Source organism: Epinephelus lanceolatus, chromosome 7 (assembly GCF_041903045.1).
Source record: "Epinephelus lanceolatus isolate andai-2023 chromosome 7, ASM4190304v1, whole genome shotgun sequence".
NCBI lineage: Eukaryota > Metazoa > Chordata > Actinopteri > Perciformes > Serranidae > Epinephelus > Epinephelus lanceolatus.
In genome coordinates this window covers 6,203,234-6,491,591 of record NC_135740.1, presented here as the reverse complement: position 1 = coordinate 6,491,591, position 288,358 = coordinate 6,203,234, and the positions used below count along the sequence as shown (strand labels likewise).

The 288,358-nt window shown below is 40.8% G+C and overlaps 1 protein-coding gene and 1 pseudogene across 1 annotated transcript; both read right to left on the bottom strand.

Moving 5' to 3' along the window:
• Positions 1-32,987: 32,987 nt before the first annotated feature.
• Positions 32,988-35,458, bottom strand: LOC144463845 (E3 SUMO-protein ligase ZBED1-like; annotated as a pseudogene).
• A 65,363-nt stretch (positions 35,459-100,821) lies between these two features.
• LOC144463844 (uncharacterized) lies at positions 100,822-257,135 on the bottom strand. The gene is made up of 4 exons (XM_078169611.1): positions 256,965-257,135; positions 129,025-129,063; positions 126,704-126,839; positions 100,822-102,372 (listed from the first exon to the last, which is right to left on the bottom strand). The coding sequence occupies exons 1-4, from the start codon at positions 257,133-257,135 to the stop codon at positions 101,423-101,425; spliced, it is 1,296 nt and encodes a 431-aa protein (XP_078025737.1). The 3' UTR covers positions 100,822-101,422.
• Between the last annotated feature and the right edge of the window lie 31,223 nt (positions 257,136-288,358).

The window sequence follows — 288,358 nt, the reverse complement described above, 5'->3', positions numbered from 1 at the left end:
AACTTCAACTTTCCTGGAAGTTCGGATTTATCTATTCTATCCAATCCTTCTGCCACATCTTTCCTAAATTTCACCACCTGTTCCTCATCATTCAACTCCACATTGTACCACCTACCTAAGCTCTTTACTGACTTTTCCCTAATTGTTGGGATTTCCTCATCATCTATGACAAACTTCCTATCACTTAACTTCCCTCTACGTATCGAGACGCTTCTAGATTTACTAGGCTTGATCTTCATGCTGGCCCACTTGAGGTTCTTATTTACCTTCTCTAATAGCCTCTTTGTACATGGCATTGTTGTGGTCACCAGTGTCATGTCATCCATGTAAGCCCTAACTGGTGGAAAATGCAACCCATTCTGCCGTCTCTCTCCACCTACCACCCACTTAGAAGCCCTGATGATTACTTCCATTGCCATAGTAAATGCTAATGGAGAAATTGTACACCCTGCCATGATGCCTATTTCTAGCCTCTGCCAACCTGTTGTGAAACCTGCTGTACTTAGACACAGCCTAATATCCTGAAAATATGCTTTCACTAAGTTAACAAATCTGGTGCCAAATCATGCTAGTATGCTCTAAACACCCTGAAAAACCTGGTATTCCTGCCTTCTGCACCATGGTATCTATTAAGCTATTCCTTTCTAAGTAGCTAGCTAATCTCTGCGCAACTACACTAAAGAAAATCTTCCCCTCTACATTCAAGAGAGAAATCATCCGGAACTGGCTAAGGTCCACAGAATCCTTCTCCTTAGGAATGAGGACACCCCCTGCCCTACGCCATGCTCTTGGTATAATTTGCTTCTCCCAAACTATTCTTAGCTGTTTCCATAAAAATTTAAGGGTATCAGGCGCACTTTTATAAACCCGGTAGGGGACTCCATTAGGCCCTGGGGCCGAAGAAGCCTTTGCACGCCTGACCACCTCCTGAACTTCCTTCCACCTAGGTGGCCTGACATCCATCTCATGCTCTATCCCTTCTAATGGAGGGATATCGGGTGGGAAACCTACTATCCTATTCTTCTCCAAATCTGAATATGTATTTCTAAAATATTCTTCAACCTCTAGCCTTTCTGCTTTGAGCTGCCCTCCCTTTTCCTGGCTGAACAATCCTTTAACAAACTTAAAAGGGTCCCTGAAAAAACCTGTCCTTACATGTTCCTTCTTCCTCCTCTTTTTCCTGAGATGCTCTGCCCTTCTAAGAACTGCTAGCCTGCTTCTCAACTCCTCTTGCAACACCTTAATTCCCTCCCTTTCTTCTTCTGTAGCCTTTCTCCACACCTTTCTTAACTGTCTCCTTTCCTTGACTAGCTCCTCTATTTCTCTTTGCCGCCTAGATTTACCTGACTGTACCTTCTCACTCCTCTTTCTCTCATGCAACCCAAACCTCTCTACACCATATGAGTAAATTATATATCTTATCTATAAATAGTGGCAGAGTGTAATGAGGCACAGGTGAACAGAGTTGATCTGATGAGGTGGGTGTGGTGGACTACAGAGTATTTGTCCAAAATACTACAAACATCCCACCTTGTGCATTTGTGCGTTGCAATTTCATTAGGTTATTTTTTTCATTTTTTTTTCCTTTACGACATTGTAAACTGTTGCTTTATAACTGTCCACATTTCCGGATGGTTCTGGTAATCCAAGGTTTCTGGTTGTGGAATGATTTAACTGTAGTTGTAGATCCAATTGCTTCTGTTATTTTACAAACTGAATCCACCACAGACTCAGTGTGTTCATTAATGTCATTGACGGTGATGTCCTGGAACATACTTCAGACTCTGATTGGCTCCATCTCTTGCATCACTCGGGGCATGCCTGGTAGTTTGTTTATATATCTTCAACAAGATGGCTGGCCGCATGGTCCCTCCTCCCAAACACAGGCAGCGATGTTGCTCTGCAGCCACCTCTGAACGGAGTATAGCAGTGATCCAGAGTGTTTATTCCCCTTGTGGTGCAGGGCGAGCAGGAACAGGACTGCACCTCACATTCCCACTGCAACACCAGTCCTCATTCATCGTAAAGCACACACCTCCTCTCTGTTTCTCATCAGAGTCCTCTGCTCTGTCACATCGGCGTCTTGATAAAAAGTCACCTGGTTAAATGGCAGGATTTAGCCAAGTTTTGGTAAAAGGAAGCAGCCGTCTAGTTTAGTGGATAGTAGGAAATTTAAGATTAATGTAAGCATTTTGAACAGCAGGGTGCTCCATGTGAACACAGGTGAAAAGCAGGAAATGTGTTTGTATTTTAGCACAATTGGTTCAGGGTGTTGGTACATGAGTTACAGGCAGTGGTCATGTCTGAAGTACCCGTGTCAGTGTGTAAACAATTGAGAAAAACGGTAATACCAGAATGTTCCTTTACAGCGTGTTAGGCCGGACTTTCTCCCTTTCAGTCAGGCTCCAGTGCCTCTGGCAGAGCTGTGAGAAACTGAGGTACCTGTAAGCACAGGAGATATACAGCCTCTACTCTTCTACTGAGAGAGAGAGGAGTGTATGTGTGTGTGTGAGCAGACATGCACGCTCACATACACATGGATGCACACAAGCACTCAGGCATGCCCACACACGCGCGCGGCAGCCCTGAGTCCGACATTCTCCTCACTGGCTATAACAATGATGGATGTGGAGGGCAGCACCAGCAGATTGCTTAGCCAGACATGAAGGCAGAAAAGCTGAATAAAAACACAGATTTTTCATCCTCTCCTTTCTTTCTCTCTGTCTTCTTCTTGTTTCCCCTGATTCCCACATGACTGCCCCCCCCCCCCCCCCACAGACACAGACACACACACACCTTTTTTTTTTACTGCTTACCAGTCCATCCCACACTGTTTTTCTCACTCTTTCAGTCACTCAAACAATGACCTGTGAATTAGGGCCGAGCCTCAGAGGTTTACATGTAATATCAGCCGATCGATACTCGCGTGCTCCGAGAGGCCTCAAGGATTTGTTATTGCCATGGAAACGCTGAAGCCAAATCGGCACTGGTGACATGTGTTATGGGGACTGTAAAATAGCCTCTGACTCTGACTGCTTTTACACATAGAGGGACATAAAAATTAAGAGTTGTCTTCCTGTTAAAAAGCAGGAGTCGTTCTCCCGTCAGACACGCTGCATACTTCTGTTTCCACTTGTTTTATACCCTTACAGTTTCACAGTAATGTTGCTGGGTTTACTTTGAAATTCTTCCTTTTTTTTTCTCCACTTTTGTTTTGAGGAGTAACTCTGCTGAAATTCTTTTTGTGTTATACATTTATTTGATGATTCACATGCACACAATCATAAAAAGAAGTCAGTCTTAATAGAATAGAAATAAAGTTTATTTCTATGGCTAAAATGCAGGTCCACCAACAGGTCCTGAATGAAAAGTGTGAGTTGAGTTTAAGAACAGAAACAGTGAGCTATTCAACATAATAGGGGTAGTGGATGTATTTTGAATAAAAAACTACTTTGAACATTAAAGGTCAAATAATACGGTGATTTTAAAATCCCTGCATTACTTGGGCTTCAATGTTCATTCTTGAGCTTGAAAAAAAAAAACCTGAAGTGTCATTGTACTTGTTCTTTTTGTTGATTTTGTTGTTATAATGTAACCTAGGTATGGACCAAGATCAATATATTAACTCAAGTACTGTACTTAAAGCCTGAGTGGACAGTTTAATTTTGGCATCATTGGGAAAAAAACAGTCAATAAACTTTGATCATATTGTAATTCAAGTGGTCTGAGAGAAAAACTAGACTTTGGCACCTCCTCTTGGCTCTCTTTTCAGGCTTTTGAAAATCTAGCCCATGACGCAATGCTTTGGCCAGTCACAGGTCATGTAAGAGAGAGGGTGTTCCTATTGGCTGCTACAAATGTAGGTGCATGTGCACATCCCTTCAGTTAAAGCCTAATTCAATGGTGGACAATCCTTCAGAGAAAGATGCTATTCCAGCATTGGCAACAACTGTCTACACTGGAAAGCAACCCAAGAAAGGAAGTCAGACTTGTCAAAAAGAGTCCAAAAGAGAGTCTGAATTTTAATGAAATAAAACATGCAAAGTGTTTAAGAGAAGGAGAGAAAATGTTGCTAACAGATTAGCCTTCTGCTAACCAGAGCCAAAGGCTCACGGCTGCGTCTTCAAGTTCATGTTTACATAGCTAAGTTAGCTAGAGCCATGAATCACAATGTGTCCACCACCTTGCTCCCCGCCTCTACAGACCAGCTCACTGGGAGGGGAGTGGGCAGCAACTCTGGAGACAGACCAATAGTCAGTGACCACAGCATCCCAAAACCAGCCAGCACAAACCCCAGCTCAGGGGGACCAGACAACCCTGACTCCCCTCCAGATCGGCAAACTTTTGTTGGTGCCATTAAACAGGTTAGGCCTGTTGTTACATCCGGTACAAGGAGGTTTGTGTTGGCCAAATTGAAGCCGCTACAGCCACCGGTCAAAGGTCAGTCTCCGGACCTGCTGCCCAATCTCCACCTGGCGAAGCAGTTCACGGCAGCGGGAAGTGAGCAGAGGGACAGTGGGGTGGTTAGCTAGGAATTGTTGTCTCCTTTGTGGTCTGACAAACAGAGAGAGAGTGGGCAAGAAGAGTCTGAGAAAACTTGTGCTGTGTGCCACTCTAAAATAAAATGAGATTAAATGCATTGATATATGAGAAGCACTGGGATACAGTGTGGTGGGAGGAGCTTAGGACAGAGATGGGAGAGCTGCATGAGGAGGGTGTATTTCCAAATTCAGGGATTTTTTTGCCTTTTTTTTTTTTTTTTTTTTTAGATTTTTGCCTACCCCAACTTTAAGTACACATTTGAGGTACTTGTACTTTACTTTAATATCTTCCTGCTATGCAACTTTATACTTCTGCTCCACTACATCTCAGAGGAAAATGTTGTACTTTTGCCCCGTTACAATTATCTGGCAACTGTAGTTACCTGTGACTTCACAAATTAAGAATTTTTACACAGAAAACATATGAAAATATGCAAAAAGAGCTGAAACCATTAGTCTATTAATCGACTAACAGAAAAAGAAAGTAACTGGCAACTGTTTTGATCATCATTTGGTTGTTTTTTATTCAAAAACATTTCATGGATCCAGGCTCTCAAATGTGAAGATTTGCTACTTTGCTTTGAATTATTATATTCCTGACTTTACAAAACAGTCAGTTGAGGAAGACGGGAGTATTTCCACAGCGTGCAAATAGCACTGGTACTTAGAATATATTCAGACCCTCTGGAGGTAGCATCATCTCTCATCATTCAGGGACGAGAAGGCTCCATGGATATAGTTCACAACAGGAATATATATCATGTGGAGTCCACCCAGGCCAGGCACCAGGCTGAAATAACGGAGGGTGCTGTTAAAAATTGCAAGGGGGTCATTTTTTTTCACAAAATAAATGAATTGATTTATCATGCAATAGCTTCAAAAACATACAACTTAAGGCTCCTGTTTCAAAATCAGATTAATCTTTTCATACATGTTTACAGTGAACATCATTTTGACTATACTGTAATTTTATTAAGTTAGAATATTCTGTACACACAATGTCAATTGTGTGTGTGTCTGTAGAGGGAGACAGTTTCCTCCGTAGTTGCTCTTTCTTTTCCCGTTTTTTTTTTTTTTCCCATTTCTTCCCCATTAAAGTGTTTTTCCTTATCTGAAGCGAGGTTCTGAGGACAGTGGGTGTCGTATGTTGTACAGTTTGTAAAGCCCTTAGTGGCACTTTGGGTTTTGTGATACTGGGCTACATAAATAAAACTGCCCTGACTTGAAATACATTTATTAATCAGATCACTCAGAGAGGAACACAGAGTGCTAAATACTTTTCAAACTTATGAACACTTTCTCTAAAAATCAGCAGGGAGGTGTGTAGAAACAGCTGTTTGCAGCTTGCATCTTTTTCTCTCTGTCTCAGATAGCTGCGAGCTGCAAACAGCTGTTTCCTCGTACCTCCCTGCTGATTTTGACAGAGAAGCGTTCATAAGTTCAAAAAATATTTAGCGCTCCGCTAGTGCAGCATTATGTGAGTGATCTGATTAATAAGTGTATTCTTTGATTTTGAAACAGTGGCTTATGCTGTAGTTATTTAGCCTTTTTTGAAGCTACTTTGATTATTTTAACTTTGTCGAAAAAAAGCCTCTTTGCAATTTTAAACCTTCCCCATCACTCACTTCATTCTGGTGCATGGCCTGGGTGGACTCCCTGTTATGTGTACTCAGGTTGTAAACTGTATCTATGGAGCCCTCCATGTCCTTACAGCTGATCAGTGAGAAATTATGCAGGGTTGGACTTGGTCTTCAGTCTGTAGAGCCTGTGCATTTTAAAATCCTTCTTAATGAATGTATACATTAAGTGTGTTAAGTAACAGCAGCAGAACTGGCCTGTTCTCACTCCCAACTCATTGAATACTGCTGTTTTGTCAGTGATCTTGGTGTCAGACAATGATCCACAAAATGATAACCAACGGGCAGCGGCAGTTGTTGAAGCAGCGGGCAACAACCAAACTCACGAAATACTGTCTGCATCAGACACAGAGTCATAGAAGCACCCTTTGCAGTGGTATGAAATGCACCAGCTGGTGGCAGTTTGTAACACCGGCAGCAACTACCATAGTATAAAGAGCGAGAAAATCTGTATATATCTTCTTCCTTGAGAGAGGAACAGAAGACTGCCCTAGAAGCCCTTGCTTCCAGGAAGAACATTTTTGCTGTTTTGCCGACGGGATACAGCAAAAGCATAATATATCAGTTAGCCCCACTGGTCGGCAAACAAATGGGGCTTAGTGCAATGAATACGTCACCTTGTTTTTTGCTCTGATTGGCTATCGTGCTATCCAATTGCGTGTGGCGGCATTTAATATGCTTAAGTTAGTGCCGCCCCTTGGGTAGGAAGGGTGTATCGTATCTTTCTGCCATTTCTCCTCTAATCATCACACTGTAGCCTGTGACAGGCTGTTATGATACCATAACTACGCCCAGGCATAATGATGCCACAGTTTATTCCACACTACTGAAGCTGCTGCTCTTTTTGGAACCACTGCAGAGTCTGTAATAATTTCTCTCTCAGCCATGCTTGTTGTTGCCGTGGGTAACAGTATAACGTCACTATGTCAACAAGTCAAAACATTGCAGCTATCACGATGTAAATTTTTCATTTCATATTAGAAATGATAACGTTATTATGGCACACCCCTAGTCTGCATGCATGTAACAAGCAGAAACTGTATATAACCTGAGAAAACAGAAATGTATTATATTATATATATATTGAAAAGACACAGTGCATGTAATAAGCATCAACTGACACACTGTCCCTGAACATCCAGAACTGACAGACACAGGAGGACACATTATATTTTCACCTATAGGTCCACTGACAAAGCGACATCATTTGATGAGTTGGGATGAAAATGGGTTGGTAGAACTGAGGTAGAACTTAATCAGATCATGTAAATGAGCCATATTCCCCCATTGCTCTATTCTATGCACACTATTTCCTCAATTAAATAGAAGTTTCATGTGATAACAATATGTTATCATGTTATGACGTTAAATGTTTCAGGCTATAACAAGATAAGTATTACAAGGAAAGTCTCTTGTTATAACATGATAAGTTTCTATGTCAGAATTATGTGAAAATATGTTGTTATAGTGTGAAAAACGTTTTGTTATCACAATAAAGTTTTCATATTATGACATAATAGTACTGATTTTTTTTTTTTTTTTTTTTTTTCTGGTATGACAGGCATACAACTGCTGTAACGAGCCATTATGGTGTAGACCAGAGTTGGGTAAGGGTTACTTTAAAAGTAATCAAAGTACTTTACTGCGTTACTCCCTAAGTAAAGTAGCTCAAGCACTTTTTAAGTACTTTTGAGTATTCTTCATTTCCTATTGGGCAATGGACCACAGGGCGCTAAGCCTACATTTTTTTGTCTCCAAAATTAAAGTTATGGACTGTTACGGCCTTGAGCCGTTGGCATTGTTCTCCACTTTGCGTGTGTGTGTGTGCTATCCTGCTGTGTTGCAGCGGCGCATCTCCAGCGGGCGTGTCCTTCCCGCACCTGGGTGGATTCCCCAGCGGCTGATTGGTGCGGCGGGTTGGTGCGGGGATCCACCAATCAGAGAGTGACAGCGTGGAGGAAGGATATAAAAGGCTGGTGTGCCCTGTGGCCGGTGGCAGACACCTTAGAAGCTCGATTCGTGTGGTTCAGCCTTTCTGTATAATGTGAGCGTTAGCTCTTGAGTTGTGTGTTGTGAGCGTTAGTTTTGAGTTGTGTATTACCCAGATTTGGGCCAGGGGTAAGTTTCACCACTGATTTTGATCACCTGCACTCACTGTTAGGATTTTGTCACATTGTTTAGTAACACTAGGTTTAGGGATGCTGGTCATTTGTATTTTTGTTTTCACCACTTCACTAGAGCAGTCAGTTAGTTTTTGTTTTAGGATTGCTTGATTTGTTGTTCACGATTTATGTTAGACATTAGATAGATAGCTCCATTTTATTTTAAGGAGTCCTCTTTTTGTTATATTTATTTATTAATTTGACAGCACCTGGTGGCCCTTTTCTGTTGGCTTTGTTATTAATTTCCATTTGTCTTTATAAATAAATACACCTTTAATTTGCAATCCATCCATCGGGTTGTGTGTTACTTCCCTTTTCCCTAACGAGCTGGGTTTGTAACATGGACCACTTGCCCTTCACTGAGATCCACTTCTCCCATCACAGCCGTCACTTTGACCAGTAGAAACACAGAACAATCTGCTGCCGTAGACAACTGTATGACAACAACACCCCAGCGTTTTTAATATTTCCTCTAGGGATGTTACCACACAGAGTAAAAGGGGGAAATGATGGTGTGAAACAGAAGAGGCACTTTGCCAACCCGCTGAGTTAACGTTACTGTCATTAGCATCAAGCTAGCAAACAATGGTACATCCTCACGGTCGGACATAAAGTAATAACATTAACAAATAGCGGCGGGGCTTTTACTCACCACAACTGCAGAGGCTCCCAGCTTCATGTGAAACAGACTACATTATAGACAGTCCGTTATTTATTAATCCCTCTGTGTCTTTATATTTTTACTTTATATCCGCTCCGCTTGTCTTTATAAAGTTAACACGTTACGTCATCATTTCAAACTCAACACTTCCTGATTTTCCTTCAAATTAAAAGCCCCTTATAACTTCGGCTGAGAGAATCCCTTCATTTTCTAAATAGGCTTTTATTGTGAAATATTTGTAAGAACTTTGGTTGTGGAGGATACAGTAGCTTGAATGTTTGCCTACGATACTTCAAATGGAGCTCCTGCCATCTTCTGATGCTTTTAGGTGACTACAACAACATGTCGGCTGGCACATGAACAGACACAGTTACTGAATGATAGTAAAAGTAATAAAAATAGGACAAGAATAACCCGATGACATCATACACATTGTGAAAGACGACCAGGGATAATTGATGAGTACCATCGTGTAGTGTGTCATGTCTGTCGGCCAAGTCACGGCACGATTTTATGACTCCACAATCGTGTAATGTGACATAGTGACTTTCAGAACGGGCAGAAAAGTCGTGTAGTGTGTACCAGGCATAATGCAAGTCCTGAGTCTGAAATATGTCTGTCAGCGAGTCCTCCTCCACCTTTTTTTAGACTCCACCATAGACAACAGCAGCATTTCTTCTACCATGTAGCGAGCCACAAGCTTCTTGACTTCTTTCGGACTGATAGGTTTAACATTATCTCCGTTATTAGAACCAAATGACAGCCGTTGCTGTTTTGGAGCTGAAGGACCAGCGTTCTAAAAGTAACAGAAGTAACTGATGGCTTGTAGAAAATGTACACAAATATCTGATTACTCAAACAGCAACTAACATGTTAGGTTACTTGGTTACTGCAAAAAGTAATCAAAGTAGTAATCAAGCACCTCTGGTGTAGACATAAAAATGAGAGGGAATTATATATTAATTACATATTACATATTAAGTCAATATAAAGATGAGATTAGATGCAAATTCCTGTCAGGTGGCACGATATTCATAAAATAAGCAGTGCAAATGAGGCATAGATATATAGAACTGGTCATGCGAGAGCATACATTTTTGAAAGTAAGCTAAATATTGTAGTTGTTTTATGAGATATTTGCTGATACAAGCTTTTTAAGAGCTCTAGAAGCTATTAAGTGGCCTTCAGGGTCAAGAATGACCATCCATACTACGAAAAAGGAAGGGAGACGTACACATAATGTTAAGAACACAACTGTTTGTTTTTGTGGCAGATGTGTTGAAAGTGACACTTCCTTTTCAAGAGTGCTTTGAAAAAGTGAATTGAACTGAAGCATTTAAATGAAATGTAAGTGAAATGACACTAGAGAAAGAGAGGGAGGCGCTGAGTGCTGGATGCTAATGAAGGCCACAAAGAGAAAGGCAATGAGAGAGACAGAGCTGTGGAGGGAGATGATTATGAAGGAGCTGGCTGACGGAGCAGTAAATCCACCACCAAGACAGAGCTGCTGTGTGTGGTCACTGCAGCAGTTCTAACAGTCACACACTCTGCGAGCCAACAAGTCCCAGCAGCCAGCGAGTCAGCCTTTTACCACACCTACTGTATGCCAACCAGTGAATTAGGTAACAGCTTCATCAGTGTCCTAATCTTTCAGAGCTGGATAAAGCAGGCAAAAGGTAAAAATTAATTGTTGTGCCTGATGAACCAACATCCCTCCAGGTTGGCTGTGTCACTCCTTTTGTAAGCACAGTATTAAACACAATTTAGGAATATGAACATTGAAAGAAGAATGTGCACTGAAACTAAAACTAGAGCTTAGTCATGTAATTTGAGTAAGCGACAACCTCCAGGACTGAAAAATGAAGCCAATGCGTAAATGCCAAAAACTGCAGTTCCTTGAACAGCCACTTGAGGCTGGCTCCAAAAGCCAGTCAATCCCTGTAGACAATGATGTAAAACACAAATAACTTAACAGCAGAAATAAACATGTTTACAGCCTGGCACAAAAAACATTTTTGTACCCCTTTTATGACAACTGTATGGGGGGTGAAGTCTTACATAACTATCCTGTTTACATTTAAGTGAAGCTTAAAGTTATGCATAATGTATGGCTGGCTGTCAATGAGGTGTCACCACAGTCACAGTCACTCAGATCCACCCCTCTCTCCTCCACAGCTCCACCCTCTCGTCCAAATATGGTCACTACAAACTCAAAAAATTCATGATGCCAGTGGCCAAAATAACAAAATAACAAAAAGGAAGTCCACAAACAAAAAGGTGACATATACGTATGGGTATTGCTAAGATTTTAACAATACTACTCTTCTTACCAATAGTGCTTACTGATCTAGTACTTTAACAGTACTCTTATTGAGACAATAATAATCAAACATGTATAATAATAGTAGAAGTATGACTAATAATAATAATAGCAGTAGCCATAGGCATCAGGCAGGACCACGGCAGCAGCACAACCACGACCCACAATCCAGGCGTAGCTGCAATTCAATGGAACCTGCGAGACAGTGGCGCACAAAGGCTCTGAAGAGGATGCCAAGTTAGTGACATGTAATAATAGGACATGAATGTCAGCAAATGAAGAAGAACCAACATTTCAGAATCTGCTAGGGAGAGAGAGAAGGGGAGAAGGGGCTCGGTGTATCATAGAAAGTCCCCTGGCAGATTAGGCCTATGTCAGCTAGGGGCTGGTCTAAAACAAGCCTGAGCCAGCCCTAACTATAAGCTTTATTAAAAAGGAAAGTCCTCAGTCTAGTCTTAAATGTGGAGACAGTGTCTGCCTCCTGTACCGCAACAGGAAGATGATTCCACAGGAGAGGAGCCTGATAGCTGAAGCTACTTTTGGTAACTTTAGGGACGACGAGTAACCCTGCATTCTCAGAGCCCAGTGTTCTGGTAGGATAATATGGCACTATGAGCTCTCTAAGATATGATGGAGCCGGACCATTTAGAGCTTTGTAAATAAGAAGACAGATATTCAATTCAATTCTGGACTTATCAAAGCAACCTAGTAATTAGAATTGCAATAATTTAGCCTAAATGAAACAAATGTGTTGAAGTTTGTCTGTATCTTTTTGAGACAGGAAGTGACTATTTTTTTGCACTGTTACGCAGGTGAAAAAAGCAGTCCTTCAAGTTTGTTTCATATGGGAGTTAAAAGACCTATCTTCATCAAATATGACTGAAGTTTCCTATGGTAGTGCTAGAGGCCAGAACAATGCCATCCAGAGAGACTATATCTTCAGACAGAGTTTCTGAGGTGTTTAGGACCGAGAACAATATTGTCAGACAACAATTTTGTCTGAAATGAAACAAATTAAGATCAGAATTAACATTGCTTTGTTTCCAAGTATGCAAGTACAGTATATAAATAAACATTCTGCTACAGCATTGTTTTGAATTCAAATTATATTTCTAATTTAATTTATAAAGCCTAATGACACAAATTACACTTTGCCTCAGAGGGCTTTACAACACACAGTTACCCCCCCAGTTACCCCCCAGAAACCTGAATAAGTTACTATGAAAGACTATATAATATCTGAGGTGGATGTGATAACAGGAGATGAACTATGAGCTAGGCGATCGAAAACAGTGCCTTTCTCCACCCATATGTGATACACTTTTATTAGATGTTTCCAAAGGTTGGTCGAGTTTCTGCCCTTACATGCAGATGTTGTTGAACTTTTGCCAATAAGCAGTATAAGCATCAACTCTTGTGAAGTATAACTAAACATTGGAGCGTTTTGCTCACTCCGCCATTGTCACTGAGAGCAGGGCCTCTGTGTGTGTGTGTGTGTGTGTGTGTGTGTGACACAGAGTGGCAGAGCTGGCCCCACCCCTTACACACGCGGCGGGCTGTGAGGCTCCGACACAGAGAGCTCTCCTCTGGATTGAATAGCAAAAGTGCAACAGTGATTAATGTCTTAATCTTATTGCAAATTAGAAACGGAGTTGGAGAGATAAAAACTGTACAAGATAACATATATGAAACCTAAATGACCAAGAAATATATCTTCTGAATTTCTCCAATACTGATAGCAGAACCGTAAACGTCTGAGCTTATCAATACTATGGTCTTTAATAGTTTGACCCTGGGGCCCGTGACAAAGCAGTGACATGTGACAAGTTGCGATGAGAACATGTTGGCCAGTTAGCTAGGTAAGCTGCTAGCAAAAAACACAAGAATTGGCTTATGGATATTCAAGACACTTGTGTATGGAGTCAAGACGAGACCAAGTGTCTGTTTCAATTTGGTCCAACGAAAAGTATACAAGTGAAACTTGGCAATCCATTATGCAGCTGAGCCATTTATGAGGCAACAGTCATACATTCAACAAGGTTGAACGACGGGAAGGTTCTGAGAACTAGACAGAGTGATTGGATCTCTATGTGGACAATGAAGACGTGTTTTAGTACCAGATGGAAATGTACTCAAGTAAAATCATACTTAGATACAATATAGATATAAAGCACATCTTAATGCAAGGTGCCTCTTTATTTGAATGAGTTTGAGTCCATGCCAGTAAATTAACTAAAGGTCAGTCTATCTGCAGAAGCGGTTAAATAACATCCACTGTTTACTGACTGAACAGCCTGACTCCAGACCTCAGTGAGGGTGAAAGGGCCTGACATGTTTGGCTTTTGAAGGCCAATATGCATTTATTATGGATTGCAGCTGCCAGTAGCCTGCTTCTGTGTTTGACACAGCTTGAGCCTCCTGGGACATCGATTGTATACTAAAAAGAAGAGGAAAAGTACTGAAAATCTCTCATTAGATTCAATGTGTTGTGGGATTCCCACATCCAGAGCAATATTGACCAATCCTACAATAAATATGTAATCAAACAGGCCGCGTTTAATCCATTATGTTACAGAGGCCTGAAGAAACAGACTCGTCGATATGTGAATTTTAATTTGATTTAATTTAAAGCCCAGATCAATAAACCTAGAGGGAGCAAACACACAGAGATAAACGGAAAACAGAAGAGGTGAAGCAAAAACAAATGAGAGGGAGTTGAAAGGAGAGGAGATGAAGAGGAATAAATGTGGGCATGAAGGTGGATACAGAGCAGGTGTGAGGGCCGCAGCAGTCTTTGGTGTATATACCTCAGAGACATCACTAGCTTCATGAACGCTACAAATGTTAGATTTGCTGAGCGTGAAGGCCGGGGCCGTGGAGGGATCGATGGAGGCCGGCCCCTGTCGCAGATGAGCGACTCGTTTTCTGCCGATAGTGAGGTGCCGAGGGGCCCCTGAGCACCGCCGTGATCCAGGTCAAACAGCAGCCTCTGGCAGCTGGCCCCGGAGATGGAGAGAGGAGAGGAGAGGAGAGGAGAAGAGAAAAAAGGACAGAAGAAGAAAGAAATGGGAGAAGAGGAGATCAGAGAGGAGGAGAGAAGGAGAAGATAATGGGGAGGAAAGGGGATGACAAAATGAGATAACAGGGAAGGGGTGAGCAGGAGAGGAATAAAAGAGGGGAAAAGAGAGAAGGGGGAAAGTAGGAGAGCAGAGGAAGGGGAGGAATAGAAAGAAATTGATCAGACGAAAAATAGAAAGCATTGGCTACAGCAATAAAAAGCGTAGAAATAAAGGAGAGGAGGAAGGTAGAATAAATGTCTGAGTCAAAGGAAAATACAATTACAGAACAAGAAGATCAATGAGATTAGAAGAGAAAAAGAGAAAATGGCATTATAAAAGAGGGCAAGAATGGAGAAGAAGTAGAAGAGGATACATGAGGGAGATTTGGACAGAAAACAGAGGAAGGAAAAAACTAGGGGACGAAAGGAAAGGGGGTGAAGGGCTACGGACGGAAAAAAGAGAGAGTGGAAAAATGAAGGAAAGAGAAGATGGGAGAAGAAATGTATTAGATCTGATGAAAAGGGAAGGAGCAGGAGAATAAAAGATTAGAAGAAAATGAAATAAGAAAAAGAGAGAAGACAAGTGGGAGGAGAAATGAGGGAAGGAAAGGGGAGAGGAAGAATTAGAGAAAATGAAGGATGAGAGGAGTGTGATGAAGACCATGCAGGAGAGGGCAGAGGAGAAAAAAATGAAGAGATGAAAAGGAAAGAAGATAAGAATGGAGAAAAGGACAGGCAGAGGAGAGGATAAGGAAGGAGGAGAGGCGAACTGAAGAAGAGAGAAGACGAAATGACAGGGCTGAAGAAATGGGGTGGGACAAGAGAGAAGGAACAGAAAGAGAATTAAAGAAAAAAGATGAGTGGAAAGGAAATGACAGGGAGAGGAAAGGAGAAAAGGAAGGCACGACAGAAAAAGAAACATGGAAATTAAATGAAAAGAAAGGAGGAAGGGGAGAAATGGAGAGGGACAAAAACAAGGAGAGAGGAACAATAGAATTGAGGGACAGAACAAAGACATGGAGAAGAGAAGAAACAAACAGGGGAGGGGGAAGAGGGAAGGAAACTAGGAGGGAAGAAAACAGCAAAGCAATGAAATGGGCAGGAAAGAAAAGGAAAAAAGAGAGGTGAAAGAATGGAAGGGAAATAAAAGAAAAGAAGGAGAGGTAAAAAAGTGGAAAGGAAAGGAAAGGAAAGGAAAAGGAAGACAGAGAGGAAAAGAATGAAAATGACAGGAGACGAAAATAAAGATGGAGTGGAGAAAAAAATGAGGGAAAATAAAAGAAAAGACAGAGAGGGGTAAAGAGGAAATGGAAGGGGCAGGGAAGAGAAAAACAAAGGGAAGGAGTGAAAGAAAATAAAAGGGAAGATGGGGAAAGGAAAGGAAAGGAAAGGAAAGGAAAGAAGGACACTGGATGGGAAGGGCAGGGCAAGGCAAGGCAAGGCAAGGCAAGGAAAGGAAAGGAAAGGATGTCTGCTGAGATTTCAGAGCTGTGTTGGTCCGGTCGGTCCAGTGTGGAGACGCGCGCGTGCGCACACACACACACCCACGTGCACACACCCTCACATTTCATGTGTGAGGGAGCGTAGTGATGTGTCAGCAGTGAACAGTGACCCTGGTGAAGTGCCAGGCGATTCCAGTGCTGATCAGACGCTTTCAAACACTTCCACACATATTTATTTTCCTCCCTCTGGAGATTCTCAGCTGTCTGACAAACCAGCAAGTTGGGGAGAGACCAAAATCATTGGCTCCATTTACACAGCTGGGACACAGCCAGTTATTTCCACACATTTCCCAGAATACTACACAACAGAGTCCAGGCAAAGGATTATCAATCAAACAATGAGCTATATAAGCATATAGCAGCAGCGGCTGAAAAAAAGAGTCTGCTGTATTGTGTCTGGCTAAACGGGACGTCAGCCAATCTATAATTCCTGATCCAGCCTCCACTGTCTACCATGCTGCTCATGCACGTTCTATAGAGTGCTTTCTACATTTTGACACGTCACAGTAGAAAAAGAACAGGTGTAAACAACAAGATTAATGATAGCTGAATCGATGCATTAAATGGATATTTTATCTTCATTAATGTGAACATATACATGATGACTGGTATTGCATTTAGGGGAGTTTTGTGGGAGCCAGCACTAGCTCTCGGGTGTGCATGTACTTTGAAGGTGAAGTGTGTATGATTTAAGGGGATTTAGTGGCATCTATCACTGAGGATTGCAGATTGCAAACAGCTGAAACTTCCCCTGGTTAGAATTCCTTCCGTGTTCTTGTTCAGGAGGTTTTACCAGGTGCTGAATTAGAGGTCTCCTCCTCTCCAAAGCAAACTGACTTTGTGATTAAAACTGGTGAAAACATTGAATAAACCAGTTTCACATGACAAATCAGTGTTTCTCCGGTGCTGTTCGGCATGTTGGAGGCAGACAGCTCACCATTTATTAAAAACAGAGGACTAGCAAGTCATTTTAGTTCAAAGGGGATAAAAGACAAGATTTTTGCTGTTGTCCTGCTCTGGGACAAAATGCAAATGCAAAACAACCACAACAAGATGCAAAATTACCTTAAAGAGACAAAAAGTGACTAAGAGGTGCTTAACAGCTGCAAAGAGATACAAAGTTTAGTGTCGATACCTTGACTTGACTCTGACCAAATTTGGGAAGGTGGGGGGAAGCAATTGTTCCCAGAACTGGAATCTCAATGACAGGACACAGGAGCTGAAGTGACAGGAAGCACCTTTCAATGTGTGTATGGGAAAGCTTGTTTATGAACTGATACTGCTTGTTTGTCACACGCTATAAATTGTCATGATGTACCAATTCTTTGGCTTTCTTATGAGTAAACCCTCAAATGTCCAATCCTATGTGTTTTGAGAATCTTTATGCCAGAACAAAAGAGACGCAAAATGACAGTTAATGTACAATACAACCAGAGACACAAAAAAGATGCAAAAAGGATGCAAAGAAACACAAAATGACTGCAAGGAGATGCAACACATTTTGTGTCTTATTCAATCTGGCATCTTGCTCAGTACCAGAGTATTATAAACACATTTGAGTATAATGTCCAACAAAGCAGGACCACCAGGCACAGGTTCAAACAACTCGGTCTCATTCCGAAGCCGCTGAATTCCAGCACTTGGACAGTGACTTCCCTGTGAGACGCTGACGAAAACTGGCGTGTACCGGTGCCCAGTGGTGTCAGGGGGTAACACAGCTGGACAACAACACAAGTTAAGGTAGTTACAAGTTTAAGTAGGGGGGTGAGAGGGGTGGTGGATGCGTCCAACAGTCACTGACTATCACGCAGGAGGCGAGTGTTCACTTGCAGGATATTGAATGTAAAGCTAAATCCCGTTTTGTTTTTCTAAACCTAACCACATGCTTTTGTTGCCTAAAGCTAAGCATGTCCATGATTTGGCTAAATGTAACGACATGCGTTTGCTGAAGGGAAAAAAATGAATAAAAATTGCGGAATTGTGCCTACGTAGTATGTTTATTCTCTGAAAGAGACTGTATGCAAACTGTTCATTTCCTGTGAAAAAGAAGTGTATTTTGAAAAGACACAATGCATATAACAGGCTGAAGTTGACACCATGTTTGGCTACCTTGAACGTCCTCCGTCAGTGTGGAAAGTCCATGACCAAGCCGTGATATGTGACGAGGTCGGAGTGAGAATGTGTTGCCTCTGACATTCTGATCTATTGAGACTGTTGTCAGTGACGAAGCTGCTCTCACTCCTCTGTGATGGATCTCTCTCTGTATGATTGTTAACAACGGTGCGAAGTGACATCTCCAGAAAGAAGCAGTTTGCTCTTTAATTGTGAGGGACTGACAACAAAACCTGACATTTAGTATTGACATTTCAAATAGATGAAACATTTTCTGCTATCACACTCCTCTAGCTGTACTGCAGATATTCCACCATTACCTCACAGGGGGAAAAATACATAGCTCAAACAGACTGGAGTCATGAATTCAAGAATAAAATAGTGTTCAAATGTTTTGCATTGGCAAAAGGTCAATTTACAAAAGCTGATGATTCATCTTTTGTCGATATATGATTGAAAAGTATTTTTTTTTCCAACCATAGCACATCTGTATGTGAATGGAAATGGAAATGCTACAGCATAGTGATATTTTACACAGGCGTGTGCTTCTAACTGTGCACCCAGTTTCTGGACTAACACATGACAAAAAAAAAAGTTATTGGTTGCTGCTGTTATTTAGCATTCAATCAATTTAGCAGTAGCTGATAGAATTGTTTTAAAATGATGTTTTAATTGTGCTTGACTTAAGAGGCTGTTATGCAGGGATAGCCCTATGCTCATGTCAATTTTTACAGAGTGCGATTACATGCTCAAAGCCTTTGACAATGCAAGTGTATGGCACAGATGTGATCCGAATTGAGGTTCATTGCCCGTTGCCACATTGACATTTGATTGGCTTTTTATTAAATACTGTTGTCATTATGGCACAGTGGTGCAGTGGTTAGCATTGTTGCCTCACAGCAAGAGGGTTCCTGGTTCAAAGTCGCAGCGGGGGGTTTAGAACACCGGGATGGGGGAGCCCTTCTATGTGGAGTTTGCACAAACTTTGTTAAGCTTTCCACATACTTTTGGCTGTAAAGTGTATTAATGCAGATTCATTTTGTGAGCATATTCTAGATATGCACATGCTGTGTGTTAGAATTTGCCTCCTTGTCTATCAAAGGTCTGTCCAGCCCTGCTGTGGTTGAGACTAAATATATGAACTGCTGCACTGTGACTGTGGAAATGGCTCCGAATGCAGCGGGACGTATCATATTCCATTTTCCCTTGCCTGTGTTATCTTATTGTAAGCATGATCAATAGCAAAGCTAATAAAAGCGAGCGCCTCTCTCCCTTCTGCAGCCTGCTGCCTGTGTTTTCCCTTCAATAATCCTGATTGTGCTATCACAGCCTAAAAAAAGCCGAGGACAAACTCTTCGCCTTTGACACCTAAAGACGCCCAATAACACCACAGCCTATCTAAAGGTAATCAAGCGCTTGCGATCATCTAAAAATATGAAAACATTAAAAAATAAAAATAATACATAAGTGCCACATCAGATTTTCACACTTAAATGTACGAGAGCATCAAGGGTGGGAAGCCTGTGGCATTTTCAAAGTGTCCCATTTCACAAACGAGAGCACATTCCAGCAAAATCTAATTCACACCTCAGGAACAGACTGTAGCTGCACATGATCCACATGAGCTCAGTGATAAAGTCTTGCTGCAGTGCACAATTCAGGGCCAAGTTTCTGAGCAGTGTGACTTCTGGTTTGTTCTGTATACTGAAAAAACAAAAAGCATCTCTACAAACTGTAAAAAAAAAAATCATATTATGTTGTGTTTAGTTTTAAGATTGTACTGATTGTTCAACGAAAGAAAGTTCTGTCATCAAGGATTTTTGGAGTCTAAGTGTGACAACCTTGCAATCCACTTTTTACACTGTTTATTGTAAAGTAGGGTGAGTTTCTTCCGAGGAAATGCAAGAAGAACCAAGTTTCATCATATTTAACTCCTCCGTGCACAAGTTGAGCAAATGGTTGTACTCAAGATTATACTTTGTCTGAGCTTATTGGCTGAGGGAGAACCTGCGTATCTGCAGCATTTCCCTATGTTAACTGATAGGTCCAGATATAAATAATGTTCAGCAGGAGGTTAATAGTACATCACTGCAAATGTGACCAGACACCTACTCTGAGATGATGCTATCTCTCCACTGTTGCAATAGGTTACACAAGCTTGAGTAAAAGAAGCATTTGGCAATGCCATTTATCCTGTTTAGCCTGATGCCGCAGTGTTTATTAAATAGTTTTTGGACTTCAGGCAATATAGCTTCAAGAAGCAGAAGGTAAGGACTCCAATATGAGATGGAGGGAAATATTTACGGAGTGACTATTTGCACCCCAGTATAAATAGCCTTGGCCTCTCAGCTGGGCTATTTTCACCCTTGTATAATATGTGACAACAAACTTTGCGCGTACAAAAAAACCTAACTGACGCAGACCTCCTGTCTGTTTCTGTATAGCCTAATGACACCATTTCCCTCAGTGGATACGAAGCTTTTATTTACTCTTATTTTACAGATAAGAAACTATAAATTGTGAAGACAGTAAGGCCTCCACTAAAATAGCATTTTAAGTCTTGTGTGTAATTTATCCTTCAGGGATTTATACTTCGGGATTTATCCAGGTTTCATATGAGCAGAGGAAATCTCTGCTCATCGCTAGGCTAATGTATACAATGTAAAATGCCATAGGTTTGTGCTAATAACGTTAGCATTTTGTATTTGTTTGGAACACGCATTTAGTATGACAGTTGTTTTGTCGGTGAACCTTGTGAGTTGTAATGGAGTCAATTTGTGTGCCGTTACCTTTGTTAAATGTTGCTGTTGTCCCTGGTTGTATATGACAAGAGGAAAGATCGCTGGCCACTAGGCTCATCTAGACAATGTAAAATGCCATAGGTTTGTGCTAATAACCTTAGCATGTTATATTTGTTTGGAAAAAGTGTTTAGTACAGGACAGTTGTTTTGTCAGTGAACTTTGTGAGTTGTAATGGAGCAAAAGCTTGTACTAATAACGTTAGCATGTTGTATTTGTGGGGAAAATGTGTCCGGATTAACACAAGTGTTTGTCTGTGAATCCTGTGAGTTATAGTGAAGCTGATTTGTGTACTTGTGTTTCAAATCATCTATTAAGCCATGTTTAACATGTGTTTCGGGTGTGTTTTGAATCAACTAAACTTTACAGCGCTTCACAGAAACCTCCACTGCCAACTAGTGTTTTGGAGGTGTAACTGCAGAGTGACACACACACCACCGCAGAAGTCAAAATGCTCACAGCGGCGTGGGCGACGTGTGTAGTGTCTACACACCATAAAACTGCTTAAAGAAAAGACACTTGGCATGGTTGCATTGTTATGGTAGGATAGTTAGCTATGTAGCTCACCTAGGTGACATTGCTTTTTGCAGCCGGGTGGGTGTAAATAGCATACACTGCTATATACACAGGGTACAAATAGCATTCGCTTCTAATTGTACCCAGGTACAAATAGCAATATGTTGATATTTGCAACAGGGTGAAAATAGCCCTTACCAAATACTTACCATTAGTGATTAAGGCAAAACAAAGCAAATGGAGGCATCCCGTCTCAATACAAATGGGAGATCCAGACATTGTTTGCATTGAGACAGAGAATGACAAAATTGTCGGCCAACATTGCTCCTGTCCTGCCGGTATGCGTCAGACAAGCCTAATACATGGCATATGTAAGTATAACAGGAAAGGGGAAAGTTAACCAGGGCTCTGAATGGGCTCCCTTTATGTCCATCAGAGAGGGGTCTTAGGTCTACAGGTTTGTACTGTACTGAATTGGACATAAAACATCTGAAGCACTATTTGTGTCAATGTGACAGGTTAAAAAACATGAAGTTATGTGAACAATAGGGCTGTAGTCTCCTGGTCGACTAATCGATCATCGCTATGCTCTCGTCCGACCAAATTCTCATTAGACGAATAATCGCTGTGTTACTTTCATATGGAGAAAAGTGCTACATCAACAGCTTTCCAGGATTAATCCATTATTTCCTGTGGCGGGGGGGACAGGCTAAGTTACCTGTGAAAATGGGGGTGTTTTCAAAACACCCCATTGTTGACACAAAGTTGAACTGTCCACCCTCACGCTCAGCGTCGCGGTGACGGAGACCTCCTGTCTGTTTCTGTATACTGATACCATTTCCCTCAGTGGAAAAGAAGCTTGTATTTACTTTAATTTCACAGATAAGAAACAATAAATTGTGAAGACAGTAAAGCCTCCACTAAAATAGCATTTTAAGTCTTGTGTGTGATTTATCCTTCAGGGATTTATACTTCAGGATTTATCCTGGCTTCATATGAGCAGAGGAAATCTTCGCTTGTCGCTAGGCTAATTTATACAATGTAAAATGCCATAGGCTGGCGCTAATAACATTAGCATGTTGTATTTGCTTGGAAAACGTATTTAGTATAAGACAGTTGTTTTGTCGGTGAATGCTGTGAGTTGTAATGGAGCCAAATTATGTGCCGTTACCTTTGTTACATGTTGCTGTTGTCCCTGGTTTCATATGAGAAGAGGAAAAGATTGCTAGACGCTAGGCTAATTTATACAATGTAAAACACCATAGACTTGTGCTGATAACGTTAGCATGTTGTATTGGGGGGGGGGGGGGGGGGGGGGTCCAGATAAAGACAAGTGTTTGTCTGTCAGTTCTGCGATTTATAGTCAAGCTAAGACCAAGATTTTCTTTGGTTGACTACAGCCCTAGTGAACAAAAGTCTGAAACTTGAAATTAGACATTTCAACTCCAAATAAAGTTGACAACATAACTTTACGCAAGCTAAAAGACTTGAAATAAGATGTTGTCCTGAAAGTAGAGAGCTTAAATTAGTGTCAAAGCATAGTGGAGCTCCTGTAGCAGATATGTCTCTTGTAACCAGTTAAACATAGCTCCAAATAAGATAAAACTGCTAATTAAGCCAAGGGAGGTGACATTTAATTAAGTCAAACTGCCTTACATAGTCAGCAATAGAAAACACATATTCAAAATAAGTCAGACTAGAGTTAAAATCTAAATATAACAGTGTCCTACTCACTTAGAATTGAGTTTTTGCACTCTATTATGCCATCTGGGACACTGGGAGGCCTTTACATTAATGTGAAGCACCTGTGCATGCACCTGCATGTTTTTTTGAAGGTACCTGTGAAAAAAAGGCAAAGTGGAAGCAGCAGGAAATAACGAATGAATGAAAACAGTTGGATATGAAAAAGTGGGAGCTGCAGAGTTATAAGTATGACATGACTCTGCTGTTGTGCTGATGGAATTAATGCTGTGGAAATGTACATTATACTCAATTTATCAAGAGAACAGGTAAACATGAAGGAAGTGTTGAGTATGCGTTAACAGCAAACAGCATCAGCAAGAAATTAAAATGAGAGAGGATCAGACAACAGGGAGGCTTCTTACTCAAATATGATTCATCTACAGTATTTAACAGGAGAAGGAGAGCTGTCTCTAATAGTATGGAGGACTTGTCTGTTCAGCAGTTTAGGTCAGTAAATGAGAATATTTGAGAATATACGGCACCACAGGTAAATTAATGAATGTGAAATGAAAATGACTTTGTATGAATGTATTCATAATACCATGTAACTTCTCTGCATCTATGTTAATATACTCCAAGTTAAATTGATTAAATAAAAAATAAAATCTCAAAATAGAAGAATGCAGGACTGTGACATGAATAAAGTCTCAAAAGCTAATGACTGACAGCACACTCATATATTCTGAGCTCAGTTAGCTGCCACAGTTAGTAAAGAGTTAAGATTAGATTCCATGTTGGTCTGAGCTGAAAAGACCTGCAGGAATATCTCTGGTGTCCCACGCTGGGATTCTGCCCTCTCCCTCCCTCCTCACCCCTCCCTCTGTCTTTCCCTCCATCCCTCACAGCCTGGTTTCTCAGAGCCATGGGAGACCAGTGTGTCGGTAATTAATGGACCGCCTCTAGAGGGTTTAGTCACTGCACAAATGCTTCGGACACTTAGCGAGGGAGCTAGAACCGAAGGCTAGGAGCGACCAAGGCCGTGAGAGAGCGAGAGAGAGAGAGAGAGACAGAATCCACATTTACAAATGCAGTCTGTTTGAATATTTTAAAATGCATGCAATGTAAAATGTAAGTGCATGCAGAATGCAATGGGAATTAAACGCAAATAATTTAGCCAGACCATGTTTGGGGTGGTCAGGCTGGCACTGTGATAAGATCTCAGCAGGTGTAAATACAATCTGTACTGTGTGACCACATTCTTAATGTCCAGCTCAGACCAAATATTCGCAACAAGACAAAAACATTTAAAAATGTTGAAGAGAAAAGTTGCAGCGGAGTGAACTGGCTGGTCTGAGCTCAGCTCAAGCCGGCTGCTGGTGTCACTTGCAACTCAGCTGGTCAAACCACAATACATACAACAACTGAAGCATTTATTTGGAGCCATGATGATTTATCTATCTTTGATATATCTACATCCAATATTCACTCTCTATAAGACCTGATTTTGTCTCCATCGCCTCCTAAAAAATATCTGTCTCTCCAGCTGCTAAATGCTCCACTATGTTCACCAATTTGTCTCTAATTGTGTCTGTCTGCTGTTGGCTGTGGAGCAGATAGGGTACAGTGGGTTTTTTAAAGCTTTTTCACTTCAGTCAACAACAACTCTGACACTGAACCAAAACAGTAAAGTTGGGGGTTGTACAACTGAAGCAATGAGCTGAGAGAGCCTGAAAAGCTGGTAGGGAACTGCAGAGTTGTGTCTCTATAATTCTCTAGGTGGAATTTGGATTTCAAAGGTTGGGGGGGCGCAGTTAGTACAAGACAAAATCCTCAAAAGGGCTTTAGTTTTTCAGATACCACTACCCAAAGTAGAATAAAACACAACCATGTTTTTTTTTCTTGTTCTTTTTCAGAATTTTGATGTTCCTTCATGAAATATATAGATTTAAAAATATATATATATATATATATTATATTTGCCTCAAGTGGTAGGAGATATGATAGTGATTATGCTAGTGTCAGTAAATGGGAAAAAAATTCTCAAGTCTCACACTCATTTTTTTATTTCAATTTCATATATACATATATTTTTTTCTCTTTTTTTTCTTTTAAAAAAATGTACTGTATTGACTTATGCTGACTGACTATACATATAGAGAAGTATATGTGATATGTCAGATGCATTTCATCAAACAATACAGGACATCTTGATCATCATTAGCTTCTATCCTGCAATCGCTGTGACAGTTTTGAGGTAGTGCTGCATCTCATGGTGAAGCACTCATTCTCTGATACAATATCAGGCCCACTCATGAGCTCTTTGTTTGCAGTGTGTTAATCAATAAATTGTTGCAGCTATAACTTACTGCACCTTTCCATTTGAGCCTTTTCTGTGCCACTCATAATTTCCGCTATTCAAAATTACAAAATGTACAATTGCACTTATGAAAATGCTCCTATTATGTTGTTCTATAATCAAAATGTCATTTCACAAGCATCACTGCTCTATTGATTGAAAATAATGTTGGCATCCAAACAGTGAGACATTTTTACAAGAGTGAAAAATGTGTTTTCTTAATGCAGCGTGTTTAGAGTGATTTGAGGTGGCTGAATGGCCCATTTCCTTTCCCATTATGAAAAATCAAAGTGCCCCTGACCGCTGTGATTTTATTCAGTCTGGTTTTATGTTAAATGATTTCTGATGACCTCTATCTCCCTGTCCTATTCATGCTGAAATGCTTCCTCAGCAACAAGGTCTTGATCATTATCGCCCCCCTCCACACCCTTCTGGCCAGTACTCATCAACTGCACTTTGCAGAGTGCCAGACTGAATCTCTCACACTTTCAGGGCATGCACACTCTTAATATACACTAACTGTAAAGCAAGGAATCTCTGTCTGTCTGTATTTACATTTGCATGTCCTTCACATATCTCAAGAACTGTACATCATATCTACTTCACACACGCCAGGTGTATTTCCTGGGTTCCAAGGATGTGCACTGTAAATTTGGTGCAATTCAAAGACGTGACATGTTCAATACTAATAAATCTGGGACACCATGTCAATTTTAGCCTTTTATATGCATTTTGTGTTTTCAAAATACACTTTTTTCACAGGAAATGTACAGTTTACATATAGTCTCTTTCAAAATAAATGCACTATGTTGTTGCAAATTGCCTTTTTTTCTTCAACAACAAACACACATGGTTATGTTTGCCAACACATGCACGGGGTTGGGTTTAGTCAACAAAAGCACGTGGTTGGGTTTAGGATAAAAGAACATGGTTTGGCTTTACAACCACAGGGGAAGCACACACCGGCCACGCGGGTGAAACACCCTTCCTGCCAATCCTACTCGAACTTCCGCCGCCTCAACTTTCATTGTAGCCCCACTGCGTTTCCCCCGATGCTACCGGGCACCGTAAAACAATAACGGCAACCGGACGAGTATCAGGCCGACATGAAAGGACAGCTTTTTTTGTCTGTGTCTAATGGCAGAAGCCACTGACCAAGTGCCGTTTTCAGCGACTCTAAAGTTACACCGGATTGGAAAATGCGTAGTAATGCCATAATCCTGTTTAAAATAGATCAAAAATAAACACTATGATAGCTTTTTTTTTCCCAGCAGAAAGCTAAAGCTTTACGCTACAAGCAGTCCTAAAGACAGTGAAAAAGTGTGGTGGCACCAGAGAGGCAGGTCTACAAGCGGGCAAGCAGGCATTGGAATGTTTTGTTTTGTTTTGCTTTTTTTAATACTTTCAGAAATTATAATGGTTTATTGACTTACATAACCTTTTAGCTTTTAGATTGCACAGATTTTAGAGATATGAAATACCATGAAATACCACAAAATACCAATGTAGGAAATGGGAAAATGTTCTACTGCAGATGAAACTATCAAAACCGCTTTGCACTCTGCTCATAAAAATGAGATTATCTCAAAAACTAAAGAAATGTCCATAATTCAAACAACCGATCGAGTGTTAAGAAATATTGTGATCATGTTTCAACATTTAGAATCTTTTGGATCAATTTGTTTTGTTTTTGTTTTGTATTTTTTAATTTCTGACAATTTCAATACTTTATCAATAGTCATGGTATACTGAATAACATAACCTTTTAACTTAGGTTGTACAGATCTTAAAAATCTGATAGTTTTTTCCAGAATATCTACATATGCACTGGCAGACTGTTTATATGGCAGAGTCTAAAGGGTCAAGGGTCATGGGGTTGCTGGAGCCTATCCCTGTTCATACTGGATGACTATCACAGGGCTGACACATAGAGACAGACAACCATTTATGCTCACATTCACACTTAGAGGCAATTTAGTGTCACCAGTTAACCTAACCCTAAACTCCCCAGCTGGCAAGCGGTCTGAAACCCAGAACCATCTTGCTGTGAGACAGCAGTGCTAACCACGGCACCACCATGCTGCCCGAACATAATTTTGATACTTGGAATTTTAAACAACTGAATTACTCCTTTGATGTTACTTGATGTTACCAAATTTTATGTACAGTAAGTACAAGGGTCTCCCAATTATCGAAGGATGGCAAGATTTCATTTATTTCATTTCATTTATTAGGATCCCCATTAGCTGCAGCCGAAACAGCAGCTATTCTTCCTGGGGTCCACACCAAAAACAGTACTATATACATGACAGTACATAATCACTGAAACCATCCTGCCACCACCACAACAACAACACCAACCACAACAACAATAAACAAAACACAATACAACACAGGACAAGACCTAGCTCTAGTCTGCCACCACCACAACAACAACACCAACCACAATAACAATAAACAAAACACAATACAACACAGGACAAGACCTAGCTCTAGTCATTGAAAAATAAAAAACAAAATTCTTCTACAGAGGTATAAAGTGCAAATGACTCATATTTAGGTTACTGCACAAAGCATTATAAATGAAAACCAAAATCAAAATGGCTTTTTACAGAAAAGCCTCCAAGCACTTCAGAAATCTCAAAAAGGTTTCATAGTTCTAACATCATTCTTATCACCCATCATTTCATTACAGTGACCCACACCAATAGTGAAATAAGTGGTGTAAGAATAAGATGAGCTGCACATTTCTGCATTCCATCAACGATCTTGGTTTTGAGTAGTCTCGCCACCAGACAATCAGAGATCTCCGCCTTCTGATAGTCTGGGGACACTCCTTTCTAAAGTGTGTTTAACACACCGGCGTAAACGGCCGGCAACAAAGCAACGCCTCTTGCATTTTTGAAAAGGACACGCCTTCTCGGAAATGTGCGCTCCTCCTTTTCTCGTCCGCAAGGAAACAAACACACAGAGCTTGAAAATGGATGCTGAGAGATTTAACTCCGTTTTATCAAACGTGTGCTCAGCCATAAAGAAAATATTTTTTCCAGCAGATGTCTTAGTTACAACATTATTGAGCTAACTGGAGTAGTTTTATGTCGTATCCGACAACGGGAGGCTTTTAACAGATGATGTCCTGATGTTAGCTTTGCTGCTAGTGTTAACTTAGCTGCCCCTGTCAGCTGCAGCCACTGGGGTCCATGTCATTGGTTCGACAGCCCATTGGTTCGACATCCCATTAGTCCGACTGTCCGCGGTGCTGAACGGCTCGCAGCGGGCGTATGGTGCGCCGCGACCGGCTTGAGGCAGAGCAGGCTCACGGCTTATGTGTTTTCACTTTCTTTTTCTTTTTAACCCACACCATGATCTTTTCCTGACCCTAACCAGTGGTTTTTGTGCCTAAACCTAACCAGATCTTAACCACAAGGCATCATGATGATTTCGGAACGGACTTCGGAACAATGAGTTTAATATGGTCGGAACAATGGGATGTCGAACCAATGGGCTGTTGAACCAATGCGCAGTTCCCAGCCACTGATGCTTTCTAGACATCGTGATTTTCCAAAACTGAATAAATACCACACATAGCAACACAAAACTGCTTTGCTAGCTCAATCATGTTGTAACTAAGATATCCGCTGGAAAAGATATTTTTTTCACGGACCGTTTAAGGAGTTATTACCTATTACAGACACCGCTAACGGCTAACAGGGCTAACAGCTAACGGTTAGCCCAGCTAAACGTGCACACAGAAATAGTAATGTTTGTTCAATCATTGTGTTTATAGACTTTACAAACATGGGATTAGTCCAAACGGTCATACAGTGATGTGAAAAATGTGATATATAGGCTATATACAGTACAGGCCAAAAGTTTGGACACACCTTCTCATTCAATGCGTTTTCTTTATTTTCATGATTATTTACATTGTAGATTCTCACTGAAGGCATCAAAACTATGAATGAACACATGTGGAGTTATGTACTTAACAAAAAAAGGTGAAATAACTGAAAACATGTTTTATATTCTAGTTTCTTCAAAATAGCCACCCTTTGCTCTGATTACTGCTTTGCACACTCTTGGCATTCTCTCCATGAGCTTCAAGAGGTAGTCACCTGAAATGGTTTCCATTTCACAGGTGTGCCTTATCAGGGTTAATTAGTGGAATTTCTTGCTTTATCAATGGGGTTGGGACCATCAGTTGTGTTGTGCAGAAGTCAGGTTAATACACAGCCGACAGCCCTATTGGACAACTGTTAAAATTCATATTATGGCAAGAACCAATCAGCTAACTAAAGAAAAACGAGTGGCCATCATTACTTTAAGAAATGAAAGTCAGTCAGTCCGGAAAATTGCAAAAACTTTAAATGTGTCCCCAAGTGGAGTCGCAAAAACCATCAAGCGCTACAACGAAACTGGCACACATGAGGACCGACCCAGGAAAGGAAGACCAAGAGTCACCTCTGCTTCTGAGGATAAGTTCATCCGAGTCACCAGCCTCAGAAATCATAAGTTAACAGCAGCTCAGATCAGAGACCAGATGAATGCCACACAGAGTTCTAGCAGCAGACCCATCTCTAGAACAACTGTTAAGAGGAGACTGCGCGAATCAGGCCTTCATGGTCAAATAGCTGCTAGGAAACCACTGCTAAGGAGAGGCAACAAGCAGAAGAGATTTGTTTGGGCCAAGAAACACAAGGAATGGACATTAGACCAGTGGAAATCTGTGCTTTGGTCTGATGAGTCCAAATTTGAGATCTTTGGTCCCAACCGCCGTGTCTCTGTGAGACGCAGAAAAGGTGAACGGATGGATTCCACATGCCTGGTTCCCACTGTGAAGCATGGAGGAGGAGGTGTGATGGTGTGGGGGTGTTTTTCTGGTGACACTGTTGGGGATTTATTCAAAATTGAAGGCACACTGAACCAGCATGGCTACCACAGCATCCTGCAGCGACATGCCATCCCATCCGGTTTGCGTTTAGTTGGACGATCATTTATTTTTCAACAGGACAATGACCCCAAACACACCTCCAGGCTGTGTAAGGGCTATTTGACCAAGAAGGAGAGTGATGGAGTGCTGCAGCAGATAACCTGGCCTCCACAGTCACCAGACCTGAACCCAATCGAGATGGTTTGGGGTGAGCTGGACCGCAGAGTGAAGGCAAAGGGGCCAACAAGTGCTAAACACCTCTGGGAACTCCTTCAAGACTGTTGGAAAACCATTTCAGGTGACTACCTCTTGAAGCTCATCGAGAGAATGCCAAGAGTGTGCAAAGCAGTAATCAGAGCAAAGGGTGGCTATTTTGAAGAAACTAGAATATAAAACATGTTTTCAGTTATTTCACCTTTTTTTGTTAAGTACATAACTCCACATGTGTTCATTCATAGTTTTGATGCCTTCAGTGAGAATCTACAATGTAAATAGTCATGAAAATAAAGAAAATGCATTGAATGAGAAGGTGTGTTCAAACTTTTGGCCTGTACTGTATAAAAAAGCTCTGCTGGTTTTCTACCCGGAAGTATTTGTAAACAACAAGGCGATTCCCTCTAACGTTATAGTCCGGCCGGAGGGATGAGTCATGGCCTTGTAAAAGATTATGTTTGTTTCTTTTAGTTGGTGAGAATGTGTCGCCGCAAACGCGACAAACATCCACTAACTCTGACGGCGTTTTCTGCGAGCACGGCTGAGCCATTTTGTACCGCTACACGTGTTTCTAGTGGGACTATGTTTACAAGCACAAGAGTTCAGCGAGCCACCGAAGGACCGCCCTGCAGATTTACTATTGGTTCTGCAACATAGGTAGTTTTTTTAAACTCTGAAATTGTATCCGCCCATCTAAACACAAAATCAGGGAGAAAGTCATTAGTCTTTAGTTAAGCAAAGCGTCTAAAGACTGACTTGTGAGTCTAGGTTTTGAGAGATTTGTGTTGCACTTATAATTCCTGGCCAGTAGGGGGCAGTGTATAGCATGATGCACAAGGCTAAATTGTAGTGGCTGGTACAAAACTATAGCATCAAAACCCACGCAAATACAAGAAAATTGCTTTTAAATAGTTGTCAGCTGTAGTGACCCTATGCGTGAAGGGGTTAAAAAACTGACAGTGTTACATTACCGCTGAAAAAACAAACAAAAAAAATAAAAAACTCCATGCTCATTAAAGCCATGCACTACTTTAAATTCATGGTGCATCTGAGCCAAGCATGTCCTCACCTACATCTGTTGTGCAAGTTTGACATTACTTTCAACACCTTTTAATTTATAGAATAATTTGGTACACACAACACATAAGCTCATTAAGACAGTTCACTGCATGCAGTAGATGAAACCAAAGCAACAACAGATGCTCTTTGAGGACATGAATAGTAAAGTGTTCTCAGAGAACTGAAGAACTAAGAATATCATTTAACCATTTTTCTTTTACTTCTTTGCCATTTGAGATATCATCTCTCATAGTGTTCACAATTGTACAGACGTACATGCAGATGGTGGGTGCAAATGTTTCAAGCCCATGTTTGTGCCTGTAATGGAAAGACAAAACAATAAAAGGTTTCTGCCGCCTAGATGAATATACAGTCACAACAGCACTTCCATGCAGTGATATTAATTTCCGGTCCACCAAATCCAAGAAGAACTATTTATAAAAACATTAACAATATATAAAGACACTGCTGTTACCAGGGCAACACTTCCAACAGCTCACAGAGGATGCTCCAAATACATCTAAAACTGGATACTTAAATACTTTTGAGCCAGGATCAGACCAAATTTACCATGCATTAACTGACTTCTCATAGAAAACAAAACAAACCATTGATTCATTCTTCTCATAATCATTTTCTCTGTGCTGGCAATAAACAGTGCATTAATACAAATGTTCTGTGACAATGTCATCAAAGGTTTAAAGCAGCCTTACTGCAAGATAATTAGTTCCCCATTACACACAACCAGACACTGCCAACGCATTTTGTTTCTCCATATCCAATATGTATTGGTCAGGGTTGACAATAATGTATTTGTTCTGCCATTAAATGACATCTAGTATATCCTAATATAGTGTTACAATTAGGGAAAGTATTCTGGTCTCGAGGAGGATATAGATTTTACATGTTTTTTTAATGAATTGTCATGTTCTCTACAGGTTTCACCATTTTTCTCACATGTATATACATTTACATTTATTTTTTTCCGGGTATCTCATCTCATGTCAATCTGTATTTTTATTAACTTGCTATTTTTTCATTATTGTTTTTTTGATTTAGCCACTACAATAAAGGTTTTTTGATATTTGCTTCCTCGTTTTTTTATATTTTCTGGGGTGCCTCGATTACCTTCCTGTGGATCCTGTTGTTTCCTGTTTGCCAAGAGCACCTGACACAAGGTTTTGATCTACATTTGATTATACAGAACAACCAGTCGTCTCTTTCTTTTTCCACAATTAATGATTGTTAAAATAATTAGCTCTATGCAAGTGTCTTGTCTCTACAGTCGGTGAGGGGGTCTGATTTAGTGTGTGTATTCAGTTTTTATAAATTAAGACTTTGGTCAGCATAGGCCCAAATTCAGGATATGACAGGATATCCTTTTCTCCTGATTTATTTCCTTATAAAGCTTAAAAACGTCTCCTTATAAACCTGAAGAATGACCACAAGTTTAAATACACATACCAGAGTTTAATCTGTCTCTGATTGTAATTCCATTTCTTAATTCTGCCCTAAATGTTAACATTTCAGTTCATCCTTTTTGGGATAATTTAACATTGCAACATACTATCATAGAACGGTTCATGTGATATCCTACAAATTTGCACCCATCAATTGACATTACATCCTTAATGTAAAGTTACGTGTAGCCCTCCCACTCAACTCTAATTTGTTAGAAAATTGTCATAGTAGGGCTGGGTGGTATGGCCTAAAATCAATATCACAATATTATTTTGGGGGGATGTGGTGACGGTATGATATCGCGGTATCGTCTTCTCTCTTTTTTTTTTTTTTTTTTTTTTACACCTTAAATAAAACAATTTAAAAAGCCATACAAGTCTAGGATGAAAACTATTTATCGTCAGAAGTAAAACGGTTGCTAATCCATCTATTATTGTGTATAAAACAAAGCTAGATTGAACTGAAACAAGTTTGAAAAACATTTATTAAACATTTTGTGCAATATGCATGCATGCATACAACAGATTCAATTCAACATATAAACAACATCTACTGTATTGTTGGCCTCGTGGAGCCTCCACCACTGAAGAGGGTCTGTATCACTGCTGGCCACCTCCACTGTCTGAAAGTAGCTCTTGATTTCTATCTCAATGACCTCACAGTCAGACTGGGCAGCTGCTGGTCTTGCTGGTGGCTTCTTGAAAAAGCTGCTCAGTGTCTTCTTGGGCTTCTTCTCACCTCTGGTGCTGGAGCTGTGGTCACAACTGTTGCCTGGGTCTGCCTCTGCTCTGCCAGCATGGATTCGATTTCTGCTACTGCTCTGGCTGTGATGTGTGCCACCTTGCTCTCTTCTATGTATGTGGTCTTGAGCCCTGGATCAAGGAGAGACGCCATGTCCAACAACTTGTCTGTGGTTGGATCTCAGTATTTGTCATTTAGGTACTCAAGGATGGCAGCCTTCATTTCCTTGTCATCATCTTCTGCCTTAAGGAGGCTGTTGTTAAACAGGTGGAGTACGGGCTTGAGGTAGGACACGCTTACATAGTCCTCTCCAGACAGCGCGTCCGTGAACTCCACCAGGTGGCTCAGGGCTTTGTTGACAGATTCAAGGACCTCTATGTCACTCCAGATGGGCACCAAGTGCTGTGACTTCCGGTCAGCACGCAGGACCTAGGAACAAGTGTTAATTAGATTATGCTCTCTTAGTCACTTGTTTAGAAAGGATATGCACCTGTGAGTTCTGACGAGTAGTAGTGCACTGACTTCCTACACAAACGCAACTATTGTAAGTCACTTTGGAGAAAGGATTCTGCTAAATAACTAATGTAATGAACTGCAAAATAGTAGATAAGCTATAAAGCATAATGTGATGCAGTGGGTTGTGTTTTTAGCATGGTGCAGCGGGCTAAGGTCAGTCAGTCTCACTCATTTACTCAGTCAGCTCATTACTTTGCAGGACATGGTGACGTGATGCAAGTGGCCAGTAGAGGGGGTCAAAGCGCCATGGTCTAATGCACGGCACTTGTTTTTCTTCTCAGTGCATCAATGTAATATATTTGCCGCTATGCAAATAAATCACTAACCTGAGCGACAGCCTTCTCCTGCTCAAGAAGTCTCTCTATCATTTTCTGGCGGGACCCCCATCTGGTGGGAGTCTCTACGATGAGGCTGTGGAAGGGCAGCTTTAGCTCAGACTGGGCGGTGGTCAGGTCTCTTTTTCTTTTCCAGCTGTAGGAAAATGCAGTGACCACCTTCTTACACACACCAATGGCTCAGTCATTGCGCAGGTTAGCAACACCTTTCCCTGTGTAAACAAAAAACAAAAAATATTAGCCTACATTTGAATCATGCAGTTTTATTTAAGCAACTAGGCAACACATATGTTAAACATTTAAATGTTAATGTTTCAAATGAGTAATGTGCATATCTAGCCTACTTACCAATGGCAAGGTGTAGCCTGTGGCCAAAACACTGAAGTGGCTGCCATCCATTCTGCTCCGGAGCTTTCTTGATGTTACTCGCGTTGTCAGTGGTCATACACACTTGGCGTTTCTCATCCAATCCCCACGACTGCAGCACTTCTTTTAAGCCTTGCGCAATCATTTCAGCGATGTGGTCCTCGGGGAAGTACTATGTTTGCAAGCACTTGCTATGCAGCTTCCAGTCTGCATCGATATAATTTACCGTTAGGCTCATGTAAGGTTCGGAAGTGCGGCTCGACCACATGTCAGTCGTAGTAGAAAAGCATGTCACATTTGCTATTTCACTTTGTACCTTGTCATGGATTTCACTATACACCTGGGGTATTTCCTTGTCGCTCAAGTATTTCCGACTCGGTACAATGTAAAGAGGCTCCAGTGTTTTAATCATCATCTTGAATCCTGGTTTCTCCACTGTTTGGATGGGGACCATGTCTTTGCACAGGTGAATTGCAATGGACTTGGTCATATCTCTCCAATGCTGTGTTTTCCAGTCATAGGGAGTGCATTTCATCAGCGAGTCAGAGAGAGCTGTCTGTCTGAGTGTAGGCCTCTGTTTCACACTGGGTTGCTGAGCAGTGTGCATTCATTGACTTTCTTCTTATTCCTGTGCGTGCTCATGCTCGAGATGACTAAACAGGTTACTGGTGTTGGAGCGATTAACAACTATTTTCAAGCGACATAGTTTACAGATCACGGTCTTTTGTTGAATGTCTGCCCTCTTAAACCCAAACCACGTCCAAATAATAGAACTTCCACCTTTCTTTGGGACCAGTTCTTCTTCCCTACCCTCCTCTTCACTTAACGGCGGCTGACTAATTTCTTCGCTGACGACAGTACTAGCAGCACTAATGTTAGCAGTGCTTGTAGAAGCCTGGTTGTCATCCTCCATTCCTCTAACTTTAGCCTACTGTTGCTGAACATGCGCATGTGCTGTTAGTGCTGCGGTATGACGGCAACCACAAAAGCAGTACAGCGGCTAATGTTTACTGCAGTATGTTACCGTCACCGCGAATACCGCCCAGCCCTGTGTCATAGCATACCTCTTTACACCTGATAACACCCTATGCATGAAAGGTGAATTAGTGGGAGTCTACTAAAATCAATTTTGGCATGTATCAACTTTAAACTAGAACATATGACTCTGACTAGGCTGCAGAGAGGTCTGGTTAGCTTATTTTTTTATAGCTTTACTGTAGCGTGAGCTCATAAACTCCCATGCATACCATTAATACACATAGCCCTTACCTTAACCACATGACACACACTTATCAGCCATAGAATAACATTAAACCACAAATACATGCAACAACTTAATATTAATTATCACAAAACAAAACAAGTGGCCACCCTTTAACTTTCCAAAATAATAAATAAAACAAAATAATACCCAGGGTTTGTAAACTCAGTATGGTACCATATCGTTGGCGTGCATGTCGGTGCTCATTTAAATCCTCGAGAAATATTTTGTCAGTACTCACTGATCCTTGAGAACTCAGACACTGTTAGCAGCAGTTTTCTCAAAATCCTCTATCCAGCAGTAAGGTGTGAGATGAGGTGGAGGAACCGTTCCTGGAGGCAGGTCCTTGTTCGAACAGCAGGTTCCTTGCAGCAGTGTCAAGTCCCGAGCACCCTCCACAGCAACAGCAGCACATAGCAGTAGACCGCAGGCATGCATGTAGGCACCGGGGCACCTAGGCACACAACACAAATTCACAACACTAATAAATTTCCAATCTTTTATCATAAATGTCCATATCATTAACAACTCACAGTATTAACGTTACTCACTCAGAAACGTGGCGCAAAATATGTCTCCCATACACTCCCAGTCTTCTTTTCTTCTCAACTAGCAAGGGTAAAGCTAACTTGCAATAACTCACAGCTGACAATGGCGTCGCAGAAGTTTAGTAGAATTACTGGCTGAAACAGCTTCAAACACGGCTAAACACAGATAAAACCTCCGGTTTTTATGTTTATTAACAGCATTAATCTTTAAACAGTTTAAACTGGTCACTACTAACTCTTGCCATCTCTCCGTTTTCTTCCCGTTTCTCCAGCTAATCACTAAGCCTCGTCATTTTTTCTATTAGTCCCACCCCCCTTTCAGAATCCGGTAGGTGGTTGGCGATCATCTCTGACTGGCACTGATTGGCTAATTAACAGATTGACACCTGGTTTACCCAAATTAACAGAGGAAACGACATGAGACTTTCAAAGGCTATGCAGAACAGAGGACATTTCAGAACCCTGCCAAATAAAATACCAAATATAAATTTCTCCATATTAATGTAAACTTATTTCACATCAAAAGTTAACAGACAATATTTCAAGATATACTGCATATTTGTTAACAAAACATATATTTAAAGAATTAAATGTAAACAAATGTAGCAGGGTCCTACATACGTAATTAACATAAAGTTCTGGAGGTTAGTTTAGGCAATAAAAGTTACTGTTAGGTTTAGGGAAAGAAACATGGTAAGCCGGTATCTTAAAATGACTAAAAGTTAACTCAAATTTCATACTGATCCAAACAAGCAACTCAAGGGATAAGTCCCACGCAAAAGTCCTTTTTTTTGTGACCTATTCACCACCCCAACCTGCCTCCTTACAAGACTGCTAGGACCTCTTCCTTGACTACTCCTTTCAGCGCATTGGTCATGTGATCACAGCCTTCCAAAATAACTCGAGACTGCTTCCTTGTAGGGCTGGGGCGATGCATCGACTACGGTTCAAACAAAAAAATGGCGGCATGCAGCAGCAGTGCTGTGCTATTGTGCTATGGCTTATTCAAGTGCTGGAATTTGTTATTTACACGACAACGCCTAGCTCTGCTCCATTGACTGTGTAGTGTGTACACAGTGCCGTTGGGGGGGCGGGTCGCCCCCCTTATACAATGGTAGGGAAAACACTGATGTTTCAATAAATGTTAATGTTAATAAGAAATGTTTTGGTATTCATATTGTTTAAATTGCCTCATTAATCAAATAATAGAAAAATAATCGATAATCGAAAAAGTAATCGTTAGACCAAACGAAAAATGAACCGTTAGATTAGTCGATTAATCGAAGAAATAATTGCTAGATTAATTGCAAGAAAAATAATCGTTTGGGACAGCCCTACTTCCTTGTTTACACAAATTTGGGTGGATTATGTTTAGTAGAAAAATTTGTGAGAAAAGGCTGAACATTGTCAAGCAAACTGTTGGTAATGTACCTTTAATTATGATGTACCTATTATTATGATAAATCTGGGGCCCATTTCATCAGATTTGTAGCATGAGATCAATTCTTCTCACTCAGAAAAAGAAAAAAAGAAAAAAAAAAAAACAATAGTCAAGGGGTTCTGAGAACGCGTTTTGGGGCCTTTTCATACTGTTAACCTGTCACTCAAACATGATTGGTCAATACTACTTGGACTACAAAGGGACTACAAAGAAAAATTAGAACACTTTCAATACCAAAAGCTTAGCTCATTGCCTAAATTCTGCATACATATGCATATCTTTTGCTAGAGATTGTATAACAGCATACAACCGATCAATAGATGTAAAACAAACATGACAGGAGAGGTCAAGAAGCCTTTGGTTTATACAATCAATCATTTATTTGTCACTTGGAATTATACAAGGTACAACGCTAATCAGTTGCTTTAACTTGTGCAGTGAAATTTAGTCTTTCTTTTTTGCATCTCCTCACATTGTTGGCTGCTGCTTCATAATTGTCCATGTTTCTGGATGGTTCTGGTGATCCATGGTTTCTGGTTGTGGAATGATTTAACTGCCCACACATCCTGACCCCAACAAGACGGTCGTATTGCCGCTCCTCCCGAATACAGGCAGCTCTGATCTGCAGCCGGCTCTGAACTTTGTATAGCAGTGATCCACAGGAGGAACAGGACAGCACCTCCAAATCTCACCATCAAGCCAGTTTTTAATTCACCGTACAGCACACACCTCCTCTCCTCTACCCAGAGTCCTCTGCTCTGTCATATCGGCATCAGCCACATGCCACCACCGTACAACGCAAACCACAAAAAACACAACCCGAACTTGCAAAATCGACATGGAAGCCTAATTTTAACACAAATTTAGCACCAATTTAGCAGAGCTGACAGAGAGGTGACTGGAAACAGCTTTGCTTACGTCAGTGGACCTCTCGTCAAATTATAAAAATAATACAGATGATACAAAACACAATTTAGCAAATTTAATATAATAAAATACAGAAAATAGAAACATGAACAGAAGAAATCAGCAACAATCAGAACATATATGGATAAGGAAAAGTACAGAAAAGAAAAGAAACAACAACAACGAATTAGATAGCATCAAGAGTTCCTTAGACATCATGAGTTAAATGTGATGTCATGTGGGGGTGTGCATTCAATTATCTGAACCACAGTATGTGCAAGAATACTGGCTAATGATAAGGAGTTTTCTCACCTTGTAGCATGAGATGAATCTTACATTTCAGTAAAAAAAATTTTTTACATATATATATATATTTATTTATATATATATATATATATATATATAAATAGAAAAAGTATCTAGTTTCCACCAACAGAAACTCACATTTACAAACAAGAAAAACACATGCAGTCACAAAGCCAGTCATGCTGTTTGATTGACAGGTGATCTCTGGTACCTTCAGTGTAAGTGCATCACAGGAACACCACAGCTATGAGAATCTTCTACCAAACATACAGACAAATATGATGTTGAGTTACCATGGTTCATATTCACCTCCAGCCTTAAGAAAAGACCCCTCTCTCTCTCCCTCTCTTTCTCTTCACATCTTCCTTCTCTCCTCTCTCCTGCCTTCTCACCTTCCTCCTCTGCTTCTCTGCCAAACAGCAAACCTCTCTCCAGGCATTAGGTGCGGCTCGGGTGTCACTGTTTTGACATTTGTGTTGCTCTGCGGCACCATACAAATCACAACAGTTGCCAGACATGGTTGGGTGGTAAATTGGAGGGACATCAGATGAAAAAAAGAGACTGCACAGACAGAGCTGCTGAAAAGAAGTAGAGACATAAAGTGTTCACATAGGAAACGTCCTGGACGGGAAGCGAGGTCGTCTCTGCAGTACACAGAAGCAGATCAGAGGTGGCAGAGGAGCCAGCAAACAGTTGAAGAAACCAAACTAAAGAGGACTGGCAAAATGACTGGTCTGTCTGTCACTGCTTACAGTGTGGTGTGGCATGTAGGATGAGAAACAGAGTGTTACAATCCACAGTAAGATTCATCAGTCATTCAATGGGATTTTTTTAGGCATCTTGGACTCTCTGAATGAAGCTGTTGGGAGTAAAATAGACCAAAGTGAGAATCTTTATAAGTAAATATCAACCCAGTTGCCAGGAAATATTTTGGCATTGTACGTTTCTACAAACCACAGTTAGTTACAGTAGTTATTGTGTAGTGGGTAGGGCTGGGCGATATGGCCTAAAAAAAAAATCTCAGATTTTTTCACAAAAAATCTGATTCATGATTTAAATCGATTTTTTCCCCTCCTAGTTAAAAAAAAAATATTTGCGGCCTGGTAGCACATACCTGGAGTCCAAAACTTTCAGCATGTGAATAAACCCTGGCTTTTCCACGGTAGCCTATATATGGGCATTACATCTCTTGCAATATACATGCCGACTGCATCTGTGATCGCTTTCCACCAGACCCCTTTCTTATCATACAGCAGTGTTTCCCCTACCATCATATTGGATCACAACAGAAGTCATTTAAGGTTACCTTTACTATAGAACAGGTCTATATCTTGTCCTTTTATTAAACAAACTAAATAGCCTTATGTTACAGGCTGAGCCTGATGTGTGTGTGTGTGTGTGTGTGTGTGTGTGTGTGTGTAGTTGATGTAGGAGGTATTGGACGACGGTGCAAAATGCATTTTTTTTTTTTTTTAAATTATTCTCAAAAAATGCATCTCTTTTTTAAACTACCTATTTGATTTTAAGAATTTGATTATTATTTTTCTTTCCTTGAAATGTAATGACTTTTTTTTGTAAAATATTCACCCTATTCTCAATTATTCATAGTGGTGCTATGCTCTGTCATGCTGGTGAAATTAAAACTATTAATGATAATAAGTATGCAAGTTATTTTGTTTAATAATGCTAATCTTTAAAGGGTTTTTTTCCCAGTAAATATAGCAACACAAAGTCCAGTCTCACAATACATATCTCATGGTTTCATTTGAAACAAACATCCAGGGTCCTTCCAACTTGTACACCAAGGCCTTATGGACTTAGTTAATTCTTTTATTCTTTGCAAACACTGAAACTATTATTTTCTGTTCTTGTGTTAATTGTTTTATCTGCCTCCATATGTGTAAAGTGTTCTTGGCTCCCCTGAAAGGCGCTAAAATAAATGCACTCTTTGAAATTAATTCATTTTAAAAGTTGCTTTGCAAAATTACAGGTTTTCTAATTATGCATGGGAGCACCTGATGTGTTATGTCTTTGGTTTTATCTGTTTGAAGTTCCTGACCAAAGTAGGACCACGACTAACATGTGAGTCATTATTCGAAATTACCTTGGAGCCTTAACTACAGCTTAATGTGCAGCCCAGCACCTATGACTGACCAGTGAAAAAAACTATCCAATATCTGGTGTAGTATGATACATTTTTATAGCATTATTATCACATAGCATTTGGGGAGCACATTAAAGATACAGCGTACAAAATTGTTACAGCTACAAAATCCTAAATCTTTACAGCAGGAAGTGCCTTTACCCTGAGGGTACTCACATTTCTACTAGACAGGAAATTTCCCTGGCACATACACCACACATACAAGCAGACATGCACACACACGCACACATGCACGCATACAGACACAGAAAAAGACACACACACACACACACACACACACACACACAGTGTCGGCCCCAAAGCTGATGCTGTGAATGTGTTATTAAGCAGCTTCCTTGTTAAATAAGTCTATCACTATGTCCTCTTGAGTATTAACCATTAGCTTTTTATCCCCCTGCTGGCCTCCTGGGAGCCAGAATAACGAGGACTGGGGAGAAGCTTCTTAAATGTCAGTCTCTCTCCCCCTCCCTCTCTGTCTCTGGGCACATGTGTATGTTTATGTGTTCAGGCATGCATGGGGTTGTTTTAAGTTTATGCATGGCTGTGGATTCATGTGTCACATACATTATAAGTATGCAGGCTCATTAGAGAGAAGACGTGTGTGTGTGTGTGTGTGTGTGTGTGTGGTGGTCATTAAAGAATGTCATAATCCAGCTGAGGCGTGGAGCGGTTGACATCATGAGAAAAGGCCAGGATGGCAATATCATATCGACTCGTGTTGTAACTATGGGAATGCTGAGACATCTTCACAAATTTCAGACAACAGACGTGTGTATGTAAACACACATCTTGAGTTGCTCACATATACATTTCTCATTTTAACAACCCTACAAGGAGCGTTTTAAACATAGTCAAGATTAGACCTTTTTAGTGGTTGGTATGTTAGGCAAGCGGCAACCTCAGGAGCTGAAAAATTAAGCTAGCATGGAAATGCCAAATACTGCAGTTCCTCTAATGGCCACTTGAGGCTGGCTTGAAAAACCAGCCAGTCCCCATAGTTCCCAATGTTAAAATGTCCACCTTTACAGCAGAAATAAACATGTTTTCAGCCTGGCATATAAAACAGTTGTGGTCTCCATAGCTTATTTTCCTGTTCATAACAACTGTATAGGGGTGAATTTTTATATAACTCACATTTTTAAATCTTATTAATGCTTAAAGTCATGCGTAATTAAGGGCATGGCTGCTTTGAGTAACAGGTGGGTGCTGTCAGGTGAAACGTTGCTAGAACCGCAATATAGCTGGTTAGATAATGTTACCGTAGCATAACCCTTGATTTACAGAGTAACCATAGCTTTTGCTATTATAGTGTTTTCAGTTCATAGGAATTAATGATATTGTTTGTTTGCCTTAAACAGTCTTGTTCGGCATATAGTTATACTAAAAAACCCTTTAAGAGATTGATCATAGCTACACGAATCAGAATAGTCCGTCACAAGTACGGTTATTGACACTTTTAACTTGGATGATACTCATACTCATAAAAAGAGCATTATCTGTACTGGACACTCGTTTCATCCCAATATTTGGGTAAATCCCATCAACAATGTAAAAAATGACAATGTGGAAGTTGTAAAAATTAAGTTTCCCCATCTCTAAGGAGCATTTCAGCATCTTTCAGCGGATTGATTTGGTTTTATGGCCTGCACCTTTGCTGTTTGGTTCACTCTCCCAGCTCTTGTCAAACTTTTAGAGGCAGCAGGCAGCTGTTTTCAGTGAAAAAGCTCTACAGTCCCACTGCACACTACCTGCTCCTCACCAAAGAGGAGACAGACACAGTTAGAGACTAACTGGTGAACATAGTGGAGCATTTAGCAGCTTTAGAGTCAGGTATTTTTTTCTCAGGAGGTGCAGCTCTACAGGATTGTTTTGAGTGCACAGACTGGCACATGTTCAGAGATGCCACCACCCAGGAGTGAACTGAGTACTTTGAGGAATATACATCATCAGTGACATCATGCATCAGCAAATGTGTCGAGTATCTGGCAATCACAAAGACAATATAATCATCCCCTAAGCAGCAAGCCTGGATAAATGGAGAGGTGAGGGCCCTATCTAGAGCAAACAAAGCTTTGGGTCAGGTGACAAAGAAGAAAACAACACCCCCAGAGAGAGACTGAAAGCTGGCATCAAGCAAGCAAATCGGAGGCATCACTACAGACTGGAGAGAAACCTCAATACCAGCAACAACAACACAGAAGACATGTGGCAGGTGATCCAGACTATCACAAGCTACAAAAGTAGGAGCACCCCCATTATATGTGAGGCCACGTTGCCACATGAGCTTAACACCTTTCATGCTTGCTTTGATCTCCTCAACAAAGAGTTAGCTGTCAAGTCTGCCTTGCCTCCAGAGCACTGGCCACTGTGAGTCTCCGCAGCAGATGGAAGAAAAACCCTGGTGAGAGTGAATTCGAGTAAAGCTGCTAAACCTGATAACGTCCCTGCCCGTGTACTTAGAGCATGTGCCAACCAGCAAGTGAAGTCATTTCTTATATTTTTAACATAGGAGCCAAGGAGCTGATCATGGATTTTGGTAAAAAGGACGCAAAGACACATGCCCCTGTCAACATTAGCGTAGCTCAGGGGGAGCAAGTGAACAGTTTTATGTTCCTGGGAATCAGCATCACAAACAACTTGACATGGGCATCAGACATCTCCATCCTGGTGGAAAAAGCACAAAACGACTGCATTTTTAAAGGAAACTGAAAAGGGCAAAATTTAATTTGACTGGTTCTGCTGATGTTGATTGGTAATGTGAATTAACCTTTAGGACTGTATGCCCTAACGTCAACTGTTTTATGTTTTTATCTAAAACTAAATGGTTGTCAGTGTTTTGGGGTTTGAGGACATCTGGGGCTTAGACCTGACCTCAGTAGGGAGTCAGAGCAGATCCTCCCCCTGAAGAATTTTATACTAAACAAGCTCTTTTTTGATGTTTTTTCATGTACTCTGGCAATTTATTTACATTTAAAGTGCACATCTCAGGCCTCCATCACACAGAAAGTGCTTTAGTAGCCTGAGGCGGCTTTTTGTAATTGTTTTTAATGAGAATGAGGCTTTTTGCTCTTTGTTTTTGCATCGCAATGCGCCTCACATTTTTGTGCTCTAGGTGTCTGTTTGTTTGTTTTTTGCCGGAGCACTCTGAACTCCTTGAGTTAAAAAAACATCATCTCAGCTTTTTTTCCATTGTCCAATCAGATGATTTGAGAGACGGGCCTTCTGTGGTGGTCACAACAAGTTTACAGTTGGTAAAGAATGGAGGAGTGGCAGTAGTGGCTGCATACCCAGAGCTATATGACAAGACAATAGACAGAAGGTTGTGAAACTGCCCCCCGAGTCATCCTAAAATATGCCTGGAAATGACCATCATTTAGGTGAAGCTCCTGGACCGACTGGGCTGGTTTTGTGCCAGTTTCCCTTTTTTTTCCGCCCATCTATGTAATGTCATGTGTGTGGGTGTGTTGCACATGCCATCAACCCATTATGACTATTAAAAATGTTGAGATTTAGAATTTGATTTAAACTGAAAACACACCGCACTGCAGATGCATGAAACTGGCAGTTCTCTTGCAAAAAATAGCAAGGTGCATTGGACTGAGAGAAACAGGTTTTGCAAGGTGACTTGGTTGGCAATGTTTACCTCTGCTACCTCCACAGTGGGAGAGATGTGTCTAACATGCAGTGTACATCCATGGACCACCCTGCGCACTAGAGGAGTGAAGCTTGCTCTGCCGAACCTGTCATGCACAAGAAGCAGAGCCGACAACAGACTCCTAAAATAACAGAAAGAAGAGAAGAAGAAGAAGAAGAGGTGCAAGGAGTCAAAGCAGCCCTTAGATGACAGGCCCAAAACTGCTGCCTAGGTTCAGGTTTGGGTTGGGCTTGAACAAAAATTGTGCAGATTCATATGGGGTTGGGCACTCTGCTGTATTACCAGACTACAGAGCAGCTTCTTACGTCAGCCTGCAGAGACTCCTCAATTCCACCTCATCCTCCTGCTTCTTGTGCAGCATAAAGGAACTACAACTGTATTTTCTTGTGCAACCCTGTGTAAAATAACAATAAGTTAACCTTGACACAGAGCTAAAAGAGAGTAACTAATGGAGTTACATGTATGCTGGTCTCTCCTGACAGGTTCTTTGGCCCTGCTTAGCTGTTCATTTGTTTCTGTTAGTTGGATGTCCAATTATATCTTAAAACATGTTTAGGTGTAGACTGAACCCAACTGTAAAACTCAAAGTATTCTCTACTTTTGTTTCCCATTGTATCCCTGCACCAGGGTGCACCAAGACAATCCGTAAGACTGTGCATCAGCACTGGTGACCTTTCACTATGTAGCTTGTTTTCATTTACTCTACACAGTGCAACAATACAAAGAGACAAGTTTCTCTGCACCAAGTGGAAACCATTAGAACAAAGAGAGGGCTGTACCAAAAGACAACCATGGTCTTTTTGAGCATTTGTCATGGTGAGTTTAATTTGCAGGGTCCAGTAAAATCCACCATTCATGTGTCTTCTGAAGTGACCAACCCATCTCCCTGCATCAGCTAGCCTTTTCCTAATTAGAACGCCTCAGAAAGCCTCACAATGCTGTCACTGTTGACCTTATCAAAAGCAGCTTCTGCCTCACACACCCCACGGTAGGCTCTATCTTCTGAAATTATTGCTCCATATTAGTAATGCTGTGGCTCAAGCTGCTAATTACTCCCTAAATCTGGCCTCTTTTTCATTACACTCTGTCCAATTTCTCTTGCAGGTTTCTCCATTTAAGATAATTACATTTGGTGAGTTAAGGTCGAGTGCCATTGGACCCTATTAAAAGTGCCATGAGTCAAACTCAGACATATTCTTTTATAGTCCTGGCTTCCTTTGTTGTATGAACTGTCTTCTGTTTCATGTCATTTACAGTTTGCCTGTGCACCCACTGTTAAATCACAAGTCTGTATGTGTTGTGCCTGTTTGTGCTGTAGCGAAGTGTTATCTTGTGTTGATGTAGTCTGTAAATTAAGAACCAAGCTTTTAGAACATGCAGTGTGTGATTTGCGTAATGCACCCACTTGTGCCTCCAAATCTTCAGCTTCCTCCCACCACCCTCTCACTAAAACTAAACACAGCTCACAGTTGCGCATTTTTGTTTTGGTGACACCATTTGAGATAAAAAGTGTTAATGTTTTACCGCATACAACAATATGTGATGACAATATACATGGACTGGCTGTTCTAACCGGCAGCAGACTTTAATTCCTGCTCGTGTGGTCTTCTCTCAGTCTACATTTTGACTTGTGTCCAATAATTTTGGGTAAGGCAAGGGAAATTAATTCCCATAGCACCTTTGAAACATTTTACACAAGACAAAGAAATGCCTCAGAACATTTGAAACCACAATGACAAGCAAAGTCATAATTCAGAGGTGAATAAAATGAGATGGATAGCATAAAATGTCCTCAAGATCAAACAGATCAGCTGGGCTTGTGTTGAGTTATGGGCTCAGTTCTGCTGGTTCTTGCTGTAACTCTTGTTAGGCAGTAGTTTTCTGAATGAGCTGCAGTTGTTTAATGGTCCTGACAAGAAAGTGTTACAGCAGTTCACCCTTTTGGAGATGAAGGCATCAGACCTATGATTCTGTTTGTTTGATTTAAATTAGCCTATTAAACACCAAGATCTTAAACTTGGCCTTTATCTCAGATGTTTTTTAAATGGGGTGGGTATAAATCTGGAAAAGGAAAAAAAAAAAAGGCAGAATTTGCAAAAGCACCCTCCATCTGCAGCTCTCCCTTCTTTGTCCTGAGCCCCTCCCACTAAATGACCACTGGCATATGCACATGCTTCAGGGGGCAATGCAGTGTTTCCCATACACTGATTTATTAAAGTCTTATTGTACAGTTGCACACAGCTCATTTGCTCAGCCCCTTCTTCCTCCTCTCTCTTAGATTTATCAGAAATGAGACAAGAATAACTGCTATCCAAACCATCCTCCCTCTGCCTCGCTTCCTGCTGCTGTGGACTGCTTCCCTGGGAGAACAGTAGGCAGCAGCTCCATGGATGTATTTATCAAGAGACTTGGATACAGCATTGGCAGTGGGTTCATTCTTATGAAAGTTGTGCAGTGGTGCATGAAGCCAAAAAAGCTCCTTTTCCTGGGTATGAAATTACCTGGATGATTGGCGCAGCTTTAGCATCATTGGCCCCATAGAACAGGCGCACTAGGGACTTATGGGGGCTTCAGCGGAGCTAAGCTGCTGACTTCTAGTTTAGCACCCTGCTAACTTGAATGGGGATGAAATCATTAAATCTTGCAGCTCTTTTAGACTTTCCAAATGTTATCGGACCAAATGGATTAAATCCCGATAGAAGAACAAATCATTTTGCTGAGGTTATGATGCTCAAAAAGATGTATCCAGTGATTTATAGATGTCTCTTTCACAATGTAAGTCTATGAGAAAAAGTATTTTTGGGCCCAATGGCATCGTGTGATGGACCTTAGAAGTTGCAGTACCATTGCTTGGCCACTATGAAAACTGGCTTCAAAGTCCAGCACACTTCCTGGGGGCCTGAGCAGCTCTGGACACAGACATTTGGTCATTGGATATAGTGGCTCAAATTCAGTCAGTGCAACCCCACTAGCACCTGATATCCCAGCAGAATTTCTGGGTCTAACCTGTGTAACAGCAGTAACAGAAAGTTTACTAATCTGACAGGGGGGTCAGGGCTGTCTGGTCCCCTGGCGCTGGAGATTTGGGTTGCTGTGGCCACTGACCAGGGGTCAGTCTCCACAGCTGCTGCCTGCTCTCCTCCTGGTGAGGTGGTCTTTAGTGGTGGAGAGTGAGGTGAGGGACACACTGTGATTCGAGGATCTTGCTAATTTGGAACCACAGCTGTGAGCCTTTGGCTCTGGTTAGCAAAATGCTAAACTATTCGCAACTTTATCTCTAAAATGCCTCAACAATATCGATGCATGTTGGGTTGCATTGCAGTGTAGGCTGTTGTTACCTATGCTAAAATAGCAACTTTGTCTGCAGGGTTCTCTGCCACTGAATCAAGCTTTCACCAAAAGGACGTGCATCCTCTCTCTGACATGACCTGTGATCTCCTGTCATGGCCTAGACTTTCTGAAGCCTGAAAACAGAACCAAGACTAGACTTATTAAACTATCAGGGTAAAAGCAAGAAATGTATTCAAATAAATTGTGTAGCAGGCCTTATTCCTTTCTTCACTCCTTAGCACAGTCCTTTTTATTTTCATGTTGTTCTCCCAAAATTCTTGATGTTGGTCAGAGCTAGAATATTTTAACCTCTTTGTTTTCCATCTTGACAGTCTTAAACACTAACAATGTGTCGGCTTGGCCGGGCATGGGCACACATGCATGAGCCTGTGTGTATACTGTAGGGGCCCGCACAGTCATGCAAACACATTTTGTCCCCGGATTTGTAAGCATGCATGTGTGGCAGCTACTCCGTAAGATAATGTGTCTCTGCAGGCAATGAAAACACAAGAAGGTAAACACATTACAGAGCCATGCTTCAGCAGCAGGGGAACCTCCTGAGCCACACACACACACACACGCACACACACACACAAACAAGAGAAAACACAAATGCAGAACTTTCCCTTCCACATCCAACAATACATTGAAACATAGCTGTGCTGGGGGATGCTGTTATTGTGAATGAGATGCTCTAAATTCTTAGAACAGTTTATTAAAATAAGCAATTTAAAACTCATGTTGCTACAGTTACTGAATGACATAAAGTAGGGCTGTCCCTATTTTTCTAGCGATTAATCTAGCAATTATTTTTTCGATTAATCGACTAATCTAATGATTCATTTTTCAATTAGTTTAACGATTATTTTTCGATTATCGATTATTTTCCCATTTCTTATTAACATTAACATTTATTGAAACATCAGTGTTTCCCCTACCATTATATTAGGGAAGTGCCCCGCCCCCCCTTGAAGATCAAGTTAATTTGATTTTATTTTCTATATAGCTCAAGATCACAGCAAAAGTCATTTAAGGTTACCTTACAGGTCTATACCTTGTCCTTTTATTAAACAAACTAAATAGCCTTATGTTATTTATCTTTCTGTTATTTTCTAGATTCTGTCTCTACATGGTCACACGTTTACAGTTCTCCTCTGCTCTCTGTATCGCGCATGGTGGAGTTCGGCCCCGATGCGCACAGACACGCACAAACACGTGCGTGCACACACACACAGACACACACAGACACAGGTGAGCACACTAGAGCGCGTTTCTGGCTGCATTTTCCGACCCGAGTGAGACAATTATACCCAAGCCCAGTCCGAACCCGCAGCATGGCACTGTACACAGTCAGTGGAGCGGAGCCTGTGCTGCATTCAGGCGTCACATAAATAACAAATTCCAGCACTTAAATAGGCGATAGCACAATAACACAGCAGTGCTACTGCTGCTGCACGTCACCAATTTTTTGTTTGAACTGACGCGTCAACGCAAATAATTCACTCCAGTAGTCGACGTCGATCAAGAGACTTTGAACTCAACTTGGACTTTAACACCTTCTTTACTAGGGACTTAACTTGGGACTTGAGTACAATGACCTCAAAAATCCTGAAGGTACAAGGACTAACAACTTGATATAGCAAATGTACACAGGGTTAACTTCCCTACCTCTGATAAACAGCAGCTCACAGCCTCTTCCCTAAGTTTTCTAACTGGAATCATCCATTACAATCTCCAATGCAGTGGATAAAAAAGTCCTAAATGGGACTTACGGTGCTTACAGGAGCTAAAAAGTTGATTAGCGTGACCACTAAGCCTTTTCCAACCCAAAACTGCATCAGTGTGAAGCTTCAGCAGTACAGGGGTACAAACTTATGGTCACAATTTATATTTCATCAAAATATCTCAGTGTCACTTTCTTTAAAAGAAGTGCCCTTCTTTGATTTGATTTTGGTGCTGAAAGACTGTTTGTTAGAATGTAGGCCTATTGTGATTAAAATGCACAGCATCGGGTATTACTTTAAGAAGCCCAGTGGAATAAAAAGAAAATTCATGTACCTGCAGCATCACTGAGTAATGACAGAGGGGCTGGTTGGATTGGGTGGTCCTCAGTGTTGTTGAAGGAGAACTGAGCAATCCCCCTCACTTCATCCTGCAGTGGAATCTGATCGGTCATTATCAATGAAGAAGGCCGAAAAGAACGGCCCTACAGTGAAATGGGAGTTTTATGGAGGAGGTGGGTACAGGCTAGCTCTGCTCTCATAATAATGTACTCACATTTGAGGTGATATATTTTCATGATTGATGTCATTAAATCTTTTTAAAAGCATTTACCCGATTATGAGGCAGACTGCCAGCAGCAGAAACTTTTAGTTGTGATTTGTCTTGGTGAATTAAGAGTCCTCTGACTTTCACATTTTTGGGAATTAGTTGCATTAAAAATGCATACCACTGCTATTATTTCTAAGAGTTTGTTATTAATGGCTTAATGATGAGGAACAGTCCACACTATATGTGGACAAAGTAGAGGTTAAACAGAGAAACAAAAGTCAGTCTTAAACAGGCTCAAATTTTCCTGGGGGTCCCCTCCACATTCCCCAGAGCTCCCTTAAGGACCCCAGAACTGCCTGCATTAACCCTGTGGCTCTGGACCCTACACCTGCTGTTTCAACATTTCAGTTCTGAGCAATATTTAACTGCAAAAAAGTATTTTAGGAGGTCTGTGCTGGGCTGGATGAGCCTGCTAGGGGGCCAACAATAAGCTACAGCCCCCATCAAGCTCATATACAGCCAAATACACTACCCCAGTCTAGAACCCAATGTATTTCTTTTTAGTATTAAAATAAGGGCCCCTGAATAAGACAGTGCCTTAAGTCTGAATAAACATTCCAGGAGTGACCTTTAGTTCTTTATAGTTTCAACAATTGATTGTGATTTAATGGTGCATACAAATAAACACATTGGTAATCTATCAAATTACCACAAAGCAATGGCCCAACAGACAACCTGGGGCCTTCCTGAGCTCTGAGAGTCAGGGGCCCTGGAACACCTTTCAGCTTTGGCTTGATGGAGGTCCTAAAACTAGACCTCTGACCTTTGACGGACAGTGAAATAAAAGTGAAATATGAAACAATGTCACTACTAAAGAGTTGCCAATACATTTGTCATTTGTGCACACACTGTTTGTTGCCCACATGTTGTGTCATATCCCACCACAGGTTGGTATGATGATTAAGTATGATGATAGATGTGAAACATGATAAATATGAAAATTCCTGTTATCTTTGAAACCAATGTTGTCAATAAATTACTTTTTGCCAGGGGCAGCCCAGCTCAGTCATGAGACGACTGGTATTTCCCAGCAATGCCAGATGGTCGGCCCGGGCTTTGTTACAACACAGAACTTCTGTCAAATATATTCTGTTTATTTGTTTAAATTATTTCTGGTTTCTGTCTACTTCTATTATAATTAACAAAATGAAAATTATATACTTTGATCACATTTGTAACATCCCAGAGGCTGAGACACATAAAAAAAATTATGGTATAAATAAAGAGAATACAACTGAATGAAATTCAAGATTCAAGATTAATTTATTGTAATTTTCTACTGAGTACCTGCATACACGGAAAAAAAAAAGAAATACGGTTTCTCATCAGTGCACAGACAGTGCATTAAAAAGTCAGTAAAAGAAGTTAAAAATCTAAAACATTAATAAGACTTAAACAAGATAAATAAACTAAGAGGGGTTACCTGGTGACAAACCAGTAGAATGGCAGGCTGGTGTCCTTCATTCTATGTAGTCTAATAGAGTGCTGCAGGGATGACGTTTTTCTTTTGGCTGATGAGGAAGGCAGCATCGCCCTGGTTTCCTCGTCAAAAACAGGATGCTATTTTTCAGTTGGATTATTGCAGAAAATAAGCCCAGAGGCAAACACATTTTTATCATACTTGCACGTTTTGTTCACCAAGATCATCTTCACAGGGGCGTTGGTAGCTTAGTGGTAGAACAGGCGCCCCATGTACAAGGCTGTTGCCGCAGCGGCCCGGGTTCAACTCCAGCCTGTGGCCCTTTGCTGCATGTCACTCCCTTTCTCTCTCCCCCTTCACGCTCATCTGTCCTATCAATTAAAGGCTTAAAAATTCCCCCAAAAAAATCTAAAAAAAAAAGAAGATCATCTTCACACATTAACACCACTTTTATGATTGTTGAGGCTTTAATGCAATCGCCATAAGGCTACAAACAAAGTACACTACGGCCCCATGACTGGCTGTGTTCAGTGTGCAATCTGTAGTCTCATTTAGCCATTTGTTAGCCATTACCTTTCGTAAGACACACAAAGCTTCAAAATTCACGAGAGGGGTATTTACTGACGATAAGACGAGGGCACTGGGAGTGAAGAAATTAAGGAACTGGGTTTCAGGACTCATTCCCAGAGCACTCTATGGCAATGGGTACGTCCCAAGTCTCTTATTTTATACTGCTAACTCCTATCTCCTTACTTGAACCGGAAGTCGTTCGAGCTCCGCCATCTTTAAGGCCGTCTCATGTCTCTTATTCCTGACAGTAAGGAGTTAGCGTTAGGCGTTAGGAGGGATCTGTTAGGTGTGATGAGTAAGGTAACACGAGAGGTTCCTAACCGGAAGTCCTGACGTATAAATACCCGCCCCCTACATCTGGCTCATTTGAACGAGATGGCGGAGAAACAGCGCAAGTGTACCCGTTACATGCATTCTTTGCAATGAAATGCTGTAATTCACATGCCTACGTGACTACAAAGAGTAACGTTAATGATATTTCCTGCAAGTCTTCATGTTGTAATTAAGTTTACTTCATTCACAACCCGTTACGGTGTTCAGCGGACTGTCGGTGATGTGTGGCTTTTAAATGTGCAGCTGCTCATGTCCAGAACCACACGTGTTGATATAACACCACGCACACAGACACACAGACACAGACACACAGACACACACATTTGCCCATCATTAATTATCCTGCATGTCATGTGAGTGGAATAATGTTTAATAGGCTGTAGGTAATATTAGTATTAATTAATATTATTACTTTCATTAATGTTGTTGTAAGCTACTGTCATTACCATCTGTCCTGCATCTCTCTCTGTCTCTCTCTTTCTGTCTCATTGTGTCATAGGGATTACTGTTCATTTATCATGTATCTGTTCTGTACGACATCTATTGCACGTCTGTCCGTCCTGGAAGAGGGATCCCTCCTCAGTTGCTCTTCCTGAGGTTTCTACCGTTTTTCCCCCGTTAAAGGGTTTTTTGGGGAGTTTTTCCTGCTCAGCTGTGAGGGTCCAAAGGACAGAGGGATGTCGTATGCTGTAAAGCCCTGTGAGGCAAATTGTGATTTGTGATATTGGGCTTTATAAATAATACAATTGAATTGACTGAGGCAGACTGACAGGTCTGATATGTCTTATTCACTCAGCAGCTGACTTGTTGAATGATGGCGAGTGGATTTAATAATAGTGATAATAATGATGATGATAATAATAATGCTCATCACAGTGACAGTGGCAGGGCTACAGACCGTTCTTTAATTGCGACAAACTTCGGCAAATGACTCAGTAACAATGGTAATACATGCAAAAGTGTGTGACGCCAAACGCTGGCTCCGTTATGCAGTAGATCCAGCTGTGCCGCCGTCATCAGAAAAGGACGTCGCTTTACGTGACGCTTCAGAGTAAGGCTGTCTCATGTCTCTTATCAGCAATCCTCGCTGCTCACTCCTAAGTCCTGACTCCTTGCATGTTTTCCTAAGTGGGAGGGACTAAACAGTTAGGTAAGGTGGCTAGGTTAGGTGGTTAGCAGTAATTTTAAGGGACTTGGGACGTACCCAATCTGATTAATTTCATGACCTTGCAGGTAACCCCACTAACTGCCGACCCTGTTAGCTGATGTTGGATTGCCAGTAATTTAGCCCTAATAATGCCATGTTAGCTTCAGGCTTAAGCCCCTTTACCACTGGATGAAAACCCCACTAACACCCACTAACATCTGGCTTTTACATTTAATGAGAAAGGTTGGCATTCAAGGGTCAAACTATGCAGTAGTCATGGTATTTATTGGCTCCAGCTCCAGTTGGTAGTGATGAAAACCTGACACCCAGGTGGATACAGTAACTTTAGCCCCTTTTGCGACACGATGCAGTGACAAGCTGCCACACCATACCATTTGTCTTCGTCCAAGCAAAGCTCAAACTTTGTTTCAGATCGGTTAGAATCGAACTTGAAAGAGAGACTACGTAAGATACAGATATATAAAAGAAGTGACAAAATTTACAATAATGTAACCTAGGCCATTTCAACAAATATTGTAACAAAGGTTACAATATTGTAACCTGTGTTCTATTTACACAGGCTCCAAGCTCTACTGGACTTTATGGATAATAATCCTCCAATCACAAGCACACATTTGCACACTGACATTTGCAGTAACTGTGCCAGCCAATCAAGATGTGCCAACACAATGTGTGCTTGTAACTGGAAAAGTGTTACCCATAGAGTCTAGTAGAGGGTGGAGCCTGTGTGAGATAGAACCACCGTAACACCATTTGACTGGCCTCCATGCTGTTTTCTATTGTTTATTAACCTGTTTGTAGCACACAAACGTGATATACCAGTAAAAATAAAAGGAAGGCACACTCTATTGTGTACGTCAGGCAATTGAAAATAAGTCTATCACCAATTTTAGCAGATTTTCCCCCCAAAAAAAACACACTAATTTTGGTGGAAAACAGGTATCTGTTAGCTTTCTTTGGCCAAGTACCCTCATTAACCAACATTAGCTACTAGCCCTGTTCAGAGTGTGCTCATGCACTGTCCATGCATAACCCACCTTTAGAAGGCTGCAATTTCATGACCAATGTGAAGACAGGAGTAAAAAAGGAAGCGGTCCCAGTGATCCTTTACAGTGACACAAAACACAGGGCTTTACTTTCCTGAGGAGACTGGTGTTCGGAAGTTTGAGTCATTTTAAGGTACGTTACTTCTATAAATCTGACCTCTGTAGAATTACGTTAATTCATTGGGCGCTAATTTGTAGGATATGATACCAACCACTGTGTTTGAATTTTCACAGGATATCATACAAACTGCGAAATGAGGATACATTGCCTTGTTGGCCGATCTTTAGTTTCATGTTGACTTTTCTAATACGCTGATTTTCCTGTCCATTTCCTATGGAATTGTTTAAATGGGAATTTAAACTCCAGTATGATTACATGCCATGCCTGGACCCCTCCACTGCTTGAACCTGCCCCAAATCAGCCTGCAAATCTTCCACAAGTCTGTTTTAAGGACATTTACTATCATGGTCACAGAGACTGACTTGAACTAATATAGTGTTCACATCATTTGCAAATGCAAATGTTTTAATGTTGTCAAAAGTTGTGTGCAGTAAACAAAATGAATCAACACAATCAAGTGCTTTAGTAACTGGCTGTAGCTGCAAAATGGAAATCTTTAAAAAGTGTGTACACATTTCATTAACTTTCAGGCCTGTTAATTAATTCATTCGCTCAATTAGTTTGCACAAAATTATGAAAATGAGGGCATGGATTAACCAAAGCAAGGGCACCAGCTCTAATTTATGTGCTCCCAATATCGTCTTGTGTAACTCTGATAAAATAACATGGGGCCTTGAAATATACTGTATATTTAAAATTCCCTACGCCTACTCACAGACTCGGAACAAATTAGTTCTTTAATTATTACAACCATCTATGATTGTGACACAGAACATGTTAAACAGTATTCTGCAGACATTACACTTCATCTAATCTCTCAGTTTCAAGTGTCCATGGTTAAAATGAGAAAGCTTTCTTAAATCCACATTTTGTGAAGGACACTGTTCTTTGTGTGCAAATTGAGATCTCTGAGGTCTCAAGATGAGATGCACCATTCTAAAATCAGAGTGGAAAAAAAGGATGAAAAGCTGTTGGTGCTTAAGGACAAATGTTTTCATACAAGATGCCAGAAGAAATCACATCTGAAAGCAATGTGGGGTAATGAAGTTGAGGCCAGTTGATATTAAGATTAACTGCAATATCTTAAAACCCATAGCAAAGCCTGTGAATAATACATCTCAATTCCAATTCTGAAAGTATCTATTGCCTCAGCGCTCCTCCCTCTCCTGGGCCAGCATATATCTCCAAATGTTATTAAAGCTCTGCCAGACAGAGACAGATATTGGAAAAAGGGAATTGTGAAGAATGTTGGCTTGACTTTATAAAGAGAGTGTGTTGCAGGAATGTAGATGAGTATGAATGACACTGGCCTGTGTTGGAAGGAGCTGCAGTTTAGATATGTTGTGAAGATATTCCATTACCCATGGAGTATTTTAGGTTAAAGGTTGATTATGCATGATTTTCCTAAAAAACAATGTATAGACTCATACAGAAATAATCTCCCTCAGCCGTCACTCAATCAGCACTAGAAGTGTGTGGTGGTGCATTTATCTGCAGAGACTCTGCTCCCTGCCTGGGTTTTCTTATTTTCTTGTAAGTGTTTTGCACGTTTCTGGGCATGTACCCAGACGGCACTCAGGTGAGGTTTGGAGTTTTAAAAATGTAGCAACCAGGTTCCAGACCGTAGTAGTAGTGTGCATCCAAGTTCAGTTTAGGACTAGATGTCACAATCCCTTGGTTAGGGGAGGTTAAAAGCATCATGGGGATCATCAGATGGGTACCCTCCTGACAGGCTGCACAGACAGGCAGAAAAACAGGTTATTAATCAGAAGAAAGCAGCATGGAGGCCTGTGAAAATGTTACAATGGTCACTTCATTTTATATACCTCTTTATTTATTCAGTCTCACTTTAAACTCGCTGCAGACTTATTTGGAATGATGTCTTAGTGCTTTCGGGTGGAGACAGATGGTATTTATCATTGGCACGTTGTTGCAACTTGCCAATAAAGGGGCTAAAATTAGTGCATTCACTAGGGCTGTCAACGAATATTCTAAATTCAAATTTAAATTTGAATTTGAAAAAAAAATGGACCTTTGAATGTGAAAATTGATATTCGATTGTGGAGAGAGAAAAAAAACACCGCAGCTGTCCTCTTTGCGAGTGGGTGTTGGCCTGGGCCGCTGCACTGAACGCACTGCATAGGCCACACCGCCCGCGGAGGTGCTGCGAAGCGCAGCGCACCAAAATTCTCACACGAGCCGGAGCACTTCCGTTCACATCAGACACGCATTTCTCCACGCTGGTCGACAAGCGTTTCTGCTCCCAGCTGCTCTCCGTCACCTGGCTTGACACATTCGCTCGTGGCTCGCACAGAAAATAGACCAGAGTCAGCCATGGAGCTGCGCGGCGCGGCGCAGCTGGTGTGGATGACATAATCGGTTAACATGGGCGCAAAAAGGAAACTGGCGTCACTTCGAGGCTCTTCAGCGCTTCCGCGAGCAGTGTGGCCTGATGGGTCAGAGAGGGGGGGGGGCGAGCGAGAGGTCCGCAGTCGTTTATGACGTAATGTTGTAGATAATTGTTTTATGTGTTTTAATGTGTAGGTATGTAAATGTTTTCAAAGATGTTTATGTTGAAATAAAAATACCTACAGGTAGTTATGTTTCCTTGTATTAATACATATACAAGTATGTTTCCTTGTATTAGTTTGCCCTCTTGTGGACATAATGCAAAAAAAAAAAAATTTCAAATGGTTTGAACCTATGAGTTATTTTTAGAAGGAATATTCGAACGTCATTTTTGAGCAATTTGGACAGCCTTAGCATTCACGAGGGTTGGGAATCTCTCTGTGATAGACGATTCGATATGTATCTAGATACATGGGTTATGATACGATTCAAAAAAAAAATATTTTTAATACAGAACGATTCGATACGATTCGATACAGTGTAGGAACGATACGATTCGATACGATTCTATGGTTAACATTTGTTGATGTAGACATTAATCATACATTATAAAATAAAGAAGCCAATTCTATAAAAGTGACATTCTTACAGTAATTTCAAATTTGTAAAAGACCACAAGACACAAGACACAACATCCCCAAGCACTGCTGCTGTATGGCACTGGCAAAAATAAAATAAAAAGACAAACAACAACAAAATCACATGTCAAATGTATTTATTTTTAGACATGGACCAAAAAAAGTTTTGCTGAATGAACATCTTTTTGTTGGATGGGATCAATATAAAAATGAGAAGAAGTTTTAAACTTCAAGTGAAGTGAACTTTAAGTAAAATTTAAGTGTTTTAAACCTACTTGTTGTGTTGTTTTTTTTTGTGATCAATTTTTTATTGGTTTTTCCATTTAGTTTAAAACAAACAAACAAACAAACAAACAAACAGATGTGGCAAGCATCAATTAGACAGTAATAGCAACAGCAACAAAGAAAATAGAATGGTAGTGTAGCATAACAAACAAAAAATAGATAAATAAATAACAATGGCAATACTACCAACCAAACATATCAACAATATTGAGTGTTGAAAAATAATAATATATATATATATATATATATATATGTATATATATATATATATATATATATATATATATATAATAATGAAAAATAGATAGACAACCCCCCTCCCGCCCCCCAAATCTCAAGGGGTCCACAGGCTTTGTCTCTATGAAGTACACTGATGAACATACAAACACGCATAGCAATTCAGAGCTTTTAAACAAGCCTCAACCAATACTGCCCTCAAAACCCAACGCCTATAGGGCCCTTGAAAGGGGGCTGGACCACTTAAATGGAGTCAATGTCATAAGAAACTCAATAATCTTTATCAAAAAGTAAATAAATACAAAATAAGTAAATAAAACCAGAAGAGAGGAAAAAAAGAGAGAAAAAAAAAGGGAGAAATAAATGAGAAAATATATACTCGGAGTGCCACAACCCCCCCACCCCCCACCCCACATCCAACCCACCCACCCACAGGACCCAAAGTAGGAAAAGGAGATGGCTACAATAAAGATTTTAGAGTGGAGATGGCATCATCCCAACATGAAATGTTTCCAGGTTTGGCTAGGTGCAAGTTAGCTGCCCAACGTTCCATAATGGCTATATCTATGAAATCTAACAAACATTTATTTAAGGATAACAAATGAGGGGGTTTCCATCTACATGCTATCAGCCTTTTAGCGGCAGTGAGACCAGCCAGAAAAAGGTGTTTAAGTTTAGCAGGTAGGTTCAAACCAGAAGTGTCATTAAGTAATAAGATGGTAGGCGAATAAGGAATCTGCTTAGACAATATTGTGGACAGCATACTACAAACACTCTTCCAGAAAACCACAACACCTGGGCACTCCCAAACCATATGGAAGAAGGTGCCTAAGCTCTTTTGCGAACACAAAGCGCAATTAGGAGAAGGCAAAGCTTTAAATTTGAACAAACTGCATGGAGTGAAGTATGACCTGTGTTAAAAATTGTAATGAATAATTCGGTGGTTGGGGTTTCTGGAAGAAAAAGACAAGTTTTGCCAGATCAAGTGCCAGTCCAGATTATTGTCATCAGATGGAAGGTCCTGCTTCCAAACTCTGTCAAGAGAGAGTGGTTTGTTTGATGCCTGCATCAGAATGGCATAAACAGTGGAAACCAAACCCTTACTCCCAGTCAGAGCCTTATGAAAAGGGTGTAAACCTAGTGTGCCATCCCAAGGCACCCCATAAGTGCGCATTGCCGTACGCAACTGAAGATAAAAGAAAAAGGAGGAACCAGGTAAGTTAAAGAGTTTCTGAATGTCTGAGAATGAGCGGAGACCTTCAGCCCCAAAAATATCAGATAATGTAAATACACCATTATTTGCCCAACTGGAAAAATATATAGGACGCCCTCCCAACTGGAGACGAGAATTAAAGAATATGGGTGACTGGAGACATCCTAATGTAGGGAGATGAGAGACAAGATGGCAGACTAGAACTTCAGCTCCTCTCCCTCCAAATTGTTTGAAGCAAACTTGCTCACTGCCAGGTTTTGGAATCTCTTCTTAACTTTCATCAGGCGAAAGCTTAAAACTTGTGCTTTCTGCTATGTCGAAACAAGGTTGGAACAATAGTAGATCTAGAGACGCTTTTAAAAAACCGGTATGTGAGGATGAAGAGGAGGAATCTGAAAGCCTCCTCACAATGGCCTCTCTTGAAGCTGTTCTTAGGAAACACTTCAACAATGCTGAGAAGAATGCCAACGAAAGATTTGACCGCATAGAGACTCAGCTTGATAACATGCAAGCGACTCTGAACAAACACACCGAGGAGATTGACAAACAACGCATCATCTCCGCCAAACTTCAGGAGCGCATAAAGAAAGCGGAGACTACAGCTTCAATACATGGCAACTCTCTGGACCAGATCCAGTCCAAACTGGCAGATTTGGAGGACAGAAGCAGAAGGGACAACCTACGGCTGATGTTCTTAAAAGAAGGAGCAGAAAAGGGCAATGCGTTAGCCTACCTGTGTGCTAACATCCCGAAATGGTTCCCGAGACTCGCTGCTAATCCTCCGGAGCTAATGCGAGCTCACCGCGTTGGTCCCCCGTGCCAATCTCCTTCAGCTCCTAGAGTTTTGATCATGAAATGTCTCCGGTATACAGACAGAGACCGCATCCTCAAAGAAGCCAGGGGAAATCCAATTGAAGTCGACGGGCACACCATCCGATTCACCGCGGACTACAGCGACCACACATCGAAGGTGAGGTGCCCCTGTTTCCCTGTCATGCACCGGGCCCGACAGCTGGGATACCAGGCGTTTTTGCTCTACCCGGCGGTCATCACACTCATCCGTGGATCAGAACAGCATCTATTCCGTGATCCATCTGAGGCGGAGAAGTTTCTTTGTCCAGAGGAGGACAATCCCGCTGACTGACTGGGGTAAGGCTCATGTTTTGAGCTCTTGTCTACTCTACTGTACCGTACTGTACTGACTGTAAGTCCTTACACGCTGGTTTGTTTACTTCCTGGAGGACGCGTCAGAGCTGATGGGACGTCACTCAGGAGGCGTCCCTGTCATTCTGACTTTCTACAGTTGTTTTATCGGCAACTTTGTCATGAAAGGCCTGCCAGTTGTTTTTTTTTTTTTTTTTTTTTTTTGTGCTGACATTATCATTTATCCGCTTTGTTAAGCAGTAACCTATATCTGGCAGGATACTATTATTCTCATCGTTCACTTACAGTGCTGATGGTTTTCTAATGAATAGCAGCTTTTTGTTATGTTTTTCTTTTTTTTATTAGCTATGTTTGCTTTTGGCATAACCCTATTTGAGTCTTATTAACAATTGGGGCTTGTAGCCTAATAGTTTTCTTTTGCATTAATGTTTTGTTTTTTTAATATTATGAACCCGATCTTTCTTTTTTTCTCTTTATTATGCAATGTATACTCAAATAAAGGTTATCTTTTTTTTATGGAGAGGAAGGGGTTATCTGACTGTCCTTCACTGTCACTTCAATTCTGGGGGGTGGGTGGGGGTGGGCTCTGGATGGACTTTTTTTCCATCTGTTTCCTTTTTTTGAGGGTGGGCTGTGAGAGCCTGTTTGGTTTGGGACTCGTTTTCTTGGGTTTCAGAAGGGAAAGAAGGCAGGCTGGGTGGGTAGGTAAGGGTGTCTCAGGATTGTGGGATAATAGCTGTGTGGGACAGGACCCAAGAGATAGAACTTTACACTTATTATTTTGCATTCATAGTGGCTGTTTTAGGTTCATTTTTCTGATATTATTTTTCTGCTCAGACACCAATGACTAGTGTCTCTCTTTTGTCTTGGAATGGGCGGGGATTTAATATTCCTCATAAACGTACAAGCACTCTGGACTTTTTGCAGAGGATGAAAATAGATGTGGCTCTTCTTCAGGAAACTCATCTACTGGAAAGGGATGTCTTCAGACTTCATGATAAATTTTATCATGTTATTGCTTCCTCCTCAAATTTGAAAAAGCAATTATTGCTAAACGTAGCTTTCAGTTTACAATTTTAGGCTCTGGGAAGGATTCTGAGGATAGAGTAGTCTTTATTAAAACTCTAGTAAATGATAAAAAGTAGCCTTTGTTTCTGTTTATGCCCCTAACTCCTTTGACAGGAGCTTTTTTGATTATCTGACTAAACTTATGTTGAATTTATCTGATTTTGGTCTAATAATAGGAGGTGACTTTAATGCGGTTTGGTTACACTCATTAGATAGAACTGGTGTAGCTGAGGGGGCATACCAGCGTCTTGCTTCCTCTGCATTAAGGAAATGGGCTTCAGACTGTGCCGTAGTAGATGTCTGGCGGACAGCTAATCCCTCTCTAAGGGAGTTCTCTTGTTTCTCATCACGTCATAGAACTTTTTCCCGTATAGATTACATTTTCATTTCTAAACATTTATTTGAAAAAGCCTCTGATTTTGCTCTTCTTCCTATGTCTCTTTCTGACCATAGGGCTGTATTTGGCAAACTGGCAATCCCTTCGGGCCCCGAACGAGCGGCCCGTTGGCGGTTTAATTCCACTTTATTGCAGAATGAATCCTTTCTAAGGGAAATGAAAGAACAACTGGACCAATTTTTAGCGATAAATAGATCCTCTGTTGATGATCCCAGGGTACTCCATGTCAGCTGTAAAAGGGTTCATAAGGGACAAATCAGTTGGATTTGCCTCTAATCTAAACAAAACAAGATGGCAGCATATTGTAGATTTAGAAAATAGAATTGCAACTTTAGAGAGTTCTTTGTCTCTGAATGCTACCTCTGACCTTATTCTCGAGCGAGAACTGTTAATTAAAGACCTTAATCAACTACTCAGGAACAAATCTGATTTTCTCATTCATAGGACTAGGCAACTTGATTACTTGTATAGTGCCCAACCAAGTCATCTACTGGCTTTGAAATTCAAAACCAATGAACAATTGGCTAACATATCGTCTGTTAAATCTTCCACAGGTAAATTGTGCTTTGCTCCAACTGAGGTAAATGATATTTTTTGCTCATTTTACTCTAATTTATACTCCTCAGAGTTTATTTATAATGAGCATGCATGCAAAAGCTTTTTGAATCCCCTTCAACTTCCAAAGCTTCCTTATGAATCTGCCCTTGAACTTGATGCTCCAATAACCCTGAGTGAATTGCACAAAGCCCTAGCGAGCATGAGTAAGAATAAATGCCCAGGGCTTGATGGTGTACCCCCAGAGTTTTATCTGGCCTTCTGGCCTCAAACTGGTCCTCTTTTACTGGAGATGATTCATTCTACAATTAATAATGGTTCTTTCTTTAAGAATACTAATATTGCTATTATTTCTTTACTTTTAAAAAAGGGCAAGGATCCTTCTGAGTGCTCAAGTTACCGTCCTATTTCAATTTTAAATGCTGATACTAAGTTATTTGCCAAAGTCTTAGCTTCCCGATTGGAACCACATCTGTCTACTCTAATTCATGCGGATCAGACTGGCTTCATTAAGAATCGCCTTGCCTCAGATAATGTCCGTTGCCTTCTCCACATCATAGAAGCTTCCAACACCGCAGATTCTTCAAATGCCATTTTGTCGCTTGATGCAGAGAAGGCATTTGATCGCCTTGAGTGGCATTTTCTGTGGCAGGTTTTGCATCATATGGGCTTTGGACATAACTTTTTATCTATGATTCAAACCTTATATAATGACCCAACTGCAATGGTGTTGACAGGGAGCACCTGTTCTAGGCAATTTCTCATATCTAGAGGATCTCGAAAGGGTTGTCCCCTCTCGCCTTTGTTATTTGCTTCATCTCTTGAGCCTCTTGCCCAGGCAGTCCGGCAGTCAATCAGCCATAACCCTATTAGTATACATAATACCAAACACTTTATATCTTTGTATGCAGATGACATCCTTCTTTTCCTCCATAATGTTTCTCATAGTCTTCCTCACCTTTTAAACATCTTCAAGGACTTTGGCCAGGTTTCAGGATACAAAATCAATTGGGAAAAATCTGCACTATTACCTCTGAACTCTTCCACTGGGCAGGTTCCTACCATCGCAGCCACACTAAACATACCAGTTGTCCAGACGTTTAAATATCTAGGAGTCTCAATTTTTCCTACAGTTGTGTTGTTTTTATTGTATTGTCTGTGTTTTTGTATGTATCTTATATGGACTTGAGTCTGGAATAAAGTTTATTATAATGCTGTACAATATAAACATAAAGCAGAATAAAATAATAACATGCAATGTAGGGGCAGAATCTGACATCTCCTGTTATTAGTTGATATCATGGACTGTGATGACTAGCAGCTTATCACTGACAGCATGTCAGACTATTTCTCTGTGTTTGCTACAGTCTGTGTTTGTCATTTATAAAAAGATAAATCACTTTTCTATAGTACATCAGTGATATTTCAATGGAATAAATTACTTATTGACTTATTCATACTTCAAAAATAGCATGAATACGTGATTAACATAGGGGGGATCAAAATAAAATAAATAAATAAAATCAAAATCAACCAACCACCCTCCTCCCCTGACAAATAAAGAACAATCCCTAAAGTGCGGTGAGGTTTGTGGAAATGTGAACTGCTCATTTCTCCTCTGACACGTCACATACCTGAGTGCTGCCAGGGCTTGGCTGGTATTTCTGGGCAGTCATGACACTGACGAAGACTTCTTGGACCTGGAGCTGGGCTTGTCGGTCGCCGGTAAGCCGTTATCATGCGCCGCCGTATTTGACAGGAATACGTATTTCTGTCTGTGTCTGTGACCCCCGTTCAACCCACAACCGACAGGATTCGCCTTTAGTTTCTGCTGCAGCTTGGCTGCTCCCTGGTTTATCCAACCAGCATTAGCTTCTGTTCCTCAGCTCCACCGGTCAAGCTGGCACTGATGTTTACATCCATTATCGTTGTCAGTAATGCCTGCTACGGAGCAGCTGGCTCTTGCGTTGTTTTCGAGATGCAAACTGTTAAAGTCAGTCAACTGATTGCTAGTCTCGCGATACCCGAATCCATAATTCTACAATCGATTCATCTAAGGATTCATGGCTAATTCGTATCGATTGAGGAGGCTGTTACCGACGTAGCCCTATCTCTCGCTTGTCAAACCGGATATCCGGTCGTATCGGTTAAGCATTCCCAACCCTAGCATTCACCGGGTATTGTATTTCTCTCACTGCCAGTTGGAGCCGGAGCAGATAAATATCCGCAACTACTGCGGAGTAATGTGATCCAGGGGTGAATGCCAATTGTACCTTTCCCCATTACATACAAAAGCCAGATTTTAGCAGGTGTTAGTGGGTTTTTTGTGCAGCAGGAAAGGGTTTAAATAGTCAATTGCAAGCCTATCTTGTAGTATTTTTCAGTCTACAAAGTGGGGACATTTTTAAACTTAATCAAAATCGAACACAAGGCTCACACTGGACGAAGAAGCGCCCCCATATGTCAGTTGTTGTACTAGCAGTCTCCATTCACACCAGAAGCACATTTCTCTGTACTGGCCAGAAAGCAATTACTTTTCTTTGCTCTCTTCTAATCAAATGTAGAGCTCTGTCTCTGCATATTTTATAATTTGCAAGATTCAGATCATTAATATATTTTCTTTTATTCTTTTTTATTTTTCACAATAGATTATTGGCATGTTTCTGACTTACTGACCCTCATGCCGACAAGAAGTCCAGTGTAGTTTTTAATCCACAAAACTTGTTCGGGGTATCGGAGGATAACAGCTCTGAGTGTTGTGTTTACACGGCAACTCGCATGAGACTAGTTGATGGCTAGTGGTGGTACTAGTTCTCGAGTCTCGCGCGAGTTGCCATGTAAACACAGCAGCCTGCAGGGCAGGCTGACTGACCACAGTGAGAAATGATGCTATAAAAGTGGAGTAAATTTTTTGCATGCCACGGCTTCAGGGCACTTGGATTACGACGGACAAGCCAGCCGGGAGTGACCTCCCCAAGATGGCGGTGACGCTGACGCATCACTGAAACGGGCCAAAACCCGTGCTTGGACAGTGAAAAGTCTGAATGGGGCAGGTAGGAGGAGGCAGTATGTATCCAATAATCACTGAGTTTCACTTGAGAGGCCGGTGTTTGCGTCCCATGAGATTGTAAACCCATCTTTTTTTCCAAACTCAACCACATGCGTGTGTTGGCTAAACATAACCACATACATTTCTTGTTGAAGGAAAAAAACATAAATTCACGGTGCTGTACCAATGTCGTGCATTTATTTTGAAAGGTACTGTATGCAAACTGTACATTTCCTTTGAAAACGAAAGTGTATTTTCAAAACAGACAATGCATGTAACAGGCAGAAGTTGACACGTCATCCCAGAACATCAACAACAGACACACCCAGGCTACCTTGCACATCATATGTCAATGTGGAAAGTCCATCACCAAGTGAGGATATGTGACAAGGTTGAAGTGAAAATGTGCTGCCTAAAACATTTAGCCAAAGGACAAGTACAGCAATTTTGTAGAACATTTTCATCAAGCAACCCAGTTGCTAGAATAAATGTTGGCATTGTACATTTCTACAAACCATTGGTGTGTTTTATGTTACATTTGTACGTTTCATATGTAAAAGCTATAGCAACACTTTGTTTCTTTATGTTTCAATTTTCAATTTTATGTTGTGACAACACTGTGGTTTATATGTAGTTAGGTTAACACACAAAAACACTTATTTCGGGTTAGGATGGAACCCATTATATTTTGGCTTAAAATACATGGTTTGGTGGCTACATACACTGCTGGGAATAAAAGTCTGGATCTCACTTTTCCCTTAACGCAACTTGATAGCATCATTAGATCCCCACTGCCTCATAAACACCTTCGTCGTTAAAACTCCATGCCCAGTTTATAATGTAAGCTTCTGTTATAAGTGTGTAGCCTCCCATCACAGGTTGGGATAACCCTGATACCCTGACATCATCAGAAGCAGTTATCACTAGTCTGTCACGAGTCTGTCGCCTATTTTTAGCTGTGTTTTGTGTGTAAACCTGCGTACAGGCACTAATTTTGGTGAGAAAAAGGGGTTTAGAAAAAATGCAACAGAAAAAGAGAGAGAGAGAGAGAGAGTGATGACTCCAGGGAAACACTGCTAGTGATTGTGTGATGTGTGTCTTTGATTAATAAAAGGTAATTATTGCTGTGAAGAATGGCAGCATGTACAATTGTACTCCATCCCTCCTTCTCATCCCTTTTCCCTCTCCTCTCTCCACTTAAGACCTTGTGGGGGGAGTCTTCCTTCCATAGGGAAGGACAGTTGCGTCAGCGTCCATCACTGCCCTAATGGTGATAAATGCCCTTTCATTAACATGGCCCACATGTACCACAGTCCCCACTCCAAAGGCCATGGATTTTTCCTCTCCTTCCTCCCCTCACCACTCATCCTTCTCCCTTCTCTCTTATGTGTGTGTGTTTTCTATCATCCATGGATGCACTGCAGTGCTTTGTTTTCTCCATCTAAGAGATTCAGGTGTACAGAATATTAAGATTTGTCGATATGGGAAAAGGCCAAAAAATGAAAGAAGACTTCATCTTCTGTGACCTGCAGTGTGCACAGGATGCGTGTTTGATGGTTTGTTGATCGGATCATCTGATTCCACCCATCATTTCCCTTTAGTCTGCCACCTGACTGAACAGTTTATGTGCTGCACAATCACTGATCAATGTTTTAAACTCCTTCCACATCTCTGTCAATTAGATGGGGAGACTGTTATAAATCTCATGTCTGTTGTGGATTGTATTTATGGGCTGGAACTTTTTTTTGACGAATGACAGTTTATCCATCCCAACAGCACTTGCACTTGCAAACTGCACTGCAGTGTCTCCAGCTATGGTGCAGCTGCTCAGTGAGCACAGGTTTTGGTCTCTGCTCTATAACAATGGCACCAAACCTGCCAAACTCACTGTGAACACAAGACTACAGGAAGAAGCTTCATACAGACCAGTTCACGTCTGGTCTGGCACTTCTATCATTCCCAATCTATCTCTCCTCATTTCCTGTCATCTTTCTGTTGTTATTGTGATAATAAAGGCATAGAATGCCCCAAAAAAGTCTCTTAAAAAAAAAGAAGAAGAAGAAAAAAAAGGAAAAGCATCCTGGTGAAGTTTGGATCTGGGCCCGGGTCTCTGATGTGAAAGTCTCTTTAGATTCTTTAACACAACCCAATAAGTATTTTCTTTAAAAGATACTGAGACCCTAATTAGACTATTTAAACAGGATGTCCAGGTAGAAAAGCATTGTCAGACTTTTTTTCCCTCATAAACCAGGAATGATAATAAAATTACCCGGACACAGTTAACACCCATGTACTTACAAAGTCACAAATTTGAGTACCTTTAAACCAGGCATTTATTCCAGTGATACCTGCTGTGGTTCTCCTTGTCATGATGTTACAGCAACGCCCTCCTGCCACAGCTGCAGTGTATAATATTGTGTCTTCAATTGATTTTACTGTGTCACATACCACAACCTTTATGTGTGGACAACATGATGCTGCATGCTCTCTAAGTTAAGTCTCACACTGAATCAATAATAATGCCTCCACCGTCGACCCTGGTGCTACTCACGTTCTCTGAATGTACAAAGAACTATTGAGGTATGTACCACAACAACTACTGTGGCTTAAATCCAGCCAATTCACAGACCATCTGCATTTAGTAGTATTGATCATATATGTATACACAATAGTGCTTTAGAGGAGGCTTTTCTCTGAATAAATCTGTCAATACATGTGGCTCCAGAATTTATTTGAAAATCAAGTCTTGAAAGGCCAATGTCAGGACAACCACAAATAAAATATCTGCTCCTTCACAGTTCGACATCAGTTGCTTTTGAGAAGGATACTCAAACAGTCATATCATGTAAGTTTGGCAGGTGGTTGGCATTGTATGTTTCTGCAAACCACTGATGCATTACATTTGTGCGTTTTATATGTATTGTATCAAAGTGATGCCGTAAATGGTAAATGGACCTACATTTGTATAGCACCTTTCTAGTCATCTGACCACTCAAAGCACTTTTACACTACAAGTCACATTCACCCATACACTGATGGCCAAGGCTGCCATACAAGGGGCCTAGTGTTTTAACACCTTGGTTAGATGCTAAACTGCATTTTCTTGTTCCAGTACAGTCATTTTAGGTTACTCTAGTCCTCTAAGAAACAAGATTAAAGGAATAGTGCATCCAAAAATGAAAATTCAGCCATTATCTACTCACCCATATGCCGAGGGAGGCTCTGGTGAAGTTTTAGAGTCCTCACAGCACTTACAGATATCCGAGGGAGAAGTGGGTAGTAGGCCTGGGACGATCAGCGATCAAATCGTATATTGGCGATTGGAGGGTTGCCAGGCAATTTGCTGGATATCAAGGCGATTTTGAGAAGAAAAAAAAAACAAAAAACAGCGCTCTACCGTGCATTAAGAGATGTTTTTTGGGGAAATACATGACTGTCAGAGAAGCCCCGTTTACAAACAGACCCACAATCCATCTCCTCTCCCCTCTCTCTTCTCAGCAGAGGGTGCCCTGTCAGCCCTGCGCTGACAGTGACAGGGCGCATCTCTTTGAGCCGAAGTGACACAGCCCGTTTGCTCATGCTTCGGGGTCGTTCAATAGAGTAATTGCAAATAAATATTGTTTTAATGTGTAACTATTGAAATGTTCACAAGGGCTTTCATAAATTCCTACAATGTTGCGGCACTGCTGCCTTTGCAGGTTAAAAGTTAATGACAGCGACTTGAAGTCAGGAGGAGCAACACCGACACCGCTGCGCTGACAAGCCGGAGACGCTCACTTTTGCATGTGATGCAAAATATTAAAATAACGTGGTAGTGATCGACGTAAGACACGTGCCAAGGCCGTAACCCCCCACGTGCCAAGGCCGTAACCCCCCACGTGCCGTAATTATTAATACTTTAATTGTGTATTGGCAATCTAGAGCAATGACAATCCACAATATGAAATTTAGAGGCAATCGCACGGCCCTAGTGGGTAGCAGCACAACTGCACTCCTAATGGCTGACCGCCTCATTGTAGCCTGTAGCTCTAACTGCCTCTCTGTGCATCGCGCTCACGTGTGCGCACTTGCGCGCGAGACCAGCAAAAGCACGTGAACACACATGAAGGCGGTGCCCATGTCTCACAGTCTCGCGCAAGCACACACACGTCAGCGCAGTGTACACAGAGGCAGTTAGAACTCTACTAAAATCAGAGATGTTTCATCTCACAGCGCACAGCCAACAGTATTAAACGACATGCCCACTACAGCTCTCTGCTGCTCCTCCGTCTGTCACTCAACAGAGGAGACAGAGAGAGGAGAGAAAAACTTCACACTCCATAAACAGCAATACAGCAACACTCCTGAACTGAAAGTCGCTAGTTTTTGGTGCTTCTTTGGAAAAAATAAGTCCTTACTGGAGTCTGAGAAGTCGATAAATCTAGCTACAAAGTCAAATGGAAACACTGGGTAGCGGGACTGCTCTGTTGGAACTTGCAAATTTGATTAGCTGGTAGGGTCACATGGGGCTCTGCGGGCTAGAAGCAGAGAAGTGCTGCAGCTCAATTTTGACAGCTGAGAACAGACATGTACGCGCAAAAATTTTTAACCCGTTCGCGTTAACTCACAAGGTAGAGAGAAGCAGAGGGAGGAGAAATAATTTTCCAGGACATTTTACTTTTTTTCTCATTTTCCATATGTTTTCCATGACTGGAAAATAGGTCAATTATTTTCCAGGTTTTCCAGAATGCATGGGAACCCTGGGAAAGTACATGACCAAATGTGAATATGTGTTGAGGCTGGAGCGAGAATGTGTTGAATCTGGGCATTGTCAGCCTGAGAACTGCTCTCTATCACAAAGTGACTGAGAATGTAAACATGATAACCATCAATTCTGATGTAAGAGACTACTGAATCTCAAATAACATTTGTGGCCTGTGCTAAACAGCTTTGTACATGATAGGGGACTTACCAGATGACTTAGTCACAGGGAAGTCTCCAATTAATCACTGTCCAGGTACAGGTCCTGTATCTGCCTGTCAGCATGATAAAAAAACAAAACAAACAAAAAAAACTAAAACTATGGACTCTCTCTCACCTGATGCTCAGGGTACAGGGTGCACAGTGGTCTCTCTCTCTCATCTGATGTTAACACTAAAGATGCATCTAACAAACAGCAACCTCCTGTGCTGAAAACATTGAAGTGCCAAAAACTGCAGTTCATTGAGTGGCCACTTGAGGCTGGCTCCAAAAGTTAGTGTAACCAATTTAGTGATATAAAAGTGGATTACAGTATAATAACAAGGTAGACTAGTAATAAGACAACGGGCTAGTAACAAAAAAGACCAGATTCGTTAAGAGCCAAGAAGTTGAGCAACAATAATAAGTCAGGCACAGGGTTTAAGTTTGAATAGCCACTCTTATATTTTTACAATAAATAAAGAAAAATGGCCAATTTACAAAAATACAAATGAATGACCCAAATTATCAGAAGCAAAAAGTGTGCACACGAAAAATGAAATAAGATTGTTCATTGGGGCCCTTATGAAACTGAAAGTTGCTGCAGATGCACCTAATTTTAAAGGTTCATGGAAATGGAATGTGGATGTGTGTGTGTGAGTGTGTACGTGTGCATCTCCTTCTCTGTGTTTCTTCTTCAAAGTTCTTCAGCTCGCCATCTGACACAATCGGGATCTCGTCCTGATCCTTGGACTTCCGTCCACTCAAAAAAACCTGGAGACAAGGTCACATGTATCTATTACACTCTATTCTCAGATGCATCATTAAAGGTTTAAATGTCAAAATGCAAAATATTGAAACAAACCTCATACATAAATCTTCAATCTAATCAAATCTTAAATCTTCAGTTTTAGTTGTACAACATTCAAGTATATCAAAGTTCAAATATGAGGACTGAACATTCAAGAACTCACACGTTTTTCTGTTCATGTGAACAGTGTTTCAATAAGTAACCATTAACATTACTGAGATGATATTTTTTATAACTTATCAAAACCAAAATAACATAAAGTGGAAATACACATATGGTATGGAAGCAAATCGTGACCAATATTCAAATTAAAATGCATTTGCAGAAATGCTTTTTCATTTTAAGAATGTGGCTGCATTATTTGACTCATAAATAAAATTAATAATCTATCAACCTATTTGCATTTGCATTTTCTTCTTCAAGACTGCACATTTTATGCCATAATCAAAAAGAAAACAAAGAGGACATTGATATTTCATGTTCGTGGTCTGCCCTGCAAAATAGTGCCCATAATTTGAAAACGATTTCGCAATCTGAGCCAAAGGAGAGTGACGTCAGTAGCCGCTCCTCTTCAGCTCCGTGCTGACCGTGCTACCCATCTAATTTGGTAGGCGGCGGTGTGCACATTTGATATATGGACGCATCACAGATCATGGCACTCCCTGAGATTGTGCAAACACTGTTAGAATTAGCTGCCCAGGTGAATGCAAAATGCAAATGCAAGCAGGTTGATTGATTATTAATTTTATTTATGAGTCGAATAATGCAGCCACATTCTTAAAATGAAAAAGCATTTCTGCAAATGCTACGCCCTTGCCTGAATACAGTCACTGCTGGTTCCAAAAAACCAAGATGGCAAAGGCCAAAGTGCAGAACGAGGCTTCAAAATGAAGAGTCCACAAACCAATGGGTGGTGTCACAGTAGCTACGTTCATTATTGATACAGTCTGTGGTGTCTACCCCATCTGTAATGTATTCTTTCAGTCGACCACTGTCTTCACAACCACGCAGGCCTGCTTCATCCTTGTTGACCTCACCGTTGTTCTCAGTCCATATGACCAAGTGTGCCTGATGTAGCCACTGCTATTAAACTACTTCTTAATCTACTTGTGACCATTGCAAAACTCTCCCAAAATTGAAACTGATTTCAATATATCTGAGAAGAAGTTCGACACAGGGAGCTTGTCGAGTCTTGTGATCTGGACTTTGAGAGGGCAGTGTGGGATTTTGCTCACTGATATGCCAAAAGATGTGTGCATGTATATCTGCCTGTTAGAAAACACATCTGCTGTACTGTATCTACTGGCTGTAATTTAGTAATAAAGTTTTTTTCTATCTATCTTCACAGTACACTTATGTAAAATTCTGATATGAGTAAGCAGGTGGGCTTTTTTTTTTTTTTTTTTTTACTTTTTTTTTTCATTTTCATGAAATCCTGCATGATGAGTCAAACAGTGCTTATGACTTTTTATAGTTTGTAATATTTAAAAGGTTCAGCAGTTTAAAATTTACTCAATAAACTCCAGTACACAGGAGTGGTCTGTTAAATGTCATTGTGTGTCTGAAATAATAAGTATCTTCACTATGAAAGATGTTAAAATTCACCTGATCTGTGCTGCAGGAATGGGGCCCACTCAGAATTAGTCAGTCCATTCTCATTCCTAATTTGTCAGAAACTGCCACTGGGTGACATAAGTTTAATATGACGCCAGATGGCGTCAGTGTAAAACACCTCCAGTAAAAACGTAATATAGTCTCATTGGGCGGGCAGGAGGGAAAGTGGATGGATCCAACAAACCCAAGACTTTCACCCAGGAGCATGCTTGTATACTTGTGTAGTGCTCAGTAACTATTCACACACCAATGGAACAGCCATTGGGAGCATATTGGGGCTCAGCATCTTGGCCAAGGATACTTCGACATGTGAGCTGGAGGAGCCAGGGATCAAACTGCTGATCTTATGATTAGTGAACATCCATGCTGGGCATGTTGGGCCAAACTGTGATGATTTTTTTTAAACCAACCATGTGCTTTGTTGCACAATGACATGAACTACATACAAGCTGTTTCATGGACGTTATAAGTTTATTTAGAAAAAGACTGTAGGCTATGCATCCAACAAGCAGAAGCTGTACACGTCCTGTGTAAACGGAAGTGTATTCCAAAAAGACACAATGCACGTCACACTTGCAGAAACAGATACAGGCTGATTGCTAATAGAGGTCGGATTAAAACAAGGAGAGGTAAATATAGGATAATCTCAGCAAATCAAGCATACCTGTGAAATTTAGCATAATATAAATTTTCACAGCACTCGGCTGCTCTCACTGTCTCTTACATAAATACTGGATTCATTCACAAATTACACTTGTTGCATTTTTTTACCATTGCTCTTAATCTGTTGTCTATGAAACAATGCTGCTTGGAGATTTTAACTGAAGCCAGATATGAGCTAAATTACTGTGCCTTTTGAGTCTTTTAATGTGAAACATATGCAAATGAACTGTTAAGTTTCATGGACAGTAACTTTACTGTGCTCTAAAGCATCAGAGTAGAAACATTTAAAAGAATTTGTAAATTCTAACAATAGGACCTGCACGCCTCCAGGACCCTGAGGCAAGCAGGAAAGACTGTGCCTTCAACCCCGTACACAAACTCTTGGAAACACTCTCATCTGCCAGGAGGGTGTGGTCAATCAGGACCAAAACCATTACAGTGGCATGCTAAAGTTTGGGCACCCTTCTTTTACTGTTGAAAAGTTGAGTTGAGTAGAAGATGAACTTATCTCCAAAAGCCATAAGTTAAAGGTGAAACTTGCTTTTCAACATTTTAAACATTTGTTTTGTACAATTTTAGAGTGAACAAAATGAAAGGAGCGCCATGCAAAAGTTTGGGCACCCCAAGACAGTCTCAGACCATAATTAGCTTGTTAGGGCTATAGCTTGTTCACAATCGTTAGAAAAAGCCAGGTGATGCAAATTTCAAAGCTATATAAAATACTCCTGAAACCTTGTCCCAACAATCAGCAGCTATGGGCTCCTCTAAACAGCTGCCTAGCATTCTGAAAACCAAAATAACTGATGCTCACAAAGCAAGAGAGGACTATCTTTAGTGTGTTATATAGCATTTTTCTGCATCTATAAAGTTTGCTAAGGTTAAAAACCCAAAGTCTACACTAAAGAGAGCTCTCTCTCCCCACAGACACACAGCTCCTCAGCCCCTTGTTTGCATTCTTGCCTTTACTTCCGCAAGTTTACTACATCACAATGTAACACATTATCTAGGCACACAGTGCCCGCCTGCAGGCCAACGAGCCGCACCCCAAAACAAACCTACTCAGAGCGGAGGCTGCACAGAGTTAGAGCTGTACTGGAGCTATTGAGGAGACGCCATGTGGAGGAGATGCTGCTTTTTTCAGTGAGACCAAAAATGACCCTGGTTTGGACTGCCAAAGAAAGAGGAGACGAAGATTAAGTGGTTGTGATTTATTTCTACCACTATTCCTTGACAATACAACCTGAGCATTTTATTGTGTTCCCTCCATTTCTGGCAACTGGCAACAGATTACTGCTGGATTTTCACAGCAGTTACTGCTTAAAGACGGGGCAGTTTACTTTGTTGGACAAATCTGGAGATTCGGGATCACAGCCTGTAAGTATGCTTTATGAGCTGTGAATTTGTTATTTAAAATTAAACAATGAGGCTGCTACCAAGTGTTCAAGTGTGGAGTAGATGGCTGTAGGAGCTAACGTTAGGCTGTACACCCAGTGCTTAGCTGTAGGCCTCGGCTAACTGGCTAACCAAGGTTATTGTTATAACAGAGCTTTTGCTACTGCGTTCACAGTGCTACGTGGACATCGGAAATTTCAGCACTTAAAGTGTGGCTGTTGAAGTGCACAATAACACAGATAACAATAATAACAATTATAGCTGCTGCACAGTGATGGGTCGGGTCCGGGCATTTTTAGGCAATTCTGAGCAACAAGCAGAAGAATTGGAAAACATTTAGGAATTTAGAAACACAATCTGCCTTTTGCATCAGCTGAGGCTTGAACTCACAACCTCTGAGACTAAGAATCAATTTCTACCTCACTGAGCTAATTAGTCAGTGACAATTCATGTGTAGCTACACAAACTGACTAAGTCAGACGTGCAGGTTTAGCAGCTGTCCATGCATGGAAAAGCAAATTTCAAACCACTAAAAAATTCAGTTATCGTTGCCAAATTGCCATTTTTACACTGACTCCAATTGTTCACATTAGAGCAAAATTCAAAATGCTGTCAAAAATTCAGTTTTTGAGATAAAATTCTGAAATTTGCCACACATCATCTACCATGACTCTAACATAACATAACATTGAAGATTTATTTAGCAAGAATTTGCATGTATATGTTTACAGTACCGTTTACAGTCAAACATTTTGATGCACTGTAGGTTCAATTTTTGATAAATCAAAAATTTGAGAAACATAGATTTTGTAGGACAGTCTGAAGATACTCTGTAGCAAGTTTGGTGTCAATTGAGCAAAAATTGTGGGAGGAGATAGGTTTAAGAAGTTTTTGAAAAAAACAGAGTGATGAACTTCATAATTTTTAATAGGTTTAAATGTACAAAAGTTTCTTCAGTATCGGGGCTACAGTTTGATGAAAGTTGTGAAGTTGTAGCACGTATGGTTGATTTGTTATGAATTTTGTTTTGAACTTTAGACGCTTGCTGTAGCGCCACCATCAGGACTATTGGCTTGAGTTTACAGCTGAGGATATCTGGCATGAGACTGGACCTTTGTGCAAAGTTTGGTGAGTTTTCACCCATGGGAAGTATGATTTCCTAAGAAGAAGAAAGAAGATAGAAGAAGAATACTTAGGATTACAATAGTGTCCTGGCAGCTTAGCTGCCCGGACCCTAATAACAATAAAACAGGTTTAGCTGTGGAAGTTGGAAGTTAAGTTTGTCAATAACATCAGTTTTTTCACTGCCAGTCACATGGTGTAGCCTACATAAAGGCCTCTAATTTCCCGGTGCAGCGCAGGGTGGCGCAGGGTGGCGAACCCTGCGCAAAGCTAGTTTCGAGCAGTGCAACCCGAGGCGCGCTCAGTTTGTTAGTTTGGCAGACCGAGGTGCGCTGAGATGGGTGTGGTGGCGCAGCAGGGGGAGGTGTCGACAGATCCAGCTTGGCGCAGTGACAGTTTCGTGCCAAAAGGCTTCGCCAAAGGTGCGCTAAAAGCTCGCCATCTGAAACCAGGTCTACTGTCAGCGCAGGGGGAGCGCAGCCGGTGTAAGCCGAAGTTTGGCTGACTGGCGGACAGTGTGCACACGTCACCAAAACCTCACAGGCAGGTTTCCAGAATGTCAGACACATTAACAATGCAATAAATACCCACAAAAATGTACCTCTATATCGACTGTCCCGTCACATTTGATGTCAGATCAAAGGGGATTGGCACCGTTTGGCACATTTGGCACGCATAATGGAAACCCAACCTGATTTGATTAAAACAGCTGCAAACTAATGAGTTCACATCCCTCTCAGCCAACCACAAACAGCCACAGCATCAGATAGGGAGTATATATTCAGCATCTGTCATCTTAGAAAAGTCAAAAGAAAAGAAACAGAGTGAGACTGCGAGAGAGAAAGAGAGAGCGCGCGAGAGAGAAATGCAACATTGATTTACAATTGTGGTGACCTCCTCCCAGGCTATCTTTGCATCATCAGCCCGTGGAGGTCTGCTCGCAGTTCCGTATATTCAGACACTGCGAGCTTGGACCTCCCGGACCAAAACATCAGTTTCCTCCTGGGAAGTTTGGCCATCTGACGCTGCTGCTCTCTTCTGCCATGGTGAATTGAGTAAACTCTCATTACGCCTTCGCGCGGCGCATTGAAGGGCGAGGAGAGGGGCTCATTTGATTGGTGTGATGTGTGTAAAACCCACTCCACGCCTTCTCTCCTCCCTCTTTCCGACTTGCGCCGGTAGGAGGGACGGAGGTGGGAAAGAGGAGTAGCTGCGCCAGCGCGCACGGTGTGTCAAACTTGCAAAATCCGCCTGGCCACACCCAGTTGGTGAAGCACAGGTGCACTGCGCCCCCGCCTCGCCCAGTCTGCGAAACTAGAGTCCGAAGTGTTAAGTTGAATTGTTTTAGTTCCTACGTTCCCTGAAGGCAACGTGATAGGGGAAGGTCCCTAGCCTTTTTGTTAAGCTATCTGTCATGATTCCACACCCCTCTCAGTTGATGCCACGCCCCCCACGCTAGATCAGGGCCAAAAGTCTGAAAGTGAAAAAAAGATTTGAAACTGTAAAAAATAAGATCTGAATCTGAAAAGATAAAACTGAAAGAAATAGGATCTCAAATATCTAATTGTGAAAAATGAAAATAAATAATTTATTCAAAAGAATTACCAGAGTGAATCATAATTATATTTAACCTGAAAAAAACTTGTTGTACACTTATTTTTATTTTGAATACATTGATGTATTTTTCAAAATTCAAGATCAAAACTTGAATTTTCAGTTTTCAATTTTATTTTTTCAAGTACAAAACATTTGGCCCCAATATAGCTCCATACAAGCCTCCCATCAGCAGCCAACCGGCTCTAGCACCAGGTACAGCGACCTCAGGTATTGTGCTCTAGCCTCCATCAGTGACATGGATAAGTTTAATTTAAAAAGTGTATCCTGTACTGAGCGCACACCTGGTTGTGGTGGATCAATAGGATAAAGTGCATGTTGTGTGGGATAAACACAGATAGTTCCCTTAAAAAGGTCATAAGGAGGTTTTGAACCTACAGTACCACAGTAACATTGTATATTCCTCAGCCCTGTAATCCACTGCTTCCCATTGGCTTTATATCCTGCCCCATGACCTGTAGTCACATGTCATCCCCTTAGTTCTATCTGCTGCACTGACATGAATGATAAGGAGACAGACTCCATCTAAAGTATGATTTAGAGAAGGTGTCTCTCGTACATCCACTGCTGTCAGGGATGAAGGAGATTCTGCGAGAGGTCAGGAAAGATAAGGATAGCTGGATGGATGTCTAGAGGAAAAAGACAGATAGATAGCTGACAGGTAAGATAGACAGCTGTGGAGAAAAAAAAGGTAAACTTAAGTATAAGGTGTAGGAACAACTACGAAAAAAATGTAAATTGATATGATTGTTCACCTGTTGTTGTAGTCTTGTTTTTTTGTCTTCCAAAAGAGCTCAAATACATAACAAGAAATGTTGCAGAATCAAATTTAGTCATGTTGACATTTATTACCATTCCAAAACTTTGGTTTACACTAAAATATCCAAGCAGCTGTTGGATGGATTCCCATGACATTTGCACCAGACATTCCTGGTTCTTAGACAATGAGTCCTATTGACTTCAGGAATCATCTGACTTTTCCTTTAGTGCTACCAGCAGGTCAATGTTTTTATTTAGGCTGTTCTCATAAACTGTTTGTATGTTTTCCTACAAAAAGTAATGCATCCAAATTTGTACATATCCCAGGTAATCATGAGCCAGTAATCCATGCATAACCCACATATTTTGGAAGGCTGCAATCACGTGACGAATGCACTGAAAGGAGTAGACAAGGAAGAGGTCCTAGCGGTCTTGTAAGGAGGCAGGTTGGGGTGGTGGGTGGGTCACAAAAACACAGACTTTTCCTGGGACTTCGCCCAGGAGACCGGTGATCAGAATGGTGTGAACTTTGAGTCAGTTTAAGATACATCATCACCTTTTCTTTTGCTAAATCTAACCACAGTAACTTCATTTGCCTAAACCTCTGTTAACGTAACCTCTGTAACCCTGGTAACATAGTAATCTGGAGCACTAATCTGTCGGATATTATATGAACTGTTTTGTGTGTGCATTTTTGTAGGATATCATACAAATTGTTCTGTAAGGATATTGGAAGGATTATGACTTTGGTGATCCACTTACAGTTATCTCCAGTTTGTCCAGTATTTTAGTTCATGACCAAATAACTTTCCCCTCAGCCTCTGCTATACACTGGGTTTAGGACTAATTGGCAAGTGCTAGCATGGTAATATGCTGAATAAACATATTAAACATCGTAAACATCAGCATGTTAGCTTTGATGTTGTGAGCATGTGAGTACGCTGATGTTAGAATTTAGCTGAGAGCACTACAGTGCCTAATTACACATAGCTGCTGGCATGACTGTAGACTATTAGTGTTGTTACTTTATATATTTGAAAGAGCTCAAGTGATCCCGATTTACATTGCTTAAATTTTCTTTAGATAACAGGTGACAGAGGACACATGTAAATAACACTGACACTAATTTGCTGCCACAGTATCTGCTGGGGATGGGCATTTTAACTAACTTCCATATTCAAGTACTCACATTAAAGGGGAATTTTGGTTTATTTCAACCCGTCTCCTATCGTCCTAAATTTGTTTCAAGTGACTAGTGACGAAAAATAATAGTTAGCATGTTAGCTGTTAGCCTAGATACAGCCGGGGCACATTAGTAGCATCAGACCTGTTAAAACGTAAGTGAACGGGCATCCCTTCAAGTGCAAAGTTAGTCCACTAAACAAGCTTTTTTTCCACAAAGACCGCCTCATATCGTTAGGATAAATGTCAGAGAACATATAGAAAATGACATGTAAACGTGTTGTTTTACCTTACCAGTGTGCTGCCATGTTTGTTTATCCCTCTAGCTCTGCTTTCCAAAGCACGGCCGAAATATCGCGAGAACAAGCAGTGATCTCATAGCGTGCCTGAACAAGCAGCAACAGCTGGAAGGATACACTGACGAAGAGCTTCGTGAAATTGAAGAACGGAGGAGGAGAGAGAGAGAGAGGCGCAACAGGTAGAGGATGAATGGCTGCTGCAAGGCTGAGTAACTCTGGAGATTGGTGGTGTACCTGTGAATGCTGTGCCCCAGTGCCCACAGAAGAGGAATGCCTCTGTTGCAAAGAATGGGACCGGTTGCGGCCTTATTTTCAAGGTCTGGATGTGACCGAGGACAAGGCACCTTCACCTGGAGTAACGTTAGTATCCAGCTGGGCTTTATCTAGAGCTGGCGAGATATAATTCGGCCGCACTTTGGAAAGCAGAGCTAGAGGGATAAACAAACATGGCACCACACCGGTAAGGTAAGACAACACGTTTACATGTCGTTTTCTATATGTTCTCTGACATTTATCCTAATGATATGAGGCGGTTTTTGTGGAAAAAAAGCTTGTTTAGTGGACTAACTTTGCACTTGAAGGTTGCCCGTTCACTTACATTTTAACAGGTCTGACGCTACTATGTGCCCCGGCTGTATCTAGGCTAACGGCTAACATGCTAACTATTATTTTTCGTCACTAGTCACTTGAAAGGACGATAGGAGACAAGTTGAAATAAACCGAAATTTCCCTTTAAATTATTATAGGGTACTTGAGTACTCAAAAACGAACAAACAAAAAATACATAGGAACATAACTGTAAATTGGCAAACAACAGAAACAAGTGCAATTTGAAATGTAGTTAATGAACAACCAGGCTTCTATTAGCCTATTAAAAGAAAAATGAGCAAACGTTTGTTCTCCGGGGCCTTTCAACCTATTCCTGGCTAGCACGAGCTAACACAGTAGCATCGGCTAACATCCAACAGTGAGCTGTGTGTGTGTGTGTGTGTGTGTGTGTGTGTGTGTGTGTGTGTGTGAGTGCAGGCTGACTCTCAACTCTTAATTGGTGTGAAGCTCACAGTCCTGCAGCAGCAGTCTCCTGGTGTCTCATAATAAACAGAGAGAGAGCAACAGTGGGGCAAAGAGATGCTAAGTGAAGGAGTATGTTGCACCCAACTCTGGATTGAAATAAGATTTTAAACATTAAAAAAAATAAATAGAAAAGTCGTCTTTACATGTGGGAGGTTGGGCAGTGATTACCCTGTACGTTGAACAAATACTTATCAAGTACACCAGTCATGCCCATTCCTAGTATCTGCACTTTACACACAGTATTTTGGTTGCATAGCTTCTTCAGGCAGGCATAGAGAGCAAACTTTACAGTTTTGTAAAAAAACAACAACAACACAATATGTGTGTGTGTGTGTGTGTGTGTGTGTGTGTGTGTATTAGAATGACAATTAGCAGTTTAAGGGAAAGTTACATGATGGAACTACTTTTTGACTAACAACAGTGTCCTTCCCAGTATTTCTGTGCAGTGTCTCCAGCTATAGCGTGGGTTGCCAGTTACAGTCAGTGAGCACAGGTTTGAGCTGTGGTCTCTGTACAGACACAATGGTAATAAACCTGCCATTGTAACAAGAAGACCCTCAGGAAGCTGCACACAGTAGGTACATTTTTTTATTCCAAAAAGAAAAACAAAGTTCCCAAACAAAACTCCATTAAACCTATAATTTTTGAATCTCTGCTTATGTACAGATTACATGTAAACAAACAAGATAAGTGTAAATAACTGAGCTCCAGAGTTGATGTGTATTTTTGAACATCAGAAAAGCCTGCTGTTCAAATGCAATGGTCTTATTTAGAGTAAATAAATAACAGAGGTACATGTTTTAATGTAGTGCTGTTATCAGTCTGAGCACGGCCTTAATGGCCCATCTAAATAAAACAGAGCTCTGATTAATGTTATTAGATACACATTTGCTCTCCCTGGTGTGACAAGCCAAAATGTCTGCCATGGCCAATTAATATCACAAATATTATCCTTAAATATGAACGAAGGTGTCAACAGTGGTTTCTACAAAGAGACATTTTGAATGTTAATGAGATTTAGGATCCAGTTTATTGCCAAGTAGGTTTTAAGATAGAAGAATTTGCTTTGGAGTATTGGTGCGTAACATTATTATATTTATCTATTTTCAAACTGAAAATGACAATGTGTTAGATAGTGTATTTTCAATTTAGAATAGAATAGAATAGAATAGAATAGAACAAACTTTATTATTCCCGAAGGGAAATTCAGCTGTCCAGCAGCTCATAATGAAATAGACACAAAATAAAATACATTAAAATAAAATAAGTGCACAAATAGACATTAAATTAAGATAAAATTGTCCATTACACAGTCCAGCCAGTTGTAGCTAATGTGATGTTTGTGTGTGTGTGTGTGTGTGTGTGTGTGTGTGTGACTGGATTCAGGAGGAAACAGTCTTATTGCCGTGGGGACGAAGGCTCTCCTGAAACACTCTGTCCTCATCTCACTGCTCATCTCATCTCACTGCGTTGTGAGATGAGCCGACTGCTGCAGCCACTCCCCTGCCACTCCAGGAGGCTGTGGAGAGGGTGTCTGCTATTGTCTATTATAACTTTCAGTTTGTTCAATGTGCCCCTCTCCACCACAGGTCTTAGTGGGTCCAGTCTCCTGCCGAGCACTGAGCCAGCTTTTTTAACCAGCTTGTCCAATCGCTTAGTATTTTTGTCTGTCAAGCTGCCTCCCCAGCACACTGCAGCATAAGGAAGTGCACTGGCCACCACTGTGTGATAGAACATGGTCAACATCTCCACACACCTCAAAGGACCTCAGTGTCCACAGGAAGAACAGGTGACTCTGCCCCTTCCTGTCAAGGGTGTCAGTATTAGAGGACCAGTCCAACTTATAATACAAGAGTACCCCCAGATATTTGTCCTCCCCCTGTATGGAGACTGGTTGATGGGGTGACCTCTTTCTTCTGAAATCCACCACCATCTCCTTGGTTTTGGCTGTGTTCAGATGGAGACAGCTCTTACTGCACCAGTTCCTGAAGGCATCCACAAGGTCCCTGTACTCCTGTTCCTGATTGCTCCTGATACAAGCCACAATAGTTGTATCGTCAGAGTATTTTTGTATGTGGCAGGACTCTTGAGTTGTACTTAAAGTCTGCTGTGTAGAGTGTGAACAGGAACAGTGCTAAAACAGTTCACTGTGGAGTACCAGTGCTGCTCCTGTCCATCCTAGAGACACAGCTTCCAAGCCTGACATAGTGAGGCCGCTCCGCCAGGTAGTATGTTATCCAGGAGGTCAGGAAGCGATCTACTCCGATCCCCTCCAACTGGTCTCTCAGTATGGGGGGCTGGATAGTATTAAACGCTCTTGAAAAATCAAGGAAAAGGATCCTCACAGGCCCGATGAAGCATGTAAAAGACCACATCTTCCACTCCTATGTGCTCCTGATAGGCAAACTGGAGGGGGTCCACACCATCGGTGACCTCTGACTTCAGGGGTCTGACCAGGCACTCCAGGGTCTTTATAATGTGTGATGTTACGGCCACCGGTTGGAAGTCATTTAACTCGGCCGGGCGCCCCACTTTGGGCACCGGTACCAGACAAGATGTATTCCACTGCACCGAGACTTTGCCTGTTTGAAGACTCCTGTTAAAGAGCCACTGAAGGGTCTCCACAAGCTGGGCTGCACAGTCTTTCAGGAGCCTTGGACACACTTCATCCGGGCCCGCAGCTTTTCCCTGTACGCAGTGTCCTGAGCTCCACCCTCACCTCGTCTGCTGTAAAGGACAGTAGTAGTTGGCTGTGGGTGGTAGAGGTGTTGTAGCTGTAGCTGCAGTAATGGGGGAGGGGCTACTTCCAGGTGACAGTGGAGCAGGAGCAGGAGCAGGAGCAGCAGCAGAAGGTAACACTGTGGAAGGGGGGATGGATGCAGGGGTAGGGTGAACACTGCCCCCTCCATCAAACCTGTTAAAGAACAGGTTGAACTTGTTGGCTTTGTCCACATCACCAGCAATAACCTGGCTATTCGTCTTTGAATAGCCTGTGATGTTCCTCATTCCCTTCCACACCTCTCTGATGTTGTTCTGCTGCAGTTTACTCTCCACCTTTCTTTTGTAGTCCACCTTTGCCTCAGTCCCTTCAGCTTATGCTGAATCTCCCTGAGCCTCTCCTTGTCCCCTTGCTTGAACGCCAGCTTCTTCTGGTTAAGGAGCTGCTTGATATTATTGCTGATCCAGGGTTTATTGTTGGGGAAACAGCATACAGTCTTTACTGGAATCACAGTGTCCCTACAGAAGTTTATATAATCTGTTAGAATATCCACCCTACTGTCCATGTCCATGTTGTTGTCCCATGGCTCCAGTAGTACAGTCCGGTCTGTACATTCACTGGTCTCTGGGGACCACTTCCTGACTGAGCGAGTGGTAACAGGCAACTTTAATACACAGGGTTTGTATGTAGGCTGGAGAGAGACCAGATTATGATCTGATCTGCCAAGAGGTGGTAGGGCAGAGGCACTGTAGGCGTCCTTGGCTTTTCCATGAAACAAATCCAGTGTCTTATTCTTCCTGTTGGGACAGTCCACATACTGAACAAACCCAGTCAGATGGGAGGAGATAGTGGTGTTGTTAAAATCCCCTGTTATTGCAATGAATGCACTAGGATGCTGGGCCTGAATTCTAGCAACAGTTTCATGGATGATGTCACATGCCACTGCCGTTGCTGCCCGCAATGGAATGTAAACAATAATGGCAACAAACTCCCATGGTACATAATACAGTCCAAGACCGACTGCCAACAGTTCAGTATCCTGACAGCAGATCTTGTCCTTCACCGTGACATGTCCAGGATGACACCATTTATTGTTCACAAGCAGGATCAGTCCCTCACTTCTGTTTTTGCCACTCGCCTCTGCGTCCCTGTCCACTCACACAGTTGAGAAGCCAGGCAGATTCACACAGGAGTCAGGCACGTTGTCATTCAGCCACGTCTCTGTGAAGCAAATGAGACTACACTCCCTGTAGAGTCTTCGGCTCCTCACCAATGCCAGCAGTTCGTCACACTTGTTTGATAGTGAGTTTACATTCCCCATAAGGACCAATGGCAGGAAAAGCTTGTATCTCCACCTCCTAGCCTTTAGCTTACCTCCTGCTCTGCATGAGGCTTCCTCAGCCGGGTGGGTAGTCAGTGTTTAACTCCGTAAATGGATCCTCTCACAGCCAGAAGATCGTCCCTTGTGTACACAACTTTATTCATCACATTGGAAAAGTTAACAATCATTAAAAAAGAAAAAAAAAAAACACACTCAAACATGACTTGAAAACAGGATCTACTCAGACTTGCTGCCACTCTAATTGGCGCATCTTTCAAAAAAAGAAAAATTTTAAATTTTACATATATATGTACAGTACAGGCCAAAAGTTTGGACACACCTTCTCATTCAATGCGTTTTCTTTATTTTCATGACTATTTACATTGTAGATTCTCACTGAAGGCATCAAAACTATGAATGAACACATGTGGAGTTATGTACTTAACAAAAAAAGGTGAAATAACTGAAAACATGTTTTATATTCTAGTTTCTTCAAAATAACCACCCTTTGCTCTGATTACTGCTTTGCACACTCTTGGCATTCTCTCGATGAGCTTCAAGAGGTAGTCACCTCAAATGGTTTTCCAACAGTCTTGAAGGAGTTCCCAGAGGTGTTTAGCACTTGTTGGCCCCTTTGCCTTCACTCTGCGGTCCAGCTCACCCCAAACCATCTCGATTGGGTTCAGGTCCGGTGACTGTAGAGGCCAGGTCATCTGCCGCAGCACTCCATCACTCTCCTTCTTGGTCAAATAGCCCTTACACAGCCTGGAGGTGTGTTTGGGGTCATTGTCCTGTTGAAAAATAAATGATCGTCCAACTAAATGCAAACCGGATGGGATGGCATGTCGCTGCAGGATGCTGTGGTAGCCATGCTGGTTCAGTGTGCCTTCAATTTTGAATAAATCCCCAACAGTGTCACCAGCAAAACACCCCCACACCATCACACCTCCTCCTCCATGCTTCACAGTGGGAACCAGGCATGTGGAATCCATCCGTTCACCTTTTCTGCGTCTCACAAAGACACGGCGGTTGGAACCAAAGATCTCAAATTTGGACTCATCAGACCAAAGCACAGATTTCCACTGGTCTAATGTCCATTCCTTGTGTTTCTTGGCCCAAACAAATCTCTTCTGCTTGTTGCCTCTCCTTAGCAGTGGTTTCCTAGCAGCTATTTGACCATGAAGGCCTGATTGGCGCAGTCTCCTCTTAACAGTTGTTCTAGAGATGGGTCTGCTGCTAGAACTCTGTGTGGCATTCATCTGGTCTCTGATCTGAGCTGCTGTTAACTTGCCATTTCTGAGGCTGGTGACTCGGATGAACTTATCCTCAGAAGCAGAGGTGACTCTTGGTCTTCCTTTCCTGGGTCGGTCCTCATGTGTGCCAGTTTCGTTGTAGCGCTTGATGGTTTTTGCGACTCCACTTGGGGACACATTTAAAGTTTTTGCAATTTTCCGGACTGACTGACCTTCATTTCTTAAAGTAATGATGGCCACTGGTTTTTCTTTAGTTAGCTGATTGGTTCTTGCCATAATATGAATTTTAACAGTTGTCCAATAGGGCTGTCGGCTGTGTATTAACCTGACTTCTGCACAACACAACTGATGGTCCCAGCCCCATTGATAAAGCAAGAAATTCCACTAATTAACCCTGGTAAGGCACACCTGTGAAGTGGAAACCATTTCAGGTGACTACCTCTTGAAGCTCATGGAGAGAATGCCAAGAGTGTGCAAAGCAGTAATCAGAGCAAAGGGTGGCTATTTTGAAGAAACTAGAATATAAAACATGTTTTCAGTTATTTCACCTTTTTTTGTTAAGTACATAACTCCACATGTGTTCATTCATAGTTTTGATGCCTTCAGTGAGAATCTACAATGTAAATAGTCATGAAAATAAAGAAAATGCATTGAATGAGAAGGTGTGTCCAAACTTTTGGCCTGTACTGTATGTATATATATACACATACATAAGAGTCTGAGACTCTGCTCCATTGATTTGGTATTCTGCAAGTTAGAGAATCACAAGGAAAAGAATGGTCATTTTTTAACATGGAAAAGCTCTGCATTGGTTTGTTTAGAGAATCTACGTTTGCCAAGGACAAAGGACGGTGGGCTGAGCATTTATGGACTAAATCAAAACTGCACACTTCAGATTATAAACACTGAATATCGTACAGAGAATTATTTTGTCTATAATTTGTCTAAAAAGCCAAAAAATGTGTTCAGCTGCGAATAGGTATTTTACCTTTGACTGTTGAAACTGGATGGTATATTATTATCTAGAAGAAAAAAAGCCAATATATTCATTGTGCTGTTTTAACAATATAGAAAATGAGTTTCACTTTGTTTTCTACTGCCCTTTTTATTGTACAGCGCAGTGCTTTAAGATAAAAATGATTTTGTAAATATGGAAGATTCACAAAGACTGAGATATCCGTTCACATTTGAAACATGCAAATGAGCCAGTTATCTGGAGAAAGCCTGGGAGAAAAGAAAGAGGGCTCTTTATCTAGATAATGTGTAAATGTTTGCTAGTTTCTTGTATGAACACTTCATTTGGGGAGGTTGTTTTTTTTGTTTTTAATTTGTGTATCTTTTGTGTTTCTTTTGTTTGTTTTCTATTCAACAAAGGCATGACAACATAAATAGAAATTAATGAATAAATGAATGATGAGGCAGCAGAAGTCAAGACATCCTAGCTTTGCATCCGACATTACCCATAATGTATCCTAAAGGGATAGTTTGGATTTTTTGAAGTGTGGCTGTATGAGATACTTATTACTACATATTTAGTGTATTGCATACAGAAACAGGTGGAACTAGCACTCTACCACCTAAAAAAAGAAATCAATATTAGTCTAACTGAATGCTATATTTACAATACCTTGCTGTGAAACAGCTCTTTCCTTTGGTGCCACATTTTCCAACCATACAACCTCTATATTCCTAGACAAAAATGCTCAACTGTGCTGTGTACTGTATTAAACCTCAGGTCAGCTGTTCAGGTCAAACTTTCAGTGGTTTGTGGAGGGCAAGACAAAGGGATACCTTAATAAAACAGAGTATAGAGAGGAAGAACTTTGGTGGAGGGAAAGGAGACAGACTGGGCTGAAAAAGAAAGAGGAAACTTCTGTGGAAACTGGAGCCCCAGAAAGAGAACAAGCGAAGTGCGTAAGCTGTAGCTGCATGCTTACGGACTCAGAAAGCTACTGCTTCCTGGACGTGGTTACAACACAATCTCAGGATCTTTCTGAATCAGCAGATACCAGCACTTCACACTTTACTGGTTGTTTGGTGAATCCTTTCATTCATTTGTAGGTATTAAGTGTAGTTTTTAATGGTTGGTACAGCAGTGTACGTCATCCTCTTGAGAGAAACTTTTACTGCAAAGGCTGAATTGTCTCAGTGTTGCAGCTGGAGTGTTTATGTCCATATTTAATGTATATTGCCACAGCTGTTTTCATATCTTTATTTGAACAGCCTGAAAAAACACAAGCACCAGTATCTTAGAAATTGTTGGAGAAGTAAAGTTTTGTTTAGTGGAGCTAATCAGCTGGATACAGCTGCTTTGTCAGTGATTTCAAGCCAACATTTGCGGTGGTATGATAGGCTTCCAGGCAGTGTCAGTGTGTAACGTGCTCAGACATAAACTTTTGCTGTTATATGTTACACCACCTGTCGGCCAGACAGCACCTGTCGCAGCATTATGACACGCCACTGGAAGGTGTCAGGTTGAAACACTACTGGTAACGACATAATGTAAGGAGCTGGAAAGTTGGGTGGGCAGGAGCGGTGATGGATGGGTTCAACAAACCCCAGACTTTAACCTCCGCCAGGACGCCGACGTCCTCGCTCCCCTCCTCCTCTTTTAAATGGTATATTCCAGGGCATTACGTCATCAAACCAAGTGATGTTTGGTATTGCCGGATTCAGGAATCTTTCGACTTTTCAAAAATAACATCATTTTTCTTTTTTTATTATGTATTTCGCACCAGAGCAGCCTAAACACACAAAATCGCGATGAGTGGTGACAAGTCATGTCATGCTGTTTTTCAACGGGAAAAGTTAAAGGATTACTCGTGATCTTATAGTTAGTGGACACGTAGCTGGTTTATGAAAGGTAAGAGTCTCACTCCTACCACTATTTTTGGCTGAGATATACCGCCTAGAAAGTGGGATCATAACTTTCACGTTTCATATGGCTTTATTTGGTGATATTTTATGGTGTTTCTGTGTCATAAACAACATCAGCTATCATAATCACGCCTGATTTCAATAAGGTACAATGTTTGAAGCTGGCTGAGTGTTGTTTGATCACTGACAGTACTGTTTTGAAGCGGAGTGACCGACTTGTTCTTTGGAGCTCCGCCTGGATCTTGTCATGGAAAAAACACTGTAGAATGGTCATACTTTGAGCAATCTTCTTCAAATTTGAAATGAGTGCTCATTGATAGTGTGCCTACAGCCTCACAGTGTCATTTACCTGCACAGATGAAGCCACAGACAGTTATTCATCCTGAAATACATTTTTTATTTTAGGCAAAATCTTCAGTTTTTTACTGACTTCAAAAGCCCATTACTCTGTCTCTGTATCACCTAGAGTGTTTCTGAGTTAACCTACTAAGTTAACCCAGGTGTTCATTTCCTGTATGAATGTATCATCAAACTATGGTGCTTTTTTCTAAACCTAACCACGTTCTTTTGTTGCCTAAACCTGTCCATGTTTATGTTGACAGTCAGGGTTGGGTGCGACATCCTGGAATATTAACAGCTGACACAGGAGGATACCTAGCATGTATAATGTAGTTGTGACTACAACAACTAACAAAACGGCGATATGTGATGACTTGAGATGAGAATTTTTTGCTTACTCTTATTTGCAGTAATGCATTGCTGAGCTTCTGGGATGCTAGTCCCATCTGTTCCTCCAAACAGGGAGCGTGCCAACCACTATCTACTGTATTTAATACACTCATCATACAGATCCACTTCAAAAAACTGAATTCTTCTTGTTTAACCTCTCAAACTCATCTCTTTAACCCCACACCTCCAGTTTATAACAAAGCATTTCTGTTTAACATTTGACATCTCCAACTCCAAGCTAGTTATCTTCTCAGACTTGGTAATGCTCCTCCAGAGCCACAGAAGACATGATACAACTGTTTTTACAGGCTGATCAGTATGCCTTTGCCTTATTACTGATAAACTAATTTTGATGTGTAACATTAATGGAGTGCGCCGCTGAAATATGTATTCATTTTAAAAAAGACAGAAATAATATCCACTCTGATGCAGCGTGTAAATGCATTCTCACCACTTGGTCTGCACTTGTCCTCAGTTGAGCAGAGTTTATAAGGCCTTCAGGCTCACTCACCTAATAATTGTATATTCGTACATACTTAATCACATCACAGTGTTACACTAGGTTAATGTGTTCCCATAGACAAGCCGTCTGCTCCTGATTAATGTTAGAATTAAAATGTAATCAATCAGCCTGCATCATAGCCATCTTATGAGAGGGGGATGGTCCTACTGGCTGGTATGTGCTTAATCAAAGAGTCAATATCAGCCTGCTACACAGCTATAATTCTGATACACATACTATTCATAAATAAATACATTTTAGAAATATGGCAGTAGGAAAAAATGTCTCTTTTATGATACAATCTTTATTGGTTTTGGACTGAATCAGGCTATAAACTATCAAGGTTCATTTGTTTAACACTGTCTCTGCTTAGCACAGATGAGATGACACCCCCACCCACCATCACCGCACACACCTTATCTGCTTCTGGCATATTTTATCACTCAGCAATTTTGGGAGACAATCTCGTTCATCACACTGCTCATCAGCTTCTTTGAAGACCATTTGCTTTACAAATGAGAGGGCTCCGACAGCAGCAAGAACACATTCGGTTGCAGCAAAATATTCACACAAGTACAGCGCTGCCTTGGAACGACTAACAGATCTGTATGATTATGTGATAACCAGCCACGTGCATGTGTGTGTGTGTGTGTGTGTGTGTGTGCGCGTGTGCGTGTGAGAGAGAGTTTTTTGGTTGGTGCGTGGGTGTGTGTATGTATGTGTTTGACTTGGCGTCATCAGTGCTGAAAGCTGCTCACTGATTCATCTTGCTTTCTATCCGTGGTAAATGTTAACTTGTGTCTGACGTTACTTACACTGTGACAAATAATTTAACATTTTCCAGAGGATCCTGTATAGTGCATCACTGATGAATAACTTTTGCCCACGTGTGCTATCTAAATTCAGACAAGGCTTGTTTGACTATTCATCAAATGTACAAAATTTCTGAATTTTTATTAAACTAAAACATTTCAAAACATTTCATCATATCTTGGTGATTTCCAGTGATGGAACAATAATGCTAACCCACTTCTTTATTAAGAGTTTCATTGTTAGTAAATGATTAAAATGATCAAGCATCCTCCACAAAAGAAGACCATATGTGTAAAAAAGCTAGCAAGAGGACCTAGATTTAAGTTTCTTTTTTTAATTTATTCATTCATTTTTTGTCAAACTGCTGTTTCAACTCGTACTTATTCCCAGGTTGTCAAATGCCAACACTTACCATACCAACACTGTAAAGCCCTTCAGGGTCTTATAGCAATGCACGGGACACCCTTTGGCATCTCTGTGTGACACACAGCTGAAACACATTGTAACATATAGTTAATGCTGTTGAATCAAAGTGGTAACGTTTTAGCAACAAAAATACTACTACTTCAGCAGCAACAAAGATCATGTTTTGGGATAAAAAAAGTGAAGTAAAGTCTTTGTTACATAACGTAACATGATGTAAATATTTCACGAGTGACATCAGTGGGAAACAGCTGTATATGTTACACAACCTTACCTTAAAACAATATTGAACACACAAACTGACATAAAAAAAATCGATTTTTAGATGCATCGAGATTCTGTCTTGAACGATGCGAGCATCGATGTGGAAAACTCATAATCGATTTTAATTTTATTTTTATATTTATTTGTCAAATTACCGTAACTCCTCGACCATTCACGCCACCGACGTAATTCCAACGGATTCTGAAAGCTGAGAAGGAGCTTTCCAGTGATATATGGTACATTACGGTAGTGACGTCATTACTTGTGAAGGACGGGAGGGAAGTGAGCACAGCAGGAGGAAAGTGACAGCTGACGAGGAGAGTGCAAGTTGGAGTGATTTAGTGGTGTTTAAGTGAAGTTTGGGTGGCGTTTTCTTTGTAAATAATATTTAGTGTTGTAAATAATAATTTTTGTGGTTTTTGAGAGCCTTTGAGGTTTTTTTATGCCATGTTTTTGAGTGTTTTTTGCCGTGTTTTCGTCGTGTTTTCACCATAGTTCGTAGTTTTGCAATCATTTGTCTTTTTTGCAATAGTTGGTGTTTTTATAGTTCATAGATAGTTATAGTCAGTTATAGTTTTGTAAATACTGGAGGAGAAATGTCGGGGAGGTCGACGAGCGACAGGAGAGTCCCATTGAGATTTGTGGATGAGGAGGATGGACAGGAGGAGACTGGTGGAGTGTAGTCATCTCAACCACAGTAAGTAATAGAGTTTGTATGCACTGGATATGTATTCCCAGCTTTATTACAATAATGTTTTTCAATATCAAGTGTAAATTTTCTTATTGCCTCGTTTTAGAATCGAGAATCGTTGCCCTCAGAATCGGAATTGAATGGAATCGTGAGGTGCCTAGATATTCCCACCCCTACTTTTCATACTATATCAGTTGCACTCTGCATCAAGTATTGCTCCAGATGGGTTTGCATTTGTGTTGGTTGAAAGCCTAGTGTGTCTTATAAAGACACTAAAGGATGCCCTTGGCTTTGATATCACACGCTAAGGGGTGTGACAAAGCATGTGTATTTGACGAGCAGGTGAGAAGAATGGGCAGACTGATTCCAAGGTTCAGAGAGATATTCAAGAGGATAGTGATTTTATTTTTGTTTGTTGTTATGCTGTACATGTAATTTACTAAAGCAATATTATTGCTTTATTTATAATTCCCCACCAACAGTAATTTGTTACACTACTCATTAAATTGCTTTAATGTTACACCCCACAACATTAGTAGGAATAGAGTCCTTTCTCCTCAAAATTCAGACTTCTTATGTGTGCCTCTGTGTTAATGTCAGGGTAATCTCTGGTAAATGCAGCTAAGGCTAAATAGCTTGCAACTTGTTTTATTTTTTTCTGTTGCCTGTGTGTGGTATTTTCACAAGGATCTGTCTGAAAGATGGAGAGTCAATTGTGGAGATACGCAACATTTCACCTTGTGTTATTAGTTCTTTTTTGCTTGTAGCCTGTAGCTGTCCGCGATAAAAATCCAGTTTTGGTTGTTTAGCCAGTGGAGGGCAACAGCCGTCCTCCATGACTGAGGAGGGGTCACCTTTGGTGGGGTGCATTTCCTGAAGCTTAACACTGTTGTGCTGTTGATGTAACAGAGATTTAGGATGTTTTTCATAGCGAGTCTTTGTACCACTACCTGGAGCAACAATGTTCTAGTCATCTTTTCTCCTGACAAGTAATGGGAATATTTCCAGCCCCTAATGAATCTGCTTATGTGATGTTGTATTTCGAGTCAGTAGTGGGGTGATATAAAAAATAATCTAATGAGTTACGAAATTTTATTAATAATGATTCACACTATTAGTATTAGCCTGATAGGTGCTGGAGGAGAGACGATGTTGCACATGAACAAGATTTACCATATTTGCCTCTTTGGCAGTAAATACAACACACTGGTGTCATGGTACAGCTTTCATTTCATACTTTTTTTATCTCAAGTTTTACTTTTTTCTCACGTACTTTTGCAAATTACATGTAAATGACATGTAAACATGCTAGTCCCACTGAAATCATAATAATCAAATTTCTCAAAGTCGGACTAACGCCAGAATTCCACTAGATGTGTGTCCGTTGCGGAACGGCTGCGCTGGTTATCCGCTGCATGCTCCGCCGTCCGTCAACACCCACCGGCTGCGTTTGCTGTGCGGAGCGGTGCAGCTGAACAGCGGGAGTCACGAGGACCCAGGAGATCTCACGAATTGACGCATTATCGCGTGATATAACGAGATGTACGTAGTTTCTATAAACAGAACCACAAAACCAGAAGAGTAGTAGGAAGACATCTCGGTGCACTTCCATGATTAACATCTCCTCGTCCATGGTGTCAGTGGGGTGAAATGGCGTGAAAACCTCTGACCTGTTGACTTCAGGCCTGCCTCTGCCCACTGTTTTTTTTTTTTTTTTTACAGTTTTCAAGGTGTAGTGCAGGGAAATATGATCCACTGTGAACACTGTTTATTTTATTTTGAAAATTAACCGGATGTATTATTTTGTTTCTGTGCACGACTTCCTGCCCCGCACGATCTCCCCTGTGCTGAATTGCTGCGTTGTGTTCCAGCGTCCGGCAAAAATAGAAGTCCTGCGTATCTGTTGCGGAGGGCTCCGGAGTGCTGGAGCTGAGACGGAGCCGGAACGCAGCACAGCCGCAGCCGGTGGAAACACACATTGACTAGAATTGAAGCGTATCAGCTCCGCTGCCGTGCCGGAGCGCAGACGCAACCCACACGCATCTGGTGGAAACTGGGGGTAACACACCCAGATAATGCGATTGGGAGTCGAATTACTCCTGTATACAGTCAATTGGATCCAAACTGGCTGAGGTGCTCTGCTCATGCACCACAGTTTCTGCCCTGGGCTTTGACCCCGAAGTCAAATAGCTTCAAACTGCAATAGAGGAAAGTGTTTCCACTAGGATTTTTTTCAGCAGCAGGGGGAGGGGGTGAAAGACTTCCCTCCACCCCCCGTTTGGATGTGAAACACGAAAGTGTTTGATTCTGATAAACCGCATGTTTGAATGTTTTTTCTGTGTCGGACTGTCTCTGTCTCTCTTTTTCTCTTTCTGTCTCTCTCTCTCTGAAACATTGATATTGATATTATAAGTTATCTTCAACTAAATCTACCTTTTTCTTTTCTCTTGCCCACTGCCCTGTTGTTCAAGACGACAGACTCTGACCTGGTGCTCCAGTGATGATGTCACTTTCAAGATCCCGCGAATAACGTTAATTCCAATAGGAGCCTTCCCCCACTCCCCCCTCCCCCCTCCCCTCACCGCTGCTCTCCTCACTACACCGGCTGCTGCGCTGTGCAAGTGCACAGATGTTTCAGAGCGGTGGTGGTGCATTTGCAAAATAAATGTTTGCCGCAGCTGCTAAATGAATGTAGCGGAAACACTGGAAGAAGAAGAAGCCGGTAACAACACGGCAAAATCCATATCCATAGCCTTGCATTTTTGTCCAATTAAATGGCCTAGTCGAGCCATAACAGTAGCTTCACTCAACTGTGCATGTACACATACTGAGTGAGATAAGCTTGTTAGCATCAATGTAAATGTTACCTGTTAGCTAACGTTAATTTAACAGTAACATTACAGTTGACGATTTAGCAGCCAATGTATGCAGTTACAGTGAGTGACCTGATGTTACCATTATGTTACCTATGAGGAGTCAAAACTACGCAACATATCATGGTACTAACTACTTACTAACCAACTGACTCCTCTTCATCCCCTGTTGGACTTATGGCTACAATGAGATATCTCCATCTCTCATAGGGTAGGGTCATTTCTAGCTTTTTTCACTATGCAAAATCTTGTTTTGTCCCTTATATGTCACTCATGAATACACACCAACTCTGCATCATATTCCATATAATTTATATATGAAACCAAATGCTACATTTTACACGTGAAAAACTTAATTTAACTTCACTTTATTGTTAGCATAAAAATTAAAACAAAGTATTGCTGGCCCCTTTCAAAAACAGAAACTTGTCCGCCAACCCGCGGCAGGCCCCGTCAAAAGATACTTGCTACCTGGCCTAACAGCTTTTATGGGGAAAACCCTGCATGGAAGTAAAATGCACATACTGTAGGTGGAAATTGAGTTAGCCAGCTAAAGTTAGCGATGTTAATTTTCCATGTACAGTGTTAATCACTGATGTTATGCTAAGAAAGAGAGTTGTTGAGAGAAAGAGTGGGAGATTGTTTGTATCTCAATTGTATGAGCTATCCTTATTTGTTTGATTAGCCAGCCTACTCATAACTTGTACTTTGAGTAATTTATTTACCAGGTATTCTTTTAATCTTATTTGAGTCATGTTTTTATGTGAGTAACAGGACTTTTACTTGAGTATATATTTTTAGTACTTTACCCACCACCTCATATTTATATATTGCTGAAATTATTTGTGTTTTTAGTAGGGATGGGCAGCACAAGCAAAAACACCGAACATACCCGAACATACTCGGGCGTTCCGCAGAACGGGCTCCGCAGAGGTCCGCACGGACTCAAAGCGGACGTCCGCAAGCCCGGAGCGCTCAAAGCTCAGATTTTACGGCCGCTGCGCACCGGTGACTGCTCGGCATGTATTTTTCACATGACAGGGATTTTTCATGGACATTTTTACAGGAAACTACAACGTGGAAGTGCACTTTACTATGAAAGCCCGAATGACTGCGGACATTCCTCGTGGAGTAGTAGTCTCTGCATGTTTCTCCTGTTTGTAGAAGAGCAGCAAACTAGCTGGTAGCCCATCTCACACCGCTGTAGCAATCCTATACTGCCCTCGTGCGGTTAGAAGCTGAATTGCATGTCAAATAAAGGGGGGGGGGATAAGACGGCGAATAGTAATAGTCGCATTAAAAAAATCGATTTTTCAAAAATAAAACGACTATTCGAAATTCGAAAATCGTGACCCATCCCTAGTTTTTAGGAGAAGTTATGTGGTTCATCTCAGGATAATGATAATTTATCTGCGAACTAACTAGTAACTATTACAATCTGGTAAATGTAGCGAAATAAATTGCTAGGGATGGGTATCGTTAAGATTTTAATGGTACTACTACTCTTATCGATACTGCTTATCGATCCGGTATTTTAACGGTACTCTTATCGATACTTTTTGAGGAAGAAAAAAACAAATTAAGATCATAAATTGCTTTATTTTCTCAATTCTCATTATGCAACAAAATAGTTTTTTAACAAAACATTTTACTTTTTACAACTTGAAATGTAAAATACATAAAATAATAGGGTTGTCACAGTACCAAAATTGGGACCCACGGTACGGTACGGTTCTGAGTAGTATCACAATACCACAGCAAAAATGAGGCAGATGTGCCTTTTGTCATTTATAAAAAGATAAATCATTTTTCTATAGTACATCAATGATATTTCAATGGAATAAATTACTTATTGACTTATTCATACTTCAAAAACAGCATCAATAAGTGATTAACAGGGGGGATCAAAATAAAATAAAAAAATGAAATAAAAATCAATCAGCCACCCTCCTCCCCTGACAAGTAAAGAACAGTCCCTTCATAAGTAAAGAACAGTCCCTAAAGTGCGGTGAGGTTTGTGGACCGTTCCCTGCCACAAAGAGTAATGTGAACGGCTCGTTTCGTGTTGGCTGCTAGCATAATGTTACAAACCTGGACTGGATGTAAATGAACTAGCTGTGCTAGGGCAGTCAAACCCTGTACGTCTGAATATGATGCACTTTCGCAAGGTGTTTTGACAAATTACTTGCGTTGCCGCCCCGCGCTGTGTCTGCATCACCTCTTGTAATGTAAAGCCACACTTTTGACCGTTTGGCTCTCTCCGCCATCGTTATCTATCAAAAGGTAAGCTACGAGCTTGAGTTGGTGTGTGCGCTGTCTTGTGTCACTGGAACAACAGCCCCGTCCCCTTCTCTCCACTCACACACAGCAGGCAGGCAGGGTGAGCGACATAGATCTTTCGTCTTCAGGGAGAATAGCGAAAATCATGATACAATGACGGATAATTGACGGAGTTGGTGAGATAAATGTGCAAGATAACGTTTATCTTGTAAAAAAAAAAAAAAAAAAAACGCGACTGCTCAAGTACTGATAGCAGAACTGTTAAGGTCAGAGCTTATCAATACTGCGGTCTTGAAGAATGTAGCCCCGGGGCTCGTTCAATACCGGAGTTCCGTACCCATCCCTATAAATTGCACACTATGTCCTCCTTCATGATAAATGAGCATTTTTGTTTTTAAAAAATTGTAATTAAACATTTTCACAGTGTTAAGAATATCTTTGACTTCGACCTTCCATTAATATGCTAATTCCACACTGTTCAGATGGGAGTTTTGAGTGTGAATGCAGCACTTGCAGGAACTCGTGTATCATCAGTGTTTCCTCACAGTCACACCGCTGTCATTTCATTTGGCTGCCTGCTCCTTTCACCACACCTTCAACTATAGGTGTCTGTGTAACATCTTGGGCGCATGCTGCTATCAAGTAAAACTCAGGGGCATCCATGCTGTGGTCCCTCCATCCATCCAAACCTATAATTTCTACACTGCTCATCCTGTTCAGCATCACAACGTGCTGGAGCCTATCCCAGCATGCTTTTTGTGAGAGGCAGGGTACACCCTGGCAGGTTGCCCGTTTATTATAGAACTGCAGTAATATCTAAAAACAAACAAAATGTGTAGCAACAGAAAGACACATGCCGGGCTTAGACTAATATTGATCTGTATCTAAATTGGAATCTGATTTGTTTGATCTCGCCTCATTACTAGAATATCTAACTTAAACTCTGATCATCAAAGGCAGATGAAAATCATTCTCCACACATTCTCCAGCATTGTGCAGCTGAATCAGGTGCTTTTCAGATCAAGGACAGCAAACTTCAGAGAAATAAAAGACTGGAGCACACTGATTGATTTGTAGTCTTTAATAGTGCATTCTTGGTATTCATTCAATATTCAGTATTCATAATACATGAAGTGCTTGAACTTTTCATATTTGATTTTATGAAAATGTCTGATATATTTGTATTCTGTGACTCAGTATGGTGTGTTCCATTGGGAAGCATCAGGGCCTATAAAGCAGAATCTCATTTTGTGGAAAGTATTTCTTATAATTATTATATATTCATTTATATTCTCTACCATAACTTACCCTAGAAAAGAAAGCCCCATGTCCCACCCTGTCAGGTGAGGTGGCTATTTACAATGTAACAAGAAAAGAGTCTACAGCTAGGCTGTGCTTAGGCAAGGTAGTACTTTTTTTTCCTTCATGATTATGTTGCCTTGCTGAGTATGACAATACTAACATAATGATGTTTAGCAGGTTTAATGTTTACCGTATCAGATTGGCATTTTAGCATACATACAGTTGCAAGTAGCACAAAACAGAAAAGCTTAGGCTCATGGGGATATCACTAGTTTGGTTGATCAAAAACAAAACAAAACAAAAAATAGAGTGGTGCTAGGGAAAAAGTGAAGGGATCACGATACACTACTACTGTAGACTTTTACTTTTTTGGATTTTGCATCCAAAGCTAACCAGCTAGGGAGACTCAAGACTAGCCACTGACAAGGTGCTAGACAGTAGATATGTTACACCCATTTTAGTTGTTGAAATATATAAACTTCCCTGGTATACTATATAAGCTTTAAATTTTTTAAATTTGAGAACGTAAGAATTTCAACATTGCTGTGTCACTGGACACAAATATCGTGCATGTTCCCCTCAGTGTAAAAAAAACAAAATAATCTCGGATTCACAAGGTGGACTATTCTTTGTCTGACAGGTTTCTTTCTTTCATTGCAGGTATCAATCAATCAATCAATCAATCAATTTTATTTATAAAGCCCAATATCACAAATCACAATTTGCCTCACAGGGCTTTACAGCATACGACATCCCTCTGTCCTTAAGACCCTCACAGCGGATAAGGAAAAACTCCCCCAAAAAAAAACCCTTTAACGGGGAAAAAAAACGGTAGAAACCTCAGGAAGAGCAACTGAGGAGGGATCCCTCTTCCAGGATGGACAGACGTGCAATAGATGTCGTACAGAACAGATCAGCATAATAAATTAACAGTAATCCATATGACACAATGAGACAGAGAGAGAGAGAGAGAGAGAGAGAGAGAGAGAGAGAGAGATGCAGGTAATGACAGTAGCTTACAACAACATTAATGAAAGTAATAATATTATAGTTATAGTTCTGGCTACTGTGGTACAATATGTTGAAAGTATGTATTAATATCTGACAGTATACTTGTGTGACAATAGTCATATGTGTATAATAACAGTAGAAGTGTGACTAATGACTAATGATGGCAGCAGCAGCAGGAGGCATCTGGCAGGACCACGGCAGCAGCACAACCACACACGTCACGCTGTCCAGGCACCGCTGCGATATGAGTTAATCTGAGAGACAGTGGAGCACAAAGGCTCCGGAGAAGAAGCCGAGTTAGTGACATCCAGAATGGCCGAGTTAGCAAGATGCAGTAATAGGATGAGAGAGAGAGGGCAAGCCTGAGCCAGCCCTAACTATAAGCTTTATCAAAGAGGAAAGTCTTAAGTCTAGTCTTAAATGTGGAGACGGTGTCTGCCTCCCGGACCGTAACAGGAAGATGATTCCACAGGAGAGGAGCCTGATAGCTGAAGGCTCTGGCTCCTGATCTGCTTTTGGAGACTTTAGGGACCACGAGTAACCCTGCGTTCTCAGAGCACAGTGTTCTGGTGGGATAATATGGCACTATGAGCTCTCTAAGATATGACGGAGCTTGACCATTTAGAGCTTTATAAGTTAACAGTAGGATTTTAAATTCAATTCTGGATTTTACAGGGAGCCAGTGCAGAGAAGCTAAAACAGGAGAAATATGATCTCGTTTCTTAGTTCCTGTTAGTACACGTGCTGCTGTATTCTGAATTAGCTGGAGAGTTTTTAAGGACTTACTAGAGCTACCTGATAATAGAGAGTTACAGTAATCCAGCCTTGAAGTAACAAAAGCGTGGACCAATTTTTCTGCATCTTTTCGGGTCAGGATAGGCCTAATTTTCGCAATATTACGCAGATGAAAAAATGCAGTCCGTGAGGTTTGCTTTAAATGAGAATTAAAAGACAAATCTTGATCAAATATTACTCCGAGGTTTCTTACGGTAGTGGTAGAGGCCAGAGCAATGCCATCTAGAGAAACTATGTCATCAGATAAAGAGTCTCTGAGTTGTTTGGGGCCAAGAACAATAACTTCAGTTTTGTCTGAATTTAACATCAGGAAATTGGTGCTCATCCAAGTTTTTATGTCTTTAAGGCAGTTATGGAGTTTAGTTAATTGATTACTTTCTTCTGGCTTCATCGATAAATACAACTGTGTATCATCCGCATAACAATGGAAATTTATAGAGTGATTTCTAATGATGTTACCTAAAGGAAGCATATATAGAGTAAATAGGATTGGTCCGAGCACAGAACCTTGCGGAACTCCAAAACAAACTTTGGTACGTAAGGATGATTCATTACGAACGTCAACAAATTGAAAACGATCAGATAAATAAGATTTAAACCAGCTTAGTGCTGAACCTTTTAGGCCAATTAAGTGATCCAGTCTCTGCAGTAGAATTTGATGGTCAATTGTGTCAAACGCCGCACTAAGATCTAATAAAACAAGAACAGAGACGAGTCCTTTGTCTGAAGCAATCAGAAGGTCATTTGTAATTTTAACTAGAGCTGTCTCAGTGCTATGATGCACTCTAAATCCTGACTGAAATTCCTCAAATAAATTATTATCCTGGAGAAAATCACACAGCTGGTCTGCGACTACTTTCTCAAGGATCTTTGACATAAAGGGAAGATTAGATATTGGTCTATAGTTGGCTAACACCTCTGGATCCAGGGTGGGCTTTTTTAGGAGAGGTTTAATTACAGCTACCTTAAAAGACTGTGGTACATAGCCTGTTAATAAGGATATATTGATCATATCTAATATATGAGTGTTAACTAAAGGAAAGACCTCCTTAAGTAGCCTAGTTGGGATGGGGTCTAAGAGACACGTTGATGATTTAGATGAAGAAATCACTGCGGTCAGTTCTTGAAGAGAAATTGGGGAGAAGCAATCTAAATATATATTAGGTTCTACAGCTGTGTTTGAGGTTAGATAGGTAGGCCTACCATCTGAGGGCAGGAGGTCATGAATTTTGCCTCTAATAGTTAGAAATGAATTGAATTCAATTGAATTCATGTAGTATGTTCATGTGTGTGTGGGTGGGTATGTGAGTCTGTCCTTGATGGCCCTGTTAACAGAGAGCGAATAGAAAATGATGATGCTTTTATGTGGCTTTTAATTGAATAGACTCAACATGACAGCCATTACTGTAACGACTGCTATACAAATGGATAACATGAAATACAGTAATTGAACATGAGTTTGTAGGTGCATGAGTGTGTGTTCATGCATGTTTTAACTTTTGTCTGTGTGTGTGTGTGTGTATGTGAAAGACAATGTGACAAAAGGAAACCTGTGTGTGTGTGTGTGTGTGTGGCTTTGCCAAGCAATCACTCTCATCCTCATCAAGGCTTGGCTACTCACAGAAGTGTATAGCTGTGAATGGATGGCACAATTGGCTGTAACAATAGCCAATACTGCAGAGAGACTAGATCAAAGTAACAAAGGGGGATATTCATTTCAAACACATTTCAAAGACTGAATGGATTAAAAAAAAAATATCAAGAAAAAAATCTTCAAAGTGAGCTCTGATTGAAATGCCGGCGATTGTGCCGCGGAAACCGGGCCAAGTCATCCATTTGCAAATGTGCACTGTCGCTGAAAGAGGAGGTTCAAAGGTCAGAGTGGCTATAGTGGTGATAAAGTCTACATTAGTGTAACATGAATGAGAGCCATCAAAGCGGACTGGATCACCATCAGTGTTAATCGTTACAGACTGTCATAAATGAGTGTGTCAATACCATGAATTAAAAGAGCCCTCCCACATCATTTGAAATCCTTTTAATGTACAGTTTATATTTAAGGATTGTGTTTACAGATAAAAAGCAACATTTATTTTGTCTGGTTGCACATTCTATTAGAGTTTAATGCCAGGTTATGAGAATGAGATCCATAAACAGTAAGCTTACCCATCAGGCTGGCTGATATTTTACTAACTATTGATGGAGGCTTAATACTGGTCATACTGGTCTTTAGTGTCAGGCAGAAGGCAGCATGGTATAAGCGCAACTAATTGGGTCTATATGCCAATTTAGGATCGGCACCTTGGAATGGTAGTTGTAGCTTATGTGAGTTACATGAAACCAGATTAGCCAACCTGATTCAGTGGTTCATGTACAGATCACAGTAATGTGAGCCTCCATGGGTAACGTGAAAAGATGTGGATTTAAAAGGCAACTCGAATAGCAGTCGAACTTCTCCCCCCATACTTGCCTACTACTGCTATGGGTCCTTGATTTCAGACAAAGGTAGACAGAGGGAAGCTTCTCTTTTCTAGTACTTGTTGACTTTGGTACAACAAAAACCCTGAAGAGGCATCTTAATGCTGATACTTCATGGCTACATACATGATATTGTGCCAAAAGAGTAAAAGGCCGTCCACACCAAGAACAATAACTATAAATATATGGTTCTGAAAGTTAGATCAAACCACAACTAAAACCACAAAACAGTGATAAATGATATCGACTGGATCACTTCCAGAGTGATTCGATAAATGATGGAAATGCAGTCGACCGATCAAAATCCATCTGAATTGAAAAGGCAACTGGAGTGCACAGCATGTGCTTGCACTGTTTACAGAACGTTATCATCTATCAGTATGAATGCTCACATCGTTATTGTAGGGCTGGGCGATAAATTGATTTTATTGATTAATTCGAATTTGTAGTTTAGGCCGATTTGTTTTAATGAAAATCGAGTTTCTCTTTAAAATCTGCCACTGCCACTCCACGCTGGGCTCCCGTAGTTCAGAGTGGGCTCATACCTCCCCCCCCCGCGCGCTTGACACACAAACAACATGGCAGTGAGTGGGGAAGAACTCCTTCTCGAGAAAGGGAACGAGTTCTTCAGCACTTTTGTGTGCACGCCTGTGTATGTGTCTGTGTGCTCACCTGTGTGTGTGTGTGTGCGCATCAGGGCCGAACTCCGCCGTGCGCAACACAAAGAGCAGAGGAGGATTTTAGACGCGCACCGTGTAGGGACATAAATGACATGCCGTTGTGTAAATAAGATAAATTAAGTGTTACCAACACCAAGCTGGCAGACCCCCGAACCGTAGTAAAGGGACCTCCGAAGACCATTAGCTCCTTTAGCTTGTGTTAGCTCGTTGTGGCAACAACACATAAACAATTATTTTCAGCACTGCAGGGATGATGCACAGCCTCTGTCATCAGTGTCTGACTTTTACATAGAGGGAAATAACTCAAAAACAGCATGCAGAACTGCGTAGGCTTCTTCACTGTGGCTGCTCGATGTAAACAACATAACACATGCCTCACTTTCTTCCTGGGGCGCATCCATCTGACGTCACACACCACACCCAGCGCACTAACGTCTTATACCTCTTAGATCAACTACACACACACACACACACATACACACACACAAGCCACACACATCAGGCTCAGCCTGTAACATAAGGCTATTTAGTTTGTTTAATAAAAGGACAAGATATAGACCTGTTCTATAGTAAAGGTAACCTTAAATGACTTCTGTTGTGATCCAGTATGATGGTAGGGGAAACACTGCTGTATGATAAGAAAGGGGTCCGGTGGAAAGCGATCACAGATGCAGTCGCCATGTATTTTGCAAGAGATATGGTGCCCATATATAGGCTACCGTGGAAAAGCCAGGGTTTATTCACATGCTGAAAGTTTTGGACTCCAGGTATGTGCTACCAGGCCGCAATTTTTTTTTTTTTTTAACTAGGAGGAGAAAAAATCGATTTAAATCGTGAATCGGATTTTTTGTGAAAAAAATCTGAGTTTTTTTTTAGGCCATATCGCCCAGCCCTACGTTATTGTCATAGTTAGCGTTCTTAGTGTGGACAGCCCTTAAGACTGAAGTTGCTTGTTTCAGCCAGAAAATTAGCAGCCTCAGTTGATGGACTAAAACACTAAGTTACAACAGTGGATAGTAAGGTAGTTAGCCGAACATGCTAACATTTACAGCTTATATAAAGATGGATGAACACACTGTTTAATCAATTAAACTCTTACGTGTTTGGTTTTGGAAAATTCTTCAGACACAGAATACTGCTCTTCCTGAAGCCAAAAAAGGAAAAGAAAAAGCCACCAATGCAGAGTTTGGTGACTGAAATGATGCCTTTTTTCCTTGCTGCATGTGTTGTTTTCACAGTGGGAGTAGGATTTTGCATCTGTTCAGTATTTCTCCGGGGAACTGATCAATGAGCCCATAGTCCATGCCTTTAAGTTACCTGACGTGAGGCTGTACCTGTAGTTTGTTTGAAGTGTTCAGATTTTGCCACAATGGGACAGGGGTGTTTGTTTGCGGTGTGTTTAGGTCCTATACAGTGAACTTGGTGGAATGTAGTGTCTTTTACAAAGTCCGGGGAGATTTTGAGGTGATTGGTCATGAAATCCTTTATCAGCTGTTAGGGGTTGTCATCCTGTGTGCAGTCAGGAATGCCACAAAAAACGAGATTGTCTCTCATGCTGCGTGACTTGTGTTCTTTAGTCAGTGTGTCTCTTTATTGCTTTCTGAATTTTAGGCCTCTGCGGAGATGTTGGAATTCCTTGCGCAGTACCTGAATTAGTCCTATTTGTGCATCTAGTCCAGAGAGATTATTTATATTTGTTTATGGAAATGAGAATTTTACTGACCTCAGCAAAGCAAAGTTTTGTCCAGGGAGTCATGAAAGGAGTCGGATGCTCTGAATGTCTTGTTGTGTGGTGTGGATGACATGCGATCCTGATCATGGTCTGTATGTTGCTCATAGTCAGCTGAGTCAGTTGAAGCACTCATTGATGTATTCTTCCAGGTCTTCCAGGTTGGAAGGATCTGATAATCCAAATTGTAAAGTGCAGAAAAGGGTTTTTTCTTGAGAGAGAAGTGGAAGTTGTGTTTGGAATCTAGCAGCCGGGCACCACCATTTTGGAGCTTGCACTGGTTTCATAGGATCTTGCAGTCACAGGCTCAACCTTCTCCCAAGCAGCAGCTCCCTTACATATTGATTACATAACCCACATATTGCAATCACGTGACCAATGTGCTGATGGCAGTAAACAAGGAAGCAGTCTTGAGCACATGTAAGGAGGCAGGTTGGGGTGGTGGATGAGTCACAACAGAAAGGACTTTCGCCCGGGACCTTCCCAAGGAGTCATGTATTGGGATGTGAACTTTGCGTGAATTTTGAGTCATTTTAATGTATGACCCTAACCCTAACCCTAAGCTTAGTAACTTTTATTGCCTAAACCATACCGTCATAATTTTACATTAGTTATGTAACTGTATGTAATGGACGTAATGTCATTAGTTGGGTGCAAATTTGTAGGCTATCATCTAAACTGTTGTCCATGCATTTTTCATAGGATATCATATGAACCATTCTATGAGAATACGTTGAACAGACCCAAACCCAAAGATAGTTTACAGTCTTGTAAAAAAAAAAAAGCAGCAAATCCTTACACTGAAGAAACGTTTTTGTGTAAAAAGATTAATCAGTTATCAAAATAGTTGCCAAATATTGTTGGTATAACCGATTGACTTATGGCTAGGGTGCAAAGCAAGCCAAAAAATATAAAAAATAGGCACAGTTATGGCATATTATCACCGGACAAAATTGTTAGAAGTGATATATTAGCAAATAATGTAACACAAGACAGGCACCATGCCTTTACTTTTTTTGGATTAATTCCTCAAGGGTGCCTTTGTCATTGATATCACACGCCAAGGGGCGTGACAATAGGCCCGTTTCCACTGAAGAAGTTCCTGGTACTATCTGGGGGGCAAGAACTACTACAGGAACGTCCTCTCGCTCTGCCCTCTCAACCGCCGTGTCTCCACTGAGAGAGAGCAGAGTAGGAGGAAGGTTCCTGTAAAGTTACCGGGCTCTGGATGTGATGTAATTGTTGCGCGACCATTTTGACCGGGACAACGTAGTGGCGTAGGGACGCTGTTAGCTGTTAGCCAATGGCGGTGTCTGTAATAACTCACTAAACTCACAAAGTGGCCCGTGAAAAAAATATTTTTTCCAGCGGATGTCTTAGTTACAACATGATTGAGCTAACTGGAGTAGTTTCATGTCGTATCCGACAGGCTTTTAACAGATGACGTCCTGATGTTAGCTTTCCTGCTGCTGTTAGCTGTCCCTGTCAGCTGATGCTTTCTAGACATCATGATTCCCCATAACTGAATAAATACCACACATAGCAACACAAAACTGCTTTGCTAGCTCAATCATGTTGTAACTAAGATATCTGCCGGAAAAAAATATGTTTTTCACGGACTGGTTCTTGAGTTTGTTTACATGCCGGTGGAAGCTATGAACGAGCTAACTCTCGTCTGCTGAGTTTTAAAAATGCCGGCTATTTTGTTGCTTTCTGTTGACGTCACATTCTGCCTTGAGTATATCCAATCAGCACCAAGTAATCCCCAAGCCCCAGCCAGGAGTTTTTCGGGGCCGTTGTGAGTACCTACTCCGAGGCAGGGACTTGTTTAGCCCCTGTAAAAGTTCCAGAACTCTGTCCTTAGGGGGTGGTTCCTGCGGTGGAGACACGCACCAACGGCCCTGGCCCCGTAAATTTAACCCGAAGTTCCTGCGGTGGAAACGGGCCTAAAGCGTAGCAATGAACTGCCCTGGGAAGGAGAATGGGCTTGTTTTTCAGGGTCTGTTCAGTCCTCACTACATAAACATAGGATGAGATTTCCACAGTAGAGGGTCTTTGAAACAGAACATGCTAAAATTTCAAGATCCTTCTCTCCCTCCTTTTGTCCATCCTGTACTTGCTTATGGCTATTGCTCTTTGTGAACAAAGCATAAAGATACAGTCAGACTTGTTTGTCTTCCATGCTAATGTTATGGGCATTGCACCTCGACTGTGATAATCAAATGTTTCCAGACATTAATCATGTGACATTTCCAAGTAAGCAATTTAATTCTCTGATATGTAAATACAAGCAAAAGGAATAAAAACACTATGTGTTTACATAGTCAGAATGTTTTGCAGTCTGTCCTGCCATATGAAATATATTTAGTATGCTGGTGTTGTAAAACAGAGAGATGCTAAACTTGCATATAAAATTAATGAGGTAACATACTCAAAATTGTAATTTTTCTTAATTTGTAAATTTAGTTCTCTGCTGTTTTGTTTAATTTTTATATATGTTTGCCCATATTCACTCTATCTCTTTCCCACTTTTGCTCTCCCTCCATGCATTCTCTGTGCTCTTCTTCCTCCTCCGCTCCTGGATGGCATCCTACATACAAGCTGTGGTGTTCTGCTCATTTCCATGTTTTTTTTTTTTTTAAATTCTATTTTTTATTTTTTCATTTTTTGCTGGAAGTGGTAAATGCTTGGGTTCTTGGAGAGGCCATAATCACATAGGACGCTGTGGTGTGGGCATTTTTATGACTGCGGTGTTCGATTGTGGTGCTCTTTCTCAATATTTAATATTCTGGTGCTCTGGCTTTGACATATTTCAGCTTCATCTATGAGTGTTGGACAGAAAAAGAACTGTGCTTTGAGAGATGTTTGCAATCTGTCAGTCATCACATATTGTTTCCTTATGAAGTTGCTATGACTAACGTATTGGCAAGTAATTGCCTGCTTACCTGAATTACTTTCATCAGCTCCTGAGAATCACTTTCTTTATTGGTTAGTCACTAACTTTGTCTGCTGTATGACATAAGATACTGGGTCCACTGTAGTGACTGACTACAAAACCCATGCATATACAAGAACATGGCTTTTGAATAGCTGTCTGCTGTAGTGACCACTTGTAGTGTATGGAGTCAATAGGGGGGATAAGAGTCCATGTCAATGGAAGTCCTGGGCCTTATTGATAAGGCTAGCTGTGGATGAAAAGACGCTATTTTTGTGGCATTAGGTTTTGGTCTTAATGGACCAGACTTTGACTCTGTGGACTATAAGTACTAATGATGATGGCCGACCAACCAATAACAAATTTTTAAAGGTTAGTGGAATATTCAAGACTGCAGGATTCTTTACTTCTTCTTTGCATAATAACTGCCACTTCCTGTTTCATTTATCATCAGTCACTTTCATTCTGTAGTGCCTGAGAGGTACTAGGTTCCCTAGTGCTACTTTTACATATCTACCAAACTATGCCAGGGTTTTTCTACCATTTGTGTTATTAAACCTCTTCTCACAAATCCTTTTCCCATAACATTTTCACCAGGGAAGAACCATTACTTAGGAATTCATTGTCTGACATGTAAAACTGTGAGGCCTTAGGTACTGTGGTACATTTTCCCTTATTCTTGCTTGGAGTGTATTGCAATTTTTGCTGTATCCTGTTATTATCTACTACTATAACAACCCAATGTCCCCACAGGGATCAATAGAGTTTAGCTTTATGCTATAATGATGACAAATTCAGCCCACAAATTGTACTAAATTGTTTGTCTGAGTACCCATTATATGGATTTTATAGGCAAAGTAATCAAATGTGACAGAAATGGATGGAGCTACACAGCTGAATCAGAGTATCCCACAAAATTACATCACACATTACAGTTTAAAGAGGGAGTTATTTGTAATGTATTAGATCTCAAAAGTGGCCAGATAAAGAGGTCTAACAGGGGAGAGCAGTGGACTGAGACAGAGGGGGGATGAGAAATGAGTGTATGTGGTCATGATACAGTGTAACATGACAAGGAAATATATGAGTGCATACTAAGACACACAGTAAACGTGATAAAAGAGAATCTAGTTTACGGTACAGCATTCCATGTGTCTAAGTCATCCATCTCTGTATCCACCATCTATTCAATCATAAGTTCATCCATCAACCTACCCATCCCTCATCCAATGGTTCTGAGCGTCTTTTTCAGCATCAAATTCAAGGTTTTCACTTTAAATTTATGAGACATTCCTAAGTTGTTTGGTAGTTCTATAGCCGCCTGTACTCTTGTGCTCATTGCTAAGTACCTGCATCTCCCAATTCTTGGGAAGGGTGTTGCCAAATTCACTAAAGGACCCTCTTGTACCCTGTTTACATCTGGTATAATGTTTGATCTGTATCTGGATATTTAATCTGGTTAAGCAAAAATACATGGTAATGCAGATGTGAACCATAGATTGTATAAATAATAACAGTGTAGCCTCCTTGACATCACCCATTAGTTTGCTGATTAATGTTTTGGAGCCTTGAGTTTGGCATTTTGGCCATTGTCATCTTAGATCTTTGGAACCAGAAGTGACTATATCCATACTACCATACTAAATAGTATGCCAGAAAAGGAGCTGATTGACAGCTGTCAGAAGTCGCAATGACGGATGACAGCGCATTCAAGTGACTAATGACCAGTAGAATAGTAATAATAGGAATATTGATTGTTTACGTGAAGAAAATATTCAAAAAATTACAAACAGCAACTGGGCATAACTATAAAAATAACAATGATAGAGAAATGCAGATGTAATTTCACTGTCACAAATGTAATATGTTGGAATCTACAATCTGTGCACTCATAACTTTAAAATTAGACTACACACACACACTTGGTTGATCTCCATCTCTGGAGAACTTGGTGAGTGGCGTTTGTGTTATCTCCAACGTTATAGATTAAAAAAAAAGCAAAATGTTCAAAGTTCAGGGCGTAATGTTATCAGAAAGTAGTATGTCCCGATTGTGTGCATACTGCATGCAATAGTAAGTACTTTTTAAGGGCAGCTGCAGTACATACTAAAAGTAAAAAAAAAGTATGCAATTTGGAATGCACCCAATATTTGGACAAGAGGGTGGAACAGTGAGGGGTTGCTCTGGGGTTGACAGAGAGAGCCTGAGGACAGTATATACAGACAGCTTGTCACTAAAAACACCACACCCTTGATTATGTCTAACATTAAGCATTTGAAATGGGTGGGTTATATTAACCCCCCTATGCAGTCATTATATATGTTATATACAGTCAGGTCCATAATTATTTGGACAATGATACAGTTGTCGTCATTTTGGCTCCATACACCACCACAATGGGTTTTAAATGAAACAATGAATACCTGCTTAAAGTGCAGACTCTCAGCTTTCATTTAAGGCTTTTTTCAAAAATGTAGCATGAACCGTATAGGAATGACAACCATTTCTTCACACAGTCCCCCGACTTTAAGGGCTCATAAGTATTTGGACAAACTAACATAATCATCAATTAAACAGTCAGTTTTAATACTTGGTTGCAAATCCTTTACAGTCAATGACTGCCTGAAGTGTTGGACACATAGGCATCATCAGATGCTGGGTTTCTTCCCTGGTGATGCTCTGCCAGCCCTTTACTGTAGCCGTCTGCACTTCCTGCTTGTGTTTTGGGTGTTTTGCCCTCAGTTTTGGCTTCAGCAAGAGAAACGCATGCTCAGTTGGATTCAGGTCAGATGATATGACTTGGCCATTGCAGAACATTCCACTTCTTTGCCTTAAAAATGTCTTTGGTTGCTTTTGCAATATGCTTCAGGTCAATGTCCATCTGCACTGTGAAGCATCGTCCAATGAGTTTTGAAGCATTTAATTGAATCTGAGCAGATAATGGTGCCCCAAACACTTCAGCTTTCATCCTGCTGCTCTTGTAAGCAAGACAAGACTTCACTAGAATAAATACAGAGGGTTTATCACAAGATGCAAACCATTGGTTAGCCTTAAAAATGGAAGGCCAGATTAGAGTTTGTCAAAAACCATCTAAAAAGCCTGTACAGTTGTGGAACAGCATACTATGGACAGATAAAACAAAGATCAACTACCAGAATGATGGCAAGACAAGAGAAGGAAGAAGGGAAGGAACTGTTCATGATCCAAAGCACACCACCTCATCAGTGAAGCATGGTGGAGGTACTGTTATGTCATGGCCATGTATGGCTGCCAGTGGAACTGGTTCTCTTGTATTTATTGATGATGTGACTGCTGAGAAGAGCAGCAGGATGAAAGCTGAAGTGTTTGGGGCTACATTATCTGCTCAGATTCAACCAAATGCTTCAAAACTCATTGGACGATGCTTCACAGTGCAGATGGACATTGACCTGTAGCATACTGCAAAAGCAACCAAAGACATTTTTAAGGCAAAGAAGTGGAATGTTCTGCAATGGCCAAGTCATATCATCTGACCTGAATCCAACTGAGCATGCGTTTCTCTTGCTGAAGCCAAAACTGAGGGCAAAACACCCAAAACACAAGCAGGAAGTGCAGACGGCTACAGTAAAGGGCTGGCAGAGTATCACCAGGGAAGAAACCCAGCATCTGATGATGCCTATGTGTCCAACACTTCAGGCAGTCATTGACTGTAAAGGATTTGCAACCAAGTATTGAAACTGACTGTTTAATTGATGATTATGTTAGTTTGTCCAAATACTTATGAGCCCTTAAAGTCGGGGGACTGTGTGAAGAAATGGTTGTCATTCCTACACGGTTCATACTACATTTTTGAAAAAAGCCTTAAATGAAAGCTGAGAGTCTGCACTTTAAGCAGGTATTCATTGTTTCATTTAAAACCCATTGTGGTGGTGTACAGAGCCAAAATGATGACAACTGTATCATTGTCCAAATAATTATGGACCTGACTGTATACATATATATATATATATATATATATATATATATATGTTTATTTATGCTGTCAAGTTGGCCATTTTGACATGGGAGTCTATAGGGATTGACTCGCTTTTGGAGCCAGCCTCAAGTGGCCATTAGAAGAACTGCAGTTTTTAGCACTTCCGCATCGGCTTAATTGTTTAACCCTTGAGGTTGCCACTTAATGTAAGACAGTTGCAGTTGAATGTGACACGTGTGGCCAGACCATATCTCTAGTTGGTCAGGCTCTCATCCCAATCTGGTCTCAGTCCAAAGTCGTCAAACACCAGCACCTGGTCTGTGAATTCTGGTGGGCCACGACACACGACTGGTCACTGTTATTGTTTAATGGGGAAATATGGTGGGACAACAATATAAGTAACATACCTAGGGTACCTTGCAAGTCATATTGCGATGTGGAAAGTCCATGACCAAAGTCGATATGTGATGGGGTCAGAGTAAGACTTTATTGCTCATCATGATCACCTAACACCACCTCTTCCTGTTATCTCAAGCTGCCAGTTAAGAAACTACAGACCAGCCATTCCTGTACAAAGAGAATATAAGTGGAGCCCATACATCACATCAAGCAACTGCTGCAGTTTGAGATATGAGAGGAACATAAACAAAAGTGGCAGCCAAGCTAGCACTAGTGCTAGCAGTCTTCTCCACTGGCTGGATTTCTAGTTGCATGTAGCTACATAAGCTGACTGGAACTGATGTGTGCCTCATCAAAAATGTAATGCGGCAGCTACTGAGTTATCACATGGACTACAGAGCTGTGATTGGTGAGCTTTGGCTGCTGGTTTTCTCTTGTACAAGTTTTCAGCACTGGTTCCAAAAACAAAGACATCTCCATTGCAAACCACCTTCTCTCCTCCCACAGCTCTCATACAGCAAATACAACTGTGAAAAAAAGATGATTGCACAGTAGTGATCTTCTAACTAGAAATGAAACATATTGAAATTAAGTGGATGTCAAGCCAATCAATGAAAATACATTTATAAGTAATGTGTATCCAAAGTAAATAAAATACTGTAAACTTAAACAATTACTGTGGGGAACATAATTATCATCATCGTATTGTCATTGTAATGATCATGTACAATTCAAAAGTCTTGTGTTGCTGTGGTGATATCAGTGGCCAAATAATACATTTTAAACCTACACTGTAGAAATCCACTGTTAGACTGCAGTTAAACCCTTGTGTGTAAACCACGTGGAATAATATTAGCAACTGGTAAAAAAAACAACAACTTCTTTTCATGCTACTATTCTGGCAGGAATTGCAGCAATGTCTTGGGAAAAAAAACAACAGCTTTCCATGCCACTATCCATTTTTCCATGCAGTCCAATCCATTGCCGATGCATGTTTTTTGTTAATATCGGCGGCCGATACATCCCTAATGCTTTCTTTTGATTTTCACATTGGCTAGTCATCCTGTTTAATTTTTCTTCTGATTAAATCGGAACCGTTGAAGCAAGTTGTAGGAAGCCTCTGCAAGTAATTGGTTGCTGGCAGACACTCTGTGCTGCAAAAAATGGTTAATCAGCAGTGCTGTGCACTGTAGAGCCGATGCGCTGCTGGTTCTGCCGGCCTGAATAGAATATAATGTCTATAGCCTTACTGTTGTTTGTACAGCCTTTATAGACTGAGCTGAGTAGTGATGCGCGGGTCGACCCGTAACCCGCGGGACCCGCAAATGGACCTGCAGGTCGGGCAGCAGTGATCGTCTGTTAAATTGGTCTGTAAATGATATTTTGACATTATTGGCTATTACTGTCATGGCATCCGAAGGTACTGATGCGTTGAGCAGGTGACAGTCCGCGGTCGTTTTCAAAACACACTTGTGTCACGCACTCCAAAAGGAACTTGTTGAATTGATTTTTATTGATAACCTACATTTACCAACAACAAAAAGACTATATTTAGCACCAAAAAAATATGTAAAGAAAAAAAAAGTCAATTAAAAAAAAAAAAACGAATATCCAATACCAAATTTTCATAACGAATACCTACCCATAGAAATGAATATTCGAATATCAGAATATTTGGGTACAGCCCTAGTGGACCCCACATGAGTAATGCCAGCACTACCTGAGTACCAAGTCGGTATGGGCCCAAAATGGACATCTCTTTTAGAGCCTTCTTGGATAAACCCACCCATGCTGGAAATTGACTTGAGGCCAATATGGAACCCATGGACAATCCCATTTTAAGCCCATTTACTACCCCGATGGGCCCTACATACAAATGTTGGCTGGGAACTGGATATGGAGTTTCCAGATTCTTCACCTGATACATATCTCACCTGCCTTCACATAAAAACACCTACCTATTAATAAATTCAGAACCACATGATACCCATCTGGTTTCCCACCATGGATGGATTAGTGAACGGGCCTAGGGGCCCAAAGTGTCAGGGGCCCCCTGGCCTTCATTTGCAAAATGTCAAATGTCAAATTAACACGTACCGGCCAGGAAGAGACTCAAAACGACCACAAAGAGACAGAAAATGACAGTAAGACACAAAATTACCTCAAAGACACACAAAACAGCCATAAGGAGATGCAAACCCCCAAAAAGATGCGAAATTACTACACAGAGATGCAAAACCTTCACAAAGTATGTGTGTCTTGCTCCACTTCAGATATAAGCATGTTTTGTTTACTGCACTTTAACAAAGTGGGAAAGCTAAGTAAGTTCCTAGTAAAACTGAATCTGAGCAGGCTTTAAAGCTGACCAGCTGCACTATACTTTTTATTTTAATTGAGTAAAATTGTTTAAGCAGAAATTTATATTTATATTTTTCATTCAAAAAATGTGTTAAAAAACAGCAGGATTTTATTTTGCACTTTTATATTTCTATTTTCATTCAAACAATGTGAAAAAGCAGGATTTTATATATATTTGTTTCATTCAAAAATTGTGTAAAAAGAGTTAACTGCTGTGGTGGTATGTTTTAATAAGGTTACCAATAAGTAAAAGATATTTAATAGTTGTCTATTTTTTTCATTACTGTACCGAAAAAAAAAAAAAAAACGAACCGTGACTTGTGTACCGAGGTACGTACCGAACCGTGATTTTTGTGTACCGTTACACCCCAAAGTAGAGTGCAAAGGCGTTGTGAGAGGTGAGAGATTCATAATCCATTCATCTGGCGCCAATGTGCATTTTTGCATGACACATAATGTGGCACAGTGACATCATTATTAGCAAACAACACAATATAAAAAGACAGAAGGCTTAACTTTCTGCTGCAAAAAGAATGACTGTTACAGCTATTGTGATTCTTATTTTAAATCTACAGGATTATGCAAATAACAATCTCCCGTTGCCATTACGGGGAAATTCCTCGGGAAATTCTGGCGTAATGACGGTGAAATACTACCTTTGCAAAGCCTGTAGGGTAACATAAGGTAATGACTTGATGATGGGGAAGGCAGAGGCCTAAGCTTTCTGTTACAAAAAATCATGCTCTCTCTATTATAGTTTTTAATTTAGATCAGTATAAACAGGGTTATGGAAAAAGTGATCTCTCAGGACCATTACAGGGAAATACTGGCGTAATTCCAACTAAATACCACATTTGCACGTTCATGACATGTTGCTCCACGTGCTCTGTGTTTTACGAAACATCTATCATGGAGCTGCTGGTTAAAGTTATTACAAAAAAGAAAAAATACAGAGAAATAGTTTGATTGTTTTTACAAAACAAGTTTGTATACCAACTTTGTACCAGGTGTATGTGCAGACAAACACAAATAAGAGCTAGTCTGCTAAGCAGCCTTTTCCCACCTGCAACTGGTGCAAAACGCTGCAGCCAGGCTGTTAGCCAAATCCAACCGTAGATCCCAAATCCCTTCATTTGCTCTTCTCAAGGTACAGAATATATGTGTATGGGTATTCCTACCTCATACATCTCCGAACCTTACATCCTTATGCCACGTCTAGGCCACTCAGATCATCTGACGAAGGTCTGTTACTCATCCCCCGCTCCCTTTAAGCTCCCACCCCTCTGTCAGATCAGCTGAGTTCATGAACTGCTTCAAAAAGCTTTGTACAACCCATTTCTACCACCTTGCCTTCCCTTTATAGGCAGTGTAATTTATTTACATGCTCTTTATTTGTATATGTGTCTTTTCTGTTTAAAGCTGTTTATTTCTGTTTATTATTCTTCTGTATCTATATCCAGTAAAGTAAAATGGGCCATATAAATAAAATCTGACTTAATTACTATCTAGCTCTTACACAATGGGTAGATTTTTGGATGGATGAGGTTTTTTTTTTGTTTTGTTTTTTCTTGGCAGTCTGTAGTTTGAGCAGTTCCTTGACCAAAAGATCTGTGTGAAAAAAAAAAAAATGAGTGAACTTGTTAGCCATGCTAGTTGCATGCCTCTAAGGATGGCAATGTCTTTCAGTTGGTCTACCACTTTGGTCCGGACTGAAAAATTTTGGACGGACAAATTTCATTCATCCCAGAAAATGAATCTTACTGACTTTGGAAATCCCCTTCATTTTGTGCCACCACAAGGTTCATATATTTGGCTTTTTGAATATCTAAAAAAATAAACAACTAATTTAATTTGGTTCAGATATCCATGTTGCCCAGAGGATAAATCCTAATAAATTCTCATGTTTCCTGTTAAATATCTCAACATCTGTTATGTACATATATCTCTGCTAACTTTCATGACATCAGGACTTTTCCTTTATTCCACTATGAGGTTGACATTTCTGGTTTTGGGTTAAATGCATCATCTACTGAATGGATTGCCATAGAATTTGGTTCAGACATTTAGGGTGTGGGGGTGATGGAGGCTACTGCTCTGGAGAAAAAGCTGTTCCTCAGTCTGTTAGTCTGAGACCTGATTGCTCAGTAGCGTTTCCCTGATGGTAGGGGGACAAATAGGCAGTATCCTGGGTGGGTTCTGTCAGTGCTGATGCTGGTGGCTCTTCTCTTTAGGTGTCCAGCATACACAGCATCCAGGTCTGGGAGCGCAGCTCCTGTGATCCTCTGGGCTGTTTTTACAACCTGGGCCAAGTCCTTTCTGTTCTGTGCTGTGCAGCTGGTATACCATATGCACTGACAGTTCACAAGGAGCTGAGAGGAGAGTTCAGCTTCTTTCAGTTTCTTGAGGAAGAAAAGCCTTTGCTGGGCATTCTTCACCAGGTGCGAGCAGTTCAAATTGTGGTGGGGAAGCACAGGAGGGACTTTGTTTTGCCTCTAGGACAGAAGTTAATGCTCTCCTCAGGGTTAACCACCTTCACTTAACCCAGCAGCCTGGAAAGCAAGACATGGTGTCTTTACCTGGGTCTTGAGGAGAAGCAGCATGTATCCATGGTCACACTGAAATGCATGCTGTACATTCACTACCACTTGACAACTTTACTGCTAATTTCCTCTTTGCTCCAATTGCCAACACCTGTCTGCTCTCAGTGCATCCATCCAAAAATGGAGAAACCTTGGGAAGAGCAACACAGAAGGGATCCCTCTCCCTGGATGGGCAGACTTGCAATAGATGCTATGTGCACAGAATAGACCAACATAGGAAAATTACAGTTTAGACAATCAGAATAACAAAACTAAAGATATACGTAAACATAAGAAGGAAAGGGATCCAGCTTCAGGTGTTGCCAAACAGACCTGAGCCACATGACCAACATGTAGACCTGGAAGAGGACAGACTGCACAAACACATACAAAACAAAACTCAAGCAAAGCAGAAACAAAGAGATAAAGACAACATTCACACAAGGCAGAGAGAGACAAGAGGACTTGCTAATGTTAGCATAACACACTCAACTTAGATGGTAAATGTTATATCACTGCACTCAGCATGTTAGCATTGTCACTGCTCATAATGTGAGCATGCATTATGTTTAACTTAAACCACCACTGTGCCAAAATATAACCTTACATAGCTGCTAGCACAGCCATAGACTTCTAAGGGCCATCCAGAAAATCAAAACAAGGTAGCATGTAGGCTGTGTCAGAAAAAAAATGGCATATAATCACTCAACTGGAGCAATGTGCAACCACATTCAGCTCAAGCATTTGGATGTCACACTCAGACCACCCGGTCTGAGAACATAACGCAGCCGATCATGACAGTGACCTTGCAAGATATGCTTCCACTTAACTTTGTTGAAAGTGAAGACTTCAGGAAGTTAATGGAATATGTTGAGCCTGAGTACACTGTGCTGAGACCTTTTTTTGAGACTAGTCGACTAGTCTTAATCAAAATTTTCATTCAGTCGCCAGGAACATCCCTAGAGGAGAGTGTCTAGTTTGGAGACTTCAGAATTCTCCGCTTTTTGCAAATTATGTGGTTTTCTTAGCTTCATCACACTATGACCTACAGCACGCATTAGGGTGGTCAAGTGTGAAGCTGTCAGGATGAGAGTTAGCACCTCCAAATCTGAGGCCATTGTTGTAAGCCGGAAAATGGTGGATTGTCCCCCCTGAGTTGGGAGTGAGTAGCTGCCCCAGGCAAAGGAGGTCAAGTATCTTGGGGTCTTATTCAATAGTGAGGGTAAAATGGAGCTTGAGATGGACATGCAGTTTGGTGCGCTGTCAGCAGTGATGCTGGTGTCAAAGAGGGAGCTGAGCCGGAAGGCAAAGCTCTCAATTTACCAGTCTATCTTGGCTTCGACCTTCACCTATGGTCATGAGCTTTGGGTAGTGACCAAAAGAATGAGATTACCGACACAAGCAGCCAAAATGAAATTTCCTCCATGTGTGGCTGGGCTCAGCCTTAGAGATGGGGTGAAGAGCTCAGACATCCAGAGGGGGCTCAGCGTAGAGCCACTTCTTCTGTGCATCAAAAGGGGCCAATTGACATGGTTCAGGCATCTGATCAGGATGGCTCCTGGGTGCCTACCATTAGAGAACACACTGGAGGGATACTATATCTCATCTGGTCTGGGAATGCCTCCCCCAGGAAGAGTTCAAACACTTTCTTGGGGAGAGAAGCGTCTGGAATACCTTGTTCACCCTGCTGCTCCTGCGACCTGGCCCTGGATAAGCAGATGAATATGGATGGATGGTCGTTCAGTGCTTAACACTTCCTTTCTGGGATTATTTTCCTCTCCCATTCAGTTCAGTTAAAGCTCATACAAATGACTTGTGTTTCCTCTTAAAACGTGATCTCTTGATTGTCCTACGAAAGGACAGCTGGTCAATAAAAACAGTGATTCACTATGTTTAGTCAGGGAAAAGTCATTTTTCTAGCAATACCGCATCATCTGGTTTTTGTACAATATTACACTGCCAGACTATAAACTGCAGCATCACTGTGGTAAACCATTTACAGTGTGTGATTACTTGGCACAATACATCATTTTATGTATTACCCATGAATGACTTTGATCCTTTATCAGGGTCATTGTGAGCATAAGTAACAACGTTGAGATTTGAGGTTTCCTACAAGTTAAAGGCTTTCTGAACATTCAAGTCCATCAGTCAAAAACACATACAAAAGGAGCTTTTGTTTAATGGTCGAAAAGTCTTCAAATACGAAAACTCATCTGAAAACCTCATCTGATAGATTGCTGCTCTGTGGCTGCAGTTTTGAATAATATGGGTTTTAGCTGGGCCCCCAAATAAACCCATTTTCCTTTCATTTTCTCAGCTTCTAAGGTTCATCTGTCCATACCCACCCACCCATGCAATTAAGCTAGGAGGCAGACAGACAGACAGACAGACAGACAGACACACACACACACACACACACACACACACACACACACACACACACACAGGCAATTTAAAGCTGTTTTCATTGACGGACACTTTCAGAATGCATTGGCTCTTTGTTGTCATGTGTTAAAGTGTGGCAGCCTGGAGTGTGGGGGGTGGCACTGCTATGGAAAGACTTTTTTGTTTTGTTTTCTGCCGTTTCCCCGGAGATATAGGGATGTCGAGAGAGAAAGGCAGCAAGGGAAACAGTGGAAAAGCGTATGTGTCAGGGAAAAGACAAAAGCAGAGGCAAGGGGAAGAGAATGAGTTCAGTAAAAAGAGTTCAGGAAGAGTAGCGCAATTAAAACAGACAGTCGCCGCAGTGTCACAAGAAGTATTTTAATATTACTTTTCTTATTAGTCATACTCAACCCATTTTATTACAACTCCATCAGTCATCTCAGCTGCATTTTCCAGCATATAGTTACCTTATGATACAGTTATAATCTTTAAAGGGAAACTTTGGTATTTTTCAACCTGGACCATATTCTCCAACGCTTGAGTGTCTAAGATACAAGGAGGATTAGGACCATGTTAAAGAAAACCTTAGATTATTATTGTTATTATTATTACTATTATTATTTTCACTTAACAATTCAAACTGACATAGGGAAATGAGAAAAAATAAAAAATGTAACTGAGAAATTTATTTTATTCTTGAAAATTACTGTCTGACAAAAACGCATTTTTCTCAGCTTTTTGTCTGCAATGTTTTTTTTTCTTTTTTTAACGAAAATAAACAAATTCAAGTGTTGATAAAAAAGAAATGGAATAAAATAGAATAAAATGTTTAGTATTTAAAAACAGAAGGTCTCTTATTTATTTTCCTGTATATACTGTTTGTATATACCCACAGAATAATTTGCTTGTGGGTCTTGAAAGATTAGTAAATATGATCAAAAATGCTGGCAGTGGCTGGCAACTTAAAAATAAAACTCTGGCTAATTTTGCTAAGTGTATTTTTTGTAGCTTTGGACAAAGCTAAGCTCTAATCATATTTGTGTCTTCATCTCCTGTTTCTTTATCGCTCTGTGGAAATCATTCATCATGTCAAAGATCAAGTTTCCTGTTCTGTGCTGCTATTCTGCTCACAGCTCTGCGTCTACATAGCCTTCGATTTGGCAACACTGCTCTTCACAAACAATATACTTATGGAGGCGTAGAGATGGATAAAAATTTGTGAGATAAACCAGTGAGATAAAAATCATGGTTGAGGCATGTCAGTACTGGCTAACCATGATAGAGTTTTAGAGAAAAAGGTTTTGAACTATCATTTGGCAGTGCAAGTAGCACACAAGTTCATGTGTGCTAACCACCAAGTCTGACCACTGTGGAGACCAAATGTCAGTAAAAATCACCATCTTCTAGAGAGAACATTGTTGATTGGTCTCAGTTTTAAATCAGTTTGGTAAAACTAACTTGCAGTTTTACAAATATCTGTATGGGCAGTGAATAAAACACACTGAATGAGTGTGAACATGAGAAGAGCAGATGAAGAAAAAATGCTGAGCTTTCTCATAGTGGATGGGTACTCCATGTTACTGCAAGACAACACATGATTTTCACACAGATAGTTGATGCTCCTCCAACTGATTTAACTCTAAAGGTGATTTACATAATGACAGAATGCTTTCTCCTCAACTTGAAATCTATGCTTTTGCATCCGCTTTACCTATAAAATCTAATTTAACTGGAGGCATTATCATTAATAGTACTGCAGCTTTAACTCAGCCTTGATACATACATTGTCACCTGCTGCTTTTGAGAATGCCCTTAACTGTCAATTCAACTATAACAATATATTTGTAATAATATAAAAGTTACACAATTAGAACCAATTCAGTTAGCTTTCCCATGCATTTATGAGACATTGGTTGTCATACTGTGATATCCTTAATGATGTCACCGCCATCTGGTTGCTTAACTGTTGTCACGCTATCCAGTATTTTACCCTATGGATGAGTTGTGCGAAAAGGACTCAGAATTATACATTTTTACAGTTTATCTCTGCTTACAATTTTTGCTTACACTTCTCCTTTCAGGACTATACTACTAATACTTAAGTTTCAACCCATACAACCCACACCCTTACGCATGAGCAGTCACTTCACTAACAAAAACCACACCAATAAGATAAAGATTTCGAATGCTTTATGCATATGATGGATTATGGGTTCGCAGGAAAGTGTAAAGGGTTAAGGATGAATGGATGAGAGTTGAGGGTTGAATGGATGAGGGGTGAAGGGTTGAGGGACGAATGGATGAGGGTCAAGGGTCGAATGGATGAGTCATGAAGGGATGAGGGTCGAAGGGTTGAGCAATGACGGTTGAGAGAAGAATCGATGAAATTGTTGGGAACAATTCTGGGCAAGGGGGGACAATTTATGTTGGGAACAACAATTTTTGGCGTTGTATGGAGGCATCATTTATGTTGGTAACAACATGATTCTGGTGATACTATAAAAGAGGGGATACTATGTGTTGTGATCTAGGCACCATGGTGGCACCATTTGTTGGGACTTAAGCCTTAACACGGCCTGACCTTGTAATAGATCTCCAACTGAAGTATCAAATTAGCTATTGGAAATAATTAATAATTATTAATAATAATTATTGATGGCTGAGGCAGGTGTGGTAATCAAAGGGCCGTTTGGCCTACAAAACAAAATGGCTGACAACAGAGACCTACAAGATGGCCGAATCAAAGCTGGCTTCAGATCGGGGGACAAAGACAAAGGAAGAGAAGCGGGAACTTTGAGTTGCCTCTTTGGGTATAGCTCTGTTTAAAGTCTATTTGTAAATGAGTCTATGAGAATGTGATATGTGTTGCAATGCAGAGGATGTTTAGTTGCATGCAAGATGTTGCAAGACATTTTCTGTGGACAGCAGCAATCTAAACACTTAGCTTTAACAAGTTAAACAGTCTTGCTTAGCCTGTACAGCTGTGATAAAGCTATGCCCAGTTGTTACATTACCGATCCTTGAATGGATGGAAGAAAGAATCGCTTTGTGGTGTGCTGCTTTTGTTAGCCGGAAGAGGAAGGCTGGAAAGAGCTGTGGTTTCAGAAGCAGTCTTTGTTGTGTCCTTGTTCCAAATGTGAAGATCTGAGGAAGCTGGTCGCTCAGGGTCTTTGCAGAGGTAGACGCTGGGGTGCTAACTCAACTTGGTTCTCCTTGTTGCTGGGAAGTTAGTTGCAAAGCTTGTGCTTGCAAATCTAACTTCTCTGGTTCAGGTTAAGAGAGTCTGTGAGCAATGGTCTGAGCTTGTTGGCAGCCCAGGAGAAAGAGGTCTGCCTAGGTCGGTCAAAGGCCCAGGAGCCAGAGGTGGTGTGAGCTGGTCAACAGCTCACGAGCAAGAGAAAGACTTGTCTGAGAGAGCACAACTTTCCTGAAGTTTGCTTGGTGATATCACAGGGGGGCATGTCACTGTAAAGTGCTGTCCAATCAAGTTTGACAAGTGGTCTCACTGAGAGTAATAGCTCTCTTTGTCTGAAGAACAAAGAGCATGCAGAGAAAAGCCTTCACGTGTCGAGTTTATATTTCCACAAATGACAAATCATTTGTGGTCCTGTGAATCCCAACAAAAGGTTATGGATGACAGAATGAGGGTCAAGGGATGAAGACTGCAGAATGAAGGGATGAGGGTTGAGGGGTGAAGGGATGGAAGATTGAGGGTTGAGGGATTAAGGCTGGGTTTATGAATAGCGGGTGAGTATGATGATGATGTGTTGGTCGAAGGTAGGAACCTAGTGGGACTGCGTGGGGGAGTTGTCTCTTTGTAATTCTCAGTGTAATTTGCTGAAGGATCATCTCAGTTTCAGTCACCCTCAGTTGCTGAAATAGTTTAATCTGGAATGATCCAAATTTTGAAATCCTATGGATTGGATAAACCTGATCCAGATAGAGACTTTTCAAGATTGCCAAATCTGGATAACCAGACCTCTAAATCGGACTACATATTACAATGTAGGCTACTAACTTTGTAAAGATCAATGGGTAGAGTAGCCAGTTTGGGGTCATTTTATATTTTTATTTGAAGAGATGGCTTTAGTGGCAACAGGAGGGATGGAGGGAAGTTTAGGTTACCAAGTTAATGGTGAATATTAATATTAATTAGTCAACCAGGACAAGCCGGACAACGCCATCCTGGGAGTTTCGCCCAAGGAGATAGTTAGATCTACAAAACCCCAAATAAGGCACTCAGGTTTGCTCTACAGTGAGGCAGGAGACGTGTTTCCAAGTTTAGAAAAATCAATGCTTTATTACAAAATACATCGCTAAAACACACTAGACACACTGTCCACACAGGGATGTAAGGAAAGGGGGACCTTTCAGTACTGAGGCTTATCGACAGGGAGATGGGTCGACAAGGGTGTGAGGGATCCAACAAAATTAAGGTCACCCCAATCACACGTGACAGCCACACGCACACACACACACTTTAGTGAAGGGAAAGCCAGGACCAGGGGACGCACAGCACACCAAAAGAAAGAGGGGAAGCCAACACCCAGGACACCAGGACCACCACCTTTGGCTCTCAGCAACTGAAGGGGGAAGAGGGAAATAAAATTAATAGGGTTGCACTCAGAAATGACCATAAGCAAAAACAACCAAAACAAACAAAAATAAACCTTAAATAAACAAAACTTGTAAGGTTGGCAGCCAAAAGATTACAAATTAACCCCCCCCCCCCAAATACACAAATATAAACTGCCAAAAAAAACAGTAACAAAATAAATCAAAATACCACAAATCGATAGAAATCCAAAATTCACAAAAATCAGGAATGAAATAATATAAGTCACCAGCCACAGAAATTAAGTTAACACAATACAACTTAATCAAAACAATGCATTAAACTTAATCCTCTGGGGACCATAAATAAACTCAAAGAAAATGTAACAAAACAAAATAACAAAATCAGAGATCCAAACCAGATTAGGTGAGGGCGAACCCCACAGTTCACACACACACACACACACACACACACACACACTTTAAGACCAGAGTGGTTGCGTATGGAACCGGTCTAAAATAAGTTCCTTCTATTCATTTGGGTATGTGCCACTGAAGAAGGGCGAAGCAGTTAGCGCCAGGCACAGCAGACAGTACACCAAGCAAAGCCCAGTGACGCAAAGCAGCGTGCAACAGCAGCCCCAGACGAGCAAGTCAGGAGAGGCACAAAGCAGAGCAAGGCAAAGCAGCAGTGATCTTTAATGCTGCCTCCGTTGTGTAGTACCTGCACCCAAATAAACCAAATTAAAATCTCACTTAAGGCTGAACTTGAGAGTGACCACAATTGCCATCAGGCTGACTTACCGATCAGGTGGTGTTTGATCACCTGAGCGAGAGCGGAGGAGAGCTCGCGCTGTGCAGCAGCGGGAGGAGGACAGCCAGACAGCTCAGGGGAACGGCACGTATCATTAGCGTCAGCCCGGGACAGCAATGCAAGAAGCTACATACAAACAAACCATCTAATTAAATTGTGAGGCAAATGGCCAAATTTCCAGATGTGTACAGGCAGCTACTGCTACATTACCTGTGCAGGTGGGCAGCGGGGAAAGGAAGCGAGGCGATCAGGAAGTGGACGGTCTCGGAGCCAACGAGCAAGAGAGAGTCAGACTGAACACAGCCTCCTCATATAGAGTGCCCTCATGCGGTGATTGGCTACAAAGTGGAGATGAGAGCAAGGAAGCACACTCTCTCATTAAGGGCGGGGATGAGCATCTCACCCTGCTACACTAGGATAGTGAAGGAATGAGCCGCCCCACCCACTTACTCTGCCTTCAATTAACTTACCCTGACATTCTTACCCTAACCCTAACCAATCTCACTCCTTATGCGGAACATAACCAATCCAACAAAGGAAGGCAACGAGTACTGGCCAGTCATAGAGAAAGAAAGGCCGGCCCTTCCTTTACTATCCTAGGATAATTAAATTTGCGAACGGCACATACTAAAGGTTTGATCTAGACTCAAACCAAAGCTGAGCTACTTGATTGAATCTGATTTTGAGATCCTTTTTTTTTTTTTTTTGAGCCAATATTCAATCAGAACCCTTCTGAACATCTGGACCTAAGGCACATTAGGGCACGCATTCTCTTTGGTTTGGATTTTTTTTGCCCAATATCCGATATGCTGATTAACTCATTTAATCGATATCTGATACCAATATGGATTCCCCACCTAACTTATTGATCATCACGTCTCCTCTGTTGTAGAAGTGACATTGTATTATGCATGCATACTCTTATTGTGATGGCCCACCAGCAGATGGAGACATGAAATAAAAAGCTTTTAATCTCATGTAATCTTCATTAATTGTGCAAAATAAGAAAAAGCATGTTGGCTGATTCTGACAGTTCATTTTGAAGCCGATATTGGCTGATACAGATAATGTACCGATATTATCAGCATGTTGGCAGATTCCGATATTTCATTTCACAGCCAATATCATTCAATACCGGTCATGTGCCAATATTATCCTGCATCCCTAGTCCTTATCACTCTTACCTCTTTTCAACCAAATTAATTCTGGTTCTTGAACCGGTTTTGTTCACGATTGTTGGAACCTTAGTGCCATCTAGCAAACCAGCCAGCGTCTCTACCAGTTTTGAGCAGAACCACTGTAATCAAGGACTCTTCATCAATGGAGGGCATTGCAAAATGCACATTGAAAGTAAACAACATTAGCAAAATGGTGGAGTGCATGGTTACCTGCAAACTTTTGTTCTGTTATCACAGATATTTGTTTTTATCCAAAAAACATGCATGGGCCAACTACAGGATTAATTAGATCATTACACGCTTTTTTTTTTTGACAATTCTCATGTGACTTTTCCATTGTTGCCTTCTCTATCCTCTGTTCCCAATCTAGAATGTGACACGCCTACGCTATGTCATTATGAATATGCTATTTTTTGTTTTCAGCTGAGAACCAACTTTCTGGGTTTTGACCAATTTATTTTTAGTCAAAATGCTCTGACTGGTTCAAAATAAGGTGTTGGAACTGGAACAGAACCCATTCCACGTTGGTGGAAATGTATCTGAGTGCTTTCTTTGTTTTATGTTTCACTGAACATCCAACATGTAGCTGCAGGTTAAATATTAGATACTGAAAATGCAGAGAAAAAGTTTAGTTTGATCGCTTTTACCAAACAAGCTCCTTTGTATAAATAAAAAACACAACATATATAAAAAGGTAGACCTGAACATGTAGTGTGTCAAAAGTTTGCCTGACACCAAGCTTGGCTCCTGTTGACTGTGTATTTTTGCCTCGTGACATCTAATTAGTAGTGTGTGTAAGATTCCAATTAGAATTTTTGTCTAAAAAACTAAGTATTAAAAGCCAGACGTCTTAGCATTTGGCCACTGAGTCGTTATCCTGAATATACATCATTTTTTCACCTTTAATTGCCATGGTATTTACTCAATCCATTAGAATGCAGCACAATTCCCAGCAGTGTGTTGGTTGGTGTTGGTAGTCAGCCGCCAGTCTGGCCTAATGAGAGTCTAGCTTCAGTAGAGGAAAGCTGACCTCACAAGCCAAGCGTGTAGGAGTCCAATGGCCGTCTATTAATTGTCAAGCTGCAGACACTGTCTCCATCTGCCTCGACCCAACCTCACCTCTCCGTCCGTACCTCATCCCGCCTCTCTTCATCCTCTCTTCTCTCATTATGCTGAGGAGAGGTGTCAGGAGTTTCTTAGGTTGAGAGTAGGCGGCAGTGCTCAGGGCGAAAATGAGAAAACAGTTAAGATTCCACTATCCTCTCCAGTACTGTGATTAAGAGGATGGAGCATCACTCATCACATCTCCCATTGACGGCAGCTTTTCACCTTCCCATTTCTTCATCAGCTATGTCACGAGGCGAAAAGGAAAGGAAATTGAGACATCTTTGCCAAGCCGCCGAGCAAATATTGACTTCTGTCCACCCTGCCAAGCAAACCGGCTGAATTAGATTTGAGCAGATTCAATTAAACGTTTTGTGTTAATGTGTTTCTCTGCCACTGTTCAAAAAGTTATTGGACATAAATTGAATGTGCTGAGGTTTTGATGACACTGTCATCTTGATGGAAAAACAGAAGGGGTATTAAAAGAGAAAATGACTCATTTCACAGAGGGTTCAGGGTCCTGCGATATTTACATGTCTTCTCTCTCCTTTTTTCCCTCGTTACTCTCTGCCTCTCCCTTCCTCTCGGAGTAGTGGTAATGTCATCTGTGTTTTCATGGTCAGCATGCATTCTTTCCTTTCAGCCGCCCTTAAAAAGTGTTTCAAACTCAATAAGCAGTTCAATACATCAATGTGGTGGGAGAAATGTTTGCTTACAAATTTTATGGAAATTTCATTTTGTCTGCATAGCTTCTGGAGAAAATTAGATGTACATATGCTTAAAATTCAGCTGCCATGATTGGGTAAGTGCCAGGCATACCTCAGCATGTATCACTATGCTGTATGTAGATTTTAATTTTACAAGGACAGATACAGCCCACAATGACAGATTACAGGCAACTACAGGAAACTACATTCAGTGACCAGAGAGATAGAAAAACTGCCCCTGCAGCAAAACTGGAGCTCCCGTTCCATCTGTAATGTGAGGCTACATATAGAAGCAGGATAGCAGGATCATAGGTTTAGTGAGGGATGGCTGAACACAGCCAAGACTGTGGAGTTACTGGACTTTTTGAAAGTAGCAGGGTAAAAGGTGAAAGGACCAAATCACAAGTACCCTCTTCAAAACTCTTGCTATGTGGGCGGCAGCTCTTGGTACACGGACATGGAAGATGTCAGGGAGCATGGGCCAAAACTAGTGACAACTGTGAGGCACCATGACCTATAATGAAGTACAGGATGTGTTGCACTCAAATAATGTAGGCTTCGTATTCCCTAAAGTGGTAAATAATTGTCAGTGGGCTAAGAATGGCTGTCAGTGACTGTAAATGTGATTTGCTCTATCATTTTAAGTCACATTGACCACATTCAGTAACTTATACTGTTGTAAGAAGTATATTTTAAGCTTTGTATTGATATCAGTGTTGGTTTTGTCCCCCAAATCCAAGCAAAATTCATCACATTTTATAATGACTGGAACCAAGCCATGATTTTGAGAAAAGGCCTTCAAAGTTTGCAGTGCGGTGACAGTGAAGATACATGACAGAGCCCATTGGCCTTTCAAACTGGGAGCACACGCTATACTGCATTGGCTGTCCTGGAGTGAAAAATACACCTGAAAAGCTTCACTTTTATTTTGTAGCCAGGCAGTAAAAAACAAGCATACCCAACAACACGGTGGAGGAGGAGGACAAGAAAATACTATATCGCAAGAACTGCGATGTGTTTGATGAATGAAGTTAGCATGTAGTTAGCAATGTACTTCACATGACGATATTCACAACTTGGATGAGGTGATTCATTGGCATTATCAACATCATTGATTACGGAGGTACGTAGAATTGCAAAACATGCATTAGCATGTCACAGTATAGTGAGCTGCACCTGATGAAAGCAAGGATTCCTCTTGAAAACAAGCTACAGCTACAAAAAAAAAAAAAAAAAAACAATCTTACCCACAAATTGTAAATGACATATCACAGCAATACAACTGCTATGCACGGACACTTGTAGCTAAAGGATCGCAGAGTGCTTTATCAAGACAGCAGCAGACAGCAAAGTTCTATTTAATTTTTGTCCCCACTCAGGCATGATATACCAGGATGATCAGCATGCGGAACGTGTTTCTGTTTGTTGTAATTACTTGAACTTTATGCACGGCTACTAACGTTACACCATGCATCACCTTACATTGTGATTCAGCCGTTTTATGAGTGAGAAAGCAACTAAAACAAATATTACAGTGTGCCAGTCATTTCTGTTATTTTCTTTGCCCCACACTGACGCAAAAATTACAATTGCCAGTGGTTGTCTGAAGTGCATATAACTTCAGTAATAATCCATGTCACAACCATTTTAAGTTTTAAGTCAAGTACTGAAATAAAATACTGATTCTCCAGGATGACTATGATTATAGTTTTTCAATTAACGTTTGTGTCACAGCAGTTCTTCTGAATGTAAGCACTTAAGTTAAGTGGAAATTTGGCTAATTTTAAAATATGCCTCTATTATCAATGAAATTAATGAATGATGAAATAATGAACAATGAATTATTAATGAGACAAGTTTCTGATAGAGATTTTAAGTAAATCAATTGTTATATTAACTGAGTAACACAAAAATAATCTTTAGAATAATCAATAAATTAGGAATGGACATTTATTTGGACTTTATGAGTGCTTCAAAGTAGGGAGACAACACTTTTTTTCATCTCTCTTGTTTATATTGCTAATAAATCTAAGTGAATTATACTTTGATGCAAATGCTTTCTGTCAAATGGACTTAATGATAAAATTGTGGAGAATCTAACCCAGCTAACAATATGTAGCATGTTCATATTGACAGAAGTTTACCTTTAACATTCATATTTTTAAGCCTAATACTAAGCCGCATAGAACTAGCTCAAGCAGATCGCTGGTGGTGAACTGGTGGGTTTTAGGAGGTTTTAATACTGAAAGTCAAGTCTTTACCTATTTCAAATCAGATGAAAACCTATGGCTAAGGACCATAAACTGTAAAAATAATGGACAGTTACCATGACGTGACTCATTGGTTTGTGGACTCCTGTTTTGAAGCTTAAAGTTCATCACTTTGGCTGTAGCCATCTTGTTTCTTTGGAGCCAGAAGTGGCTGCATACATATACAGTACAGGCCAAAAGTTTGGACACACCTTCTCATTCAATGCGTTTTCTTTATTTTCATGACTATTTACATTGTAGATTCTCACTGAAGGCATCAAAACTATGAATGAACACATGTGGAGTTATGTACTTAACAAAAAAAGGTGAAATAACTGAAAACATGTTTTATATTCTAGTTTCTTCAAAATAGCCACCCTTTGCTCTGATTACTGCTTTGCACACTCTTGGCATTCTCTCCATGAGCTTCAAGAGGTAGTCACCTGAAATGGTTTCCACTTCACAGGTGTGCCTTATCAGGGTTAATTAGTGGAATTTCTTGCTTTATCAATGGGGTTGGGACCATCAGTTGTGTTGTGCAGAAGTCAGGTTAATACACAGCCGACAGCCCTATTGGACAACTGTTAAAATTCATATTATGGCAAGAACCAATCAGCTAACTAAAGAAAAACAAGTGGCCATCATTACTTTAAGAAATGAAGGTCAGTCAGTCCGGAAAATTGCAAAAACTTTAAATGTGTCCCCAAGTGGAGTCGCAAAAACCATCAAGCGCTACAACGAAACTGGCACACATGAGGACCGACCCAGGAAAGGAAGATCAAGAGTCACCTCTGCTTCTGAGGATAAGTTCATCCGAGTCACCAGCCTCAGAAATCGCAAGTTAACAGCAGCTCAGATCAGAGACCAGATGAATGCCACACAGAGTTCTAGCGGCAGACCCATCTCTAGAACAACTGTTAAGAGGAGACTGTGCGAATCAGGCCTTCATGGTCAAATAGCTGCTAGGAAACCACTGCTAAGGAGAGGCAACAAGCAGAAGAGATTTGTTTGGGCCAAGAAACACAAGGAATGGACATTAGACCAGTGGAAATCTGTGCTTTGGTCTGATGAGTCCAAATTTGAGATCTTTGGTTCCAACCGCCGTGTCTTTGTGAGACGCAGAAAAGGTGAACGGATGGATTCCACATGCCTGGTTCCCACTGTGAAGCATGGAGGAGGAGGTGTGATGGTGTGGGGGTGTTTTGCTGGTGACACTGTTGGGGATTTATTCAAAATTGAAGGCACACTGAACCAGCATGGCTACCACAGCATCCTGCAGCGACATGCCATCCCATCCGGTTTGCATTTAGTTGGACGATCATTTATTTTTCAACAGGACAATGACCCCAAACACACCTCCAGGCTGTGTAAGGGCTATTTGACCAAGAAGGAGAGTGATGGAGTGCTGCGGCAGATGACCTGGCCTCCACAGTCACCGGACCTGAACCCAATCCAGATGGTTTGGGGTGAGCTGGACCGCAGAGTGAAGGCAAAGGAGCCAACAAGTGCTAAACACCTCTGGGAACTCCTTCAAGACTGTTGGAAAACCATTTCAGGTGACTACCTCTTGAAGCTCATGGAGAGAATGCCAAGAGTGTGCAAAGCAGTAATCAGAGCAAAGGGTGGCTATTTTGAAGAAACTAGAATATAAAACATGTTTTCAGTTATTTCACCTTTTTTTGTTAAGTACATAACTCCACATGTGTTCATTCATAGTTTTGATGCCTTCAGTGAGAATCTACAATGTAAATAGTCATGAAAATAAAGAAAACGCATTGAATGAGAAGGTGTGTCCAAACTTTTGGCCTGTACTGTATATGTAAGGGATAATGTATAATGAGCCGGTGAATACTGGGAAAATAACTCCCGACAGGGGAATAGACAGGGTTCTATTCCCCTGAAGGGAGTTGTTTTCCCAGTATTCACCGGCTCATTATACATTATCCTGCTTATTACACGGCTAATTATCAGTTAAATAAATAATGTTGTCTGCCTCCGCGAAGTGCATTAAAACCGACCAGATTCGACAACTTTTGGTGAAAGTTTTGTACTCACCCAGGCTTAGTGGACTGAACTGAGGCATAAAACTCGCGTAAAATGTCATTAAGCATGACTGCCGAGTGTGTATTCAAATCCGTGTTCTTTTGTTTTTGGCAGAGAAAGTCCGTATTCTTATTCTTCAGCGGCATCCCATTCCTCAAAATCCTTGTAGCTACTCTCCAAATAAAAGAAATGTTAAAATCAGCCACTTCTGTTTGTTTTTTCCCTCGGAAGTTGTTTGACAGCTGCAGTGTTGCAGGACAGCGTCCCTAGCAACGCTGGGCTACATAGCAACTGTGTAATGACCGTTGCTACTAGCAATGGTCATTACACAGTAATATCAGACTGCTGAAAGCTGCGACTGACCAATCAGAATACAGCATTCAATAGAGCCGTGTAATAAATATATTTATATATCACCCCTGTACAGCCTTTTTTTTTGTACCAGGCTGTAAACATGTTTATTTCAAAATGTTCTATATCAGCTTTAGAATAAAACATTATGGTTTGGCTCTACATTCATACACGAAGTGAACACCCTCCACCACACGTCCCATCCACCCTGTAGGCATTTCTCAACTCAACTTATATTACATCATCACTGGCAGCGTTTCAAACTGAGGCTGTCCAGCAGTGTCTCACACCACTGTGACAGTTGCTGTCCTACTGAACGGGGGTATATCATAACATCGCGAAAAGTTGCGTCCGGCCACATTACAAACTGATACTGCCTGACGGTGTACCATACCACAATGAAAGGTGCTTTTGGCATCGGTATCTGATGCCAAATTCACTGTAAAACGGCGGTATTTGACAATTTCAAGAATGAGAATGGAATGTTTATTTATGCTATAAAGTTGGGCATTTTAACATGAGGGGCAGTGGAGATTGAATGGCTTCTGGAGCCAGCCTCAAGTGGTCATTCAAAGAACTGCAGTTTTTGGCACTTGCATGTTACCTTCATTTTTCAGCACTGAAGATTGCTGCTTGTCCCGTACCAGGGGCGTTGCTAGGAGATGAAAACATCTGGGGCTTTAGCCCTGAAGTGGGAACAGTTCTTTACCCAGGGGTTCAGGGGTTTCTCCCCTGAAAAATTTGGAATAATTCCACGTGATTTTAACGTATTTTGACAAAGAATGAGCACTCGTCTATTACTGGGTTGCCCAAATTGTTAGTTAAAACCTGTTAACCCTGAAAGTCCCCCAACTGGGAGCCTTTGAGATCAACTTTGCAAACAGTGTGATACACTAATCACGAAGAATATGCTGCACATCAAATTAAACAGCAGAACCTGGGCTACAAGGCTGTATAAACCCTTTTTACATGCCCCAAACACAGCTCAAACAACAACTAAATAAATAACAACAAATCAAACTCCATAGCCACTCGTCATATTTCGGGCTCTACCGCGACGCCACGTTATGCAAAACACACACCATTCATCTCAAATGAAAGCAGAGACACTGCTCTTTACACACATATGCGCCAAAGCGCTCTACATCAAAGCATCAGAGAGATAGAGGCCAAAGAACAACAACAACAGAAATCGTTTTGCCGAGCCATAGTTGTAAAATTTCTCTTACCATTGTTGTTTTGCCGTGAAACGTTAATTCGGCCACACAATACGTTCCCATAGAACCAACATGTTATGCTGCATTCAAATGAATCTGGGCAAACATGATGGGCTTTAGGATGGGGAAGCATAACAATGACCTAGCAGCTGGCACCTCCCCCACAACGCGTTCTGCTGACTCTGATTGGCTTACAGTGCTGTCAATCTCGTGTTGCGGAGATATGAGCCTCCAAAGCACAGAAGAGTAAATTTGCTCAGAACATGGCACTCTTAAATACTTGATTCTGATTGGTCAATCAACAAAATTCTGTGGTGTTTATTTCTTGAGGTATCACTGCTGCTCTGCTGCTCCATTGCTAGGGACACCATAGCAACGGCCTTAGATTGAGGAGCATCAAAATCAGTTAACGTTAGTCCACACAGGCCAAATAGGATTGGAGTGGCAAAATTCAGCATTTTCCGGACATCACTTTTAACATTTTTGGAGAGGACAAAACGCTTGATGTTTGGCTATAAAATGACATGTCCCCAGCAAACAAAAAAAAAAGAAAGAAAGTAAGAGAAAATTGCAGGGCCGTCAGGAGCAAACTGGCACAAACAACTAGAAGAAGTAAGTAGTAAGCCATGTTCTAAGCATGATAATGTATAGTGAGCCGGTGCGCGCCGGGGTTCCATTCCCCTGTCGGGAGTTATTTTTCAACAGTCACCGGCTCACTATACATTATCCCTTACTTCACATATAGATGTGTGTGTGTGGTCAGTTTGGAGTGGGAAATACATGAAAAAAACATAAAACGGACAGTTGTATGTGTATATACTAAACATCATTAGGGATTTACAGAAACAAAAAATCAAACATATAGTCATGTACATATGCCATGCAAGCTGGTGTGACAGTGAGTGTGTTGTGTGCTGCTGTGCTGCCTGCATTGCTGTCTGTTATGCTGCTGTGCCATGGACTTTAAGTTGGAAACGAGGTGCTTTATTAGTAAAAAAACAAAAAACAAAAACAGAGGCTTAAAAGATCCGGGGCTGAGCCCAAAAGATCCGGGGCTATAGCCAGTAATGCCCAGGTCTAACGATGTCCATGTCCCGGACCTTGCCTTTTTACTATACACCTTTCATCCCGCTAGGGTGTCATCATGTTTTTAAAAGCTTCAGAATTGTATTTATTGTCTGAATTTGGTGATAAAAAAATGAATCTTCTGAAGGCAGATACTTTGTTTATTTCAAATCAAACAAACCCCCAACTTGACCAAAAATCAAGATGTTGGCATAAATCATCTAGATAAATTTATCTAGTAATGAGTCATTGCCCCATCCAACTGATGGTGATAAAGCACACCACAAAAAGGTTGTGTAAAACAGGGCAGTGTTTCCCATTAATTAACGAAACTATGGTGGCCCGCCATAGTTTAATTTGACCCGCCATAGTTTCTAAATAAAAGATTTAGGCTGCCGAAAGTATTGACTTCTCATGATATAAATAATATCTCTAACGCCGTAGCGTTTTGTGCCGATGTGCTCAGGCTGTCAGATCCAGCGCTCGACAGTATGAGCGTTTCACTCGACTAAAAATACGTGTGTGCGAACTGTAAAAAATATTTAGGGGCACATGTGCGCATAAAAAAAAAATCAGCCGAAGCAGCCTATATTTTTGTCAATAAAAAAATATGATAATCTAACCGCAAATGTTGGAGGAACTCCAGCCGCCTTCCCTCTTCCCCGTGTGACACGGTTATGGGCGGTTTTCCAAGCCACTGTCGGCACAATGAATATAAGTCCCACTGTCGGCTGGGTGGAAATAACTCAAAGGGCTCTAGTTTCCCGGCGCAGCACAGGGTGGCGAACCCCGCGCAGAGCTAGTTTTGAGCAGCGCAACCCGAGGCGCGCTCAGTTTGGTAGTCTGGCAGACCGAGGTGCGCTGAGATGGGTGTGGTGGCGCAGCAGGGGGAGGTGTCGACAGATCCAGCTTGGCACAGTGACAGTTTCGTGCCAAAAGGCTTCGCCGAAGGTGCGCTAAAAGCTCGCTATGTGAAACCAGGTCTACTGTCAGCGCAGGGGGAGCGCAGCTGGTGTAAGCCGAAGTTTGGCTGACTGGCGGACAGTGCACACACGTCACCAAAACCTCACAGGCAGGTTTCCAGAATGTCAGGCACATTAACGATGCAATAAATACCCAAAAAAACACTATTCAATGCAACTATCTGCAATCAGCACATAAATGTATCTCTATATCGACTGTCCCGTCACATCTGATGTCAGATCAAAGGGGATTGGCACCGTTTGGCACGTTTGGCACACGTAATGGAAACCCAACCTGATTTGATTAAACGGCTGCAAACTAATGAGTTCACATCCCTCTCAGCCAACCACAAACAGCCACAGCATCAGATAGGGAGTATATATTCAGCATCTGTCATCTTAGAAAAGTCAAAAGAAAAGAAACAGAGTGAGACTGCGAGAGAGAAAGAGAGAGAGAGCGCACACGAAAGAAACGCATCATTGATTTACAGTTGTGGTGACCTCCTCCCAGGCTACCTTTGCATCATCAGCCTGTGGAGGTCTGCTCGCAGTTCCATATATTCGGACACTGCGAGCTTGGACCTCCTGGACCAAAACATCAGTTTCCTCCTGGGAGAAGTTTGGCTGTCTGACGCTGCCGCTCTCTTCTGCCATGGCGAATTGAGTAAACTCTCATTACGCCTTCGTGCGGCACATTTAAGGGCGAGGAGAGGGGCTCATTTGATTGGTGTGATGTGTGTAAAACCCACTCCACGCCTTCTCTCCTCCCTTTTTCCGACTTGCGCAGGTAGGAGGGACGGAGGTGGGAAAGAGGAGTAGCTGCGCCAGCACGCACGGTGTGCCAAACTTGCAAAATCCGCCTGGCCACACCCAGTTGGCAAAGCGCAGGTGCGCTGCGCCCCCGCCTCGCCCGGTCTGCGAAACTAGAGCCCAAAGTGTGGAGAAGAGGGACCGCGAAAAGCGGCAGACCTCCGGGGAAGCCTGCTCCGTTCTCCCCGCAGTTAGGGACCGTTCGCCACGGTACTGCTGCTGGGCAGGGTGGAAATAAGTCCTGCAGAGTTACAGAGGACTTGGAGAATGTTTGAGGATGGTAATAACATTATATAAGATAATCATATTACAAAGATAATATAAGATAATAACATTAAAGACAAAATTAAATTGCAATACTTTTAAATTTCAATTTACAATGTTCAAAATTTTCTTCAGGGGGGGAAGCCCCCCCCCCATAGTTTCCCAAAATCCTGTGGGAAACACTGCAGGGAGTACCCCACAACAAACAAAAAAACAACATCCAACCAACCAAAAAAATACTAGTAGCTGAAAGAGAAGGCCTCCAACAAAGTATTTGTCATCATGGAATCAGTCCTGCAATAAGTGTATGCCGGTAATGTCCCAAATAACCAGATAGCACAAAACAAAACATTTTATCTGTTCAACTATGGCAAGTACGCTAGCTCAAAGTCGAAGCAGGAAGTGGATCTGTAAACTGTGATGGATGTTTACAAAGAACAGTTTAGGTAATCACTTTACTGTTTGCCTTTGTTTTCATTTCCAGATAAGTTTGACTAAACTGTTTCCAACGTGTCTGATCGTCTGAAAGCTCATGTTTTTCACCCCGTTGGAACATTTTCTAGTGATTTATTATTTATTTTGTTTCTTTTCATCCAGCAGAAGCACAACAGGAATATTGGACATCAGTGCTGTTTGGGTTCCTGATAATTCACAGGAGAGCAGGCTGACTGATCCTGCTTGTAGAGGAGGAGAGTAAACAATTACAAATATGGGAGTGGAATGGAAAACTAGTGTAACCACAATAGTTGATACGGTAACCAATTACTCTTACCAATGGAGCAATAAATCATCTATTAATTTCACCTGAAAAATGAGTGACAAGGGATTAGCCACACATTTCCGCTTTGAGTAACAAACCCAAGAGTGCCAATCAACCTGCTAATCTGCCAGCCAAGTGTACTGGCAGTGACTAAGTGTTATGTAAAACCTGTCGAGGAACTGAAGTCACTCATAAACATATCTGTAGGTCCGTTATTCTCTGATATTTCAGCATTTGTGGGTATGTGTGTGTGCACGTGTGTGTTTGCAGTGCTGACGCTGAGGAACTGTGACTGATGAGGTGATTATGAGGCAGGTGATCAGTATGGAACGTAGCATCTCTGTCAACAGATGGCAAGAGGACTCACAAACACATGCACACAGAAATAGATGTGAGTGTCAAGGTCTGTCTCCAGCTCTTGTTTCCTTCCATATTCATTATATTCAAGCACAATTTCTACAGTATATTGCTTTTTCACAATTGCCTCAAGGTGCTTTAAAAACAAAATGAAACTCAATATCATGAAACAAAATTTTAACCCATTTCATGGTGCGTCTCCATTCCTTGGTCCAAACAAAGATTCTAGCAGAAAATGTTAGCTGTTTAATTTGTTGTTCTGTTATTTGTTTTTATGAAAACACACACAGTGGCATTTAATGCCTACCATACACTATAACACTTTGAAAATACTTTTAAAAGACTAAAGTCTGACACATCTGAGGTAAATGTGAGTTTTTAGTCACAGACTAAGATTTTGAAAGACTGGGGATCTTGCAGGGTAATTATCCATCCTGCTCCTAGTGGAAACTATTATGCCAGACTTCCTCTAAGAAATACTGTAAAACTTCAATTAAAGGCCTAGACCCAATTAAACACCTAGTCCTCTTTACTAGCACAGTGTGGCTACACATTTTGACAAATAAAGGCCTGTCTCAACTGTACACTTGTTCTGGTTGCGAAGCATTTCATTTTTTTTATCAAGTTTTTTAAAGTTCTTTGGATGTATAAAACGGAGCTGTTGGCTACGGCAAATTATATGTCCATTCCCTGATTACTCTGTAATTTATTCATATTCCTTTAGTCCGTAAGGGTTCTCAGATTATATGAATCAATAGGGATTTTCATAAAATCAAGTTGTGAGTATTGTTTTAACAGGATAAAGTGATGTTGTGTTTGTATGCATAATCACTGAGTGCCGTAAATCTCTCTCTCTTTGATGCACTGTCTGTTGGAACTAGATCAAATAAATGATTCATAATTGATATATAATCTGAAGCCTAACTTTTAAATATATTTTAGTATTATAGTATTATTCATACTGGTTTAGATGAGCAATTTGACTGTATTTCCCCTTCTTTGCTGAGCAACAGTTTTGTGTGAAAGGAATTAAAGGCCTGTCCCATATAGACGCCTGTCCCAGATATAGGCCTGTTGATTTCAGTGATTTAAGTAAATAATAGCCCGGGCTATTAATTGAAGTTTCACAGTAAGATATTTTCATTTTACAATTCCTTATGTGTCGTAAAAACACAACTGTAGAAACACAAGACAAAAAGTGTCATATGTCAACAGTGTTCTTGTCAATTCAGCATCAGTATAATACATAAAGATAAACTGTCTTTCCATACAAACTTAAAATTTTGCAATTTGTCACCTAAACTCCTTACCAGCCTGCACTGGTTAGCAGCGCTGAGGTGAGCCACTTCAGAAGTTAAGATTATTCACCAAAACAAGCACTGGTTGTTGGATCAGATACATGCACGATTTTGACACCAACCCCTGTTCACTCTAAAACTCCACCAGTTCAGTTGGTGCTTCTTGTTTGGAGCTGGAGAAAGCACAGCTATTGGCTGTTGACAGTATTTACATCATTGAACTAAAGCATTTGCATGCGCCAAGACTAAAAACTTACAATAATATTAAACATGTTTGATTTTGTTGGAATGTCAAGACAAGAGAAAGGCTAACTTAAGACAGCCCCAACTGAGTTTTATGACTACCTTACACAATCAGGGTCACGGGTGCCCGCACAACTGAGGTAAAACTTCCATAATTTTTTTTTTTTTTTTCCAGCATTTTTTTTTTTTTGTCTCCGACAGTGACATTGCTTTGAAAGTTGTTTGGTGTAAGGCCGACATTTGTAATTGACCCTGTGTGATGGCAACTAATGGCCTAATTCAGGCTTTCAAAATGGCCTACATGAAGAGGCTTGTTCAGAAGTTTTGTGTTCTGTACAACATAGTTTTATGCCCTAACCAAACTTCAAGAATGTCCACCAAGAACAATGACAGTGTCTGTCCAAATGCTTAAATACAGTGTGTTTTGATGTTAAACTAACATGCAACCTGAAGCCTCTAGTGTTGACTGTTAAGAGCACAGCAAAACATAGTGTGACACAATTATTCTCCAACCTTAACTAAATATTCTTTTAAACATGGCAGTGAAGGTTTCCCATTGCTGGCATCAAACTGTACAATATCATCCACATAATGACCCACCCAACACACGGGGGATTGGAAAGAAAGTGATCATAAGGGGCAACAGCTGCGTCTGTTATTGCATTCAGTGTGAAATTATTTTGGGGACTGTTCATTGTTTTGATGGCTCATAACTCCAAAGCTCCAATAGTCTGAAAAATGTACGACTGGACTGAATGCCCATTTATCCAATGGCCTGTAATTGTTCGAAAAACAAACATCTAATACTCTGAAGAGCCATTTACTACACTCTAGCCCAATTAGAGGCACTACATTATTGCGCAGAATGAAATAATCAAACATTCCTTCTATGGCCAAGGCATGACCTGCCCGTATCTGCCTCTGATAGGCAAGTGCTTGTTGCCTTAGTTGGTTGGGTTGGTAAAGTAAAGCATGAGGCGTGAGATTGTTTGAGGTTAGGGCAAGAATATCAGGGCAAGCCAGTCAGAGCCATGTTCCTCTCTTTGGGAGAGTATATAGCCTATTTTTGGAGAAACTGCCCATCAGAGCAGTACGTGTTTGTTTCTGGGATACCAGGCTGTAAGACAAATGGTTTTAGGGCCAATGGGACATTGGACAATTCGGATTACTCTGGCTTCAAAATTTTGAGTCCTTGGAACATTAGCACGGCACCCTATTTTTGCCTCCTCTAACTTAATTTGATGACTTTTAGAAATAAAGAGAAGGAAAATCAATTAGCATGTGCAAAGAGTTTCCTGTTATAAGAGTAGCATTGGTTTGAAATTAGGAGTCAACCCTAGCACCAGAGACAGTTCACCAACCAGTCAACGTCCTATTAAAGAGTAACATCACTATATAATGGATGTGGCTGCATCACATCCTGGTCCTGGCCACATCTCCATCTCAGCCAACATGCCCACTGGAACTGTTTCAGGAGTGGATAATCTCACATCATCCTTATTCAGTAGCCAGATTTTTTAGCTACTCTACATCGGCTCTCTGTTACTGCTTGCACTCAAGCCACTAATCATGGCTCTAGCATGGCACCCACCGACCTCAACTCTCTCAGTCAGGTTTATGAGCCTTCTCATTCACTATGATCTGCCAGTGACTGATGGCTAGTCCTGCTGTCACTGCAAGGCAGAAAATCTTAATCCAAACTCTTCTGTGGTGTGCTCCCTCAGTGGTTGAATTAGTTAAAATAACTTAGTTCAGTCAGCAGAATCCCTTTCTGTCTTTGCTTGAGGGCCTACCTCTTCAGGCTTACTCACCTAAAGACCTGGTCTCATAGAAATACATAAAATGACCATGACCTCTTAACACCGCATTATGTAGTCATGGCATGTTGACATCACTGCCGGCACCACAGGCAGAACCAATGAAAAGTCTTTTTGTGTTGGATACACAAATCAGGACTGGTTATAGGACTGGTTGTTACGACTCCATAGGTAGTAGAGAGAGCGAGAAAGTTGGAGTATGGAGGGGTGTTGGATGGGCAAGCAAACACTGGACTTTCCTGTCTGAATTTCAATTAAAAAATAACATTCTTTACATACTTCTATCACTTTATGACGTATTTACATTCCTTACGTAACAAACACAGTTATTTAACCAGAAGATACTTCCTTTTTCTAAACCTGACCAAGCAGTTTAGTGCCTAAATGTGCTGCCACCACGTAATGCAGTGTTCAGAGGTCATGGTTATTTTACATATTTCTGTGTGATCACATTGCACCTAATATGCTCTTTCTCTCTCTCTATCTCTCTTTAAAAAACAAACAAACAAACAAACGAAAAAAAACAAATTACAGTTTTGTGGCACTTGTGTCGGAGGGAACATGAAAGCAAGAGTTCCACCAAATTTACAGTAGCACACTGACAATATTTGTGACTCTGTCATCCCTAATCTGACTCAGTGACCCTCTCTTAAAACAACAATATTGTGTAGTCTAACCCCTGCATAACTTTTATAAATGTAGTTGTATCTACCCAAATTATGACCTTTCCTAACCTTAACAAAGTAGTTGTTTTAACCAACACCTTTATCTTTCCCTAACCATGACCATGAAGATGTGCCTAAACAAAAACAAGATATAACCTGAGAGGTGTCAGATCAAGAAGGGGTCATGTAAGTCATTTTCATAATAGCAATTTGTAAAATGCTAATTTGCATCATTTTCCCCACTGGGAAACAGCCAATTATGTCCTTTCGTTTGAAGGACTTTAAAATTCCTGTCAGTGTATTCTGTACCATCATGCATAAAACATACACTATGACCAAAAAAAACGAAAAACAAACAATAAACCTTGGAGGTCTAATCAGAATGTGTGCCTCCAAGTTGGAATGAGAAAAGAAAATCTTACAGGAACAAGGGAATAAGACAGAGAGAAGAGTCATGGACAGGGGGAAGTGGTGTGAATGTACAAACTTGTTGTTTTGACAGTTGACATTCAGTGCTCTGCTTTTTCCACGGTGCCTCTGATAAACAGTCATGCCAATAAAGCGGCAGAGTTGAAATGAGAGAATGACGAGGCGTGCAGAGCCGCTGCGTCTCCTGCATTCTGACCGAGGGCCCTGCTCCTCTTTCACGTTTAATGTCGTTGCAATCCATCAGAGCCTCCATCTGTTCACTGTCACCCTGCCATCCATCCATCCATCAGGCCCCCCCCCTCACACACATGCAAGGACCCATACACACACCCTTCCCAAGTAGACAGCCAGTGGCACTGCTAAGAATCACTACACCACCTTCACTTTCTCTAGACCCCGACTCCCTGTACCCGGGAACAGCACTGTTCCTCAGTGGTTCTTTATAACAACAATAGTAGTTTTATATGATATGAAACATCTCATGTAACTTTTAATATTTTTCTTTACATTATTGGCCAGTGTTCTGCACAGTGAACAAATTTTACTTGGATACAGTCCTGCTTGCTCACTTTCACCTTCTTAATGGACTGAGTGAAAGATTTAAAATGGACCAAACTTCACTTTCAGCCACATAGATTGTATAAAAAATAATGGATGTATCCTCTTTGATGTTTCAAACTGGTTTGTGGACTCCTGTTTTGAAGCCTCAAGTTTGACACTGGCCGTCACCGTCTTGTATTTTTGAAGCCAGAAGTGACCAGATTTTGATAAGAAGGTTCTGACAGAGTGCCTGAAGTGACGCCCAGCAGACAACCTGTCACTAAAACACCCTTAATTATGCATAACTTCAAGCTATAATAACATCAAAATTGGTGAGTTATAGATAAATCCCTCCCCCCCCCCCCCCCCCCCTTACAGTTGAATGTTGAAATTAACTATAGAGACCAAAACAGATTTTTGTACCAGGCTGTAAACATGTTTATTTCTGCTGTAAAGTTGGGCATTTTTAGATTGGAATCTAAGGGGATTGCCTCACTTTTGGAGCCAGACTTAAGTGGCCATTAGAGGAACTGCAGTTTTTAGCTCTTCCATATTGGCCTAATTTTTCAGTACTGGAAGTGGTTTGACACATCATAATTCTTTTCCAAGTGCTTTCAGCCACACCTTTAAGTGTGATTCACAGATGGAGTCCCATTCCACATACTCACATAAATGGTTGTTGTTTTTTTGTTTTATATATACAATCTATTTGTGTTTTAAATTGGCCTCATTTTTATAGTCTCAAGAAGTATTTACTTGCAAATTTCTCCAGATAAAGATGTGCTTTTGTTTATATGTAACATTCATTCATGATCTCAGGAATACTTGTTTGACAACATAATCCAAACTCTACTTGAAAGCCTTTTTGGAGGTCTTCCAACCACATTTCATGGTTTTCATCAATGGACGAAGATTGACAGATTATCCATCACATTCTAATCCTAACTCCTCAAATATCATCACTTTGTCAGTAGACATACACGTCAAAATATGACTTGCTAGGTACGTCCCTACATCAGTTTTGGACACTCATGGAAGGCGTTAATTTATATTATACATGCATTCTGTGTCTTTTGAAAATACATTTGCATTTTCACAGTTGCATTTCTACAGTTCTATCTCACACAGGCTGTTCCCTTTACTGGGCCCTTTACTATTACTCTTTGAGTAATACTACTCTTCCAACTGAAGGAGAAGTATTACCAAAAGAGTCCAGTAGAGGGCTCCACCTGTGCTAACAGTACTGGGGTTCTAATACTGTAACCGTTGTTTCTTTTCATTACATGCATAAAGGGCGGCTGTGGCTCAGAGGTGGAGCGGGTCATCCACCAATGGAAAGATCAGCGGTTCAATCCTCCAGTCTGCATGTCGAAGTATCCTTGAGCAAGATACTGAACCCCAAATTGCTCCCGATGGCTGTTCCATTGGTGTGTGAGTGTGTTGAAACTGAGTAGCAGGTGGCACCTTGTAGGGTAGCCTTGGACACCAGTGTATAAATGTGTTTGTGAATGGGTGGACGTGACTCGTAGTGTAAAAAGTGCTTTGAGTGGTCAGATGACTAGAAGGGCGCTATACAAATGCAGGTCCATTTAAAAAAAAGAGAGAGGTATAATGCTTTGTGTTTAGTTTGATTAATTAGGTTTAGGCAACAAAAGAAAGTGGTTAGATTTAGAAAAAAACATCATGGTTTGGTTTACATCTCACATAAGAGCTAAAAAGTGGACTTCCAGGAGAAAATTCGGAGTTTAATAAACCCATCCACCTTTCCTCCTGGCTGCTCTGAGAACTGTGTTGCTCTTTATATTATTTATTAGTTGCTGGCGACGTTACAAACTGACACGCACAGTGCGTGTCATACCGCCGTGGCGTCTCTGTGCATCAGTCTCTGATGCTGAAATCACTGACAAATCGGTGGTAGGCGAGTGAGAACGGGCTGGACTAACTCCATCTGAAGACCATCAGTAAAAATAATGATGCAAGTTTTGTTACTCTAAATTCACTTCCATGGAGAAAAACATGTATGTAAATGAGTTAACCAGGCAGTTTTTTGTGTCTGTGGTCAATGCTCTTCCACTTAGTTTTCAAAATCCCAGACGTCCTCTTGGAGGATCTTCAGAGTTAATTCTGATGTGTCTGTAGCTGCTGCCACTCAGGGCTGCATCACTGACTCCAAACAGCAACACACTGCAGTGACACACACTTTAACTGCAGTCCTCCTCAATTCACTCAGCCAGCCTGTGTGATGGTGGGTTAACAAGAGTTGCATATGGCTGGAAGAACGTTTTGAGTTTTGATAGATCCACTGAGCTCCTCTGGAGGCAGAGTGTACTCATGCATTAATCAAGGTCTGCCAATTATAAAAGTGTGTCTGTTGTGTCCAGGGGCATCACTAGACTGAAAGCTTTACATGGGATTAGCCCCTGCTTGTTAGGGTACAGAGTGGGGGGCAAGGACTCTAGGGCCACACTGCCTTAAAAGAAGAGGAAAAATGCAAAGAACACAAAATGTTGGAGAACATAATGTAGAAGAGGATGCATTATTTCACCAACAGTGTTTTTTTTATTTAAAAAAGCTATTTTTTCCGAGACTTGAAGCCTTTTGCACTTAAAGCTTAAAACACTCGTTCATTATAAGCTGGCTGTGATAAATTGTCATGATTTTGTCATTCCTATCAGTACCAGAAACATTTTACTTCCTAAGTCAAATGCTTAGATCTGGGGACATGGTGACATCACTAAAAATAAGTTGTATGACTTTTACATTTTATAAACAGTATGTAATTTCTGCTGTTAGGGGTCTCATCATCAAACAAGAACAAAAGACAGCATTTGATTACATCATGAAATAACGTGGGATCATGGGAGTCTTTTGGCTTCCTTGTTAGACAACCACCAAAATCAATCTGACGTGACTGAGGCAGAAATCGTGTGCATGGATGAGCTAATTAATTGAAGTTCTTCATTACGTTACTTACCATTAGCATTAGGTTAGTTGTTTACCCTTACAGCAACTGCAGCAAACGTTGCAAATTCAATCGTAGGGTAGCGCAGCATTGTTAAAACATAGTACTAAAAATAACTTAATGAGTGTATTGGATGATGGTACCCAAATTAAATTCTATTTGTGGTGTTAGCGGTTCACGGGAGGCATGGACCCTAGCCCCCTCACACCAGATTTAGCAGAGAAGCTAATTTCCATCTGTAGTCCTAGTCCTGTAGTCCTGAATAAATGACCCTCTTTTGCAGTTAAAATAGTCTCCAAAAATGTTTTATACCAAACTAAAATAAGGAAGAAACAAAGGCCCAAATAATATGTTAACACAAACACTTTTTATGTCTGGAAATATGTACACATAACCCTATTAATAAGCATTTTTTTTCAGTCTTCAAATTAACATTTTTGTCAGATGATTAATTTTTTTTGAAATAGTTCTGATTTCATGATCTCATATTATTATTTTATTAAGTTTTTGTACTAATATTAACATGAATGCAATGCCTGAAAGCCCTTTTCTACATTATGTTATGCACATACTTGACATTTATTCATTTATTTACTTGTTTGCCCTTAATCTATGTAACACAGTCTGTGTGCATACAGATGTTGCACACAGATGATGATGAAAATTTCAGTCATGCCTTGAATACAGCAAAGCATTGACTCAATTTTAACTCTCAGAACCACTACAGAATGGCTCTTTTGAAGCCAGCGGCTCATGTGAAATTGAATGGCCTATTGATTCAGGTGAGTGAGAGTGAATTCACTGTCAACCTTCACACATCTCAACATCTACTATCTAGAAATATCTAGTTCACCAAGTCATAACATTGACCAGAATATTTTGGTAAATCTAATCCTCGTCATCCTTGTAATTGAAGAAAATGTTAACTTGAATCTTAAATTCTCAAAGAGAACTGTGATCTCTGAGTCAGGAAGCCAGCAAAGAGTCAAGGATGAAAAACGTGATGCTGAATGCAAATTGGTGAGGAGCCCAAGCCAGCTTTTTAATTCAAAACCTGCTCTTACAAGACTTGCACGCCACCAACCTCGCACAGACCCCTTTTAGGGGTCAGTTGATGGTAGGGGTTCACGTTTAATGCCAGTGCCCCTGGACAGTAGATTACAAAACAAGAGGTAACACAAAGATCCCTCTCTTGTTGTTACACCCTGAAGTCCCCATCAAGGTCATGTTTCCTTGTTTTCAGTTTTGTTAGTATTTCCTGTTTTATTTTGACACGTTTCAGGTACTTCACTTCCTGCCCCTGTGTGTTTCCCTCCTGTGTGATTTCCTGCCCCTCCCTGATTGGTTTCACCTGTCCCTCATTACCCCTCCTCCTGTATTTAGCCCACCTGCTGCCTTTTGTCTGTATCAGTTCAAACTACTGTAACTACTACTATGTTGAACTACTGTAATTCAAATTTCAAATTTTCAGTTCGAACAGAACCACAAATAAACGCTGTTGCCATGGAACTCATGAACACTGCACACTACAGGCAGTTATAGCACACAGTTTGGCTCATGCTGTGCCCAGGGCATACTGGAATGTGACAGGAGGAGCAAACATTTGCTGCCTTCCTGTCTGTACTTCTGGAGCAAATGCAGCACCTTTTCTGAGTAGATTTTCCAACCGAATGTTGGATGTCCATAGCAGCAGGTGGAGTTTCCCTCACTCCCATGATGGCCATTGCTGCTCGTACTGGGGGTTAGAGTGTGGCTGCATCAGCTCTCCCCTTCATGTGTGGCATGACTAGGGCATGTCCCAGCTGTCTCAGGTAGATCCAGCAACGTTGGCCACGTTCTGAAAACTTCCAGTCTGGGAAGTTCCCTATCTAGATGATGAATTTATCGCTGTCTCCTTCAAAATGACTGACAGAGTGCCCCAACCCCCCTGATAGATTGTGGTACTTTTTTAGGAACCATGGTGAACATGAACTCAATAAATAGTTCCATCGATTAAAACTGGACGGGCGAAAATTAGTGCTTTTGACTGGGGCCCCCGGGGACCCCAATGTATTTGTGTTTTTAAAAAGGAGTAATTACAACAGAAACACAAAACAGCACCTTTAAGATATGACAAAAAGTATACCTCTGGGGTCTGCAGGGACCCCAGCTGCTGAAGGCCAGCATCCAGCTGGTGCCATGCCATTGTTCTGACAGCTCCTGATTCTGAAGCCCCTTTGTCCCAAAAATGTTTCCTGGTACCAAAAGCTTATTTGTTCGACAGCCTGAAATCCCAAAAACAAATGCACATTGCTACAAAAGGCAGTTTAAAATAAAATAAAAATACACAGTATCCAAAACAGAAGCATGTGGCTAATAATTATCTAGACTGACCCCATTGGGCCCTTTAATTATGGCAAAGTCATTACCAGCCCTACTCTGCCTCTGATTGGCTTACCCTGGTATTAGAGTCCTGCACTGGGTCGGGTACCCGCGGGTACCCAACGGCTGATTTGCGGGTGTTTTTAAAAAAAAAAAAAATTCCCAGGTTCGGATCTAGCTGGAAAAAATAACATGCGGGTTGGATCGCAGGTTTTAGATAAACACATCAGTCATTAGTTCGGTAAACTACAGATAACTATCTTGGTCATTATTTACTCTCTGAGGATCGCTTCTGCTATTTCGCAGCGGTCATTGGTTCAGCTGTTTACACATGTTTCACCATCTAATAACACAATTTGTGATTGGACGAGACAATCAACATGGCTGCCACCGTCTAACAAGCGCTGCTTCCAAAACAGTAAATAATTATTTAGGTATTTGAGAAATAAGTGGATAAAACATTACAACTATCACTTTATAATGTTTCTGAAGTGTTTCCCTGATGGATTACTTCTCTCCTCGATGGATTCTAAAAACACGTGACGGCTCGTAACTGCTGAACGTCGCTCTGGACAGAAAGTAAGTCTATTATTACACATGTAAAGTTCCTTTACATAGATTAAAAGTTTAAAAGCATTAAACGTAACAAACGAGTGCTTTTACACTCGTATGGGAGAAGAACAAAGAGGGTTGATGATGGAGCTGAAGTCAGGTTATTATTGTGAGAGCTGCTTCATTCAGGTCGTTGTTTACTCAGTGGCACCTTAACTGTGGCGATATGCTGTTCAGTATTCAGCTAATATGACCCAAAATGATTACTTTAAATCCGGGTTATGGGTCGGGCTGCGGGTCGTGTTTCAACGGGTTGGACCGGGTTGCAGTACTAATTGGCCTGATGTGCGGGTTTGCGGTTCGGGTGCGGTTTTGTACGTCCCCGGGTCGGGGTGGGGCGGATCTTGAAAATTGGACCCGTACAGGACTCTGCCTGGTATTCCCACCCTAACCTAACTAGTCTCAATCCTTATGCCTAAACGTAACCAACCCAACCAATTAAGCCAATGAGAACACGCCAGTCATAGGAATAGTAGGGTCAAGAGCTCAGTAGCAACCTTCAGAAGTAAGATTAAATCCATGAATATTTACTGTAATTATTATTATCAATTATTATCAACTGGGGCGCCCAGTAGCTCACTGGTTAAAGCGGGCCTACCATGGACAAAGGCCTAGCATTCCAAGAAGTAATATTTATATTAGACATGCATGCAATGCATAATTTACATCAAGTGCTGACATTCATTGTTAATAAAAGGAGTCACATGTCCTTAACTGTATGTTCACACACTCCTATCTGTATCAACGGGAAAAATCCACCAGGAGATATGTTGTGTGTCCACCATGATGTGTTTCGAGTCACCCTGGGCAATTTTGATGATGTTTGGTTGGAGAGCTCCAGGCATTAGCGTCACGGAGGAAAGCCAGTAACACTTATCTGCACACACTGCAATGATACAGAGCTGGTTGAAAACAGCAAAGTTCCCCATCAGCTGTAACTTAACTATTGTTAATTTGCTTTTACCATGTCCTTTCTCACCCTAATCTTAACCATACTGTATTTACCATGCACAGATATTGTAGAAGACATACTTTTTTAAAACATTTGCATTAAACACAATCTGTCAGAGGTTTTGTTGAATTATAAAATATAAAGACTAATGGGGTATGCTGCTGTTGAATGCAACCTGAAAAATAATTGCTGTTGTAAGGTGGCAAAAAAGATGAGGTGTTCAAATGCTGCCATAACCCACTTTAAGAAAGCCAGAGGAACATGCTGGAACTTTTAAGAATGATTGATTAAAGAAACACTTTGTGTTAAAAGCCTTTGAGTTACAGATTCTATTATGTGTGTTTAAACTGTATTATGCACGCACTCAGTAGGATTGGTTGGTTAACGTTAAAACTGAAAATTTGTGAGATGTAATGACAGTATGCAAAAGACAAAATGGGTGGTAAGGTTAACATGCGTTGTTGCTTCTGTACTGAAACTGATGTAGTTTAACTAAGAGTGTGGTGGTTCTTGTGATGTATCCCGGAGTCACAGTAAAATGTGAAGGCATTGCTGACTCTCCTTCTATCACAGGTCTCCTTATTTGATTTGCTCATCCAGTAAAAATGTTACTGTATGATTTAAGGCAGTGGCTGTAAACCATTGTTTTTTATTGACCGGCTTTTATCTAATGACCTTTTATTGTCGTTTTTGACTACTTCAGTTTTATGACTCTTTTATATAGCTTGCCGTCTTCATAATTGTGTTTGGTGTTGTTTTCTGTTGTTGGTCTTTCTTTGAAAGGCGCGTTGGAGCTGTGTTTTATGGTATATGTACTCACAGACCCAGAGATAAAGAGAGATTAGGGCCACAACCCCCATCTAATCAGATTTTGTGTCAGGGACCTACATGAAATATTTTAGTTCTTGTTGGTGCGGTGTTAAAATGCAGAGCTGTCTTTCCTGTACATGGAGAAAAACAGCAAAGAACATCAGTTCATTTTTATTGTCAGACTAACAGTCCATTTAAAAAAAAAAGAAAAAAGAAAAACACACACCACAAACAAGGTACAACACAGACAATAAAATAAAAGTGTGACAATGACAGTGTCACATACGATCACAATATATATTCAAGTAAACTTATTATAGATGACTGAAATTGAAGTGTCATTCTGTTGTTGCCCACTGTTGGAACTTTCTTAGATGTGTCCTGGGAACTAGCTTTGAGGACACTAATTCAGGGAAGATTCTTTGCAACACTAGAAGCATGGCTGTAGGGGTGGCAACAGGTATCTACCAAAATAACCCAGTACTACGTAGAATCTAAACGTCTCCAGTCAATGATACCTGCCTTCAATCCTTTTTGTGACAGACTGTCTGAACTTTCCGCGAGATCAGCAAGTATTTCTGTTGCTGCCATCTACAGAGCTGCTCTCCTCCTGAGTTGGACTGAAATGGTCAGTTCAGTGTCTGCCAGGTTAGCACGAGCTAACACAGCAGCAGCAGCAAACATCCAACACCAAGCTGTTAAACAGTCCCAGCAAACACACACCAGCATGTGTGAGTGTGAGTTAGGTAACCATAGCCATGTGATGCTAACAGACCATTTCCCTGATGCAGAGCTCACACTCCCACAGCAGCTGCTACAACCCATACAGTCTGTGGTGGGGTGAAGTCGAGCGCAGTGTTTTTGATGGAGCTGGAAGTTCAGTGAGCGGAGATGTCACCAAAATGTTTAAAAGTATATCTATGCTACATGCATACACTCACCACTCGCCAATTACAGGTATATTTTGTCTCTGGCTGGTAAATTTTTAAGACCACTCGAGGTAGTGGCAAGTTATTTTTTTTTACCAACGAAAAATGCATTTTTTGTTACTGGAGAACAATGCTGGCATCGGCTGGTTTCCTGGCAGAGTAATGTGTATTTCAGGCAGAGACGATCTTTGGTCAAGTGCATCAGTCATGACGTTATCACAGCGCACCGAGGTGGATAGCTGTTGCTAGGCTCATTGCGAGGCGCAGCTGTGAGGCTAGCGGAGCGTTAGCCGCAGCATGACCGGAGGGAAGCACAGCCAGTTAGCCTCCGCTAGCTTCCCAGCTAGCCTGGCTCTCCGTTTGGATCCAACCAGAGCACCGAGCCCCGGTTTGTTATTCAGGTTAATGTGGGAAGAAGCAGCAGGTTTGTTGGGCAGCTGAGTGAAGCTGAGTGAAGTGGAGACTGCAGAGGAACCACCGGCACCGTCTGGATGTGATAGTCTGTGGAGGTGCTGTGGTGCTCGGCTGCACAGATAGGAAACCCCTCGGCTGACAGGATGTACCACTCTCTCACTCCGCTACTTTGTTAATAGGCTCGTTCGAGATGAACTGCGCCTCGCCTGGAAAGTAGACGAGAGCAGGCGGCCGCAGCGGGGGGCGGTGACAAAAGGCTGCGGTGAAGTCAGACAGTTTCCCGACAGTTTCCAGCAGCCTTCAGTCCGTACAGGAAGTCACAGACACACTTACATCCTGTCTGGAATGATGTCAATTCATTAAAAAAGTGATCAGACCCATATGTCAGTTTGTTTTCAGTCTCCAGTTGTTTTAATTATGATGGATTAATTTATTAAAATGCTTTACAGGTGATCTGTAGTTTATGTTCATGGTTTATCCTACATTTGACATGAATTCTCCTGTAAATCAGCATCACATCAGTTTGACCTGTCCCCTCAACTACACAGGCTGAATAAACTGTGTTTGACTATAAGGTTCATATTTTCAGAGGAAAAAAAATACAAGACAACAGCTTTCATTAAGGCTCAGTCAGATACAGTCAGGGCTTCACATCTGTACAGATGTTAGTTTAAGAATCCTCACATCCCACTGACCACAAGTCTCTGTGTCGCTAAATACTTCAATAATTAAAAAAGTCCAATATTAATATACAGTAGACTCTGTATAGTTTATGATGAATGTATTTAGTCTCTGATGACTAAACTTCACCATCAGTCACACAACATGTTTTCTGTTCACAGAATAAACCTTCAAATCAGATAAAATACAATCTTAATCTCTAAAATTCAACAAAAATGAAAAGTTTATCTAAAACGTCATCTTGAGTTGACATCTAAACCAATCAGCTGTTAGATCAGGTGAGAGCCAGGCAGTGCAGTCAGTGTAGAGCAACTGCAGCGCCTGGCTCTAAAAACTGTGGCCCCCTCGCTCTCGAGGTTTTATCACCGTCCACTTTTGTAATACATCAGAGCAAGTCGGGATGAAGTTGGACACAAAACTAACCAGCATGCATTGTGCGCTGATCGCCATTGATGGAATCTGCGCAGGCCTGGCTCATCTTGAACGAACCTGTTAATGTACCTCCATGCTCTGAACCCCCGTAGAAGAAGAAGAAGTAAGAAAAAGTATCATGTGGCGATGCTGGCCAGATATTGCGGAGCCTCACGCAAAAAACCAAAAAACTAAAGCAAAAGAACCTGCTGAGGCTGAGATTTTATCGACCGACGACCAAGAGACAGAGGTTAATTTTACTGCTGCTGCTGCTCCCGCCGCCGCCACCCCCCAGTCTCATCCACCGGCAGCATTAAGTAACTTGACGTTTTTTTCCTTTAAATTATTAATTATTTGGTTGGCTGGTAAAATATCTGCCTGGCTGGTAAAAAAAAAATCACTTACCAGCCAGCCTGTCAGTCCACTCTTTTGGTCCATTGGATTCTTATGCAATTTTGTATATGCATTGATGTTTCCCAGAGGATGAATCCAGAGGTGAACCTGACATGTCACAACTACTGGATGGATTGCCATGAAGTTTGGGAATTGTATCCATGGAAGATGAATACTAATGATACTGCTGATCCCCTGACCTTTCCTCTGGCCCCTAAAACCAGCTTACGGAAGAAAAAAAAAAAAAAAAGAAGACTAGGTGGAGTGGCACAACATTATCTGCAAACACACTTGTTCCCAGAGAATAAAGCCTGATTACTTTGTTGATCTCTTGACTTTTCCTCTGGTGCCTCCATGGGATTGACAATATTGGCTTTGATTGAAGTATTTTGAAAACTATTAGATGGATTGCCATGGACCTCATGTTCCCTCAATATATCCTAGTACAACGGTTCATAGGTTCATAATAAATAATAATGGGAATAAAATTGCGTGATAAACGTTTGGGGGGGAAAAAAAGTTGACGATGTACCTGAAAATGAAAAAAGTTCTCACATTTTGAACACTGATATCCTGGGGAAAGTCCCGAAGGAAAGTCCTGTTTTTTGGGACGCATCCAATCTGCCTTCTACCGGGACTGCTTGCATCCACTTCCTTCTTTACTCCTGTCAGCACATTGGCCATGTATTGCAGCCTTCCAAAACACATGGGTTATGCATGAATTTCTAGCTCATGGTTATGTGGGATATGTACAAATTTTGTTGCGTTACTTTTCAAAGGTAAATATGTACAGTGCATGACAATAACCTGGTTCCTTCAGAATAAGTTGTAACACCTTTGGTGATATTCTGATTTTAATTCTCCATTATCATCATCAGGACAAAATATTAGTGTCATGACCAAATTCCTGCAAAGTGACATCCCTATCAAGCCCAGTACAGACCAAAGATTCGTGACAAGAACAGTTAAAATAGGCAACTACTTGCAATGCGCCATTCAGCAATATTACAGTGCAACTAGATGAGACAGGTGTATCATCTCTATGCAACAACTCTCAGTACTTCCGTTGTGATTTCCAGCTTTTCAGGCTTATTTTTTAGCTGAATATAATTTGTAGCCTCTTAAAATATACATGGGGATAGCAATAGTGACATACTGGCTACAGTTGCATTAGTAGTATTGTTGAACAGCAAAAAAAAAACAAAACAAGCATCACATGGAGTGTATTCATAATCAATATACCACATTAACACAAGTAAGCAGCACCAATTAGTAAGTCAATGAGAATGTGTGTGTATGAGGAGGCAAAGCCACATACAGCAAGCAGCAGTAGCAACCAACCGTCCCACACGTGAGGACGGAAGTAGAGGGCAGGGACAGAGCACCTGCTGGAGCAAGAGAACATACCATCTGTGGTCATTCTGACTTGACCAGCGGACTTCACCAGCCGACCAGCAGAGTTGCAGATGAGACCATCAGCCGGCTTGAGTTGAGCTCAGATGACCACTTCAAATCACTGCAACTTTTCTCTGCAATGTTCTAAAGCGGTTTCATCTCATTGCGAATTATTAATTTGAACTGGGCATTACACTCAGCTGTACTTTGTGTTTATTGTAATTATTAAATGTTAGCATGCCTCACAGAGATAGATGTTTGCTCTTGTTAATAAGTCCAAAAACTTTAGCCAACAGCTATAGGAAATTCCAAGAAAAATTCTTAAGATATATTTAGAGGATGACAAAACCTCTTTTGTCATATTTGATTATATAGTCCGCTGTTACCTGAAGGAGATTCACAAGCATGTTCTGAAGGCAATGACCCACACGTGTGTGTGCATGTGCTTCATACCTGCGGTAGGATTGATTAGTGGCACTTATTGATTTCCATTTCCTCATCGCTTTTCCCATTCAGGAAAATGTAACAAGATGGATGTGTTTAAGGCTAAAGTTCAGACACTGGTTCTAATTCTGGCCAGTGTTAATTAGACGTAGCTAATTGGGAAGAATGGTTGTCTCTGAGGTCCATGCAGACAGAGGAGCTGCTTAGAGCCATTTATTAATTCAGTTTGAAGAATGGACCATGTAGAGGGACATACTACAACCACTAGTATGTGTTCCCTGAGCCAGAGGTCAAAACAGGAACAATACCTGTCATGAAGCTGAGGAAATTCCTCTTAGGGGGTGAAACCCACATTTCACCCTGCATGATGAGATCATTCTTATTAGTGTATTTTAACTGATCAAACCTGAAGAGCTTTGAATCAGATGGCAACAGATGCATGAAGGCTGAAGCAACTGAAAGGGATGTACAATTATGAAAGAACCAACAATGAATACCAACTGAGAGTTAATTTCACTCTTGTCACAAGCTCCTTTCCCATCTTCTCTCCATAATGACATTTTCTCCATCTCACAGTATAAGTAAGTCATCTGTTCTTGTGCTTGTGAAAATAATAATAATATGTAAATGTAAACAATCATGCCATAGGCAGGACTGGGTGGTTCCTCCTACATTTATTCAAGTAGGTTAAGTGGAAATTTTAAATTGTCTGTAGGTGTGAATGTGAGACCCTGTGTGTGCCAGCATGGTAATGACAATGTGCTCAGGATGTACTATTTGCATTAATAATGCTGGGATAGACTCCAGCTTCTTGTGGTCTCAAACAAAAGGGCGGGTTTAAATAATGGACTGATGGATGACAGTGAGTGTTCATTGGTGAAGATTGTACCTCCTTACCATTATGTTCAGACCTTTTCTTCAGTATAAAAGTAAACCAAAAAGGTCATAGTAACATGGTGCTTATACCCCTGTAACAATGACACTCATTCATACATTCAAATAGCGACAGTTACTGTGTGTTACAAACCTGTTGATTTCAAACAGCAAAATCTCCCTGATGTTATAAAAAAAGATTTAACACTAGTATAGTAGGTTCAACTCTGAAACTAGCAGGCAATCGGCATAAAATGAACCTCTTAATGTCAGTAAACACTCACCACTGGCTCTTGTGGCCCCTATTCATATTCTGTTTAAAGCATGGTTCGTCACACTCCATTATTTACACTCTTTCTTTATACTCATCTTTTGTGTGCGTATCCATTCAAGAGTTGAGATGGTATCAATGAATGTACAAATGTTTAAAGCATGGATATTCCCTATTGTTCATTGACTGAGGAGAAAAAATGTTGTCTATCAACGATCTAATGTTCAGAGGTTGTTCTCTATCATTCTCAGCCTAGTCTCACTCCCAGGGTGTCAAAGAAACAATGCTTGGTTAGTGGCCTTCTTGCTAGATACGGATGCACAGTGCACACCTCAGCATCTGTATGCACCAGGCTTTCTACTGACTGTTATGTAAACCAATCAGAGTCATTATTAGACATCAATAGCAAGAGACGTAGTATCAAGAGAGAGAATATCTGCTTATGATGGGTGGAGGGGGAGGTGGATGGATCCAACAAGCACAGGACTTTGACCCAGGAGACCTGAGTTTGTGTCCTGTGTGAAACGCTGTGTGAAGCTAACGCTTTTTGTAACATCAGTAGTCTGTAATATGACACTGTGTTATAACTGGATGTGACACAAGCCAGTATCAGTAACTAAATCAGTTTTACTGCATTGTTTTCTATCAGAATGTCCCAACTTCCCACAAGGGGCTCAGCATGATGCAGCACACCGTTTCTGGCTGAACTTTTGTCAGACACCCCATTTCTATTTTATTCCCATTGGCTTGCTTTTCGAGCGCTGCAATAGATGAGAACGGTTGAAATGAGGAGTTATCTGTATGATGCCTCTACATTTCAAAAGGTTGGCATCTGGCTTGAGAGAGATCACCAGAGAGCTGGCATTTCTGGTAAGTATTGTTGTGTTGGATGCTCAGCGGAGCTTGCTAGTAAGCTAACTGATTTTACAAAGTGCGGTTGGTGGTAATAATATAGTATGGTAGCTACAACAATGATATCTATACCTGCAATAATACTGTTGTGATTATGAATAATAAGGAAATAAGTTTGCAGCCCTTTTTTATGGAGGTAAGAGGTTTGTTTACATGGCGTAACAGAGTTCTATATTAAACCAATTCAGTGGACAGAGAGCGTCCAATGTAACAGGATACAGCATGATAGACACTCGCTTTCTATTAGGACATGCTGTGAGTTGTTTCTCTTGTCATTCGACTGAGGTAACTAATATCAACCACAATGTTTCCTAACCCTAACCAAGTAATTTTGTTGCCTAAACCTAACAGCTGATCCCTTGTGTCAAAATTCAATGCAAAATGTTAAAATATAATGAGTAGGGACAACTTATGGTGGCACCAGAGGGATCATTTGTGTGGTACCCGTGTAGAGTAAAAGTCAACAATTAACAACAAAATAAGTTAAGGGGGAACTCGAGACACGGTAGCCATCCTCAGCATCACCCCTCCCAATCCTCTTGAGTAGCATTTGCCTCCATAAGCTGTGTGTCACAGCCACTGATGCTACTGGAACTGTTTATCAGGTTGGTGAGCAAGCTAAATCTAGCACAATATCCTCATCAAATGGTTCATTTGATGCTCTACTAAAATTCAGACGCAACTGTTTGTATGATATCCTATGAATTAGCACCCCACAAATTACATTACATCCTTATCATACAGTTATGCCAGGTTCAGACAACATGATATTTTTGTCTGTTCCAACAGTCACTATGTCAGATTAGGCGATTTTAGAGTCATACAATCTTAGAAAAAAGATAATAACACGCACATCCAAAATAAATATTGAAAGGTTGCTGGATCATAAACTTCTAACATGCATCAAAAAAGGAAAAAATGATCCGCACATAAACACCTTGCTACTTAAAAGGGAATTATTCTGGATACATACGTTAGGCACTTTAGCTCCTAAAGGGCTCAATGAAGAATTTGACATCAGACCTTTTCTGTGATTTGTGTACTGTGTTTTTTCATGTGGTTCTACCTTAACTGTTTTTCATCTATAATCTGAGTGCAGTATAAGGTGTTTCTATTTCCCTGACTAAAAGTTTACATAAGAGGCGCCTCTTATAGGTAGTACAGTATGACAGCTTTAAGCCTGAGTCCTTGATTGTGAGTGCTTCTACTTTAGGGTATGTATAAATTATGTAAAATGTATATATATATTTTGGATAATATGTCTCTATATTTTCTATGCAAGTATGGACTTTTTGGGCTGTTATGTATTCGCTGGTTTTGTACTATATGATGTGAACTTTCATATTTATGTAGGGTTACGTTTTTTTACATATATGTGTACTCTAGATATGTGTGTACTCAAGGTCACTCTTCATGTTTATGCTGGACTACTGTATTTATATGAATACATCTTTGTCTCTATTTTTTCATTTTTTATATGTCTGGTTTGCACACAGCTGTGATTCATCTCACTGATCACAGTGGGTATTTAAAGATGGCGTTTCTGGTTGTATCTTATTACAAGTCTGAGGAAGAGCCTGCGTTGCTTGAAACATCACTTGACAGAAAATAAATGGATTAATGGGAGCTCTCTCGGTGTGCGGATCATTTTTTCCTTTTTAGAGTCATACAGTCTTGCCATTACTTGGCCAACACACATGATGGACTACATGTTGGTCCACTACCAGTCATCCCTGGTCGTCTTTCATGATGTTCCTGATGTCATTGGATTATTGTTTTGCTATTTTTCTGTTATTACTATTATTTCTGTCACTGTGTCTATTCATATTCCAGCCAAAATGTTATTGTTGTAACGTAAAATGTGCCACCAGTTGGCAGGAGCTACATCTGAAGTACTGCATGCAGACTCTGCAAGTCACTGAATCCACCACAACAAGTTCTGCAAATGTCTCACAATAAAAGCCTTTTTAGGGAATAAAAGAGTACTCTCAGCTGAACTTAATTTTAATGGCTTTTAATTTTTAATGGATACAGGAAGTGTTGAGTTTGAAGTGACTGCATGACACATTAACTTTAACAGGGCAAAAGGGAGCAGATTAAGAATAAAATATATGCTTATAATAAATACAGGCCTGTTTCTAATGTAGTCTGTTTCAGATGAAGCTGGTACTCTGTGGTCGATAAAAGCCCTGCTACTATTTGTGAATTTTATTCCTTAAAATCCTTCATCATTATGAAGAATTAACATTCTTTACTAGCTTGATGCTAAGGGCAGTACTCACATCATTTTTTTCCTTTGTTACTCTGTCATGGGGAAAATAAAAAAGGATGGGGTGTTGTTGCCATAAATATTGCTCTGTGTTTCTGTTGGTCAAACTGGTGGCTGTGATGGAAGACAAAAAGAAAATCAAACATGCCAGACTTTTTTGATGGGATGTCGTGAGCCATCCCAAACATGGCAGCAGTTGAGATCCACTATGATACACTACATGAGATAAAATGATGGATTATCATGTATGACACTCATTGTCGTTCACAATCTGAGCCAACACCACAGGACGCCGTGTCGGGCTTTAACCAGGCTGATATTGTGTAGTCTGAACCCGGCATTACGTAATTAACGTTAAGTTATGGAGGTTTGGTTTAGGCAAGTAAAGTTGCTGCAGTTAGGGTTAGGACGTACCTTGAAATGACTCAAAGTTCACACGGTTCGGAACATGGGTCTCCAGGGTCTGCATTTTTGTGACCCATCCACCACCCCAACCTGTTTCCTCACAAGACAGCTTGGGACTGCTTCTTTTTTTTTTTTTTTTTAAAAAAAAAAAAAAGATTATTTTTATGGACTTTTTGCCTTTTATGGACAGGACAGTATGTGAAATGGGGAGAAAGAGAGTGGGGAGTGACACGTAGCAAAGGGCCACAGGCTGGAATGGAACCTGCGGCCGCTGTAGCGAGGTATTGCCTCTGTACATGGGGTGCCGGCACTATCCACTACCCTACCGACGCCCCGGCTACATTACTTTTTGTAGGAAAACATACAAACTGTTTCTAAAAACAGCCTGAATCTATATTTATCTTTCTTTTAATCTATTTATCTTGCAGAAATGTAACACAGATATCTCAGTTCCTGGAAAAATAAAACCAAAATAATCTCCATGACTTGATACCCCTACATGAATGAGATAATGTAGTTGCATTAACCCTTGAATTAAATAAAAGACAGTATCCACTGAAAATGTTGTACTTGGGACATAACTTTATCAAGTGTTCACTTCAGTTTATGTTTATGTGACATGATGTGTACTAGAAACCTACTGTACAATTCAAAAGTGTACAGTACATGTGCATTTGTATGTTGACTTAAAAAGAAAAAGAAAAAGCCTTTAGGGTATTCAAACACTGTGAAATAGGTCAAGTCAGAGTTTACTCAGGGTGTCTTTGTCTGTCTCATGTTTTACAACCTCCTATCTTCTGAGTGAGCACCTGAATACACCCCCGCACAACCCACCCACTGTCCCTTTTAATCTGTAACTCAAGACGTCACCCATGGGTTCTGCTATTCCCGTCACTAGTGTTGATCTCCTTCCCATTATTCTCCAGTCTTTTCTCTATTTTACAGTAATCCGGTATACAGCAGTCATGATAAGAAAATACTTTATAACCAAAAGGGATCTGATGAGAAAATTACTCAATATAACAACAACAGATCTGACTTTAATATGAAAAGATCAATGAAGGAAGGATCTAGATAGTACGGGTAATAACGGGACAGGATCTCACGAGAGAAGCTGTAATGAGAAAAAATCTCTTTATTACATGGAAACCTAATACAATGTTGTTGTTGAGATGAATGCAATCCCATCATCCAGCGGCATCTTTTCGAGGTAAAGTCTCTAGGTGATGTTTGGAAAGTAATGAGAGGCATTTTGTTTGCACAGTCATAAAAGGTATTACTATTTCCAGTGAACATGGATTACAACACATATATGTTTATGATGCCAAGGATGATTATTTTGTTTGTGCTGCAGAGAGGTAAAAGTGCTGCGGTGCATAATAAATGGGCTCAGCTCTGAGGACTCACCCTCAGCGCTGCTCACACTAAACTGTTTAGTAAGACAAAGCAATTATGTGAATATTTTAATCTCTTGTCAAGGCCAAGTTGCCGTACCTGTGCCACATATCTTGTGACGTGATATAAATAAATACGAACATTCAGTGCTATACAATAATGTAAGGAGGGAGAGCCTGAATGTGTCCTTGGCTATTGTGATAAAATGTCACCTCCTTCATAGCAAATGCTATTCACAACTCCCACACAATTTAACAGTTCTGTGGACTGAGATTACCTTGACATGGAAAGGTCATTACTACTTTTACTTTAACAGTCACAACTGCTGTAAATACCTTAGCCTTTAGATGTGTTCAGGTGACACATCCTACCATGAATGTATCAAGACAAATGAATAAAGCGATGAACATGGGGCCCCTATGAGAGTTGCTCAGTGTCGCATGAAGCCAAAAAGGTTCAACTGCCACATATGTAAAATTATTATTCTTTGGGGATTATCGCGACTTCTTCCACACTGTGTGGCTCATCGAGGAGGCGCAGTTGAGACTTGCCATTTGCGACCAGGGTCCTAATTTTGCCAACCAAACAGCTTCCAGTTTAGCACTCTGCTTACTTGAATGGGTATAAAATTATTTTATCTTGCAGCTCTTCCAGACTTTCAAAATGTTATCCTACCAAATGGATTAAATCCCGATAGTGAAACAAGCAATTTTGTGTGAGTTGTAACATTTAAAAGAAATATATATTCACTACTTTACAGATGTCTCTTTTGCCATGTATGTCAATGGGAAAAAGTATTTTGGGGCTGCAGGGAACAATATGACAGACCCCAGAAATTGCAGTACCACTGTTTGGCAACTACAAAAACTAGCTTCAAATCCCAATGCACTTCCTGGAGCCCTGCATCCTACAGACTAGTTCATTTAAAACATAAGTGCTTTAGGATTCAACTATTTCAGTCTCTAGAGGTCAGTCATGGAGCGACATAAATCTTGTAACAAAAGTATACAGTGTATGCACTTGCACTGTTTCTTGTGAGCATTCTTTCCAACCGTGAGACCTCAAATACAGACAGAACATCAAAACCAAAGGGGAGAGTCCTCACGCCCCAAAAAAAGAGATTCAGAGACTTTGTATCCTTTATTTTGGTGACTTTTAAAGAATGAAAATTCAAAAATATAAAGTACTGCATCGTTGCATCATAATTTCGTTGTACCTTGTACAATGATAATAAAGTCTATTCTATTCTATTCTGTTCTATTCTAATTTATATTACACATGGCCCAATGAAAGTTTTCATCTCCGTCAAAGTAACAGGTGTCCACTTGCTGCTGGAAGGAGTTTCACTCCTGCTTTGCCCCACATATAAATTTGTCAACCACAGCTCCTCAGTTAAAACTCTGGACAATGCCTGTAACGGGCTTGCGTCCTCAGGCAGGTCAATCAGGCTTGCGGCGATACTGGCTCTCTTAGCGTGGTGATAATTTCTAGTTTTCCAGTCATCTTGGAAACAAGCAAACTCACCAAATCCTCCCTCTCCTTGTCCTCCTTCTCAAATATGTATCTCATCCACTGAGCCTAGGTTAGCGGGTCAGCAGGCAGTTCATAGTCTGGGTCTATATCTTCAATATTATCTTCATTGTTGTTGATTTTATCCTAATAACTGTTGTAATCTGCATCAATGTCAGTCCCTTTGCTTCACTCACCAGCCACTGTCTGAGGCATAACTTTAAAATCATCAACAACAAATGCAGAAGGATACCCAGTGCTTCATATTTAAATGTGGAAGTCCACTGACAAAGTGGCAGTATTTTATGAATTGCAGTAAGAATGCGCTGCCAAGGAAAAACGGAAGGGTTGGCAAGTTTGTTTGTGAAGGTATAAAGCATATCAACTAATAATTTCATCATTATGAATGCTAAACTAAGACTCTCCATTGAAACCGGATATACCCACTGAAATAAGATACTATGTTGTGTGCCAGAATCACATCTTTGTCCAGATAGACAAGAACATGTCTAAACTTTCCAACAAAATTATTCAACCAGGATTTAATTCCAACATGTGTTCTCCTCCTCACAGTTCTCAAATGACATGACTGAGGAGACAGAAAGGCAAGGACAAGAATCATGAGTGTACATGCTTCTGTCAATGCCAATAGATTTTCATTGGCAGGCTGTGGGAGTGTGCCGAGGCTTCATTAGCTTTGTCAGATGCTTTTAAGAGATATATTGGCACAGTCATTAGTGGGGAAATCAAGTGAGTTACTGAGTCAAAAAATGTCGTGGCTACAGTAATTGTAATGGAAGCAAATGAGGAAGTCAGGTGATGTAATGTAAAGAGTGACAAAGTCTGCATAGCTGAGACCGGCCAGTTCGAACCACTGCAACTTTTCTCTGCAGCGTTCTAAAACAGGTGTGTCTCATTGTGGATTTTTGGTGTGAACTGACTTCAATTAAAGCCCTATGGGTTAGATTTGCAAAGTCTGGGGTGTCGGTGGCTTAGTGGTAGAGCATGCACCCTATGAACAAGGCTGTCGCTGCAGCGGCCCGAGTTCGACTCCAGCCTGTGGCCCTTTGCTGCATGTCACTCCCTCTCTCTCTCTCCCCCCCTTCATGCTTATCTGTCCTATTGATTAAAGGCTTACAAATGCCCAAAAAAATATCTTTAAAAAAAAAATAAATAAAAATTTGCAAAGTTTGCAACCATGGTTTTGAAATGATAATTTTAAACGTGATTCTATTGATATCTACAGCAGCAAATAATCAATAATCTCAGTTTAGGCTTCATAGTATGCTCTTTGTTTATGTGAATAACTGGGTTGGTGGGTGACTAAAGTAAATGTGCAAGCTATGGTGATTTATCTCCATAGTGCAATGAGATGAGGCACTGCAAAAGTGTTTCAGAGTGGTCAAAAGGTGGTAATGTTTGAAAATTAGCCTGGGACCAGGGATTAATATCAAGTTAGCCTGCCATATGGGAGGTTAGTTTAGGCACTCAGTAACAGACATGTTACTTTGTTCCCCTGACAGCAATAAGTACAGCAATAAGCTTTGTGAACAGAAGTGGATACATTTTTTTTTTGTCTCACGGTTTCACCTCTGAGGCTACATACATGCTATGTTCTTGGTGAAGGCTGTTGGGGCATTATGCAGCCTCAGATGAAGACTGCAAACACTCCTCAGGGCTGAAAAAAGCACTGCCAGTTTTTAGCGTAAAAAAAACGATTAAATAAAGTAGAAAACACTCTGGACAATTCTTGTAATTTCATTAGGCATGCGTGTTTCAGAAGCGTCAGAGAGGCTACTAAAAATGCATGCCTCGTCTATTTTTTTCACGGCGCCATGAAACAGAGATTGATTTCTGCCGCTAACAGGCACTGTACGTAAAACAAGGATACAATATAATTATGGGGATGAATGTGTTTCTTTGAATCACAGACAGATCTTTAATCCATGTTGTTCATAACTGGAGTTTGAATATTATTTACCTTCTTTGTACGCTACAGCATGACAAAGTAGGAAACAACAACAATAAACACAACTGAACCAGACCAAGAACTACTAGACTGAAAAACATAATGGATATAGCTAAGATGATTTTACCCATTGGTTTGTGGAATGCGGTTTTGAAGTCTTAAGTTTGGCATTTCGGCTGTTGCCGTCTTGGTTTCTTGCAGCAGAACTGACCGTGTTTGGATGATAGAGTGGAGCTATGGAGGAGCGAGGGGTGAATCTCACTGAGAACCTGAGGTGACGCATTGAAGACAAGCTATCACTTAGAGCAGCCAGGGCCATCACTTTAAGCCTTAATAAAATCTAAATGGATGTCCAGTTGTTATGAATGTTAAAATTAGCTATTGAGACTAAAGCCCTTTTTTGTACCAGGCTGTAAACATTTTTATTTCTGCTGTAAAGTTGGACATTTTAATGTGGGGGTCTATGGGGACTGACTTTTTGGCATTTCCACACTGGCTTTAATTTTAAGCCCCGGAGACGGCCACTTGCAAAGCCTATTTACTTATTATCGACAGAAGCACAAATAATAAGGAAAAATGCCCAGTATTCTGCCCCCACCATTGGGTTAAGAGGAGTAATGAGCCAGCAGCCAAAAAAACAGGAAAAACGCACGTTTTTCAACAATTATGAATCTCAGCTACCACAAGAGGTCCTTGAGTAAACACTTATAAAAGTGCACGTCAAATATTAGGCTGACTGGATCAGTAGTTTGCTAGACTAGCTGCAGACAGACAAATGCACCCACTCAAACACTTGTGCACACACACAGCCAAACACATGATCCTTTCCAGACTCACCAGCCTGTGACACCAACACCAAAAGCCACCTTTCGTAGTAGTATGAAATCCCAGCGGTCAGCTGGACGGCACCAGTTGAGGCAGCATGATATGTAGATGGGTGGCAGCTAGGGTTGGGTACCGTTCATAATTGAACCGATACGGTACCGGTACCGGTATCTGGAATTCGGTACAGGTACCAAACGGTACCTTATCTCGGTACTTTTTAACCCTATGGGCCCTAGGCCTTTTTGGGGTATTTTTACTGCCTTTACTTTTAAGCTCATATCACAGTCATTATAAAGGCTACATACACATGCTATATCTTGTTTTTTTCAGGACAATCTGGGCTAACCAGATTTGCCATCATTACATGTCCTTCTATGTGCCTGTATTTTATATTAATTTTTATATCAATGAAAAAAACAAATCTGTGTGCTTAAATTCTTACATTTTTACATGTATCTCACCATAGCAAGTTGGAAGTTGACATATTCTGCCATATATGAAGAGGGGAGACTCTCTGGAATCTGGCAATATAAGAACCATGATGGTGGGACATTCTGTCACTTCACAGCTGTCCAAAACATGTGGTTTGTGCCAGGCGGACATGGTTGCCAGTATTTTTTCATTACTGCACGAAATTCCACTGACTGATTCACAAGTCAAAAATGTGTTTTATCTGAAAGAAACATGCAATATTTACATCTAAGATCATAGAAAAATAGTCAACCAAGTGCAATGATGTCCTCCAAGATAATATTTGTTTTTCAGTTTCAGTTATACTGGGGAGACATTTTGGGCATTGGTGGGGGGGCACGTGTCCCCCTCAATGTATATGGTGACTACAGCCCTGTCAGGCATGCATAATTAGGCTACAGTTGTCTGGGTGCGCAAAGGTGAAGTGCGCTTGTCTTGTCATATAAAGTTTGATGGAGTGTCAACTGGACAATATGGAGATATTTGCATCTTGAAAGCCGGACTACAAATGTGGATAGACAGGGAGAAACACACGCAAGCCTAAGACGTGGTAAGATATGATATTCCTCACTATATGAAGTGACTGATAACAAGATCTGTATAATGGATTGTAAAGAAATTCGTTTTTATTTTGTAGACAATTAATCTGGATTTATAGTGTGATGGGATGACAGCACAATGATGTGTGTGATATCACTGGAAAGCTCTAGTCCTGCGCTTTCATGTGATATGTGTGGCATTTCTGTGCGACCCTGCGTTCGTGAGTAATCCATCCAACAGTAATGTGTGTGCAAAGCTGTATGAAAGCTCTGTTATACATCATTTTATTGTAACTTTATCAATTTTTTTCGCTGTGAAAACATTGGATTACCGACAAGTGCTTGGCCTTGTCGGAAAGCTACAGTTCTGCCGTTTCACGTGATATGCGTGGCTTCTCGCTATGACGCACAGTCGCGGAGAAAATCCACAGAGAAGAACGGGTGTGAATTTGGACGCACTATGCGTCATTCGGGTCCATAGTCTAAACTTCTCAGTTTCAACATTTTATTGAGAACATTCAGGAACAATGCTGCACGTTAACTTTTGTCTGCACATTTTTTTTGTCGCCATTGTTGCTGAGTCTGAGGTGCGAGTCATGCGCTCTCGCTCCGCCTCCACCTCAGGTACCGAAATTTGGCACAGATTCATTTTAAGTGAATTGGTACTCGGTGGGACCGACGTGAATCGGTACCAAGTACAAAAAGTACCAAGTTTCGGTACCCAACCCTAGTGGCAGCAGTTAATAACGTGGCTGGTGTTATATGCCACTGGACAGCGTCAGCTTGAAACACTGCTGGTAACAGTGTAATGTAAGGAACTGGAAACTCATTACAGGGCAGGCTAGAGGGGCAGTTGATGGGTCCAACAAACCCTGGACTGGGACCTCACCTGGGAGCCCTGTGTTCGCTTCCTGTATGAATGTAGAGCCAAACCATGATGTTTTTTTCTAAAGCTAACCACATGCTTTTGTTGCTTGACATACATTGAAACACTGTTATGGAACAACAAATGCAGGAGAATACCTAGTCCATAATATGTATACATAAACCGTACTGACAATATGTTACGAGTTGGATGTGTGTGTGGTGGAAAATAAAGATGGAAAGAGTTTATCACAAATTTCCAGGTCTCTATCAAGGAAAGTAAATATGATTTCAGTTGAGTTCGTATTATGAAATGAAACAATGACAGTACTTTCAATATGGTTTGCATTAATGCAAGATGTGCAGTACTTAAAATTAAGATGACACTCCCAAAGGATGTTTTATATCATAAACACTGTTTTTGGTGCATGTATCTTTATTTGTTTGTTTTACGTTAAAATGCCACTCATTTTTACTGACTCCATTCCAAGTACCTGCTCTCTGTGTGTGTGTGTGTGTGTGTGTGTGTGTGTGTGTGTGTGTGTGTGTGTGTGTGTGTGTGTGTGTGTGTGATTATGCCCCATGTGCAGGGGCTTAACTTGAAGCTCTTGTCAGGTTCAGTCGATCAGGTTGCTGTCATTCTGGTTTTGTTGCTGTCCTTGAGCGAGGCGTCGCCTCTGGGGGTACAGGTTCTCTCTCATGCGGCATCTCTCCACATCAAGGGAATGCCATTCTTCATCCAGCTGTGAGTTAATTTCCATAGAATGGAGCAATGCATTCTTTTATTTCCCAAACACATCCTCTCCAACTCAGTGGCAACGTGTGTGTTGCTATGCAGAGAGAAAATTGAATTCCCAAGTTTGCTGCTCAGTGCAGGAAGGCATGAATGTATAATTAGAGGCCTGTAGGCAACAGATAAGAAAAATAAAGACTCACTTTGATGTTGATCACAAATTATTTCATGCTTTGAGTATGTGCACGCTCATGCTCTGATGTGCACTCACAAACACATGCACATGTGTAACGGGTAAATATACACACTAATATGTGTCCCAGCTGTCACAGAGAGACACCCACTCAGAATGTATACTTGCACACACACACATATTCAAAACTGACACAATAACATCAATGATTTGCAAACACCATTAATCCTGCAGCTTTCTCTCTCTCTCTCTGTGTGGAGACCTTTGCTTGGTATTTTCCTCTGTTGTTATTCTTGTTTGGTAGTTGTGTCTTTCACGCTCTCTCCATCCATCATACACAGAACTGCTTGTCATTTCTGAAATTGCTCCCTCTGCGTCCTCTCAGCCAGTGTAACAGGCTTGAGAAATTAGGTTACATATTACTTTGAGATAAATTCTTAATATTATATATAAATTTGCAGAGACTGTGCCCTCTACTCAGGGCTTAACACAGAGCTACTATCTGTTTTTTCACACACACGCACAAAAATCTGAATTCAAAATAGTATTCTGACGGTGTTAGAAACTGTCCAGTTTGCTTCATTTTCTGGATTAAGTGTGCATTTATATTCAATAACAATTGAACAACAATAACAATTGAACCGTGTACCTGAATTAATGAAATGATGAAGTATTCATTGTACCCTACCTTAAGAAAGAAAAGAAAAGTGGAAATAAAATAGGAGGTCCAGGTTGTGCATGATTTTCTTACTGGAGGTTGTAAATACAGAGGGACGAGGTCTACAATGAGAGGAGAAAAGCTACTATAAATGGGCTACAAGAGTTCACTGGGTGATATTGGGTTTTCTGTGGGTTCTTAGGCTTCCTCCCACAGTCCAAATTACCAGATATACCAGGTAGTTATGCACACAACATTTGCTCAGCCTCTCCTTGCCTCTCTCTCTCTCTCTCTCTCTCTCTCTCTCTCTCTCTCTCTCTCTCTCTCTCTCTCTCTCTCTCTCCCCCTGTATCAGACCACAAATGAGACAAGAATTAGCTGCTAGCCAACCCATCATCCCTCCACGTCACTCCCCACCACTGTCTGCTTCTTTGCCAGGAGGAGAGCAGACAGCAGCTCAGGAACTTTGGTTGTAGGTTGTAGCTGCTGAAATTTGGCCAGCTCAAACTCCCCAGCACCTGGTGTCACAGCAGCACCATGTTTAGCCTGTGTAATGGCAGCAACAGAAAGTTAGCTGATCCAGTGAAGAATTGGGGCTGTCCAGTGTCCATGAGCTGGGGTTTGCGCTACCTGGATTTGGGTTGCTGTGGCCACTGACTGGGTCCATTTCCGGAGCTGCAGGGAGTGGGGCGTAGGACACACTGTGATTCGAGGCTCTAGCTAATGTGAGGCTCGAGCTAATGTTAGCTACATAAATGTGAAGTCACATATTCAAACACTCTCTTTTAGGCCCTCTTCTTGATGAGTCCGTCCTTCTTATTTGGGTCACTTTGCAGTGTAGGCAAAGTGAAAACACCTGTTTCAAGGCAGCTGTTAAATTGCTCTTTAAACACATGACTGTGTGGGCTTGAAGCAGCTCAGGGCAAACAGTGTTATTCACTGCCTGGTTCCAACTTTGATGTCTGTACTCTGTAAGTGTTCTGTATTATACAGTATGACATTTTCCAGTCAGTGTGCACCACAGAAGTTGACAGCATGTGTCCTAGTGATACAGCGTTATCAGTCAGCTGATGCCATGGGAATCTTCCACTATGAGGCTCAAGGCTCAGATGTTATTTCCACAAATGTGTGTCAAAACTAGATTGAGGTGACAGAGAATAAAGAAACACAGTTGGCTGATTAACAAGCTTTACCACATGTTCCCCTTTGCTTGTCAAAACTGATTGTGTCATGTGCTTTCTCACTGATTACCTCACATCACATGTTCACAACCTGGCAAAACTAGCAAAAAGTTTTTCTTTGTCTGTCCTAAGGGACCACTGCAGGCTGTAGCGGGCCCTCTGAGTTTCCTGCAGGTGAAAAGCTCCACTCCACTGCCCCAAGCTTTCCTACTGCAAAACTATTTAACACAAACAGAAACACACACACTAAATATGTCTCTAATGTATTGCTGCAAAATCTGGAGGATTTTGCTGAATATCTAACCTGGTGTGCCCACTTCACTGCCAATATTACACATCCACTGTATTAGATCACACATGTAAATATTCAGTACACATTACTGTTGCAGACCTGAGTTACTACAGATTTTATTGTTCTATTTGTATGAGTACCTTTATCTGTGGGTATTCTCTATGCCTCTGAGTATGGGACAGCCGCGGCTGGAGGCATTATGTTCTTGGGTTGTCTGTCTGTTGGTCCATCCATCCGTCCCACTCTTGTGAATCTCAACAACACATTGAGGGATTTTCTTCAAATTTGGCACAAACATCCACTTGGACTCAACAATGAACTGATTCGATTTGGTGATCAGATGTCAAGGTCACTTTGACCTGGTCCATCAAATTTCTCGTGAAGGCGATATTTCAAGAAGTTGAACTCAAGGATAAACTAATTACAATATGGTGGTCAACGGTCAAAGTCACTGTGACCTTATGTCTGTCTTAATCTTGTGAATGCCATATCTCAAGAACGCCTTAAGGACTGAATGATGACCAAGATTGCCCTCCCGCCTGGACTCAGTTAGAAAGGGCAGCCTCGCACCTTTCTCTGCACTCTGTCCTATGTTCCCAGCTTCCCTTCCCTGTAACTCCCCTGGGGGCGAACCCAGTTATATCGGCCTCTCTGAAAATATGAAGCCAACTCAGGAAGAACCTTGGCCTGCAGAGCCCTTCTGTCTACTCTCCACTTCTTAAAAACCACGCCTTCAAACCCTCAAACAGACCCAGCATTCAAAACTTGGCACAATAAGGGTATCATCAGCATCAAGGATCTATACACAGTATTTTTTCATCTTATGCAGAACTCTCCTCCAAATTTTATTTACCAAGCTCCCACCTTTTCTGTTTTTTCCAAATTAGAGATTTTGTGAAAAAGAATTTCCCCCATTTTCCTAATCGCCCCTCTGAAACTCTGATTGACACCCTGCTAGCCGTGGACCCCAAACGAAAAAAATGCATTTCAGTGTTGTATAACTCCCTGTGTTCAACCACCTCAGAACCTCTTCATTTGATCAAGACTGCGTGGGAGAATGAGTTGTCTATGGAGCTGACGGATCAACAATGGACTGCTGCTTTAAACGTGGTTCACACCTCCTCCATTTGCGCCCATCACGGCCTGATTCAATGTAAAGTTCTCCACAGAATCCACTACAGGAATGCAAAACTAGCCAGGATCTACCCCACCGTTAGTCATACCTGTGATAGATGTAACCAGTCCCCTGCCAGTCATTTCCATATGTTTTGGTCCTGTGTTAAATTGACCACCTTTTGGCAAAGTGTCTTTAATACCATAGGTGGAGCTTATGGTCAAAATATACCCCCTAACCCAGTATCAGCCATTTTAGGCTCCCCACCTGACACTGACCTCTCTGCTGCGGCGAAGCGGGCTCTGATTTTCTCAACATTGCTGGCTCGCCGGTTGATTCTGCTTGATTGGAAGCTCCCCCGTCCTCCATCATATAACCGTTGGGTCAAATAAGTTCTTTACAACCTGAAGCTTGAAAAACTTAGGTTTTCACTCAGTGGCTCTATTCCACGACACATGGCACCCCTTCCTGGAATTTGTTAATTCCCCTGACCTTATTCTAGATGCACAGAAAGAATAAGCTGCTGCCCCTTTAATTCCCCCCCCCCCCCTTTCGGACCTGAAGTGGGTGGGTTTGTGGGTGGGTGGGACTAGGTTTAGAGGAGTAGATGACATGCTGCTGTATAGCCATATCTCCTTTCATACTGTTTGATTACACTGTATGTCAAGCTATTGAGAAATCCCAATAAAAAGATTGGGGGGGAAAAAAAAAGAACGCCTTAAGGACATTTCCTCAAATTTGGGACAAACATCCACTTGGACTCAACGATAAACTGATTAGAATTCGGTGGTCAAAGGTCAAGGTCATTCACAGACCTCTCAATACATTTTTGGCCATATGCTAATTATGACCAAAGGAGGATAAGTGATGACATTTTATATCAAAAGGGTCAAAGGTCAGTTTCACTGTAAATCAAATTAGCAAATATTCGTACAGGTCTGAGATTAAATAATACATCCATTTCCTAAGGGTCACTTGCCCATTTCCTGATGGATGGATAACATCAAGTCAGAATTAATTACTGCAGGAAACAAAATTATCTTCAATATTTTGTAAATAAAAAAGACAACTGAACCTGACTGTGCTAGCAAAAAATACCACACACACACACACACACACACACACACACACACACACTATCTACACTTGGATGCATATGATTTTTTTGTAACAAATACTACTTTAGATTTATTATAATACAAGTGAGAATAATGTAGTGGCATACAAGAGGCATTTTGTTAGTTGGTGTTAGGTGCATTATAGGCTACAACACCCTCACTGCATAACAATTATCCCACACAAATATTTATATATATATATATATATATATATATATATATATGATCACAATGAATTGGATGGCATTGCCCACAGGGATAAAACTAATCCTCAGAATTTCCATTTATCAGCGGTGGGCAGAAGCTGCTCTCTGTGTGGATCATGGCCCATCACATCTAACAATGTTTGAAAGGCTGTCGACCTGTTTCCCGACAAAACAAAACCCTTTCATTCGCTCTCCCTCCATTAATAGCATCTTATAAGGCCACGGGCCAGCATGTAATGCCTTCCAAACATATTCAATTTCATCATAATTAAGAATAGATTATCTATCCAGCTAAGCACAATTTATCATAATCATCATTCTAACCTTTTAGGGGTTTAAATAATCTGATGCAGGGATCCATAACTCCTTGCGACACCGCAATAATTTGTTTACGGCCACATCTATTAGGTACACCATCCTTTAATCAATAGTAGTAAATCTAAAGTCAATTTTGTGGTGCATTTCTCCTCATGGAAGAAAAAAAAAGAAGAAGAAGCAGCCTCGTTGAGAAAGGAGCAGTTTAGGACTCAGGAATTGCACCCACATGTCTCGTGGCTCATGCTCTCACAAGTTTGAATGAGATTATATCAGACTGTTAATTGTAAACAGTGTGAGTATAGCAGGGAGGTCCATGGGGCATCGATGGATTAAGATAACAGAAGTGAGTGTGTCATAACTGGAGATAATCTACTGATTCATTAAGATAAGACAGGGAATGATAGCTAGGAGGGATCTTTTTCACAGCCCTTGTACACAACTTGTTCCCCATCTCGCTCATTAAATAGAAATGAAACGCCAAGCTGTTGTATCCGTTTGGCCTGCCGATGTGAAATCTACCGGATGTTGACAGGCTGTCATCAAGCTGCCAAATATCCAGTGGATCTAGGTACAGAAAGAAAGCAGCCGCCCTGCAGAGCAGCACACAGCCAAGTGTACTTCCACTGGTTTCCAAACAAGTGAAGTGGCTGTTTTTACTACTGCTGCTACTCTCACAATGCAACCTTTGAGTGCAATTAGCAAATGTTACATGTAACGTACAACAGTGTTTCTATAATGGGGATATTCTTATTTTCAATGCAGCTGTTAACTGCCACAAACTGCCGCAACAAACGCAATCATCTTCATGTTTTTGTTCGTCCAGGGTGTGTTTCTACCAAAAATGTATTGCACTGGTCAGGGTGAACCACTGAGCTACAGCCTTCAAGTGCCTGAACACCATCTTTGCATTTGGGAGCCAGTTCTTATAACAAATCCATGGTTTACATTTAGTGTGAGCATTTATTCCAATAAATGTAGCCCTCAAAATGTGCATCATTATCTCCATTTACACTGCACTGAACTGTGCAGTGCTGGACTTAGCACATTCAGCACTCTAGGGAAGCCCCCCCCCCCTGGAAGAAAAAAAAAATCTGTTACAAACAAGAACAAGTTCACTAACAGTAATAATAAATAAATAATAAAAGAATATGGTATGGGCAAACTGTCGTTGCTTTATTTATTTTTTTTATAAAATCCCTAGTAAACTAGGGAAAGTAAAACTTAAATTTACACCCTCTGAGCATTTATTATTATTATTTTTTAAATAATAAATAATGATTATTTTTTGGAAGTTTTTACTGCGGACGCTGGATTTTTTTTGGATGTGTCCAGTCAGACATGTTTTTCTCAGCCACCACAGTGGTTATATAGAACCAAGAATAACCACTACAGTTACTCTGCGGTAGTCACTGGTAATTAATGGCTACAGTTCAAATCGACAGTGATGAACATACAGCACCTGGGTAAACACACTAATTTTAGCCCTTTAGCTGGTGAGATGCAGTGATGCCTCACCAGAAATTACCTTCCATTGCCACTCAAGCAGCACTTGAATGTTGATCCAGATTAGTCTGCACTGAGTTTTTTGCCTATTTTAGTGGAGTTTACCCTATTTAAAAAACAGGGGGCAATACACACATAAATTTGGGTGAAAAGGGGTATAATGCTCTCCAATGCACCCCCATCTGGGGGTGGTACCCCTACTACAGACCAACTGTTTTTCTGAAAAAACAAAAAGACATATATTAAAACATACTTCATATATACATACAGTACAGGCCAAAAGTTTGGACACACCTTCTCATTCAATGCGTTTTCTTTATTTTCATGACTATTTACATTGTAGATTCTCACTGAAGGCATCAAAACTATGAATGAACACATGTGGAGTTATGTACTTAACAAAAAAAGGTGAAATAACTGAAAACGTGTTTTATATTCTGGTTTCTTCAAAATAGCCACCCTTTGCTCTGATTACTGCTTTGCACACTCTTGGCATTCTCTCCATGAGCTTCAAGAGGTAGTCACCTGAAATGGTTTCCACTTCACAGGTGTGCCTTATCAGGGTTAATTAGTGGAATTTCTTGCTTTATCAATGGGGTTGGGACCATCAGTTGTGTTGTGCAGAAGTCAGGTTAATACACAGCCGACAGCCCTATTGGACAACTGTTAAAATTCATATTATGGCAAGAACCAATCAGCTAACTAAAGAAAAACGAGTGGCCATCATTACTTTAAGAAATGAAGGTCAGTCAGTCCGGAAAATTGCAAAAACTTTAAATTTGTCCCCAAGTGGAGTCGCAAAAACCATCAAGCGCTACAACGAAACTGGCACACATGAGGACCGACCCAGGAAAGGAAGACCAAGAGTCACCTCTGCTTCTGAGGATAAGTTCATCCGAGTCACCAGCCTCAGAAATCGCAAGTTAACAGCAGCTCAGATCAGAGACCAGATGAATGCCACACAGAGTTCTAGCAGCAGACCCATCTCTAGAACAACTGTTAAGAGGAGACTGTGCGAATCAGGCCTTCATGGTCAAATAGCTGCTAGGAAACCACTGCTAAGGAGAGGCAACAAGCAGAAGAGATTTGTTTGGGCCAAGAAACACAAGGAATGGACATTAGACCAGTGGAAATCTGTGCTTTGGTCTGATGAGTCCAAATTTGAGATCTTTGGTTCCAACCGCCGTGTCTTTGTGAGACGCAGAAAAGGTGAACGGATGGATTCCACATGCCTGGTTCCCACTGTGAAGCATGGAGGAGGAGGTGTGATGGTGTGGGGGTGTTTTGCTGGTGACACTGTTGGGGATTTATTCAAAATTGAAGGCACACTGAACCAGCATGGCTACCACAGCATCCTGCAGCGACATGCCATCCCATCCGGTTTGCGTTTAGTTGGACGATCATTTATTTTTCAACAGGACAATGACCCCAAACACACCTCCAGGCTGTGTAAGGGCTATTTGACCAAGAAGGAGAGTGATGGAGTGCTGCGGCAGATGACCTGGCCTCCACAGTCACCGGACCTGAACCCAATCCAGATGGTTTGGGGTGAGCTGGACCGCAGAGTGAAGGCAAAGGGGCCAACAAGTGCTAAACACCTCTGGGAACTCCTTCAAGACTGTTGGAAAACCATTTCAGGTGACTACCTCTTGAAGCTCATGGAGAGAATGCCAAGAGTGTGCAAAGCAGTAATCAGAGCAAAGGGTGGCTATTTTGAAGAAACTAGAATATAAAACATGTTTTCAGTTATTTCACCTTTTTTTAAGTACATAACTCCACACGTGTTCATTCATAGTTTTGATGCCTTCAGTGAGAATCTACAATGTAAATAGTCATGAAAATAAAGAAAACGCATTGAATGAGAAGGTGTGTCCAAACTTTTGGCCTGTACTGTATATGTATATATATATGTATATATATATATATATATATATATATATATACATACATACATACATACATACATACATATATACATACATTTGTGTGTCTAAATATCATCAAGTGGTTCTGTAGGTGATTATTTTCTTCAGGTGTAGTATGTACCAGAAGCTGCTCTTCTTCTGATATGTGTTTGGGACTATATACAGCTTTTTTACACTGTTTGTGTCTGAGGCAGGATCACAGAGATTATGAGGAGATGGATGATGGATGGATAGATTGATTGATTGAGCTATGGGCCCCAACTGTTTATGTCTCTTTTGAGAGCTAATAATACAAAAATCAATATATGCTGCAAGGCTGTGAGTATAACCAGAAGGTGTTAGAGGGGAAGCAGCTAACTCCAGGAGGAGGTACTGTAAATGGAGGCAGGTGTTTGTAGAGCTTCTCTTCCTCAATCTCCTTCCACTCTTTCCATCTCCGAACAACGTTTGGACTGATGTTGTTAGTATTTACCCAGCCCATGCTGTGGCTTGGCTCCGCAGGCTCCACAGCCATCTAATTGCCTGTCACATGAAAAGCTTTGTCTTTTGTCACCGTGGATCAACTGGAGATCAATACTGCCAACAGAGAGAGTGAGGCGTGTGTGTATATGTGTGTAGGTGTGAGGGGGAGACAAATGAGTTTGAATACCTGCGAGGAAAGGGAAGCTTTGAAGGATGCAGCAGCATTACTGTCATCTTGTCGCCTGGCGTTCACAGGAGAGAAAGCTTTTTGCGCACACACGGGCGCACGGAATATTCCGACACACACAACCTGGCGTGCGTATGCAATCTGGCATATGCACACCGTGACATAGTGCCTCACAGCACTGCCAAGTGCAGGGTTAAAAAGTGGGTGGACTCTAGCTGGAAAACCTCATTAAGTTTTAATTCCTTTCTGTATCCTATTTCTATAATGGGGAATTGATTTTTACTTAGTGCACTGGACCAGAAATAATTCTATTTCAAATCGTTTTATTCTCCTCTGTTTGTCTTTGTGTGTGTATGCGTGCATCTCTGAGTATGTGTGCTCGTTTTCCCACATTTAGCGGAGACGCTGATGTTTTTCCTTAATCCGTTTGGAGTGAGAAAAAGAGTGTGTCATTCTTTTTGAACACATGCTGTTTAGCTGCTTTAATGGATGCACACTTGCTAATGCTTCCACGGGGCACATACCTTTAATACCTTCAGTATTATAACATATCAGGTGTTTCTTTGAAGAATGACAGCGTGTCATTATTGAGTAATCACAGGGTGTCATTTGCTTCACATGATGGTATCAGGTAAATGCCCTCCTTAAATCAACAAACAGTTCATAATGACTTAACTCAATATAACTTCTGAAGATGAAAGTCTTTGGATAGTGTTGTCAGACAACGTGAGATAATGAGGCCTGGCTAAGCCGCAAACAGCATATTGATTGGCTCTGAGGTTGAAATTGGATTCCCGCACACGACCCGGAAATAATACCTCTGCTTAGTTTTGCAGGCCAGGGGAGAACAGGCTTTCTACGTTAACTTGGCTACAACGAGAGCTGCAGTGAAAGGTAAACACTCAGTGTGGGATCTTTTGTAAATTCTAGGACCTCTTATTTTGTTCATGGCTGTAACACTGGGTCTCATGGAAGAAACACATTTTCTCTTATTTATGTTAGTATCCACAATTAGTACCCACTAATTTTTGGGTTTTACCAATGTTTTCTTATTTTGGCTCCTATCTTAGGTAAGAGAACATTTTATGATTGGTCAAGAGCACTCTTACCAAGGTACAAGAAAAACATGTTGTTTTCATAGTCCACAAATTGTTTCCCAGCACATGGAAAAAAGTTTTGTATATTGAAGAACAAAAACAAAAATGCATGAATCTCATATAATTGAATTTTGAATTATTTAGAGTAATTTTAATGATTAGATTATTACATTTTAAGGCTAAAGAAATACTGCTTTACTTGGTCCACTGATCTCAACTACTGCGTAGAGGAATTTAACTACCATAAAACGCCAATGAAAAGCCTGGTCCCAATTAAAAGCCCAGTCCCTTTTACCAGTCGAATGTAGATACATATTTTGAAAAATAAATGCCTGTTTCAATTAGCCACCTGGTTTGGTTCCCAAGCAGTTCAATTTTACAGACGTTCTTGACTACCCACTTGAGCTAACATTAGATAACTGTTTAGATCACACATGCAAACAATTATTTAAGCTTTAGTCAGTATGAAGATACTACATATCATTAGCTTGGTTCATTTCATTTTACTGAAACCATAGAAGAACGTAATTTACTCAGATATACTGGAATGATGAAAAAAACAAGTGGTGACTCCTTTCCTCTGAAGCTGTCATAAAGTCAGAATATGTGTCCATTCCTTGATTACTCTAAGTTATTTATATTCCTTTAGTCCACTGATCAAAAGGATCAAAAGGGTTTTTCATGAAAATTAATCCAAGTTATGAATATTGTTCAAAGATAAAGTGGTGTTGTGTCAGTATGTTGGGTGCCGTAAAACAAGTGTCATAACATAGCAAACAATGTTATTCAAAGTGTAATTTGTGTACAACTAATATTTTTAATGGCTCAAATAAACAACATTTCTCATCTTTGCTGAGCTACAATTTTGTATGACAGAAATTAAAGGCCCGACCCATGTGGACACGTGTCCCTAATATCAGCCTGTTGAGTTTAGCGATTTAAGCAAATAATAGCCTGGGCTATTAATTGAATTTTACAGTAAGTACATTAACTCAAGTACTGTACTTAAATACAAATTTGAGGAACTCTTAAAATACTTGAGAATTTTAATCTCAATCTCTTTTCTACTTCCACTACATTTCAAAAAGAAATATTGTGCTTGTAAACAATTATAAAAATAGTTGCCAATTATTTTTCTTATTTATTTGACTAATTATTTCAGCTGCACATGTATATTTTTATAAGGTTTGTGCGCGAAAATCTTAATATGTAAAGTAACTCATTATTTAAGTTGTGGAGTAAAGTCATTTTTTTATGCAAAAGACATTTCATGGTTCCAGCTTGTACTTACATACACACTCTTCCAGATTGTACATACTTTTACTTAAGTATTATTTTAAATGCAGGACTTTTACAAGTAACAAAGCATTTTTACAGTGTAGTATTAGTACTTAGGTAAAGGACCTGAAAACTAGGGTTGAGCCAAGCACTTGGATGAAACGAGTATCTGGTACAGCTAATGTTCTTTTTACAAGTATGAGTATCAACCAAGTAAAATGTGTCAATATCTGTGCTGGTGATGGAAGAAAATCTTCATTTGAGTAACTGTGTACAAACCCATACTCTTGTGATCAAAACTGATTTGAAGCTCATTCCTAAGATTGTTCTCTAAATTTTTTTTTTTCCTAATAAATGATTAATATAGCAACTTCTGATTAATTTCAGGCTTAAAATAACAACTTCTGGTTTGGTTCCACCCATTTCCAGTTTAAGCCACACCCACTTTAGATTAAACCCCACCCATTCTGAGTACAGATATGGATAATGACAATTTAGTTAGATACAGATACAGATAATGGTGTACTCACTCATTGATACTGAGTACTTCCTCTGCCTCTGCTGTTGCCAAGGCGTTTAGAGCATCTCTAAAGTTTTGTCATTGCTGCGCTTTTGGTTTTCCTGTAACACCAATACTGGCACGCTGTAAAATACACATACTTTAAGTTTATTCAACCGGACATAGATTTCACTACTGTAGAAGTTCTTCTAACTGCATTAATTTTAGGGTGTCATCTCAATTTTTGGGCAGTGTTTAGGTGTTGTTATCTATGCTAATAGGTTACTTATGATGAAATGGGATTTGACAATCAGCACACCTGTTTCAGAGCAGATTTGGATAGTTAGGAGGGTTTGGTGCATCTGTAGTTGACTTTTCATATTTTCTCTTACCAGAAAATTAAGAGAACATATAAGAGAAATTTAAGAGAATATTGCTGCATGAGGCAAAGTGTATCCTCATGTGAGCACGGAGACAATTAGCATCAAAATTACCATCAACCTCCCACTTGTGCTCAGCAGCAGTTAAAACAAACACACCCTCTGCGCTCAGGTTATAGTAGGCATAAACACCGGCTGGAGCCACTTGGACATACATTATGTCAAACATGCTGCAATGTTTCAAAATGCCCTGATTTAATTAACTAGCTGTGAGTCCTTAACCATGTAAACTCCGAGAAACAACATTCTATTGTTGATCCATAATTTCTGAAATGAACATGATGGAAGGTTAGGTTCGAGAGTTTTTGTGTTTTCAATCAGAGAAGAAATGGATGAGGAGACAAAAAGAAACATGGAAGAAAAACAGTAGTAGAGAGAGGGCTATGGAGGAGTTACTGAACCAAGGTTTGAAGAAACAAGCCAAAGGCCCTGTCTACACATAAGCCGATATCTTTGAAAATTGTGCACTCAACCTTCATTTTACAAAATATCTCAATCCACACTGTAATGCAAAAACAACTCCAAGCGCTTGCATTCAGCATTTTCCCCTTGTTGCAAAGGTAGTTAAGTCTAAAGCCTTTCTTTTTTAAAATCTCTGCTAAAGATCAAATCACCTTCAGAAAAAGGATGGAGGAGCTCACTCAAAGATCCAAGTGATGCTGTGGACATGCAAAAGTTTTCTTTCCTCTTCTAATTGACATCAATCCCACGCTTGGAATTTTCCCACCACCTGCTGGTGCGACCGAGCCTGATCCTGAACCGTTGTTTCTGACAGACTTTAAACTGCTGACTCTGACCTAGACCAACCATACCTCCATGAAGTAATGCAGCAAGACTAAGTTTAAGTGTAAAGTAGTCATTAGACCAAGCAGTGCTAACAAAATGTGAACATCCCAGTAATCCGCCATTGTTGTCTTGTTTCTTGCATATACTCATTACACAAAAAAATGATGAGCATGCGCAAATTGAGATGTGTCATCATTTCCCAAACACTCTGTTTCACATATCCACCCCATACATTGTATAGTTAAGATGGTTGACATGACAGCTCCTCCAAAGTAAAGCTCAAAATTTCTCAATCACTTCCTGGTGGCTGGCTCTAGTACAGGTCAAAGACTCTGCCTAGTTCCATGTTAACAGATTGGACATGGGCTGAACAAAAAACAAAATCAAAGTTCACATCAAATAATTTTTACCCCAAAGACGGTTTCTGTCATTTTAGGTAGTTCTTATCCTGCTGATGTTGTGTAGGTTTTCATTTTTCTTATAGGTTTGGTTTTAAGTAGTTATTGATAAAAAACAGGGTGTTTGACGTCGTGATTGACAGCTCTGTGTACCAGTTGAAAGCTTGCGATCAATGGTGCTACTTGCGATGGGTTGGTCAGCGGGAACTCAGTACTGTGGGGACTGCTATTCTTTAGACTCTGGCTCCAAATGACATCACCAGCACAAGATAACAGCAGCCATATGCTGGATATTTTGGCTTTATTTTCATACAGTGGGAGGATGGAAATACAGCAATTGGTCACCTGGCTACACAGTAAGTTTGAAAAATCTGCACCCAAAGGTGTATTGAAAAAACAGTTTCGGCCAAAACGTAGAGGAAAATATTTGTTTCCAAAAATATCTGTATATATTTAGACTGGGCCTAAGAGTTTTCAGCCATGCTAGCAGCTCTGTGATGCTGCACTTAGACACAATGCTGCTTTGAGCTATATGCTAATGTCAGCATACTAACATGGCCACGCTAACAATGCTAACATGTTGATCTTAGTAGGTAAACTATTGACCATGTTCTTTATAGTTTAGTTTGCTGGTATGCTAATATTTGCTTACTAGCCATATATTTCAAGTACAGCTGAGGCTGATGGGAATGTCATTAGTTCTAAAGGTATTTGGTCATGGACCATGGTGTTGTCTAAATGAAAAGTCAAAATCACCAAAGTTATTACAATTTATCCACACATCAACAGTTGTTGGTGGTGCTAGAGGAAAAGTCACAGGTTACGATAGTATAATTAATCCCATGGAGACCATAAATGTCTGTACAAAGTTCCAAGGCAATCTATCAAATAGTTATGGAGATATTTCAGTCTGAACCAAAGAAGTGGACCAAAAAGTATATAAAGATCTTTTAAGCAAGTTCTTCAAATAACACAACAAACATCAAAATCAATACTAGATAATAATTATTTTGATACTACCTCCAATATATTTAAAAATGTATTTTGGGGGGGATACTCAAAGGTGTAGGGTAGTCGGTTGTTTGGGAGACATGGTGTTGAAAATGAGCTTTGGGTAGTGACCAAAAAAAAAAAAAAAAAAAAAGTCCAGTTAATTGATGAGTAAACACTTCATTGTACCTGCGCATGGGACAAGGTGGTCTTGAGTACAGTTCATGTACTCTGGTACCGTACGCATCAGGTATGGACACCGACTGTACCAAAACATGGAGGTGGAACAAGAGGGACAAGAAGGAGTTTCTAACCGTTAATGAAAAAGTTAATTTAACACTGATGCCTCTGTATCAGACGGCATGGACAGACCCAGATCTGGCTTTGTTGTCACCTTCAACCTGAGGTCGGAGCTCCAGCAGTGGGAGCAAAAGCTCTGCACCAATCAGCAGCAGCTCCCACCCAGGGGCAGGGCTTCACCTTGCTGCTCCACCAGTCCCGCTGATGACAGTCCTGGGGGCAGCCATGTCCGTCTGCGGCACCCTTTTCTACACTGTAGCACAACAAAAATGTCACTTAGATGATGACGCAAGTGCACTCAGGTCGAGAACAACATTACTAATGTTAAAGCTGACCAGCAGGGGAGCAGATAGGCGGCGCAATCATACTTGGGCACAGTATGAATCAATCATACCTAATATGAAAACGCCCTAAGAAAAGAAAAACAAAGGCAGGTGTAAGGCATGTTACCTTAACTGTCCTCTGTAAAGATCCTCTGATCCTTTTTCCATAATGTGTTTAAGAAGATTTTTGAGGGATACTTTGCTCGCATGCTCAGCATTCCATAAGTGACATGGTATCGATGATGCTTACCGTATGTGTATTAAAGTGCCACTGCTTACTGGCATGATAAAGAGGATCACTGACACAATCAATCTTGATAAAGTTAAGGAGGCTTCCAGCTCCTCATCAGACATTTACTCTCTGTGGGTGTGAAACTGCAGCCCTGGCCCCAGCAGCCTCCACTGGCTTCGGTTACTAAGACGACTAATAGGCCGCTACCCCGACACATCGTATTATGATCGATTGGGATTCATACTGTGCTTTTATATCACATTTACAGTGATGATGATCCTCTCCTTCTCATCAACAATAGCTGTGCTGCCTTATCTCCCCCCTGACATTAAAAACAGTCCTGGTTATTATTATATATCCAGATATCATTTTCCTCTTGCTGCTACTGATTCTGCTTTCTCAACTCAACCACCCTCGCAACCTATTTGTCTTCTTTCCCTCTCACCCAATCTACCTCCCTCCCTCCCTCCCTCCCTACCTCCCTCCCTACCTCTGTCTCCCACGAAACCAGACGCTCTTATTAAGGCTGAACTCCTCCAAGGCCCCTGTATCTTCCTCCCTCTGCCTTCACCTTGCCCTCATCTGCTCCCACGGCTTCTTCGCGGCTGCCCAATTTCACCGACCTGAGTTTCTAAGTTCCACCTTTGTTGCAGAGAGTCCTCCTCTGGGGATCCCAAAGCAATAATACAGCATCAGAGGCAAAGGCAATAATCAAATCTAATGCACTCACCGATCTGACTTCCCTAACCCCGCTTATTCCTTAATTTATTAGACATGGGAGAGAGGAGAGATAGAGGCATTCAATGTGCGTCTGGCTCCCGAGATGCTTTCAGTAGATATATTGTTTATTGCTTTGGGTTTTTACCTGGCATAAGGTCCTCAATCTGTTTCAAAAGACGATCTTTCGGAGAGTACATATTGTTTCTGACTTAGCTTTTGGTACTGGGTTAAGTTTCTACTGCAGTTGCTTCACATCTCTCCAAGATGTCTAAAAAAAAAATGTTAGGAATGATTGAAAGCCTTGAACAAAGGGCACGACCCCCTGTTGGCAGTGACAGATGGAAGTAGATAGAGTGCGGACATTTAAACATCCTCACTATGTTATTTGACAGAAGGAAATGCTGTACTTTTAATTGAAAACTTAGAGGGAAAGAAGCAAATGCATTTAAGTTTATAATGAATGCAATTTTAGCTTGTAGAAATAAATATTCTTCTGTGTTTATCTTGATTTTTCTGGGTGATCTGACAGTTACAAAGGCATCTATTTCCTTCTCAGTGCCTGACTGATACAATCATGATTGAGTTTTCCTCCCACAATGGCCAATATTCACCGTCCATGTATCAAGTTGCTAAATGTGTCAAGTCTAAATGTGTCTACACTATTTACCTGTGCTGTTTATCATTACGACAGCTTCTCTGTAATGGCTATGGATTGTGTTGATTTCACTCACACACTACACATACAATCGTAAATTCAACAAAGGGGAAATCCATGCAGATATACCTCAATTGCTTCTACTTTACAGATTTATTGCTTTTACATTAAAAATAAAAAATGGATGTTATTTGCATTACGCAGTTATTTTATGGCAAAGCTTCTTAATAACTGCATTATTAACAATTAAAAAAAAAAAAAGATTAATAGAGTTTCACTGCATTAACCAATTCAGATCCCCCGTCCATTCTAATAGACACAACTTTTCTCAGGCTGCTGTCATAAACTGTGCCTACATTTTCCTACAAAAAGTAATGCCCCCAAATTTGTATGTATCCCATGTGTTTTGAAAGGCTGTAATCACCTGACCAATGTACCAATGAGCACTGTAAAACACCTCATATTTATGGATGTTGTAGGTTTATGTTTTCTGTTGGCCACCATAGCTCTCCTAGACACTAGACTTTTAAAGGGACAACTCACTGCAAAAACACAAATGTCTCCTCTTACCTGTAGAGTTTGTTTTATCAATAATTAATAATCTACAGACCTTGTTGTGAGCAGTTTTATGAAGGAACTATTTTCTCTCTACCAAACTACACCTGCCAATTGTATTAACACGCCACAGGAAACATGCAGTTGGTTGCTACGGTGATCATTTACACTTTCTCTTTTTTTCAGTGATAAATGTGGAGTTGCAAACAGTGTGCTGACACTGCACCTATAAGGTACCAATTACTGAAGCAGTGCAACTTAACCCTTTAATAATGGACCTCCCATGGATGGCCGCTGAAATCGTTGTTTGCATGATTCCGCTTTAATAGATAAGAAATAGAAATCACAATAACTAGTGCATTCATTCATTTTGCAGCAGAAAGCTAAGGTTTTTGTTTTCACGGTCATCACATAATGACCTTATGTTACCTTATTTTACCTGTTGCGTAAACGTGATATTTCACTGTAATTATGCAGGTATTTTCCTGTGATTGCCTCGGGAGGTCATTGTTTGCACAATCTTGAATATCAATCAGAAATAAAACCCATAATAGCTAGAGAAATCATTCTTTTTGCAACAGTCTTCTCTGTCCTCAAGTCATGATCTTATGTTACCTTACCTTAAGGCAGTGAAATCATAATATTTCGCTGTAATTATACCATTATTTCCCTGTGGATTTCCCCATACTGGTAGCAGGAGATTGTTGTTTTTCATAATCCTGTATATATCCATCTAAAACAAAAACTAACATAGCAAGAACATTAATTATTTCTTTTTTCAGCAGAATGCTAAGATTTCTGTCTATCGTGTAATCACATTGTACGTTTGTAATGATGTTACTGCGCTATGTGCAGTGGGGCCAGAGGAACGAATGAATGCCTTTTCACTTCAAAAATAAGCATGTCTGAAGAACTAATAATGTACATGGTTTAAATAACTTATTGAGTGTTAAAAAATATTTTCTTTGTGTTTGTACATTTCAGTTTTTTTTGCATCACTATTTTTGCATTTTTATTTAGTAAAATCTGATGAAAAACGTCCAGTCTTTTTATTTATTTATTTTTTTATGACACATTTTCAATACTTTTATCGGTTATTATGGTTTATTGACTTACCTAACGTTTTTAAATGTGTTAATATCAAGGTTGTTCAGATATAAGGGATATGAAGCAATTGAAGATACTCCAAGAAATGACATTACAAATGGCAAAAATACCAGTGTAGGTACTGAACCATTTCTGTTGCAGAGTTCAAAGGCTTAAAGCACAGCCATTTTGGTCAGAGACTTTTATATCTATGGACATTCTATGACTACTCACGTGTATTCAAATTGTGGAATGCTCTTCAGAATAATTTACATCCTGAGGAAACGGACATGAATTGTGAATTGGGACATTTTAAAGAGTAAAAGTGAACTTGTCAGTGTTCTCTGGTCAAAAGTCTATGTAATGGTGTCACTGTGTCTAACCTAACACAAACATATCTTCTGGATTTTTGTACTGACATTTCTCACTGATTTATCAGTCTGTCCACTTCTCCCAGTCAGGGTCTGCTAAGAACTGTTACTTAACATCAAGTGTATTAGCATGTTGTGCTGATTAGATTTGGCCAGTGTAAGTTTAAATCCTCCAAAGTTCTAATGAGAGCTGGGACGATTAGTTGATTAACTGGATTAGTCAGTTGGCCAAAGTAATTGGCAACAGTTTTGATAATATTGTTCAAGTCATTTTCGAACAACAATGCCAAAAATTATTTAGTCCCAGTGTCTCAAATATGAGGATTTGCTACTTTCTGTTTTCCATCATTATAAATTGAACATATTTGGGTTTTGGACTGTGGGTTGGACAAAACAAAACATCTCGAGATGGCTCTTTAGGCTGTGGTTAATTGTTATGAACATTTTTTACTGTTGTGTGACAATTGATAGACAATCGATTGAGAAAATAATCAGATTAATGGACAATGACAAGCAGCTTCTTCACCAATTAGACAACACATGCAGCATTTACAAAACATATACACCAAGATGACGACAAACAGAAACACCAATGCCACACATGCTTCATATTATAATATCTGAATCATGTGATCACAGTGATGGATAGTAGACCTCAGTGACTTCATAAGCTGCAAACAATGGAAACGACAGGCCTATCCCAGCTGTGTGCATCACTTTTTAGTGCCCCCTAGAAACAGTTTGCATTGTGTTGTGAGCTTTTTTGTAGCACTTTTTCTAAATGCCGCACACATGTCCTTAAATGTATGTTCTCCTGTGTCATCAAGTCAGGAAAGACGTTTTCTAAATGCTGTGCATGTGTTAGAATTGTTGAAGATGTTTCTTCATTTGTTTGTGTTCTGTCTATTTGCATGTGTTTTCTTAATTTGCAGTGCATTGACCACTCTGGGCCACTTTACACATTCTCTTAACAGATTTTAATTAATACTATACACTTCTCTCATTCTAAGGGTATTGATCCTGGTGCCAAGAGACAAATGGAGGAAATGGTCTTGGGAATCTACATTACCCAACATGATGGAGCAGAGCCCAGCCTGAAAATGTCGGCCTAATTATTTTAAAAGCGCTGTAAGTCTGAAGAAGCTAGTTGCTAAAATGGATGGTCCTGAGCTGAGATTGGCTGAAGCACATCATGATATTCGAAATCCCACTTAAGGACAGCTGACAGAGGGCCTTTGGCCTTGGGCACAGACCCTGCTGACCTCCCGTCCTCCCTCTGGTCCTGTGGCGGAGGAGCAGAGCACAGCCTGGGCTTGCTGGAGGCAGCTTAGGGGCTGTGGGATATAGCCAGGCATCTGAGAGATGAGCCAGGGCCCGCAGAGCATGCTGGAGGAGGATTACTGCTCATTGGGATGCAATTTTTCTGGAGCATTCATCACAGATGTATTTTCCCAAGCATGGACTGCAGTCATGGACAGCAGTAACAACAAACAGTTCTCATCCCCAGTGGTGAGATACCTAGCTTTGTCACATCCCTCTGAGTCTCAAAGTGACACACAGGGCACCCTTTAGTGTCTCTATAGACTCTTTTACACAGCCTCTTCAAGATGAGAATTTCATGCCGCTTCACCATTCTGTGTAAGAGGTAAAATCGCAGAATGGGGGGGGGGCAGAGTTTTGTTTCCTTCAAGCTGGCAGGGAAGGTAGTAACAACGCCAAAACAACCACTGTGTAATGGGACAGCCGCAGGACAGGGTCATTGGAGGCACAGGTGTGACATTTGGGTATCTGTTATGCATGAAACCTGCAGCGGTAGACTTAAAATGTAGCTGATAGCAGTTAGCAGCTAACTCAAAGAGAAGAACAGTGGCTGAAAATGAATTGGGAAAACAATGAGGTCCAGGCGGTCATATTGTAACACATTGTTGATGTTGTTAAAGGGTCACAGTTAGGTTTGGTCAACAAATCTACTTGGATAAGTTAGGAATAAAAATCACATTTTGTTTTTTCCAAACAAAAGAAGGTTTGTTCCATAATGTCAGTGCTTAATGACCGTTTGTAAATATGGTCATGTTACATTAAAACAATGATGACTCTTGTTTTCCCATGGGACACAAACTGCTGTTACCTGAGTTAAAGTTCAGTTTTGTTTGACCCATCCAACTCACTTACCTCCTACTCCACACAGACTTTCTTGCTCTTGCTTAAACTACAATAGCATTTCTCTTTCTTTCTTTCTTTCTTTATTTCTTTTTTTTCTCTAGTGGTAAAATAAAGCTGTTGCAGTGAGGTTAGTGTAGCTGTTTATGTCTGTAGAAATATAATATCTTTGGGTTTTTAGATGTTTCATTAAACACAAGTTTACAAGACATACAGTACAGGCCAAAAGTTTGGACACACCTTCTCATTCAATGCGTTTTCTTTATTTTCATGACTATTTACATTGTAGATTCTCACTGAAGGCATCAAAACTATGAATGAACACATGTGGAGTTATGTACTTAACAAAAAAAGGTGAAATAACTGAAAACATGTTTTATATTCTAGTTTCTTCAAAATAGCCACCCTTTGCTCTGATTACTGCTTTGCACACTCTTGGCATTCTCTCCATGAGCTTCAAGAGGTAGTCACCTGAAATGGTTTCCACTTCACAGGTGTGCCTTATCAGGGTTAATTAGTGGAATTTCTTGCTTTATCAATGGGGTTGGGACCATCAGTTGGGTTGTGCAGAAGTCAGGTTAATACACAGCCGACAGCCCTATTGGACAACTGTTAAAATTCATATTATGGCAAGAACCAATCAGCTAACTAAAGAAAAACGAGTGGCCATCATTACTTTAAGAAATGAAGGTCAGTCAGTCCGGAAAATTGCAAAAACTTTAAATGTGTCCCCAAGTGGAGTCGCAAAAACCATCAAGCGCTACAACGAAACTGGCACACATGAGGACCGACCCAGGAAAGGAAGACCAAGAGTCACCTCTGCTTCTGAGGATAAGTTCATCCGAGTCACCAGCCTCAGAAATGGCAAGTTAACAGCAGCTCAGATCAGAGACCAGATGAATGCCACACAGAGTTCTAGCAGCAGACCCATCTCTAGAACAACTGTTAAGAGGAGACTGCGCCAATCAGGCCTTCATGGTCAAATAGCTGCTAGGAAACCACTGCCAAGGAGAGGCAACAAGCAGAAGAGATTTGTTTGGGCCAAGAAACACAAGGAATGGACATTAGACCAGTGGAAATCTGTGCTTTGGTCTGATGAGTCCAAATCTGAGATCTTTGGTTCCAACCGCCGTGTCTTTGTGAGACGCAGAAAAGGTGAACGGATGGATTCCACATGCCTGGTTCCCACTGTGAAGCATGGAGGAGGAGGTGTGATGGTGTGGGGGTGTTTTGCTGGTAACACTGTTGGGGATTTATTCAAAATTGAAGGCACACTGAACCAGCATGGCTACCACAGCATCCTGCAGCGACATGCCATCCCATCCGGTTTGCGTTTAGTTGGACGATCATTTATTTTTCAACAGGACAATGACCCCAAACACACCTCCAGGCTGTGTAAGGGCTATTTGACCAAGAAGGAGAGTGATGGAGTGCTGCGGCAGATGACCTGGCCTCCACAGTCACCGGACCTGAACCCAATCCAGATGGTTTGGGGTGAGCTGGACCGCAGAGTGAAGGCAAAGGGGCCAACAAGTGCTAAACACCTCTGGGAACTCCTTCAAGACTGTTGGAAAACCATTTGAGGTGACTACCTCTTGAAGCTCATGGAGAGAATGCCAAGAGTGTGCAAAGCAGTAATCAGAGCAAAGGGTGGCTATTTTGAAGAAACTAGAATATAAAACATGTTTTCAGTTATTTCACCTTTTTTTGTTAAGTACATAACTCCACATGTGTTCATTCATAGTTTTGATGCCTTCAGTGAGAATCTACAATGTAAATAGTCATGAAAATAAAGAAAACGCATTGAATGAGAAGGTGTGTCCAAACTTTTGGCCTGTACTGTACGTTTAAAGACATCTCTTTGAGCTCTTTGTATTTATTGTTGATGTAATCTATTGATGTGTTAAAGACCAAATAATTCTGGCATGGGAGCAGTGCATTTTAAAGGGTTTTAACTTCATCAGTGTTAAATGGAAGAGGGTTAACTGAACAATTGATAGTTTTTTGCAGTTTGATGAGTCACTATCTGTACATTTTTGTCTTTTTATTGTAATTTCTTTTTAGTTCATTTTGAGTGTTTAAAGTGTAAAGTGATGAATGCTTGTATGAAGTACAGAGTTTTGTGAACATTTTTAATGTATTTGCTTCCTTTGTTTCATTGTGAGTCAAGATAAACATGACGCTTTACTTCTTTGGGCTTTTGCCACATGTTTGGTACATTCCTCACTGACCGTAGTGTTTTTTTAATAAAGTCAGGTGAAGTGACTTAAGTGGTATTTATTTGGTAACCCTTTACTTGAAGGTATCTACATAAGGGTGACGTAACACTGTCATAACTATGACATGACAGGGTCATAAACCTGTCATAAACATTATGTACGTGTCAAACGTTTATGACTGCTGTCATTAAGTGTCATTTGGTTTTTGTAATGACTAGTTGACATTGTTTGGGTTGTCTTGATTATGACAACTTGACATTAATCAAAGTGACATTACCAGAAGTTGCCTTTGTCACAACAAGTTGACATTAAATTTGTTTGGGGTGTCCTTATAATGACAACTTGACATTAACCAGGATGACATTACCAGAAGATGTCTTTGTCATAATGACTTGACATTAACAAAAAAATGCACCTCATTTTGTGTTTATGACAAGTTGACATAATGATTACTATAATTAGATGTTCAAGGTTACATTCTGATTCTAACACTCAGTCAGAAAAATTTCTGGCAGGATACGACACAAAACTGGCTGTCATATAGGCAAGCAGGGGCTGTACACAGTACTGAGTCACATTATGAGTTGCTGTGATAAAATTTGCGCAAATTGGATCAGCCTGTGATTTCAATATTTTACTTTGATTTTTGGTGTGTTTTTGAATCCAGTCCTCAGTGGGTTGATGATTTTGGTTTCCACTGACCGTGGTTACGTAATATTGTTCTCAACAAAATATACAATGTACATCAGTACAGATTTTCAACTTGAATAATTTGTGCATCAAGATCTAAAGTGTGATTTAAATGCCCCCTTAATTTTTTTGAGCTGTGTACTTTGAATTCAGACCATGTGAGGCTTCTTGATATGGTGTTTTCCAGCTAATACCTCCTAATTATTGTTTTCTGTAGCATTTTTTTTTCAAGTAAATATTCAGGCAAAGATATAAAAACTTTAATTTCAGTGTGTTTTTAAACTTGCATGACTCAATGAGAGAAGCACTTACAGTAATTCTGATCACTGGAGAAAAACAATTCCGTGTTACGCTTCAAATGAGAACGTACATGTACTAAAATTGGAACAAAACCAGCTTTTACCTCTCTTGGTGAAATAAGGTGGATTTCACAGGACCGCAAGGATTTTAATAGTGATCCAAAAATATATGAAGCAAATGGAGTGTATGGGGCTTTTTAACAGCAAACACTTTAATTCGTCAGAAAAAGGGAAAGCACAAGAGTAAAAAAAGATAAAATGAATAATGGCTGAATTACATTCGCTGCTTCAGTTTCAGGGTCCTGCTAATCTTTCCAGGGTCCCCCTTATTGGCTCTCTGCCACACTGCCATTAATGTTTTTAATAACATCTGTGCTTTTCCCACTATGACAACTGAAAATGTCTGTTGCGAAATGGATCCATTAGTGGATGAAAACAGTATTTCTTTGAGAGAGGAGATTATGAGAGGAGCTGAGTGGTGACTATGGTATGAGTCTGTTGTACTGATGAATTAGTGCTGCCGAATGACAACAGGTTACCATGGAGGAAGTGTTGAGTTTGTATTGTCAGCAAATTAAGACAGGAGCAGGTCAGAAAACAAGGTGGCTTCTGACTAAAACATGAAGAACTATATAGTTACAAAACAAGTAAAACTAAAGGATCACAGGCGTGTCTCTGATAAAGCATGTTCTACATAAAGGCCTTGTTCTTTCTGCCGTTAAGGTGATTGACACAACATGAATAATACGGGATCTGCAACACTACCAGGAATGAAATAATCTCATAAACCTGAAATATGACTCATTTAATGCAAAGACAGTATCTTAGGGACTTGGGTTGGGAACCGGAGGGTCGCCTATTCGAGTCCCCGTCCGCACCAAAATATGGAGCGTGGACTGGTGGCTGGAGAGGTGCCAGTTCACCTCCTGGGCACTGCCGAGGTGCCCTTGAGCAAGGCACCGAACCCCCCAGCCGCTCGGGGCGCCTCACCAAGGGCAGCCCCCTCACTCTGACATCTCTCCACTTTGTGCATGTATAGGTCCTGTTTGTGCATGTGTGTGTCTTTCGGACCTGTGTGTAATTGACAAACAGAGTGAAAACATTGAATTTCCCCTCAGGGGGATTAATAAAGTAAATAAAAAAAAAAAAAAAAAAAAATACTGTAAATGTTACGGAACTCTTTGGCTCAATGTAAAGACATTGACATGTAACATGAAAAATACAGAATGGCTGTTTTTTATCTGTTGGAGGGAGACGGTTGTCCAAACTGTGGCTCGTGGGGAAGCGCTGCAGGAGGAGTAATAATGTAATGTAATAAGTCTCTGTTGAAATATTGGCTGATGTCCAGAGAGGCAACATCAGTTGTTGAAACACAGATGGGATTAATGATATATCAATACCCTCTCTCCATTCATGTGCGTCAAGGCTCACTCATCTCTCAATCTGCACAGATTTGTTTAGCAGTAGATCATGGCTGCACAGTGTCTGACTAAACACCATCCATCAATGTGAAGACAGACAGAGAGGAAAGTTTCTCAGGAGTTGACAGGTCTTTTTCTTTACTTCATGATATAAATTATTTGCCCTATATCATTATTGTAAAAATACCAGTATATCTTTAATTGCCTCGGTATACTCTGTGCAAGTAGATATATTGATAGTCAATAGTCTTCCTAGGATCATTGGGTTTTTTGGGTCTTTTAACACTATACACACTCCTCGTGGTGACCCATTTGATGCTGATCAGACCCCAGCTTGTGACCAGATGGCTAGCTACCTACTTTGCCCCACATGGTTCACCCCTCTTGAGCCACAGCCATCTTGAGGATTTCTCTTCCTCCTTCTCTCCCTCACTCCTTCGATGCCCAACGAAACGAAGTCTCTGCACAGGGTCCAGGGTGCAAAGCCCCTGCATTCAACCTCAACCGGGAGACACCTTGCTGTCCATCCAGCTTGTTGACAACCAATGAGCAGCCCCTCCTACTTGGCAAGCTTCATTTCAAAGGCCTCTTCCAGGTAGTCTTCCTAAGGGACTGTTAGCCCCAACAGAACTTGTTTGGTGGACTCGGAAAGGAGAGCAATATCTGGTCTCAAGGTGTGAGTGACAATGTGGTTGGGGAACTTGCCACTAGAGCCCTGCGCGGGACTGTTTTCCTCAACCCGCTCCTGCCCGCTCCCGCTGAATTTCTGACCATTACCGCCCGCTACCGCAACGTGTGTATTACACTCCCGCCTGCTCCCACAATGTGTATATCCACTCCCGCCCGCACCCGCAAAACTCTGAGAATTTATGCCTGCACAATAATAGAGATCGATGATTTTGTGTCTTCTCCCGTCCCGCAGGAGAAAACATGTCATTTTATAGGCTATTAATAAAGAGATTCATGGGGCTGTTTGTTTCGTTTCCCTGGTCTGCATGTCTTTTGACGCAGTGATCAGGAATAGCGCTCCTATTTCGTTGTTTTCATTTAGTTTTTAATTAAATAAAGGCTGTTTCATATTCTATTCTCCTCTTCTGTATTTTATTTATTTTTCTACCTTTATATGCAGTGATTGAGGTTAAGGCAGGCCTGGCGCCAGGATGAAGTTACTGAGGGGCCGGTTCAAAATTAAGAGGGGGGAACATAGGTTCACGGTGAGTTATAAAGAGCGCGCAGCCGTGCGTAATTGTCGCGCGTAATGACAGTTCATCGCCAGTGAAACACAATAAACTGCAGACAGACAGACAGACAGACAGACAGGTGGAGCAAGCGGCAAATTGGTATGAAAGTTGGTTCAGGGCATATTCGTCCATTTATGAATAAATATGGAGTGGAAACGCTTATGCATGTGCACCAAGATCCCGCAGTGGTTTTTTTTAGCCGCCCGTTCCCGCCCGCAGCAAAGTCCAAACCACCCGCTCCCGCAATATTTGCGTTGGGTCCCGCGGGACCCGGCGGGACCCAGTTCCAATGCAGCCCTCTACTTGCCACTCAAGGTCCACCAACAGCTGCCAGGCCTTCACACAGGCCAGGGTACCTGCAGATGTTTTTGCAGCAGATCTTGGCTGCTTCCCAGTTCTGATGAAGGTGATAGCTTGCTTGGAGGAGCGGGAACACTTGGCCCACCCAACAGTGGGTTCAGCAATGAGCTTTAGGACCTGGTCATTCCTCCTACTGTGCCAATCCTCTCTCACTGCCCTCGAGCAGCTGCTCAGAATGTGCTTCTGGGTTCCATACTTGGAGCACAATTGACATTTTGGTGATTTGAGTTTGCCCCCCAGGTGTGGTTTGAGGGGCTGGTGAGTTCTCCCATCTTGCTCAAAATCCTTGTTGCATAATTCCCACCATCCTGTAAGATCTCTCATTCTTAACTGTTGCTCTTACTTATTTCTGGACTAGGCAACACATTTCCTTTGCTTTAGTGATGTTAATGTGGGAAAGGGATCCCAGTCCAGCCCTGCCACTTGTCACCTCTCCCACTGGCCTGTTGTAATGCAGTCCTGACTTTGACTGAACAGCCTCCTCTAGCCTCCACTTCTTACCATTCTTATATTCAATCTTGGCTTTGGCCACCTTTGGATTGGTTGAGTCTCTATACTGCAATACTTCTCGTCACATTAAACTCCTCTTCGAAGGACTTGAATCACAGTCCCAGCTTGTTGTTGTGTCCATAGAGCGCAATGTTGCTTAGGCTCTTTCGTAGTCCCAGCCATCTTCTGAGGAGGCTGCTGACCTTTCTCTGCAAAGTTTTAACTGTTGAGATTGGCACTTCATAGACGAGGAGTGGCCACAAGATTTTGCGAAGAATGCCATGCTGGTACGGCCAGACTTCAAACCTCCCTGGTAGGCCAGACCAGTCCACTGACTTCAGCCAGCCATCCAATTCAATGCAGGTAATATCTATACAAGTAGCCAATAATAGTTGAATTGATCAATTATTATCAAACATATATTCCACCAATGGTGTGATAGCTGTAAAGCTAAGCAAAGTAAACTGTGATTTTTGGGATTCCTCCAAAAAGCTGCAATATAGGTCATCTGTGCAAGCAGCTAATTACGACCCATATTTACATTTATTGTTAAGCAATGACCTCTAGTTGCCTTAGTAATTATGACAGGAACAAAGGAAGAAGTCAGGTGATGTCGCATAAATAGCTGCGTCTGCGTAGAGAGGAGGTTGGGATGGTTGGATGGTTGGATGGATGGATGGATGGATGGATGGGTCAAAAATACACAGGACTTTCCCCCAAAAGCCCACTGTTTGTGTCCCTTGTGAACCCCAAGTCAACATTGCATTTGCATACAAGTGAAGTCCACACCATTCACTTGCCAAGTCACATTATGGGAGGGAACCGTCTTGCCAAAACCCAGATGATGTTTATCTAAAATTACATAAAGAAATCAATAAAGACAAGATCAAAATCAATGAATATTATCTTTTCCTCATTTTGCACTATGATTCACAACTAAAGCTCAAAATGTTCCATTAACGGGATTCTTATATCCCTGGAGAAACACTTAAATCTATCCATTCAAATAGAGATACGGTGGCATGCAAAGGTTTGGGCAGCCCTGTTCAAAATTTCTTTTACTGTGGATACTTAAAACTCCAGTAGGCAACATTGTTTTGGTATAATTGAGGACAATTTTTATAATATCCTCTAAGCATAATGTAAATCAAGTGGTCTGAGACAAACAATAGGTTTCTGCACCTCACCATGGCTTTGTGTTCAGCCTCTAAAGAATCAGTATCGTGCCAATGTACATCAACCAATCAAAGGTCAGCTCAGACCACTGCGTTCCTATTGGCTGTTCTACTGCATACGCGCGTTCCCGTGCCGCCAGCAGAAGGGGAGAGCAAGCGGCAATGGCGAACAGTGCACCAGGTAAAATAGCTATTCCAGCATTGGCTACAACTGCCTACATGGCTAAACAACCCAAAAAAAGGAAGACAGACCTCGGTTTCCCGGAGCCCCGGAGGGAGGGGAAGGGTGAGGTGCGGCCGGGCCCGGCCAGAGGGCACAAGGGTCGGCCGTGGAAGCGGAGCCGAGGGCTCTCCGCAGAGAGCGAAAGCTGAGCCTCGGGAGTATGTGCGGGTCCGCGAGGGAGGGATGGGGAGGACTGCTGCGCGGAGAGGGAGAGTCGAGCCTCGGGGTATATGTGTGGGGCCGCGAGGGAGGGATGGGGCAGGCTGCTGCGCGGTGAGGGAGAGCAAGGCTCGGGAGTATGTGCAGGGCCGCGAGGGAGGGATGGGGAGGGCTGCTGCGCAGTGAGGGAGAGCTGAGGCTCCCAGAGAGGGAGAAATAGAACCAAGTAGGATAAAATACTCGCATGCTCGTCTGGTAGGAGGGGCTCAGGGCGGAAACCTAACTCAGATGAGACTCAAAAATCAACCGTTTTCAGGCTTTCTACCTACTGCAGCTTTAAGTTGTTGTTGTTTGTTTGTTTTGTACAGTTTTAGGGGAAAAATGAGCACCATGTAAATGGACAGGCACCCCAGAATCCAAGGACGTGTCCCAAGAATACAGCTGGAATGTGGAGTGTTTGGCTTATAAATGTGCATGTCGTTATTTATTTAGGAACTGTGTGTGCTGTCATAATTTAAAATCTTTACCTAATACTCTGTGCTTGTTGAAATGAGGCCCATCAAGTCACTGATTCCATTCCCACAGCCAAACACAGAAATGGCTTTGGCCGTGGCTCATGCCTCTCAGCGCCTCTGCCTTAATCACAGCACTCAGCTCCCATACCCCAACCCAAAAGCCTGTCAGTATGGGTGCCCGTAGGGGGAGACAGCAGTGGGATTAAATGGATGACATAGGTGACTCCTCACACTTTTTTAGTTCAACAAATCACTCTTTGCTCTTCATCTGCAAAAGAAAAAAAACTGTTAAGCAATTCCAGTCCTGAGGGCTACAGCAAAGAAGGCACAGGCCAAGTTTGATAAATCACATTTCAAGCCTATGTGGAGGTTTGTGAGTAAGTGTGTGCGAGTGTGTGGTCATTGACAGGCAATCACTCTTTCTTGAATGTGTAGAGATTGGAACCATATAATCAACAGCAGTCTGTGCCTCCACTGTGCCACGGCACTGACTGCACCTACACCTAAATATTTATTCTATTATGTGTCTCCTACACATGCAGAGTCCCAAACACATCCAACTTTACACAGACAGGCTGACACAACCCACAAACCTACGCAAACAGCTATTAGTCAAAGTGTCCTTGTGGCAAACTCACACCTTAGTCCTTAAGGTAGCGCTAAAAAAACAACACTAAACCTCAGTTTTCTGTGACTGTCTGTCCTAAAAAATTTTTAAAAAAAATTAAAAATGATGTGCTTTCTTACAATTAAAAAATAGAGAAAACAGAAAAAGCAATGTGCCATTCATGTTTACTGAAGAGGTAGAAAACCAACAACTATTTGATAACACAAAATGTGTCTTCTGTCAGATTTTTGCTGGCATATGCACAAGGAGATCTAGGCAATGGCAAGATGGAGCAAAGTGTAACATATTTCATTTGCACATAATACCCACACTGTTATGATACAAAACTGGTTGAAAATGGCAAAATATCAAAGGCCATGCAAACCATTGTCTGACTGTCCAGTTCAAAGGGATTGTTTGTTGTTTAACCCATTTAAGCCCACCGGCAACAATAGTTTAACCCATTTAAGCCCACCGGCAACAATAGTTGCCAAAGTGTATGCTTGTCATTTTCCACTCATAAATACATTTCTAAATACTATACATGTTTTGTATATCAGTGATATGTGAGTAGACACCTTAGAAAATCATATTAAGAAAAAAAATTAAGTTTCCACATACTTCCTGTCACATGGCGTTGTTGGGTTCCTGACCCATCTTACTGAGGGCATGGCGACCACAAACCCCCACAAGTAAAGGTGATTTTCATATTATAATAATATTTTTTGTGTTGACATATATATATCTACTTAATCATGAAAGTCTCTAGAATCATCCAAACAACAGAAATATTGCATTGGATGTATAGTTTTTTCTGTATGCAATCATTTGTCCAAGCGGCAACTATTGTTGCCGGTGGGCACATACCTTGTCAGTAAATAATAATGTTAGCTAACATTTCCAACATTACAAAGGGCTAATATTTGGTAACAATACAGTTTTTGATAGTGTTAGCTTTAACATTTGGTAACCAACATTACTAGTGTTTGGTAGCTAGCGCTAGCTAACTACCTAGCTAACTAACTAGCTAGCTATTAGCGCTGCCAATGTTAGCGCTGACTGTGTTGCACTGTGTAGTAGATTAGAAGGACTGAATGATGTCAAATACAGGGAGAACATCTTTAACACTATTGTACATGAACAGGGATATAGAATTGGAATTGTTTGGTAAAAAATATCCATTTCAAATTGCGTTAATTTCACAAAATGGTGGCCCCCAGTGGCCATGGGAGCAAACTCTTTCGTGTTTTCCACAGAGATAAACCAGGAGGATTAGAGAGGTATACTTTGGCAGAGGTTTTGGACATCCTTGATGCAGATGATCCCTCTGCAAAAATCACAAGCATTTCGGTTGTGCCAGAGTCTGAGAATAATGCCCGCGAAACAGACTGTGACAGCGATTTTTCTGATGATGATGATGTGACCTCTGATCCCAAACGCCTACCATCTAGGCTGCTCAAAGGAGACTGCTTTGTGTCTGATGGTGACATGCAACTACCTATCACTGATGATGGACAAGAACCTGAGTAGCTATGTTTCCATCCAAAAGTGATTTGAATCATTGGGAAATGTGCATTAAAAGAAATACGAATCCTGTGTGTTTCCATTAAATGTACGGACTTTGGTGAAAACTATGAACTTGCACGAGTTTTCTGCAGAACCGAAAACAAAACAAGTCTCGTATTCTTCTTCTTCTACGTTTTCTAGTGGTTGGCAACCAGCTTGTAAATGCATTATCACCTTATTAAGGATAGAAATGTTCTTATTTTGTCCTCCGTCCACACAAGTCTTGTGTTGTTGTTTTCCGCAATGTTTTTGCCTTGTGAGTGAACCGGAAACACCGGAAGCAGTTGGGGTGAAAGTGCGCTACGTCAGACTTAATTCGAACATAACTGTTTCCATCACCTGTTTTGCGAATCAACATTTTTTTCTTATCAACCAAAACCCGGCTATAGCGAGTGTATTTTAGTTTGTGCGAATCAGGCGATTTTAATTCGAATTTTGGCGTTTCCAAGTTTTTTGATGACAAAATTCATGAATCAAATTGTTCTCACAGTTGTTTTAAATAATAAAAGTCTTTCTCAATAAAGACAGCTGAATTACATGTTGTTTTTTGTGCTCTAATTCACTTTTCACCATTAGAGGGGAAGATACAAGGTATGTGCCCACCGGCAACTATAGTTGCCGAACATTCAAATGAGATTTTCTAGAACAGAGAGCACAAAATGGAGGAAATAACTTTAGAACATGTTCATATGGGACTCAGTTAACATGATTATATGCATAAAAACATTGAGAAAAATTTGGGCACAAATGGGTTAACTAACTGAAAGCTAAAGCTATCAGCCATGTGTTACTGCAGATTTATTTCCATTCACCCTGCTCCCAAACAGTACATACAGTGTTAATTTCGACAGCTATTTTAGTCTTAGTCTTAATATTGAGACGAAAATGCTTATTAGTTTTTGTCACATTTTAGTCATTTTTATCCTTCATAGTTTTAGTCAAGGAAAATTCATGGCATGACTAAACTTTTAGTCATTATGTTTTCTACATTTTTTTTGTGTTTGTGTGTTTGTTTGTTTTTTTGCTTTTGTTATCCAGCTAGGCTAAATCATGTATCAGGAATTAGAATCAGGGTGACAGGTTGTATAAATATTTTAATTTGTGCAATTTTTTCTACAACTACAAATCATTTCTACACACTCATTTCTACAACTGTCATTTCTCCAGCAGTGTTTGACAGGTTTAAGAGGTGACTTACGAGCACATGCTTTCTGATCATCATTTGAAAAGCTCAACATATCTCTATTTATGATCTCACAAACTTTGACACCACAGATAACTAATCTGAGACAACTGGGATTTGAACCCAGGTTCATTGTAAACTCTGACTTATCCATCTTACTATTAAGAAGCAGAAAAATAACTTAATAGAAGCCTAAGTTCTTTCTTAATCTGCAACATATTAGTCTTGAGGTTTAAACTCATGTCATCTCAGAGTCTGTGAGTAAAACCAGACTTTCATCTCTGTCAGAGAAAACTGATCTGAGTTCAGACTGTTTACTTACAGCACAGCTACACTCACAGATAACTGAGCCTCCAACCTGCCTGTCAAACAACATCAACCCATGAACCTTCTCCAGTCTGGCACTGAGTGGAGTCCTACAGGGATCAGATGTGAAGTCTGGCAACCAGTGGCTGATCACTTCACTGCCGTTCAGCGGCTAACAAGTGGAGCTAACTGCTAACAGCCACTGCTGCAAACTCCATTCAGCAGCTCCATCATCCAGAGTTAGACACACACTGCTAATTTAGTCTTATTTAACTCACACCAACGGGTGATGGTGCCCCAGTGTAAGTTATTTTGCTGGCTAGCAAAACATCCTGGCACTGACTATTTACTGGATTTTACCAGCCTGTTGCTCATGCGGCAACTTTAATTGCATGCATGGCCGTTCTCGGCTTTCAAAGTCTGATAGTCCACCACAAACATTTCTGCCACGTCAACGAAAATGAAACGTAGATACAGTACAGGCCAAAAGTTTGGACACACCTTCTCATTCAATGCGTTTTCTTTATTTTCATGACTATTTACATTGTAGATTCTCACTGAAGGCATCAAAACTATGAATGAACACATGTGGAGTTATGTACTTAACAAAAAAAGGTGAAATAACTGAAAACATGTTTTATATTCTAGTTTCTTCAAAATAGCCACCCTTTGCTCTGATTACTGCTTTGCACACTCTTGGCATTCTCTCCATGAGCTTCAAGAGGTAGTCACCTGAAATGGTTTTCCAACAGTCTTGAAGGAGTTCCCAGAGGTGTTTAGCACTTGTTGGCCCCTTTGCCTTCACTCTGCGGTCCAGCTCACCCCAAACCATCTCGATTGGGTTCAGGTCCGGTGACTGTGGAGGCCAGGTCATCTGCCGCAGCACTCCATCACTCTCCTTCTTGGTCAAATAGCCCTTACACAGCCTGGAGGTGTGTTTGGGGTCATTGTCCTGTTGAAAAATAAATGATCGTCCAACTAAACGCAAACCGGATGGGATGGCATGTCGCTGCAGGATGCTGTGGTAGCCATGCTGGTTCAGTGTGCCTTCAATTTTGAATAAATCCCCAACAGTGTCACCAGCAAAACACCCCCACACCATCACACCTCCTCCTCCATGCTTCACAGTGGGAACCAGGCATGTGGAATCCATCCGTTCACCTTTTCTGCGTCTCACAAAGACACGGCGGTTGGAACCAAAGATCTCAAATTTGGACTCATCAGACCAAAGCACAGATTTCCACTGGTCTAATGTCCATTCCTTGTGTTTCTTGGCCCAAACAAATCTCTTCTGCTTGTTGCCTCTCCTTAGCAGTGGTTTCCTAGCAGCTATTTGACCATGAAGGCCTGATTGGCGCAGTCTCCTCTTAACAGTTGTTCTAGAGATGGGTCTGCTGCTAGAACTCTGTGTGGCATTCATCTGGTCTCTGATCTGAGCTGCTGTTAACTTGCAATTTCTGAGGCTGGTGACTCGGATGAACTTATCCTCAGAAGCAGAGGTGACTCTTGGTCTTCCTTTCCTGGGTCGGTCCTCATGTGTGCCAGTTTCGTTGTAGTGCTTGATGGTTTTTGCGACTCCACTTGGGGACACATTTAAAGTTTTTGCAATTTTCCGGACTGACTGACCTTCATTTCTTAAAGTAATGATGGCCACTCGTTTTTCTTTAGTTAGCTGATTGGTTCTTGCCATAATATGAATTTTAACAGTTGTCCAATAGGGCTGTCGGCTGTGTATTAACCTGACTTCTGCACAACACAACTGATGGTCCCAACCCCATTGACAAAGCAAGAAATTCCACTAATTAACCCTGATAAGGCACACCTGTGAAGTGGAAACCATTTCAGGTGACTACCTCTTGAAGCTCATGGAGAGAATGCCAAGAGTGTGCAAAGCAGTAATCAGAGCAAAGGGTGGCTATTTTGAAGAAACTAGAATATAAAACATGTTTTCAGTTATTTCACCTTTTTTTGTTAAGTACATAACTCCACGTGTTCATTCATAGTTTTGATGCCTTCAGTGAGAATCTACAATGTAAATAGTCATGAAAATAAAGAAAACGCATTGAATGAGAAGGTGTGTCCAAACTTTTGGCCTGTACTGTATATTTTTAGCTCGTCATCGTCTTGTTTTTGTCTCTGAAAAAAGCTCATTGACAAAACATTTTAGTTATAGTTTCATCAACGAAATTAACACTGGCAGGATGTTTATGCTTAATTTAGAACTTAACATTTTTTTGACACCAACTCAGATTCTTCTTACTTCACAGCAGTAGGCTACCACAGAAGATAAGTGAGACAAAATCCTAACATAATCGCCTACCTTCTTTTTTGTGGGGTTCAGTGTGGTATAAAAATGAACCATTGTTAAGTCATTGGTAATGTTATATTGTTTTATATGTCTAAAGGTGCGGACACACCAAACCGACATCAAAGAACTAGCAGTGACAAAAGCCAACTGTTGCGTCGTCTACGTCGCCTCACGTCGCCCTGTGTCATTAGCATTTGAACACACTACACGGACTACATCCGACGGCCAAGTAGCACGTACGTTCTGCGCCTGCGAGAGAGAGCACAGCGAGAGAGTGGTACATCCTGTCAGCCGAGGGGTGTCCTATCTGTGCAGCCCAGCACCGCAGCACCTCCACGGACTATTACATCCAGACGGTCCCGGTGTTTCCTCTGCAGGCTCCACTTCACTCAGCTTCACTCAGCTGCCCGATAAACCCGCTGCTTCTTCCCACTTTAACCTGAATAACAAACCAGGGCTCGGTGCTCTGGTTGGATCCAAACGGAGAGCCGGGGCTAGCTCAGAGACTAGCGGTAGGTAACGCTGCGGCTAACACTCCACTAGCCGCTCCCAGCTAGCCCTGGCTCTCCGTTTGGATTCAAACGGAGAGCCGGGGCTTGCTCGGAGGCTAGCGGAGGGTAACTGGCTGTGCTTCCCCCCAGTCATGCTGTAGCTAAGGCTCCGCTAGCCGCTCCCAGCTAGCTCCGGTTGTTATTCAGGTTAAAGTGGGAAGAAGCAGCGGATCTGTGGGCAGCTGAGTGAAGTGGAGCCTGAGGAGGAAGCACCTGTTAGCCCCGGTTTCACTACGGGCAGATTCACTCACTACAGGGGCGAGGAAATAAAACCTGAACAGATAATCAGAGTGATCTCTCTCACCGACAAGCTCCGCCGCCGATTCAACATGCTCAATAGGCCGAAAAGCCGCTGACGCCGACGCCGACGCCGACGCCGAAGTGCCCACGGTGCGGGACACACTGCAAAAACTAGTCCGACAGACACTCACCCACGGCCCGACTTTGGTCGACGGCCGACCGTCGGCTTGGTGTGTCAGGGCCTTAAGGCGAGTTAAAATGTCTGCTGTGAAAAAGGCCTACACACTCAACCATGGCTATGGTAAACACCCAATTAGAGGTTTTAAGCTGAGGCACTGATTTCACCAATATGTCTAAATTAATAAGATTATTTTTAATGTCAGATATCTTCAATAGGTGTGGTTTCCTTTATTCCTACACAAAAAAGTGCTACAAATTCTTGTCCAACTTTAACAAATACAGCAAAACAACCACCACACCCAGCTTAACAATACAACCATAAACACAGGATATGAGACAAACAGACTTTTCCCTTCCACAGGCAGACTCAGAGTGGAGACAAACTGAGGCGGCAGGGAAGATGTACAGTAAGGCCGGGCAAACAAAGTGGCAGACAGACACAGAGGCCAACAGAGAGAGCTCACGTAGAGACAGCAGGGAGACTCGCTGATCAATTATTCAGTTCAGCACTAGGGTTTCCTGGAACGGGCAATGTGCAGCGCGGGCGGTCAGGGGTGTCAGGGAGGAGGATACAACATTGAACCCAGTATTCCACTACCAACCACCACTGCCACACACACTGTTTCTTCCCCTCTGTATATGTGTCGATTACATCATGACTTCTGAGAATGAGGAGTCCACACTGAGCCACATTAATTACCCCCCTTTTTTGATCAAACACTTAATGAAGCAAACTGCCTGTTTATTTTTATTTATTTTTCCTTCCCCATTTGTTCTCACCTGGTCGTTAATTTGACAAAAAAATATATATTTTACTGTTAAATTATCAATTTTTGGCTCAATTAAATATTCCCGTAGAGGATGTTAAATGATTTAATTCACCTTTTGTTTTTGTTTTTCCCCTGAAATATCTGAACACTTGTTCATGCAATTTTAAAGTGTTTGTTTTTTTAATGGATATCATGCAGAGCTGAAGTCCAAAGCAAAGGCTCAGGAATGGGTTAGTCAGTCCCTGCTCAGTGACTTGTGGTTAAACCTGATTTTCATGGCTAGGCTGTTTCAGAGCCTCCCATCTTTAGCCTAGATTTGGAACAAGAAAAGCTGAAGTGTAAGTGTGTGTGCCTATTGATTCAGGCCTAAAGGTCCAGGATGTAACCAGGAACCAGACCCATGCGTTGCTTGAACATCATCGATTACATTTCGAAATTAGTTGCCTAAAACTAGAGAAGCTGAGACTAGAGGGATGTCTTCACTTTTCCTGTTGTAGTGCGGATGTGAGCTGCTGCATTTGAATAAGCTGCAGTCTGCTATTGATTTGTGAGCGAGGCCAGAGAAAGTGCATTGCAGTAATCCAGTCTGCATGAGACGAAGGCATGCATAAGCTTCTCAGCATTCGACAGGGCAGGGTGCAGTCTGACCTTTGTGGTGTCTCCTGAGCTGATAAAAGGTAGTTTTAGTTAAGAAGGTGAGGTGCGCTGAGAAGTTCAGGTCACAAGCTCTTTACCTGCTGATTATAACTAAGACCAAGGGCGTCACTCTGTGTTGAATAGTGGTTGGTGATGAAAAAACTTTTTTTTCCTTTAAATGGTCATCAACACATGCAATTTTTGGCAATGTTTTGGGGGGATTGGTATAAGATTAGAGATAATAATGGCAGGTCGGGAAAAAACAGTGCACCCAAAGGTCATAGCCTCAGCTGCTAATAAGAGCATAGGTTACACATTTGAACACTAGGAGGACACATAGGAAGAGTGTGGTCTGGGGGCTCTCCCCCAGTAAATTTCAAACATCAAACACTTAATTTCCTGCTTTCTGGTGATTTTTATACATCAATTTATGGGAGAAATGTAATCATTTATGGAAAGAAAAACACAAAATTCAGGCAGCAGGTGACAGTTAAAAATGGAGTTGAGCGAAGTACCCGGATGAAAAGACTATCTGGTACAGATAATGTACTTATGATGAGTATCATCACAGTTTGAAGTGTCAATATCCGTATTTGTGATGAAGGAAAATCTTCATTTGGATAGTTGCATTCAATCTCTTACTCTTGTGATGAAAAATGTTAATTATGCAAATGGCGTTCTGTGTTCAGTGTCTAGTTTACAGCAGGTGAGCTCAACGTACAGTAATTTCACTCCCAACTTATCACATATCACCGCTCACTCAGTGGACTTTTGATGTCAACATATGACATGCTAGATATCCTCCCAAGTCTGCTGTTGACGTTCTGGGATGACGTGAATTTACACCTGCTACAAGCATTGTGTCCTTTCATAGTACACTTATGTTTTCACAGTTTCTGCTCATTAGATTAACCCATAACGTCCACAATCACCTTGTATATATGTTTATTTCCTTGTGCAACAAATGTACGTGGTTAGGTTTAGAAATAAACATGGTTTGCCTCAACATTCATGGAACATGAACACCGGCTCTTAGGGGAAAGTCCAGTGTTTGTTGGACCTGCCCGTCCTATAGTTACATTGTTTTCCCGTAGTATTTCAAACTGACACTGTCTGGTAGCGTATAAACTGACACCGCCCAGCAGTGTGTCATACTGCTGCAAAAGGACGGCTTTTCTTGTCAGTGCTTGACATGGAAATTACGGACCAAGGGCGGTATTTGACGACATTGGAATGAGAACAGGTTGCTTGGACTGATCCTTGACAGTGAACGAGTCTTAATAATGTACACAATTCACTTTGGCCACAGTTCAACTCCACCTGAGAAAAACTATTATTACTCAAAGACAGAGACAGAGAGTGAAGTCTGTGGGGATTTTACAGTTCATCGATTCTCAAATACAAATTCCAGTTTGATAAACACAAACCAGGGTTTTGTTTATAATATTCAGTTTTTATTTGATCCACTTACTTTTTCCCAACCTTCCTTGTGGCTGTTGTGAATCCCATCTGCAGTGTGTTTAAACATGGTCTTCAGAGGAAGATAATTTTCTCAGCAAAACTGTCAAACGCAATACATGACCTTAGTAAAACAAGAATACATAATCAACCTTTGTGAACATATCTCTTTCAATTATTTGCTTGATTCTTCCTTCAAAACTGTTTTGATTATTATGATATGTAAACAGGAGCATTATTTGTTGTTGTTTAAGTGGTTTACTTATACTACATAACATTTAAAAGCTACACTCCTGACCATTTCAAGGTACAACCACCACAGCAGGCTCAATGAACACTTTTGTCAGACAAAAAACAAACAAATAAACAGTTATACCTAATCTATGAAGCATTATCATAACCCACAGATCAATATTATCCTGACAGAATCACAGTTTACACAGCTCTGATTTAATGTCTCACACACTGCCAGTTGTCCAGATTGTCTAAATCAAGTGAAATATTTAGTCCTAACACTTTATTACATCAATAGAAATCCATGGACTGCTGTTGCAACATTTCAAATGTACATATTTCCATTATTACATTATTATTAGAGCTCCTGACCATTCCATTGACACCTCACTCAAGCCAATAGGAGCTCTGCATCAGTTGCTATGGCCTCAATAGCCAACCAGGGCCTGGACTGGAAGGAAGTGTGGTCCTTCAGTTAAGAGGTATTTAAAGAGCCAGTGATTGGCCCACCTCACCTGAGGCTTATGGGTCTTGCAGTCAGTGACACTCCTGACCTCCAGAGGAGTTTTTTTTTTTTTTTTTTACCCCTTATCATCATGAGGACTATTCTAATGTACAGATATGATAAATAAATGGCTCCTATGTTGCCTTAATGGAAAAAAAAACAGCCTTTCTAATCAATTTGGATTTTCTAGAAATGTTTTTTTTTTATGTACAGTAAGCTCCTAAATAGACATTTGCGTGTGCTGATTAGTATTTCACTCATAATCACACATTCAGTAAATTATTTTACCCTCTTTTTTTGGAAATCGCCTGGACAAAACTTTTGAAAAATGTGTAAAATGCTTATTTTCTATGATATTGTTATCTACTTTGAATTTGGACTATGTGAGGCTTCGTAATATGGTCCCATTGTGTTTTCTAGCTAAAAAAGTTCCAGCTCTTGTCATCTGCAGCATCTTATTTTCAAATATTCAAGTGAAGTTAAAAAAAAAAAAAAAAGAAAAGAAAACTTTTATTTCAGTGTGTTGAAACTTATTTAACTCAATGGCAGAGGCACTTACAGTGATTCTGACTGTTGGGAAAAAACTTTAGAGCGTTGACTTTCAAATGCAGACCATACATGCCCATGTACTAAAAATGGAACAAGAACAACATTGAATTTTACAGGACCACTTTGCAACTAGAGGGATCCTCGGAGAGCACAAACCTCCACCAAGGCCAAATGCCCTATCTTGCAATGTTAACGAAACAGAAAAATAATTTGTATATTCACCTCATGGTTCAGATCCACTCCGAAATTTGATTGGTTCTTCCTTGGCCCATACTACATTCCACCAAGTTTCATGAAAATGGAGGTGGTAGTTTTTCCATAACCCTGCTGACAAACAAACCAAACTGAGAACATAACCTCCTCGATGGTGGTAATAATATGCAAACTGAAATTCCAGCTTGCACATCTGTGCTTGAAAAACAACTGCAAAATGTTTCTTTTTTTTCTTTGCCTTATGAGTGATTAAATCAAACCAATGTGTTACTAGGGACCAGGCTTGGAGCTGTGTCCTCACTGCACACTACACATTAATTTTATACATAATTCCAACCCGGCATGCTCAAGTTTTGAGTGTATAGCTGAAATTAAGAAGCCACTTACACCTTACAGCCACTTACAAGCTGTGAGTAGCTAAAGAAATTGAGGCTACAACAGCCCCAGGAACAACTTGGAATACCAAATAAATAAATATATGAAATAAAGTATAGTTTTTACACTTACATTAAAATTAATTCATTTAAGAGACACTTTTGTTCAAAGCAAAAAGAAGTGAGGTACACTCCAAGCCTCAGTAGAGGAGGAGAAGCCATAGTGAATAAGTGCCATAATGTTTAGTTTCAAATCATAGCTGACACAAGTGCCACAAGGTTGCAGGTGCATGCAGCAAACATATGCCCTCACAAAACAAACCAACAGGAGTGTGGCTGTCATTTGTTTGAAGTCCATCTGCTCCTGCCTTGTTAATACAAATGTACATAATTCTATGTAATATATACATTATACATAATTGTAAAGTCATCTCAGACATGAGGGCTTGACATGTAATAGTTTAAAGGTTTAACTGTACAGATTTATGTGACTTTATACGAAAATAAAGGTCTAGGGTCATATCCAAATGGTTCATTTGTCCTCTTATGGTAAAGGTAGTGAAGCTAAGCTAATGTGATTAGAACTGAAAACAACAGCAACAACAACAACAACAACAAAACTTCTGATCATTAATTGTTATTTAACAATACATTTAATGTTATGTATTAAATATATGCTTTAATAATTGAGAATAATAAGTATGATTTTTTACTGTCCAAAGCCATGCTCAACCAAATGGTTGATTTGTCCTTTTATGGTAAAGGATGAATTAAAAAAAACAATTGAATATTCACTGTTGTTAGTAGTATATATTTAATGTTATTCCATTATATACCTGATGAAAAAAATATATTTCAAAAAATATATCAGTGTTTTCAATACCAGTACTGGTATTACTACTCATGCCATGGTAACAAATTGATATACTAACATATTGCAAGCATTACAACAGTACATGATTTGTAGTTTACAATTTTGTTATTATTGCCCAAGTGAAATATATATATATATTATTTTTTATTTGTGTGTACATTTTTTTTCCCAGTAAAGTTGATCCCCACCCGACCCCCATTATCCAAGGATGTTCAATGTCAAATAACATATAGCAGCTAATTTTTCAGAAGCTTGAATCATTGAATATAATTTTGCTGGTGAACACACAAACATACAAAAACTACACGTTTTAATAAGATATTTTTCACATATATTTTCACTTATTTTTTTTCTACACAATCTTGTCAGAAAATCAAATTCTTTTTTTTTCGTGAAGGAGGAATATTCTGTTCTCATATTCTGCTCTTGTTGAAACAGTGGGTAAGTGTATGTGTGTGTTTGTGTGTGTGTGTGTGTGTGTGTGTGTGTGTGTGTGTATGTCGGGGGTGGGGGTGGGGGGGGGGGTGGGGGGTCTGTATACAAACAGGTGGAACGCGCTCAGACAGAGGGGGCAGGAATCTGGGTCAGTGTGTTGTCTGCAGCAGCAGTGTGGGGATGGCTGGAAACAGTACCAGGCTCCCAACATGAGACACTGCCCAGCGGGCCGCCCACTGCCTGGGGTTATACACACCAATACAGTGGGGGTGGGAGGGAAGATGAGCGCCTGGGGGGTGCATGCTGGGTGACAAGGACTAGATGAAACTCAACACACTGAAACACACCATGTTCTGCAGCGTGCATGGTAGACTGAACACACACAACACATTCAGCCACTCACACCACAACAGGATGCTGCATTTGCTCTTCAAAATTCAAATTGTCTCTAAATACATTAACCTTTTACCACTCAGTTATCACTTATTAATAGTGCTTGTTGTGTTGCCACTCATTGTTTATTTAAAAGATAACTGTTTTAAAGAAATGTAGCTTTTGAAAATTATATTTTTTCAACACTAAAAGTCCCATTAAATATACAATTAAGTATTTAAAATGAAAATAAGTAAATTAGTGTAATGGTGAAAATAAATAAAGTAATAAGAAAATGTTTGCCATTTGAAAACCTCCATCATTTAACAGTTACTGGAGATCATGAACTTGGTTTTAAGGGAAAATACAGCTGCCTGTAACAGTACAGGCTTAGCTAGTGAAAACAGAAGAGGGCCTAAAATAGAATCTTGGGGTACACCACAAATAATAGAGGAGGATCAAATCAGATCTATCTAGTAGAAAAGAGCTGGAAAAATAACTTGAAAAATAATTTTAATCATTTGAACAAAGTTGTATTTTAGGTAACACATGCCAGTTTATACTGTACCAAACACTGAGCTGGAATCACCTACTAAAATGTGAGAATTTGCTGCTTTTAACATCATTATCATTATCAGTCCTTTTGTGTTTTTGATTGTTGGTTTTAATCTCAATACATCAGTTTGGGCTCTGGCAGTGTGATAGGCAATGCCAATAAGAAATGATCAATCAGTTTATTGAAAATAAATAAAAATGAATTAATTAATTAACATTTAAAAAAATGTTTTGCTCCTCCCCAGACTCTTTCTCCCAGTTCAATGTGTCAACACTCTGTCAGCTCCATCCAGTACAATGTGTGTGTGTCATAAGAACCACAACACAACCAGTGCTCCTGTAATATTTTTGTGTGCCAGTTAGTCAAATACCATCTTATGTAACTTATCTTTATTGATCCTGTGGGCTCAAAATAAAGTAAAAATGATTGAGAATATACTAGATTTGAAAACAGGGCCCCTCTGATGTACCTTAATGTTACAATATCACCTACAAATTTGCTCGTGGAGTATAAAAACTACTGTACCAAACAACCCGTTCTAATTCCGAAGTAGTCAAATACTGCTGCTTGGTCAGTGATTTCCATGCCAGACACGGATGAAAAAAAACATCCTCCTGTGGATGCCTCAGTACACTGCTGGACAGTGTGCTGTACTTATGTCCAAGGTTGAGGTACTTTTACAGAGTATTTTAATCTCATGCAACTTTTACCTCTACTCCACTACACTTCAGAGGGAAATACTGCTCCTGTAACTCCACTACAATTATAACTTTAACTTTTTACTAGTTCCTTTAGAAATTGAGACCTTTGCATGCACAAATATTTCATTGTTCGACCTTCTCAAATATTAGCACTTTCTGCTTTTCCTTGTAGTCAGTGTGTGTGTGTGTGTGTGTGTGTGTGTGTGAGAATGCATCATCTCTCCAATTCTGGGGCATGTGCCAGAGTCTTTGCACACTGCACAACACCTGCCCTTAAGTACTGTTTAGGGGACATTACCTATGCTAATAGGTGACTTATGATCAAGTTGGATTCATCATCCAGGGCACCTGGGTCAGAGCAGATTTGGATAGTTAAGAACATTTGGTGCATCTTGAGTATACTTCTCTTGTTTTTTTTTCCTCTTAACAGAAAATTAAGAGGAAAAAATGAGAGGAGCATAACAATGACTGCATTCCTCCCCCACAACGCATTCTGCTGACTCTGATTGGCTTACAGTGCTGTCAGTCTCGTGTTGGTGGGTATAGCGTCATTCTATTGGCTCTAACAAATTGAACGAAGTGTCAATCACACAAATCGACCAATCCGTTGCGGAGATATGAGCCTCCAAAGCACAGAAGAGTAAATTTGCTTAGAACATGGCACTCTTAAATACTTGATTCTGATTGGTCAATCAACAAAATTCTGCAGTGTTTATTTCTTGAGGTATCACTGCTGCTCTGCTACTCCGTTGCTAGGGACGCCATAGCAACAGCCTTAGACTGAGGAGCATCAAAATCAGTTAGTGTTAGTCAACTACAACTAGAAGAAGTAAGTAGTAAGCCATGTTCTAAGCAGGATAATGTATAGTGAGCCGGTGCGCGCCGGGGTTCCATTCCCCTGTCGGGAGTTATTTTTCAACAGTCACCGGCTCACTATACATTATCCCTTACTTCACATATAGATGTGTGTGTGTGGTCAGCTTGGAGTGGGAAATACATGAAAAAACTAAACGGACAGTTGTATGTGTATATACTAAACATCATTAGGGATTTACAGAAACAAAAAATCAAACATATAGTCATGTACATATGCTATGTAAGCTGGTGTGACAGTGAGTGTGCTGTGTGCTGCTGTGCTGCGTGCGTTGCTGTCTGTTGTGCTCCCGTGCCATGCCGTGGACTTTGAGTTGGAAACGAGGTGCTTTATTAGTAAATAAAAAAAACAAAAAACGGAGGCTTAAAAGATCCGGGGCTGAGCCCAAAAGATCCAGGGCTATAGCCAGTAATGCCCAGGTCTAACGATGTCCATGCCTAAACCCAACCACAAGTGTGTGTTGGCTAAACATAACCACATACGTTTGTTGTTGAAGAAAAAACCCCCATAAATTTACGGATTTGCACAGACGTAGCACGTTTTTTTCAAAGAGACTGTATGCAAACTGTGCATTTCCTTAAAACATAGCGTATTTTAAAAACAGACAATACATGTAACAGGCTGAAGTTCACACAGCGTCCCATAACATCAACAACCAACGCACCCAGGGTACCTTGCACATCATATCTTGATGTGGAAAGTCCATGATCAAATGTCGATATGTGACAAGGTCAGAGTGAGAACATGTTGGAATAGTAACAAGCAACTTCAGACAGAAGAAACATCTATTTCTATCTCATTATTTGTGCTTTCCCAAATAATGAACTTAGATTGTGGTACATATCCACTATCCAGGCACATTTAGTGTTTACATATACATTTTTACAGACAGATGTCAGTTGCCGTTTGATTTTTGGTTTTCCTGTTTTATTACCTGACTTTAAATTTCAGTTTTCATTTAAGTCAATCTGTCAATTATATCCCATGTGTATGAGGTTTGAGAATAGTATAACACATTCAACTGCTCCAGGGATAGTACTGTAGTGGCCAACACACGAGAGCAGGAGGGCAATGGAGTTCAAGCACATACTGAGAGCAGTTGGAGAAATGTCAGTGGCATCATTCACCTCGCTGGGTTGTGAATAGAGGAAAAAAGAGGCCTTGTACATACCTGTAAATACAGGTGTAAAGATGGATGTGCCATGAAAGAACACATCAGGTCTCATATTGATTTGTCCTTACACTGAAGACACAAGATCTTGTACAGAATCAGCAGTGGAGAGAGGCCTTTATCTGCTTTTCTCTTTTTCACCGCTCGATACGTTCTCCTTGTCTTTACCCGATCATCTGCTGTTTCGCCTCCATTATGTTACACTCTCCATCCTCTCAGTATGATCATACAAACCTTGTGCTGCCCAGTTGTTCACCCATGTCACATGTGAAGCCCTGTACTTCTGACTTCTCTGATTATAAGTAGATACATGTAATAGTTTGTTCCATTTGGATTTGATGAATGTGCCCCTTCAGTGTGGTTTTCTGAGGTACTGAATTATATCACTAACTTAAGTTCTTGTGCAGAAAAACTAGTGCAAAAAATCTTTGTGCCTGGCCATGACTTTTATGTCCTCAAAATGATCTATGTTGTCCATAAGGCCATGTTCAGTTTGAATTTTTAACCCTTTGAACTCTGCCATAGAAATGGTCTGCCAGTGCATATGTTGGTATTTTTGCTAATTGTGATGTCATTTCTTGGATTATTTTCAAATGCTGCACATCCCTCAAATCTGTACTACCTAAGCTAGTTAGTTAATAAACCACAATAACTGATAAATTATTGAAATTCTGTAAAAATGTGACATTTTTTGACTGAATTTAAAAAGATATATACATAAATATGTATTGATCCAAAAGATTTCTAAATGCAGGAAGGTGACACTACACAAGCTAATTCAACTATGTACCTGTTTTTTTTGTGAAAAAACAAAAAAAAACATGCTCATTCGAGTAGAGTGCAAAGCCATTTTGATAGTTTCATCTGCAGTAGAAATATTTCTTCAGTGCCTACATATTTTTTTTGGTGGTTCATTAAAATCTGTATAACCAACCTAATAGCTAAAAGGGTATGGAAGTCAACAAACCATAATAAACGATAATAGGAATTTCTGTTGTTTTTTTTTTTTTTTTTTTAAATTTAATTCATGACACAATGTCAACACTATCAACCTGCTTCTCTGCTCCTCTGGTGCCTCTGCACATTTTCACCATCTTATGGACCTTAGCTTTCGGCTGCAAAAAATGCTCTAGCTATTATATCTTTTATTAAATTTAGATCAGTTTTAAACAGGAACAGGTAAATAATGATCTCCTGTAGCCATAACGACATCACTGTGTGATTTCACCGTCTTTTGGACCACTTGTAGTATAATGTAATGATGTCATTGCAAGCAAACAGCATGAATGTGCAAAAGACAGACATCTTAGCTTTCTGCTGCGACAAAAAAGAAGACTCTAGCTGTTATAGTTTTTATTACAAAAAGATTTTAAACAGGATCATATAAACACTGATCTCCCATAACGGGACAATACTATGGTGTCACTGCGCGTTATCACTGTCTTTTGGACTGCTTGTACTATAATGTAATGACATCATTGTAAGCAGCCAGTGTGATGGTGCAAAAGACAGACGGCTTTGCTTTCGACTGCAAGAAAAGAAAAAAAGAACAATCTGGCTATTATAGTTTTTATTTTAGATCGATTTTAAACAGGATCATGTAAACCTCCATCTCCTGTGACCATGATGGGACAGCACTGTGTTATCACCATGCGTTTTTACTGTCTTATGGATTTCTGGTAGCATAATTTAATGACATCATCACACACAGACAATGCAGTGGCGCAAAAGATGTAAGTCTTAGTTTTCTGTTGCAAAAAGAATGAATACTCTAGCTCTAAAAACTTTAAAAAAAAAAAAAATTTTTACAATCAATTTTAAACAGGATCATGAAAACAACAACCCCCTATGGCCGTCCAGGGGAGGTCTGCTTTCAGAGGGTTAACCTCATCTATCGTATTCAGAGTAAACATAGTCATACTTTAATTGCCATCAACAATATAAAACATTACTGAATTACTGAGACCAGTTACATCTATCTTCGACAACAGTTTTATGGTTAGTGCTAAATCCAGACCACATTTCCCATAAACCCTGCTGCTCCCTTCTCCCCTCAGCTCTCTAGGGTTTCGGTCTTTCCTCTAAGAGCATCAGCACAGTGAGTAATCCTTTCCTCTGCCTCCACATTAGCAGAGGCCGCCAACCTTTCTGCTGATTGTTCCATTTGTTTACAGCAATTATGCCTCTCTCATAATTCTGCTCATCTCATAAGGAATACACTGATGATTTTAACCAATGTGTAAATGACTCATAGATTGTTATAATTATTAAAAGACAAGCCACCTTTGTTCTCCTTGTTTCATTTACAAATCAGGAAACTACCAGCTCAATAAAAACAAGGCTAATTCAATCATACACTTGTACATTTTTACACTGGAATGTGCTCATAATATGATTTCTTGCCAGTTCTTATGCTCTTCTTATGCTCTGTGTCTCGAGGTATTCCTGCAATTATGTAAAAAAAATACAAGCTATGAATGCAGCTGTGTGATATGCATGACGAATAATTCCAGCTCAGTCTTATCTGGAATTACTGTACATTCATACTGGTCCATTGTGCCAGTGCAGGATGTAGCGTGCTCGATAGTCTTAAGGTGGAAAGTGAATGTGAAGGTCAGGCTGTAGTGGGTTCAGTTGTCATGGTGGAGAACAAAGTTATCATCATATGTTTGTTTGTTCATTCATTTTAAACCATTTCCCTTATTTTACAGGCGCAGGTTGGCAAGATTATATATCATATTTGTTTAAAGCAAACACAAAACCATTAATGAATGTATATACTAAGAAGTACATGTGTAAGCATCAAAGCTGGGTATATTCTCTGCCTCTGTGCTGTTGCGCGCCATTGTTGTCAAAAACACTCAGCTTATATCATGGGCGTAGCGGACGCGGGGTACGCGTGGGACATGTCCCCTGCACTTCCTGTATCTGTGCCCTCTGTCCCCCACACTTTTGACAGCTGTTACAACCGTTCAATTCGTTTTTAACATGTGGTAACGTGTTTTTCCGAGCCGTCTTTAAACGCACCATGAGTAGACGGCATACACATGCTGTCATGTTGTGATCTGAATCAGTCGCATAAACAAGACCTGTGCCACTGTGTTAACTATGTTCAGCAAACCAGCCAGCAAGAAGCAAAAACCCTTGCACAGTTTCTTCCAAACAAACTGTGTAAGTTGAGTAATGCTGTTGCATGTAGATAATGTTAGCTAAATGATGACTAATTAATAGATGTCAATATATCAAGTTAAGCTAGTTAACAAGAACACTAATGTTATTGTTACTTATGTTAAATACCTTGCTAGTTAGTTTCATGCTAGGAATAAATCCACTCCTCCTTAATAAGAACTTGTGCTCAAATTGCTTTGCACATATTTTTTAATCTTTATTGCCACAATAGAAAGAGTAGGGTGAGGGGGGAGACAGTGGACGTTTTCTTCTTCTGACAAGACTGTTCACTTTTAATCAATCCCACATACACCATCCTGCTGCCACAAATACTCACTAGAGCATGAAGTGTGGAGTAATCCACTGTTGACAGTAGTTCCGAACAAATGTATCATTTCCTCATATTTGTTTGATTAAAAACTTGTTGTTTTAGATAACTTCTCAGCTTTTCTTAAAAAGAAAACTTTACTAATTTTCTCTATCCTAAAGATTTATATCTTTAAAGAAACTAATGAGACTTCCAGTTATGACTTCTTTGCAGTACCTCTGGCTAATGTGACGCTATCGCCAAAAAAACCTCAATGTTTCCTGATGTATTTTCACATTACAAGCCTTCCTAAGGCTGCAAGACTCTTAATGTGAACATTTTGTAGAAATGAATTAACATTCAGGGCATCTTAACCTTGTTTTGGGTAAAAATAAATAAATGGCTACGTAAATGGCTGGCATGATTTTTGATGTACTGGTGGGATTAGATCTATATACATTATACATGGAGGAAGTTCTGAGTTTACTGGGCAGGGGGGAATTAAAAATAAACCCTGATTCCCTCTGCCAGTGAAGAAAATAAAGGTTGGAAAATTTACAGTGTAGAATAAAACTAAACTGATCTTTAAGCTTGACCTATATTGTGATAAAACTACAGAATCTGTGCTCTAAATACTGTCATGTGTTGTTTTGGCATTTCACTGCCAATAATGAATCATCATCCAGATGATCATCATCATAATACCTCGCAAATATATTGTTGTAGTAGTTGAAGCCTCAGGCAGTCGAAAGGATGAACAATAATTGTAAAACTTTATAGGCTATTGTTGGCTATTATCGGTGGTAATTACATTGAATATGGCATAGTTTGTTCATGCTGCATCTTTCCTCACCCACAATTGAACATAAAATTCAATCAAGAGCCTTTTTGATGAGTCATTTTGCATTTATGTCAAAATTCAATTTGTGAGATTAATGCATCAGTATGTGCCGACCTGTGTTCCTTCACAAGCTGAACGAAGCTAGTTGCAGGTGACTTCAACACTACCCCCAAACACATACAATGTAGAAATGACAAAGTTGGCCTGAACCAGCAGCACTAATCAGCTGGTGCGCTGATGCAAAGAAACACAGTAGATTCTTAATTAGTTTTTAAATCACTGTGCACAGTGTCTGCATTCTGGGCATCCACATTATTCTCATCCAAACCAAATAAAGTGAACTGATGGCATGGTCGTCACAATGATGGATAGCACGCAGAGCTCTGACCGTGATTTAGATGCATTTTAGAGGCTTTGAAAGCTATTAGGTAAATCAATTTTCATTCAAGGTTGCTGCTGTTGACACAATGGATGGAAGTAAAGTTGTTGTAGTGGATAAGAAGAAACTTCTAGACACTGAGACAGAAAAAAACTGAATAATGTTGGTGCTCTCCTTGAACAGCAAGTAATGAATAAAAATACATTGAAGCAAACGGCGGTGAGTTTATGAAGCACAGCTCACGTACAGAAAAGTGAGTGACCTCAATATTCAACAATACAATACATTAAAATAATAACAATAAACAGATTAACTACAAAAAAAGCAAGCTTTTTGTTTAAAATGTTATCTTTTATATCTTTAATGGGAGACACCCCAGGAAAGAAGTTACATTTTTTAACCAATACCACCATGGAAATTCCCAAGGTGATTACTTGCAGTTAGACGTTTTTTTTAAAAAAATTATATATTATGTTTTTATTTATTCATGTTTTTATGAATGTTATGTTAAAATGTGCAAATGGGGCATTATATAATTAAATGTGCACTACTTTGCATACATTACCAGAACATAAATATGAACACAGTACAAAATTCTTGCTTCATTTTGTAATACACTGTTGTCAAAGCTTTTTTTTTTTTCAGAGGGAATTCAGATATTTCTTTTAGTCACTCCATAAGTCAGAAAATCTTGTCCACAAAATATCCATTAAAAAAATGTCCATAAAAAAGCCACTTTCACCATGTTTTAAGTAATAAAGTGTTCTATAAATCAGGCTGTGAAAGATAAATGATCAAAGGTAAAAAAAACAAAAAAAAAAAAAATGAAATTTTAGAATATTTAGGAATAACATTAGAAAGTTTGTCGATGTAAATGCCACTGAAGTGGACATTTTTGGCTCAGAGTACGAGAAAAAACTAATTTTGAGAAAACTACCTGTAAAATTCCACTCTATTTTTCTGTAGTACAAATTTTCAGAAATGTGTTCATGTTTAAATATGCAAAATATTCATTATCTAATTAACAGCAGAAATGTAACAGAACTTTAATATGTAAAAAACATCTGAAGTACCTTTGATTTTTGAAGGAGACATTATGGAAGCAAAAAATCTTTCAATTGAACAGTGCATGAAAAGAAAAAAACTATGTTTTTATTTGGAGAGTCTCACCTTAGATTGGAATTCCTTACAAACCTTACAAATTCCTCACACAAATTTTAGTCAGTTGTTATTTTCATACAAACATTTTTTGTTCATCCATTTATTTCTTTTTTACTTTAAGGACTGCAGTTTTTGTAGTCTATGGTTATAACCCAGTTGGATTTTATTATATATAAGACACTCACTAAAGGCAAGACTGGTTTAGGGAAGAAACCCATCCATGACCATTTGCACTCACAGAATACATCCTCAATTATGTTGCAATAAAAAAAGAGCCAGAGCCCTAAGGAAACCACCGTTTATATTGTCACATGACTCTCTGAAGGTCATGTTGAGTCCCTTTTTCAGGGCCTTACTCGTATGGTTAAGCTCCATCAGCTCTTTCCCTTTCCTTCTTTCTTTCTTCTCTTTTTTTGGGAACACTGATTTGCTTATATTGGGGAAAGACATGACAGTGTATGTTGGTGCTCCAACAGCAAGATCAGCCTCTCTGATCTCTGAACAATTCTGCAATTTTGCCACAAAAATTTACTCCCTGGGTGGCTAATAGAAAATACATGACCCCCCCTGCACCATAAATTGGTGATTTTTAAAACTTACCCTTTGAGAATTGATAATTTTGTCGCACACGTTCTGTCCAAGGATCATAAAATAAAACAAAACTTTCTGTTTTTACAGTTTCTGGTGATGATAAATGGTGTGATTCTGAGTGATTTTCTTTGAAAAACTTTTGTAAAATACAAAATACAACCATTGAAGTTTTAATGCCCATCCAGAAGGCAAAAAGAAAAACAAACAAACAAACAAAAAAAACGATCTGTCACTAGGGGGTAACAAAGGCCTCAGCGAGCTTTTAGTAATTTTTTTTTTTTTTTTCACAAATTTAAGTCTTTCATCTGATAAATTCAGCCAATTTTAATTTAGTTGTCGCACTAATCAATTAGAAATTTTAAAAGAAAAAAACAACAACCCCCAAAAAAACCAAAAACTTTATTTCAAGCTGTTTAGGCCCCCCTCCCATTAGGGCCCTGGATACTACGACACCCCTGTTGCTAAGATACCTAATGTCACGTCACATTTACAGTAACTATAACTGACTTCTGTGAAAAGCATCCCATCCCTCTCTATCTGCACGTACATCAGCAGAGACGTTCCCAACAGAGATCACATTTTATATTTTTATCTCATTATGGGAGTTAAACCTCCTCCGTCAGATTGTCCCATCTAATTAGATGGTTCAAATGATATCATTTGTTAGATAATTTTCAGCCTGGATCTAATTTTGAACTTTATTGCAAAGGAGTCAAATGGGTGTAATAAATATCAGAATAAAATAATTTCATGTCCCCTTGCCTATTACTTATGTCTCCATAAAAGTAGGGGAGTGTATTAAGCTGGCAATTAGGATTTCATTAAAATCTATAAATGGAGGTTCATTTATAGTGGATGAATTATCATAGACATCTTTACACTCTGTCTCCAGGGCAGATTGGGAATGTCTGATGATCACACACACACACACACACACACACCTTCCTTTCAAAGCTGATCAGTTTACTCTATCATATTGAACCAAATCTATCTCGGCGCCATGTACTTCTCGGAAGCCCAGCTGCACCTTGCTGGATGAAAAAAAAAAAAAAAGCCATGGTATGTGTGTGCTGTAAGATACATAAATACACCCCCACTCCTCTCTCTCTCTCTCACACACACACACACACACACACATAGGAGACAATCAGTTGCTGCCAGCAAGCTCGAACACAATAGCCTCTATTAATATTTCACCATTCCCCTTCGTCTTCATTGACCACCACGTACCAGAAACTCTTTGAATGACTGCTTCAAACAAGCATGTGTCTGCATCCAGGGCTGGATCCACCTGCTGAGGAGCCCTGGGGGCCCTGGGGAAAACATCTACAACCCCCTTTCACCCAACCCCTCCTTCCACAGCTTGAACTCTGTGTGTGTACTTTGGTTTTTATGGTCCATGAAGTCTTTCATGAGATCCAAGACAGAATAATTAGAATTTGCAGAGACCCACAAAATATCCACTATCCTGGTGGTGGAATAGTGCCCAGCTTCAGGTTTACTGGGTGTAATGTAACTGTGGAAAATATGAAAATACTAGATTATTTCATTGTCAGTTTTTGCTGTAAATGATCAGCTTTTAAGGTCATAAAGTGACCTGCAGTGAAAGGTCAGAAACAAAGATCAGTCTGATTTGTTACAACTGTGGTTTAATTATCAGAAGTTTGAAAATCATTTGTCTGGAATGGTCATATTATACATCATGTTACTTGCTGAGATCTGGGAATCAAGCAATAGGACTATCACTGGAACGGAGTTGTCTGGGAAAGACCAACAGGACGAGGCAGACAATCAGGTCAGTTAAATGACCTGCAAGAGGAAATGAAATGAGAGTAGAATCATTTGCCAAACTGTTGTAAACCTTGTTTTCCTGTTCAGTGTTATCAGCATCATTTCAGGTACCTTCACTTTCAGTTTGACCTCCAAAAAAATGGTACAAATCCCACCAACCTCTGGGCCACAGAACATTGTAACAATCCACATACTCGTACGGAACTGTTCGGTACGAGGCTTTCAGTTTAGTATGCACCGACTGATAGGTAGAACCAGGGGTGTAAATATATATACAGTGCAGGCAGTGTGGTTGCACTGGGGCCCCAGGGAGACAGAAGCAAAAATGAAAACCCATCTCCGTCATGATTTTTTTTTCTTTTTTGGTAAAATAGTAGCAATCTATATCGAATGATATGCTTACTCTACATTAACTATAAAAACTATGAATAAACTATGAAAAAATCCCTATTCAATTAAATGAATAATTTCTTATTTTCTTTGGTATATTTGTCATGTACAGCTATGCAGTGATGATTGTTGGGGAACGTGTATGTTGGTAGCCTGTGACAAGATGATACGATACGACAGCACAAAATCTGTCAAGACTGACAAGCTGAGCACATCTGCAAGCCCAGTGAGCAGTCATGCCTTTTAAACAGAAATGCGTCAGTAAGAAAGGACAAGAAGGAAACAAACAGGAGGAAAAAATAGCAAAGCTCCTTTATTAGATTCCTTTGTCATTTTTTATAAACAGTTGCCAGCTGTGTGTACCTTATAACTAGTAACTAGCATGCACTGTGGTCCATGGTAACTACCTTACACCACTGCGTTTAACTATCCTATTAGGTTTGGAAAATGAAATATACAGCTTTAACTGTTTTTTTTAATATTAAACACAGTTGCTACACTCAACAAGGCAACCCACTGGAAGGAACAGACAACATGCTGTCTGCCCTTCCCACCCCCTAAACCAGAATATTCTACACCAGTCAGACACACTGAGAGGCAGCTACGCTAAGCTAGCTTAGCAGAAACCAGAAGCAGAAGATCCTCTGAGAACCTACAGCTCTGGTGTTTAAAGCCACTTCGGTTTTGCTGTAAATCATGAGGGTGATGGGGAGAGAGTGGTGGATACAAATACACCGGGCCAAAAAATGAGCCCCATCGCAGCTACAAACTGTCTTCAACAGCTAACTCAGTAGCACAATAACATATGCAACCCCCTAGCCAAAGCACGAGCCACTGCGTTGCACTACACAAAGCCCCTGAACCAGGGAATAAGAGCCACTGCGTGGCTATAGCCTCTCATTCAGCCAACGTTATCACAAAGCTCACTTCCAGCATTAAGCAGGGTAGCCCATTTGGAAAGAAACACTGAAAGGTACGTTAGTGAAGGCTGTATAGCTTGTATTTATTTGACTGTGGCATTTAACAGAAATGTTTATATATATATTTATTGGACTGAAGCCCTCAAGAGAGCTTGTGGGATGTAGTTAACTCACTGCTCACACACAGTGGATGAGGGCACAACACTGATACTATATACTCTAATGTCAACTTACATAGCTTTTATAAAGTAGGACACAGAAATGCTGAAAACAGTTGAGTGCATGTGTGTGCATGTGTGTGCATGTGTGAGAGAGAGAGACTGTGTGGATGTGTGTGGAGAGAGTATGAGAGAGGGAGCGACTGTGTGTAGGTGTGTGTGGAGAGAGGATGAGAGAGGGAGAGACTGTGTGTGGATGTGTGTGGAGAGAGGATGAGAGAGGGAGAGACTGTGTGGAGAGAGTATGAGAGAGGGAGAGACTGTGTGGATGTGTGTGGAGAAAGTATGAGAGAGGGAGAGACTGTGTGGATGTGTGTGGAGAGAGTATGAGAGAGGGAGATACTGTGTGGATGTGTGTGGAGAGAGTATGAGAGTATGAGAGAAGGAGAGACTGTGTGGAGAGAGTATGAGAAAGGGAGAGACTGTGTGGAGAGAGTATGAGAGAGGGAGAGACTGTGTGTGGAGAGTATGAGAGAGGGAGAGACTGTGTGTGGATGTGTGTGGAGAGAGTATGAGAGAGGGAGAGACTGTGTGTGGAGAGAGTATGAGAGAGGGAGAGACTGTGTGGAGAGAGTAGAGAGGGAGATACTGTGTGTGGAGAGAGTATGAGAGGGAGAGACTGTGTGTGGATGTGTGTGGAGAGAGTATGAGAGAGGGAGAGACTGTGTGAAGAGAGTATGAGAAAGGGAGAGACTGTGTGGAGAGAATATGAGAGAGGGAGAGACTGTGTGTGGATGTGTGTGGAGAGAGTATGAGAGAGGGAGAGACTGTGTGTGGAGAGAGTATGAGAGAGGGAGAGACTGTGTGTGAATGTATGTGGAGAGAGTATGAGAGAGGGAGAAACTGTATGTGGAGAGAGTATGAGAGAGGGAGAGACTGTGTGTGGATGTGTGTGGAGAGAGTAGAGAGGGAGAGACTGTGTGTGGAGAGAGTATGAGAGAAGGAGAGACTGTGTGTGGATGTGTGTGGAGAGAGTATGAGAGAGGGAGAGACTGTGTGTGGAGAGAGTATGAGAGAGGGAGAGACTGTGTGTGGATGTGTGTGAAGAGAGTATGAGAGAGGGAGAAACTGTATGTGGAGAGAGTATGAGAGAGGGAGAGACTGTGTGTGGATGTGTGTGGAGAGAGTAGAGAGGAAGAGACTGTGTGTGGAGAGAGTATAAGAGAGGGAGAGACTGTGTGTGGATGTGTGTGGAGAGAGTATGAGAGAGGGAGAGACTGTGTGTGGAGAGAGTATGAGAGAGGGGGAGACTGTGGAGAGAGTAGAGAGGGAGAGACTGTGTGTAGATGTGTGTGGAGAGAGTATGAGAGACGAAGAGACTGTGTATGGATGTGTGTGGAGAGAGCATGAGAGAGGGAGAGACTGTGTGGAGAGAGTAGAGAGGGAGAGACTGTGTGCGGATGTGTGTGGAGAGAGTATGAGAGACAAACAGACTGTGTGTGGATGTGTGTGGAGAGAGTATGAGAGAGGGAGAGACTGTGTGTGGAGAGAGTATGAGAGAGGGAGAGACTGTGGAGAGAGTAGAGAGGGAGAGACTGTGTGGAGAGAGTAGAGAGGGAGAGACTGTGTGTAGATGTGTGTGGAGAGAGTATGAGAGACGAAGAGCCTGTGTGTGGATGTGTGTGGAGAGAGCATGAGAGAGGGAGACTGTGTGTGGATGTGTGTGGAGAGAGTATGAGAGAGGGAGAGACTGTGTGTGGATGTGTGTGGAGAGAGTATGAGAGACAAAGAGACTGTGTGTGGATGTGTGTGGAGAGAGTATGAGAGAGGGAGAGACTGTGTGGAGAGAGTGGGAGAGAGAGAGACTGTGGGTGTGGAGGGGGGTGGAGAAAGACAGTATGAGAGGGAGAGACTGTTTGTGTGTATCTCTATTCATGGTTATTCATTTGTGTGTGAGATAAATAAATCTGTCTTTGAAAATTGGAAATGTATGGATTTTGATTTTATGTCATTTCGTGTTTGTGTGAGAGGGAGTGTGTTTGTAAGCACATGTGTATGATGTGGCTCTTTGCAGTACCACGGTAATTTTTGTGGCTCTTGGTCTCTGACTGGTTTGCCACCCCCGGTATAGTATAATATACTATCATATCCTATCACATTGCATTGCATCGCATCGTCAAATTGTATCGATTCTGATTCTGATCATGTCATGTTGTGTCATATTGTATCAAACTGGACTGTGAAATTTGTATACCATTACACCCCATAAATATCTACATACATACACACACATATATATATATATATATATATATATATATATATATATATATGTTTCATGTTATTCCTGTTCCTATAGTTAAACTTCTGCTCTATTTTATATTTCAGATTTTTCATTTTTGCCTCCTTTGTATGAGTATAGTTAGATGGGGACTGAGAACTATTCTGAGAAGAATTTAATCACTAACGGTTTTACTGTGATTATATGACAAATTGAGATCTTGAACAAATTAAGCAGTTTCAGGTGACTTGAGAACAGCCTCCTAACCATACAAGGCACAAATGACATCCTTTGCCTGAACCAGCAGCACTAATCAGCTGGTGCGCTGATGCAAATATATGCAGGCAATTGTAGAAGGTTTGAACACTATTAAGTGAATCAATTTCATGAGGTCGCTGCTGTTGACACAATGAAGAGAGCAGGATAGTGATTCTGAACTTATGTGGATCATCAGTATGCAAGGTCATCAGACTGTCAATACCCACTTAGCAACTCAGTCTGTACACAGTGTTTTCCTTTAAAACATCTACATTCTACATTCACAGCATTAATATAGCAGCAAACCACCTTTTGCCATGTAAAGATAAAGTGGAGATATGGCGTCCTGAGCAGTGATGTAATTCATGCTACCTCTACATGTGTTGTAATCTGAGCTTCCCTGTGGTTTGTTGTGGCCGTGCGTGCATGTTAGTGCATGTGTGTATCTCACTGGCGAGCTCATCGCAGTCGCTTTGCACTGCGCTTAAAAGGTGGTTACCTTTAATTTTAGGAGTGTATCTTTGCAGAAGCACAGCACCCATTCTTGCTCACTCTCGTGCATTAGATTCTAACGAATGCTATTAAAAGCAGTAGGAAGAGGAGGAAGGTCATGATTTTTTTTACAGATTTCATAGTTTTCATAAAAGTGACCCACTGTAGCTTAAATGATCACAAACTAATAACTAAAAGCAAACCTGGGCATTCTTGAGGCAGTTTGCCACACTTCTTAACCAGGTGTGGGTACACTGGGAGCTGCAGTGCTTCCTTGCACTGCACTCAGTTGTGTCTTCTTTTTCCATTCATACGTATTAAATTTGTTCTTTGGTGCTAATTGACATTGCAGTGTGGAGTTCACTGAACTGAAGTTTTCCTGGTGACAGCTGACACAGAGGTTGACAAGGAGCCATTCTCACTTAATCAGACGTGGTGTCATCCATCTAATCACAGACACACACATAGACTCCCACACTAACCTTTTTACCACAACACAAATTGCATGTTAGCAACTGCATGCAGGCTGCCAATCAAACGGAAGCTCTTTGAGAGAAGGCAAGGGTGTAGAGAGTGACCTTATCAGGCTTTTGTTGTGCAGTGGAAGACCAGAAGACAAAGAGCTTACAGGTATACTTTTAAAATGCACACTGGTGATATACCAAGCTTTATGTTTTGCTGTTTGATGATTTATTTCTTCTATCCCAACAGGTTAATGGCAGGTTGGTGTTTGGAGAAGTCCTCCAGCTATCTGAATCATCACTGGTAAATGTCAGCTTTTGGCATCAGCCTCTCAGAAACAGCGGAAACTGTGTTCAAGTTTTCTGAAAAGATTCAGGTTTAGAATATGATGATTCTGAATGGATCATTTAACTCGTTTCCATTTCCATTATTCCACTAAGTGGTGTATGTCTGCACTAATTGGTTGACAGAGGACTGAGCTGTGTTAGTGATCGTGAAATAAAATATTCAACAGTACACAGAAACAAGAGGAATAAATTCAGTTAAATCAGACAGATAGATCAAAGAACAAAGTGAAATATTGACTTATTAAGTATATCATATCTGACATCAAACATCTTCAGTGTGTAGTATTTTTTTTCCCAGCTGACAAAACAAATCATTAGACACTAATGTGTTGAACGTATAGCGCCAATTTTACTTGGTAATCTAGAAATAGCCATGAAATCACCTTTGTTTATGTAGTTATTGCAGTTGGTATGGTTGGTTTAATGTGAACTTAGTGAATATCAAACAAAGCAGGGTCTGAAGGGCATGTTTGGTTTAAATAATTCTGACAGACAACAGAGCTAGGTTCATCAGCTGAAAGCTGCATTTTACTGGTGTCCAAGCAGCGACATTCAACTTGTCACATGCTGTTATTGGACTTTTTGGATTTGTTGGTGAGCTGCTGAATCTTTATGTACTGGTTACCCTCAAAATAGGGTCTTTTAACCCTATTAACTTTAAAGTTCATTATTGTTCATTACTAATGCATTTAGACACAGTGTGAAAGCACACTTTTAGTGCTAAAGTAATTTGTGAATTACTCTGACCAAAATTAAACCTTTACAAACTTGAGGGGTGACAAATAAACAATGTAAAAATGCAAAATACTCACCTGCAAAGATTTTGCTTCACAATTTTTTATAACAGCCGTGATGCAAATTTGTGACAGCTGTAACACTTATTCAGTAAAAGGTTTTGATGCAAACAGATTTGCCAGCAATGATGCAACATCTAATTTACTGAAATCGTGTTGACCCAGAGCAGCAGTCAGTCTGAGGTAAGCTGTAATCTGTGAGCTACTATAAACTATTTCAGTGAGTTTCTTTTTAGCTAAATGCTCTGAGTGGATTTGAGTTCCCTCTGGTATACATATGTATGTCTAGGGCAGGGTCAGCAACCTTTACTATCAAAAGAGCCATTTTCGGCCAAAAAAGCTCTTAAATAATCTGCCCGGAGTCGCAAAACATATTCAAGTCTTAAAATGAAGGTAACAGTAAGTCTAAATTCACCCAATAACATTACAAATACATCTAAATGAGCATTCATTAATATGTTTTACCACAAGGTGGCTACTCGGCAGTGGGCTAATTATAATTGTTTGGTACTTTAACATTAGGGTTGGTGGTAAAAGCAAAGGAATATGTCCATGCACTGGTAAATGCTCGATTGTCCTCCAAGACTTTTTTTGATCTTGAATCCATAGCAAGCTTAGCTAGAGGGTTCCAAGACAAGCCACCACTATTGATGTTTGACAAAACTTAGGGCAATAGGCTGTATGATGCACATTTAGTTGAGGAATTATAAAAACATCCTTTTAATTCTGTGTATAGGCTACACATTTTTACAATTGAGAATTTAAGAGTAACTCAATGCCTTTAACAATGAAAAATAAAATTTAAATTAAAGTGTTAAAAAATAGCCATTATTTATTTCTGTAAAATTTTTTTGCTAAAGTCACAGGGAGCCACTGGAGAGGGGTGAAAGAGCCACAAGTGGCTCCAGAGCCACAGGTTGCCTACCCTTGGTCTAGTGCATTTATTGCGAAAGGTAAGAACGGAAGAAGTGGATCTGATTATGCTGCATTTGTCCAAGTTGAAAGGAGAGATAAAGTTTTCTTTCTTGGTTCAGACCATGGAGCGTCTTTCTTGTTGTGTTATAATTCAAGGTGCAAAAGCTCAGAAATGTCAGCCTTATTCCAAATAAATAAATAAATAAATAAATTACATCAGTTCATCACCATGTAATATTCCCCTCCCTTTGCACTCCCAATTTGTCAAATATTGCCACTTTATCAGTGATGTTGGTGTCAGAAAGCAATGCACAGAGGCACCTTTCACGGCAGTATGATATGTACCAGGTGCATCAGCTTTAGAGGCAGCGGGCAAAAACCCAACATGTCCAGTACTGCCGCTTTATCATATAGAGAGGCACCCTACGTGGCAATATGATACAAACCGGGCAATCACTGTAATATAAAGAGTAATTAATCCCATATGGGGCAGGTGAATGGGGTTGTGGATGGGACTAACACATTCTCACTCCAACCATGTCACATATCAGTGGTTGCTGGTGGACTGTCAACATCGACATATAACGTGCAAGATAAGCTGGGTGCATTTGCTGGTGACATTCTGGGAATTTCCGCCTGTTACATGCATTGTTTCGTTTTTTTTAAATAGACTTCCGTTTTCACAGGAAATGTACAGTTTGCATATAGCCTCTTTCAAAATAAAATTGTCCTCATATGGTCTGGTTTAGACAACAAAAGTACATGGTTGGGTTTAGGAAAAAAAAAGTTTGGCTTTAGAATCATACAGAAAGAGAACACCCGCCTCCTGGGTGAAAGTCGATGGTTGGTGGACCCATCCACCACCACTCCTCCCACTCTACTCAGACTTTCACTTCCTATACATTGTTGTCCCACTAGATTTTCCCCGGTGCTGCTGGGTGCCATTAAACAATATGGTGACCTGCCGCATGTGATTCCGTCTTGAAAGGATGGTGTCTGATGCTGGAAGTCCTTGCCTAAGTGCCAGTATCCAATGACTTAGGAATGAGACCAGGTTGCACCCTGTGCTTTTGTTGCGACAGCTTAAGGAAATCAACTTTAAAATACAGTTTTAACCCATGTTTTAGGTTTATTTTGAAAAAGCCTTTCCTATTTTGACATGTATGTCCACTGACAAAGCGGTGGGATTTGATGACTTGGGATTAGAACGTGTTGAATATTCACATTCTGAGTAAAAGTAGATGAGACTGTCTCTGGATGCTACCACTCCCACTGAGCCGAAGACCATTGGGCATTTCACCCGTTCTCCTCCTCCAGCAGCCATCAGGACACCATCTCATCTCCCATTTATGTATAACTGTAAAAGTTATACATAAATCACAAGTGTTAAGAAGTTAGTATGGACAGCAGCCAAATGCTGCTTCAGGATGGGTGTAAGATAAACTACTCAAGAAGCAGACACTGTTGATGATGGAGGCTTACAATGAGACGAAGTTCACATCCTCAGAGAGAAAGGTAAAGCAATGTATGTGTTCTATGCTTTAATATATTACCAGAATACTAGAATACTATATACTTGTCTTTGTGTTACAGCTTTTCAAGTGCCAGTTTATCTGGAAAAGACACAACGCATGTAACAAGTGTAATTTCACATGCGGTCCCTGAGTGTCCAAAACTGATGCTGGAGGGGTAGTGCGTCATAGTTTGACCTGTACATCACCAAGCATCAGTATTTGATGAGCTGGGACATTTAAAGTCAACATGCAGTGACTATCCTAAAATAGTGATAATCTGTTTTCAGATGACATTAATGATGTAATTATTAATGTTTACAGCATAAATAACTTAGCATTTTGCTATCATGGTTGGTAGAAGTTTATTCCAGGGTCCCAAAGGACCTCAGTTAGTAGTGCTTGGATGTTAAGTATGTTGGTAGGATGAACTACTCTATGTTGGAATATGCTACACCTGAAATGGCTCTTAAATTCAATTCCTGGTAAAAGGGTTTGAAATAAAAGTCTGGAATGTGGATTTGTGAAGCCTGCAGATATGCTGACGCCCGCCGGCATCTGAGCCTTCATCCAAAGCCAGAGCCGATGCCATCTGTCCCATCCAGAGACCAGTGCATGTCAAACAATGCCAAGAACACTGCAGAGCTCTGCAGAGAGGATCAAACCGCTCTCTGTACTGTCTGTACTCGCTGTCTACATGGATCGCGGGGTGGGGAAGGGAAGGAAGATAAAGAGCAGAAGAGGAAAAAGAGGATGGAAAACCAGCAAGATGTAGAGTGATAGACGGATACAAGCCAGGGTTTGTGCTGTTCTGATAAGGTGGCAGAGTCCAAAGACTGCGTATCACCAGAGTTGTATTTCTCTGCAAAGTAGGCGTTCTGTGCTCAACCTTTTACCCAAAGATCTTTATGAAACACACATGCACATACACGCATGCACACACACACAAGGACAAACCTAAGGCACTCAGGCACCCACTCGAAAACAAAAGACGACAGGAAAGCACTCAAACAAAACATTGCTTCAAATCTCAGAAGAGAGAATGAAATGCAACATTTATGACCTGGACTCACATTGTTTGCATCCCATTTCTGTGTGTGTGCGTGTGTGTGTGTGTGTGTGTGTGTGTGTGCGTGCGTGCGTGTGTGCTGTAAGGACAAGCAGGCAGAGAGAAGATGAAAGAGAGAAAAAGCTGCAGGATAGAGAAGCAAGCAGCTCAGCACAACACAGCTTTACCTTCTTATAAACTTAAGAGTGTTAGTTAGGCAGCCAAAAAACAATTAAGACTTGCATGTAGTGCACAGCGAAATCTTGTAGGTGTCACAAATCCTTTTGTCCCACTGGTTCACCCATGTTGGGAACACTGTAATTTGAAGCACCCTTAAAAGAAACTGTTATCACTTACATCTGTTTATAGAGGTTCTTTCTGCGCACTGCCATCATGTACAGTTTATAGTAATGATCAGGGCTGTGCTTAAGCTCAAGTTCTATGGTTCAAACCTCCTACTAATGTGACAAAAAAAATCTCCAATTACAAGCTTCTTCAAGAACATAATGTGGCCCTGTCTACAGAAACCAACCTTGTACTGGTGGTAAATAATTATAGTTTATTCTCCATCTTGAAAATAGTGGAATAGTGTGGTTGAAAGTTCCAGAAAAGGGGACCATGATCCCTTGTTAATTTTTGAGTAAAAAAAATGGTGCTTGGCCCCAGCCCCAGGTGTCACTGTGTGTCATTTAGTTTGTGATCATTTTAAACATAAATTAAAAAAAATAATAAATAATAAAAAAAATAATAAAAATAAACACAACTGCATCTTGGAAAATGTCCTGTGTGAGTGCAATATTAGCTAAATTATTACAGGTTTTACAACTCGTAGCCCCTCCATAAAGTCAGGGCCATCAGATTTGCTAATGCAGGACATGCCTGTTAATATTGTACTTTATTGCAGCAAAGTCCCTAACATATTTACAATTAATCAGGTTACTGAAACTGACATGTAGTAGACCTAGCCCATTCTCATCCCAAGGTCGTCATACATCAATGCTTAGCCAAGCGGTGCACTGTGTGATACTAAAGCCGCAGGCACCCTTTGGCATCCCTATAATACAACACACTCACTCTGACCTCGTAACATTTCAATGTTTGATCATAGACTTTCCACATCGAGATATGATATGCAAGGTGCCCTGGCTGCATTGGTTGTTGACGTTCTGGGACGCCATGTCAACTTTAGCCCGTTATATGCATCGTCTGTTTTTTAAAATACACTTTGGTTTTCACAGGAAATGTACAGTGTGCATACTGTGTCTTTCAAAATAAATGCACTACGTCAGTATAACACCACAAAATGACTTTTTTTCCCCTTCACCAACAAATGCACATGGTTATATTATAGCCAACACCAGCATGTGGTTGGGTTTAAGAAAAAAGAACAGGGTTTAGCTTTACAATCAGACAGGAAGCAAACATTAGCCTTCTGGGTGAAAGTTGGTGGTTGTTGGACACATGTCCCATGACAAAATGCCTGTATTTGAAGACCTATGAAAAAGAACGGATTGGTGAACGTGAGAGTTTTGGGTCTTGAGTTTCTGGTGACTGCTAGCCTGTTTTGTCCAAAGTGAAAATATATACCGACCAACACCTCTAAAGCTCTCTGATTAACAAGTTGTATCTCATTTGTTTGTGTTTCATTGATCTGGAAATGGCAGTGTTGATGTGGTCAGTTTGTCCATCCCTCTCGTCCAGACTGAAATATCTCAACAAATATTTAAATGATTGCCATGAAATTTGGTGGAGACATTCATGTTTCCCTCAGCTGGAATTGGTGTAGACCAGTGGAGAGAGAGAGATGGGGAACGACGTACAGTAGAGGTCCCTGGTTGAGCATGAACTAAAATGTTTTTTGTCAATTTTTATTACTACAATACTTTGGTTTATAACTACAGTGCTGCAAGGATGACTTTTAATAAGGCCAACATAGAAGTTAATATTGCCCTGGTTCCGTTGACAAAATTAAGCTCTGATGGTGTTTGTCCATTGGATTTTGGATTATTGTAGGGGTGCACAATATTGGATTTTTTTGCCAATATCCGATATGAAACAACTCATTTGGCCAATAACCAATAATGACATTGAAAATCCACTTTTTCCCCACCTTACTTTACTAATCATCAAGTCCCTTCTGTAGTGAAATTAACATCATATTATGCATGCATGTTCTTATTGTGATGGCCAACCAGCAGCTGGAGATATGAAATACAAGGCTTTTAAGTGTATCTAATATTCATTTATTGTGCAAAATAAGAAATAGCATATTGGCCAATGCCAATGACGTGACGATATTATCGTGCATCTCTAGATTATTGCAGAAAATAAGCTCTGTGGCAAACACAAGTTTTTGATATTGACATGTTTTGTTCAGCAAGATCATTTTCACAAGTCATTTTTTGGGCATAAATGCAGTTGTCAGCAGTGAAAAAAATAACATCTATAAGTGAACTACACTACAGTAACATGACTTCAATGTCACCACCACTTCGAGGCTGTTGTGGTGGCAGAAGTGAACAAATAAAGAGTGAATCAGCCAAGTTCTCTATTGTGTTAAGTTCTCTATTGTGTTATTTAATAAAGTGAGAGAACAGAATAATACGAGTTATAACAGTCTATTTTTTTCAGCTGAAAGGTCAGAGGTCTGACACCTGGAATGTCCTCCGTAGGTCTCACAAAGAAGAACACATTCAGTCACATTATTAAAACTTTAAAAAGCAGGAGCAAAAGGGAGGCCTCCAGTTTATTTATAACTGTCATGAGAACAGCTACAGAGCAAGAACAATTGAAACTCTCCAAGGACACACTTCACTTCAGGTACAATGAAGCCTTACACACAGGAAAGAAGTAGTATACAGTATTACACATATATGGTAATGACAAATTTTTTTCCAACAGTTGTAAAGCTGTTTTTGGCATGATGATGTTCTGCAGTCTCCCTTAGTTTAAGTTTAAGTTTATTTACTTTATTAATCCCCCTGAGGGGAAATTCAATGTTTTCACTCTTGCTTGTCAATTACACACAGGTCCGAAAGACACACACACATGCACAAACAGGACCTATACATGCACAAAGTGGAGAGATGTCAGAGTGAGGGGGCTGCCCTTGGTGAGGCGACCCAAGCGGTTGGGGGGTTCGATGCCTTGCTCAAGGGCGCTTCGGCAGTCCCTATGGACTGAGCTACTGCCACCTGTAAGCAACTGTTGTTAGACACAGAAAAGCTTCAAAATTCACAGTGGGGTATTTACACATGTATTTTATTCTATTGAACAAAATGTGAAAGTCTTTTAAGCTTGTGTTAATCACAGACCTTAATTTAGGCATCTAACCAAAACCAGTTCAAGTAAAAAAAAAAACACTGATTTTGAGGCGAGGGCACTAGGAGTGCAAAAATGCTAACTCCTTTACAGGTTTTGGGACTCATTCCTGCACCACTATACCTGCAAAACTAATCACATCATCAGCCTTAGCTGAACTGAATTTAGTGCTAATTAGCAAATGTTAGCATGCTACCATGCTAAGCTAAGATGGTAAACATGGTAAACAGTAGCCTATACCAAAACACCACTGTGCCAAAGCACAGCCCTACAGGGCTGCTAGCATGGATGTAGACTCTTAGGGCTCTAGTTTCGCAGACCGGGTGAGGCGGGGGCGCAGCGCACCTGCGCTTCGCCAACTGAGTGTGGCCAAGCGGATTTTGTAAGTTTGGCACACCGTGCACGCTGGCGCAGCTACTCCTCTTTCCCACATCCGTCCCTCCTACCTGCGCAAATCGTAAAGAGAGAGGAAAGAAGGCGTGGAGTGGGTTTTACACACTCACACCAATCAAATGAGCCCCTCTCCTCGCCCTTCAATGCGCCGCACGAAGGCGTAATGACAGTTTATTCAATTTGCCATGGCAGAAGAGAGCAGCAGCGTCAGATGGTCAAACTTCTCCCAGGAGGAAACTGATGTTTTGGTCTGGGAGGTCCAAGCTCGCAGTGTCCGAATATACGGAACTGCGAGCAGACCTCCACGGGCTGATGATGCAAAGGTAGCCTGGGAGGAGGTCACCACAATTGTAAATCAATGTTGCGTTTCTCTCGTGCGCTCTCTCTCTTTCTCTCTTGCAGTCTCACTCTATTTCTTTTCTTTTGACTTTTCTAAGATGACAGATGCTGAATATATACTCCCTATCTGATGCTGTGGCTGTTTGTGGTGTGTTGGGATTCACAGGACCACAGATGATTTATCATTTGGTAAAATCTAAACTGGAGATTTAAAGGCTTTTTCCTCTGCATGCTCTTTGTTCTCCAAACAAAGACAGTTAGGACACCCATCTCCACAGGAGGTCTCACCTCACACCTCAGTGAGACTCAAGTCCCAAAACTTGATTGGACCTTTACAGTGACATGTGACTCTGATGTCACAGGCATCTGTAGATTTGTGCCCCCTTCCAACAGACTCCTTCCTCTTCTTGCTCCAGCTGTTGAACAGCTAACACCGCTCTCCGGTTGGGCCTGGAACAGTCCAGAGGCCCAAACCCTGGCTCCCAAACCACTAAAGGGAGGGCAATTGATCACATACTCTGTTGCAAACACAAGGTTTGCAACCAGCTTTCCAGCAACAAGGAACTAAGTGAGTTAGCACCCAGCGTCTAACTCTGCAAGGACCCCGAGTGACCAGCTTCCTCGGATCAGAACCTTTGGAACAAAGGACCCAACAAAGACTGCGGCTGGAACCATCTTCCCAGCCTTCTTCTGCCGGCTAACAGCAGTACACCACCAAGTGACTCTTTCCTCCATCCATTCAAGGATCGCTAATGTAACAACTGGGCATAGCTTATCACAGCTTTACAGGCTAAGCAAGACTGTTTAACTTGTTGTACGTGATTTGATGCTGTTTACTGAGTTATTGTTGTGATAGAGTGCAGTTAGGTCATTAGTTGGTTCAGACCGTTTGCAACACACGTCACATTCACATAGACTCATTAACAAATAGGCTTTCAACAGAGCTACACCCAAACAGGCATTTCAAAGTTCCCGCTTCTTTTCCTTTGTCTTTGTCCTGACCACACGGTCAGACAAACACCTCCCCCGACCGGAAGCCTTGATTCAGCCATTTTGGTAGCTCTCTGCTGTCAGCCATTTTGTTTTGTAGGCCAAACGCCTCTTTGATCATCACACCCGCCATTGTCTTTCTCTTTTCTCTCTCTCTCTCTCTCTCTCTCTCTCTCTCACACACACACACATATACACACCAAGCTTGTATATAGTTAGTTAGAATTTGTGTGTTTTGGTTTGCTATGCTAATTTGTGAATAAATATAATTCTTTGGAATCATGCCTGCTGTCTGTTTAATGTTGCACAAGGGTGAATGAATAGTCAACCTCTGCTGCGTCAAGAACTCCTCCTTCAGGCATTACCGTTAATTTTGGTTGTTGTCATTAATTTAATTATTAATCAAACTCCAAATTAATAGTTTATATTTTATGAGACTGATATCTTTAACTGGCTATCATTTTTCCCTTTACGGGAATGGTGCCCCACGAGGTGATTTAATGTTAATTAAGTCACATTATTGACCATAATTATTAATTATTAATAATAATTATTAATTATTTCCGATAGCCAATTTAACCCCAACATTTTTGGTGCCGTCGTGTGAGGTAAATATATGTTGATTCCCAACAGCTGAGAGCAGCTGTGTTAATCAAATCAGGTTGGGTTTCCATTACGCGTGCCAAACATGCCAAACGGTGCCAATCCCCTTTGATCTGACATCAGATGTGACGGGACAGTCGATATAGAGATACATTTATGTGCTGATTGCAGATAGTTGCATTGAATAGTGTTTTTTGGGTATTTATTGCATTGTTAATGTGCCTGATATTCTGGAGACCTGCCTGTGAGGTTTTGGTGACGTGTGCACACTGTCCGCCAGTCAGCCAAACTTCGGCTTACACCAGCTGCGCTCCGCCTGCGCTGACAGTAGACCTGGTTTCAGCTGGCGAGCTTTTAGCGCACCTTCGGCGAAGCCTTTTGGCACGAAACTGTCACTACACCAAGCTGGATCTGTCGACACCTCCCCCTGCTGCGCCGCCACACCCATCTCAGCGCACCTTGGTCTGCCAAACTACCAAACTGAGCGCGCCTCGGGTTGCCACCCTGAGCCACCCTGCGCTGTGCCGGGAAACTAGAGCCCTTAGTCTTGCCATATCTCAACATTTGTACATTAACGAATCAAACAAGTGTGAATTAGTAGGTTTCACGGGTGTTTGCAGGCAGCTGTTCTCTTTGTACAGAGCTTCCAGTGGTTATGAGCTAGGCTAACCACATGCAGACTTCTGTGCAAACATGAGATTGATATGTAACCTTTCATCTCACTCTCTGACACTAAAAATGTTGAACTGTTCATGTATAACATTGGCTATAGATTCAAGATTTGGCAGATGTGGCATCTGTTTGTCAATAAAGGAGAGAGAGAAAAACTAAAGCAAAGTTCTATTTAGAAGTTGTATCTAGATAGATGAGCACTTAGGACCAATGTTCTCTGTTCTCTGACAGTCTGGTGACCTATGACTAATCATTAATGTCCTGTCAGTCATTAGTCATCACTCTAAATTGGTCCTAAATGTCCAGTCTGCACAAGCATTTTAAGAGGCAAATATTATTAGATCCAGTGCAATTTCTAGCTACACATTTATCTCATATTCCTTTTTCTCATCCTCACTGCCATCTCTTTTTTTCCCCCCTGAAAGCACTCAGAAGTGTCCTTTTATTTTTCCTAGAATCCATACTCCTTCTTCTGCTTCCAGTTTTACAGCTTAGAATTCTGACCATTTGCATTGACATTATCCAGAAAATAATTTTTTGTTTAATAGCATCTTGTCAGCCATTAGTCATCGCTCTGCTTTGTATCCAGAAATTCAGTCAGTAAAAGCAGGTTCAGAAGTTTTGGTGGCAAATGATATTAAGAGGCAGGGAAGCTGGCTTCCACGGTTTAGGGAAGTGGAGCTGCAGCCTTAAAGACAGGCCTTTGTACATATGAAAGATATACTAATCTGTGTAATACTCCAAGAGGAGAATTAGATGCCAAGGAGACTGATTTCTTCCTTTTGTCTGTTCCTCTAAATCACTGCTGTTGGAGAGAGTCTGTGTATGTATGTGTGTGAATGTGTCTTTAAACACAGCATGGAAATATGATGTTTGCATGTCCATGGCCACATTTAAATTGGAACTCTTAAGATTCATATCATTCATTGTTGAGCTGCTATTGCCATGGTTTTTTCAGTGCAACCAATCCACAATACCAGTTGTTCCAGTAGGTCAGAGACCACAGTCAGAATGCCTTCAGTCTATTGATAACAGCCCAACTTTATTTCACAGGAAGTTGAAGGTTTTTATCTGTATAACCTCTGTAAAGGCTGACTTTACACATGAATGTAGACAGAATCTGACTTGAAAATGTTTTAATGTGTTTCCACTGGGATTTCAGATATAATGTATATATTCAGATGATTGGAAGACCTGTGAAACAAATTAAAGTGAAATGCTGCTGCTTGCTGATCCCGTCCTGACTGTAAGCCAGGGTAAATGTAAAATTTTCTTTGTCTAAAATAAATCACTGAAAGAAAGTTCAGTTGTAGGTCTAAACATATTCAGGGTTTTTTTTTTTACTCACTTCTTGTCTCTCCCGTGATGTTATTCCTCTCTCCCACACTGCAGTTACATGCATATGGCCAGTTATGCAAATTAGGTTATGATGTCACTTAGCGACTTCTAGCGACATTTAGGACAGCCAATAGCTACTTTCCTTACTGAGGAGTTGGCAACACTTGCTGGTTGGCCATCATGATAAGAGCATACATGCAAAATATGATGTTAATTTCACTACAGAAGAGACGTGATGATCACTGAAATTAGTTAGGGGGGAAAAAAAGTGGACATATTGATATCGGTATATGTTATCGGCTGAATGAATTGTTATATATTGGCATATCAGATATTGGCAAAAAATCCAGAGTGCAAATGTAATATTTCATCGCAACTACACCAGAATTTCCCGTAATGGCTGTGGGAAATTAATGTTTGCATAATCTTGTATATAATGATCTAAAATAAAAACCATACTAGCTAGAACATTCATTCTTTTTGCAGCAGAAAGCTAAGGCATTTGTCTCCACCGAATTACGTTGTACACTCATAATGACGTCACCGTGCTACGTTACATGTGGTGCAAAATGCAAAGTGGTGGATGGCTTTGCACTCGGCTCATCAAATTGAGTATATCTCAAAAACTAAATAATGCACAGTTTTAATACTGTATAAAGTGTTTTGAAATATTCTGTGTAGGCTCCTTTTGGATCAATATGTCTTGTGTTTTTATTTTGTAATGTTTTGTATATATATATAGAGAGAGAGATTTTTTTTTTCCAATGACACAGTTTCAACACTTTAATCAGTTATTATTGACTTACATAACTTTTTAACTCACTTTCTACAGATTTAAGGGTTATGACACATTTGAAGATACTCCAAAAAAATAACAGCACAATAACCAAATAGGCCCTGGTAGACCATTGCAGAGTTTCAAATGGTCAAAGAATAATAAAGGATGAGAAAACATTGTTTATTAATGAAATAATCTAATTTTTTATTTACACCAAGAGATTTGTTAATTTTTTACATAGATCAATAAATCACTGACATGTATCGGTGTTCTATCCAACTCAAGTTCTGACTTTACTATTCTTCAGTTTAATTTATAATAATAACAAAGTTACTTCAGGAAACTTTCACAAAGAGCGGGTCTAGCCAACCCGGTCTCACTCCAAAGTTGTCAAGCACTGGTGCTTGGTCACTGACTTCCAGCATCAGACACCAAAGAAAAAAGCCGTCCTTTCACTTTCGCATGATTGGTTGTCATTATTGTTTGAAGGCATCCGGTGTCAGAGGGAAACGTGGCAGGACAGCATAAGTTAAGGAGGCAGAAGTCCGAATAGAGCAAGTGCGAGGGGTGGCGGATGGTCCCAATGACCACAGACTTTCACCCATGAGGCCAGTGTTTCCTTCTCGTAAGATTGTAAAGCCAAACTGTGTTCTTTTTTCCTAAACCCAACCATGTGCGTGCGTTGGCTAAATGTAATTCTGTGCGTTTGTTGTTGAAGGAAAAAAACATAAATTCATAGTGTTGTGCTGATGTAGTGTGTTTATTTTGAAAGACACTGTATGCAAACTGTACATTTCCTGTGAAAACGGTGTGTATTTTAAAAACAGACATGTAACAGGCTGAAGTTGACATGGCGTCCAAGAATGTCAACAACCAATACACCCAGGGTACCTTGCACGTCATATCTCGATGTGGAAAGTCCATGACCAAACGATATGTGACGAGATCGGACTGAATATATGTCGGTCTAGCACCATACCCTTTAATCTAATTTGTAGAGATCTTAAATGAACAGTTCCCCCAAAAATTGAAACTGTGCACGTACTGCTACCTCACCTAGTGCCACTGAGCTAGCTAACGTTACAGCTCAGATGAGGAGGATGCCATTCATGTTCACATCTCGTGCTGTCACAAGCACGAGCCTCTTTTTCCTGAGTAGATGCACACTTCCTTCTGCGCAGTGATCTGGCTGGTGGTTGTAGATGATAGAAAATAAATAGTTCCTACATGAAAATGCTGACAACAAGGTCTGTGGATTATCTTGAGTAACCAGTACAGGCTTTCTGGAACGAGACATTGCTATTGAGTTTTTCAAATGTATGGTTTTGTGCTTTGAGCACCATGAGCCAAGTGCCATCTAGTTCCATTATATTCGAGAGGAGGCAGACAGCTCTACGGCCGATATCTCCAAAACTCAGCAACTCAACGATATAAGATGTGTAGATTATGCAGCAGCCTGACACTGTTCTGTTGGATTTCTGCTTGTGTTTCTTTCTCCTGTGTTCCTGAAGGTGGATTTTTTATGGCTACTTTTGTTCTTTTTTTTTCACTTTCTTCTATCGTATGCCTGCATGATCTATTTATTTCTAACTGTAGGATTCTGTCTCTGTCAGCCTCCCAGCCGTCTCCACCTCACTCATACAGCTCACTGTTTCTGTCTCATCCTCAGCTGCGGATGCTCTATTCTGTTTTTTTCTGTCGTTAATAAATACTGAAGTCAGTTCTTAGGCCATAACAACATACTGCACTTACATACAATAAGTATAGTACTGTTGTTCAGGATCATGGAACCTGCTATTACTCCTAAACTGATAGCTGCTCCCTTTATACACGTACTGCAGACTACAGAAAAACCCTCCGTAACAGCTAATACCTTATTTTACAGGTTCATCACTTCAGAATCGTTTCCTGATATAGAGTTTCTTGGAGAATTATTTTGTTTGGTACAAATCGATAGGAAAATAGAGACAGTGTTCACTTGGTACACTTGCAATAATTCATTCTTAAAGCCACAGTGTGTAGGAATTTCTCCCATCTAACGTTGAAATCATATATTGCATTCAAACAGATGGCGCACTCTTGCGCCTCACTGTTTCAAACACGTATTGCAACAACTGTAGCCGCTGTGTACCAAAAAGCTATGATAACACTGATGACACCATGTCATCGGATACTACATGGAGTATTCATTCAGGCTCCTACACAGACACATGCGACGCGAGTTGACAAACCCCCTCCTCACCATGCTGGCTGTGTTTACAACGTAGGACTGTTGGGGCGGATGTAAATTGAAACAAACCGATCACGTCTTGTCCTTTGACAACTGACAAGTGGCTCAACCTCACACACCTCATCCCTCTCCTCGCAACACTGCGCCGCTAAAAGCTGTTAGTGGCCAGCGGCACTACTGCCGTATAACAAAGTCCCACTCTTTGAGCATAATGCAGGATCATGTATTATGCAGCATCACGGGAGACGGAATCCTCGTCGCCAAGAAAGTGCAAAAGGGAATCAAAAAGGCAGCGTGACCGGCGAATTAAAAAAACAAGGGTCAGCATTAGGGTTGCCTTTCCCAGGTGGAGAGAGCTGCTGAAGGAGAAAGGTAATACAATCACAGGCCAGCGCTAACAGCGGCTAACAGCGGCTAACAGCTAACAGCAGCGCAGTGATGCGAGGAGAGGGATGAGGCTGTTAGCGACTGGCCGCTAACAGCGGCTAACAGCCAACAGTGGCGCTGGCCTGTGATTGATTACCATTCTCCCTCTGCAGCTCTCTCTACCCGGGAAAGGCTACCCCGATGTGTGCCTGCGTTTTTTTAATTCGCCGGTCACGCTGCCTTTTCTATTCCCTTTTGCGCTTTCTTGGCGACAAGGATTCCGTCTCCCATGATGCTGCATATGCATGATCCTGCATTATGCTCAAAGAGTGGGACTTTGTTTCAAATTTGCCAGGGTAGTAGCGAAGCACCTCTTGCTCCTCTCCTTCGGCTCCTCAGTCACGCAGTGCTGGCCTGGCTCTCAACGAAAACGCCGAAGGCGGTGCTGTCTGTCCCTTGCTGGGGGGTGTATTCTCAAGATGGCGAAACGTAATGGAACCCCACAGACGACTTATCCGCACAATGTACAAACAAATCCGAAATTCTCCTTTTACGAGAAGTCAGATTATTGGTGGAGGTAATAGTACACCAGTGATGACATATTTATGAATAAACAACTGAAAATGTTACACAATGTCCCCTTAATAATCGAGTCCGTGAAAGCCAGTGCACAGGCAACATGTTCTCATCCCAACTCCTCAAATACCGCTGCTTTGTCAGTAGACCTAAGCCTCAACATACAGCGCGCTAGGTAAAATACATTTCTGTTTGCACAGGGAATGTACAATTTTTGCTCTTTACATGCATACAGTCTTTTTGTAAATCAACTTACAACATAGGTAAAAAACTTAAGTTAATTTCCTTATATTTAGGCAAAAGCACGTGGTTAGGTTTGGAAAGAAAACATCATGATTTTGGTTTAAAATAAGTACTGTTTTTGCAAACGTAATGTCACCATACATACTAGCAGGGTTACCAACTTTGGTCAGAGGGCCGGAGGGAGATTTTACCTTGTGACGTAAGCGTGCATGGTCATGAACATTCGTGGACACAGCGGCATGTTTTTTTTTTTATTTTTAACCTTAAAAGAGTTAATATGCACATGTGGCAAACAGAAGAAATTAGTGTACGTTTACATATTCATATCTATAGGCCTGAGCCCTACATCCATAGACGCTCAATATTTGTTTTACGGCGCAGATCAAGGTCAATTTCATCAATCTTGAAAATTCACGCGGCAAAATCCTACTTTCATGCGATTTCATACAAAAATAGATAAATTCAAGAACTTTCAATGACCTCGGTACATTTATGCATATTTTCAAAAACTTTCCTAGGCCTTTAAATGATTTTTTCAAATTCACAAACTTTCAAGGATTTCAAGGACACGTGGGAACCCTGTTGATTTATCATGTTTTAAGTGGCCTTTTGAGACTCCGTCATAAAACATGGTAAATGTTTAGCATCTGTGAGCCCCAGGAGAAAAATGTAGGCCTTAGGCCCACAGATAAGTTTAAGTAAGAAAACCCAATGTAAACTGCCATGTATTTCTTCTGCTACAGAATGTAATTTAAGGCCAGGAATGATCATGGCATGTAACTATACATGAGCAGTTAATTACCTGGAGTTTTCATTTGAAACAACTCAGTGTATGCATTGTATGCAATTCTATAATAAGGTCATGCCATAACATAAGCATTAACCAATTAATGCAAAATTATATACTGTTCCCATGTTTGTCCACTAGATGGCTGTAGAAGGCAATGAGTGAACTTACTCCGGCGTTACTCAATCCATAGCTCTGTTGTCTTAGGTCATGGAATGCTGTCTATAGAAAAAACAATGAGAAAATTTGGTACAACACAACCCAAATACCGGCGCGGCAGCGAAAGCTAACCCAATCGGGCAACTTTACTGAAACCGAAACTATACAATATGCGGTTTAGTCAAGCCACGCAATGAGCTGGACATAAAAAAAATAAATTAAAAAAAGGACTCGGTGACAGTGGAGTGAGATTTCTTAAACGGCTGTGACAGAGTGACATTGATGGTGAAAAAGTGACAGTCACGCCAGATGCGTAAGAGTTGGCAACCATTAACTAGTACAATGTTATTAAATTTACTTTTAGTTTGAAACAGGAAATGAACAGCAGGCTCCCGGGTGAAAGTCCGAGGTCCTGTATAGACTTTCTTCCTCTTTATAATACGATAATTGTCTGCAGTGTCAGAATTAGCTGCCACCCGGTGCATGAAGAGTGTCTCTGTGCGTTGGTGTCTAACGCCGACATCCACTGACAAAGCAGCAGTATTTAACGAGTTGGGAGTGAGAACAGGCTGGCACAAAAGGTCAGCTGAATATGCAAAAATGAGATGTGTCTACAGTTCGTTTAGAGAATGATGGATAAATCAACATTTTGCTTGGGTTCAGATAGAACTTTTCTTTTTGCCTGTAATCTGAACCAAATAATATATATATATATATATATATATATATATATATATATATATATATATATATATATATATATATATACTTTTTTTTTTTTTTAAATGTTACTTTACTAAATAAAATAAATTATTCAGTACTGACAAAACAATACAAAAATCAAAACAAAAAGTGTTTACTTTTGCTGTAAAGCCCTGTGAGGCAAATTGTGATTTGTGATATTGGGCTTTACAAATAAAATTGATTGAATTGATTGATTGATTACTTTTTTCATATCAGTAGCACAATTGCGTGAACACACAAAATGCTGGGTTTTTTTTGTTTTTTTTAAAATTCTCAAGTAAATACATAAATCAACCATTTTGAAAAGAAATTTGATAACTGTTGTTCTTCAACACAGTGTCACAGTCAAAGTTACTTCTATTTTCTCCTGTAGGAGAAAAAACTTTTGTGTTAAAGATGCTGGCAGAATCGAGATAACAAGAATGCTTTTTTGTGCCAGGTCATTATCTAGATGGGTTGCACACTTGCAAACCATGGCCTGAACTAAAATAACAAAACAAGGCATTCAGACATAACAACACACACAAAAATCAACAAAAACCAAAACATACACCAAAAGAAAAAAAAAAAAAGACTCATAAAAAAGGAAAAAGAACAAAGCCTGACACCCTAAAATTTACCACCATAAAAGCAAGACTGGTGAAAACCCCTCTCCAGTTATTTAACCACCCCCCCTTTTTACTCTTCAGTCTGTCATGCCATGTGTTGCTAATGCGTAATTTTAACTGATAGAGACGAATGGATGTCTGTGATAATTGTGCTTACAATTAACAGAATTCATTATCTGATCACATACTCAGAGTTCAAACACAAAGAATAAAATCCTGCTGTATAGTGAGCTGCTTAGAAATGTCTTGGCTGGGTTTGGGGTAGAAACCCTTTCTACTGGATGCATCTGCAAAAATCTGGGCAACACAATGGTTTGAGTTCAAGGTCTGTGAAAGAATAGTATAACTAACTTTGTTAACACTGTGCTACATTACAGAGAAATACAAAACAGTACCATCAGCTTTTGGCAAAGCAGTAATGATTGTGCTAATCGGCTAATGGGCATGTGGCTACATATGTATTTCAGATGATACGTCATGTTTGTAGTGGATGAATGACAAGCAAATGTTTGCCTGCAGAGTTTACATATCACCTTGGGTTTGTCCTTCACCTCACGTTATTAACAACCCTGTGTGTTACCGCAGGTACCAACCCTGTAAATTGATGTTACTCCTGTCTGACTGCTGACTGTGGCCACTCCTTGTGTCTGTTCTTTCCTACATATTCCAGTCATATAGGGTTTTAATTTATTTTGACAAGGTGCAGCTCCTAATAGAGTTTCACCTTTGTTTTTTCTTTCTTTTTCCTTTTTTTGTGACTAAGTGACCAATGAAATCTTACCAACTAATGATCTTGCATGACTATTTGGGGGCAGCCCTAAAATATATCATAAGATAAATCATAAAAAAAAGAGATGGACAAGATCGCACTGACCTTGACATTATACTTATGACCACTAAAATCTAATCAGTTCACTTATGAGTCCAAGTGGACGTTTGTGCCAAATTTAAAAAAATTCCCTCAAGGCGTTTTTAAGATTATTGAGTTTACAACAATGGGATGGGCGGACAATCTGAAATGGACTAATGAGACTGCAGAACATCATCACACTGACCACAGCCTTAAAGCCTCTTTGTGGTTGGGATGTTGACTCCTGTGACTGTGGAGTAGTTCGTTAATAGTCTAACATAAGCTTTTACCTCTGGCAATTTAATTTAGGCTTCAGAATGGAAGCAGTTGTGTTAATTATCTTGCTTAACAAAATGTGTCAGTAGAGTAAACATTTATTTGCCAAAGAGTTTATTTTCTGCAATAATCCAAAAGTCAATGGAAAAATCCCATTGGCTTTTTGACGAGGGAATCAGGGCAATGCTAACTTTCAAAGAATGTCCTGTGACACTCTATATATTTATGAACACACAGTATACATGCACCCACATGCCACTTTATTAGGTACACCTGTTCAACTGCCTGTTAAGGCAGACAGCTAATGAGACGTTGCAGCAACTCAGTGCATTTAGGCATGTAGACATGGTCAACATGACCTGCTTAAGTTCAAACTGAACATCAGAATGAAGAAGAAAGGTGATTTAAGTGACTTTGAATGTGGCATGATTGTTGGTGCTGCATGGTTGTTGGTGCCAGACGGGCTGGTCTGAGTATTTCAGAAACTGCTGATCTACTGGGATTTTCATGTTCAACCATCTCTAGGGTTCACAGAGGATGGTCCAAAAAAGAGAAAATATCCAGTGAGCGGCAGTTCTCTGGGGGAAAATGCCTTGTTGATGCCAGAGGTGCATAGTGCACTGCATTTTTCCATACTTCTCAGTGTGAACGCACTTATGCACTCAAAATATTAAGTGTAAAGTACGCAATTTGAGACACAGCATAAGACAAATATATCTAAATATGCAAATTTAAACAGTTCAATCAACTGAAGAGGAAAACTGGAAGGAACTAGTACTAGCAGGGTTGTACAGTGCGACATATATGTCGCATGTGCGATGGAAAAAAATGTTTGTGTGATGAATTTATTTGGCCAGACTGGTTCAAGATGACAGAAAGGCAACAGTAACTCAGATAAGCAATTGTTACACCCAAGGTACGCAGAAGACCATCTCTGAACCAACAACATGCTGAACCTTGAAGAAGATGGACTACAGCAGCGGGAGACCACACCAGCTGCCACTCCTGTCAGCTGACAACAGGAAACTGAAGCTACAATTAGCACAGGCTCACCAAAATTGGACAATTGAAGATTGGAAAAATGTTGCTTGGTGTGATGAGTCTTGATTTCTACTGCGACATTTAAATGGTAGGGTCGGAATTTGGCATAAACAACATGAAAACATGGATCCATCCTGCCTTGTATCATCGGTTCCGGGTGGTCGTGGTGGTGTAATGGTGTGGGGGATATTTTCTTGGCACGCTTTGGGACCCTTAGTACCAACTGAACATTGTTTAAACACCACAGCCTACCCGAGTATTGTTGCTGACCGTGTCCATCCCTTTATGAGTGTACCCATCTTCTGATGGCTACTTCCAGCAGAATTACTTGCCATGTCACAAAGATTAAATCATCTCAAAATGGTTTCTTGAACATGACAATGAGTTCACTGTACTCCAATGGCCTCCACAGTCAGCAGATCTCAGTCTAATGAAGTACCTTTGGGATGTGGTGTAACAGGAGATTCACATCATGGATGTGCAGCCGACAAATCTGCAGCAAATGATTGATGCTGTCATGTCAATATGGACCAAAATCTTTGAGGAATGTTGCCAGCACCTTGTTGAATCTATGCCACACAGAATTAAGGCAGTTCTGAAGGCACAAGGGGGTCCAACCTGGTACTAGCAAGGTGTACCTATTAAAGTAGTCAATGATTGTATTTACATGTTTCTATTTTTGTTTTGTGTCTTCTGAAGAATTCTTACTTTGACACATCAACATTCATACGGAGCTCATCATGCGTGGGCAGCCTATAAAAGAGATACAGCACATTGGGGTATTGGACATTTCAAATTGAGAGGCATAAAGTGTTTCAGAGTGACATGTGTTCCATTATTTTTCACCCAGTTTCTGCATGATGATCAATAGATTCCCTCTTACACATCTTGGATCTTTTCTTTTTAGACACAGAAAGCCCGTTTCCAGCAGCACTAAAAAGTGTAAAAACACTTTTTCCATGTTGTTCCTCTCTCCTCTTCACCCTCAGTGTAGCAGAACACAGTGCCATTGAGGAGGCATTTTTCACTCAAGGTTGTATCCAACACTTTCAGTGTCACGGCTGTGGCACGCTGAGCCGGACCACTTATCACCTCTGCAGTGTAAAGTAACATTTCACATTGGAACATTTCTGCTTTTCAGCAGCTTGTAGTTCAAAGAAGCCGGGAGCGCTGTGGGAGTACTCAGCATTTTAACTGTTAAACCTGCAGCCATAAACCTCAAACATTAGGATCTATGACACCAGCTTTAATATTTCTCACTGCTGATTTTCATCTCAGTGCTGAGGTGGTAAACAAAATGAATTAAACTATGACCTGCTCTTGCTCATCATCAACAGGCAAGAAAAAGACAAATTCAAGAAAAAATAATATTTTATGCTTTGAATTTAATGATCATCATTGTGTTAAGAATCTTGGTAATATAATGTATGTTTTCAGATTTGTTCTGCCATAGCATGCCTTTTTATTGTCAGTGTGCCTTTAAGTCAGACTAAATGTATTAATGTAAGCATTACCTTATCAATCATTCTAGGAAAGTGGAAATTTCATCGACAAGTTATCCTTTGAATAACCCTACATTGGTATTTTTGATGTCATTTATTGGAGTACCTTCAAATGCTTCATACAGGCTACCTGAAAACTGCACAGGTTGTGCAGTTTTCAGGAATACCTGTGCTAAAACGAAATAGTAGCACTTTCTGTGAAGACCACATCTATAATGCATTATGAGGACATTTATAGTAAATTATAATGCATTTATAATGCTCTACGACTGCTCTCATAAACACATAGGCTAATGCTTCTAGATGCACTATATCAACAGTTATAAAACATTATAGATGTGACTTATAATGAATTATAAGTGGCTTATGGATGCTCTTGACTAGTTACTAGAGGTTGACTGAGGGAGCTTATGATGCATTATGAATACCTATACCCACCTCAACGGTCAACTGTAGTAAGGACTCATAGTATAATATAATCCATGCAGTATCATAAGTTATCATTATATGTGTTAAGTAAAGTGAAGTAAGTATTAAATCTATAGATGTGTTGCATTTTCATGTATTTAAAGAATCTTCTTCGCTTCATAAGAAATTAATACACTAGAATACCTTGAAATTACTTTTAAAAGACTTAAGTCTGACACCCTCTCACATCTAATGACAATGTGTCATGAGTCAGAGAGCTTTTGGTCACAAAATAAGGTTTTGCAAAAAAAATGAGTATCTTGCAGAGTAACTATTTGCAAGATTGTTAGCTTCAAAAAGAAAAAAAGTGGACAGACATTGTTGCAGCCCTCAAAATCCCCAGGGAGTATGCATGTAAGCTAATTAACCTACTGGAATATTAGCAACAACCTACAAGCTAACCATACATTTCAACTGAATATTCACTGCTTTAGTCATATAAATGGTTACACAGTGTATTTTTTTAAGCTAGAAGGCTTCGGCTAAAACATACAGCAGCTAAGATTTGCTTGCAAGTAGCCCTACAGTGGGTAGCTAGCTAGCTATAGCATATAGCATACTTACTGGGGTGTCGGAGGCTGCAGCAATTTCTGTACACTTCCTTCATTCTCCACTCTATCATTTGACATGTTGTCAGCAGTCTCCTTCTTTACTACACTCTGGGCTGAATTCACAAAGAATGAACTGCAGCTGCTGATAGCACCTTGAATTGCACTTCATTTGCACCCACAGTTTGCGCCGTCTTAACGTCCTATTCACAAAGGATATTGCGCTAATGATATACCAGCGCAAACACGGCCACAAAGTTTGGCAGCTGAGTGCAGTTGATTGCAATAAGCCACACATGGCAAAGTATAAATGCTGGCTTTGCACCAAGAACACCATGGCAGAACAATGGCAGACTTTGTTTGGCAAAGTACTGACTACTGTATACCCTCATATAGTGATGTCTGCTGGTGAGTCCAACAGTGTCGGATGGGTTGAGGCTGTGGATTTGACCAAGTTTGACCACTTTATCACTATTCCCTCTCACTTGTAGCTGTTTTTTCGTTATCTTTTGAATTTAATATGAATTATGGAACCGTTTTTGTCCACGTTTGTTTCCCCCGTTTCATAAATTAAATTACTGAAAGTTGCTTTTGAAGTGCGTGACAGAAGTGCGTTTTGAGAACGACCGCAGATCTTCTTCGGATGCCATTAAAGTAATAATGATTATAATAATAATGTCAAAATATTATTTACAGACTGATTTAACAGACGATCACTGCTGCCACGATCACTGGAAAGTCTGAAAGTCTGGGCGAGAGGCTTCTACAGAGGAGCGCCCAGTTTGCACCAGCTTTCTTAAGATGTTATTTACTTCACTCAAACTGCGTGTGGCTATTAGCGCTGGTGTTAGTGAATTAGACGTTGTTTATCAATGAGGCTCATTTGCATAGAAATGGGCAATTTTTCCGCCAAATATATACATATTACCTCATTTAAATACGTGCAAATAACACCGGAGCACCGAGACACAATCTGCTTGGCAGCGCAGTTAGTGGAGCATTTCACCCTCTGCGTGTGCTTTGTGAATTAGACCGTATCTGTTTGCTCCATTTTTACCGGTTAAGCGGCCGCAAAAGCCACGCAATCCTTTTGTGAATTCAGCCCTCTGTGTGTCTCAAATCACATACTTCTGTTAGTACGCTTCCATGTAGTATACTATGTGCACTATGTACTTATTGGCGTAGTGCGCAAATTTCGACAGGGTAGTGTTGTCTCAAACCAAACATGGCCGTTGTGCACTTACCGGAAATGACGACCGCAAATTTCGACCTCTTCTCCTTCTTTTAATGCCTAATTGTAACCGGCCAGTGGAGCATTACCGCCACCATTTGCCCACGAATTTTCGCCCACCAAAATATCCATCGACTGTTGTTGTTGTTGTTGTACTGTATTTATTAAAATGAACGTGTTTTCACAGGTTTAACACCGCAATCTGCATCAATGGCGTGTCCTCCTCCTACTGGCTGAAAATGAACTGTGGGTATCCGACAACAGTATAGTGGTGCTTAGTGCAAAAAACATGTTTAACTTACATTTGTACAATGCAGTGACGTTCACGGTCGCACAGTCCTCGGAAGCTATTTCCAGTTTGAGAAGTGGTCCCTCCCCTTCCGCAAGGTAGCCAAGATGGCAACCATTGAGGGTGAGAAGTATCCATAGTTCCACACTCAACTTCTTAACCGTTTTGAGTGCACCATCCAGGTACTCATAGTGCACTGCATTTTTCCATACTTCTCAGTGTGAACGCACTTATGCTCTCAAAATATCAAGTGTAAAGTACGCGATTTGAGCAAGTGTAAAGTATTTAGTAGTAGTATTTGAGACACAGCATAAGACAAATGTATCTAAATATGCACATTTAAACAGTTCAATCAACTGAAAAGGAAAACTGGAAGAAACGAGTAGGCCTACTAGCCAATGTCAGTGCAGTAGTACCAACCCATCACAGCGAAATAGGGTGGGACCAAACGGAACATGCTCAGAAATAATGCAGACTGGTTAATATCACTGAAACAGTTGTGTCATATTTTGGACTGTGGGAAAAGAGGAGAAAGTGAAGTTGTGGAGTGAACAGGAGCCTCTTTGAAATGTCCTCACATATGTGCCATGATAGAATGTAGAAGGAAAAAAGTGGACTAAATTTGCTGCAGCCCCCAAAATCCCCTAAGTATGCTACAGCTAGCAAGCTAACCACCGCAGAGGTTATTTGCTAGCTAATTTTAGCTACTGGATTGTTTGCTATTAGTCTACAAGATAACTGTATGTTATAACTAAAGGTTACTAGCAGTGCTTAATTTGTAAAATTAGAAGTAGGGGAACACTTTGGGCCTCTGAGAGAACAGTGTTCCCCCACTCCCAAAAGTGGGGGAACACTTTTTTAAGCGGCACCCGAGCTGCCTCACTGCGCAACTCTGAATGGAATGGTTGTGACATCTAGTGTTGTCACGGTACCAAAATTGGGACCCACAGTACGATACCAGTGAAAGTATCACGGTTCTGAGTAGTATCATGATACCACAGCAAAAATGAGGCAGATGTGCCTTTTGTCATTTATAAAAAGATAAATCACTTTTCTATAATACACCAATGATATTTCAATGGAATAAATTACTTATTGACTTATTCATACTTCAAAAACAGCATCAATAAGTGATGAACATAGGGGGGATCAAAATAAAATAAATAAATAAAATAAAAATCAACCAGCCACCCTCCTCCCCTGACAAGTAAAGAACAGTCCCTTCATAAGTAAAGAACAGTCCCTAAAGTGCGGTGAGGTTTGTGGACCGTTACCTGCCACAAAGAGAGAAATGTGAACGGCTCGTTTCTCCTCTGACACACCACATACCTGTGTGCCGCCACGGCTCGGCTGTTCAGGTACTACTGGGCAGTCATGACACCAACGAAAGAGGAAATTAGGCTACTGGACCTGGAGTTGGACTTCTCTGTCGCCGGTTATCTTGCGCGCAGAGCCGTCGTAGGCTATTTGACCCCCGTTCAACCCACAAGCGGCAGGATTCGCCTTTCGTTTCTGCTGCTGGTTGAAATCTGTACTGCACAGCGTGCTGAATGATTTATTTTGCTGGCACAAAACTATTTTTAGTCGCAAATGCGAGTAAAATGCTCGCACGTAGAGCTCTGTGGAAAACAAACCACTGCCGACAAGTAAAAAGAAATAAATAATAACTTTCACTACTCAAAGATACTCACGTCTGGAAAACGATCCGCTACAGCAGCATATTGAGTGCCAGGTGGCCAGCGCGCGCCATTATTGGACGGCGCATGGACACTCACCCTCTTGCGACTGGACTTTGAACTTATCCCACAGTAGTGGTACGTGAGGCACCGTAATACTACGGTACTCCACCCTGCAACACTAGTGACATCAGCCAATACTGTACTTAGATGTCGGAACTAGGGGTGCAGGGGGGTGTGGCCGCACCCCCTCCCATCTGCCCCCCGCACCCCAGCCTCCTCATTACGCTTTAAAAAATAAAGAATCTGAATTTAAACTCAATTTGTCTGACTTACATTTATCTCTTTGATATCATTAATGCGTAGATCTATGCTTCTGATGTGATATGCAACCTGCCTGACTACATACAGTAGCCTTGGCATCCAGGATGTTGTGTCCATCCTGCAAACCTTGCAGCCCCAAACCCGCTCCATGCTGTCGGAGGTGGAGAAGCTCTTTAAGCTCTGTCTGGCCCTGACCATATCTGTCGCGGCATCCGAGCGCTCTTTCTCAGCCTTGCGCAGGCTGAAAACCTGGCTGCGCAACACCACGACGCAGGAGAGACGAACACATTTGGCCATTATGAACGCTCACAGTGACCTTATGGATGAAAGCAATGTCTCGACCCTGCTTAAAATCTTCATCAGTTGGTCAAGTGAGAGAAGGTCCACTTTTGGAAATGCATGAAAGCCCTGAGTCAGGCGCGCAGACTTTTCTTTTTTGCATTCAAGGTTACAAATGATGTTATGTTCCTTAACTGGCTTGATTTAGTTAGCAAAGTTTCATTTTCTTAACAGTTAAGATGCCGTGTTCATCCATTCTAGTTCTCTTATAACTGCATGTTATTATAAAATAACTTCAAATCAAATCCTTAATCATTGATAAGTGTGCGTGCTTCCCCCGCCCCTCCCAACAAAAATCCCACCCCCCCTCTCAGAAAATAGTTCCGACGTCCATGATGCTGTATGTAGTTTTTAGATGTGAAAAGTTCTAGACCCATGCAAATTAGTTCCGGAACGCACCAGGGCCTTTTCCAACCTGATCTCTCAGAAATACGTGAAATGACCACGACCTCTTAACACCGCATTCCGTGGTGGCACCACGTAATGGGTTGAAATTACATGCTGCCACCACGAAAACAATGCCAATGTAAAGTCAATCAGGGTCCTCTCCCGTGGTGGACACACGGATTCCCTGATTCAATCACGTCACGTCAACCTCGTTTTCCTCAATGATATCTTTAACATTCCTGTACACACACAAAAACGTGGAAGTGTCCTTGATAACTCAACAATATGACATTTTAATGTCAAGGCCATAAAATAAAATAAATGTATTTTGCCAGCTTTTGATAGCGTGGGGCTTTAAGAGCATTGTGCTGTGGCCGGATGGGGCGAGTTCCACTACTGTTTTGTAGCTGCTGTCCGCCGTCTGTGGACTTCATTCAATTTCAGATTGCCATCCGTCTGCCGTAACTGAATCCAAACGCCAGTAATAAATAAATAAATAAGAAGATAAAAATAAGGCTGAGCACGGAAGAACCAGAGAGGAAACACCATCACATGGAGCCGTCTGCCCCTGGCAACCCGGCCACCCTCCACTCCACCAGGGGAGAGTGGACCCCAAGCCAGGGCCACAGAACCAGCGGCTGCCCCGCTGGTTATACCTCCGACTGTGGCAGCTGTCACACAAACCGCTGCTGAAAATTATACATTTTGATACAGGTAGGCTATATACATATTGCAAAACTCTGTAAAAGTACACCAAAGCATATTTTCGTTTCCAAATATTTATTTGAAAACGAAACCATTCATACGGTCAATATAAAACATTTTGTTAGTAATAAAAAACAAATGTAATCTCAATGTGAGCCAGCCGGCGGGACTGCGGCTGAACCACTTCCAATGTTCATTCATTCATTCATTCATTCATTCATTCATTCAATCGCGTGTTCAATGTGTGTGTGTGTGTGTGTGTGTCAGAGAGGAGTATCAATAAAAAAAAAAGTAATTATTTTGGTGTTTATTTCTTTTATTCTTCCGTTTTTTTTTTTTATTAAAATGCGTAATATAGCCAACAATATTATAGACCAAATGTTAATCTAATTATTATTGTAGAATGTATTTAGCAAATCACCACTCTCAACTGGAGACAGCAGCAAAAAAGAAAAGGCATTATAAAAAGCCGACAAATCGTGTTAATTAATTGACGTGAGACATTGAAGAGGTTGTCTCCTATAGTCTGTATTTTTTTTTTTTTTTTTATCATAACTTCTCGGAAATTACTCAAAAGTAGAACATGCTAAAAGTAAATACAATAATAGGCTAAATAGTATCTAAGCAATAATAAAGTGTCTAAACAATAATAAATATTATCTAAGTTATCTATTAGGCTACCATTCCACTCTGTAAATTGATTTTAACATTTCAATATGATTTTAATATTATTTTTGCTTATTTCATTATTGTTATTATTGGTTTTACTTTTTAGTAGTATTGTATTATCTGAGGATGACTCATTTTAGTAACTATCTACAGTAAAAAAGATAGAAACAAGCAAAGAAACAAACAAAACTCATTTTATACACGGGGCCTTCAAAGTGCTCTCTGAAACTACACCTGGCATGGCTTGTGTCCAAAAAATGAAAAAATCTAAACTTTGTCGTAGAGCTAAACCAAATACATCATTGGAAAGGTCTCAACCTGGAGAGTAACATATGTCAGTATGAAGATTCTACATGGCTCCTGCTTTCAGCCATTGACCTTTGAACCTTGACCTCAGTGCATGTTTGAGGGCTTATAACTCAGCAACTAAAGGGGGTACAGACATGGGACCAACTGTTATAGAGAGCTCTTGACCTCAGCTATCATGTGAGTGTAGTCAACAACTGTGGGTGCTGTCAGATATGGATAAAATATGGATAAAATTAATTTTCACCCATTTAGAAATTAGATATTTAAAATCTGATTTCACAAATGTGTTTACCATCCCCTTAAAGTCCACAGTGTACTCTCAATTCAGTATTTACAACTTCCAAATCTGGGAAAAACACTTAGATTTTTAAAAAACTACAATTCCCTGGGACCGCGCCATGCAGTTACATATCAGCAACATAGTTGTAGTTCTTCTGATTTGCAAAGTAGGGCTCTAAATAGGGTTGTAAAAAGATATATCTACTGAATATATCTAATATCAAGTAAAGCCGAACAAGTTATTACACTCCACCTAGATGAACTATGGTAAGAAAAAGTAAAGATGTCGGCTAATTTTCGATATTTTAGCTAATACACTAGAAACTGCGTTTTTGGGACAGTAGGTTCGTTTGCGGCTTGCTGTAAAATAGGGTTGTAAAAAGCTAGATCTACTGAATAAATCTAATATCTAGTAAAGCCGAAGTAGTTATTACACTGCACCTAGATGGACTATGTTAAGAAAAAAAGCAAGGATATTGGCTAATCGTAGTTATTTTAGATAGTACTCTAAAAACGGCGTTTTTGGGACGATAGGTTTTTTGCAGCTTGTTGTAAAACAGGGTCGTAAAAAGATACATCTACTGAATATATCAAATGTCTAGTAAAGCTGAACTAGTAATGACACTGCACCTAGATGAAATATGTTAAGAAAAAGTAGGCATGATGGTTCATTTCAGATATTTTAGCAAGTTCTCTAGAAACGGCATTTTTGTGATTGAATATTTGAATAGGCTATAACAAATATCTAGAACAGCCGAACTATCACGTTATTATCATTATTATTATTATTGGTGGGAAATTATAACAGAGGAATGTATTTGCCATTTTAATATCAAGAACACTTCCGCGTTTTTGTGTGTATACAGGAATGTTAAAGATATCATTGAGGAAAACGAGGTTGACGTGACGTGATTGAATCAGGGAATCCGTGTGTCCACCACGGGAGAGGACCCTAATTGACTTTACATTGGCATTGTTTTCGTGGTGGCAGCACGTAATTTCAACCCATTACGTGCTGCCACCACGGAATGCGGTGTTAAGAGGTCGTGGTCATTTCACGTATTTCTGTGAGATCAGGTTGGCCTTTTCTGAAAAGATCCTGGTATGCGTTCCAGTACGTTCTGGCTCAAATTAAGCACTGGTTACTTGCTAGTAATGAAATCACTTATATGGGTGAAGCTCGAAATCTTCAGCTGAAATTTACGGTTTGCTTGTAGGCTAATAGCAAACATTAAAGTAGCTTAGCTTACAGGTAGGCTAACCTGGTTCGGGATGGTGACGGTGGTTAGCTAGTTAGCAAGCGATAGCATAGCATACTCCCTGGGCATTTTGAGGGCTGTCATACAGTGTTGCCAACTTAGCAATTTTGTTGCTATATTTAGCAAGTATTCAGACCCCTCTCGCCACTCTTTTTCAAAAAAGCGAGTAGCAACAAATCATTTCCTGGTGTTATTGGAGACTTTTGGAGACTCATGTGAAAGCACATATTCTTCTTACCTCAACGTGCAGCAGGTGCTGCCATGGGCCCCTCCCCCGTCCCAAGCACTCATAGGCGGCCCAGTTCTCCTGCAGCAGTCTCTCCCAGCTGCAGTCAGAGCAGAAGATGTTAACCCCTTCACGTCCAGACTGCAAATGAACAGTGCATGCGCAAAGCCCCTGCTGGCTGATGATGTAAATGTAAATTTTCTTTGTCTGAAATAAATCACTGAAAAAAAGTTCATTTGTAGTTCTAAATATATTCAGGGTGTTTTTTACTCAGTTAATGTCTCTCCCATTATTTTAGATCTCCTGCAGCCATTAGGGGAGAGTCCCGGCATAATTAAGGTAAAATACTATATTTGCATGGTACATAGGTAAGGTCATGAAGTGATGATGAGGGAGACAGAAGCTTTAGCTTCCTGCTGCAAAAAGAATGAATGCTCTAGTTATTGTGAGTCTTATTTTAGATTTATTTAAACAGAATCATGCATACAACACTTCTTTTAGATTATTATAACTATAAATACCCCCAAACTAATACAACAACCCTATAATAGAATTTAATATGGGGTCATCCTACCAAATATATTAAATAATGGACTATTTATATACTAAGGCATACATTTTAATAAAAGTGCTGTCCAGTACTGACACAGGTCTGGCTAGGCGAGACCTCTTTAGTCTATTTAAAAGCTAAATTGCAGTGTGGAGGGCTATTACCTGGCTGAGTGCAGTTACTTCCTAAAGACACCACTGGTTGCCTGGCAACCTAATGGTGACCACAAGACTGCAGACATTGTTGTCATCATTGTGAGCTTTTCTGGTGGGAAAGATTAGCATACCAGGCTAACTAGCTTCCACTTTACAAAGAACTAGATCTGGCACTGCTTGGGGAAGACATTTTCAAATATTCTTCCATTGTTTCAAACCAGTAAAAGACCCACCAAACTGAAATACCACTTCAAGTCTGGTGCTGTGCTCATTTTCTTCAAGGGTATCTTCCGTGTGTTGCAGTGTTGCACCTCCTAGGTCAGCCTCTGATGGCTCACATGCTGCTGCTGCTGCTGCTGCAGAGTTCCACTCTAACTTTTTGCTTCAAACTCCCCCACAGCTAAGAACAGGATGCATCGCTTCGCTCTCTGAGGACTTCTTGTGTGCAGGCTGCTCTGAGTCAAGCGCCTCCATCCTGATCCGACAGACTATTCTTCCATCCTGCTGACCCTGGATCTGCTTGACTAAGAGCCCCCCACCTCACACACACACACACACACACACACACACACACATGGTCTCACAGACAGAAAACACTCAGCTGATTTCTCCGTCATGGCTTTCACAACCCCCTAGTGGCGTTTAGACTCTCTGCATCCACCACAGCCACAAATAAACAGCCATTTGAAATTCATTATCCCCTTTTAATTCAGCCAAGCCTTCAAAGCTTCTAAATGCCTTTCAACTGCTGCTAATGTTTTCTCTTGCTTGCCACTAGTTTGCCCTTTAAGATTGTTGCCATTGGGCTCCATTTGAATTCAACACTTGCTGCCAGAGAGCTTTGCTGTTGTGTGGAGAGAAATGAGGTTATGATGAAGCAGTGTGTATGTGTGTATGTGTGTATGTGTGCGGTTGTTTGCACACAGTCTTTGAGGTCTGGTACTCAGCTGCTTACTGTCACAGAGGAAGTTAGCAGTTGATAATGTCAGGTGGTGGCTCCATCACCGCTAATTGTTCTCCTGTGATTCTAAAAAAATATGTGTTAGATAATGGAATAAATGCAGGCAGGGAGGAGAGGATTGTTACAGGAAAAGCATCGCACAGCCCACATTGCACAAGACTTAATGAGTTTATGTATTGTTTTTATAAGATGCGCTTGCACACACTCGCACATACACATAGCCCCAGTGAATTTACTCTCTATGCATTTATTCATCTCAGTCAAAACATTGGATCTCACAAAATATCTCCCTCCTGTCCATGTAGAGGACTGCACCAGCAACCCTGAGGCCCTGTCAGCATCCAGGTCAAGCTGCCAAGAGAGGATGGACGAGAGAAATGTAGAAGTGTCAGATGAAGTGAGAGGAAAGAGGGTGGTGAAGAGGACCAGAGGGAAGAGGCAGCACAGCAACAGTGGACAAGGATAACAGACAGTACAAAAATTATAGAAAGGCATTTAATCTTTTGTTTTACTCTTTCAAATAGGTAGGCCCTCCAAAGTGTTTAATATTTTCTTTGGAATCTCGACTTGACTGGAACCTTCTCTTCTGATATCTCAGAATGATAAAACAGAACTAGGACAGTGCAGTTCTCCACCAGGCAAACCGCGCCCCATCATGACCACACTAGACACTGCATGCTGCCCTGCTGCACCCAATGGAATTGTCCTCCTCTGCTCCCTTAGAGTTAAGATGGTGGAAAAGATAACCAAGTCAATAAACCAGTTTTTTTTAAAACAATTATGAATAATGGCAAACATGAGAGTTCCTTGAGCATACAGCTGTAAATGTGCTCACAAAATATTAGGCTGATTTGTCCAGTACTGTGTGAGATTAGTGCAGACAGACAATTAATCTGCAGATGTGAGACCAAACTTTTCTATATATGTCAGTTTTTGAGGCATGACAAAGGCCAAAATGTGGCCTGCAACAGACAGTAAGGCTTCTTGCTTTTAGCTTATTTGATTTCAAGAAATGCCTTACGCTTCATGCTTTTGCTACGTGATTTTGTTGATCACTTTTGGGCCTGAGTGAGGAGTCAGCAGTTAGTGATGGTATAATACAGTCAATTAAACTTTTTTTTTTTTTTCATAATTATAAATCACTGCAACCACAAGAGGTCCATGAGCCAATGGTTGTAAATGTGCACACAAAATATTAGGCTGATTGGTCCAATAGTATATGAGATTAGTTGCAGACACACAGAAACACACATTAACACACACACTTGACCAAATCCCCACCCAGGTCAGTGGTTTCCAACTGGTCCAGCCAAGGGGTCCACATTTCTCCGTAGTCATTCGTTCAATGTCCAAACAGTTGTGTCATACTCACATTTGGCCATGTCGTCAAGCTGGTCTGCTGTCTATGTCAAGCAGCTGTCCATTAGTCAATTACTCTACAGCAGCAAATGGCCAATTCACTGAACTTTAAAATAAAGTGTCATTCATTCATTCATTCATTCATTCATTCATTCATTCAATTGTATCCACTTATCCGGGGCCGGGTTGCAGGAGCAGCAGGCCAAGCAAAGCACCCCAGACCTTCCTCTCCCGACCACTGCTTTCCAGCTTTTCCTGAGGGACCCCAAGGTGTTCCCAGGCCAGATGAGATATGTAGTCCCTCCAGCGTGTTCTGGGTCTGTCACAATGCTAACATTTATTCTGGCAGTTCAGTTGCTAGATAGTAGACCTAAGAATCAGCAACCTCAGGGGGGCTGAAAAATGAAAGGACAAAACCTGCAGTTCCTCAAATGGCCACTTGAGGCTGGCTACAGAAGTGAGTCAATTTCCATAGACCCTCATGTTGAAATGCCCAACTTTACAGTAGAAATAAACATGTTTGCAGCCTGGTACAAAAAACAGTTTTGGTCTCCACAGCTAATTTCCCTCTTCAAAGTATCTGTACAGGGTGTGAATTTTTAATTAACTTACACCTTTAAATTCTATTAAGGTTTAAAGTTACACAAGTTAAGCAAAGTTAATTAAGAGTGGACCACTTTGAGTCTTTGAGTGACAGGATGTTTGTCAATAGTGTCCCTGGCTTCTCAATCAGATCCAACGTTCGCTCCTCCACAGCCCCATCCTCTTGCCCAAATATGGTCACCTCTGGCTTCAAAAAACCCCCAAAAAAACAAGATGGCGACTGCTGAAATGCCAAACTTGAATCTTAAAAATTGGAGTCCACAAAGCAGTAGGTGGCATCACAGTAGCTACATTCATAATTTTTCAGTGCGCAGGAAATGTTTGTTACTGTTTGTAAAGACAACATTCAAACTTGGCCCCTTCTCCCTAAACTGTACAACACTATTATAGGAATGTCACATTTGTTATAATTTGTGGTGGAAAAGCTGATACTTTAACAAGCTATCTCACCTAACTGCCAGCATCTACCTGTCCACAAGACAGGACAATTATGTGTCACTCTTCATCCCTATCCTCTCCTTCAGTGCTCACCAGTGAAAGTGAAAGCCAACACCAGATTCACTCTTGTTTTGGAACAAGTGTTTCTGCAATTGTAGTAGCTTATTGGGGCTGCTTCTGGTCTGGTACAGGGTTGCTATGTCTTTTTTTTTTTTAAATAAATTCCCAGCATGGTTAACGTTTGAGACCCTCTCAGATGACATAGCCTGATGTGTTTTGTGATGCTGGATGACAGGAGAGGAGTAGGAGGTAAGTCGAAGGTAAAGCAAGGTCATGACCAACATAGAAACATATACAGTATGTCTCTTCCACTGATCAGCTGGATGAGCAAGCAAAGACATGAGGGAAAGAGAGAGGCGGGACAGATGGGAAAGGCTACGACTCCTCAGCACTCATCTGTGCGATCTTGGTGTTTTACTCACCTCTTTGTTACCCTCAGTCTAACAGCCGGAATATTCCATGCTGTGCTCTGCTAAGAACAACCTGAACTCTGAAAGAAATAACCAAGATATAAAGACCCAGCCACAAGGAAAGGTGCTACATGTATCTTTAACAGTGTTGTCTATATTTGGAGTTCTTTTTATCATATGCTAACAGTCCACAGAGGGAATCCTCTCCATCTTTCTGACTCTTTGTGAAACTGGTGCCCAAACCCCCTTCTAAGTGGGTGAATCTCAGCTTCCATCAGACAGTTTGACAGACTGGCAAGCGGCCACATCTCACATCTGGGTGAGGGTGTGAGAAACTAAATGTTGAATATGAGGTATAAAGTCATTTCAGAGGCCTGAGATATGTTTTCCTATGAAAGGTACTGCACCAAAACTTGTACGTATTCCATGTAATGATGAGCCAGTAATTTGTGCATAGCCCACGTATTTTGGAGGACTTTGATCTTGTGACCAATGCACTGATGGGAGTAAAGAAAAAAATGGTTCTGAGTGTTCTAGTAAGGAGGCAGGTTGGGGTGGTAGATGGGTCACAAAACACAGGACTTTCCCCAGGAGACAGGTATTTGGAGCCGTGTGAACTTTGACTCTTAAGGTACATCATCACTATATTTCTGTTGCCTAAACCTAACCTCTGTAACCTTACATTAATTACACAACTTTAAGTCATAACATCATCTGTGGGGTGCTAATTCATGGGATATCATATGAGCTGTATGAGGATTTATTGCCAAGAGAGACAATGAATAAACACTGGAATACCAAAATCACTGACAACACTATGTGACCATCAGCAAAAACAATTCTTTATCCTCTCAAGAGCTCCACTCATGTAAGTCAATATATGTCAATACGGGATCCCCCTGTCACGCCATTCAAACAGCAATTGAGTTAAAATCTAGTGAAGGGGAAGACGGGCAGAGAGAGAGAGCCATGGAGACAGTGAAAGAAAAGACAGAAACCTGGACAGACAGATATGAATAGAGAGGGGAGGTGGAGGGATGTTGTTGTAAGTGGGACAGAGAGGAGGAGACAATGATGTAATGTGACATGTGTCTGAAGCCTGTCCACAGAGAGACAGAGAGAGCTACATAGACAACTAGACTGAGAGACAAGGATACAATTTAAAGATACACTGCCTGCTTGTGTTGCTGGGCTTGACACATAGGTGAAGGCGGAGTTGTCTTTGTCCCATACATTTTCTATGAAAACAATATGTTCTCATTGATTAAATGGAGGTGAAAGCAGAATGTCAAATGTCTGACACTGTGTTTAACATGGATCCATCTGGCTGATAGCTCTCTAGAAAATATTTGAGCTTTTCAGCATCTGTCACCTTACTCTGACCTACTGGCAGAAGTTAAATTAAAAGACCAAGTTTGCATCTTTGTATTGTCCTCGTGGACAAGTGTGTCATGTAATCAACTGTGAGCTCTTCAATGGCATTTTCACAGGTGTTAGGCACTTCAGAGGAACATTTCCTTGCCTGCTGTTCAGTTCCTGTATGAGTGTTGAACCACATGCTTGTGTTGCATTTGGTAATAAACCTAAAAATTAAGTGTTTTACCAATGTTTGAAGTGTATTTCAAAAACGTCTGTATGCACCTCACAAGCATGTAATAAGCATAAAGTGACACGCCTTTCCCAAATGTCAACAACAGACGCGGGAGGCTACCTGGTGCATCATATTAAGATGTGAAAGTCCAGTGTCTAAGTGGCAATATTTAACGTACCGCGATGTGAACGTGTTGGTTGACCTTTTTCCCCTTCTGAGTTTCTCACTCTATCCGAGGCCATTAGCTCCAAGCCCATTTGTTCCAGTGCCATGGCTAATGATGTAGCTACATGCTAACATCAGGGAAACGTGTGATCTTGGTTGCTGATGCTGTTAATGCTACAAAGATATGGAAGACCCAGAAACACTGACCAATCAGAGCAGACTGAGCAGAGAGTGAATACATTTGTTCCAGGACAAACAGTGAGTCTTTTTTGTCTTTTCTGACCATTAAATCATGTAAATATGTGCTGGGAGATACTTTGAATACAAGTATTAATTTGAAAATGAGTATAAGAGGTCTACTTTAATGCTGTCATCATTTTTACTTCAGTGGGAAATATTCAATGTTACAATAATTACTCCTCCTCTATACTGTATGTTTTTCCATGTCAGAGAATAACACTTTGTAGCTATGATAACTATATATATATATATATATATATATATATATATATATATATATATATTAAGGATAGACCGATACATCGGCCGGCCGATATATAGGGCTGATATTTGAGTTTTTTACTTGTATCGGCATCGGCCGATACGCGCGTGGGTTCACGGATTTATTTTTCCCTGGCACTTTTTTTCATTTGAAAGTATGTGGTTAAGTTGAACAAAGCTGTTGAATCCTACTGTGTACAGTAGTTGCTGTTTTATTTATGCTTCAGCTTAAATATTTGTTTTATTTTATAAAGACATCACTGGAAGATTTAAGAGCACTGAACTCTTTTTTTTATTTGAATGTATAATAATAATAATAATAATAATAATAATGATAATAATATTCTACCTGTTCTGCCTCAACTTTCCATCTTGTTTTAGTATTTTTTACTGTTCAATAAATGTTTCTTATTTTAAACTTGAGACCTGTCATATTTGTTATCATTGTGTCATTTTTTTTATGTAAATTGAGGGAGCAAAAGCAGTATTGGCCCCAAATATCGGCTCAAGACAATCGGCAGTCCATAATCGGTCATCGGCTAAGGGTGATGGAAAAAAATCGGTATCGGCCCTAAAAAATCCATATCGGTCTATCCCTAATATATATACATATATATATATATATATATATATATATATATATATATATATATATATATATATATATACTATTTACATTGTAGATTCTCACTGAAGGCATCAAAACTATGAATGAACACATGTGGAGTTATGTACTTAACAAAAAAAGGTGAAATAACTGAAAACATGTTTTATATTCTAGTTTCTTCAAAATAGCCACCCTTTGCTCTGATTACTGCTTTGCACACTCTTGGCATTCTCTCCATGAGCTTCAAGAGGTAGTCACCTGAAATGGTTTTCCAACAGTCTTGAAGGAGTTCCCAGAGGTGTTTAGCACTTGTTGGCCCCTTTGCCTTCACTCTGTGGTCCAGCTCACCCCAAACCATCTCGATTGGGTTCAGGTCCGGTGACTGTGGAGGCCAGGTTATCTGCCGCAGCACTCCATCACTCTCCTTCTTGGTCAAATAGCCCTTACACAGCCTGGAGGTGTGTTTGGGGTCATTGTCCTGTTGAAAAATAATTGATCGTCCAACTAAATGCAAACCGGATGGGATGGCATGTCGCTGCAGGATGCTGTGGTAGCCATGCTGGTTCAGTGTGCCTTCAATTTTGAATAAATCCCCCACAGTGTCACCAGCAAAACACCCCCACACCATCACACCTCCTCCTCCATGCTTCACAGTGGGAACCAGGCATGTGGAATCCATCCGTTCACCTTTTCTGCGTCTCACAAAGACACGGCAGTTGTAACCAAAGATCTCAAATTTGGACTCATCAGACCAAAGCACAGATTTCCACTGGTCTAATGTCCATTCCTTGTGTTTCTTGGCCCAAACAAATCTCTTCTGCTTGTTGCCTCTCCTTAGCAGTGGTTTCCTAGCAGCTATTTGACCATGAAGGCCTGATTGGCGCAGTCTCCTCTTAACAGTTGTTCTAGAGATGGGTCTGCTGCTAGAACTCTGTGTGGCATTCATCTGGTCTCTGATCTGAGCTGCTGTTAACTTGCGATTTCTGAGGCTGGTGACTCGGATGAACTTATCTTCAGAAGCAGAGGTGACTCTTGGTCTTCCTTTCCTGGGTCGGTCCTCATGTGTGCCAGTTTGGTTGTAGCGCTTGATGGTTTTTGCGACTCCACTTGGGGACACATTTAAAGTTTTTGCAATTTTCCGGACTGACTGACCTTCATTTCTTAAAGTAATGATGGCCACTCGTTTTTCTTTAGTTAGCTGATTGGTTCTTGCCATAATATGAATTTTAACAGTTGTCCAATAGGGCTGTCGGCTGTGTATTAACCTGACTTCTGCACAACACAACTGATGGTCCCAACCCCATTGATAAAGCAAGAAATTCCACTAATTAACCCTGATAAGGCACACCTGTGAAGTGGAAACCATTTCAGGTGACTACCTCTTGAAGCTCATGGAGAGAATGCCAAGAATGTGCAAAGCAGTAATCAGAGCAAAGGGTGGCTATTTTGAAGAAACTAGAATATAAAACATGTTTTCAGTTATTTCACCTTTTTTTGTTAAGTACATAACTCCACATGTGTTCATTCATAGTTTTGATGCCTTCAGTGAGAATCTACAATGTAAATAGTCATGAAAATAAAGAAAACGCATTGAATGAGAAGGTGTGTCCAAACTTTTGGCCTGTACTGTATATATATAAGAAATCTCCCTCTCAGCTCATACTCAGTGCAGATGTTCCTGTACACTATGCCAGCCACTCTAGGTTGGTTATGGCATTCTTTGTAGGCTGTTCCTGCCTGCATCTTACACCCTGCTGTTATGTGCTATCTCAAGAGCATCTTTGCACAGCCTGCACCTGGTGTCCTGTCTGGTGTTGTATATCTCTATATAGATGAACAAAATATATGTGTGTGTGTGTATATACACTTATTTATCAGTATAATCCTTTATCAGAAATGGCATCCTGATGGTTAAGGTGGCCCAGTGAGCAGGGTCAGTAGCAGTTTTCAATCTATTCTTGTCTGACAGAAAAAAAGCAGCATCAGCAACAATCCTAAGCTTGTTTTTGTGATTGTTTTGTTTACTGGGCCCTGCCCCCAGACACATTCGCTTGAATGAATGATTGAAAACTCTTCCTCTTATACCCAAATACACCCTCCCTCCCTCCTAGGTCCTGTTGGATTACTTTAATCCATAATCTGGCACGGCTCGAGCCTCTGTCACTGAAATGCCATTTGACTGAATTAAGATGTATTCCTCAATTTGGAGGCTGAGGGGCACTTTGATAATTGCAGCGGTGGAATTGGACCACCGCTCTGATTGTGTGTGTGAACATGTGGGGTATATACTCACTGGCATTGTGACTTGCATGGTTAAAACCGTGCTCTCACTGAGCTCCAGGGGCGTGCCCCTATTTACCAGGTCAGGCAATCAAGACAATGGACCTGCCATTAGGAATATTAATGAACTTAGAGGTTGGGAAAAAAAGGATTAAAAAACACACAAACATATGTGCTGTTGTCATGGCAGGGAAAAATGCTTTCTTTTCAACCCTGCAAAACAAATGGTCTGACGGGTTTCTAATTAGAAAATGAGTTGGAGTCTTTTAAGACTTTGTGGTGCAAAATAATGATTATGGTACTTTTTAAGTCATGCCTTATGTTCAAGGCTCATCAGTTTTGGTTTGTTTTTCTGTTGTTGTTTTTTTTTGTTTTATTGTTTTTTTTTACATTATTTCACCAAAACAACATCCAATTTTTTTGGAGTAGAAGCATTGTCAAGTGATTTTTAGTAGGATTATATGTTCCCACTCAAGGAAAAGTGTTGTTGCTGTTGTCAAAGAGCACTGTTCACCGCCACGTGTCGTAAATATGCTTTCACTAAAAATAATGAACTAAAAAAAAGTAGAAAGAGCATGCCAAAGGGCTTCTGATGATATTGCACATCAGCCAAAGTCCCTCATATGTTGTTTTCGCATCTTTGTTTCCTTTAACTTTGTGTAGACAAAAGGAACGTTTCGATCATTCTGATTGTGTTTTGTGTGGCTACTACTTTTTGCAACGACATATGTTTTAACCCCCTCACTTAACTTGAATATTAGCCCTGCAACAAAAGTGGCTCCTATTGGGCGTGAATGGGTGAAAGGGTGATGTTGACGTCTATTGAGTTTAATGTTTCATACGGTGCCATGAATATCAGATATGGAGAAATTGATCATCAAAAAAAGTAATCATGCTGGTGGTATATGACCCAGGCTAAAGCTCAGAACAAATATGATGAAAAAAAAAACTGAACACAAGAAAATGTGTGAATACATAAATACATAATATTAAAGGTATGGTGTGCAGGAAGTGGTGATTACTGTTTGTAAACAGTATTATCAGTGTATGTGAAAGCCCACCCCAGATTAGGGCTGTCCAAATTGCTCAAAAATGACGTTCGAATATTCTTTCTAAAAATAACTCATAGGTTCGAACCATTCAAATTTTTTTTTTTTTCGCATTATGTCCACAAGAGGGCAAACTAATACAAGGAAACATACTTCTATATGTATTAATACAAGGAAACATAACTACTTGTAGATACTTTTATTTCAACATAAACGTCTTTGAAAACATTTACATACCTACACATTAAAACACATAAAACAATTATCTATAACATTATGTTATAAACGACCGCGGACCTCTCGCTCGCCCCCCATCTCTGACCCGTCAGGCCACACCGCCCATGGAAGCGCTGCGAATAGCCTCGAAGCGAAGCCAGTTTCCTGTCGGCACCCATGTTAACCGATTGTGTCATCCACACCGGCTGCGCTGCGCCGCGCAGCTCCGTGGCCACTCCCACTTCCCACTCGCAAAGAGGACAGCTGTGGTGGTGTTTTTTTTTTCCCTCCACAATCGAATATCAATTTTCGCATTCGAAGGTCCATTTTTTTTCAAATTCAAATTTAAATTCGAATTTAGAATATTCGTTGACAGCCCTACCCCAGATTCACTCTGGTTTTGCAATGAGCTTTGTCCACTTTCTGGAATTTCTTTTTTCTTTCTTTCTTTCTTCCTTTTTTTTAGTGTTGTGTCCATGATTTTTATTAGGGATGCATGATCATATCAGCGCGTCATTGGTATTGGCTGATATTGGCTTTAATAAAATGAACATCAGAATCAGTCAACGTGCTTTTTCTTGCTTTGTGCAATGAATGAATATTACATTAATTGAAAAGCATTCTATTTCATGTCTCTATCTGCTGGTGGGCCATCACATTAAGAGTGTGCAAGCATAATATGGAGTTATTTCAACTACAGATGAGACTTCATGATCACTAAACTAGGGGGAAAAAATGGACATGGTTATCAGCCAAATGAGTTGTATTGGCATATTGGATGATAATGCTCCTAATGCTTCTAGGCTATGAATGTTGCTGCAAAAAAAGCTACATGTTCTAAAACATGGACCCTTAACACACATCTTCAGCCCGGACAGAGGATGTACACAATCAGCATAGTTTCAAGGTGGACACCCAAGATTTGTGTCACCAATTCATATCTGACCAAACCTGTTGAATAATGGCAATGAAAGTGTTTTTGCAGAACATTATGATGTCACAGTGAAGTTGACCTCTGACCTTTTGAGAATAAAATTTCATCACTTCATCATTTTATTCTCTCAGACTTCTGTGTGACATTTTGGCATAAGTAGCAAATGAAGTCTTGAATTATGACCAATAACAAGACTGAGTCCAAGTGGACGTTTATGCCAAATTTGAAGAAGTTCCCCAAGACGTTTGAGATATCACATTCACGAGAATGAGAGATAAGATCACAGTGACCTTGATCTTTGAATAAATTTCCTCAAGGTGTTCTGGCGATATTTCATACACAAGAATGGAATGGGTGTAAAAACATAATGCCTCCGACCACAGCTATCGCTGGTGTGGAGACAGAAAAAAAAGAAAAGAAAAAGAAAAAAAAGGGGCAGAGTCTCTGCAGATAAATACACCTCCATACACTTCTAGTGGGTCATAGTTGATGACAAGAGGCATTAGTGTTGTAAGAATTTATGCAGTTTAAAAAAAAAAAAAATAAAAATCCTACATAGTATACCTTTTAACATTATTGTTGACACACGTTCACAGCAAGTAACACAAAGCATATCCACGTGTCTTCATCCAAAAAAACAAAACTGTATTAAGTCCAAGTAGCTCATCTAGATGAGATTATCTATAACTGTCACTAGGCCCGTTTCCACTGAAGAAGTTCCTGGTGCTATTTGGGGGGTAGGAACTACTACAGGAACGTCCTCTCGTTCGGCCCTCTCAACCGCCGTGTCTCCACTGAGAGAGCGGAGTACGAGGAAGGTTCCTGTAAAGTTACGGGCTGCCTCTGGATGTGACGTAATCGTTGCGCGGCTATTTTGGCCGGGGCGACGTAGGGACGCCATTAGCCGATAGCGGTGTCTGTAATAACTCACTAAATGGCCCGTGAAAAAAATATTTTTTCCAGCGGATGTCTTAGTTACAACATGATTGAGCTAACTGGAGTAGTTTCATGTCGTATCTGACAACGGGAGGCTTTTAACAGATGACATCCTGATGTTAGCTTTGCTGCTGCTGTTAGCTGATGCTTTCTAGACATTGTGATTTCCCAAAACTGAATAAATACCACACATATCAACACAAAACTGCTTTGCTAGCTCAATCATGTTGTAACTAAGATATCCGCTGGAAAAAGTATTTTTTTTCATGGGCCATTTAGTGAGTTTTTTTTACATGGCGGCGAAAGCTATATGAACGAGCTAACCCTCGTCTGCTGAGTTTTAAAAATGCCGGCTATTTTGTTGCTTTCTGTTGACATCACATCCCTCCTTGAGTATATCCAATCAGCACTAAGTAATCCCCAAGCCCCAGCCAGGAGTTTTTCGGGGCCGTTGTGAGTACCTATCCCGAGGCAGGGACTTGTTTAGCCCCCGTAAAACTTCCGGAACTCTGTCCTTCGGGGGTGGTTCCTGCGGTGGAGACACGCACCAACGGCCCTGGCCCTGTAAAATTACCCCGAAGTTCCTGCGGTGGAAACGGGCCTACTGTTGTATATGTGCTGATATGCATTCCCTGTTTAATAACATTGCTTTGTTTTTCATATGTGATTGAAAAAAGATTAACTATATTGTTGAATGTTTAATTTGTGTGCGCAAATTTTGATTTGTTTTGATATTCAAGTTTGATATTGGTTAACAGGGAGACAGTGTGATGTCACATCGTGTCCTCTTAGAAGTCTACAAAATACGTGCAATATTGTGTTTTAGCCAGCAGGCCTTTCTTTGACTTCCTAGATTTTAGCTAACTGTAGCTAACTGATGAAATGCAAAGCGAAATCAAAGCCCTTTTTACTCCATGCTGAGAGATCATTGACTATACCCTGTAAGTATATTTCATATGTAGGAGTGGAGTCTTCATCCCTTGTACCATTTGAAGTGTGTCACAAAGATTAGTGAGTGGTGACATTCATGGCCATGGCAAAATACTGTATATAGCATGCACCCACACGCACACACACACACACACACACACAGACACACACACACACATACATAAGCATAAGCATACATTGAATGTATACATCTGTTGTGTTGTACTGTAGCGGAGGCAGCAGAGTCAGGCACAAACATCCCCTCTGATCTCCCTGGTTGCCTAATCTCACCATTACCATAATGAAAGCCCATCTAATCGAATCAGAGGGGGCTCTCCCTAAAAGGATCATGCATGGATGACAGATTAATAAAGAAATAGATAGAGAGAAGAATGGGGGGGGGGGGGGGGGGGTACGTGCAACACAAACCAAAATAGATTTGGGTCAGGAGGAATCGCAGTGGGAATGAGATATGGGTGCTGCTGATCAGTTTATAGGGGGAGCTTTAAAGGGTTTATGGGCCACAGACTGGGGTTGTTTGGAGATATGACTCAATGTAGCTAAAGCTGACTCCATAACGTGGCAATCTGCCCTGATTACATAGCCATACAATCACCAGTCACTGTGAACGTATTGCCTATGTCTGGGATTCTTGTGTTTTCGATATTTCCTCAAAAGACTATAACCTCATATTTAGTATAATTCACATACTTAGTTTCCGTGATACCATGGTACCATGATAGATTTTTTTAAACTAAAATCTACCAAAAATGTTATATACAACTTTGTTTCTTGCACCACTTTATACTCTTTATACAAAGAGTATAAAGTGCTTCAGGGGTGACATTTTTCTGTAGGCCAATGTGGAAGTTAGCGTCACTCTGGTTTCATCTGGTGTGACTTTAGCCAGATGGCCTGGCATGACTATGGCCAAATTTGGTTATGTGAGAAGAGGCTTTTTCTTCCCCAGAAGTGGTTATTGAATAACAGGAAACAGCAGATAAAATGACAGTGCATGTTTCTGTCAGACACTATTAATTGGTCCTGACGTGCCAATTCTTTGGCTTTCTCTTGGGATTAAAAGACCCTTAAATGCACAACTCTATGTCAGAGCTTCTCTTATTTTAAGTCTCATTTATGCTACAACACCTCATCAAAAAGCCCATGGGAGTTTTCCATTGGATTTTGGATTATTGCAGAAAATAAGCTCTGTGGCAAACAAACATTTATGATACCAACAAGTTTTGTTCAGCAAGTTAATCTTCACAAATGCACACCACTTTCATGATTTTAAGCCTAAATCAATCACCAGAAATAAAATGCTGATGTTAGGCTATAAATGAACTACACCATAGTCACATGATTTCAGCGTTACCCCCACGGCTAGGCTGTAAAGCCATGTTTGGTGGGATGAGGTTTTTTAGGACACATTAAAGCTTTATGATTCAGCAGTGGGGTATTTACAGACGTATTTTATGTCTTAGGAAAAAAATGGAAGTATCTTAAGCTTGTGTTAACCACAGACTTCATTTCAGGCGTCTTATCAAAACCCATTCAAAAAAGTCATTGACTTCGAGACAAGGGAACCAGGAGCGCTTAAATGCCCGCCCCTCTCGCTCTCAATCTACCATCTTTGATTGGTCTGGTAGGTGAATTGGTAGTTTGCGGTTTTCTGCCTCTTGAGCAACAGTGAATGCCACAGCCCCTTTTCTCTGTTTTCTTTAGTCAGAAAGCACAAATTTCAAAAGTATTTGCTTCTCTCTACTGCCATCCTGCCAGTAGTGAAATACTTCTTTAATAATATAACAAGAACATATGAATGGTGAGCTGAAGCTGCATTAATCAATACTTTCTGTTGCAACAAATTGAGTGAACATGTAAAATGTTTAAAGGTTGGCTGTGACAAAGCTACAGAGAGTTACACAGTTCTATGTAATATTTTGCCTCTTTTAAGTCATTATTATGCGTTTGCTGTGTAAGATAAATGCTCCCAACATTGGCTCTGTGTGGAAAAGTTCTGATAACTGTACACTACCTGCTCAGCAGCAAACAGCACACAGACACAGTTGGGACCTAGCTAGTGAACACAGTGGAGCATTCAGCAGCTAAAGAGACAGATATTGGATCACTTGTTGAGACCAAATCAAAAGAGAGTGAATACTGGGCTTCCATCACGTGGCTACAGTCACAACTCTGATTGAATGTGAATGTCTTTCTCAGTCTAATGAATGTAGGCAGTTATCCACAAGCATGTTAACTAGCTGTTGGGAGAAGTTTTCCTTCAGGGCTTTTTGCCTTTCAGGTTTTCTTTTTTTGGTTAAGTTTAGGAAAAAAAATTGTGGTTTGGGTTAGAATGGATAGATATCCGTGTGCTGTTAGCTACAAGAGCTGTACAGGGAGCTGAGGTCCTGACATCACCTCTGCACTACCTTATGTCACTAATACAAACACTCACTGGCAATTTCATCCATCGCTTTTTTCTGAAAAGGCATTCGGTCAGTGGACTGCACTTGTATAGCGCTTCTCTAGTCTTCTGACCACTCAAAACGCTTTTACACTACATGTCACATTTACCCATTCACAAACTGGTGGCTGAGACCACCATACATAGTGCCACATGCTACTCAGTAACCAGTCACACACACTAACACACAGATGGAACGGCCATTGGGAGCAATTTGGGGTTTAGTATCAATCAGTAAGTTATTTGTCACGTGGAAATCCTCCAGTGAGGTGTGATCCCATAACTACGAACTTGTGCACTGTAATTAAGTCCTTTTTTGTGTCTTCTTACATTGTTGGCTGCTGCTTTATAATCCTCCCCAAGCATGGGCAACACCGCTCTGTACCCGCCTCTGAAGGGTGTATGCAGTGATCCACAGCAAGAACAGGATAGCACCTCATGTTACTACTGTCACACCAGTCCTTATTCATTGTAAAGTACACACCTCCTCTCCTCCTCTTACCAGAGTCATCTGCTCTTTCAGATCTGCATGAAAAAAACAGAGTCACCTGGTTAAATGGCACTGTCCAGGATTAAGCCAAGTTTCGGTGAAACAACATATACTTCATGTTGGTGAAGATTCTCAGTCATCCAGGTGATGGTAATCATAGGTGCTAAATCACAGGCAACTGGACTTGCTTGTGTTTCTTGAAGACGTTTCTCTCTTTCAAGAGGCTTCTTCAGTTCTAACAGGCTAATGCAGAGTCACAGGCTTCAAAGTCTGTGTGGGTGCGAACCCTTACAGAGTCGTTGAGGTCACATGTGAGCTCTGAGTTTCAGAGTGGTTCAGTCACATGTGAGTTGTTGACCCACCCGACCATCTTGTATGTCGTTAGGGCTAGATGGGTCCAGGTGAGAATGGATGTTAAGTTGTCTGTGAAGGGATCGCAAAACTGCAATGTAAGTGGGTGATAAGTGGTGTCGTAGGCCACCTTCTCTGTCAGGAGAGGCGGCCTATGACACCACCCCATTGTACAACACCACTGCATTGCAAAACATCTTCAAGAAACACAAGCAAATTCAGTTGCCTACAATACAGCACTTACGATAATGTATATTACAGTTACTGATATCCGTTGTCTTATTATTTTCCAATGCCTGTACAATGGCCAACAGAATGCTCGTTCAGCTGGGGGCCCATCTTCTTCATCTTTTCCTTGATGTTTAACAATGTTTAATTAAATCTGAAATCCTCGACCTGGCTAGCTAGCTAGCAAAATCTGCAGAAGGAGCGTTTACAGCAGTGGCTCTCAAATGCATCTGACCCGCGAGCTATTTGCGGACCGCGAGCCATCTATGAGTCATGTGTCAACAACAAAAAGCACCACTAACACTTGCAAAAAAGGTGGAGCTGATGGAGAGTGGACAGGAAACCTCTGCACCATCATCAATCATTCCTGGAAAGTAATACAGAACTTACCATTACAATACAAAGCCTTTTTAATTTAAGTTGGAAATAATTAATTAGCACCCAAAATGGATTCCAGCCTGGTAACTGCTTAAGTTTGACTAAAATGTTCATATGTGGTCTGGAATTAAAAAAATTAGAAGTTAATTACAAATTAAATAACATTATATTAAATTACAAGTTTCCGGACTAATTTCTAATTATTATTATTATTTTTTTTTAATTGGACTATGCTTTCCTTTTCTTGACAAGAAAAACATAACCATGGTTTTCACTGATAATATAAGTAAAGCTAAAAAGGGTCAAATAGCAGACTTCTGCTTTCTGGAGTAAAACCAAGACTTCATCTCAATGTAACTTTAACAGCAGCTAAAGACAGGAATATATGTACTATGCATGTACTATGCATAGACTGTAGAAATAATGAATGTAACTACCTTGATGTCACCCATTGGTTTGCGGAATGCCATTTTGAAGCCTTGAGTTCAGCATCTCAGCTCTCACCATATTTGGGCGAGAGGGTGGCACAGGGGAGGAGTGAGGGGGGGATCTGACTGAGATGCTAATGACACTATCTGCAGATAGCCTGTCATTCAAAGTGGCCTGCCCCTAATTATGTGCACATTTAAGCCTTAATACAATCTAAACAGGTGAGTTCTATAAAAAATGTACCCCTGCACAATTGTCATGAATGGGGAAATTAGCTATAGAGACAAAAGTCTTTTTTTTTGTACCAGGCTGTAGCCAGCCTCAAGTGGCTATTTGAGGAACTGCAGTTTTTGGCACTTCCCTGCTGTTTTTCAGCCCCCGAGGTTGCTGCACTTGCTGTACCATATACCAAACAATCTGCTAGAATAAATGCTGACATGTACATTTCTGCAAATCACGGATATATATATATATATTGTACTTTATTATGTAGCAGATCTGTTGATCCCAGCTGGAAAAGTAGAGATGGTATAAAACAATCTCTTTTCATGGCACTATCTGGGGTGGACACACAGCTATGACTTGCTAAAAAACAACTGGTTTTGTTGTTTGTTGGTCTCAAACAGTGGTCTGCAGCTTGGTAGGCGTTTTGCCCAAGAGTCTCGCCGCCCACCATCCCCTCCATCTCCTGATGACAAAGTCAGTTCATACAGTATGCCGTAACAAACCTTTGTTACATTATCCAGGAGAGGCCCATTTGTCTGCCGTACATGACATTAAGGATATCACTTAATAAAACTATTTGGAATGGAAATAAAGGATTGGGAAGAAAATCATTCAGCAGCCCCTCTTACTTCACAACTCTAGATACGATGGCTGTGGGTTTGTCAGCTAAATGTTTTAACAGGTTTTTCTCCTTTATAAAAAAAGAAATGAGATGTGACTTATACACATAAATTTAAATGCTTTTCAACTTTGGAGAGGAACAAAAGGTCAGATTTTTGAGTATGTGGCTGTGAAAATGTGCTGGACTGTGTGAACAATAGCAATGGCCTTGTTACATTTAGCCTTGCAGTAGGTTCCCTTCCTCCCCTGCCCACTACTGCATGTTTGTGCATGTAAAGATGGCTGCATTCATTGAAATATGTATTTACATACACTATACATAAATCAATATACATGTGAAAAGTACATCATGCCTTGCTCTCCACATCTCTGACTCGGTGTCCTTCACTGCCTATATAATGCAATGCATCTCCATCTGTACTGCTGTCTATCCTTGGCTTTAGTTTGGACAGATTGAGAGTCAGCCTTGCTAACAGCCCTTAATTGCAGCAACTAGTGTGTAATAATAGTGGCAGCGGGCCCATTATATTGTTAAGTGGCAATGCTACTTACCAGAAGACAATAGCAGCAGCATAGCCAGGTTAATCAGCAGAAAAAAAACAAAAACACAGAAGAGATGCCAATAAATACAGCGAGTGCCAGGAATGACCATTTAGACATTTCTAACAATTGTGTGCTATTTATCTGCCATAATTGTAATTTTTTTCTCAGTGAACATGGCTTACCATATTACCATGCTAATCCCCAATTACTGGCACAAGTCTCACTTTGTGTGTGTGTCTCACACATAAACACAAGGAGGTGAGGTGTGCTATTTTTTTCATGGTTGTGTGGAGAGGAGAGCCAATTAGTGAGCATCCAGATGCTGTTTAGCTAATCCCTGCTCTGGAGGAGAGCCTACACACACACACACACACACACACACATACACGCACAGTCAAACTTGTAAACTAATGTGAGCAATCAAGCTTCCACAGAGCATAAATCACACACATGCAAGTAAACATCTCATGGAGAAGATATATATAATGTACACCAATATGCACATAACCATATAAATGTATTTACCTCAGCTCCCCATGGTGTGTAAGACCCTTTGTAATGCTACGGAGCTATTTTTGGTCCAAACACAGGGTACAAACACGCAGATGAAGTGATACACAGTCTTACCAATGGTGTCGCACTATTTTACTGATCAACAGGTGGCGGTAACATGCCAAGATATGCTACAATACTGTCTAAGCAAAGGAAAAGAAGAATACTGTCAACTAGTGTGTAAATATAGGTTTGAAAAAAACAATCTGCCTACAAATGGCTCATGTGGAAGGAACACGGTTGTCAGATCCAAGGGTAAAATCTCCAGTCAAACACTGGGAAGGGACCAGCTGGGTTAGAGGGTTAGGTAGAATTCTAAAAACAAACGCATTAAAATAAGCCTGTAAATAAAATAAATCTGTTCCAGGTAATGTTTGATGTTATTTAACTGGGAAATGAGGCTGTTCTCTACTAGCTCCTCTTTGTATCTAAATGTGCACACACCCGACACACAATCTGTATTGGTCGTTCTCACCAACAGCTCGTCAAATACTGCCGCTTTGTCACTGATTTTTGGTGTCAGGCACCTTTCGCCACAGTATGATTATAGACCAGGCAGCAGATATTTCTACTGTTGTATAAAGCCCCGTTTCCACCAAGCAGTCCAGTACGGTTCAGTTCAGGACACATTATTTCCATTTCCACTGTGAAAAGTTGTGGATGGTACCACTGGAACTGTTCCATACCGTCCCCATTTTTGGTCACCCCTCTGTTGGGGTTCCTAGCACACAGATCTGGTACAAAAAGGTAGAGCTAGAAACACTGCAGTCCATTGATTGGTCAATAGATGACTGTCACTGTTGCTCAGGGCTGAGTTGGGGCTGCTTTTGAGGCTTATGTAACCACTGTTCATACCGTGGCAAGGCTTACATATATTAGTAAACTGTAATTATAAATAAGATAAAAATAAATAAAAACTATAAACTATGAAAATGAAATGATGTTTTGCTGCCTCTTACAGTAGCTGTAGACTGAGAAGAAAAAAAAAAAGTAATTCACTGGGACGACTGCCATCAACTTTTAAGGTTGAATGTTTACTCGTAGTGTTACTCAATGCCAGAGTTGATCATGTGAATCCATCAACACACCTTAAATTTCAATATGACAACACTGACCTTTCCATTAGTTTTTATTGTCTCTCTTGGAGGACATACAGTTTTAGTAATGAGTGGATCTTCAAGCATTAAAAAATATATTTTGACCGGATTATATGAACTGCATATATTCTAATCCTCACTTGGAGGGGGAAAAAAAAAGCAAGGACTAAATGCACAAACCTGCTATTTTTTAATGTTCCATGGAGAGAGACTCTCACTGCAGCCTGTTTTATTTTGTTCTGAAAATGTTAGCATACAACCTCACTCTGTGGACAGTAAATGAGGTGCAGACTTCCATCTGTGCCACCTGTGAAGAGGAAATAGAGCTAGTGCTGGACGGAGCAGTGAGTGACAACAACCCCACCCACATTTTGAGTCCTGTTTGCAGTGGAAGCACTTAACAGACTGAAGGTCTATATACCATATCTGATGGGTTACTTTTGGCTCCAAGGGTACTCTACTGAAAGGGTTTGGTGGACACAGGGCTTAAAGAGTGAGAAAGTCGTATAGGGTGGGTGGGAGTGGAGGTGGATGGGTCAAACAAACACACAACTTTCACCTGGGAGCACGCTGTCCATTTCCTGTGTAAAACTAAGTACATGGAGTTATTTCATAAACAACATATTGTGCTACGTGAAACATGCTACACTAGTAATGCAATTCACATTAAGTGATATTAGATTAGTAAGAACTGTGCTTATTTTAAGCTGAACCATGGAGGTTTTATTTTTCTAAACCTAACCAGGGACTTTTGTTACCTAAACATAAGGAAATTAATGTAAACAAAGTGTTTCTCCTACCTAGGGACTTTATTTAAAAAACTGACACTGACATAGCGCCGGTATTTGACGAGTTGGAATGGGAACAGGTTGCCTGTATATGAGGACCTTTTGTAAAAACACAGGCTGTTCTCAAAAACTGTTCATACATTTTCCAACAAAAAGTAATGCACCTAAGTTTTTACATATGCATTTATTTTGAAAGGCTAGGAAGGAAGCGGCTCCGAGCAGTCCTGTAAGAAGGCAGGTTGGGGTGATGGATGGGTCCCAAAAATGGCCCCTTGAACTTTCCCTTTGAGATGTGTGTTCAGAACCGTGTGAACTATGAGCCATTTTAAAGTATGTTGTCACCATGTTTCTTTTCCTAACCCTAACCACAGTACATTTTCTTACCTAAACCTAACCTCTGTAACTTTGTGGTAATTACATGACTGCATGTCAAGGACGTCAATCATTTGTGGGGCACTAACTTGTAGGATATTATACAAATTGGTTTTGAGGATGCGTCAAAAAACTGAAACACTAAGTACTTCTCCGCATTTTCAGTATTAACTTTCTAAAAAGCAGCTACATGTTTGATGCTTAGTAGCACACAGAGGATACAGAGTGGTAAGTACCGAGCACAGCAGACAATTGACCTATGGCTAAGCCACGCCCCCCTCCACTCACTCGGACAAACTATCAACATTCAGTGACCGGTGCTATGGCAGGTGTCACAGTACACGGCATTTGGCAGGAGGCAATTGATGTTTTTTGGGGACATAATGATCAGATGTCATTGAGAAGTAACCAAAAGGGCCTAAACTACGCACTGGAGGGATATATTACCATCACCAAAGTACAAAACTAGAACACAATAGGCTAATGAACTCCCAGCAAACAAGGTGACATGATGAACAACGCAGCTAGGAGCTAACGTTAGGCTAACTTTAGCTAACGTTAGCTAGAGATGTTAAAGATAACTTTATATTTCTTTCCAGCAAAGTGACAATATGTTGTCTCAAACACAATGTTGTCTTACCTTAGAACAGATGTGGACATCCTTGTTAATCTTATTCACATTGAGTTGATGTTGTGGTCTAACTTTACCACACAACTTTATCCAAAGGAGACACTTTTCTCGGTTGAGATGTGGTTTAAAGTGTAAAAACTACACCCCGTGTCCCAGCCTCTCAGGATACCTTGTGTCGGAGTAGCATGTATTCCATGCACACCATTTGACCATTTTTAAACTTCAAATCTCAGAAAAAGCTCATAAAACTGAACAAAACTGACTTTCTGTAATGCATTTCAATGAACGTCCAGGCAGAGAATGTCTGAGTGTATGGGAATGGCTATACGCACTGTGATTGGCTCATTGTGTTTGAGGGCGGGGCTTAGCCATAGGTCAATTGGCACTCTGCTGCACAACACATTGAACCTTGACTGTTCATGACACAGTTTAGAGACAATCCAACCACAGAAGCCAAGTCCGGATATCATAAGAATAAAGTCAGCATTTTGGGACAAATGTCAAAATAGTACTATGAGAAAAACATTGTAATTTCATGAGAAAAGAAGTTGAGATTTCAATACCAGTGAACAGATGAGAACAGTCTGTCTCTGTGTTAACTCAGTGTTGATGACCTGACATTTACTAATAAGCACCTTCTCTTATTATCACAGGAAATGAAACCAGTTTGATGATGTATGAGTCAATATGAAGCAGCAGCTGGAGTCCAGCAGGGACCTGCTTTTCTCCAGCCAGCTGAGACCAGAGCACAGTCATGGCATCACAAAATGATTAAAGCTCTGTGGGTTTCATGTTAATGATGTGAAAAGCAGCCAGAATCTACCTGTCCTTTAGCCCGCTGAGCATAATATTACTGCTCTGCACTCTGCTGGTACAGTAGTATCCCATTCACACCGACACAAGCTATGTTTCCATCCAAAAGTGATTCGAATCATTGGGAAATGCACATTAAAAGAAATACGAATCCTGTGTGTTTCCATTAAATGTACAGACTTTAGTGAAAACTACGAACTCGCACGTGTTTTCCGCAGAACCAGAAACAAAACAAGTCTTGTATTCTTCTTCTACGTTTTCTGGCGGTTGGCAACCAGCTTGTAAATGCATTAGCGCCTTCCCAACCCGGAGTGTGGATATCACCATGGAGAGAGGTGCGCTACCTCAGATTTAATTTGAACATAATTGTTTCCATCCCCCGTTTTGCTAATCAACATTTTTTCAAATCAACCAAAACCTGGCTAAAGCGAGCGTATTTTAGTCTGTGCGAATCAGGGGATTTTAATTTGAATTTTGATGTTTCCAAGATAATTTTCCGATGCGATACTTCTAGATGCGCATCTAAACAGGCTGATGGAAACATGGAAACACAGTTAGATAGGACTGACTCTGGGTGAGACAAAGTTTAGTTAAGAGGCTGTGCACTGCTCTTCATCGGAGATGGAAAAACAACACTAACTGTATGTAGATAATTGTGATCAGATGAAAATTTCACCTTTGTGTTACTTACTGGCTTATTTTCCTTTACTTCACCGGCTTTCCTGAGCCTTTCAATGGGAAGCATCTTGGAGTAGAGAGACAGTCCAAAACAAAGTAAAGGTGTCTATATCCCCTTTTACACCGCCTCTTCAAGTCAGGAATATCGCACTATTATTCTGCCCAGCCATCCTGTATATAAGATATAATCACAGAATGGGAGGACAGAGTGGTCTCACCTCTGAACTGGAAACGGACGTCGTAACAACACCAAAACAACGACTGTATGAATAGGACAGGATGATTCTGTATGAAACGGAACGGGATCATGGGCAGCATGGGTGTGATGTTTTGACAATGTGTTGTGCGCACAAAACTTCCATGAGAGATATAAAGACTACGACGGAGCAGTTAGCAGCTAACTCAAAGAAGAAGCACAGCAGCCAACAATGACGTTCAGGAGCTCCTTACCCTCCAAGCAGAGGATGAGATCAGCCACATGTTAAATTGTAATAGCCATGTTGATGTCATTGTTATTGTTTAGAAAGCGCCTCTTTTGATTCTGGGATCCCATGGTGCTTTCTAGAATCACACACTGGAGGAGCATGACGCTGTCATCATTTGGCTCTGTGTAAAAATGCAAAGGCGGCATGAAGACGGAACTTTGTGGTGGCTCTATAACGCCATCTCTGTGTAAAAAGAGTTGACAAGCAAGGGGGAAGCAAAGGAGACATGACACAGCAGTCCAGACACAAGTCACAATAACTGTAGGTCACCACAACACTGCCAGGAAATGCTAAAGCAGGCACATTTAAAGAGGCAACAAATAGCATCTTTCCCTAAATATATTATTATGAAAATAATGTGGGTTGCACAGGGTAGTGGCCACAGTAAAATCAAACTATCAGCGTTTACATAGGTTACTTTGTGGCTTTGCAACCTTTGCAATAAGCTTCTGCCACCGGTGCCGAAATTTCGCGGAAAAAATCTGCTTTACGGCAGGAAACGCGTCATGTACCTTATGAGGAGCTGGACATGAGATAGTTAAGTCAGGAGCACAATGGCAGACGGACCAAGTTTGGAGACAATTGAAAAACGGCCTAGCAAAAGAAAATGAGCACCTCTGTCTGAGGAGGCAAAGAAGAGCAAAAAGGAGAGTGATAAAAGAAGAGGAAAAACAAGAAGAAACCTCAGTCAGGCATTCAAGAGATGGAGGGAGCTCCGTGACCAAAGAGGCTTCAACGCCGGTGTCCAGCTAGCTTTCTTTCTAATGGATCAGTAAGTAACACGGCTAAATGTTAGCTAGCCGAGAGAGGACTGTACTGTACTGGCTGCTAGTTCATTCCTAGCTGGCCAGCATCGCAAATCGCCGCAACCAGGGACCAGGTAGCGAGTGTTGGTCGGCTGACATCCTCATTGCCATTCTATGGCAGCCCTCTGACAGTGATTGGTATATTGGTATAATTATTTGCATTACTATTTGTTTTTTCTTCAGATAAATCTGAAAATTGTTGCCCGGTCTCTTTACTCATTTATTTAGTAGAGTGTCCACTAGAGGTGGGATCGGGCTGAGATTCTCAGACCGTTACGACCAAACCCAACATGGTACTGACCGACCCGACCCAACGACCGACAGTCATTACCAAAATTATTACCGACCCGACCGAGCCCGACTTATACAGTATAAGCAGATGTGCAACATACAACAAAATAAAATAATACTGCCATGCTTGCCATGAAGCCAAAAAACAAGTCATTTCCGACATGAAAATATGACATGATTCCTCACACATAGGTGGCACCAATCAGGCGCTCTTACAAGGTTTTATAAGAAAAAAATAATAATAATGTAAATGCCAGGTATAATAATGTACAAAGCACCACGGCAGATGCCAAATATTAAGCCAATATCACCACGGCGGGTGTTCATACTGTAACGTTCGTAGGTCATGTCATCATAATAATTAAAACAATCATCACGGTGGGTGAAGGCGAAAACAGCAGCACCACATCATATTTATCATGTAACCTTGATATTAAGGTTACAACAATCACCACGGCGGGTGAAGGTGAAACAAAACAGGATAATGGTGTTTGCTGTTTACATTACACATTATCAGCATTCAGAAGTGATAAATATTAAAAAAAAATATGTCTTACCATTAATGATTGAAGTCCATTATCTCTTGTTGAACTCATTTTGAAAAAACCAGCCTGAAGACAACCGCTGTTAACTCGAACCCAGTCTTGAACTTGAAGCTGTAACTTAGCCGTTTAACTGAACTATTTACATCCAACTATCATGGTTTACTTGGAGCTATGAAGGAAGAGGATAGCGTCCACTGTGGACGGGTCCAGCGATGTCCTCCTCTGTTCGACGGTTCTTCCAGCAGCACTGCTGTTAGCCGGGATAGCCAATATGCCGCGAGCCAGGACACTTAGCTTGGGGTAGGTGTTTTGGTGTTCTCGCCACCAGCCCAAAAGATCCCTCTCGTTCGTCATGGCGTGATTCTGTGTTGCATACAGTTCCACTTCATCCATACTGTGATCCAGGGGTAGATTTTCCCAGTCTTCAAAGTCAAAAGCAGCCCTTTTCGGTGCAGAGGGTCCCTAAAAGGCTGTGGTGCATTCAGGTGCCCTCAAGCGAATCGTAAAAACGGAATCCCAGCTCTGAATGGAAAATAGAGGGAAAAACATATAGAAAATAGGCCGCCGAACCCGACCCGACCCGACCGCCACTTATAGAATACTACCCGAACCCGGCCCGATCTGTCGGGTCCCGACGGGACCTGTCGGGTTTCAGTCGGGTATCCCACCTCTAATGTCCACACACCTTGTCATTCTACATATACATAGAGGTATACTGGTGGCTTTACAGCCTACATTTTATTGATTAGCTCTGATCCCCACGGTCAATTTGGTCGTTGCGACAGTGCGAGCAATACCGCTGATGCTAGGTGGTG

Coding starts and splice junctions, on each gene's coding strand:
- LOC144463844 (XM_078169611.1), bottom strand. CDS start 257,135: ATGGCCAAATGTGTTCGTCTCTCCTGCGTCGTGGTGTTGCGCAGCCAG. Junction 129,064..256,964: donor AGCGGGTTTGGGGCTGCAAG/GTTTGCAGGATG, acceptor ACCTCTCCTCAG/CATAATGAGAGAAGAGAGGA. Junction 102,373..126,703: donor GATCAAACACCACCTGATCG/GTAAGTCAGCCT, acceptor TACGTACCAAAG/TTTGTTTTGGAGTTCCGCAA.